This window comes from Balaenoptera ricei, chromosome 8 (assembly GCF_028023285.1).
Source record: "Balaenoptera ricei isolate mBalRic1 chromosome 8, mBalRic1.hap2, whole genome shotgun sequence".
NCBI lineage: Eukaryota > Metazoa > Chordata > Mammalia > Artiodactyla > Balaenopteridae > Balaenoptera > Balaenoptera ricei.
The window spans coordinates 82292512-82580869 of record NC_082646.1 but is presented as its reverse complement, the minus strand read 5'-3'; the positions used below and the strand labels follow the sequence as shown (position 1 = coordinate 82580869).

The 288358-nt window shown below is 38.7% G+C and overlaps 2 protein-coding genes across 7 annotated transcripts; both read right to left on the bottom strand.

Moving 5' to 3' along the window:
• Positions 1-79660: 79660 nt before the first annotated feature.
• On the bottom strand, positions 79661-161169 carry BBOX1 (gamma-butyrobetaine hydroxylase 1). Of its 6 annotated transcripts, none has more exons than XM_059929611.1 (9): positions 160849-161169; positions 160391-160669; positions 153914-154170; positions 152575-152689; positions 134449-134647; positions 104565-104670; positions 99572-99768; positions 81875-82041; positions 79661-80113 (listed from the first exon to the last, which is right to left on the bottom strand). In XM_059929611.1, the coding sequence occupies exons 3-9, from the start codon at positions 154130-154132 to the stop codon at positions 79953-79955; spliced, it is 1164 nt and encodes a 387-aa protein (XP_059785594.1). In that variant the 5' UTR covers positions 154133-154170; positions 160391-160669; positions 160849-161169; the 3' UTR covers positions 79661-79952. The 6 variants fall into 6 exon arrangements, with proteins under 6 accessions (XP_059785594.1, XP_059785595.1, XP_059785596.1 ...); XM_059929612.1 differs by having other exon boundaries at positions 153914-154167; XM_059929613.1 differs by having other exon boundaries at positions 160858-160908.
• Positions 161170-194343: 33174 nt separating this feature from the next.
• On the bottom strand, positions 194344-196425 carry FIBIN (fin bud initiation factor homolog). Its single transcript, XM_059931292.1, has one exon. It carries the CDS (start codon positions 195942-195944, stop codon positions 195309-195311), a length of 636 nt encoding a protein of 211 aa, XP_059787275.1. The 5' UTR covers positions 195945-196425; the 3' UTR covers positions 194344-195308.
• Between the last annotated feature and the right edge of the window lie 91933 nt (positions 196426-288358).

Sequence of the window (288358 nt, the reverse complement as noted above, 5' to 3'; positions counted from 1 at the left end):
ATAGACTACCACTTTGTTAACAGTCTTAGAGCCTCATGATTCCAGTGGGAAGAAAAGTGGTCCTTTTTGGGGAAACGACTATATAGTTTAGGATATATTTGGCTACAAGTAACAAAAAAATCTGACTGATAGTGGCCTAAGCCTAAGATGTTTGACTATCTCATGTAGCAGGAAGACTGGAGGTAAGTAGTCTAAAGTGAGAACTGCAGCACAATTGTGTCATCAAGATGCCAGGAGCCTTTCCATCCTCCATACATACATAGGTCACTGATTCTTCTGGTTGCCCCATGGCTGCAAGATGGCTACCATATCCCCAGACATCACAACAATATTCAAAGATAGAAAGGTGGTAGGGGGTAGGGCTGTGGAGAGGCAAAAGATCCTTTTCCTGGAATGACTATGCCATTTTATCAATGAAGGAACAAAGTTATCTCAGAAGCCCTCCCAGCTGACTTACACTTATATCTAATTGATCAGAACATTATTAATCAGAACTGGGTCACATGTCCATCCTTAGCTGCAAGGGAGACTGGCAAAGTGAAAATGTTAATGGAATAGCTATGAATGACTTAGACTTATTATGATTCAACCCCTCAGGTCTGGACACTTTGCTCTCTTGAATAAAACTGATGTTCTGTTGGCAAGGAAGAAATTTATTGGAGACAGGGAATGTTTTCTACCACATACCCTTAGAAAGCTACTTAAACATTATGCTATGAAGGCACATCATTAGTATAAAATTTAAAAGAACAGGGATAGAGGTGTGAATAAGCAGAATTTTCAAGACAGGAAGGTCTACAGGAATGTGATGGATCCCAAAGACTGTTAGCGGGTGCTCACAGTAGATTGCAGAGAAAAACAACAAGTCACCTAACGTGCCCTTTGCTATACTCATCCTCTGTGAATCTTCCCTTCCCCTCCAGGCAGAGCCCCAGTCCTTCCTCCCTGCTCCTGTGGCACTTTACACGCACCTTGATCATACCCATCAACAGGAATTTATTGTGTCCTTACTCTGTCCTGGTCCTATGCTTGGTATCTTTCTGTATCAGTTCTGGGAGACTTCCCATGGCTTTCTATTGTCATCAGATAGTGGGCATTCATGGAAGGTAATGCAGGTGAACTTGTAACTTAGCTCACATGGCCCTTTGTGCTCACTCCAGGGTATGTACTTAACTTCTCCAGTCTCATGTCACCCCACCCCCTTGTCTTTGAACCCCGCATTCATACAGGCTCAACTCACAGAAGCTGCCCCCTCTTCTCTCGACACCTTTGCACTGCAATCCTTCCACACAGAACACTCTTCTTTCCGTTCTGTGCCTCACCAACCTCCACTCACCCTTCCGGCCTCAGCTTAGGTGTCACTTCCTCTGGAAAGCCTTTCCCAGCCCAGCTTTGCTCTGTGCTCTTTCACACTCTGTGTATCTCATTAGCATTACTCTGGGTTTCCCAGTGGTGGGACTGGGTTTCTTTCACCCCTTCATTGCCAATGCCGAGTACAGTGCCCGATCCATCCTGGCTGAATGGCTGAGTGACAAATGTTATTTTATCAAACATTTTGTGCCAGATCAGTTGGCAGAACCCACAGTTGCAACCCTGGTCAGGAGGAGATTGCTGAGCACTAGAGCTGTAGTGGAATAAACCCTGGGTCAGTTGCCCTGTCATTGTGTGACCCTGGACAAAGCATGTCCTCTCTCTGGGCACCAACATTTTTCTTCTCAGAGTGAGAGACAGAGAGCGAGAGAGAGGTGGTGGTGGTGGGCAGGAATTTGTTTTTTTAAAGCAGGAAATGTCCCCTTTGTTTTATTTCCCAAAAGAAATATCACACTGAAGTCTGATTTCGAAAACATAATAGCGGAGGGGCTCTGGCTGAAGCAGATGCACACCAAGTTTTTGTTGCTGTCATAACAAATCATCACAAAGTTAGTGGCTTAAGACAACGTGAACTGAGTATCTTACAGTTCTGTGGGTTAGCAGTCAGAGGGTTCTCACTGGGCGAAAATCAAGGTGTTGGCAGGGCTACATTCCTTTCTGGAAGCTCCAGGGGAACATCCATCTCCTGGTCTTTTCCAGCTTTGAGAGGTGATAGTTCTTGTCTCATGGCCCTTCCTCCATCTTCAAAGCTAGCAACGTGGCCTCTCTCTGACCATCCTTCCATAACCACAGCTCCCTCTGACCACAGCTGAGAAAGATTCTTCACTTTCAAGGCCCTATGTGATTAGACTGGGCCCATGTGAATAATCTTGGGTAATCTCCCCATCTCAAGGTCCTTAACTTAATCATACCCATAAACTCCCTTTTGCCATGTAAATCAACATATTCACAGGTTCTGGGGCTTAGAACATTGACATCGTTGGGGGTGCCATTATTCTGCCGACCACAAGTCAGGGGGAGAAAAGTGGAGGGGGGAGTAGGAGCCTTTCTCTCTGGCTTTCCCTTCTTGAGCAGCCCTTATCCACACAGTGTCCCCTGGAGCCCTAGAGCAGAATTAAGGATACCAATGGTCTCTCATTTCTCCAAAGAAGACATACAGATAGCCAATAGGCACATGAAAAGATGCTCAACAGTGCTAACTATCAGAGAAATGCCAATCAAAAGTATAATGAGGTATCACCTCATACCAGTGAGAACGGCCATCATTAAAAAGTCTACAAATGCTAAATGCCGGAGAGGGTGTGGAGAAAAGGGAACCTTCCTACAATGTTGGTGGGAATGTAAATTGGTACAGCCACTATGGAGAATGTTATGGAAGTTCCTTAAAAAACTAAAAATAGAGCTACCATATGATCCAGCAATCCCACCTCTGGGCATATAACCAGACAAAACTATAACTCAAAAGATACATGCACCCTATGTTCATAGCAGCACTATTTACAATAGTCAAGATATGGAAGCAACCTAAATGTTTATCGACAGATGAATGGATAAAGAAGATGTGGTACATATATATACACAATGGAATATTACTCAGCAATAAAAAAGAATGAAACAATGCCATTTGAAGCAACATGGATGGACCTAGAGATTATCATACTAAGTGAAGTAAGCCAGACAGAGAAAGACAAATACCATATGATATCACTTAAATGTGGAATCTAAAAAATGATACAAATGAACTTATTTACAAAACAAAAACAGACTCACAGACACAGAAAACAAACTTGTGGTTACCAAAGGGGAAAGGAGTGGGGGAGGGATAAATTAGGAGTTTCGGAGTAGCAGGTACAAACTACTATAAATAAAATAGATAAACAACAAGGTCCTACTATATAGCACAGGGAACTATATTCAATATCCTGTGATAAGCCATAATGGAAATATATATCTATCTGAATCACTTTGCTGTACACAAGAAACTAACACAACATTGTAAATCAACTATACTCCAACAAAAAATAAAACAAAATATCTCAGTGGTCTCTAAGATCTCTTCTGGCTTGAACTACTGGGCTGAATAGCTCTATGACCTCGGAAAGTTATTACCTCTCTGTTCCTCCATTTTCCCAAAGGCAAAATGTGGATGATAAGTCTGTCTACCCAACAGGGTTGTGCTGAAGTTAAAGGAAACAATCTATGCAAAGCGCTTAGCCCAGTGCTGGCACACAGTCCATGTTCAGCAAACGTTAGCTAGTTTCCTTATTAGGTGCCTAAAGGTCCCTTTCCATTCCAATATCTGGCTCCATCACCCCAATTCAAAACGTACCTGCAGCAGATGGGATGAAAAACTGGTTTTCCTGGGTCATTTAGCCACCACACTGAAAATTTTAAAATGTTTCAGTTATTTGACCTCAAAAACAAAGTATATTTTTGTGTCTCTGGGGTTAGAGATATTTCTTCTTTTGAGCATCTGGGGAAAATGGGAACTATGGTGGGTACCAAGGAGAATGGGAAGGCTGGGAAATAGCAGCGGTCTGCTCACACCAGAAGGCAGTGTGCAGGCCCTGGTGTCTATTTAGGAACATATAAAAAGTGCTGAGGCTACGGCCGTGAGACAGCTTATGAAACACAAACACCAGGGAAGTTTACCAAATAGCAGGCTCGAATTTTATAGCTTCTGGAAGAAGCACTACATTCCAGATGACAATAAAAATCTGGTCTTCTAAAGGTACACAGCCCCTCGGTTTGAAGAAATGAACCCACAGGAATGTTCAAGGGAGGGATCATTCCTTCTCAAAAGATACATCTCCCTTCTCTTGTCTCCAAAGCCTCACAGTGGCATCTTGAGCTAGAACCGCTGGGCGTCCAGTGGCAGTGACCTTAAGTGGACTCATCTTCTCTGATTCGGTCATACCACTTGGAGGAGTCTACCCTAAACTAAAATGTGGAAAAATTTTATGCACAAAGATGCTAATTTCTGTATATACAACAGTCCTAAATGGAAAGCATCTCAAATTGGCTGTATTAGGAGAAGGACTTAGAAAATTACAGCACATCCAGATAATGGAATATAAGGCAGCCAGCACTCACAAGAAGCTTTGCATAACCTGAGGAACTGTTTAGAGCATGTTAACCAAAAAAACAAAAAAGCAGGATACATATTTGTATATGTGATCTAATCTCTGTGTTTTTAGGAAATATATCAAAAATTTTCTTTGTGCTTGTTCCCAGGTGTCCAAAGTATGGAAAAGGGATTCCTCCTTCTTATTACTGTTTTTCTCTATTTTCCATCTTTTACAGCCGAATGAATAGCATAGTGTTTAAATACATTGGGTATGAAGGCAGACTGCCTACTGACCTGCCTCTTAACCTCTCTGAATCTCAGTTTTTATTTCTGTCATGTGGGAATAATAATCATCCCTAGTTTGTAGGATGGCTCTGAGCATTAAAGAGATAATCCAGGTGAAGGGCTTTGTACCCTTTTGAAGGGCTTTGACACAGCACTTTGTACATAGTCAGTGCTCAAGGGATGCCAGCTGGTGTTTCTATTTTCAGATTACAAAAGTATCTCCAACAAAACTCAAAACTGTAAAAAGAGGACTATATAGTTTGCTTTCCTGCCTTTAGTTCAGTCAAAGACTTACCCCAAAGGGTTATTTAACAAACATTCTTTTTTCTGGTCCTTAATTACCTATGATATTTTGGGAAGCAGCTAAATAGTCAGCAGCTGAAAGCCTTTTGAATGAGAATACTCAGCTCTTCTCTTTGGAGAAAAATCTAAGACCCTGGCTTTTTCTTCATCTGCCAACAACCCCTGCTCTTCTACTTTCTCTAAGAGTCAACTCCTGTCCCTCAATACTTCTGGGAGGTCTCCCTAGGTGCTCATCTGTATATCTCCCAACTGTATCAATTTGGCTGCACATAAGAGAAAGCTGATAGGAGAAGTGTAAAGGAGTGTATTGGTGACTTAGCGCTGCATAAGAATGTGTCACAAACTTAGTGGTCTAAACAACACGCATTTATTAACTCACGGTTTCTGTGGATCAAGAGTCTGGCATGGCTTGGCTGAATCCTCTGTTCAGGGTCTCACCAAGCTGCAATGAAGGTGTCAGCTGGACTGCATTCTCATCTGGGGGCTTGTCTGGGGAAGAATCCACTTCCAAGCTCACTCAGGTTGTTGACAGAATATATTTTCTTACAGCTGTAGGACTGAGGGTCCTGACTTCTTGCTGTCTGGAGGCCTTACTTAGCTCCTAAAGTTCACTCACAGTTCCTAGAAGTCTCCCACAGTTCATAGAGGTTTTCTGTAGTTCCTAGAAGCCACCCATAGTTCCTGGCCATGTGAGCTTTTCCAACATGGCTGTTGGCTTTATTAAGTTAGCAGGGAGAGTATCTATAGCAAGTCCACTAACAGGGTGAAGCCTTATATAACCTAATGTAATCACAGAGGGACATCCCATCACCTTTGCCCTATTCTATTGGTTAGAAGCAAGTCACAGGTCCCACCCACGTTCAAGTGGAGTAGATGGGAACCCCAGGGCCACTTGCAAGTCTGTCACCACCACAAGGAAGGGATCTATTTTCTCATGGTAACAAGAAATCTTACACAGGAAGATGGGGGTTGAGGAAGCATCTCCATTTCGCCATTCACACCCAGGCTCTTTCCTTCTTTCTGTTTTACCATCGTTTATCCTTTTGATCATAAGATGGGTGCCGCTCCTCTAAGCTTCACATCCTCAGGAGGCATGAAAAAAGACAACACACACATGCCCACTAAGTACGAGTCTATCAGTAAAACAATAGATGCCCAGAAGCCCCACCCACATGTGTGTGCATTGACGCTCATTGACCTCATCAGTATCACCTGGTTGTGTCTACTGCACAGGCCATCGGAAAATAGATACATTTTAATGAGCCGTATCCATGGGACCCCAACAAAATGAGCAGTATCTGCCACAGACATTTTCAATATGTGGCCACATGGGTTAAAGCGTCCAGGGAGGGCTAGCCTATGAAGAAGTGATAAAGCTTGGATAAGAGAATTCATGAAAAAGTCTTTGCCCAGTGCCTGGCACATAACAACATCTCAGACAACGTTGCCTCTTTCCTCCCTTCTCCCCTTTGTTTTCTCTGTTGCCCCCACTTCTGGGTCTGAGCGCTCCAAGCACAGCAGCACCTTCAGAGTTAAGCACCCTGACATGCAGGCCAGGCGTGTCTGCCTTCGGAGCCTCAGAGCAAAGCTGATGAGGGAGGAATGTAATAGCTGCAGCTGGAGCCCTGCCAGGGGACCAGCAACTGCAACGCCCTTATTTGCTCTGGGGAGGAGCAGCTTGGAAACTTTTTATGAGATTCCAGAAGCAGCAAGGTCATCAGTTTTATGGCCATCCCGCTTCGTTTGTAAATACAGCCTTTGAATGAGAATGTTTGGGCACCCTTGACAAGAACAAGGCTGATGACCAGGGGGCAATCAAATAAATAAAAGATATTCTGTTGCCCATGACCCCGAGGCGTCCTGAGTAACCTTAGATCCCTGACAAACTACAAAAACAAACCAGTCGTATGTACCTTCAGAGAACTTGATTTCACAGTCAAGCCCCTGTGTGGGTCTGAGGCAGGTGATCTGATTTGTCTGGTCACAGGCATGGCAACACGTGTTTACCATCACGCTTGTTTTCCAGCCAGCTGCAAGTGTCTGGAGGAAAGCTCGTGGTCAGACGTGTTTGCTGTGATAAAGTCAAGGCCGAGCGGGAGGGCTGTGTCCTAGGCAGCCTCCGTGTGTTCTTGTCAATAGGAACCAGCGCCTTCAGGGACACCTGGGCCTCTTTCTCTAATTGCTCACTGGACCGTGGCTTTTCCTGCAGCTGAGTATTTACTAGGCTGGGCCCAGGAAACACTCAGCCTTCACTGTCTGGCCAGCTGCCAGGGTGGCCTCCGATTGCAGTTGGCTATGGTGACAGGGTCACCCTCTCTTTGGGCTTCTTTTCTTTGGGTCACGAGGTGGAGGCAGGAAGTGGTAGGAAGGCAGGACGATATTTTTCATGAATGGACGAAATTCTCCTTTATAGGCACAATTCCTAGCCTCTGGTACATTTTTTTTTTTTTTTTTTTAATTTAAGGTCATGCTTACTTTATTTATTTATTTTTATTTTTTCAAATTAATGTTTATTGGAGTATGGTTGATGTACAATGTTGTGTTAGTTTCTGCTGTACAGCAAAAAGAATCAGTTATACGTATATATATATCCAGTCCTTTTTAGATTCTTTTCCCATATAGGCTATTACAGAGTACTGAGTAGAGTTCCCTGTGCTATACAGTAGGTTCTTATTAGTTATCTATTTTATATGTAGTGGTGTGTATGTGCCAATCCCAATCTCCCAAGTTATCCCCCTACCCCTTTCCCCCTGGTAACCATAAGTTTGTTTTCTACATCTGTGACTCTATTTTTGTTTTGTAAGTAAGTTCATTTGTACCATTTTTTTAGATTTCACATATAAGTAACATCATATGATGTTTGTCTCTCTCTGTCTTAGTATGACAATCTCTAGGTCCCTCCATGTTGTTGCAAATGGCATTATTTCATTCTTTTTTTATGGCTGAACCCTGATACACTTATAATGAATATTTGTTGAATGGCTATTTGTTGAAGAAATGAGTGATTTTACTTATTTAATATTTATTGAATGCCTATTATTTGCCAGGGGCCTAAAATCAGATGACACAATGCAAAACTTGACAGGATGTGAACTCTCCTGGAACTTGAATTATGGTGAGGGGACAATAGCAATAACAAATAAGTGAGCAAGATAATTAGAGAGAGTGATAAATGCCCTATGAAGACCAGAAGGCAGGAGGACGAGGGAGAGGAGGTCGAGGATGGAGGGTTACTTTATTTATTTATTCATAAAGATTTTTTTGGTGTGAACCATTTTTTTTGAATGGTGAATTTTTATTACTTTTCTATATTACTTTTATTTTTTTGATTTATTTATATGATTTATTTATTTTTGGCTGTGTTGGGTCTTCGTTGCTGCGTGCGGGCTTTCTCTAGTTGTGGCGAGCGGCGGCTACTCTTCGTTGTGGTGTGCAGGCTTCTCATTGCGGTGGCTTCTCCTGTTGTGGAGCATGGGCTCTAGGGCGCTCAGGCTTCAGTAGTTGTGGCACGTGGGCTCAGTAGTTGTCGCTCGTGGGCTCTAGGCGAGAGGGCTTCAGTAGTTGTGGCGCACGGGCTTAGTTGCTCCGCGGCATGTGGGATCTTCCTGGACCAGGGCTCGAATCCGTGTCCCCTGCATTGGCAGGCAGATTCTTAACCACTGCACCACCAGGGAAGCCCGATGTGAACCATTTTTAAAGTCCTTATCGAATTTTTTACAATATTGCTTCTGTTTCATGTTTTGGTTTTTTGGCCATGTGGCATGTGGGATCTTAGCTCCCTGACCAGGGGTTGAACCCACACCCCCTGCATTGGAAGGCAAAGTCTTAAGCACTGGACCACCAGAGAAGTCCCTGGAGGGCTACTTTAGACGGGGGCAGTGGGGGGGGGGGTCCTTCCTTCCTAAGGAGATGATATTTGAGCTAAGACCTGAAAGGTGAGAAGGCACTTGTCATGAGATATCTGAGAATGTGTATTCCTGGTGAGATGGAACACACTACTAGAAGGTGGAAGGCAGACTGACCACAGGAGAGTGAGGAAACTATAGTCCAGACATCTCAGCTGAGGAGGGGGCTCATCTTTCTTCTAGAGCCTGGGCAAAGATGAGGAAGCAAAAAAAAAGTATAAGGAGCAGGAGTAAGAGGTGGTGTTGAAAACAAGGCGTTTAATGGGAAGTGTATCTGTGTTCAGAATAGGTGGCTTGCCACGCTCGCCTAAGGACTCTTGGCAGCTAAGCTCTGTCCCCAAGGCAAGCAAACTGAAGTGTGGTTCTCTGAAGACATTGGATAGCCCTAGAGAAATGACTGCCCTGCTGAGGAATTTAGGGGATCCCCCAGTGTGATGGTAGCTTCCTGCCTGATCACCCTAAGGGGAAGCCTGCTGGTTGGTTCCACACTCACCAAGGTACTCAAAGCAGCTATTGATTGCCTTCATTGTAAATATGAATAATTTTAATCTTTACTCGACTTGTGGACAACACTTGCAACATAAATGAATGAATAATATTGCCACTTATTAAATTCCTGGGCTGTAAAAGACAGAGAGGTCATTTGGCCTTACAAAGTCTGAAAGCCTTCAAAGTTGTTTTTTGTTTGTTTGTTTTTCCATTACCTAGAAATGCACAGATAGGATTGCAAGAGGAAGACGTTTAGTATACCTCTTTAAACTTATGTCCCGTTACTGAACCACAATGCCTGAAATAGAGTACGAATTAATATATGACATAAATCCTGCAATTAACCTTTGACTAGCATAATTATAGTGCATTGTATTTTTGAGTGTTAAAAGTGTAACATTCTTAATATAGACATAACGTAATTTAAAAAACTATTTTAACATTATTTTTTAATTTGCTATGAGCCTCAAGAAATGGAAATGGCTTGGACACCTGAATCATCTGGATCAGAGTTTGAAGGTACCCCAAAGCATCATTATATATTTGTTGCAGTTTCTTGGGTGATTCTCTCTCGCTTATGGCTAGTTCCACTTGCGTTGAATTTTACTAGTTTACCACTCAGAAGAAGTCCTTATATCTGTGGTCATGGAAAATCCTCATTGTTGGATAGAGCTAATAATTTGGACAATATTACCAGCCGACTGGAAAGAGCATTGGGTGTCCTCAGTATTCTCTTGGAGCACTTTCTATGTGGTAAGAGTAGTCCTAGGTAATAAAGATGTGGAATTAAAACCATATTAAAATGTAGGAAATGAGAAGTCTAGGAGGGTCAGAAGGGTGAAGGGTGGAAGACTATTGCATGCCCATAGAAGCCCTGACCTTTTCCTGAAACTCAATGCCAGCTTTATGCTGAATACCTTCTGTAAAGACTTCCAAATGGACTTTTGCTGGCTTCCCCATCATTACTGCCAGTCAGTTAAAATCCTACCCATTTGTCAAGGTCCATCTAAATGCTCCATTTTCTTTGAAGCTCTGTTTGAATGCCCAGATGGAAGTAATCACTCCTTTCTCCATGCTCTCATGGTGCCCTTAATTCATTCTTTCAATCTCTCTCTCTCTCTCCCCACTCTGGTGGGCACTAGTATTTGTACCGCAATTTGTACACAAAGTAATTTCCTGTGCAATTTCTCATTTAATCCTCAGCAACTCTGTGATACTAAGTATAGGTATACAGAGGGCCAAACACTTGAGGTTGTTAGTAGATTGGCTTCATAGATTAGGATTACAAGCCAGACAAAATCATCTGAGATATCTAAAATTCAGTAGCCCAAGAATGCAGGATTCGTTTAAGAGTTAGACAAAAAAAGACATTCACATAGCTTTAGATTCTATGACATTAAAACGTCTATAACATTAGATGGAAGAGACCTACAGAGATCTTAGGAGCCAAAGAAAGTTTGTAATCTAATCAAGAGATCAGGCTGAGTTGGAGTTTCAGACATTTGTGAGGCAGGATCAGGGTTGTGTATAACTTGAGTCCCAAGATGTGACCATGCCCCTTTTGAAGTTATAGATTCATTGACATAACCTCTAAAAATAGAGTTCAGGATGTCATATCAAGGTTACCAAAATCTCTGATCACAAGCAATCCCAAGAATGCTGAGATGGCAACTCCCATACTTCTTGGGATGATTTAATAGTTTTAATCGTTTTCTTAGTTTTTGTGAAAAGCACCACCCAGGGAGCCCAATCTTCTGTCCAGCCAAATAGCTCTGTGCAAGGCAATTTCAGTCAACAGGGTTACAATTGCCTTTCTTACTGGGCAAACGTCTTTCATTCCTTGGAAGTTTTAGATTACACATATACATGTTTAAAATAATCAAAACTAGAGTATAAATAGTTTTGTATTAAGAAAGAGTCAGGCCACATTTGGCATTCCTATATACTTATAATGTCTAAGAAAATTTGGCATATTGAAATGATATTCTTGTAATTCTAATTTAAAAAGCATAATTGACAAATTACTGAGACGTCTTTAAGTGGAAATTCATGTCAATCACATTTATAAGCATAATTTATTAGATTGACTATTTGGGAATATTTGTTGGTCAGACAACTGATATTCTTAAAATGAAAAATTGAATTTATAAATGCAGTTTCAACTGTTTGAAGGAATTCCACTACCTAAGTTTGCAAATGTAACCAAGCATTGGTGAAAGGCTCATTAAAAGCGACTAAGAAAAGTGATGCTTAAAATTTGCTCCATTTATAAATAGAAAAACAAGATTTGTAAGTAGAACATAAAACCCAAGGAGAGGGCTTCCTTGGTGGCGCAGTGGTTGGGAATCCGCCTGCCAGTGCAGGGGATGCAGGTTCGAGCCCTGGTCTGGGAGGATCCCACATGCCGCAGAGCAACAGGGCACGTGCGCCACAACTACTGAGCCTGTGTGCTGCAACTACTGAAGCCCACGTGCTGAGAGCCCCTGCTCCGCAGCAAGAGAGTCACCGCAATGAGAGGCCCGTCCACCTCAACAAAGAGCAGCCCCGCTCGACGCAAATGGAGAAAGTCCTTGCACAGCAACGAAGACCCAATGCAGCCAAAAATAAATAAATAAAATAAACAAATTAAAAAAAAAAAAAAACCCAAGGAGAAAATATATTTTTAAATGTGTAACTTTAATAAACTGACCATTAGCTTAAAAATCAAGATAGAATTAGTAGTCTTTTCAGTACATAGAACTGACTCTCAGGGCATCTGAATAACCTAGATTCACAGAGGTGACCTGTCTAAGGTCACGTGGCTAGTAAGTGGCACAGTCACAACTTCAACTCAGTGTCTAGATCCTGTATCTTTCGGTTGAACTCTGCTGTCCTTCTTGGCTGCTTTTTCAGTACCTCTTTTATAGCCCCTGTGATACTTTGCCTTGCATTTGGGTTATTTACCTGTCTTATTTTGACTACTTGCCTCTCCCCAGCTGCCAACACAGGGTCAGGCATGGGGTAGAAGTGGGGGCAACTCAATAAATGTATTGGATTCAAATTGTTATAGGCCATAGACAGCCTCTGAGAAAGGGTGGCTGGGGTGGGGGAGGCATATAGAATGTTATCTCTCTGTGACACTGTTTAGCTTTAAGGGGATCTGAGTCTACAGCCCTGGACTCTAGGGGCCCAAGCTCTGATGAAGTGGATATAAATTAATGCCATGCTGTCTGCCTTCTTTTAAGATTAATTCCATGGATATCCTTCAGCGTCTTCCCACTGCTCAGGGTAAAGACCAAAAGCCTTTCTAAGCTTTATGAGACCAGCATTGTCCAGCCCAAGCCCACCTCTCTAGACTTTTGTTCCACTTGCTCTGAGGACACAACCTTCATTTAGTTCCCTGGACAAACCAAGGTCTTACCCAGATGAAGTCAGGTTTCTAGTTAAACACTTACAGCTTTCTGAACCTCTCCTTCACAGCACTTCTTAGAGCTTGTAATGATATATTTCTGTTTGCAGCTATTTATTTGATATCTGTGGAAGGCCTTTAGCTCTGGGCACCTTGCCTCTTTTCCCCACCATTATGCTTGTTGCATAGTAGGGGCTTAACAAATGTAGGCTTTTATTATTGTTATTATTAGCATTTAATAATGTCTGTTTTCACAAACAGATGGAGAGATATACCATGTTCTTGGACTGGAAGAATCAATATTGTGAAAATGACTATACTCCCCAAAGCAATCTACAGATTCAATGCAATCCCTATGAAACTACCAATGGCATTTTTTACAGAACTAGAACAAAAAATCTTAAAATGTGTATGGAGACACAAAAGACCCCGAATAGCCAAAGTTGTCTTGAGGGAAAAAAACAGAGCTGGAGGAATCAGACTCCCTGACTTCAGACTATACTACAAAGCTACAGTAATCAAGACAATATGGTACTGGCACAAAAACAGAAATACAGATCAATGGAACAGGACAGAAATCCCAGAGATAAACCCACACACCTATGGTCAACTAACTTATGACAAAGGGGGCAAGGATATACAACGGAGAAAAGATAGTCTCTTCAATAAGTGGTGCTGGGAAAACTGGACAGCTACATGTAAAAGAATGAAATTAGAACACTCCCTAACACCATACACAAAAATAAACTCAAAATGGATTCGAGACCTAAATGTAAGACCGGACACTATAAAACTCTTAGAGGAAAACATAGGAAGAACACTCTTTGACATAAATCACAGCAAGATCTTTTTTGATCCACCTCTTAGAGTAATGGAAATAAAAACAAAAATAAACAAATGGGACCTAATGAAACTTAAAAGGTTTTGCAAAGCAAAGGAAACTACAAACAAGACGAAGAGACAACCCTCAGAATGGGAGAAAACATTTGCAAACGAATCAATGGACAAACGATTAATCTCCAGAATATATAAACAGCTCATGCAGCTCAATATTAAAAAAACAAACAACTCAATCCAAAAATGGGCAGAATACCTACATAGACGTTTCTCCAAAGAAGACATACAGATGGCCAAGAAGCACACGAAAAGCTGCTCAACATCACTAATTATTAGAGAAATGCAAATCAAAACTACAATCAGGTATCACCTCACACCAGTTAGAATGGGCATCATCAGAAAATCTACAAACAACAAATGCTGGAGAGGGTCTGGAGAAAAGGAACCTTCTTGCGCTGTTGGCAGGAATGTAAATTGATACAGCCACTATGGAGAACAGTATGGAGGTTCCTTAAAAAACTAAAAATAGAATTACCATATGACCCAGCAATCCCACTACTGGGCATATACCCAGAGAAAACCATAATTCAAAAAGACACATGCACCCTAATGTTCATTGCAACACTATTTACAATAGCCAGGTCATGGAAGCAACCTAAATGCCCATTGACAGACGAATGGATAAAGAAGATGTGGTATGTATATACAATGGAATATTACTCAGCCATAAAAAGGAATGAAATTGGGTCATTTGTAGAGACGTGGATGGATCTAGAGACTGTCATACAGAGTGAAGCAAGTCAGAAAAAGAAAAACAAATATCGTATATTAACGCATATAGGTGGAACCTAGAAAAATGGTACAGATGAACCGGTTTGCAGGGCAGAAACTGAGACACAGATGTAGAGAACCAACGTATGGACACCAAAGGGGGAAAGCGGTGGGGGGGTGTGGATGGTGGTGTGATGAATTGGGAGATTGGGATTGACATATATACACTAATATGTATAAAATGGATAACTAATAAGAACCTGCTGTATCAAAAAATAAATAAAATAAAATTCAAAAAAAAAGTGTCCGTTTTGGGGACAAATGAATGAATGAATCAATAAAAAAGGAAGGATCGGGCTTCCCTGGTGGCGAAGTGGTTCAGTATCTGCCTGCCAATGCAGGGGACACGGGTTCGAGCCCTGGTCTGGGAAGATTCCACATGCCACGGAGCAGCTAGGCCCATGAGCCACAATTACTGAGCCTGCGCGTCTGGAGCCTGTGCTCCGCAACAAGAGAGGCCACGATAGTGAGAGGCCCGCGCACCGCGATGAAGAGTGGCCCCCGCTTGCTGCAACTAGAGAAAGCCCTCGCACAGAAACAAAGACCCAACACAAGCCATAAATAAATAAACAAATAAATAAAAATTAAAAAAAAAAAAAAAAAAAAAAAGGAAGGATCGATTTTGTGGTGATCATTTAGACTGGCCTAATCTCCACTCAGCTGGGAAGGATTTTAGATGAAATCTTATCAGACAGATAGGGGACATGATGTCTGAGATCCTTCCAGGCCAATGAGCCTTTTGCTCCAGAAACGCTCTTTGTCACTTTGCTTTAGCCATTGCTTTTATCATTCTCATGGGGAACTCTGTGTGTGTGTGTGTGTGTGTGTGTGTGTGACAGAGAGACATAAGATAGAGACTGAGAGACACACAAAAAGACAGAGACTGAGATAGAGACAGAGACACAGAGAGAGAGAAAGAGATTGTGCTGGCATGCAAGGTGATGGGAAATGACCCAGAAAGGCCCCTGGAAACGACCGTGGTTTCCCTTCTTGCCTCATTCAAGCAAGTGAGAGCTCATAGCTCCTTTGGCAGGGAGTAGGCCAGCTGAAAAATGTCAGGTCCCTTAACATCAATGAATTTTGCATTTCCAAATAATGGGTTTATGATTAAACTCCAATAACTCACATGCACACTCTGTGAAGAATTCCAGTCTCAGCTGGTAATTCTTGTTCTCTTGAATCCCTTCCTCCCCTTTATTTTTTGAATCTATGCCTCAAAATCCCTCCGATTCCAGCCATAAGTGGGGAGTTGATGCAATTTTCTAATGACAGGGAGACATGTCCCCATGATGGCGAAGCCATCCTGAAAACTGTAGGAAAAAACACCAAAGAGCATGAGGCTGGAAAGGCAGACAGATTCTCTAAAAACAGGCTGTAGGATCCGTGCTTTCTTCCTCTGGGAGACTGGTGTAACACTGACCTCTAGCTGGGTGGAGAGAGTGAATTCAGCTGGTGCCTTCTACTCCGGTTGTTGGATGTTTGGCTGATCTGAAGTGAAAAGAGAATATTTGGAAATTTTCTCTTCCTTAAGAATGTTTCCTCTATTCTGCCTGGCTTCTCTTCTCCTCAAATAACAATATCACCATTTGTATAGTATTCTCAACATGCTAGGCCTTATGAGTTTCCATATTAGCTCTAATCATTCCCAACGACCCTGTGAGGTAGGTGTTATTGCATCCATTTTCCTGGCAGGAAAACTGAGGCTCAGAGAGTTTTATAACTTGCCCCACACATATTCTTATGAGCTGGCTGAATCCATATTCTAAATCAGGTTTGTCAACTCCAAAGCCTGTCCTCCTTCTCCTGACTCTGGGTCTGGCAGAAGCCCCAGGGAGGGTTTGGGTGTCTGTTCCACTCCTCGGGGCCTGTTCTTTGGGAAAGGTCTCTCAGTCACTGTGCTTATTTATTCTGCTTCTACCTGACTAATTCCTGTTTATATTCAGAAGCCCGGCTGAGCCTCCTTCCATATACGTCAGTCCCTGTAAAAGCAACCATCTGTCTCCCAGGCCCTTGACTTTCTTGGTGATAACATCTTCATTTTCGCAGACTGAGAGCTCTGTCTTAAGCCATCGGGTGACTGGTTAGTAATGAATCAATAAAGCTACCCAATCATGGCCTCACATGGAATTTGAAAACCCACTGGGGGTTGAAATGTCCAAGAAACTGTAATTCTGTATATTTCTGTTTATCTTTCTCTGTGTGTTTTTAAGATGTTCTGGTTGAGATTTTTCTGGTTGATGGATGGGTTTCAAGCTAACTGTTAAAATGGGATTGGGGGTAAAATGCTGGAAAAGAGTTTCATTCTCACCTTGATGAAATGATTCAGCTGAGCATGTGGGTGGTGAGATGGGTACAGAAAGAGGAGTTCTGAAATAAAAATTTTGTTTCTTTAAAAAAAGTATTAGCTGATGTAAAGACTACTATTGCTTATGTAATGGAGTGTTTCTACTTTCCATGGTGGGGAGTCCCCTAGCACGTATCTGGGTTATCCCATGGATGTGGCTAAGACTTTTCAGTGGCTTGCACGCTAATGGCCTTTGTCTGGGTTGCTTTGTTCCTGTGAAGGCTTGCCTATGGCAGTCTGACATGTTCCTATTAGGGTACATGTAATAGGGTACATACCCTATTAGGGTTTACCTGACTTCACAGTATCTTACTAAAAATTTTAAACACTCAGTTGCCCAACTACTTAAAAATAATCAAGAGTGCTTTTAGACATTTTCTATAAATAAAATGCATTGCTTTTGTTAAAAAATGCGATTATAATATGCAGACTACATTTTTTATTTATTAACATAACACTGCCATCTTTTTTTGCAAGGCCGCAAATACTTTTGTTTATTTCATTTACCTTTCATTGTCCCACATGGATTGAGTACACACGTGCCCTGATGCTGGGCTACAGGCTAGATGCCATGCCATCCATTATATGAATGAGCCATCCTTTAGTTCATGAATCTCTAACTGTTGGGAATTTTGATTTTTTTAAATAACATTTTGATATTATAAACATTGCTGTGATAAACTTCCTTGTCTCTATACAGGATTATTCATTAGAATAAATTTTCAGAAGTGTAGCTGCTGGGCCAGGAGTGACAACTCCACTTCTGAAAATACATGATCAAATTCCTCTTCTGTGAAGTAAGTCAGACAGAGAAAGACAAATATCATATGATATCACTTACATGTGGAATCTAAAAAAAAGATACAAATGAACTTTTCTTTTTTTAGGTTTGAAGTAAATTTGTTGAGAGAGATACACACTTTGTAGAAAGAGTGTGGGCCGTCTCAGAAAGCGAGAGGCCCAAATGAACTTGTTTACGAAACAGACTCACAGAAAACAAACTTATGGTTACTAAAAGGGAAAGAAAGGTAGGGGGGAGGGATAAATGAGGAGGTCGGGATTAACATATACACACTACTATACAAAATAATCAACAAGGACCTAATTATATAACACAGGGAACTCTACTCAATATTCTGTAATAACCTATATGGGAAAAGAACCTGAAAAGGAATAGATATATGTATATGTATAACTGAATCACTTTGCTGTACACCTGAAACTAATACACCATTGTAAATCAACTATACTCCAATATAAAATAAAAATTAAAAAAAATTCCTCTTCTGGAAGGTTACACTAATTTACATTTTATCCATGCACGTGACTTCTTAACCTACTAATAAGCAGTGTAAAAACGCTAACAAAGTTGGAGACTTCAAATACTGTCCAGTCATCTCAACTTAGCAAACACCCATAGACAATAAGTAAGAGTGAGCGTTCTGCAAGCTGGCCTGAGAGGACAAATACTATGAAGACCAGTCATGGTCTGTAAGAAACCTGTGAAGAGTAGGGGAATTGGACAGGAAAGAACAGAATGTGTCTGGAGAGGCACTGACAGACGGCAGATGGTGTGGCTGGAACGAAGAGGATGATGGGAGGGGAGACAGAGAAACTCTAGGTGTAGGGTGCTTGAATTTTTCTCTACGGGGTGGGCTGGTCTGTTGGCTGTGAGTCAACATGAAGGCTTTTGAGAAGGGGAATATTAGGAGTAGATCTGATTTTTTGAAAACCACCCTGGTTCCATCTCATCTTCAACCTTCTTCCCTCTATCAACCTCCTGCTCCTGCTTTCTATGGGAAGTAAGAAGAGAGTGTTGAGAAAGTACATGGTTGGTTGTGTCTGCATCAGTATTTACTCCTTAAAATTCAAAATCGGAGGTGGGGAGGGTTTTCCTTGTTGTGTTGGCATTCATGTGGAAGCCTAGGGGAACTTAAGAATAAAACAGAGGGCCAACCAGAAGTGCTGATGACCTTATAATGCAAAATGAACTGCATATGCCTTTTGCTTTTTTTGTTTTTTGCTCTGGGACAAAAAGTATGGAGACTGATTTTGGAAAAAAAATGACTAATTTAGCTTTTTTATTTATTTTTTTTAAAGACAGTTTTCAATTTGCATTTCAAATTCATCAGTTTAAAAAATGTTGAATCAGTAATAATAGTCTGAGCTTATGTTTCAGGAGATTACATATCATGCATTGTATTCTGGTTAAAGATAAATGAACACTAGAGTCCAGTTCTGGAAAGGATGTTCTATTTGAAAATCTAACAAGTTAGAGATGTATTAAAGAAGAAAGGGCAAATCAAAGGAAGGAGAGACAGGTAGGAAGTGAACCAAGAAAGAAGAGAAATTGAAAGCTTGAGCATGACTTTTCAAGTCCTTGTTTCTGAAGCAGACTCCTTTGAGAAATATTTTTCACCTCTCTGCCTAAGATGTTAGAAACAAAATGACAATTAGAACATTTTCATACTTACCTTAAATTCTGGTGTCTGTATCTTTGTATTCCCTTCTTTAGGATCATGTAGAAGGCAATTCAAGAACCATAAAACACTGGCCTCCAGCATGACGTGTGACCAGAGTGGATGCCCATCCAAAACCCAGAGCCTCCCTCTTCATCTCTCACTTCGCAGGCAGGTCTCCTCCTGGACCCGGGAGAGGAAATGGCATAAGATAACAGGTATGGAAGTAATCTGGAAGGTTAAAAAATAATTTCTTACAGACACAACCCTTTAAAAAAATTACTGTTCTCTTTTAGATTAATATAGCATAACAAATCGAGACACACACAAGACTCTGATGACAGAAATCTCCTGGTGACATATCACATCTCTTTCACATTGTCACTAGTACAGAATGAACCTCCAAACGGTATGTGTTGCACCAATGTTGCCACGCAGTTGACAACTGGTTTTCTTTAAATATCTCTGTTTCCAATTCTTCTAAAGCTACAGACCATACTTGTTTTGCTTCACATGTGTGTGTTTTCCCCTTTTAATAACTGAAACCAGGTTTACCCATGACTCTTTTGGTGTAGATAATTTTTGCTAATTGGTCTTCTAATGTCTTACACATTGACCAGGAGTTTTATTGACTCTTTTGTTTATAAGTTAATACTAATAAAAACAAGAGTGACATAATCATCATATTCAAGGATTTCTGATATGGTTAGCTTTTGGACAATGACCTGTAATTTGCTAGTATAAATCTCTCATTTGTAGAAATGGAAGGGTCATTCTTTGCATTCTGTTGTTTCATAACTCATTCGTTTATACAAATTTGCAGTATAAGTTAATTATGGGAACCTAAAGGAATAACCATGTGATTGTCTTCTCTGGGCTTCTGCTTTAGACATCTGAATCTCTGTACCATCACTCCTTAAAAAGGTTCAATAAATTTTCCCAAAGAGAGCTACCTCTCCCCTGCGTTTTTATCTCCCATAGAGTAAAGATGTTTTCTATGTACAGCTGGAAACTCCCCAACTTTCTTTAAATCTTGCTGGCTTTAGATGGGCCCATGTTGTTCTATTTGAGGCTAACCTAGTAAGGGGAAGAATGTTAAATTATCTGGGGCCATTGGCTCAGCTTCCAACAGAGTGATCATAGGTCTTAGTTAAGATGAAGGGAATTGATGCTCCTGTCCTGGCTGGAGTTATTGATGGAGGACCCGAGTTGCCCAAGGTGACCCTTTGGCCTTCAAATCTGGTGTAACATGGAAAACCCCTCCCAGCGTCATCCTTCTTCACGGCAGTGTCAGGAACCTTCTGTTTGAATATCTGACTTGTCTGGAGCCCTACAAGGGAGACAGGGCACATTCTGAGAGAGATGATGTTTACCATGAGCAGGAAAGGAGACTGATGGAAAGTCCCAGCTTATCTAAAACCCAGGGGCCAGACCTTGAGATAACAGCACTCTGTTTTAAAAGTGTTTACGTCCAGAAAGAGGAATTTTGCAAGGGCTCAAAGCATGGCCATTGTGGCATGAATAGGGTCTCCCTAACCACTGCCCAACCCTAGAATGTCTGTTTTGGAGAGTACAAAGATGTCATTGGGAAAAGCAAATTATATAGTACTTATGAGCCTACATTTTTAACAGTTGGTAATAGCAAAGTGAGATAATCTTGGTTTGGGAGAAAGTGAGGTAAAATATAGAGGAAGATTTATTTGTGCATCTTCCCTCCCCACTTGCTGTTAATAACTACCAACTTAAGGGCTTAGTGTTCTAAATGCTTCTTATAGACTTGTGACAACCTTGATTTTTATCATCCTTTTTCACAACTGAGAAAACCGAGGGTCACAAAACGTAAATAACTTTCCCATGACACAGAGCCGCATACACAAATACACATACATACACAGATGAAAGCTGTCTTGACTAAGTGGGATTGAGGAGCCATGTGTGTTGACTATTAAGAATCTCTCTCCATATTCCACTGTTAAGAGCAAGAGGCCAATTAGCAGACAGCTACATAAATAGCTTAGTTCTCCTAAAAAAATAGCAAAAGTCAATCCCAGTGGATTTTGTGAAAACTGTAAAGATTCATTCCGATGACTTTTTCATCTTTACCCACTACCCTGAACAGTAACTCGTATAGTTGTTACTGGTGAAAAAGGGTGCCAAAGCCCTGTCAAATTTTCAGTTTACAAAGAACACTACTGTCATTTTTTGCTGACTTTGACTTCCAGAACAGCACGGAGGGTTCCTAATTTCTGGAAAGACTTTCGACCCCAAAGAGTGGAAACGCAAAATTTGGTTTGCTTATCCCTCTGTCACCCAGAGCATTCCAGCTCATTAAGGTTTCTGTGTATTGATTTGGTACATGGTGGCTGGGAAGAGTGGGTGCCAGGAGAGTGGCAGATGAGGCTGGAGAGGTGGATGATAAGATCATAGTGTGCTTTGTGGGCCCTGGGAAGGATCTGGGGTTTTATTACAGTGCAGAGAGAAGCCATTAAAGAGATTGGTGCTAGCGGGTGACATGATCTGATGTATAATTTTAAAGGATCATCCTGGCTGCTTTGTGTAGTTAATGTGTGTGTACTTATGCTTTGGAAGGGGACAGAGAGGTCGTGGCATCTTAGACTTGGGGAGTGGCAATTATGATGGGAAAGAGGGGATGGATTTGAGATGCATTTTGGAAATAGGAATTATAGGATTTGGTGATGGATTGAATGTGAGAAGATGAGGGTGGGGGAGAGGAAGAATTTAGGATGACTCAAGTTTTCCTGGCTTGAGCAAATGGGTAGATAAAGGTGACATTTGTTGAGATGGAGAAGACTGCCAGAATAAAAGGCTTAACAGAGATAATCAAGAGTTCAATTATAGAAATGTTTAGCAGATATCAGGCACAAGCATGCAATAAGCAGTTGCAAGTATTGACTAAGAGGTCAAGGAGCTATCTGGAATTAGATAAATATGGGAATCATTGGCATATGGATGGTCTTTAAAGTTTCGGGAATGAGTAAGAACCCTTGTGGTAAACATGTCAAGTGAGAAGAAAAAGGGCTCAGCACTGTGCTTTGAGGACTTCAATATTTAGCAGAGAAGGTGGAGCCAATAAAGGAAACTGAGAGAATGGAAACCAGAGGAAGAATATTTCAAAAATGAAGGAACAGTCAGTTATATTAGTTGGGATCAAGTAAGATGAGGATTGCACTGCAAGGTTAAATATACATTTTCCAGGGACAATTATATGCCATGGGTGGTCTCAAAATTAGAGATTTGCAAAGACCTCAGGACATATGTTGGGCAAATAATAGAAGTTTACTGTTAGTTTGTAGAGCATAAAATCTGTGTTAAATCACTTTTCAACCTAGCTAGGTTATTAGTATCATGGGGGTAGGGCTTGGGGCAAAGTCAGGACTCCTTATCTAGTTAAAATCTCCTAATGGACAACTCACACAGAACACCAAGTTCTTAGCAATATACATCATAATTAAGGAAGGGAGAGAATTCAGGGAGCAAACCCAAAAGCTGTGTAGACAGGGCAGGGTATATAGTCTTTACGGTCACAGCAGAGTTATTAGGCATTTATTTTCATCTTCATTTAACATATTCCTTTGAGAGCAGATCCAACAGGGGGATGTTGAGAAAACCAAAGTTTGTATTAAGCTTTAAAGGCCAGATCTTGCTTTTGGGGTCTAGACCAGGCCCTGGGGTCCTCTTTAAAAGAAAGGGAAGAAAGGTATCCTCTTCTTATGTGATTGATACCAAGATTTCCCTTCAGGTAAATTTGAAAATAAACTGACCAAACTGGCTTTGCCCAATTTAGGCTTCTTTTTGAGATTGAAAAAAAATTGCAAGACTAAAATAGAACAAGAGATTATATCCAAAGGAGATTAAGAGATTTCTGGCTATCGCTGCAGAGAATCAGAGAGACACACATGCACGGCTGGAGACAGAGAGAGAGAATAGGACACAGATCACACAGATAGAAGCTCACAGCACTGGAGTGGGAGGCTGGGAAGTTGTTGGGAAGAGATCAAATGTTGGAACTTTCCCTATAGAGGAGCTGTATTATGGAGGACCTCTTTCTTTGATTAGGTCCCAGACCTTTTTCCAGTATCCTGCAAATCAGAAAAATAATGCACACTGGAAGGAAAAGAGTTAAGGACATGGGTGGTTTTATTTGTACTGTAGAGCATTTGAGTTTCTTTGCGCTTCTGAAGTCAATTCACGGTGAAGTGAACATCTCCCTTAGAGGATAGGAGTATAAGTATCAAGCAGAGCCCTCCCACTGGAAGGTGAGGACAATAAGAAAATGTAGCTTTTGTGAACATCCAGGACAGGTCTGGTTGGATTCTGGTGCCACCATTTACATCCAAACATTCAACAACATTAAATTCATTCATTTGGGCAACAAATATTCATTGATTGTCTACCATGTGCCAGGCTTTACACAGGATGCTGAAGGCACAGGTTAAAGCCAAGCAGACAGGGTCCCTGTCCTCATGGTGCTTACATCCTAGAGGAAAGCACAGAAAATAAACAAGTAAACAATAATATGATTTCAGTTAAGGATAAGGAATGGGAAGAAAACAAAACAGAGTGCTGTGATAGAGAATGCCTTGGGGTGGGGGGCAGAATGGGTGGAATTTTACTGAGTGATCAAGGAAGACCCCTCTGAGATGATTTTGGTACTGAGGTAAGAAGGAGACAGCCATATACGGAACGTGCCAGGCTCACAAAGCTGCAATGGCAAAGACGTTAACAAGTTTGAGGAAGGAAAAGAAAGTCTATGTGGCTGGAGCTTCATGATGGGGAGGAGAATGGTGGATGATATGTTTGAAGAAATAGGCTGCAGATAGACTGACTAGGGGCTTGAGGGCCAATGGCTCATTTTAAGCTGTAGAGGTGACGTCACTGAACATGCAGTCGGGGAAAGGTGAGCACAGTTGGCTCTTAGGAGCCTGTGCTACTGGCTCCAGCACACCACTGAGCACCGCCCTCACTGCCTTCTCTGCCTTTGGCTACTGCTTGGGGCTGAGAATTGGGCAGCTGGAACCACAGCCTCAGCCACAAGATGTGTGGAGAGCTGGGCCTCCCTCCTCACAAGTTGGCAGCTGCCTCCTGCTCTTTCTGGAGTGGTTCTGGGTAGACCCTACGAAAACATCCCCCACTGCCTCCAATGCCTGGAGTTCTGCCATTTATAAATCGTTTCCTCCTTCTCTTCCGGGAGCCTATGCATTTTAGGTTGTTTATCAGCATTCTAGCCCCTACGCATTAGCCAGTAACAGTTTTCTGCCCTCTGCTTTCTCCACCCCATCCCCCCAGTTGTGACAACAACACATGTATCCAGACATTGCCAAACGTCCCGTGGGAGGCGAAATTGCCCTGACTGAGAACTACTGCTCTAGAGAAACGTTGCCTGTGTGTACCAGGAAACACATAAACAAATTGTTCACAGTAGAATTATTCTTAACAATTTAAAAAAAACACCCTGGAAAGCACTCAAATATTTATCAACAATAGAATGGATAAAAAAATTGTGATATATTCACACAATAGAATACTATACAGTAATAATGATGAATAAACTACAACCTTGGAAATTTTTGAAATATTATTTTGAGTGAAAAATCAAGCTGCAGAAGAATGCAAACTCCATGATTCCATTGCACAGCATTTAAAAACAAATGAAACAAACAAGAAGTGCAATGTCTAAGGATATATACATATGTAGCAAAGCTTGAAAGAGAAACTAAGGGAATGAAGAAAAAAAGCTAAATTTAAGATAGTGGATACCTCTTGGCAGGGAGGTAAAGAGATGGCGTGAGGGAGGGGCACAAGAATAGCTTCTAATTCTTAAATTAAGGAGTAGATTACAGGTGGGTGTTTATTACATTTTATGCTTTATTATTTATGTGTGTGACATGCATTCTTTTATAAGTAGCGACAATTGCATAAGAAAAAATGAAAAAGAAAGAAGAAATTATGGGGTTTTTCAGACGAAGAAACAAATCAGTCCAATGTGTGCCAGGAATAACTAAGTGAGGTGGGGAGAACCATCCAGGGCTTTCAGAACAGTAAAAACACCCTTCTCTAATCCTGGAGTGATCTGCCTATAATGCTTTGAAAACTTATCCTTTGACACTTAACTGAAAGACCTTGACCAGGTTCCTTTCCTTTTTTTGGGCCTTAGTTTCCACAACTGAAAAAAAAAAAATGTGGGGTCTGGATTGGAAATCAGGGTTGGTAAATCCATGCATATCTTAACTTCATTCTGTGCCCATAGCAGGCATGAGTAATTGATCACAGCACTCATTCTCTCCAAATTGGAAAGACACCTCCCAATTGTTTTCAACATAGAACTTCAATTGATCACGTGTAGTAAGAGAGAAGTCTGTATTCCTAACACTTGATTCCTAAAGTTCCTTCAAGACTTGTCATTTTGTGTCCCTTCCCTCGCATTCTCTATTTAATCACCCTAATTAGTTTGGGAGCTCTTTAAAGGGTAGGACCCATTCCTTGCACTTAGTGGACACTAGAGTTTCAGTAAAAACTGCCTGCCTGGAAAGCACCATTTCTTCCACCGTTTGCACCGTTCACATCCCAGATAAAGAAAGGAGCAAATCTTCTATAGTGCAGTAAGCGGACTCTGGCTGTCCATGAACTAAACCCATTCCACTCACTAGGCCATATTCAAGAGGACCAGGATCTAGTTTCTGCTGGAGATTTGTGAAAAAGACAAGGCAACTTCGAGAAGCCACGTGCAGGAGAGAGGAGCAGAAGACATTCGCTCATAACTGGGTTAAGAGAGGATGTGGCCTGAAGGTCTGTATGGGGCTACTATTAAGGGGAAATAAAGGTAGTCGGAATGGCACCAGGCAGATTAAGTAGACTTTTCTCTCTGTTGACTTTACCAACTCACATAATCTCTTGGGGCTACACCTCATCCGTTAACTCTGTCAAATGCGTGAGGTGTTTTCTTTGATGCTCTGATTCCAATTCGATGGACCGAAATTGAAGCTGTGAGCAAGACAGCGAAAGCCCAGAGGGACAGTTTACAACCAAGCACCACACGCCCTCCAGTGGCAGAAAACCAGTAACTCAGGTGAAAATGAACTCTCAATTATTGCCTAAACTAGATTTTGGAAATAGTATAATTTTCTATTGCTCTCATGTGGATACTAAGGATACTATACAGATTTTTTCTTTTAATGGTGGAATGAAGCCCAGGAGTGTAATGTAATGTTATCGATACATACAGACATGTATACAGAATGTCAGAACTGAGGTAATCACAAAAATAACTTATTCCATTTTTCATTACCCCTGATAAATGAAAGTTGAGAGAGTTAGAGGAACAAGGCTGATGCTGTGACCGCCATCTTCTGGCTCCAAGTTCAGTGCTTGCTTTACTCTTCATTCTTGGCTTCCCTATAGCAGTTATTTTTGAACATTTGCCATGGGCATGGCACTGCACTGAGCATCCTTGGGGAATAGTGATAACAATTATCAATTACTGAGTCTTACTCTGGGCAGAGTGCTATTCTAAGCACTTCACATTCATTTCTTCTTAATTCTCACAACAATCTTATGAGATAGTATTATTATTCTTATTTTGTAGATAAAGAAACTGAGGCTCAAAGTGACATTAAGGGAGTTACTAAAATAAAAGAAGTAGATGATATATCCCTAACCCTGAAGCCATCTACAGCCTAATTGGAAAGATAGGCTTGCTTATCTCTGCTGGAAGGATACATCTGTAATTAACTGCGGCTAATTTGTCTAGGACACAGAGTTTTGGAGCCAGGACATTAAGGCCTGAGAAAGGAAGTGGGTTTTCTAAGTGGATTCTTTGCAATGTTGATGGATGGGACTTGCCTCAGCACTGTAGGTCAAGGTGACCAGTAGGTTTCATCTCACATAATCTTCCCTATTGAGCATCACTTGCCCTTGATTGCATTCTATCTGGTGGTCCTAATCTGGGTTTAGGAAGAAAATGTGTTCCACCAATTAGTGATCTCTGCTACGGGTAAAGTGATGCAGGCGTTTAGCATGACAGCACATATATATATTTGCTGCAATTGTTCTACATGTACTAAATTCTACAAAGCCTACACATTCTACAGTGTTATCTATAGGTGCAGAAGCATCACTTAGGAACTTTATAGAAATGCAAAAACTCAGGCCCCATTCCAGACCCACTGAATGAGCATCTTCATTGTAACTAAAGACCGAAGTGAATTCTGTGCCCATTAATGTTGGAAAGTGCTGTGGTAAAGCTTGTTTACAAATACAGCTGTGACATTTCAGAGGACAAGGCCTGTGTTCTGCTACATATGATTCAGTTATGTGATTATTTTTTCTCTTTTCCCCCTTTTGTTCATTTTATTTTTAAACAATCATACAATACAATTGATTTATTTTTGGTGTACAGTCCTATGAGTTTTAGTATAGGTATAGATTTGTAAACCACCATCGGAGTCAGGAGGCAATACAGTTCAGTCACCCCAAAAAACTCTCATGCTATCCCTCTCTGGGCTCACCCACCCCCATCCTGAACCCCTGGTGACCGCTGATCTAGTCTCTGTCACTATAGTTTTGTCTTTTTGAGAATGCCACCTAAGTGGAACCATACTGTGTGTAGCTTTTTGAGTTTTGCTTCTTTCAAGCAGCATAATGCCATCCATAACTGGGTTTTGAGAACATTTTTCTTTCTTTGTTTCCCAGCTGTAAAGGAAATACGGTATAGTAAAATTCCATGACTCCAGAGAAAAGCAGCGATTTCTCACGTAAATGTTGAGGGTCTAAATTATTCCAGGAATATATCAATGTATTTGTCTCTATGTTCTTTCAAGTGTGACGCCATGTACCGAGTTTAGTTCCCAGGCACACTCCATCTGATGACTTGAGTTAAACTGTCACTTAGTATTTGTTCTACTTTATAAAATGTTGATTCATATTTCCCTTATTAGGCTAATATTTCCTTTTTTTCAAACAATATTTTAAAAGGGTGGTATTCCTTAACTGTCTTTGTAAATTATGTTTTAGAGACAACTCATAAGTATATCCCTGCCTCGTGTCACCAAACATTCCAAGATGGAACAAACTTTAAAAAATATGTTTTGAAACAAAGAGCTTGTAAAAGCTCCTTGTAAGGAGGAAAAATGACAACAACAACAATAACAACAGCAGCAGCAGCAAAACATTAAAAAACTCTACCCCAGAACATAATCGTCATCATCATATTCCTCCTTCATGTTTGCCAATCAGTTTCCTATCCATCCTGTGTTAGGAACCAATGGCCCTGGGAAATGCAGGAACCAAGCCAGGTGTTGTTACTGTCACTTTGCAGACGAGGAAAGTGATGACTAGACGGGGAGGGGAGCAGTCAAGGGTCACACAGCTGGCTGGTGACAGAGCCAGAATTATGATGGAAAACCTGAGTTCAACCATGCTTAGTAGGCACCTGGTATTACAGGTTTTTTTTTTTTTTTTTCTATTAGATAATCACAAAGACTGTTAGATCTATTGCATTCTAAAAGACAGGGATAATTTCTTTACCTATGAAAACCCAAGTTTTTTCTATTCATGGTAATCTTCTAAAACATGAGTATTTTGATAGCAAGTCTGTTCTGTCATGTTATTTATGCTCGACTCTAGTCACACAGAACAACCTGGTTTGAGGATATAATTCATTTCCCACTATAATCACACAAATAGACATTTTTGTTTCTAGAGTAAAACTCTAAAGACTGAGGCCATTTTCTAGTTCAATTTCCCTTGCTTCCATTTTATTTTTTAAAAGTAATTAAATATTTTATTTATTTATTTATTTTTGGCTGCATTGGGTCTTCTTTGCTGCATCTGGGCTTTCTCTAGTTGCGGCAAGCGGGGGCTACTCTTCGTGGTGGTGGGCGGGCTTCTCACTGCGGTGGCTTCTCTTGTTGCAGAACACGGGCTCTAGGCACGCGGGCTTCAGTAGTTGCAGCACGTGGGCTCAGTAGCTGTGGCTCGTGGGCTCTAGAGCCAGCTCAGAAGTTGCGACACACGGGCTTAGTTGCTCCGCAGCATGTGGGATCTTCCTGGACAAGGGATCGAACCCATGTTCTCTGCATTGGCCGGTGGATTCTTAACCACTGCGCCACCAGGGGAGTCCCCCTCCTTGTTTCCATTTTAGAGCTTTCCAAGGTTGGAGTCTCTGTTGAGGCAGGGCTTTTGAGAAAATGAGACAGACTCCCTTTCTCCCTTGGAATTGCCATGGGACCTGGTAGCTGCTTCTTTACACCCTCTGATAAGATTTATTGGCACATCTTACAATCCAGGGAATAATCGATCATTTCAGTGGAAGTGGTTACAATTTTTAGCTCACATCTTCAGGGACACTTTGTATGGCATGTGATCTGAAATGTGCTGTACTTTTGTAAATTGGGAGCCAATGTCTTCAAAGTTGTGGAAACTGAGGCTGAGAGCCTCTGTGAATTTTATTAGGATGGGTAACCTTTGTGCATAAGGCTTGCGTTCTGTTGTCTCGGCCACTTTTTACCCATCCCGACGCATGCCCTGCACCGCCCCCAGTTAAGACCAGTGCCCAGATGCTGTCTCCTGCAGGGATGACCTGCCACCATCCCATGCTGCAGAAGTCTATTCAGGGTGAGCAACAGGCCCAGAATCCATTAATTAACAAGGGTGATGGGAAGTTGTAAACACAGCTGTTGGCTGCTGACGTGCAGACCTGCCTGCCTATGGCAAGTGAAGAAATGTTGGGTGGTAACATAGTCTCATTGTCCAGGGCCTCCTTAACTGAACTTGAAAGCAGACCTCTGGCAGGGGGGCCAACAGCAACGCGCTAGTCTCTCCGGAGGTACCCAGAGGCAGGCCCCCTTTTTGTCTGGCGTTTCTAGCCTCAGAGCCAACCCATCATCAGATGGGAGAGTTTTAAGGAAGAGTGGGGAGAAAGCAGCCGCCTATTTGCAAAAGAGCATATTTTCCAGTCATTAAGCACTTGTATTTTTGGTGAGTCCTTGGAGGAGACTTAGTATCTGACCTTCTGTTCCCACTGTTTTAGTAGTAATTATTTATCCTTCACCCCAAACTGGGCCATGGCAATTTCCTTTCTAGGAGAGATACATTCATCCCTTTAGCAGACAAAGCTGTTTGACATATGAGAATGATAGCATCTTATTTTCCAGAGAACCAGAGTCTACAAAATATTTCTATACTTGCCTTTCCATAAGAACTCATTTAAACCTCATTGGTCTTAGTTTATAGATGAAGAAACCGAGATTCAGAGAGGTTAAGCAACTTGCACGAGGTCATATAAGAAGCCAGTGACAGGGAGACTTCCCTGGTGGCACAGTGGATAGGAATCCGCCTGCCAATGCAGGGGACAAGGGTTCAATCCCTGGTCCTGGAAGATCCCACATGCCACAGGGCAACTAAGCCCATGAGCCACAACTACTGAGCCTGCACACCACAACTACTGAGGCCCACGCGCCTAGAGCCCGTGTTCTGCAACAAGAGAAGCCACCACAAGAAGAAGCCTAAGCACTGCAACGAAGAGTAGCACCCACTTGCCACAACAAGAGAAAGCTTGTGTGCAGCAACAAAGACCCAATGCAGCCAAAAATAAAATAAAATTAAATCTTTAGAAAAAAAGAAAAGAAAAGAAGCCAGTGACGGGGTTGAAACTTGAATAGAATCTTCAGTCTCCACACCTTGTGCTCTTCCCAGTACCTCCCAGAAGCGCCACCTGACCTTCTGAGGGAAGCAGGAGCTCATCATGAAGCCTGACTGTTGGCCCAGGATGTTGGAATCTCTCTGCGTGCCTCAGGAAACAAGGCCCAGCCTTGATGACTAGCACTTCCTGCATCAGTGTTTAGACCAACACTCAAAGCTGACAGCAGGTTCCAGTAGCAAAAAAAGGAAACACGTGAGGCAGCTTGTTTGTAAATTAAAATGAGAAAAAAACCCCAGGAAAACAAGTGGACTCATAGACAGGCCAAAGATGATGGTTGCTTTGATGGGTTCCTTCCTGTTTCTGACAAAGTGCTCTCCATTCATGCTTCAGGAGGCCCAAAAGTGTCCAGTGGCCCTGGAATTTCTAATACTGTGTTCTTTAACAATTCAACCTGACATATATATATACGTATATATATACGTATATATATACATATATATGTATGTATGTATATGTGTATATATATATATGTCAAGTATATATATATAATTTTTATTTATTTTTCTATAAGTATAAATATAAAAATATAAAAAATAAGTATCTATCAGTATTTACCTATTTATAATTGTTCTTTGCAAACTACAGATGCATTCTATATATCATGATATTAATTATATATTATACTATGTATAATTCTTCTGATCAGGTTTATTGGGACATTATTTGGCTCTCAAATCACAACATATTATTGTGCATCTGTGGTTTGCAAAGCCCAATGGTAGAAGCTGAGGGGTATCGGAAGTGATTAACCAGGCTCCCTGCTTTTGTGTTGCTTCCATTCTTGAGGGAAAGACTGACCTGTTGTAAAGAACTTTTTAAAACATGAGACCAAACGAAGTAAATGCTATAACTGAATGAAAAAGTACGTGCTATGTGAACCAGAGGAGGGAGACCTCATTCCGATAGGGCTAATGGAAGACTTCAGGTAGGTGAGGGATTTGTGGTGGGAAAGACATGCTGGGCTCAGGGTCCAGAGGATCACAGGCTGCAGTGTCTGCAATGTTCTGTTTAACCAGGGGATGGCTGTAGGGTGAGGGACCTGTAGAATGGCCAGGAGCAGAGGAAAGGGGACATGCTTAAAGAAGAAAGTCACAGAGGTGCTAGGAATTGAGGTGGGATTATTAATGGTTTTATGTCCAGGGGCCTGGGAAGGCTAATTATACCCCACCAGTCACTTCTCCCAGTTGATTTCCCTGTTGAAATAAAGTCAGAAATAGCAGCTAACTAGGACTTTAATTAGCCCTGGGTGTACCCAATAACCCTCACTGTGGAGTTCTGGACAAAATGCTGACTTTAGCTTGAAGACGAGGTTGGGCTTAAAGTCTTAAAAACTTAAATCTGAATCCTTCTGACTAGCTGAGTTATATAGAGAGGCAAGGGCCAGCCTGCTCAGGCATGCATTTGGAGAGATCGTGGGCCCGCCTGGCTGTCTACTTCTAGTCACGTGGAGAAGGTAAAGGGATAGATGGGATTGTACCTTTAACACACAGGAGTATGACTCCAAAGAAAATGTGACATGAAAAATGATCTAGAATTTTGATCAATCAGATGAATAACTCTTCCTCTCTTGAAAAGTTAGGGAGGGAGCTAGAAAGCGATGGCAAAACCTTGCATGATGTAAGGAGAGGGGCGGAAGCATTCCCTCTCCTACAGGCAGCGGTGGGTGGTGGGTGTGAAGTGGGTGAGAGTCCATGAACAAGGAGAGCACAGATTCTGGTTGGCAGAACAAAATGGGAGACCTCAGGTCCTAGTAACCCTCAGGAAGTGGTCAAGTTGATGGAGCTCATGAGTCAGAAAAAGGTGGATAGTCAAAGGACCAAGAGGAAATTAGGAGCAGAGCAAGGCAAGTAGGAGAAGAAACAAATGGCACTGACAAGGCAAATGGAAGCATTGCTGCCCACCTGTCCTCTTAATTCATTGAGACGAAGTCCCTGGGGACTCTCAGGCAATGGTGACTGCAGGCAGCCAACTTGGGAGTTAATGCAGTGGGGGGGTGTGGAGAGACATTTGTCTGTGGTGGTGGGAAGTTGCGATGGGCGGAAGGCACTTTAGCTTCCCTCCTCCAACTCTAACAAGGGCACCACTGCTGTGTTATATACACATGAACTATGTAAAATATTGTTATCTTAAAGAGGTATTTTGACGCTCTGAAATGTTTGGAAACTATTGGTATGGCAGAAAATATTGGATTGGAATTTAGCAAACAAGTGTTTTAGTCCTGATTCTGCTATTTCAGCTCTATGACCTTGAACAATAATAAACACTATAATAATGACCACGATGAACACTAACTGATAGTGTGTGAAGCTGTGTGTTAGACAGTGTATGTAATAAGTACCCTCCACGTACTACTTCATTTAATCCTCCCAATAACTCTATGAAATAGGCATATTATTTCCATTTCACAGATGGGGAAAATGAGATGCAGAAAGGTAATTTGATCAATGAGATACAGAGCTGATATCAGATCCAGGTCTCAAACGGAGGTCTGTCTGATATCAAAGACTATGATCTTATGACTTTCACTCCTACCTCTAACAGGTGAATAAATATCCTTGCCTATGAAAAATGCCATTGGTATTTTGATAGGAATTGCATTGAATCTGTAGCTTGCGTTGGGTAGTATGGTCATTTTAACAACAATGCAAGAACATGGTGTATTTTTCCATGTAAGTCAGACAGAGAAAGATAAACACTGTATGATATCACTTATATATGGAACCTAAAAAGTACAACAAACTAGTGAATATAACAAAAAAGAAAGAGTCACAGATATAGAGAGCAAACTAATGGTTACCAGTGGGGAGAGGGAAGAGGGGAGGGGCAATATATAGGAGTAGGGAAGTAAGAGGTACAAACTAATGTGTATAAAATAAGTTACAAAGATATATTGTACAACACAGAAAATATAGCGGATATTTTATAATAACTATTAATGGAGTATAATCTTTAAAAATTGTGAGTCACTATATTGTACACTGTAACTTATATAATACTGTACATCAACTATACTTAATCAAAAAATCCTTGTCTATTCTCACAGAGTATGTTGGGGTTTCAAATGAATAAATGTTTGTAACAAAAACATTGTAAGCTAAAAGCACTTTAAAAAGGAAGCAGTTATTATCCTACACAAAGTCTGATGCTTTTAAATGTTTGTTGAATGACTACATACTTAATTGGAAATGCAATTTATCTGTCTCTCTATACATTTATCTATTAAGCTTTCTTTTTTTTTTTTTTTTTTGGTCCTACTTCTGTGAAGAAGAATAGTTGTAAGCCACCAAAAAAACAATCTTCTAGAAAATCTTTTAGTAGGAGGGCTTCTTTCCCAAGTTTGGTTGGTTTTAGAGGATTAAAAAAATGATTGACCTTTGGGTACCCTTCATGAAAGGAATCATAAAAATGCTCCCTCTATTAAGCACACTGTATGTTAGGGGTACTTTTTAATCTCATTTAATTCTCAAGTGTGGGCATCATTATTTTCGTTTTACAGGTGAGGAAACTTAACCTTTGAGAGGTTGAGAAAATCACCCAAATTTATCTAGCTCGAAGTATAATCACGAAGCCTGAAAATACTGGACGCCTTGGAATAAGAATCTGGCTTTGGAGGCAAAACTTGGGGATGACTTATTATGACTGTTCACTTCTTACCAAGCCAAGAAAAGAAAAGGGGTTCCAGGGACTATTTGAAAAGCATCCCCAAAGGACTGGATGAATATGAATAGTTTCAGCAGCCCTGTGACATTGAGGAGTGAGGGCCGGTTACTCTCTGGAGCCCTGATAAGTGTCTCCAGCTCTTCCCAGTAGCTTTGGCTCCAACACCCATCTGGCGAAAATCTTGTTTTCCTCCTCAGCATAGCTGGGCTGGAGTTTCTGATAGTGTTTGACTTCAACAAGTTTCCACACGAGCCTCTGATCTAGTGTTGGAACAAAGCAACAGCGGAGGGTGGCCCAGCTCGGAATGAGTCAGGTGGAGACTGATACCTTGTTTCTTGTTAAACACTGTTCCCCCTCCAGGTATGTACTTTGCCCCAACAGTCAAACTCTGTCAACACAAGTCTGGACTTCCCTCTCTCCACTAAGGCAAACACTGTTAATAGCAGAAAGGGAAAAAAAGTCCATGGCTGAAATATGAAAACCTATGCTTTCAGGTGGGGGATCAAGAGCCCTTCACCTTGCCAAACATTATTTGAATTCTGTAGAACAAACACTGGAGTTTAAGTTACATCCTCGAATTCAATAGTTGGCATAGGATCATAATCACTGTTGATCTCTCCCACTTGATATAACTGTTAATTGCTTTGAGATAAAGTGACAGACCCCAACAGAGGATTGTGAGTTCATTTGCATTACCCCACTGTTTTTTTCTTAAGTAGGGAAGAAACTGAGTTTCAGAGAAGTTAAGTGATTCACCCGGGCTTATATAGCCACTTGATGTGGCTGTGTTTCAGGCTGTGTAGAAAGAACTGAGGGCTCCTAACTTGTATTAAAGTGACTTTCCAACCATACTAGACGTAATTCTGTTTTGGTTGGTATCAATATCCACTGAGATAAAGCGATTTGTCTTGGCTCAGCTTGAAAACATGTTCTTAAGAAGTCATCTGATAGTAACTAACAGTATTTACTATTGCTAAATATTCTGACCCAGTTTACCAGGCTCTCTAATGTTGTGATTGAGAGTAGAACTTTGGGAGTCTGCCTTGGTTTGTGTCTCAACCCCTTTGCACCCCGATTTCCCTTTTCATAAAATGGGATATACGAATAACATCACCTAACCCTGAGTGATTATGAGAATTAAGTGAAATTATACATACACAGAGGTCAGAACTCTGCCAGGCACACAGTAAATACCTAATAAATGTCAGGGAACCCTACTATTATGTGGAAGCTTAAGACGTTTTAGTTTTGTCTCTATCATTAACTAGCCTCTTACTCGCTGTGCCTCAGTTTCCTCATTGCTCCCCATTAAAAATTGATTGAGCTTATTTATATGCTATGCAATGGAGACACTCATTCGTTTGATAATTTATTCTTTGCTGAATGAATTTTTATTGAGTGCCAGCTGTGCGGGGCACCCTGTGAGCAAGACAGAGGAGTTCCCTGTTTTCAAGGAGTTTATAGTCTGTGGGGGGCACAGAAAATCATACAAGCAGTTAGAGGATGATTATGAGTTATGAGAGTGGAGTATGTGGTGCCGTGGAGGCACACAGCAGGGGTACTCACGTAGTTTGTGGGTGGAGGTAGGGAAGTTAAGGAAGACTTCTTGGAAGCGATAATTAAGCTGAAACCCAGAGGATGGGTAGGAATAACCGGCAAAGAGAGAGAAAAGTGTTCTAGGAAGGAAGAGAGGAACACATGTGAAAACCCAGCGATTGGAGAAAGCAAGAGAATCACGTGGTTCTACCGTATTTCATCTACTTTGAGACACTATTCATTTTTAAGATGTGCCCTTATTTTATATACCCTTAAGAAAGAAAAAACATTGCCAGTCGAACTATGGCATAAAGTTTTATCATTTAGGGTTTTAATACTTTTTGAAAGAGTGTATTGAATTCTTAACTGGATGTACATTTTATCATACAGTGCTCTATCAAATATAGCAAAATAAAAATATATGTGAAGTAATTTGCTTTCAGTATTCTTGAAACTTACTTTTAGAGTCAGATTCTTCTGAAAGGCATTTTTGATTTAGAGACATCGATGTCAAGCTTTTCCACACAATACGGTCAGGAGCCTCGGTGATAGAGCTCATGGGTGAGCTGAACGCCATTGGGGCTGGGCTCTTCAGCTGGGTTTGTGAGTGCATGGATTTAGCCGTCTTTTGAGTCCCACTTGGGAAATGTTGCTAAACTCCTCTGATTCACCACCTCCCACAACATTTGGTGCAGAGAGGTTGAGGTGGCCCACTGTTGTTTCTGGGATTTTCTTCCAAGCTAACACCCATTCTGACAGTTTTGAAGCTGCTGCCTTTCATGTTTGTGCATGCAAGACCAAACCAATTAGTTAACAACTGCTGTCTGTTCTAGAACGATTTTTAAATGCATCCTAATCTCAGGGGGCGGGTGTTATGATGTGAAAAAAAATGTGCATCTCCAAGAGTGATAAAATATGGCTAAAGCAGAGAGGGTGTGTGTGTGTGTGTGTGTATGTGTGTGTTACAGGAAGCAGGGTGAGATGGGCAAGTGGTAGCCTGTGGTCAGACCAAATGTCTTAAGGCATTTCAACTGTATCCTAAGAGTGTTACGCTAACAAGGATAACAAGCAGGAGAACGACAACCCTTCTCTCAAGTGTGGACGGGACTGGATGGGAACAAGATGAAATTTGGTAGATCGAGGGAAGAGGCAGGCTGCAGAGGATTCCTGCTTTGCGGGTTATTCTAATAAAAAGAGGAGGAATGATCCTCATCATCTCAGAGCTCTTAGTGGGGGCTTCAGCCACAAAGACTGCTAGTCTGGGGTGGCCATCTCTCCCCCCATTACCAGGAAAAGGTGGTGTCCCAGGGAGAGGATCAACAAAGAAAGACACCTAAGCTTTTCACTTTGAATAAATATCCCAGATAACTGAAACATCCCTTTAAGAGCTCAATTCTCTTTTGGATGAAATTCTCTTTCAATTCAATACAAATTTAGCTACCTTCTCACATTGGGGCCTGTTAGGTATAATACAACCCTTTTGTAAACCGAGCACTGTCACAAAAATATAATTATTCTTTAAATGAACACCAACAACCAGAAAGAACATCAATATTAATTAATGAATGGGGTAACAATATGAGTTGTATAAAACAATTTGCTCCCTATTTTGTTTTTAAAGATAATACCTGATACTTGTTCCTCATGATATGGTTTTCAAAGGATGTTTGCCTCCATGATCTCATCTGATGCTCACAGCACCCTGTGTGTCAAGTCAGGACCTCCTGGAAGCAGAAGCTAAGATGAAATTAAAAGTGCAAGAGATTTACTGAGGGAAATGTCTGTGAAAGATGACGGGGAGAGGGAGCTCAAGTAGGCAAGGAGAACCTTCAGCTACAATGCAGGTCTGACAGCCGTCGGGGGGCAAGAGGAGGAAGGAGGCTTGGGCAGGAAGAACCTCAGGCTGCAGTGTAGCTCTGAGTACGTCTCTATGGACTGACGGGGATCTCCACACACAGAGGAATCCTGTGACAAGCAGAAATGGTCTGGCTCTAGTTCACTGCCATACTCAGTCGCTAGCTAGAAGCAGCCTGGGGAGGGTGTGGCCCTGGCATGAATACTATCACAGATGCTCAAGGTGCAGCTGCTGGAAGTTGTTGGCTAATTGTACTCCTCCTGGAAGTTTTCCTTCTTTAAGAAAGATCTTAGCAGCAATGCTTCATGGCTGCCACACCCTGTGAAGTAGGCAGAGCGGGTACTACTAGCCCTATTTTAAAAAGGTTTCAGATAATTAAAGATGTTCAGTGTGATAATGGCAGATTCCCAGGTTTCATGGTTGTCTTGTTAAGCGGATTTTTAAAGTATTTTTCAAAACCCTGTTGTGATAGATGGTCTTCAAAGATGGCCACCATCTATTACTTCCATTGCTGTAGGTCAATCAGCTCCTCACATCCAGCTCCTCTCCTTGAATCTGGGGTGGCTCTATGCCTTGTCTTGACCAGTAGAATGCAGCGAAGTGTTGCTTGGCAGGCTTTAAGAGGACAGGCAGCTTCTCTCTTCCCTCTTAGAAGCCAGATATCATGTATGTAGTTTGACGGTAACCTCATTCCAATTATGAGGAAACATCAGATAAAACCAAATTGAGGGGCGTTCTACAAAAGAACTGACTAGTACTTGTCGAAAGTGTGTGAAGAGCATGAAAAACAAGGCTGATGCACTGTTACAGAGTGGAAGAGACTAAGGAGAAATAATAACTAAATATAATGCGGGACCCTGGATAGGATTCTGCGAGAGAAAAAGATCATTAGTAGATCAGCTGACAAAGTTTAATAGTGTCTGTAGTTTAGTCAGTAGCATTGTACCACATTAGCTTAGCTGTGGTCATGTATTAAGGTTAGGGGAACCTGGGTGATGGGTGTGTAGGAACCATCTACACTATTTTTGTAACAGGGTCAGAGTGATCTGTAATGTATCAGCAGATACCTGAAACACCAGAACCGAGGCAGCAGCTCAGATCACTCCAGCAGGGTTCTTCTTGAGTTGCGGATCTTGGGAAAAAAGTACTGAACTCAAGATTGGGTAGTTGGTGGCTTTTCTGTAATGTTCTCTGAGGGGGTCAAATGATGTTTGCTTTACAAACAACCTCTTCACTGGTCTATTTTGAAGCTGAAATTCCTATTCTTCTGGTAACCCACTAATTTAAGGCAAGTATCATAAAAGGCATCTTGTGTGACATCAATTCTTGGAGATTCATCACAAAAGAAAAATGTTTGGTTAAATGTTTGGAAAATAATTGCACAGTTTACTACTTCTTGAAGATTATCTATGAATATTAGTATGTGAACGGCTCTGAGAAATTCTGCAGTAAAGAAATCTATGTAACTATTTAACTTAGCAGTTATTCTCCAAATGTATCCAACCACGGAATCCTAAATGTGTATATGCAAAAATTTTCTTATGGAAGACATTTTAGGGAATGCCAGATGAAAGCATTGTGTACTGTGAAGGATTTCAAGCAGCAAAAGTGATCCCCTTTTCCTAGAAGGAATAAAAAGGAGGCTGAATGTCAAGATTACTCTAAAAAGTTCTCTCGCATTAGGAGATAGTTCAAATTCAGTAACCTCTAAATATTCTTTCCCACTTCAAAAGTCTGTCAGTCAATGGAAGCGTGTGTATTAGTCAAGAATCTTAGTAATAAATAGCAGAATCCACTCTGGGAATGGGATTTGTTATAGGACATTAATAAGTTTATTACATTTAAATGAGGGCCAGGAAACTTATTTTAATGTTACACAGCTGGAAGAACATAGCAAGGAGAAACTCCCGGCTGCAAAGTGAAGTCATCTAGAAGAAATTCCATTGCCAGTGATGTCTGGCTCTTATCATCTGAGATGCCAGAACCTTAATTATAGCTACCCAGAAGGACCAAGTACCCCAGATATGGTCTCATGAAGCGTGATGACTACATAATGTTACTCTACCTTGTGTCGCTTCTGCTTTCCAAGGACTGAGTGGATGTATTCCTTCATAGAATATGTCATATGAGTACCCTAGCTGCAAAGAATTCTGGGAAATGTAGTTTTCTCCACTTTCTGCAGTTATCGTACAGGAAGGCATATGGGAAAGGTTTTTGAACACGTATTGGGTAAACCAACGTGCAGCGTGCTAGATTTACTCATTCTTCGTTTGACATACGCAAACATGAGATTGGTTTCATACCATGATTGTCATTATTTTCCATTTCTACCCAGGCCATAAAACTATTACTAAATTCACAGATATAGAGAACAGACTTGTGGTTGCCAAGGAAGAGGAGGGTGGGGGAGGGAAAGATTGGGAGTTTGGGATTAGCAGATGCAAACTATTATATAGAGGATGGATAAACAACAAGGTCCTACTGTATAGCACAGGGAACTATATTCAATATCCTGTGATAAACCATAATGGAAAAGAATATGAAAAAGAATATATATATGTATAACTGAATCACTTTGCTGTACAGCAGAAATTAACACATTGTAAATCAACTATATTTCAATAAAATTTTAAAAAACTATTACTAAAACATGAAACGTGGTAGCAATAATAAAGTCTAGAACTGTAAAAATGATAATAATTATTGTCATAAAACTAAAATAATAGTACTAAAATAATACATATAATATAGTATTAATAACAGGGCGAGTATTGTAGTTGTACTAAAATTCAAAACTATGGTAATAAAACTCAATGCTAATAAAATTTATTACTAGAGTAAAATAAAATTCAGTATTGTAATGGCAATAAAACTTAATATTCTTAATAGACTAAATAATATGGATTAAACCTCAATATTTGAACCTTGTTTTTTTTTCCTCTTAGTGATTAAGAACTTGGATTCGGGAAACAGAGTACTTGGCTCTACCCTGACTTTCTGACATTGGGTTTGTTAGGTAAGCAATTTAGTTCTCAGCTTCTCATTATGAATCGGAGGTAAGGAGAACTGAATGAGAAAAAGCAGGAAAGTATCCTGCCCACAGTAAGCACTCAATAAAAGTGTTAGGTTATAGTCAGGAGAGAGCTCAAGGATATGCAAATGAAACTCATTCTCTACTTCGCCAGAGACAGGAAACCTGCCTCTGTAATCTAGCCTTCTATGCCCAATTCCCTGATTATCTCCCAATTGGCTATCTCCTGCTGAGTTACCCACCATAATTTAGGAGGATGTATCATCTACTACCCAGTTGTGGATTGACCCCTACTTACAAACATGGAGTTTGGGGCCTGCATTTGGTCATAGAGCCACGAGGTCCTTTCTGGGGCTTTGTCTTTAGGAATTAGCCTTCCCTCAAGCTTGGGGGTCTGCCTATACCTTTAACTACACTTCCTTGGTTGTGGTTTTGCAAAGAGAAACAAAGACTTTGGAGCCAGTCTTGGTTGGATTCAAATACTATCTTCATCTCTTTTTAGCTGTGTCACCTTAGGCAAATTATTATTATTATTATTTTTTAATAGAATCTAATTTGTTTTATAGATAGATAGGTATGCTTCTAAAATAAGTTTTGCTGCCTGGTAAAGGAAGCAGCCCCATTGCTCTTAACAGAATTGTGCCCTCACTGGGTGTTTTTCTAGTTTTGCCACGTTTCATGCTTACCGTGAAATGTGCTTCTGACTCTTCCTTTCACATAGTGTGAGCAGAAACTGTTAGAGTTTGGTATTTTCAAATCATGGATGTTCATGGGGGGTAGGGTAGTGTGATAAGAGAATTATTTCTTTAAAAAAAAAAAAAACTAAACTCAAACTTCTACAGGTAAGAAGGGAAGAGCTCTGAGAAGGAATCACTGGAAGAGGAAGGACAATTGTCCAAGGGGGTTTTGCCTTTGATGAACACATCCCACTTTTAATCCTGAAGGCAAATTATTTTACCTCTCTGAACCTTGGGTTCACATGTGAAATGGTGTTAATAAAACTCGTCTCAAAAGGTTGTCATGAGAAACAGTAAAGGATGCTGGATGATATCTGGCACAGTTCTTAGCACAAAGCAGGTACTTTGTAGCCAGCATCCCACCCCTCTCCAAGTCCTGCTCTCTGCTCTGCCCCACGGAGCTATTATTCTTTGTTCTACTACAGTAATATGCATGCGGTGGGAGGGGCTGGAGGCTGGACCTTGACTTTGTTCTGACCCCGGAAGACCTCTGGATGTTGTTGTGATTGTTGTTTTAGTTCAAGAGAAAAAAAGTCAGCTTGTTCCCTGTGTGTTTCTCCTCCAAGAGGTGGAACTCAGCTAAAATTCTGGGAACAGAGCGTTCAGGTTAATGGGGTTCTGCTTGAGAGGTTTCGCTGTGTTTCTACATTGAGTGGGTTGTTCCGGGTCTCTTGCTTGGGCAGATATTTTACTGTCTCTTTACTTAACAGGTTATTAACAACATTTTCCTCAGGGCCCTAGAGACATCATATAACTTCTGAGACTCTACATGACATCTTAGTAAAATTGTATCATCTTCATATAATCTCAATATAATGATTATCACAGTGTTGGCATTTACTATTTTGGTTTTATGGCAGAGAACTCAAGAGATTGCATTTTGTTGTTAGACAGAGACATCCTAGGCCGATATTGAAAAAATTATATCAGAGCCACTTGGTATGACTTGAAAGGGTACACTAATGCCCCCAGCTCTTGGGTGGCTGGACGGTCTAAGGTGCCAGGACCCAGGGATGGTTTCTTATGGCTGCCAGTACCTACAATGTGCTGTACTAATTGTATCCTTTTCTATTTGTGGATTGATGTGACAAACCTTGGGTTCCTCATCTGTAAAAATGATGATAACAATAATATCTACCTGATAGGATGCTGTAAGGATTAACATAATTAATATTTAAAAGTGTTTAAGGACAGGACCTGCCACAAAGTAAGTAATATATGTAAGCAATCATTGTTATTAAAGATTTTTATGTAACTGTTATCTATAAGAGGGGGATTCATGAATACGTATTTTGTACTTTGGGTAATAATCTAATACTATGTTATTTTGCTGAAATTGTTCCAGCTTTGGCCATTGCAAGCTCTTTCAGTTTGACTCCTGTTTTTTTTTTTTTTAATTTTTTAAATTGAAGTATAGTTAATTTACAATGTTGTGTTAGTTTCAAGTGTACAGCAAAGTGATTCAGTTATACACACACACACACACACACACACACACACACACACACATACACATATATTCTTTTTCAGATTATTTTCCCTTATAGGTTATCACAAGATATTGAGTATAGTTCCCTGTGCTATACACGAGGTCCTTGTTTATCTATTTTATATATAGTAGTGTGCATCTGTTAATCCCCAAACTCCTAAATTTTGACATGCCTCCTCCCCCCCACCTCTTTAGTTTTTTTGTGTGGTTTTTTTTGAGCACTTATTTACTTTCTGTCACTGCAAGATTCTCCAGACCCACTTTGTATTTCCCCTGCCCCAGCTCTGGAATTGGCCATTCCACCAAGGAGCCCTTGTTCTTTTACTGAAGAATGGTATTCGAAACCAAGGCGTGAGGGCTGGGGGAGCCACTAGATTTTGATGCAAATACTTCTGCTCTCATGTTAATGTCTGTTAAATGAAACACTAAGTTGAGTTGGTCTGGGAGGCCCTGTAGGGCAGGGTATAGGATGATAATATCAAGCCAGGGTCCAAGAAAGAGCATTTACTGGAGCTTGAGTATCTTCCAAAGCGAACACTGCAGAGGGTAGTCTGTGGAAGAAATTGAGCATGTTTTCGTAGTCAGTGTGAGGCATGATGGTTGTGTAGCAGTGACTACCTTCTAACGATTCCTGACTTGTTCAGTATTGGTCTATGTTTTTCATTCTGTTCCAACCACCTGCTGCTGTACAGTAAATTACTCCAAAACTTAGTGGTTTAAAACAATGATTATTTTATTATCTCTCTGTTTCTGTGGGTTAATGATTTGGGGGAAAGGCTCTGTTGGATGGTTCTGGAGCTTTTCCTTAGGTTTCAGTCACTTGGCAGCTGCTGCTGGAACAGTAGGAGGGGTCTGAAGCAGCTGGGGACCACTCAGGTATCTCTCGTCCTTGTATCCCTCCTTCTCTAGAAGCCTCGGGGCTTCTCCATGTGGTCTCTTCACATGAACTAGTTTGGCTTCCTCACAGCATGGCAGCTTCAGAACAGTTGGGCTGCTTGCACGCTGATTAACAGCCCCAGTGCAGGTATTTCAGTGGACAAGGCAGAGGGAACCTCACCTTTTCTGAGCCAGCTTTGGATTTACTATCATTGCATCCTATTGGTTCTGAGTCACAGACGACTCAGATTCAAGGGCAGGGGACATAGACCCACCTTTCATTGGGTGGAGTGCCAAGGTCACATTTTAAGAAGAGTCTGTGGAATGACATGGTTTTGGTCATCTTTGCAAAAAAATTCTGCCACACATTCACCTCAGCTATGCTGCCAAAAACTCTAGCATTTGAAAGTGTGCCATAAACTCACAAAAGCTGAAAGCTGCTGCCCTAAAATCGATGGGTTTTTATCTGATGTCTTTCTGTATTTCTCTCCCTCTATTTTCACATCTTCATGGCTTCTTAGAACTCCTTCCCTACCCACTATCATTCATCTCCTTTCCCATGTCGTGTTTTCTGATTCTCCCTTGGTGGGCATAAAGATTTTCTTTAAAAACACTTCTGCTTTTCATGTGGCTAAAAGGAGGCATGTCAAATAAAGGAAGCACATAGATGGAGAGAAAAGACACAAATGAATAATGGGAAACACAAGTAGAAACAATGATGGGGAAAACAGAGTCAGTGATGTTGAATGATATGTGAGAGCACACGAAGAAGACACTGAAAAACATTGAAGGGTGGAAGTAAGGAAATATTAAAGAACAGGGAAAACTGCACCAGTGCTAAGAATTGTCACAGGCGTATTATTTACAGAAGAGTGAACCTAGAGATCTGGGATGGTTTGGGGGGGCATCCTGAAACCATCAAAATTGTGTACCAAATTTTATATATATATATACACACACACACACACAGACACACACACAGAAGAAGAGGGTCCATAACACTTAGAACTGTAAAGTGGTATGTGGCCAAAGAATCTTTGAAATACACTGATTGATAGAATGTCAGAAGCTCAGCCAGAGAAGGATGTGATCACAGTCACATGCAGGTAGGAGGAGGGGGGCTCTGGAAACCCGAGGTCACTTGCTCAGGGCTATGAATCACATACGTCCTGGCTGATATTGGTCGCATTTCGGCCACACTCTGCTTCCCAGTCCTGCGAGGCACCATGCTGTCCCTACTCTGAGTGTTTGTGTATCTACTTGTATCTCATTGCCCATTCATTCATTCTCATTCATTCCTTCTCCTGTTTTTCTTACTGATCTGTATCCTACATCCCCATCTTTAGCAATTGCCATAGCCCACTCCGTTCCACAACTGAGCTCGTCCTCGGCACACCCCAACCCAACACACACACACACACACACACACACACACTACATCCTACAAACACAATACACACTCGCACAGCTTTGCTCCTCTTGGTCGTTAGAAATCACTTTTCTTCTATGTGCAAAGAGGTAAACTGGATGACATCGCCATGAATGGACAGGGTATGACAAAATCGAGAGGTTAAGAAATCTTCAGTCCTTGGGGATGGAGGGACAGGGTTCAGTTGGGTTCAAGGGGAACCCTGCCAGGTGACAAGAGAGAAATCTATTTTTCTATTTTCAACAAGTTTGTGCAAGGAAATTGTGTGTGTGTGTGTGTGTGTGTGTGTTTGTGTGTGAGATTAAGGCTGTGGGACAATTTCCAGGGCAAACCACTAGATGGAGGTCCTGCCTAAAGAACACATTCGAAGGCCCAGGCACTGCAATCTGCAAGCTTCCTCCTCTAGATGGAAACGTGAGTTGGGGGCACTGGGTGAGACCCTAATCTACCCAAAGGGCCCTGTGATCTTGTTTCATCGTGAAGCACACTTCCCCTCAATCTGTTTCAGCAAGTCTCCATTTTCTTACTCAGAAATTGCTCCAAATATGGGTCATTTGGTGCCACATGGTTCATTACACTTAGACAACCGTAAGAATGTTTACTTTTTCCATGCTTTATTCCTTTGAATGTCAGAATGGCCAGTTTTGTCTTTTATTCTCCATTTTATGAGCTTTAAGTGCTGCCTGTGAAGCGTTCTTTGTTTCCTGAAAGGAAACCTTGCAAACAGAGGTAATTCTCTCAATGTGAGAATCTTGAGTGCAAGCAAGGCAGTAAATGAACGCAGATAAATCTGAAGGTAGCTAACCTCTCTTTCTGGGGGTTGAGTTGAGTTTTTTTGACTGATGCCAATTACCCCATAGCTAAGGAACTCGGGACAGACTTTATTTTTATTGCGAGGATTACTAGAAGCAAGTGCACATTTATTCTGCAAATAAAACTCCATGAATTTAAACATACTATCGATCGATTTAATGAGCTATATATTCAGAAATATTTGACACTTTTTCCAACAAAAAACTTCACACTTGAGATTTATGAGTGAACTGACAATTCACAGGGTCTGCCTGTTTCCCTTTTGTGTGTCAGAAAGTGACAACTTTGCACTTGACAAAGAATGATTTGTTTTCTTGCTTAGCCTGATGGAGAATTAGGTTACATTAATGTTAGCCTGGGGAAATATTATACCAAATGGCCTCTGAATCCCTCCTTGCTGGGCTGACCAAGGTCAAGATGGCTGAAAGACAACTGGGGGCTGAAGATGTTTCTTTCCAGTGTCCTCAGTGCTCAGGTAGGGTCCCTGCCACTGTTCTGTCTCTCTTTATCTCGTTGCTTCCTGCAAGTCAGCAGCAGGGGACATGGTTGTCAGTTGTGTGTTCACCCAATTCCCTGTCCAAGACTGGGAAGAGGGCAGCAGTATCCTACCATCGCAGCCAACTAGACCAGGGCAATACCACCAGGATCTACCAGGATAACTTAAGCTACTCTGAGTTCATATTTAAAACATAGGAAACAATGCAGGGAATTGGTTACACAAGTGATGAAAGAGCTATGATGCCTAAGAGGGCAGTAAGGCAACCCAGAGATCAGCAATAACAAGAAGTCATTACTATCCCCAGGCTGGAAGGGACAAAGAGAGAAGGTGGTACCTGAGCCCGAGGGCTAGGGTCACCAATCAGAACCCGGAGCCAGAGAAGGCTGACAACAGGAGCCTGAGCCATGGGGAAGAGGCATAGCCCATCTGAGATGATACCCAAGGCAGAGCAGGATGGAGAAATACCCTGGCTTTTCCCTTCATTGGCTCTTCAATCTCCCAGTAATGCCTCCCATTGGCTGAACTCACCATAAGCCAGAAGCTGGCAAACATTTTCTGTAAAGGTCTGATAGTAAACATTTTTGGCTTTGCGGGTCTTATATCTGTACAGAGGTCTTCTACCCCTGTAAGCTCGTAGGGTTAATTTATTTGCTTCTTTAGATATTTTCTCTCCTCCTCTCACCCCCCGCCCCAAAAAAGATTTGCATCACTGTGTGATAAGGAAATATGTGACTGCTATGCTACATAGTTGCAAGCTCTCGGAGGACATGGCACCTGTGACAGGGCTCGTCTTCTGGCCCCTCCATCTGTCCACTGACTGCCTCTGGACCTAGTCTCACTGAGGACTTGATATTCTATAAACACTTATGGCTCCTTGCATGACCCTAAATATTAGTGTTTCCTTGAGTTCTGTACTAGGTCACCTTCTTTTTCTCTTCCCCATCTCCTGACACAGGGTCAGTGTTCAGTAATACTTGTAGAATAAAGAGGGGACAATAGGATTCTCTTGTTTTTAGAACCTGAAATTCTTGTTGCCTTCCTAAAGGTGAGCAGCTATGGGGTCATGGAAATAGTCTTGGACCTGGAGTCTGGAGATCCAGGTTTTTATTCCCATTCTACTGCTTATCAGCTGTGTGATCTAGGCAAGTAGTTATATCATTTTGGATCTCAAGTTCCTCACCTGTTGTAGGGGGTTGATGACTGGAGTTGTTGTGAGGACTAGTTGAGGGACTGCTCCTAGCATAGTGGCAGCTGACCTTGAAAAGACTCTTCTCTTTTCAAGAGTCCTGCTCTTCTGTTAAAAATGTCTCAGTGTTTCTTGAACAGGCCTCATGCTGTCATGGGGCCTCTAGAAGTCTCAGTGCTCAGACCCATATATCTAAGCTGTAATAGGATCTACTCCTCCAGTACTGTATGTTTTCCTGTCTCACCACCTGTGCTTAAGCACTTCCCTTGTCTTCAATCTCTGCTGATCAGAAATGCATGCCTTTATCCCAGATCTAGGTCCATTTCTTTTAGACTGTGCTGGGTTTGCTTACAACAGACCATACTTCCTACAGAAAAATACTAGAAAGGGTGGAAGATGTTTTAAAAATCTGTTTTAAGGGATCAGATTGTTACTAAAGCAGTCAGCACTCAAGGAGCCAAGATCCCAGAGAGAAGGGAAGCCCATGGAGGTGGTCAAGCATTCTAAATTGCCTTTCCCCTGGAGGCCTTCACTGATTTCTAAGTGGCCAGATAGAGAGACAGAGAAGGCAAGAGAAACATGCATCTAAGGGGATGAGGGGAGAAGCAACAGCTGTTGGCAATCTTACAGTGCTGGTGCTGGGGAGATAGAAATTAGAAACAGATTTTGCCAAGGACTAAATGCTCCAAATAAAAAACAAAATCATAGGAGAAACTGAATGGTGCTAGGTAATATCTTGATTTTGGAAAGAATATTTTTGAAGGAGATTCTAAATTTTAACGGGGTATGTTTGTATTCTGTTCCAGAATGGAGTAAAAACAAGAAGGCCTATAATTTTGTAGAATCTAAATTTGGTGACACATTCAAAAGAATCATAGAGACAAGCTTTTTGATAACTGTTGCCTTATAATAAAATATTTATCAAATAAAGATGATTTAAATAGAGGCAAAAATAAAGTGCCTTTGGTCACATTTGGGCTGAACTTTTATACATTTAATAAAAAATAAAATGCTAACGTTCTCTATTTAGTAGATTTTGCCCTGAGTTTTCTAGGAACCTTAGCACCTGTAGAAAAAAAGTATTTTCAAGTTAAATATATAACGACCTACTGAGAAGAGTCAGTTAAAGCTGTTATCAATTTAATAACCATAAAATGCTACTTTGAAGTTTTCAGACAATTTTATGAAAAAACTCAATATAAGATTATGCAAAACAAAGTGTTCAGTAGCATATTGTGTGACACAGGATTAGACCCAGGTGCACATTCTTAGAATATTCTGTTCATTTTTTTCAAAGGTTCACATTATCAGTTTAAAGAAGATTTAACAATTGTTGCATGTACACAGACGAATGTCATGTTAATTTTTTAAAATGAACTTAAATATAGTTTTAAAATTAATCTATTTTATAGATCCAGTCATGCAATAAAACCAATTTGTTGATCAATCAATGAGTATTAAAAAATAATCAGACTCACTTTTCCCAAGAAGGCCTTTGTGGCAGTCGGGCTCAGAAGTGCGCTTTGTTGACCCTGAGTTCCCGACAGCACCCGCAGGGGAAGGTCATAGCCTCTCATCTCATTGTCCCCTTAATTCTAACCACTTATCGACAGTTAATCTCCACAGAAAGGAGACTCAAGCTCCTAGTTCTCAGAGAGAGACTCTGTATTGCACTTTATTTTAGTTTTCCACACTGAGAGCAGACAGCCAGTAATTCTTACTAACATCTCAGAAATTACCCACAGAACAAATTGGTAGGTCCCTGGAGGAGAAAATATATTCCACTTTTCTTGCTTGGATGATGGGTTATTCCTGCAGATGTTAGCCTTATGCTTTCCAATTATATAACTTAGAAAACCAGAAAGCATAAAACACAAAATAAATTGACTAGAAAACCAAAAAGAATACATTAAAATTACAATGAAAACAGACAGGAGAAAACAATAAAATAACACTGAATCATGATAATGTCTTAAAAAGAATGAAGATGAGGAAGCAGTATAAATAATAATAAAAACACAAAGTAGACCAAGGACAATGGAAATACAGTAAAGAGTTAAAATGAAAGGAATAAAAGATTCAAAGACTAAATCAAGCTAAGCAGAGATAAAAGCAAGGACAAGTTTAGGTTTATAAAAAAGAAAACAATTTAAGATTAGATGTGGACTTGGCACCATAGGAGTTCTTTCTCTAGCCCTGCCACGCACGTGAAAACAACCTTGGCCTTACTGGCTAAGCCAGACCTGTAAACTCGAGAGGCCTTGAAGGACGCCTTGGAAAGAACTCTAGGGCAGAGGGCCCTCAGGGCTGTGAGGTGGATGCTGGAATGCAGCTTCAGTCTACTAAGAAAACCCTTCTCTTAAACCTAATTGACTGTGGCGGTCACAGATCATGGTGTGGTAGATGGTTCCTAAGAAAACACATCTAGTCCAATCACCTGCCTATAGATTTGTGAACTAAGGCCTATATTGAAGAAAGAGGTGTAATTCCAGTGATGGGGGTGAATAGATGGAGGCGTAGGGAACATTTCTTGGCCACACCATTTGGTTACAAGACCTGTCCAATTAAAGATCGTACTCTCAGCACCTTCCTAAATGATCCTTTTCCTTGTATCTGAAATTTAGGAGTTGACACAAGCTTGTTTGATGTGCCTGGTGGATTGGTTGTAGTGAGCTGAGCTGCACAGCTCAGATGGGTCCAAGAACAGGATTTTCTCATCAAGGACACAGGAAGCCCTACTGGCCTGGTGTGAGTCAAGGCTGATGGGGAGGCGAGGAGTGGGGAGGATAGTCCTGCAGAACCCTTGGCTGGGCTGGGTTTGCTGGAGCAGATGGAGAATGCTCCCAAAGGGGAAGAAAGATGCAGAACACGGCACGGTCCTGGGCCGGCCCCCGCTTCGCCCGGCCTCTCTGGTGGTGCCTGGGCATCTCCGCACAGCTGCCTCTGGAGCAGGGGCCATAAGCACAGAGCTGGCATGGTGGGTCCGGTCATCTACGGTAAGACCCAAAGGACCTGCAGGCGTCTTCAGAGTTGTGCCAGCTCTGGCGTGAGGGGCCGTATTCATTTCCTATTACTGCTATAACACATTGCCACAGGCTTAAAACAACACAGATTTATTATTTTATAGGTCTGGAGGTCAGAAGTCTGAAATGAGTCTTATGGGGCAAAAATCAAGGTGTGGGGAGGGTGAGTTTCTTCTGGAAACTTCTTCTGGAGGTTCTAGGGGAGAATAACTTCCTTGCCTTTTCTAGCTTCTAGGGACTATCTGTGCTCCTTGGCTCCTGGCTCCTTACTCCACCTTCAAGGCCAACAACATAGCATCTTCAAATCTCCCTCCTGACCTTTTGCCCCCTCCCCTTTTCTCTCTCCTACCTCTGCTCCCTACTTTGACCCTCTGGAAACCCTCTTAGAAGGGCCTTTATGATTAGATTGGGCCCACTTGGATGATCCAGGATAATCTCCCCATCTCAAAATCCTTCATTTAATCACATCTGTAAAGTTCACAGGTTCAGGGGATTAAGACATGGATATATCTGGGGGTCTTTATTCAGCTTACCATAAAAGCATTTATCCCTTGTCATTTCAGCAGGTGGCACAGTGTCCTGGAGAATCACCCACACCGAAGATGGCTGTTCTCCAGCTCCTGGTCCTCACCACTCTCTTGGTGGGGGCTGAAGGCAGGTACTGCCTTGTGGCTTCATTAAATGATGAGTGATTGAGCCAGCTGCTTTAGGGCTAGCTTGGGGATCCACTTTCTGTTAGAATTCTCAGCAGCTTAGGCCCCTGGCTGCTTAGGAATAGGGGCGCTGAGGGTCGAGTGTAAACTTCCTAGCACCAAACATGTTCATTGAATAAAAGTATTCTCAGTCCTTATGGGTACTGAATGCTAGGCCAGGAAGCTGAACCTCATCGGTCAATTAGACTGATTGCTCTCAGATTTTATTGATTTTTGCTTATTTACTCTCTCCCCATGTGTTAGAAGCTAGGCTACATTAGAGCACAGATTTTATCTTATTCACTACTAAACCCCGATGCTCAGCTTTTCAGGGATATTGATAGTAAATTCTCAATAAATTTTTGCTGAATTAGAAAAAGATACAATCTTTGACTTCAGTGAACTAATAGTTTAATATGCTGAACTAGGGGTTGGAAAAATCTGGTCCTGGGCCAAACCTGGCTCACCACTTTGACTCATAAGTAAAGTTCTGTTGGAACAGGGTTACACCCATTATTTATTTATATTGTCTTTGGCTGTTTCATGCAACGTTGGTAGAGTTGAGTGGCTGCAACAGACTGCATAGATTGTGATTTGGGGCTAAAATATTTACTTTCCGGCCCTTTACAAAGAAAGGTTGCCATCCACTGGGCTGACAAATAAATAGTAACTGCATTGAGAGTAAAAACCGTGAAAGGAAATATAATGTAGGATGCCTTAGGAGGGCATAAGAGAGACAACACTTTGGATATTCTTGAAGCATCCCGTGCTTCCAGGGTCATGCCATTAGTGAGGCCTCTTAGGGTATCGGTCATCTGTTCACAGTGGTTGTCATGGAGAACACTTTGCTTCAGCCTTCATGGTTCCTGTGCATATGCTGTTTTCCCGTCACCCAGGAGAATCTTTGTTGAGGTGGGAACTCTAGTGTCTAGGATCCGGATTCCCAGATTAGGCCGTTCTGCCTTCCTTCTCAAGGTCTTTCCACTTTCTTGCTTTACTGTTGAGGTGTAGGGCTTGGATCCCTACTGTTCATAAACTTCTCTCCTTCCCCCCAGTGTCCTACAATTGTTTCCTGTGACTTTATCACTTCTCTCTTCCCCAAACCTTCCAGGCAGTCTAACATAATCTAATTTCTTTAAAAGGTTTAGACATTTACAAAACACTTCAACTTCTAATTTTCTTTCTTGGGAATTCCCAAAGCAAGAAATTACAAAGCTTGGTTACCTGTTTGGAACAAGCATTAGGTGGAAATGGCAATAACAAACAAAAATTGATATTTTAGGAAATTATCTTGCCTTATTTGTATTGCTAAGCAGTTTGGACTATATCCTGAAGGCAATAAATCTTAGATAAGAGAATGGTTTTAAGGAAGAGAGTGATAGGATTATCAATCAGGCTGATATTCAGTATTTAACAACCGGTAAAATGCAATGACCACTCAGTCTTAAACAACTGTTATGGCAATATGGCTACATAATAGCTAAGGATGAGCTGGATTTGTGTGTTGTAAGTTGACCTAGCTGTCAAGGGCAGAATAGATGGGAGGCATCCCTACAAGATTTGAGGAATGCTGGGCAGGAGAGTATTAGACTAGGAAAGAGATGATGGGGCCTCTACTTGGGAAGTGACAAGGGGAATGTAGGAGAGTGTGCAGAGTTTAACTCCATTTTAAATGTAGAATCAAAGGGGTTTAGGTGAGTGATTGGATGCTGAGATTGCGGGAGAGGGAGAGCCATGGATTGATTGCTCCTAGGGCTTGGGCAATGGGATGGATGATGGAGTTCTTCACTGAGTTAGGAGACAGGGTAAAGAAGCAGGTATGAAGTATGCAGGGAAGATGTAGAATTAACTTGGTTGGGGTATTAGACCTTCTGGGGGTCTTTCCTTTAACAGCTTAGTGAATAACTCGGGTACTCAAGGAAAGGGAAAACCCCTTATGCAGGAATGGAAAAGATCTCTGCATCAAGGGTACCATTTTGTGCAAGCCCAGCTTAAGGGGCTTGTAATTGTGCCTACTGTGATGGGGACATAACTGTTGACTAAGTCCCTTTTTGCTAGCCTGCCAGCACTTCTGTATGTAGATTTTGTTTTATTAAATTTGGAGCCCTCTAGTCTAATCTCTTTCTCCTTTGTATTAGGTCCAGATAGTTCTTAGCTGGCATTTAAGATCACTTAAAAAAAAAACTTTTCCATTATGATTCTATTAAGAGTTATGTTTTCTTTATTTTTTTCCTTCAAAATAAGTTTTTATAAACCCTCTTAGATACAACACATGCTGGTTTCATTTGCTGTGATTCTACAGAGAGATTTCTTGACAGTACAACACAGATAAGGCACCTGGCAAAATTGAAATTTGGCCTGTATTTTTTCTAAACCCAAATATTATGAAAAAGCCCTTTTCCATAAGGACAGGATCTGACAATAGTAAAATGGTTATTTTTAGGCTATCAAATTATAATCTGTTGTAGAAGCCGAGGGCAAAGTTATAAAAAGAGAGTACTTAAAACTACATTTTCCTTCTTTCTCTCCTTCCCCACCCCGTCCTTCTCTTCCTCCCTGTCTTCTTTCTTCCTATATCAGTAGGCACTGATGACTATACAGTAGCCTAAACACCTTCTCTACCTAGAATTCCCCAAATAGAAAATCAGGGAGTGGTTAAGGGATGCATTTATAAAGAATCAAATGATGGAAACTGTTCAAAACTTTTCCAAATAAAATTTAGTTTCTGATTCAGTCCAGATTCTTTTTCATTTAAGTGGTTGGATCGAAGTCAGGACCTCTTTAAATAAAATATTAAAAAGCAAAATCTTGGGAATTTAACAATACTAGAGCCTGCTGTTTTTGTATTTCCATTAGACCCATAGCTAGAGGAGGACAGATGTATTGAACATGTAAATGTGCTTTTAGAGTTTATATTTATTTATTATTTTTTAAATTAGTAAACAATTTTTAAGAGTTCTGAGTTCACAGCACAATGGAGTGGAAAGGATGGATCATTCCTTCTCACCCACAGCCTCCTGCACCACAGGGTCCAATTGTAATAATTGATGAACTAACATGGACTTGTCATTGTCACCCAAAGCCCATAGTTTACATTAGGGTTCACTCTTGGTGTATTACATTCTATGGGTTTTGACAAACATATAATGACATGTATCCACCCCTATAGTATCATACAGAAAACTTCCACTGTCCTAAAAATTCCAGAAACACCTTCACAGACTCAATCAGAGATACTGTCTTACCAGTTACCTGACATCTCATAGCCCAGTCAAGTTGACACAAAAAAATAAGTATCACAAGAATATTTGCCTTAAGTATTTATATGTATTTGGAGGACATTGAGAAAGAAAACTTGGATTTTAATTTACTCAGTTTTTACTATTTTGGATGCTTTTTGCTCATTCTTAAAGAACTGTGTTTTCCTATGCTATCAAATCTGTTTAGTCTGAAGAAGTTATTGTAGTACCTTTTTCACTGTAGATTTGCCAGCCATCAATTCTCTTAGTTAATTTTATAAAAAAGTGGCTTTTTTTCACTTTCATTCTTGAAAAATGTGTTCATTGGATATAGAATTCTAGATTGACAGTTTTATTTCAGCAATTTAAAGATGTTGCTCTACTAGTTCCTGGTCCCCATAATTTTTGATAAGAAGTTCATGGTTATTTGCATCCTTGTTTCCCTTTATGAAATATATTTTTCTCTGGTTGCTTTTGATTTTTTCTCTTTATCTTTGGCTTCAGGTGTTTGACTAGTATATGCCTAGATGTGATTTTATTCATACTTATCCTGTTTAGTGTTCGCTGAGGTTCTTGAAACTGTGGATCAGTATATATATCCTCAACTATGTTTGGGAATTTTTCAGTATTCTTTCTTCAAATAGGTTCTTCTTCTCCATTCTCTCTTTTCTTCATTTGGATTAAAATTATCCACATGCTAGGACATTTTGAGTTTTTCCTACAAGTTCCTAAAGCTCTGTGCATTTTTTGCCAATCTTTTTTTCTCTCTTCTTCAGCTGGGATAATTTCTATTAATTTATCTTTAAGTTTACTGAGTATTTTCTTTATTACCATTATGATCATAAGCACATTCAGCTAATTTTATTTCAGATGTTGTATATTTTGGTTCTAAAATTTCAGTCTAGTCCACTTAAAATTTTTCTATTTCTCTGATGAGATTTCCTCTTTTTCTTTTTTTGCAAGAGTAAAGTTTTTCTTTTTAATTGAAGTATAGTTGCTGTACACTATTATTTAAGTTATACAATACAGTGATTCAAAAATTTTATAGGTTATACTTCATTTATAGTTATAAAATATTGGCTCTATTCCCCATGTTGTACAATATATGCTTGTAGCTTATTTTATCCCTAGTAGTTTGTACCTCTTACTCCCCTACCCCTGTATTGCCCCTCGCCCCTTCCCTCTCCCCCCTGGTAACCATTAGTTTGTTCTCTATATCTGTGACTCTTTGTTTTTTCTTATATTCACTAGTTTGTTGTAGTTTTTAGATTCCACATATAAGTGACATCATACAGTATTTGTCTTTCTCTGTCTGACTTATTTCACTTAGTGTAATGCCCTCCAAGTCCATCCATGTTGCTGCAAATGGCAAAATTTTTTTCTTTTTTATGGTTGAGTAGTATTCCATTGTATGTATATACCACATCTTCTTTATCCATTCATCTATTGATGGACACAGGTTGCGTCCATATCTTGAGATTTCCTCATTTTTGATTTATTAAGACATATTTTCTTTTATCTCTTGAGCATAGTCATAATCGCTTTTGGAAAATCATTGTCTGATAATCCCTGAATCTGGGTCATTTTGGGGTTGACTTCTTTTTCTTTCAATTTTATTGAGATATAGTTGACAAACAGCACTGTATAAGTTTAAGGTGTACAGCATAATGAGTTGACTTACATTCATCATGAAATGATTACCACAATAAGGTTAGTAAATGTCCATCATCTCATATAGACATAAAGAAAAAAAATTTCCTTGTGATGAGAACTCTTAGGATTTACTCTCTTAAAAACTTTCATATATAACACACAGTAATGTTAATTATATTTATCATGTTGTACATTGCATCCCTAGTACTTACTAAAGTATTTACTAAATCATGTAGCAGGTTCTGGGAACACCAAGAGGTACAAGACCAAGGAGTTGAAATCTGGACTTTAGAGTAGAAAGACTGGGTTTCTCTAGCAACTCTCCACCTGAGTCACCCAATGACCATGGGCAAGCTATTTAGCATCTGTTTCTTTACCTGTTAAGGATAATTTAAAAACATAATGTGGAATGCTAAGCAGTGTTTTTCACATTAGATGTACTCAGTATATGCTCGTTTCTCTCACTTTGTATGGCTCCACCAAGTAAGGGAGATTACATATATGAGGTAAAATGAAATAGATTTTAACAGAGGGTTATACAGAGGAGCCATGAGGAAGGACTATCTCCCACAGTATGGAAAGAAATGGGAGCGCTTCTTGGAGAAGACATGTCCAAGCTGAGGCTTAGAGGATGAGAAGGAAGGATAGACTCAAAAGCACAGAGGTTCCAAAGCATATGACATATTTGGGAGATTGGAAATTGTTATACGTAGAGTATAGGGGTCATAGGTGGTAGGGGAAGGAGTAGAAAATGTGGCTTGGATGTTTATTCAGGATTTTGGACTTCATCTTGAATGTAATGAAAAATCATCAGAAAATTTTAAAATAGGGAGTTGACGTAACTGTTATTTTGGAGAGGAAATTTTGTCATAGTGAGACTAGATGGTGGTGAGATTAGAGGTAGGGAGGTCAGTTAGGAACTTCTTACAGTATCAATAGCTACCATATACTGAGCATTAAGTATGGTATTTAATATAAGTATTAAGTATTTGTACTATCATAAGTATTCAGTGTTAAATGTTTATATTAAGCATAAGGATTGAGACACTGGGCTAATTTTCAAACATAATGTCATTTGTTTCTTGCATAATATCTAATCTGCACAATAATATCTAGAGGTAAATATAACAATCTTAAGCTCAGTTTACAAGTGAGGAAATTTAGGCTCAGAAAAGCTAAGTAACTTGCCCAATATCACACAGCCAATAAGAAACCAGGGTAAAGAACTGAGTCAAGTTCTGACTGATTCCAACAGTTCAGGTGAGAAATGATGAGGGCATGAGTTAGGATGGAATCTTTCCTTCTTTGTTATTTGAATAAGATATGGTTTTGTTAGCCTCAGAATCATTCTTCCTTCGTTCTTTCAATTCATTATGCCACAGAATTAAGCTGCTGCTATTTAGTAACAATTGCTTAAGAACCACTGTTGAAAGAGATGTACCATTTATGAGAATTCCCACCTTCCCACTTCCTTCTCCAGAGGAAACCTCTGGCAACAATTTAGTTGTATCTTTTTAGTATATGTATATTTTCATACACATATACACACATAATACATATATTGTTTATATATATGTATACAATGGTTACTAAGCATAACTCATAGATAATCATAGAGCAATTTTATTTGTATTCCCACTGGTCCTTATCTGGGGAGCTAGTTCTTCCCCTGCCCTGGATGAGAGCACATTTAGGTCTTGTGCCTTCTCTAGTCAATTCAAGTCACAAAATAGCATCTCAGTGCACTAATTACCATGCTAAATTCCAAGTAATAATACAAAAATCTGGCTTTGATTTAAAGTTGAGGCTTCCTCCCTATTTCATCTTGGCGTTGCTTCAGGAAAGGAGGCGTGGTTGTTTTTATTCATCTTTCCTCATCTAGAACTTCTGCTTGTCCTCCCACATCTCACCAGCCTTGTCTTTCTGACTCCTCTGGGTTAGAGTAGGCTTTTCCTCACTTCTGACTCATTATTTGATATTAGTCTTTTAAAAAAATTCTGCCAATCTGATAGATACAAATATCTCACTGTTGTTTAATTTATAATTTCCCAATTACTAGTGAGATAGAGTATCGTTTATATATTTATTGGCCAATCACATTTCTCCTTCTGTGAGCTGCTTGTTCATGTCTTTTTACCATTTATTAGTAATTTTTAAGAAATGATTTGTGATTTTATATATTTTCCCTATAATGTCATTTGTTAAATATTTTGCAAATATTTGCTTTCAGTCCGTCATCTGATTTTTGTCTTTGTGTATGATGATGTTTCTTGTATAGAAGTTTTACATTTTGGGGAGGTCCAATCTTTCCTTTATTTTCCAGGTTTTGTGTCTTGTCAAGGAAGGTCTTTCCTCCTCCATGGTTATAAAATATTCTCCTATAGTTCTTATTATATGTTCATGTTTTGTGCATTTGTCTTAGCCCCATAATGTATCTGGAGTTTAGTTTTGTATATAGAATGAGGTGGGGGGGGGTGTCTAAATTTAATGCCTTCAAAATGGATGGCCAATAGTTTCTGATGCTACTTTTTGAAAAGATCATCTTTTCCCCATTGATATGAAATGTCACCTTTATCATAAATAAAATTATAGATATGTTTCTGGAATCTATCTTATACCATGAAAGAGTCTTCTATTCTTGTGTCAATACTATTGTTTTTGTCACTACAACACAGTTTGCTTTGACATCTGGTAGGGAAGAATCCCCTTTCCTCCCCTTATTCTGTTTTTAATGTTCTTGGCTATACTTACACATTTTATCTTTACATAAATTTTAGAATTAACTTGTCACAGTTTATAAATGATCCAGTTGGAATTATGGTTCTAATTGCATTTTATTATGAATTTATTAACTGGAACAGAACTGACATTTTTATAATATTGAACTTTTATATCCAGGACCATGGTATCTCTACAGTGTTCAGGTCTTTTAAAGCACTTTAGTGAAGTTAACATTGCTTTTTATCTAAATCTTTCATGTTTGTTGCTAGATTTATTTATTCCTATATAGTCTAGTTTCCTTTAAAATTGTCTTCTCTAAATGGTACTGCCAGTCTTGTTTCAGCAAGATTTTACTCACCTCAGAGGAACTAATTTGTTTGAGTTATATAATATTCTGTCATGCTGAACAATATGGTAACATTAATTCTAAGTAGAAGAAAACATGCTAGATTTAGAGTCATGAAACATGAGATTGCGCCCATCATTTATTATATGTAAATAATTTACATATTATATGTAATCATAAGGTTTTTTTTTGTTAGATTCTTATCTGTAAAATGGGAGCAATAATTTTAACTACACACAGGGTCATTATGAGTATCCAGTGAGATGGTATTTGGGAATATGCATTATATGAATGTAAAGGACTGTCAGGAGAAATCTTTTCACTAAAACATTTGGGAAAATGGTGAGTGAGTACACATTTTTATGGACTTAATAAACTCTGGAAGATTCCTATAACTCAAATATCCCTGTATGTTACAATATTCTTTTAAGTTAAAGAGAAGTAAAACTTGTCAGAAACCTTTGTCAAAAGTCCATTAGAACCACTGCATAGGTATATTATGAGAGCTTCAGACTGTAAAATAGCTATCATTTATTGAGCATCTTCTAGATTCTAGTCACAACACAAAGCACTTTACACATATTACTTAAATCTACAAGGTAGATATTATCTTCATTTCAAAGATTCCTTCCTTCTTTCCTTTCTCCTTTCAAATTTACTGAAAAGTTGCAAGAATAGTAAAAAGGAAATCTGTATAATCTTAACTCAAATCCTCCAAAAGTTAACATTTTACTATATTTATCTTTTCATTTTTCCACTATGTATTTAATTTATAATTTTTATTATTGTATTATTATTTCTCAATCATTAGAGGATAAGTTGAAAACCTAATGCCTTATTATTCTTAAGTGCTTCAAGGACCCTCTCCTACAGAACGATTGGACATCTATTAGAATCAAATAACATTGAAATAATACTGCTATTCAAACCCAGACCCCATTTAAATTTTGGCAATTGCCCCAATAATGTCTTTGTAAATGGCACCCTTTCCTTTTTCTCCAGGATCTAGGATCACCTGTTGCATTCAGTTGTGATCTTTTTAGTTTCCTTCATTCTGGAAGAGTTTCTCATTTTTACCTTGTTCATGACGTTGGCATTTTTGAGAAGTAAAAGCAAGTTACTTTGTAGAATGTTACTCAGTTAGGGTTATCTAATATTTTCTCATGTTTAATTAATGTTTTACACTTTTTATCCTTGGGCACGAATATCACAGAATGATGCTGTGTTCTCATTTCTTCATATAAGGAAGCAGATGGTGTCTATTTGAACCATCAATTTTTTTAAAAAAATTAATTTTGTAAGTGAAATAGGGAGCATTTTCTTTTTTTTTTCTTTTTTTTTAGTTTTAGTTATTTATTTTATTTATGGCCGTGTTGGGTCCTCGCCCCTGTGCGAGGGCTTTCCCCAGCCGCAGCAAGCGGGGGCCACTCTTCATCGCGGTGCGCGGGCCTCTCACCATCGCGGCCCCTCCCGTTGCGGAGCACAGGCTCCAGACGCGCAGGCTCAGCAATTGTGGCTCACGGGCCCAGTTGCTCCGCGGCATGTGGGATCCTCCCAGACCCGGGCTCGAACCCGTGTCCCCTGCATTGGAAGGCAGACCCTCAACCACTGCGCCACCAGGGAAGCCCCAACCATCACTTTTGATATTGACTTTTATTACTTGGTTAAGATGGTGTCTGTAAGATTTCTCTATGTTAGAATCTACTTATAAGTATTTTACTTATTAATCAATAAAAAATTGTATTAATAAATAATTAATAAATAACTTATAGGAAGCTACTTTGAGATTATGTAAATATCCTGTTCTTCAACAAATTTTCACCCATTAGTTTCAATATTAATTGATGATTTTTTATCTGAATCAGTTATTACTATCATGGTAGTTTTCTAATTCCATTATTCCTTCTACATTATTATTATTTTTTTTGAGAAGATCATTTTTTTTTTTAAATTCTATTTTTGGCTGCGTTGGGTCTTCGTTACTGTGTGTGGGCTTTCTCTAGTTGTGGCAAGCAGGTGCTACTCTTCATTGCAGTGCATTAGGCTTCTCATTGTGGTGGCTTCTCTTGTTGAGAAGCATGGGCTCTAGGCACGTGGACTTCAGTAGTTGCAGCACGTGGGCTCAGTAATTGCAGTGCATGGGCTCAGTAGTTGTGGAGTGTGGGCTCAGTAGTTGCAGTGTGTGGGCTCTAGGGCACGTAGGCTTCAGTAGTTGTGGCACATAGGCTCAGTAGTTGTGGCTCGTGGGCTCTAGAGCACAGGCTCAGTAGTTGTGGCACACGGGCTTAGTTGCTCCATGGCATGTGGGATCTTCCTGGACCAGGGATTGAACCCATGTCCCCTGCATTGGCAGATGGATTCTTAACCACTGCACCACTAGGGAAGTCCCCCTTCTACATTATTAATTGACATTCTGTTGCAATGTAGAGATTTCCATTAATCTCCATCTATTTATTTATATTAATATGGACTCAGATATTACTCTTTACGCAATCTGTCACCATAATAATTTATTTGATACTCAAATCGTCCCATATTCAATCAGTGGAACACTTTCAAGCTGGCTCTTATATCACTTTGACATGACTATGATGCTTAAAGCACGTCTTTCTTTCTGGCACAAGATATTCTAGCTTAACCTGTACTTTCCCTCTGGATCTGGAATTATTCTTTTTTGATGGCTCTGGAATCAACCACTTTTCCTAGAATTCCTAATTTATTTTAGTGGATTATGGCACGCAGCTGTGAGCTGTTAGAAGCTAATACTCTTGGTAATGGAGTGAATGAATATCTTTTTCCTGAAGGGGAATATTGGTGGTGGTCCACAGTGTACACTGCTATGCATAGGGTAGTATAGTGTTCCCCTTTGTGTCTTATGGGTTTTTTTGGTTTAAACACTATTTTTACAGGTTGTTGCCAAATTTTATTTTGTCTCATATCTTCTTCATATATCATTTTTTCACTCTTTCTGTGTTTTTTTCCTTTTAAATGTCTTTGATAAATGACATATTGTTAGATTAAAAAAACTTTAAAAATTCCCATTTGAGGAGATTGGTTGAAGATGGCAGAGTAGAAGGATGTGCGCTCACTCCCTCTTGACAGAGCACCGGAATCACAACTAACTGCTGAACAGTCATCGACAGGAAGACACTGTAACTCACCAAAAAAGATACCCCACATTCAAAGACAAAGGAGAAGCTGCAGTGAGATGGTAGGAGAGGTGTAATCACAATAAAATCAAATCCCATAACCATTGGATGGGTGACTCACAAACTGGAGAACAATTATACCACAGAAGTCCACCCACTGGAATGAAGGTTCAAGCCTCACATGAGGCTTCCAAACTTGGGGGTCCGGCAATGGGAGGAGGAATTCCCAGAGAATCAGGCTTTGAAGGTTAGCGAGTTTTGATTGCAGGACTTTGACAGGACTGGGGGAAACAGAAACTCCACTCTTGGAGGGCACACACAAAGTAGTGTGCACATCAGGACCCTGGGGGAAGTAGCAGTGATCCCACAGGAGACTGAACCAGACCTACCTGCTAGTGTTGGAGGGTGTCCTGCAGAGGCAGGGGGTGGCTGTGGCTCACCGTATGGATAAGGACACTGACAGCAGAAGCTCTGGGAAGTACTCCTTGGCATGAGCCCTCCTGGAGTCTGCCATTATCCCCACCAAAGAGTCTGTAGCCTCCAGTGCTGGTTGCCTCAGGCCAAAAAACCAACAGCAGGGAACTCAGCCCCACTCATCAGCAGACAAACGGATTAACGTTTTACTGAGCTCTGTCCACCAGAGCCGCACCCAGATCTACCTAACACCAGTCCCTCCTATCAGGAAGCTTGCACAAGCCTCTTAGGTAGGCTCATCCACCAGAGGGCAGACAGCAGAAGCAAGAAGAACTACAGTCCTGCAGCCTGTGGAACGAAACCACAATCACAGAGAGATAGACAAAATGAAAAGGCAGAGGACAATGTACCAGATGAAGGGACAAGATAAAACCCCAGAAAACAACTAAATGAAGTGGAGATAGACAACCTTCCAGAAAAAGAATTCAGAATAATGATAGTGAAGATGACCCAGGACCTTGGAAAAAGAATGGAGGCAAAGATCGAGAAGATGCAAGAAATGTTTAACAAAGACCTAGAAGAATCAAAGAACAAACACCTAGAAGAATTAAACAACAAACAAACAGAGATGAAAAATACAATAACTGAAATGAAAAATACAGTAGAAGGAATCAATAGCAGAATAACTGAAGCAGAAGAACGGATAAGTGACCTGGAAGACAAAATGGTGGAATTCACCATTGCGGACAAGAATAAAGAAAAAAGAATGAAACGAGATGAAGACAGCCTAAGAGACCTCTGGTACAACAGTAAACGCACCAACATTCACATTATAGGGGTTCCAGAAAGAGAAGAGAGAGGGAAAGGACCTGAGAGAATATTTTAAGAGATTATAGTTGAAAACTTCCCTAACATGGGAAAGGAAATAGTCACCCAAGTCCAGGAAGCACAGAGAGTCCCAGGAAAGATAAACCCAAGGAGAAACATGCTGAGACACATAGTAATTAAATTGACAAAAATTAAAGACAAATTATTAAAAGCAACAAGGTAAAAATGACAACATACAAGGGAACTCCCATAAGGTTAACAACTGATTTCTCAGCAGAAACTCTATAAGCCAGAAGGGAGTGGCACAATATATTTAAAGTGATGAAAGGGAGGAACCTATAACCAAGATTACTCTACCCAGCAAGGACCTCATTCAGATTCAACAGAGAAATTAAAAGCTTTACAGACAAGCAAAAACTAAGAGAATTCAGCACCACTAAACCAGCTCTACAACAATGCTAAAGGAAGTTTTCTAAGTGGGTAACACAAGAGGAGAAAAAGACCTACAAAAACAAACCCAAAACAATTAAGAAAATGGTAATAGGAACATATATATCGATAATTACCTGAAATGTGAATGGATTAAATGCTCCAACCAAAAGACACAGGCTCACTGAATGGATACAAAAACAAGACCCATATATATGCTGTCTACAAGACACGCACTTCAGACCTAGGGACACATACAGACTGAAAGTGAGGGGGTGGAAAAAGATATTCCATGAAATGGAAATCAAAAGAAAGCTGGAGTAGCAATACTCATATCAGATAAAATAGACATTAAAATAAAGAATGTTACATGAAACAAGGAAGGACATACACAATGAACAAGGGATCAATCCAAGAAGAAGATATAACAATTGTAAATATATATTCACCCAACATAGGAGCACCTCAATACATAAGGCAAATGACAATCCCACTACTGGGCATATACCCTGGGAAAACCATAATTCAAAGAGATACATGCACCCCAATGTTTATTGCAGCACTATTTACAATAGCCAGCTCATGAAAGCAATCTAAATGTCCATCGACAAATGAATGGATAAAGAGGATGTGGTACATATACACAATGGAATATTACTCAGCCATAAAAGAACGAAATTGGGTCATTTGTAGAGACGTGGATGGACCTAGGTACTGTCATACAGAGTGAAGTAAGTCAGAAAGAGAAAAACATATATTGTATATTAATGCATATATGTGGAATCTAGAAAAATGGTACAGATGAACCAGTTTGCAAGGCAGAAATGAAACACAGATGTAGAGAACAAATGTATAGACACCAAGAGGGGAAAGTGGGGTGATGGGGTGGTGGTGGTGTGATGAATTGGGAGATTGGAATTGGCATGTATACACTAATATGTATAAAATAGGTAACTAAAAAGAACCTGCTTTATAAAAAAATAAAATAAAATTCAAAAATTTAAATTAAAAAAGAATTCCCATTCTTTTAATTTGTGAGCTTAATCCATTTATATTTATTCTAATTGCAGTTAAATTGGGACTGATTTTTGTCATTCTATTTCATTTAAAAATTTTACTATATTGTCTTTTTATTTCTATTTAATTGAATTGTCCTAATGATGAATTCCCTAGTTTATTTTTAACTGAATTCATCCTGCTGTTTGTCTCATATATTATGCTCTCAATTTTAAGTACTGTGTTTTTTCATATCTGTTATTTTTCTTAATTTCTTTTTATGAATATTATTATTACTCATATTACTACTATCTTTCCTTATCTCCTTAAATATATATTTTCATGTTTATTTAAAATTATTAGCCATTTGTTCTGGCTGTTTCTTTAGTTGCTCCCTTTCTGTTATAATGCCCATATCTTCAGGTGACTTATTATTTTATCTTGTGAGATCACATTGACCTAGGGGTAACAATTACACTGGAAATGAATATTAATGAAGGGCCACAGATCAGGCCCTAGTCTGTGTCCACCTCAGTTAGTTTGAGGAGAGGGGAAGAAAGAGGGCTTACAACATAGCACCATAAGATCGTTCTTGTTTAGTGCCACTCTACCAGGTAACTTCTCCTTTAACTCTTAGGAAAAAATAGCATGGTGAGGATGTCAACACTATAGGTGGTAATATTGCCAATCCTGGGATTTTTAGAGTAGAAGGATAGAATCTGGCAGCTGTACCCATTTTCAATAATTCTTCATCTCATTATGGCTACTGAGCTGTCATAAAATCAAGATTTTACCTAGCTGACCCCTGTGTCTGTGCTATTGCTGTAGATTTGAGTGTTGAAGGGACAGGCCATGAGTTTTTCAAAGTAACAGCCCGAGAACAAGAAGAGAACTTTAAAGAATTTCTCCAATTTATCTTCTCACTGCTTTTCAGACCATCTTTGGCCCCAGGCTGCATTGATCTGTTTCTTATACAATTGGGTCAAGACAGTCATCATGCTCTCCAGGGTTTCTCACATTTTCTTGATGATTCTGGGAATCCATATTTCCTTCTTATGTCTATGGTTTTATCAGGTTTGACATTTGGCAAGGAGCCAGCAACAACCCCTGCTGGTTTTCTATTCACACAAAAAACTTGTAAAAATTTTTCTACGTAGTCAAATGGCTACAATTTCTATTTTGTAACTTCTGGGTTTTCAATGCAGATTGTGCATGCAGTTTCCTAGGTTTATTTTCAAGATTTTATTCTTTTTAAAAAATTAAAGTCATTTATCCATCTATAATTTATTTTTGTGGATGATGTTAGATTAGGATAGGGATGTCTCTATTTTATTTTTCCAGGAAGACAGTCAGTTGTTTTATCATCACTTAATAAGGTATTCATCCTTTTATTTCTGTTTGGCTATTTCAGTACCAATACCATAATAAATAAAGTGGCTTTGTTATTAAGCTCTTGAATCAGTAGTAACTTAGCTGCAGTTACTCTCAGGACAGTCCTATCACCAAGGATGAGAGTCATATCCAGCGTCACTAATGCTGGCTATGGCTCCCTATTTTAATTGGATATACTTGCTGAATCATTTTTTATATGCCAAAATATTAAAAATAAAATTTGCCAAAAATAAGCTTTTGACGTAAGGGTAATCTAGTTTGGTTGACTTATTGATAAGCAAATCGTACCTTTTTCTGTTTTTCTTTTTAAATACCACATTGTTTTTTAAAGTTAATTTAAAAAGCTACATTATTAGTGGTTGCTGCTAAGGGAAAGCAAATGATATCTTAGATTGTCTCATTTAAGAGGCTTTCCAGTTGGATCCTGGTTCAGTTTCTTCAGCAGATAATCCCAGTGGGGAACACCTTGGTGATTGCTTCAGATGTGGGCTTCTGTAAACTTGATATCAGGTGTTCCTTTGGTTCCTGGGAAAGAAGGTACATTATTTATCACCACCAATGGTTTCAGTGGTATCCAAGAAAGAGTGCAGGACTTTCCAGAAATCATTAAATGATAGCTTTCACAAGGGTTTCATTTTAATGCTGGTTGAATCCCACATTTCAAAGATACTGCCTAAAATTTGAAAGCAAATTGTATGGGGGAAAAACAGAAACCACTAAATAAGGTTGCTTTTCAAGTGCATATTTATATTCATTGCATCCTGTTTCCATCTGGCCCTGGCCCACCACTGGTCCAAGAATTAAGTCTCTCTATGTATGTCTTAACTCAAAACAACTAGGACTGCAATTTTGCCCAAGTGTATTAAAAAGGAAATGCTTGATTTATGTCTTAAAATGAAAACACATATCTATATGAATTGCATCTTCTGTACCCTGCTTCCTCACCACCTAGCTCTTTACGATGATTTAGGTTTCTCTGAATATGACTTAACCTAGAAAAACTCAGGTGGTAAGGTCTGTAATTTTGCATAAATGTATTAAAAGGGAAACCTTATGATTTGTATTTTTAAATACATAATGAACACTAAGCAGCTGGGTCAGCACACTGCTATTTCCTGGAGAGAAACCATAGCATATTTGGGCTCATCAAGCATCGTAGACAGTGATATTTTCCATATGGTTTCCAGGGAATGTAAAGCTTGGCTCAGTGCCACTGCTTACATCATACATAAACAAGCCAAAACACCATTTTTGCACTCATGGTAAATGTTTTTTCATTATATTGATTTCAACAATTTGAGAACATTTATAACCAGTATCTTCCAGGCCATATCACAGGATGACATGTGGAAATGTCACTTTCTCCAAAAATAAAAGGAAGGGAAAATTTTCCTCTCTTCTACCTACAAAGTGTGAAATGTGGATCATTTTCAAAAGTTTGTATCCCAAAGTGATACTCTGCTTGTTTATTCGGCAACCCTTCATTGAGTGTCTCCTGGGTGCCAGGTATACTGTGTATTATGAGTATAACAATGTCCAGGGAGAAAAATAAACACAAGTAATTAGTTATTCAGAAAACCCTTGTATTGCAGCTATGGTAAATGCTTCCGAGGAAATGTTCAGTTTATAAAGAAAATGTGTGGTAGACAAGAGGCTGAGGAAGAAATATGACTTCTTGGGGCTGACATACAGATGTAGTTGCTGACCTCTACTAACATGGAATAGGGTAAGGAGACCCTCTCTGTGACACTTCTTTTGCTACTGTTATACCAAAGGAAAATAAGGGAAATCTTTGAGAGAGGACAGTGAAACAAGTGCAAACAATGTATGGCTATTAAAAGTCCCAGAGGCCTTTTCAGTCAGGGTTGCAATGCTTCCTTTGGACCATGTGTTCAGAAGAGTGTTTCTTAAAGTGTGATCCATGGACCACCTACAGCCAGTTGCCTGGTATGCTTGTTAAATATCAAGACTCCAAGACCTAGGTCTACTGAATCCAAATGGGGATGTGTCGGGAGTCAGCATTTTAAACAAGCTTCCCAGTGATTTTTACGTGCTCCATAATTTGAGAATTTTGCACTGATTTAGATTCTCTTGTTTATTAGACCCTCAAATGACCTTTGTGCCCTTTCACTTTTGTCTCTGAATCAATTCTGGAATTACTTCACAGGGAAAGTAAAGTGAAGCCATTGGTCAGAAATCTGGAAGCAGCAAGGAGCCAGCCTAATTCCATGTGAAACTGAAATCCTCACAATGTGAAAAAGTAGAAAGAATACTGAACGGAAAACCAAAATATGTGTTTGAATTCTGGCTCTGTCACTCACTATGTATAACCATGGAAAGTAATTTCTCCTCTCTCTTTCTGTTTGCTTGTTCATAAGATGATCCACATTTTCCCAATTTCAGTCAGTGGAGTATCACCTTGAAAATAGTATCACCTGTGCTATTAGAAATATTTTTCTTGGGCTTCCCTGGTGGTGCAGTGGTTAAAAATCCACCTGCAAATGCAGGGGCCACGGGTTTGAGCCCTGGTCCGGGAAGATCCCACGTGCCACGGAGCAGCTAAGCCCGTGAGCCACAACTACTGAGCCTGCGTGCCACAACTACTGAAGCCCACGCACCTAGAGCCTGTGCTCTGCAACAAGAGAACCCACTGCAATGAGAAGCCTGTGCACCACAATGAAGAGTAGCCCCTGCTTGCTGCAACCAGAGAAAAGCCCGCATGCAGGAACGAAGATGCAATGCAGCCAAAAATAAAATAAATAAAATTTATAAAAAAAAAACACAAGAAAACACAAAAAAACAAAATCCCAATCCCAGCAACTTAAAAAAAAAAGAAATATTTTTCTTTTAATTGTTACTTAAGTTTAATTTGAAAAAGGAACTTTATATCATTACCATAAATGGAAAACCAATCATCACTATAATTAGAAAGTCATAAGTATAAAATATATAACAACTAAAAATTTAAAAAGTCTATCCCTGAAGTGCTAAAATAATCAAATCTACTTTTAATATTATTGTTACCATACTTGGGGAAACAGCTAATTCAATGGTATTTAAGACCATTTTCTGTTTTATAAATCTAAGGACTTATTGGAGTGTCATGAAAATTATTTCATTATTTCTGGGAGGAAAAAAGAGTTTAAACTTGAGAAACAATTTCTGAAAAATCAACCTTGGGGGATTATCAGGCAAAAATTTCATAACAAAAGCTATGAAAAAAAATGACTTTTTTTCCCTCAAAATAAATGGCATTTAATGCTACTCAAATATTTAATTAAATGGTTATATTAAGTATACAGTATTTAAGCAAGAAATATTTTCCTTAATAACATCTGTTAACTCCATCTGTTTCTTTTTTCAAATGATTAAAACTAGAATAGAATTAGAAAAAAATTACAGTTTTAGCATAAATGAAATTCGAAATCTGTTCACAGTATACTTATTGTGCATCATTTTTTCAGCTTTAGTGAGATATAATGGACATATTGTGTAAGTTTGAGGTATACAACATATTGATTTGATACACTTATATATTGCAATATGATTACCACCATAGTGTTATCTAACGCTTCCATCACATCACATAATTAACATTTCTTTTTGTAATGAGAACATCTATGATCTAATCTTTTAACAACTTTCAAGTAAATATTAATAATACAGTATTGTTATCTATAATCACAATGCTGTGCATTAGATGTGGTCTATATATATATATATAGACCACATCCTTTTTATCCATTCATCTGTTGATGGACGCTTAGGATGCTTCCATATCTTGGCTATTATAAATAATGCTGCTATGAACTTTGGGGTGCATGTATCTTTCCAAATTAGTGTTTTCATTTTCTTCAGATATATACCCAAGAGTGGAATTGCTGGGTCATATGGTAGTTCTATTTTTAGTTTTTTGAGGAGCCTCCATAATGTTTTCCACAGTGGATGCACCAATTTACAACCCACCAATAGGGTATGAGGGTTCCCTTTTCTCCACATCTTCCCCAACATTTGTTATTTGTGGTCTTTTTGATGATAGCCATTCTGAGAGGTGTGAGGTGATATCTTATTGTTGTTTTGATTTGCATTTCTCTAATAATTAGCAATGTTGATTATCTTTTCATGTGCCTATTAGCCATTTGTATGTCTTCTTTGGGAAAATGCCCATTTTTTGATTGGGTTGTTTATTTTTTTGATTGGGTTGTTTATTTTTTTGATATTGAGTTGTATGAGCTGTTTATATATTTTTGGATATTAACACCTTATTTGTTAGATCATTTGCAAATGCTTTCTCCCATTCAGTAGGTTGCCTTTTTGTTTTGTCGATGGTTTTCTTTGCTGTGTAAAAGCTTTTAGATTTAGTTAGGTGTTTATTCTTGCTTTTGTTTCCTTTGCCTTAGGAGACAGATCCAAAAAAATTGCTATAGTTTATGTCAAAGAGTTCTATGTTTTTTTCTAGGAATTTTATGGTTTCAGGTTTTACATTTAGGTATTTAATCCATTTTGAGTTTATTTTTGTATATGGTATGAGAAAATTTATTCTTTTACATGTAGCTGTCCAGTTTGAAGAGACTATCTATTCTCCATTGTATATTCTTTCCTCTTTTGTCATAGACTAATTGAGCATAAGTGTGTGGGTTTATTTCTGGGCTCTGTACTGTTCCATTGATCTATGTGTCTGTTTTTGTGCCAGTACCATAATGTTTTGATTACTATAGATTTGTAGTACAGTCTGAAGTCAGGGAGCATGATTCCTCCAGCTTCATTCTTCTTTCTCAAGATTGTTTTGGCTATTCAGAGTCTTTTGTGTTTCCATACAGATTTTAAAATTATTTGTTCTAGTTCTGTGAAAAATGCCATTGGTATTTTGATAGGGATTGCACTGAATCTGTAGATTGCTTTGGGTAGTATGGTCATTTTAACAATATTAACTCTTTCAGTCCAAGAACATGGTATATCATTCCATCTGTTTGTGTTGTGTTCAGTTTCTTTCATCAGAGTCTTATAGTTTTCCGAGTATAGGTCTTTTATCTCCTTCATCAAAAGAATTCAGTTCTGTAATAACAAAACAATAACATAATAATTGGTTTCTTTAGTAAAAATAAAAAGGATAGTCAAAACTACCTATGGTAAAGACTAACAACTCTCTATGGGACTGAATTTTTTTCTGTTAACTGGTAGTACTGAAAAAGTAAAGATGAACACAAACTCATCTCATTTGGATGTAGTGTTCTACTAAATAAGATGAGAAGGCTGTATTATCTACTGGGAAAAAGGTAGAACAATTTCTGCCTTTTTCAGAGAGTTGTTGGGGGGATAAGATAATAGATTGAAAGTGTTTTCAAAAGTTGTAAAAGACTAATAGCCTAAGAGATTATATATTTTTTTCTTTTAAGGACATAATGAGAATTTATAAGAATAGTTTCTTAATTTTTACAAGGGATCTAAGTGATCTATGAAAATCTGATAAAATTATGATCCTTTGACTCAGAAAAATGTGCACACATACCACACACATAAATACACCCAGACTTTTACATATACTTTCAGGGTATTCATGTAATTCTCAAAGTCAAATCACTGGACATAGAAGTCCATGAAAGAGAGAGTAAGATTCTTTGGTTTTACAATATAATGACTAGAGTCTGATATCAACAGGCTAATACTATAGCCCTGTATCAACATTATCAATATGGAAAACACTCAGTGTTATCTACTTAGATTCAAGAAAAATGTTTTGTGAGAAGATGATTGGATCAAATTGTTTCAGGTCCTGACTAAAAGAATCTAGTAAAAAGTGGACTGTCATCAGAGACAGAGGCTGAGGGATTAATTTAACCAAATACTTGAGGACCTACCTGCTGCTCCAGGTGCTGGGATATTTTATTTGATCTTCACTTATCCATTTTCCAATGCTCTTCCTTTATTTCTGTAGACCTGAGTGTCTGACATATCATTCTCCTTCTCTCTGGAGAACTTCCTAAGATTCCTTGCAAGGCAGACTACTTGCAGCAAATCCCCTCAAATTTTGTTTGTCTGAGAAAGTCTCTATTTCTCCTTAATTTTTGAAAGAAAATTTTGCATTCTGTAGAATTTTAGTATTTTTTTTTTCTTTTCAACCCCTTAAATATTTCACCCCAATCTCTTGCTTTCATGGGTTCTGAGGAGTAGTCACGTGTAATTCTTATCCTTTCTGTTCTATAGGTAAGTTGTTTCCTTCCTCTGGCTTCTTTCAAGATTTTTTCTTTTTCTTTGATTTTCTGAAGTTTGAATATGATATGACTATGTGTAGTTTTTTTGATATTTATCTTGCTTGGTGTTCTTTGAGCTTCCTGGATTTGTGGTTTGTTGTCCTACATTAATTTGGGAATAATTCTTAGTCATTATTGCTTTAAATATTGTTTCTATTCCTTTCTCTCTTTCTTCTCCTATTTCCATTACATATATGTTATATCTTTTGTAGTTGTATCACAGTTTTGGGATATTCTCTTCTCTTTTTATTCATTCCTTTCACTCTTTACTTAATACTCTTGGAAATTTCTATTTTCATATCCTCAAGCTCAGAGATTCTTTCCTCAGCTGTGTCCCCTCTACTAATGAGCCCATCAAAGATATTATTCATTTCTATTATAGTGTTCTTTATCTCTAGTATTTATTTTTGGTTGTTTCTTAGAATTTCCATCTCTGTGCTTATATTATCCATCTGTTCTTGCAAGTTTTCTCCTTTTTTCATTAAAGCCCTTAGCATATTAATCATAACTTTAAAAAATTCCTGGTCTGATAATTCCAACTGCCATATCTGACTCTGGTTCTGATACTTGATCAGTCCCTTCAAACTGTGTTTTTATCTTTTAGGATGCCTTGTAACTTTCTGTTGAAATGTGGTCATGATACACTAGGTAAAAGAAACTAGTAAATAGGCCTTTAATAATGTAGAGGTAAGATGGTGAGTGAGGATAGGGTTCCATAGTCCTATGATTAGTTCTCAGTCTTTTGGTGAACTTATGCCCCTGGACTGTTAACTTCACCAGTACATCTCAGTTTCGCTCTCTTAGGTGAGACAGGATGGCTGGAGGGGTATGGAGGTCTGTGTTTCCTTTCCCTCAGGTAGGTTAGGCTCTGATTGATATAGCACCAACAGATTAGGCTCTGGTAACATAGTTTCCACTGAGGGCAGGCCTTGTTAAGAACAGAATAATCTGGCACATTTTAAAATGGTTCCTTTTCCCTCCCCCTGCTGGAAGAGCAGGGGAATTTTCTCTGATATTCACTATGAGAACTTGTAGAGCTCCTGAAGGTAAAACTCACAAAATTGTGAGGGCCTCCCTATGACTGGGGTCCCCTAGAGATCTTCCCTCTTAGATATGTCCACTCTGAGCCTCTAGCAATTTGTCAATTATAAATTAGGGTTTCCTACCCTGGCACTGGTGCTGTGGAAGTTTCTGCTCTGATAAGTTGTGATTTTCTGTACTTGCTTGTTTGTGTGTAGAGTTTGTCAGAGCAGTTTGCCCTGTGACTTCACTTGTTTGATGGATCTAGGAAGTGTTGTTGATTTTTCAGTTTGTTTAGCTTTTTACTTGTTGTAAAGAGAGCAAGGGCTTTGAAGCTCCTTGCATGCTGGTCTGAAAACTGAAAGTTCCCTGCTGGGATGTTTAAATTGGTGAATGGACTGACCCTGGCAGAGAATGAAAAAGCTTCTGAGGCTAAAATTGGGTACGTGCATAGATAAAATGTGTTATACAAGTGGAAGAGGGAAAAAAAATGAGGTCCCACCTGGCACAAACACTGAGGTTTTTCTAGATGACTGAGGCTCCGGGGTTGTGACCTAGGATGTAAAATGGAGAGTACTAGTATGCCCTAGCTTCACTCATTTATTCCACATACTTAGGCACTGGGGGTACACTAATGAAAATATCTCTGTCTAAAGAGTGTAAAATCTATTGGACACTGTTGGTTGGCTACTCAGCTTCTAGACTCATGGCTTTCATCTATTTCTTCAGAGGTACCATCTTGCCTTCCAGATCAGAGCCTTTACTCTTTTTGCTCTGCCTGCTATGCTCTTCTTGCCTGCTTTTCTCCTTCACCTAGACAAGTCTCTCCTATCTAGAGCAGACACTGGTGGTTGCCTACACATCATCTAACCTTAATCTTCATCCTGATGTTTTAGTTATTTGCTCTTCTCCACACAACCATCTGCACCAGTGATAGAGACTACCTCCCCTGTCCAAGGGCAGATCCTGATTCATCTAAGTTAAACATGGAAATCTCATTTTCTTTTGTCAGTCACTAGTTTAGGAGAGTGTATTTGACACAATTGTGGTTGAGAAGGCATGAGAGGAAGCCTGTAGGAGGAGTTCTAGGAAAAGTTTCTCTGCTTCCAAGAAAGAGAGCTTTCTAGGAAAACTTTCTCTGCTTCCAAGAAAAATATCAGACTTTTTATTCCTTTTCACACAGCCATGTCTAGATGTGATGCCTGGAACTTCTGTAGCCATTTTACCAACTTGAGGATGAAGCACACATATGAAGTGAGGCAGAAGCAAGAGATCTACAGAGGAGTGGGACTGAGGAAATGTGAAGTGGGGAGACTGCCTCATTCCTGGACTTCATGATTTGTGAGATAAAAAATTTCTTTATTGTTAGATTAAGAGTTTCTGTTGATGTCAAAAGTACCATTATTGTATATCATTCTTCATCAAACAACTCAAAAGTCAATTCCTCAAGGAAGGCTGAACCCCACTCCCTTCAAATTAGTCCTATTCTCTTATTTTATGCTTTTGTATCTTCTTAGACTTTTCATCTATAGCATTTACCACAATTTGTAATTAATTACTTCTGTGATTACTTGATCAATGCCCGATATTACCACTAGACCATTAGCTCTATGAGGGCCCTTATGTCTGTCTTGCTCACCACTGTATTACCAATGCCTTGAATAGTGTCTGGCACACAGTAGGTGCTCATGAATATTGACAGATTAAATAGATGAATATACAAACATTTATGTAAAGCTCACTGGGAGCCAGAGGAAAGGGTGCTTAAGCCTGACTGGGAGAATCAGGGAAGGATTCACAAGAGAGGTGAAAGGAGGAAGATAAGTCTTCCTGGCATAACATGTGGTAGGGAAGAGTAGTCCAGACAGTTGGAAAAGTATGTGCAGAGACACAGAGGTATGTTCTAAGCCATTTAGTCCAAACAGATCACATTTTCATTGCAAGAACTTTTGGTTCAAATCTATCCTCAAAATGATATTTAACATAAAAGGGTATTTTTGTTCATAAAGTGCCTCCTGTTTCTTAGCTTAAATTCTGAACAGAGAAATTACCCTCAGTGTCACTCAGCTTTTCCATGTGTTTCCTTCTTTTGCATAAATTCCCTCTAATGAAACTCATTTATTTACCTTTTAATGGTCCATTAGGGGGAGAAATAGAGAACAACAAAGATACCTTGTGACATGTCATTCTGGTGACCTGTGAAGTTATTCTGATTAACCAGCCAAGAAGCTAATATTCTGCAAGTCAAATCGGAGAAATAGAACAGACAGTAAGAGTCCACGCTGCCAAATAGGGGTAAATTCTAATCCAAGTTGCATCAGATCTATTATGAGTTTGGAGGAAAGTCAAATCTTTAGACTATTATATCCAGGAAACCTAATCATCTTCAGTCAGCACCAGCTGCCGTAGCCCATAATATGTCGTGTCCTATATAACACTTCAGAAATTGTTGCAATGGCATCCAATCCTTTTGTCCCTTCTTTCCAGGGCAGAAATAATTTTTCAGCAGAGAAGGAAACAGCCAGTCCATGGGGCGCTGGTTTGGAATGTTGTCGTCTAGTGACAAAATACGATATGTAAGAAGTCTAGCTGATTTTGAATGTAAGCCACTGCTGATATGTTCAGGGTGTAACTGATTCCACAAACTAGGCCAATATCATTAGTTAATCATCATATCATGAGGCTTGTAATCTTGGTCATGATCACTAAATGTCTCCAGGAAAACAAGTAATGATTTCATCCATCATTTGTATACTTTCCACATGCAGATCTCCAATCCAGGTCTCTGTCCGGAGCTGTATGTATATATAGAGCCAACTGCCAAATGGACTAATCCAAGGACAATTCAAGTTCAGTCTGTTCAAAACTGGATTCATTGTCTTGCCCACAAGCTTTCTTCTGCTCTTGTGGTTTCTCCTCTTAAGCATGGAATCACTGTTAATCCATTTTTCTTAACTAGAAACCCAGCAGGCATCCTGGACATCTCATTCATTCTCTACATGCAGAGAGGCACTAAGTTCTCTAGATTTAGCCTTCTAAGTATCTCTCTATTCCCTCTCCCAGCATTCTGATTCAATCCTTCTTAATCTCTCACCTGGCTTCTTACAGTAAATAGATTTATAACCTCATAAGTGGATGTATAGCTTTTAGCCTTGCTCATTTACAATTTCCTCCACAACGTAGCCAGGCAGATCTTTAAAAAAATGAATATCTGACCAAGTCACTTTATTGTTTAAAAACCTTTAAATGGCTCCTCATTGCTTTCAAGATAAAATGTCAACTCTTTAGTGCAACATACATTTTGACATTTCATGACTTGGTCCCTATCTCCGTCTCTGGCATCATATATCTCTTTCCATCCTTATCTACCCTCTCCCTCTACAACCTCTGTTATTATAACTAATTATAGTTAAAATCTATTGAGTGCTTACCCTCAGCTAGGAACCATGCTAAATGCTTTACATTAATATTTTCCAAACTTCTCTGCTGATGCCTATCACCTGGGATCTTTGCTCAAAATACAGTTTCTAGTTCTTAGCCCAGATCCACTGAGTCATAGTCTTCAGGGACTGAGTCTGGGAAGTTGTATTAAACACACACACACACACACACACACACGACTCATCATCTGAGAAGTTTGGGGAAACACTGCTCTACATGAACTTTTACTTAAGCCACAGAAAAATTTAATGAGATAAGAACTGTTATTAGTCTCATTTATAGACAGAAATATGAGACTTAAGGGAAGAAGTTATTTGTCCAAAGACACATAGTTAACTGATTATCATAATTACACTTTGAACCTAGGCATCCAATCCCAGGATTTACACCCCTGCTATGCTCTACTCTCTCAGTGCATGCACTGTGATTCCTTTCAGTTCTCTGTGCCTCTTCTGCCCTTTGACTTGGAAAGTCATTTTCCCATCTTTGCCAGGAAAACTGTTAATACTCATTCAATTTACACTGAAGCTTTCATTAACCTCCCCAGTATTGGTTGCCTTCCTATGAACCGTTCTGTTAACATAACACATCGTCATCTACATCCTTATCTGTTCCCCTACCAGACTATAAGCAGGCACATCCCAAGTCCTTCTATGTCTTTAGTCTAGCAGTGTGCCTGATATATACCAGGTATGTGATTAAATATTTGTCGAATGAATAAAAGTGTAACAAGTCACTTTAGTGTTGCAAGTGCTTGTGGTTTAGATGCTGTAAATGGATGGAGCTAGGGTTACTCCAGAAACTTATTTATTTTCAGGTATTGAATGCAGCCTCTTCAAATCAAACCATGCCCCCATTGAACTTACCTGTTTTCATTCTAGGATTCTCTTAGGAGAGGTGGGACTGGGAAACCAACCCATTTCATTTGAAGTATAGAGGAATCAAACATGTGTGGTGTACTATAGTAGCCCCAGGCAAGACCAGATGATGGGAAAGGACAAAGAAGGCCCCAGAAAGGGACAGTGTTCCAAGAGAAAGAGGAGCCTGGGCAGGCGATGTGGACTTACTACCAGAGTTCAGAAAATAGAGGGGTGTGCTGACATAGGCCTAAGACACTTTTGATCCAGACTCCCAGTGCCATGGGCACACTATGAGTGTGAAACAAAAGTTAAAGCATGGATGGAAGTAGTGTTTTCACTCGGTCTTAAGGTGACAGGTAGAGCTCTACAGCGGTGGCAGTGATTAAGACTTTTGAAATAGGAGGCTTGGTTAGGTCCCAAAATGTACGGACTAAAAATCTATGTACTATCAGGATTTCAGCAAGAGGAAATGCTGAGACTCCCCTTTTCGGCAGAGGTAGGGAAGGGACTGGGCACAACCGGAGTGGAACTTTCATGGCCAGTGGTGACACCTGTGTTCCATCACTGGAGGCAAGGCAGTGGCCATATAAGAAGCCAAGACCAGCAGGTCAAGCTGTCCAGAGGTTAACAAACATCATGTCCACTTATGAGTGTTGCATGCATCTTGTTTCTACCTTTTCTAGTTATTAGTTGAACGCAAGGAGTGAGGAGAACTGATCCATGGACAGGGGTAAGCTATGCTGGCAGTCCTTGGGAGTATTTATTTGGGGCAAGAGCAACTTGGTGGGGGGTGGAACTAGATTTTCTTTTCATTTGGCACATTCTTGGATTTGGTATCATAATTTATGTATTAAAAGAAATGCTGAGATCACCAGGTTGGTGAGGTCTGGAAATTGGGGTCACGTAATTCTGTAATAAGAGTAAACAAAAGAGATCTTTGAAAATATGAAGGCTCTTCCCAAGCATGCTAAAGACAGCCATATGCAGTCATGAAAAATGAGACCCTCCAGGCAACAGAGCAGAAACATGTTTTGAGACAAGTTTTATTTGAAACACAACCTTTATTTGAAACAAAAGCTTTATTTAAAAGAAGCCTTACTTGAAGAAAAACTTTGATACAAAACTATTTGAAGGCATTCTGGAGACTCTCACAGATGGGCAAAAGAAATTAGATCGTATATGCAATTGGACAGAGGAGATGCTTTATTTGAAAAAGAGAGAGCATGGCTACAACATCTAAAAAGTTGGCACTGTATATGACTACAAAGAAAAGAGAACTCTTGTGTTAAAGAAATTAATGTGTTACTGACATGGCTCATGGCCTGTGAAGACAAATAACCTTGCCATATCTTATAAAATACACCCACTGGAATCTTATCGACAGGAGATTCAGTTTCTATTCCGGACACTCTGCCTTAAGATACGAAGCCTTGACATGACCACATCCCAATCGGCATAAGCTCCTTCTAGATGGCGGGATATCTCAGTTCCTGCTTCATAGCTCCGTCGGCCATGAAGTAAGCGCCAGTTATCAAAGGTAATCACATCACCTAGACAAAAGATTTTTTTCAATATGAATATAATTCTGTGTGTAAATGATTTGCTGAGCTAGAAAATGTAAACTGCAAAATAGCATTGCTACTTGGTTCACATCAAGACACAACATGTTTATTTCTTTACATAAAACTGCACATTTGCTTTTTCATACAAATCAGGCCCACTGAATGGAGACTGCTTTAGACCTTTTGACATTTGAACTACAGAGCTTGGGGGGCGCTTGTAGATACTTTTATAATTCTTACTTAAAGTATTATCTCTGTATAAAACTTTTGAATTGTTCTTCCTGATGGTTACTTATCTCTTACTCAGAAGTGTTTTTTTTTTTAAATTGAAGTATAGTTGATTTATAATATTGTGTTAATTTCTGCTGTACAGCAAAGTGATTCAGTTATATATACATTCTTTTCCATTATGGTTTATTACAGGATATTGAATATAATTCCCTGTGATATATAGTAGGACCTTGTTGTTTATCCATTCTATATATAATAGTTTTCATCTGTTAACCCCAAACGTCCAATCCATCCCTTTCCCCAACCTTCTCCCCGTTGGCAACCACAAGTCTGTTCTCTATGTCTGTGAGTCTGTTTCATTTGTGTCATATTTTAGATTCCACATATAGGTTCATTTGTGTCATAATTTAGATTCCACATATAAGTGATATCATATGGTATTTGTTTTTCTCCTTCTGACTTAAGAAGTATTTATTTCTACTTTAACAGCTTCAAACAATTATAAGGATAGTGACATTCTTGGTTTGTCTTTCATGTTCTTAGTATTTTATGTACATAATTTTTATGCCTCATAAAAATCTTGAAAGGAGAGTATTATATCATATTTTCATAAATGAGAAAACTCTGCTCTGAGCAGTTGAGGCACTTGCCAGGAGATACACTGCCATTGAATGGTGAAGCTTGAATTCCAACTCCTATTTTGGGGGTATTTTTCTCCCATGGTATTTCCATTTTACATGTTACTGCTCTTAAACTCAACTTGGTGTTGACTTCATAGCAGCAGATTTATGGAGATTTCTAGTATTACCTTATTGTACCAAAGATCAATTCAAAAAATAATCACACATGAAAAGTATCTCCACTTGGCCCAATCAGCAGGAGGGAGAAATTATGCTTTTTATTTTAGATATCAAAAGCCTCAAGTTTGATGTCACTTCATTGAGTAGAGATAGTCCAGAAAAACCATAGTGCTTTCTGCTCCTTTATCCAAGTGGCTGGAATACTTCAAGTACTTCTTTATTTCACGTAGCACCATGTTTGCCAGATCAGATAAGCGTAATGAGTAAACCCTACTCATGTACTTTAGAGTGAGGCTCATGGAGATAATTTTGTTTATTTACCAAGATAGAAAAATTAAGTACAGATTTCAGTTTGTATTGATTGGCTATCAGAATAGAAAATATAAGTCATCAGTCTTCATATCAGACATGAGATTTTTTTTGGTCTGTAGCTTGTCTTTCAATATTTATGCTTTAGGTTAGAGGTTATTAAATTTTGGTGTGCTTAAGGATTACCTAGGAACTTATTAAAATGAGTACTTTAAAGTCTGGAGAGTCAATTTAGAGGAAGGGTAGGGGCCAGGAGTCTGCTATTTAAGCAAGTTGGCTGCTCACCAAGACTCTGATGTTAGTGTTCCACATGCCATGTTTGAGAAACACTGCTCTAGATATTGTGCTAAATGGTTAAGGTTGAAGAAAATCCATTCTTTCAGTTGCCTGAGAAAATGTGTTCACTGACCTGGATTCATCTTGAAAGTAAACTTGAATTCTTTACAATTCATGAGGTCAACAAACTCCTTCAGAGCAGCATAAAAAGGCTGAACTCTTTCAACAGGTATGTCAAATATTGTGTCTCTAGTTGCATTATTGAAGTTGATGCGAACCACTTGGCCTTTATCGTCTAATCTATTTTTCAAAGAGAAAAAGTTAAAATATAGAAGTCATGAAGTATCTTTTTACATTTGTAAGGGTCATTTCATCTTGGAAGATATTTCTGAAATACAATATTAAAGAATCCAAACACATGTACAGAAGATATTAAAGTATCTGTGGTACAATGTATTCATTTGTTTTTTTTCACATATTCATTTAGCAAGAATTTTTTGAAATCTTACTACATAAGTGCCAGAATTGATTCAAATTAATTTAAAATAAATGTTTCTGAGAAATTCCAGTTAAAATTTGTTTGTTTATTTAGGAAAATAAATTCATTCTTTATTCTTTAAAACAGTAGCTTTTACATATTATTAACATATTTTACATATGTTTGTAGCTTTTTACAAACAGTAGCTTTTACATATTTACATTTTACATATTTTACATATTAAAATATTTTTATGTTACAGTTCATAGGTCAATCACTTTATATGTTTCATCTATGGAGGTTTTAAATATGATTTTACTGGAACAATATTGGGAAGAAAAATTTGTTTTTTAAAAATTGGAAATACTCTGTTCTATTTCAACCCCTAGTTTATAGATGGGGAAACCGAGGCACAGAAAAAGAAGAGTCTAGCCTGAGGCACATTCTTTCTTTGGATCTTTCCATCTATACTATGTATCTTAGTGTATAGGCTTCTAGAAGACTGATACTGAATCTCATTTAATGTTGTATTCCCAGCAATTAACATAGATCCTGGATATAACAGGCAGTTATTAAATATTTGTTGCATATGTAACTTTGTATATATTTTTTCAGTACATTTAGAGAGTACCAAGGTCTTTTTAGTACCTTGGGAGATCCTAATATTGTGATCTCTATATTCTTTCCTAGAATATAAATCATGATCATGACAATGTAACATAATACTGTTTTCAATGTAACAAATGATAACATTATTTCTAAATTTAAGTTTGCTGGTTATAATTAGCAAGGCATGACCATTTAGACACAGAGACAAAAGGAAGAGACAAAATTTTTTTTTAGCTTATTCAGAAGGTGGACTTTTATCCAGTTCTAAAACATCAACCAACTTTACCTTTTCTTTAGGTACAGGAGGGATGGATAAAAACTGAAGGTGGGCAAGGATGGTGACAAAGTGCCAAGAATTACTCCTGCGCCAGCTTAGGAGGTGGTAATGTGAACCAACAGCTGACTGATGGGTCAAACTGAACAGACTGTCACGTTCCAGGGGTTGGTGACACTGATTTGGGGTCTAGATTACACTTAGCTGGCTGCTCACACAGAGTGAACCATTATCAACAAGCTAGGTTATGGGAGGACGGATGCAATGGCCTGTGGTATACAAAGTATGGCTATCTGGGCCCCTGTGCTTTGTGCCTCAGATTAATAGTCAATCCTCTGAGCCAATGGCAAATGTAATGATAAACTCTAAGAAATAGTGATTAGCAGCAACTCTTTGCTTATTGAATAGTGACTGAAAACTACCTATTGAACCATATAGGGGAAGAATGTAAGAAAGGAACAGGTTTTCAAAAAAGGCTCTTAGAACTTGAATTTATATGCATTGATAAAATACAAATATGACTGAATAGGCAGTGAAGGGCCCTCCCCTGTTGCTGCATCTTCTCCACATAGATAAAGGATACTCTGTGGCCTGCAGGTCGTGGCTTTATGAACAAAGAATCAAGGAAGAGGTCAGTCAGCAGAAGAGACTGTGGACCTCTGGGTTTGAGGGGTACAAAGGACAGTGCTTGGCCTTTCAATTGCCCCATTAGTGTTCATACTGCTGGTTTCAGACCCCTTTCACAGTTTCTGAGGGCATTTCGCCCTTTCATCTTATCTTTAAAATTCTAGCCTGACTGTTCCTGACCCACATTCCCTCCTCCCCCCCTGCATTATGTTCCGTACATATACCAATGACACCCTTTGTGTCATCCTCCGTGATACTGACAAGTATGTCACATCTTTGAAACTTCTTGGGGTCTTCCATCCCAGCCACTCTGGTGATGCTTCTTTTTCCACTAACACCGTAATTCTTGCATGGGAATGGTTATGCTAGTTATGAGCTCTCTCTTTTAGAGTCCATGTATGTATCCTCACATATCTTTGAAAGGAACTTCGTGATTCGTTAATCTCATGAAATCAGAATTGTGTGTCCCGTGGTACATTGTATTAAGTTTTCATTTCCCAGAGTTCACACATGTGGGCAAAAATAAGCAATTTCTCTGTGTGTGTACGTGTGTGTAACACAGCCTCTGTCTCTTTTCACCTGGTATCTACCTTCTATATGAGAAAATAAGAAACAAATTTGTTATTTAGCATTCTCAGTAATGACCTAAGGAGAAAGAGAAAGTAAATTTAGTTATGAGGTCTAGAAAAGATGTTATCCTGAGGATTGAAGAATGTTAGAGGAGATGAGTGGCTGGCATCTTGAAGATCAACCTAAAATGCAAAATTGAATCTTAGTAAGCAGGATATGCTGTGTGCAAAAACAGAATGAAAGGAAGGTTTTGATGTAGGATTATATGCTGAGGAAGGGTAAAAAGCCCCCAAAGATGAGGAATAACCAGCTATGTATTAGCTATGCATAAAGGACAAGCATTTAAACATAAACAAGCTACATGGTGACTGCAAATTAGTAAAAGCAAAACATCATCAGTGATGCCAATAATAGAACCCAAGGAAAAGACGGTAGAATCATCTCCTACAATCCAAGTGGATGCTGTGGATACGCCTCGTTAGTTAAAATATTATTTCTCATTGAGAGATGTGATGTGAATTTGTTGTGAGAATATCATTATGGTCTTGCCCACCACATCACATTTTATGCAAGAAAAATTTATTTCAGACTTTAAAAGCATCTCAAATCTTGCAAACAGATTATGTTCCCTCCTTGCTTTGGTCTTTAGAAACTCAGAGCTGAAATTAAAATCTATCACCAGTATATGTGTTGGATTATGAAAATTATGGCTAGGTAAAATTTATTCTGCCCTTTCTGATCCAGGCACTCTGACAGGGCTGTCTGTATATTATCTATCTCTATAATTCCCACTACAATTGTCATGTGGTAGGTATTAATATCACTCCTTTTTTTTTTTTTTTTTTTACTGACAATTACTCCTTTTCGTGGCTTAGCAAGAATAAGTCACTTGACCAACAACTCACAGATAAAAAGAGGAGTTGTGTTCATGTGACTGAATTTGTAACCAGTAGGATGCAACACTATAGCTTAATCTCACTATTATTTTCATCCTAGTTACTTTGTTTTTTATTGTACTGCATGATACTTAACTTTCTCAACAGCCTCCAAGATCTTTTTGTACTAGATAGGACATAAGCATCTCAAAAGACTTAAAAGATTTGACCACCAGGAAAATTAACCCAAACACTCAGGGGACCAAGGCCCTTGATTAACTGAAAACTCTCTTTGTTTCATCTCCTGTTGTTAAAAATACATTTTAAGTGAATTAATGTTAACCACTTGATATTCTCTAGGGATATCCCTTAGACCTTGATAATGGCCAAATTCTGGAATTTTATTGCAAAAAATAACAAAAGCAAATTATGATGATAGATATTCAGTTAATCTCACTCAAGGAGACCTTCAAGATGGCGGAAGAGTAAGACGTGGAGATCACCTTCCTCCCCACAAATACATCAGAAATACATCTACATTTGGAACAGCTCCTACAGAACACCTACTGAACGCTGGCAAAAGACCTCGGACTTCCCAAAAGGCAAGAAACTCCCCACGTACCTGGGTAGGGCAAAAGAAAAAAGAAATAACAGAGACAAAAGAATAGGGACGGGACCTGCACCAGTGGGAGGGAGCTGTGAAGGAGGAAAGGTTTCCACACACTGGGAAGCCCCTTCACGGGCGGAGACTGCGGGTGGCGGAGGGGGGAAGCTTCAGAGCCATGGAGGAGAGCGCAGCCACAGGGGTGCGGAGGGCAAAGCGGAGAGATTCCCGCACGGAGGCTCGGTGCTGAGTAGCACTCACCAGCCCGAGAGGCTTGTCTGCTCACCCGCCGGGGTGGGCGGGGGCTGGGAGCTGAGGCTCTGGCTTTGGAGGTTGGATCCCAGGGAGAGGACTGGGGTTGGCGGCATGAACACAGCCTGAAGGGGCTAGTGCACCACAGCTAGCCGGGAGGGAGTCCGGGAAAAGGTCTGGAGCTGCCAAAGAGGTAAGAGACTTTTTCTTGCCTCTTTGTTTCGTGGCGCACAAGGAGAGGGGATTCAGAGCGCCGCCTAAACGAGCTCCAGAGACGGGTGCGAGCCGCAGCGATCAGCGCGGACCCCAGAGACGGGCATGAGACGCTAAGGCTGCTGCTGCCGCCACCAAGAAGCCTGTGTGTGAGCACAGGTCACTCTCCACACCGCCCCTCCCGGGAGCCTGTGCAGCCCGCCACTGCCAGGGTCCCGTGATCCAGGGACAACTTCCCCGGGAGAACGCACGGCGCGCCTCAGGCTGCTGCAACGTCACGCTGGCCTCCGCCGCCGCAGGCTCGCCCTGCATCCGTACCCCTCTCTCCCCCCGGCCTGGGTGAGCCAGAGCCCCCGAAGCAGCTGCTCCTTTAACCCCGTCCTGTCTGGGTGAAGAACAGACGCCCTCAGGCGACCTACATGCAGAGACAGGGCCAAATCCAAAGCTGAACCCCAGGAGCTGTGCGAACAAAGAAGAGAAAGGGAAATCTCTCCCAGCAGCCTCAGGAGCAGCGGGTTAAATATCCACAATCAACTTGATGTACCTGCATCTGTGGAATACCTGAATAGACAACGAATCATCCCAAAATTTAGGCAGTGGACTTTGGGAGCAACGAGATATATATATATATATATATATATATATATATATATATATATATATATACATATTTTTTTTTTTTTTCCTTTTTCTCTTTTTGTGACTGTGTATGTGTAGGCTTCTGTGTGTGATTTTGTCTTATAGCTTTGATTTGACCATTTGTCCAAGGCTTCTGTCTGTCCGTTGTTTTTTTTTTAGTATAGTTTTTAGCACTTGTTATCATTGGTATATTTGTTTTTTCATTTGGTTGCTCTCTTTTTTTATTACTTTTTAATTATTTTATTTTTAATAATTATTTCTTCTTTTAATAACATTATTTTATTTTATTTATTTTTTCCTATCTTTCTTTCTTTTTTTCTTCCTTTACTTCTGAGCTGAGAAGGTGGGAGAGCTGAGGTCAGGACATTGGTCCACTAGAGACCTCATGGCTCCATGTAATATCAAATGGCGAAAGCTCTCCCAGAGATCTCCATCTCAACGCTAAGACCCAGCTCCACGCAACAAACAGCAAGCTACAGTGCTGGACATCCTATGCCAAAAAACTAGCAAGACAGGAACACAATCTCACCCATTAGCAGAGAGGCTGCCTAAAATCATAATAAGGTCACAGACACCCCAAAACACACCACTGGACGTGGACCTGCCCACCAGAAAGACAAATTCAGCCTCAAACACCAGAACACAGGCACTAGTCCCTTCCACCAGGAAGCCTACACAAACCACTGAGCCAACACTAGCCACTGGGGGCAGACACCACAAACAAGAGGATCTATGAACCTGCAGGCTGTGAAAAGGAGACCACAAACACAGTAAGTTAAGCAAAATGAGAAGACAAAGAAACACACAACAGATGAAGGAGCAAGGTAAAAAGCCACCAGACCAAACACATGAAGAGGAAATAGGCAGTCTACTTGAAAAAGAATTCAGAGTATTGATAGTAAATGTGATCCAAAATCTTGGAAATAGAATGGAGAAAATACAAGAAACGTTTAACAAGGACCTAGAAGAACTAAAGAGCAAACAAACAATGATGAACAACACAAATGAAATTAAAAATTCTCTAGAAGGAAACAGTAGCAGAATAACTGAGGCAGAATAACGGATAACTGACCTGGAAGATAAAATAAGGGAAATAACTACTGCAGAGCAGAATAAAGACAAAAGAATAAAAACAATTGAGGACAGTCTCAGAGACCTCTGGGACAACATTAAACTCACCAACATTCGAATTATAGGGGTCCCAGAAGAAGAAGAGAAAAAGAAAAGGATTGAGAAAATACTTGAAGAGATTATAGTTGAAGACTACCCTAATATGGGAAAGGAAATAGTTAATCAAGTCCAGAAAGCACAGAGAGTCAAATACAGGATAAATCCAAGCAGAAACACGCCAAGACACATATTAATCAAACCATCAAAAATTAAATACAAAGAAAAAATACTAAAAGCAGCAAGGGAAAAACAACAAATAACACACAAGGGAATCCCCATCAGGTTAACAGCTGATCCTTCAGCAAAAACTCTGCAAGCCTGAAGGGAGTGGCAGGACATATTTAAAGTGATGAAAGGGAAAACCTACAACCAAGGTTATTCTACCCAGCAAGGATCTCATTCAGATTTGACAGAGAAAGTAAAACATTTACAGACAAGCAAAAGCTAAGAGAATTCAGCACCACCAAACCAGCTTTACAACAAATGCTAAAGGAACTTCTCTAGGCAGGAAACACAAGAGAAGGAAAAGACCTACAATAACAAACCCAAATGAATTAAGAAAATGGTACTAGGAACATACATATCGATAATTACCTTAAATGTAAAGGGATTAAACGCTTCCCCAAAAGACATAGACTGGCTGAATGGATACAAAAACAAGGCCCATATATATGCTGTCTACAGGAGACCCACTTCAGACCTAGGGACACATACAGACTGAAAGTGAGGGGATGGAAAAAGATATTCCATGCAAATGGAAATCAAAAGAAAGCTGGAGTAGCAATTCTCATATCAGACACAGGAGACTTTAAAATAAAGACTATTGCAAGAGACAAAGAAGGACACTACATGATGATCAAGGGATCAAGCCAAGAAGAAGTTATAACAATTGTAAATATTTATGCACCCAACAAAGGAGCACCTCAATATATAAGGCAAATGCTAATAGCCACAAAAGGGGAAATTGACAGTAACAGAATCATAGTAGGAGACTTTAACACCCCACTTCACAAATGGACAGATCATCTAAAATGAAAATAAATAAGGAAACACAAGCTTTAAGTGATACATTAAACAAGATGCACTTAATTGATATTTATAAGACATTCTATCCCAAAATAACAGCATACACTTTCTTTTCAAGTGCTCAAGGAACATTCTCCAGGATAGATCATAACTTGGGTCACAAATCAAGCCTTGGTAAATTTAAGAAAATTGAAATCATATCAATTATCATTTCCAACCACAACGCTATGAGACTAGATATCAATTACAGGAAAAAAAATCTGCAAAATATACAAACACATGGAGACTAAACAATACACTACTAAATAACCAAGAGATCACTGAAGAAATCAAAGAAGAAATACAAAAATACCTAGAAACAAATGACAATGAAAACACGACAACCCAAAACCCATGGGATGCAGCAAAAGCAGTTCTATGAGGGAAGTTTATAGCAACACAATCCTACCACAAGAAACAAGAAACATCTCAAAGTAACAACCTAACCTTACACTTAAAGCAATTAGAGAAAGAAGAACACAAAAACCCCAAAGTTAGCAGAAGGAAAGAAATCATAAAAATCAGATCGGAAATAAATGAAAAAGAAATGAAGAAAACAGTAGCAAAGATCAATAAAACTAAAAGCTGGTTCTTTGAGAAAATAAACAAAATTGATAAACCATTAGGCAGACTCATCAAGAACAAAAAGGGAGAAGACTCAAATCAATAGAATTAGAAATGAAAAAGGAGAAGTAACAACTGACACTGCAGAAATACAAAGGGTCATGAGGGATTACTACAAGCAATTATATGCCAGTAAAATGGACAGCCTGGAAGAAATGGACAAATTCTTAGAAAAGCACAACCTTCAGAGACTGAACCAGGAAGAAATAGAAAATATAAACAGACCAATCACAAGCAGTGAAATTGAGACTGTGATTAAAAATCTTCCAACAAACAGCCAAGGACCAGATGGCTTCACAGGTGAATGCTATCAAACATTTAGAGAAGAGCTAACACCTATCCTTCTCAAACTCTTCCAAAATATAGCAGAGGGAAGAACACTCCCACACTCATTCTATGAGGCCACCATCACCCTGATACCAAAACCAGACAAAGATGTCACAAAGAAAGAAAACTACAGGCCAATATCACTGATGAACATAGATGCAAAAATCCTCAACAAAATACTAGCAAACACCCAATTGGGCGGTTGGGATTGACATGTATACACTGATGTGTATAAAATTGATGACTAATAAGAACCTGCAGTATAAAAAAACAAACAAACAAAACAACTAATACTAAACTTTCATTGGGTTATTTGTATGGACATATGTTAATATAAATGTTTCAGACATTACATGAAATTTCTAAAAATCTTATATGTTCTGGTATAATCTTATGTCATAATCCTAGTTATTACTTTAAAATGTATATCTCAGAAATAACTAATTTTCTTGTCAACTGCATTATTATGAACTTTCATCAAATCTTTAACCGTGGTCATTTTTTTTTTTTTTTAAGAGGGAAACTTTTTTTTTTTTTTTTTTTTTTATTTTTGGCTGTGTTGGGTCTTCATTTCTGTGAGGGCTTTCTCTAGTTGCAGCAAGCAGGGGCCACTCTTCATCGCAGTGCGCGGGCCTCTCACTATCGTGGCCTCTCTTGTTGTAGAGCACAGGCTCCAGATGCGCAGGCTCAGTAGTTGTGGCTCACGGGCCTAGTTGCTCGGTGGCATGTGGGATCTTCCCAGACCAGGGCTCGAACCCGTGTCCCCTGCATTGGCAAGCAGATTCTCAACCACTGCGCCACCAGGGAAGCCCCAACCGTGGTCATTTTTAAGTCTTTTGTCATTTACAGACAGTTCTGGATGTACTCTGATGCTTTTGCAAATATGTTCCTATAAAAGGGTTTCATCTTCAAGAAATTCATGGAAAAGACTCTGACAAGTACAGGTTTCTGGTAACTGACTGTACTGCTGAACTGAATGAATAAGCATTTTCAGAACTCTAATGAAAAACTGATGAACTCATAAAAGTGCTAACAAAAGATCAAGATAAAATAAAAATTAATTACATGGGACTGAGTGAACTGATGAGGATGAGTATAATTTTTGTGACTTTCTGTTTGAATTGAAAAAAAAAATCCCACAAGGACTCAGAGGCAAAGAATATACAAATCAATTTTCACTGCAAAGTAAAGGAACTGTTACAGTGGAGGTTTACTGGACTGAATGTCAATATTATGACATAGTATGAGTGTGTTTCATTTTTGGTAATTGCAATCATTGTTGCTTTTGTTGTGGTCATCCATGTACAATGCTTGGTGTCAGTCTATTTATCTCTTGTAAAAATAAAATACAGTGTGTGTGTGTGAAAAAAAAATACTAGCAAACAGAATCCAACAACACATTAAAAGGATCATACACCATGATCAAGTGGGGTTTATCACAGGAATGCAAGGTTTCTTCAATATATGCAAATCAATCAATGTGATAAACCATATTAACAAACTGAAGGAGAAAAACCATATGATCATCTCAATAGATGGAGGAAAATCTTTCAACAAAATTCAATACCCATTTATGATAAAAACCCTCCAGCAAGTAAGCATAGAGGAAGTTACCTCAACATAATAAAGGCCATATATGACAAACTCACAGCCAACATCGTTCTTAATGGTGAAAAACTGAAACCATTTCCCCTAAGATCAGGAACAAGACAAGGTTGCCCACTCTCACCACTATTATTCAACATAGTTTTGGAAGTTTTAGCCACAACAATCAGAGAAGAAAAAGAAATAAAAGGAATCTAAACTGGAAAAGAAGAAATAAAGTTGTCACTGTTTGCAGATGACATGACACCATACATAGAGAATCCTAAAGATGGTACCAGAAAACTAGTAGAGGTAATCAATGAATTTGGTAAAACAGCAGGATACAACATTAATGCACAGAAATCTCCTGCATTCCTATACACTAATGATGAAAAATCTGAGAGAGAAATTAAGGTAACACTCCCATTTACCATTGCAACAAAAAGAATAAAATACCTGGAATAAACCTACCTAAGGAGACAAAAGACCTGTATGCAGAAAACTATAAGACACTGATGAAAGAAATTAAAGATGATACAAACAGATGGAGAGATATACCGTATTCTTGGAATGGAAGAATCAAAGTTGTGAAAATGACTATACTACCCAAAGCAATCTACAGATTCAATGCAATCCCTATCAAACTACCAATGGCATTTTTCACAGAACTAGAACAAAAAATTTCACAATTTGTATGGAAACACAAAAGACCCTGAATAGACAAAGCAATATTGAAAAAGAAAAGCGGAGCTGGAGGAATCAGGCTCCCTGATTTCAGACTACAGTACAAAGCTACAGTCATCAAGACAGTATGGTACTGGCACAAAAACAGAAATATAGATCAATGGAACAGGATAGAAAGCCCATAGATAAACCCATGCACATATGGTCACCTTATTTTTGATAAAGCAGGCAAAATATACAATGGAGAAAAGACAGCCTCTTTAATAAGTGGTGCTGGGAAAACTGGACAGCTATATGTAAAAGAGTGAAATTAGAACATTCCCTACACCATACAGAAAAATACACTCAAAATGGATTAAAGACCTAAATGTAAGGCTAGACACTGTAAAACTGTTAGAGGAAAACATAGGCAGAACACTCTATGACATAAATCACAGCAAGATCCTTTTGGACCCACCTCCTAGAGAAATGGGAATGAAAACAAAAATAAACAAATGGGACCTAATGAAACTTCAAAGCTTTTGCACAGCAAAGGAAACCATAAACAAGATGAAAAGACAACCGTCAGAATGGGAGAAAATATTTGCAAACGAAGCAACTGACAAAGGATTAATCTCCAAAATACACAAGCAGCTCAGGCAGCTCAATATCAAAAAAACAAACAACCCAGTCCAAAAATGGGCAGAAGACCTAAATAGACTTTTCTCCAAAGAAGATATACGGATTACCCACAAACATATGAAAGGATGCTCAACATCACAAATCATGAGAGGAAAGCAAGTCAAAACTACAATGAGGTATCACCTCACACCAGTCAGAATGGCCATCATCAAAAAATCTACAAACAATAAACGCTGGAGAGGGTGTGGAGAAAAGGGAACCCTCTTGCGCTGTTGGTGGGAATGTAAATTGATATAGCCACTATGGAGAACAGTATGGAGGTTCCTTAAAAAACTAAAACTAGAACTACCATATGACCCAGCAATCCCACTACTGGGCATACACCCTGAGAAAACCATAATTCAAAAAGAGTCATGTACCACAATATTCATTGCAGCTCTATTTACAATAGCCAGGACATGGAAGCAACCTAAGTGTCCACTGACAGATGAATGGATAAAGAAGATGTGGCCATATATACAATGGAATATTAGTCAGCCATAAAAAGAAACAAAATTGAGTTATTTGTAGTGAGGTGGATGGATCTAGAGTTTGTCATACAGAGTGAACTAAGTCAGAAAGAGAAAAACAAATACCGTATGCTAACACATATATATGGAATCTAAAAAACAAAAACAGTTTCTGAAGAACCTAGGGGCAGGACAGGAATAAAGATGCAGACGTAGACAATGGACTTGAGGACATGAGAAGGGGAATGGCAAGCTGGGACGAAGTGAGAGAGTGGTATGGACTTATCTATACTACCAAATGTAAAATAGATAGCTAGTGGGAAGCAGCTGCATAGTACAGGTAGATCAGCTTGGTGCTTTGTGAGCACATAGAGGGGTGGGATAGGGGGGAGGGAGGGAAACACAAGAGGGAGGAGATATGGGGATATATATATATATATATGTATAGCTGATTCACTTTGTAATAAAGCAGAAACTAATACACCATTGTAAAGCAATTATACTGCAGTAAAGCTGTTAAAAAAAAAATCTCACTCAATAGCTAAGTTTTTTTTCTTTTTTTTTTGTTTTTTTGCCTCTGTCCTCTAGCCCTGAAGAATCTGCAACCATATTGTGTCACAACAAAATGGTAATTTGTCATGGGGTTTTAAGGTAACTTTTTTTTAATTGTTGTATTTAGCCCATTTATATTTAATGTCATTATTGATAAGGTCATGTTTAAATCTACAATCTTACCATTTATTTTCTCTTTTTTTCTTGAATTTTATTATATTTTATTTTTTATAAAGCAGGTTCTTATTAGTTATCCATCTTATACATATTAGTGTATGTATATCAATCCCAATACCCCAATTCATCCCACCACCACCCCCCCACCCCCCTGCTTTTCCCTCTTTGTGTCCATACGTTTGTCCTCTACATCTGTGTCTCATTTCTGCGTTGCAAACTGGTTCAGCTGTACCATTTATTTAGATTCCACATATATGCTTTAATATATGGTATTTGTTTTTCTCTTTCTGACTTACTTCACTCTGTGCAAAAGCTTTTAAGTTTCATTTGTTCCCATTTGTTATTTTTGTTTTTATTTCCATTACTCCAGTGGGTAGGTCAGAAAAGATCTTGCTGTGATTTATGTCAAAGAGTGTTCTTCCTATGTTTTCCTCTAAGAGTTTTATAGTGTCTGGTCTTACATTTTGGTCTTTAATCCATTTTGAGCTTATTTTTGTGTATGGTGTTAGGGAGTGTTCCAATTTCATTCTTTTACATGTAGCTGTCCAGTTTTCCCAGCACCACTTATTGAAGAGACTCTCTTTTCTCCATTATATATCCTTGCCTCCTTTGTCATAGTTTAGTTGACCATAGGTGCATGGGTTTATCTCTTGGGTCTCTATCCTGTTCCATTGATCCATATTTCTGTTTTTGTGCCAGTACCATACTGTCTTGACTACTGCAGCTTTGTAGTAAAGTCTGAAGTCAGAGAGTCTGATTCCTCCAGCTCCGTTTATTTCCCTAAAGACTGCTTTGGCTTTTCGGGTCATTTGTGTCTCCACACAAATTTTAAGATTTTTTGTTCTAGTTCTGTAAAAAATGCCATTGGTAATTTAATAGGGATTGCATTGAATCTGTAGATTGCTTTGGGTAGTATAATCATTTTCACAATATTGTTTTTTCCAATCCAAGAACATGGTATATCTCTCCATCAGTTTGTGTCATCTTTGATTTCTTTCATCAGTGTCTTATAGTTTTCTGAGTACAGGTCTTTTACCTTAATAGGTAGGTTTATTCCTAGGTATTTTATTCTCTTTTTGCAATGGTGAATGGGATTGTTTCCTTAATTTCTCCCTCTGATCTTTCGTTGTTAGTGTATAGGATTGCAAGAGATTTCTGTGCATTAATTTTGTATCCTGCAAATTTACCAAATTCATTGATTAGCTGTAGTGGTTTTCTGGTGGCATCTTTAGGATTATCGATGTATAGTATCATGTCACCTGCAAACAGTGACAGTTTTACTTCTTCTTTTCCAATTTGTATTCCTTTTTTTTCTTTTTCTTCTCTGATTGCCATGGCTAGGACTTCCAAAACTATGTTGAATAATAGTGGCAAGAGTGGACATCCTTGTTTTGTTCCTGATCTAGAGAAATGCTTTCAGTTTTTCATAATTGAGAATGATGTTTGCTGTGGGTTTGTCATATATGGCCTTTATTATGTTGAGGCAGGTTCCCACTGTTTGCCCACTTTCTGGAGAGTTTTTATCATAAATGGGTGTTGAATTTTGTCAAAAGCTTTTATTGCATCTATTGAGATGATCATATGGTTTTTATTCTTCAAGTTGTTAATATGGCGTATCACATTGATTGATTTGTGTATATTGAAGAATCCTTGCATCTGTGGTTTAAATTCCACTTGGTCATGGTGTATGATTCTTTTAATGTGTTGTTCGATTCTGTTTGCTAGTATTTTGTTGAGGATTTTTGCATGTATATTTATGAGTGATATTGGTCTGTAATTTTCTTTTTTTGTAGTATCTTTGTTTGGTTTTGGTATCAGGGTGATTATGGCCTCATAGAATGAGTTTGGGAGTGTTCCTTCCTCTGCAATTTTTTGGAAGAGTTTGAGGAGGATGGGTGTTGGCTCTTCTCTAAATGTGTGATAGAATTCTCCTGTGAAGCTATCTGGTCCGGGGCTTTTGTTTGTTGGAAGATTTTTAATCACAGTTTCAATTTCATTACTTGTGATTGGTCTCTTCCTATTTTCTCTTTCTTCCTGGTTCAGTATTGTAAGGTTATACCTTTCTAAGAATTTGTCAAGTTCTTCCAGGTTGTCCATTTTATTGGCATAGAGTTTCTTTTAGTAGTCTCTTATGATGCTTTGTATTTCTGTGCATTGAATATCTTTTTCCACCCCCTCACTTTCAGTGTGTATGTGTCCCTAGGTCTGAAGTGGGTCTCTTGTAGACAGCATGTATATGTGTCTTGTTTTTGTGTCCTTTCAGCTAGCCTGTGTCTTTTGGTTGGAGCATTTAATGTATTCACATTTAAGGTAATTATTGATATCTCTGTTCCTATTACCCTTTTCTTAATTGTTTCATTTTTGTTTTTGTAGGTCCTTTTCTCCTCTTGTATTTCCCACTTAGAAAAGTTCCTTTAGCATTTGTTGTAGAGCTGCTTTGATGCTGCTGAATTCTCTTAGCTTTTGCTTGTCTGTAAAGCTTTTGATTTCTCCATCGAATCTGAATGAGTTCCTTGCTGGATAGAGTAATCTTGGTTGTACGTTCTTTCCTTTCATCACTTTAAATATATCATGCCACTCCCTTCTGGCTTGTAGAGTTTCTGCTGAAAAATCAGCTGTTAATCTTATGGGAGTTCCCTTGTATGTTATTTGTCATTTTTCCCTTTTTGCATTTAATAATTTTTCTTTGTCTTTAATTTTCGTCAATTTGTTTACTATGAGTCTCAGTGTGTTTCTCCTTGGGTTTTCCTGCCTGGGACTCTGTGCTTCCTGAACTTGGGTAGCTATTTCCTTTCCCATGTTAGGGAAGTTATTGACTACAATCTCTTTAAATATTCTCTCAGGTCCTTTCTCTCTCTGTTCTCCTTCTGGAACCCCTATAATGTGAATGTTGGTGTGTTTAATGTTGTCCCAGAGATCCCTTATGTTGTCTTCATTTCTTTTCATTTTTTTTTTTTTTTCTGTTTTGCAACAGTGGATTGCATATTTCTGTCTTCCAGGTCACTTATATGTTGTTCTGCCTCAGTTATTCTGCTATTGATTCCTTCTAGTGTATTTTTCATTGCAGTTATTTTATTGTTCATCTCTGTTTGTTTGTTCTTTAATTTTTCTAGGTGTTTCTTCTTTAATTCTTGTAGGTCTTTGTTAAACATTTCTTGCATCTTCTCGATCTTTGCCTCCATTCTTTTTCTGAGGTCCTGGATCATCTTCACTATCATTATTCTGAATTCTTCTTCTGGAAGTTCCCCTATCTCCACTTACTTTAGTTGTTTTTCTGGGGTTTTAGCTTGTTCCTTCATCTGGTACATAATCGTCTGCCTTTTCATTTGGTCTATCTTTCTTTGAATGTGGTTTTTGTTTCACAGGCTGCAGGATTGTAGTTCTTCTTGTTTCTGCTGTCTGCCCTCTAAGTTAACTTTTAAACAGTGAAAGCTGTCCTGTTAAAACTGGGAATCCCAGGAGCTATTTTATCTTTTTCCCACCCCAATGACCTACCTCTCAGGGTATGTTATTCTGAACTAGGATTTATTTTTGACATCTGTCTTTCTCTCACACCGTCATTCAATCTGTCATGAAAATATGCTGTTTCAATATGCAAAATATATCCCCAAGTAGACCCTTCTCCATACTGCTGCTATCGCCACCTGGACCACTCATGTTCAAGTTACCCTCATCTCTGACCTCTGGTCCTGTAGGAGCTTCCAACCTGGTCTTCCTGCTCGTGCCCTTGCTCTTATACACTATATTCAGCACAGCAGTCATGGTGATCCACTTAAAATGTAAATGACTTTATATAAATATAGATGGCTCTCTTTTGATCAAAATCTTCCAGCAAGTCCTTATTTCACTAAGAATTAAAGCTAATGTTATTACAATGACTAGTAAGGCTCTATATAAACTTACCCCCACCTGGCCTCCTTTTGTAATACTATCCCCCCATTGGCCTCATTGCTGTCCCTTGAACACACCGAGCATCTTCTTAGGGTTATCCTAGGAACTTTGCTCTAGCTGTTCATCTTCTGGACAAACTTCCTCACTCCTTTAAGTTTTTGCTCAAATATCGCCTACTCAGTAAAGCTTATCCTTGACACACTATTTAATGATACAAATTTCATCCTCTCTAAGTCTTTGGCTCTACATATTCCCCTATCCTGCCTTACTTTTCCTCTTTTCTTAAGCACTTAAAATGTTTTAACATTCATTGCAATTTACTCATATATTTTAAAATTCCTAATTCTCCCCTCCCCTATTAGAAAGTAAGCTACATGAATGCAGGAATCTTTGTTTTGTCCACTGATGTATCCCAAGCACCAAGAAGAGTGACTGGCCTCAGTAAATATTTGTTGAATGAATAAATGAAGATCATATGTGTATATAAGAAAGCTGAGTTAGTATACTGAGGATTTGATTATTTATTAAATGAGTCTATTTTCATATTATTTGGCTATTTCTCCTAAAAGAAGAATACAAACTCAGTTATAAAATTGGAAACACCCCAGCATTCATTAACTGAGGTTGGATTAAATAAAACATGTCCTAGAAACACAATGTAGGATAATTCTCATATAAGAGAATAAATGTGTGGCCTTTGTAGATACTTGAAAAATTACTGTGAAATAATGTTAAATGAAAAAAGAACACAAAACATTCTGTGTAGGGAACATATGAGTTTTTGGCATCAGTCTGGGGAGATGTCACTGTTTAATTCTCAGCCCTTGTGGTTCAGGTGAGGCTGACCTTACTCCAGAGATGAACATGTGATCCAGGGACAGCCAGTCAGAATTCTCTGACTTCCTAGCCGTGGTGATTGCTTCCAGTATAGACTTGAACACATGTTGAGCAGCGAATCTACATCTTTGTGTTAGCTATTGGGAAATAAGTGTTTTCTGTGTGCTGTGATTACCAGCTCTAATAACAATGAAAACTTGGAGCTTCTATTGATTATCTTTGAAAATGAAGCCAACACAGAGAATATGTTGGCTAAGAGGTGAAGGAAAAAAAGAGATCAATATCAGATGATATTTTTAAACTCCTGGACCTACCTAATTTGAGTTATATTTTTTCACTTCTGAAAGGGTCCCGATTAGCATACAATCACACTGATTATAACTCTGTAGAACTTATATTTTAAAAATGAAGTGTACATGAAGTCTTAGTTACTTTTTTATATTGATTAAGAACAGGGAATTTGATAAAGAATTTTTTTAATGGTGAAAGGGTTCTTTTTTCCTCTTTCATTCAAGAATTGGATTAAACAATTAATAAAAACTAAAGCTTGGGAGTTAACTGAATTTTTCTGTTGTTTAAGCTTTAGGTTAATGAAGCCTTTGCTGTCAACAGTTTTACTGCTCTGACAAATTTAGAAACAGTACTTACTCTATAATTTTGTGTTTGGATTGTACAGAGAAATCGCAGTAATCCACTCCAATGTCTGTAAAGTCCACAAAGGTAGAGGACAGAATCTGGAATGCCCAAGGATTTTTTTCCTTGAGCTTTTGGCATACGTTAAATCCATCTACAATTTCTGAATCACCCCCAGTGACTGTTTGCTTTATGCAGTGCAGAAGCTGAACCTATGAAAAGAAACAGAGGACTATGTTTTAAAATGGTATGCACTTAACATTTTTGACAGTTTTAGGGAAAGATTCATAAAAGTAATTGAATTAAAATCAGCAAACCTTTTATATCTGTCTCTTTGGTGACAACAGAGAAAGAGGTTAGGGAGAAAAAGTTGCTTGTAATCAATAATTTATAGTTCAAACATTGTTACAGTTGAAGACAAGGGCACAGGCATATAATGTTCATTAGTAAACAAAAGGCACAGATCATAAGAGCAGTGATCTTATGAGTGAGCACTCTGTGTTGACTTTACAGAGGGGGTAGGATTTAATATGGGCAAAGGAGGATGGATAAAATTTTGGATACATAGAATAGAATGACCAGAGCTAATCAGGTGGCAGAGTTGATGGGTATGCAAAAATGCATACTTCACTGGGTCTCAAAAAGTTTGGCTGCAGTAGAGGGTCACAGCTGGGAACAGTAGATCCAGCTGGAAAGGTAATTTAGGATTTCATCAGGGAGAGTCTGGAATGTCAGATGAAAGATATTGGACTTTCTTATGCACAGAGGGGAATCGTTAAAGTCTTTTGAATATGGAAGTAACATAGTCAGGACTGAGTTGGAAATTATTAGTCTAGTGGTGTTGACAAGAGATACATTTTTTAAGGGGGGGAACTAGTGAGAGAGTAACTACTTGAGAATCTAATGCAGTAGTTCAAGCGTAATGATAAGGGAATGAGGAAGGATGTGGCTATGAGGATGAATAAGCCTAAGATACACTGGGAATGAGAAACCAAAAGGAGTAAGTGTTAGTTACTTTTACTAAGAGTTAGGGAAAAATGTTTAACATTATTTCATTTTGAAAAACTAAATGTAGTAATATTTTAACAATATTCTTTTGAATGGAGTTGGTTTGTTTTCCTCGGTTATATGATTCTTTTTGGTAAGTCAGCATGGGTGGGTGATTTTGAATACCTAAAATTTTAATACCTAAATTTAGATAGTAATTTTTCTGCTTAAAGAAACTAACACTATTCCGCTTAAAGAAACTAACACTATAAACTAAAACTTCCTCTTTACTGAATAAAATAAAAATAAAAGCCAGTGTCTGACAGTTCTTGTAGAAAGGAAGAGGCAAATATGATCAAATACTCAGACTAGTGGGATATCAGTATAAGTGGGGAAAATATCTATTTGGCTTGGTTATCTCCGTAGATGGCTAGGGCAGTGCTGTCCATTAGAACTTTCTGTGATGATGGAAATGTTCTTCTGTGCTGCCCAATATAGTAGTCGCTAGTCCTATACAACTACTGTGCACTTGAAATGTGGTTAGTGTGACTTAATTAGATTAAATTACAATGTAAACAATCATAGGTGACTAGTGACTACTATATTGGATAGTGCAGATCTAGAACACAAATTCTGCCTCCTCCCAAATCCACACAAAATTTCTCAATATTTAAAATTTTATACATACTTGATCTTAAATTATGATGTTATAATGCATATTTATTGATTCCTCACAACAGTCCTTAGAATTCGATAATTTCATCTCCATTATATAGATGAAGAAACTGAGAGTCAGGTGTAAACACTGGCCAGCTGGTAAGAACTCTGCTAATACATGGCAAAGCTAATGTTCAAATCTCAGCCTATTTGCTTCAAAGTCCTCATATAGCAAGTTCCTTTCCTGTAATAGGAGAAGTCCCTTTATCGTACTCTTACTAATTTGGTATTGTGTGGTGTGTGTGTTTATGTGTTTTGTAAACTTAAACTTCCATTACAGGTTGATAATACCTTATTTTCTGCTATTAGGAGATAACTTATCTAAATGAATAATGGTTCGTCCTTAAATTGATGCTATTTTTTTAAGCTTGAAAAAATATGTGCATAAGCTGACCAAGTCATTGTAGAGAATTATCTCATCGCCAGGGCAATGAGGGGTGAAACAGCATGATTAAAAAGAAGATGAAATGGAAATATCAAACTCAAGTCTTCCAAACTCCAAGAAGGCAAAGCAATAGCATAACTTTGTCTTTGGGAGAATCTGAGTGCTCTTTAAATCCTTTTATACTCTGCCATAATGAAGTCACAGAATATTTCAAATACAAACCTTAAAAAAAAAAAGGTCAGCTGATGTCTTTTACATGTGGCAAGGCCAACTAATAATCTTCTTTTGTACATTTACATTTTAATGCCATCTTATGAAAGAAAAAAGATGATGGAGCCAGACAATACTTTCATCGTGAATTCAAAAGGTAAATATAGGCCTGATGTGTATAAAACCCAATTTGATGTCATGTAAGTCATTCAGAACCAAAAATATTTTCTTTTTAAATGTTACTTTATGGCAGCATGTGACTTTTGGCCCAGACAAAGACAGTGAAGGAGCAACATCTGTGTTTCATTAAAGATGTCTCCTTATCCTCCCCCACGTGATTGAAATTGATCAAACTGAACTCTCAACAGGTAACTCATTATCCAGATCATTTCATCTGTACTGAAAAGAGCATTGATTTATTTTATTTGTTATAAAAGAGCTCAAACTTTGGTTCAACCCCTGAGTAATTCAAAATGGAAATTTAAACAATAGCACAAGCAGGTGGCTACATTTTATTCATTATTTTACCAGAATCTAGACATTTCAGGAATCATTTTTTATTTAAAAATCTCCTATCAGATCACTTAGATTTGGATATTTCACTTGCTGGTAGAGATTGGTACAATTTTGTGGCATTTTTCAACCTCTTTTTGGCATACTTATTAAGTCTCTATTACATTCAAGGTGCTGGGTTAAGTCTTGAAATTTATGGAAGTATAAGATTCAATTCCTGTATTTCAAGAGTTTGTAATATATGACAATGTCTATAAATAATCAATATTTTATAGAAATTATGGTAATTAGAAAGTCCAACTCAAGATCCCTATGGTGTGGTGAAAAAACATGATGGAGGCCTGGTTTCAAGTTCAAGTTCCCTATTAATCAGATGTCACCCTGTGAAAGTATTTAACCATGTTGGGTGCCATTTCGTCATTTAACATAAAAAGACATGATGGCTCCTGTCTACCTTAAAGGAATTCTAAGAGGCATCAAATAAGGCAATATAAGTAAAAATGCTTTGAAAGAATTTAAAATGCAGAAAAAAATAATATAAAATGCTATGAAAATGTCAAGCCTTATACTTCAGGGACATTTATGAAGTCATTTAATCACTTTTCCATAGGCTTTCAATTTTAACCCAGAAACAAACATAAACTCATAAAAAGCAGATAATTTAAAAATTTAAATAGAACCTAGTTTTCTAGTCTAATTTTAAAAACTTTATTCCATTTAACTTCTCCAACCCCTTTGGCAGATGAACTGAGCTGATTAGTTTGGCTTTTAACCCTCAGGGTTTTAGAAAATTTCTGGGCCACATTTAAAACAAATCACATTGTGTGACTTCCCCTCAATCCCTACCCAAAAAGGTGACTATTGAGGGTCATTTCACTGTCGTCATTTAGTTCAGAGAAATCATGTGGTGTTTTACAATCAACAAAATAATTTAAAACATGTGAAGTCAAATACTAGACTAGCTTAGTTAATACTGATGAGGACAATGGGTAACAAAGGCACAGGGAAAATGTGTCCAGTCAATATGATGAAAAACACAGGAATTTTGATTTTCCCCCATTTCACCTTCATTAGCTAGAGAACTGCCCCAAATTTCCACTTTCATTTACCTTTGAAGATATAAATTTCTGTGTGGCTATTTCATTTAGTCCCATTTAGCTCTAAAAATAGGAACAAAATATCTTTTCAAAGGTAGTTTCCTGACCATTTATTTCTTGGTTTAACAAAATGATGCTTTTGTAAAAATGTAGCTGGTTTAGTAAAATGGTAATTTTGTAACAATGTAGTGGAAGAGGAGGCTTCCAGAAAATCTGGAGGATTTGTGGTTCCATGGTGAACATCCCCCTCCTCAATGAAGTATCTGATAGCTGGGAGAGTAGATGATTTCCACAACCAGCCAGGGTTATTCTGCTTCTTGTATTCATATCCCTTTGTAGTACATCTTTGCAGCTTCTCCCATAAAAGGTGGCCTCTACTTCCTCACCCCTTGAATCTGGGCTAAACTTACGACCTGCTTTGACCAATAAAACATGGCAGAGATGACATTCTGCTGATTGAGGGGAGAGGATGACAGATCAGACGGAGCAGGGGCAAGTCATCTCAGCTACCACCTAGGTCAACAAGTCCCTAGCAGACTCAGCAGCCGCAGAGCTACCCAGCTGAACATAGCCCAGATTGTAAAAACATGAGCTAAGTAAATGGCTGTTCTTTTACGCTGTGAGGTTATGGAGTGGGTTTTTTTTTGTTTTTTTTTTTTGTTTTTTGTTTTTTTTTGCAGCAATAGCTAACTGATATGAATGGTGGCCATGTGACTTTGTGGGGAAAACTCTACATTGTGTTCCCTGGTTTTATTTTCTCTTTTAACTCTCTTGGGAATGGTAAATGTGCAAAAAGACCTCAAGATATACCACTGTGGTAAAATGTCTTGGCAAAGCAACAAATGCCAATAGTTATTTCCAGGGAGAAATGAAGAAATGTAAAAAAAAACCAAAACAAAACATGAAAATCTTCTATTCCTTGGGACTATGAGGCTATTCAGGATTTAAGTACAGAGATTTTCTGAGTTTGGATTGTGTTTGGAGAAAGATCTACATAAGACAAATTAGCTAGTGAAACATATAATCTTCTAGGCTCAAAATGCAGGAGGATATTAGTCCTTGGCCTGCCTTGTGGAAAATATGTTGAGGCTCACCTTACCCCAGGTGGATGATGGAGGGCTGGATAATCAGTGTGAAAGCTTAGCTTCCCAGTTGTGTAAGCCACATTGTTTGCGTCGATTTTGTCTTGCACTTGCCAAGTGTGTCTGTAAAATACAAGAAACGTGTTTAAACAGGCTGTCACTAAGCCAGAGGAAATGTGTTAGAATGAACTTGAGACAAGGGGCAAATGGAAACTTCATTTTAGGAAATAATTACCATAATGACTATGAGTCAGGTAAAGAGTCTGACCTTTCTTTGTCCAAAGTAACCATTTCAGAATCAGCATCTCCTCATTTCTCTTCTCCTCTCCAAAAAAGAGTGCAGAATTTATAAAGAGGTGTATATGGGTGTAGGTTATGTTTCTTAATAGCTTAAAGCATTTGAAAAAATGATTTATTGAGGCAAAACTTACAGAACATAAAATGAACCACTTTAAAGTGAACACTTCAGAAGCATTTAGAACATTTACAATGTTGGTAACCAACACCTCTTTCTATGTAGTTTCAAAATACTTCCATCACTCCAAACTAAAACCTCTTACCCATTAAGCAGTTTCTTCCCATTCTGTCCTCTTCCCAGTCTCTGGCAAACAACAATCTGCTTTCTCTCTCTATGGATTTACCTCTTTTGGCTATTTAATGTAAATAGAATCATACAATATGTGACTTCTTGTGTCTGGCTTCTTTGACTTAACATAATATTTTTGAGATTCATCCATGTTGTAGCATGTATCAGTACTTCATTCTCTTTTATGGTTGAGTAATGTCCTATTGTATGGATATACCACAATGTGTCTATCCATTCATCATTTGATGGACATTTGCGCTGTTCTACTCTTTGGTTATTGTGAATATTGCTGGTTTGAACATGTGAACATGTTCAAGAACATGCATTTATTTGAATAAATGTTCTCAAATTTTTGGGGGGGGTTAATACTTAGGAGTGGAATTATGGGATTATGTCATAATTATATCTTTAACTTTTTGAGGAACCACCAAATTGTTTGCCACAACAGCCATTTTACATTCTCACCAGCAATGTGTGAGGGTTCCAATTTCTCCACATCCTCACTACACTTGTTTTCTGTTGTTTGGTTTTTTAAAATTATTTATAGCCATCTTAGTGGGTGTGAAGTGGTAGATTGCGGGTTTGATTCGTGATATCCTAATGACTAAAGATGTTGAGCAACTTTTCATGTGCTTGTTGGGCATTTGTATATCTACTTTAAAGAAATGTATTCAAGTATTTTTCCCATTTTAAAATTGTCTTTTTTTTTTTGTTAAGTTGTAAGAGTTCTTTATATATCTGAGATACTACATCCTTAGATACATGATTTGCAAATATTTTTGCCTCTTCTGTAGGTTGTCTTTTCATTTTCTTGGAATGTCCTTTGATGTTCAAAAGTTTTTAATTTTGATGAAGTCCTATTAATTTATATTTGTTGCTGTTTTTGGTGTTATATGTATGAATCCACTGCCTAATTCAAGGTCATGAATATTTACCCCTATGTTTTCTCTTAAGAATTTAATGGTTTTAGCTCTATAATTGATCCACTTGGAGTTATTTTTTTATAAGTGGTGTGAGTAAGAGGTCCCAGTTCATTCTTTTGCATGTGGGTATACAGTTGTCCTAGTACCATTTGTTGAAGAGAGTATTCTTTCCCCATTGAATGGTTTCAGCACCCTTGTTAAAAATCAATCAGCTATAGATGTATGGGTTTATTTATGCACTTTCACTTATATTCCATTAGTCTATATGTCTATCCTTATCCCAGTACCACAATATTTTGATTACTGTTGATTTGTAGTAAGTTTTAAAATCAGGAAGGGTAAGTCCTCCAACTTTGTTCTTTCAATATTGCTTTGGCTATTCAGAACCCCTTGCAATTTCCTATCAATTTGAGGATTGGATTTTCCATTTATGCAAAAAGGCCATTGGAATTTTGGCAAGGACTGCATTGACTCTGCAGCTCACTTTGGTTAGTATTGATATCTTTAACTATATTATGTCTTACAATTCATGAATATGGGATGTCCTTCCATTTATTAGATCTTTAATTTCATTCAGCAACATTTTGTAGTTTTCATTTTACAAGTCTTTCACCTCCTTGGTTAAATTTATTCATAGGTATTTTATTCTTCTAGATTCTATTGTAAATGGAATTGTTTTCTTAATTTCCTTTTCAGACTGTTCATTGCTGATATACATAATACAACTGACTTTTCTGCATGGATCTTGTATCCTCCAACTTTGCTGCATTCATTTATTAGCTCCAGTAACTTTTTTGTGCATTCTTTTGGGTTTTTTACATACAGGATCATGCCATCTGGGAAGAGAGATAGATTTACTTCTTCCTTTATCATTTGGATGCTTTTATTTCTATTTTTTGCCTAATTGCTCTTGTCGAAACTTTTAGTACAATGTTGAATATAAGTGGTAAAAACCAGCATTCTGTCTTATTCCTGATCTTAGGGAGAACTTAATGAATTTTTAATTACACTCTTGTAACTTCATTCAGATCAAGAAACAGAACTTTAAGCTCAAATATATGCCCTGTCCCAGTCACCATCCTTTCTCTCTTCTCTAGAATAACCATGACCATGACTTCTATATTTATCATTTCTTTGCATTTCTTTACATTTTTATTCCCTGAACGTGTATCCTAAGACACTATGTTTAATCTTGCCCATTAAAAACAATTGTTATGTCTTTTAAGTCTCTTAATCTATATGTTTCTCTTCCAGCCTATTCTTCTTACAATTTATTATTTGAAGAAGTTAGTGAATTTGCTCTATAGAGTTCCGCACAGTCTGGACTTTGTAGATTGTAAACTCATGGTGTAGTTCAACATGTTCCCTGTCCTCTGTGTTTGTGGAAAATTGGCAGCTAAATGCAGAGGCTTGGGCAGACTCTCTCTTCTCTCTTTGACAAAACTATAGATGTGATTGTGTTCTTTTATTACAAGGCACAGAATATCTAGATGTCTTTCTTTTTGTGATATTTGTTGCTCGTGCTCAATGGCTTGACCCACTAATTCACTGGGGATTCCAAATAGTGAAATACCAAATTAATAATTTCTTTTTTATTTATCAGTTGGAATACTTTTAAAAAGATTCATTTTCCCTCATCTACTATTTGTTTACCCCATATAATAGCTTAAATAGGGATGATGAGATAAATGCTTGATTCTTTTCTTTATTTACCATTTTGTTATGTAATGGGTTAGTTTTCTACCACTCCAAGATGATTAATAAGTTTTTTAAAAAAGTAACATCATTGATGAAAATGGATTAAAATTAAATAGAGGTAATGGTTTCACAACATTGCCAATGTACTAAATGACAGAGAAATGCACATGTTAAAATGGTTAATTTTATGTTATGTGAATTTTACCTCTATTACCAAAAAATAGCTTGACTTAAACGTTATAAAAAGTTAATTAAAAAAATAACTAGAGATTACTTGCAACTCTGTGGTAAGAGAAGCACGCATTATTCAGATTTTGTAAGGCTTTTCCTTGGAAGATTGAAACAATGGGTAATTGGAAGGAAGCTGTGTCTCAAAATAAACCAAAGCTGATTTGAAAAGATGTCACTATACATGAATGCAATTTTATTGCTGTTATAATGTCTATTTGTTAATGTATGTTCATATTAAGTCATTTTCAATAAATATATATTGAAAAAACCTATTCTATTCCAGGTATTGTTTTAGCATTAGTAATCTAGTAGGGAACAAAAAGGACAAACAAGTAATATCAGATAGAGATAAGTGCTATAAAGAAAATAAAGCAAGGCAAGAAGATAAGGTTTGGGGCCAGGAGAACATCATGGTGGAAATGATGCTTTGGGAAGTACTCTAGAAAGAGCTGAAATTTTTCATAGAAACCTGAATTAAATAAGGGAAGGAGAAATGTGAATGTCTGAGAGATGTATTTGAGGCAGAGGAATCTGAAATGAAAAGGTTGGGCTTCTTCTCCATTCTCTGGGACTGAGAATGAAACTAGCTATTTTGCTCTGTTTTGTTTTTGTTTTTTATCTCATTTAAATTTAGGGTGGAAAGCCTGTTATATCTTTCATTAAAATTAAAGAGCCATCCATATGTGGCCATGAACTGGAAAGAGACCTAGTGAAAGGAGAAAAGGGTATGTATAGCCTGCTGCAACTCAAGTATGAGTCAGGCAATCCATTATATTGTTGTGACTATAGCCAAGAGATACATGTTCTCTATGAAGTTCATGTCACTCCATGGTCCATATATAATACAGATTCAGACTATTGTCAACATCAGCATTCTAAGAATAATCTACATATAGGAAGGGATTTAAGGATACAAAAAGAGTAATTTCATCAAATTATAGAATATATAGTGTCTTCTAAGAAGATGATGCTGCTGACACTGTCAGGAGGAAATGACTTTATTTAGATTTTCTGTCCAAGAGTGATGATGGTTGTGCTTTGATCCATCTACATTCTCTTTCCTGGTTCCTCCTATGATCAAGGGTAAATGAACTGAGTTTTGCTGTGGCCAAGAGCTGGCTGAGATTCAAGGTGCAAGCTTTTGGCAGGGAACAGATCTATTTTTGACACTAACTGGCTTCTACAGGATGGGGCTTGTGACTTGGCTTCTTCAAAGCAGTTCTCCAGCCCTCTGAGCTAACTGGCAGGGGATGGTAAACATTTTATAGCCCTCAAGTGTCTTAGGCACGGTATGGGATGTATAGCCTAGAAGTCTATGCTCACACATAATGATAAATCCCAGGAAAGGAGTTTGCCAGTTCCAATCATAAAACATTCTCTTAATAGTTATAGCATAAGTCTGGAAAAATCCTAGAAATGTCATTTGATTTACCTTTCTACCTTCTTATAGAAATGAGTCATGCCAGGAAGGCTGCCGCTGATTGTCTATGACTCTAAGCTTTCACTTATCCGTCTCAAATCCAAATCTCCAATAAAACACAGCAGAAATAAATGCAAGCATGATCCATAGGCCTGTGTAGAAAGCATTTTTAAAAAGCCCACTTGTGGGGCCTTAGTGATATTAGGGTGTACTTACGTGCACCTCTTATTAGTGACATATTCTTAGGTTGTTCTAAGAAAGGAAACAACTCAAGCAGATTATCAGGAGCTGTCATGAAACAGAGGTGCAGGACCAGATTGTTCTAAAGCTGAAGAAACAGGCTCAGTATAGCATCTAAATCTGATGGTGTAGACTTGCTTGGAATTGTACTGGGGCAGGTAATTGTCGCTGTACAAATAATACTGCTTTTGCCAAAGATGTTATTAAACAAGCCTAAGTATTTTCACTGAGCTATTCATGTCATTCTCAACATTTAATTAGAACTTTCCCTATTTTTCCTCATCTATTCAAGAGTTTTGTCAAAAGCTTCTGTACATTAAAATCATGATGTTAAGGTAGCACTGTATATCATGGAATTGGTTTGAATGCTAATTTACTATATTCACCCTAATCTAGATGGCCAGTCATAGATACCATAGTATTTCATGATATTAATAGTGTTTTGTGACAAATTTGAATCCTTCAGTATTTATGGAATGCTGAAATTTTGTTTTCACTAGATTTTTTCTTTATACCCTAGGTGATAGATTTTATACTCTTTTGGTTAGTGGCTCACACTTGGAAAATCATGCTGAATTTATTTGTAATCTTTTTCTTTTTTGAAGTACTATTTATATGAAAAGATGTTCTAAACCTGCAACTTGGATTTATTTTCCCTAGCAGCTACAACCTCTAATGTTGACTTGCTGCAAACTCTTATTGTCAGATATAAGAAAGAATGCCTTTTTTTGAACATCATTACTTATCCCATTGTATTGAAAACATAATGTTCATATCTTATTTTTATGTTTTAAGTTTTAACATGGAAAACGCTCTCTTAGCTAAAATAAACCAAAAAATTATATAGTTAACCATCTAAAGGAATACCATATTGCTTATTATTTCTAACTATAGTTGTGATGCTTCTACATGTGACTTGCTAGATGCAGTCACTCATCAGACATCCAGATATTTATTTTTCCATTATCATTTATTAGACACATACAACGGGCCAGGAACTGAGGATGCAGGAGTGAATAGAATAGACATGGTACTTGCACTTCATGGAATTTACAGTCTATGCGGAAGACAGATTAGTGTGATTTATCTTCCAAAGCTAATGTACAAGGTGTTATGAGAGTAAAGAAGTGACAGTCAGGTGGAGACCTGAAGATTGAGTAGGATTTATTTAGAAGGGTAAAGGGCATTGCAGGCAGAAAAAAAATAGCCTGTGAGAAGGCCCAGTGGAGGGAAAGAATATGGTCTATCAGAGGATGTGAGAGATGGTCAACCGGGCTGGAGCAAGGAGGATTTGCTCAATGGCTATTCTTGGCTTCCCTTCAAATTTCTGCTTCCCTATAGTCCTGTAAAATCTTACAAAAAGGAATCTCATTACAGCAGGGAACTGACAGCTCCATAAAACATAAAGATATGAAGTAAACAAGGAGGATTCTGGAATGTTGGTGGTGACAAAGTTTTTAATCTCTCTGAATTCTCTCTGCAAGACATCTTGAGTACAAACCCCAAAACTCAGTGACAATATCTAATCAAAATTAGGTGACAAGATATTTCCATGAACCCCCAAAATGAGTGAGTATAGAGATGGGCCTTCCAAAGCAACTGTGTAGGAGGAAGCAGAGGGAAGCAACTAGATATCTGATGGACCTGAAAAATTCCCAAATTACTGACAGATATTCACTGGAAAGTGCAGTAGGGCAATTTGAGAATGGTAATTAAATCTGGGAGGGGATTTTCACATTCCACTATAGCTGAATACAAGAGGTCTATGGTAAGGAGTTGGAATAGTCTGGGCACCATGAACTCTAAAAACTTACCAAATTCCCTTCCATGATAAAGCTTCCTTCTGAGAAAAAGATCCTATATTGAGCATTACAGGGACAAAAGAAAAAGGTCTAGATGAAAGTAAAGGAGAAGGACTGGGAGGTCTTAGAACATTATCGTCCATAATTTTGAAATATAGCTTAAAACCATAACTTATAAAAGGTTTCTGAATCACATCTCCCTTTAATAGTTAAGAAAACACATTTTATATAAAGATAAGCAACAGACAAATGATTAAGGTTTAGTCTCATAGTTAATTTATAAAAGGAAAAAAATAGTGAAATAGCACACCTACAGAAAATACATATAGAAGGATATGCCCCTAAAAGATGAAAAATATATTTTTTCTGTTTCTAACTTCTATTTTCTATTTATAGCTACTTCTAATGAATCCAGAAGACTTTGGTACAATATATGAAAGAATAACTTATATAAGAAGCAGAAATTCAAAAATGGGATGATATACTCAGAAAAGAAAAAAAATTAAAAATCATTAGAAAATGAAGACTAAATTAGAAGAAATACGAGATCAAATAAGCATAACAAATAATGCCTTTGGATGACTAGAGGATGAAAGGGAGGAAAATTTAAATGTCAAAAAAAAGAGAGAAAGAGATAGGGGACCTTCAAGATGGCCTGAGGAGTAAGATGTGATCACCTTCCTCTCCAAAAATACATCTACACGTGGAACAGCTCCTACAGAACACCTATTGAACGCTGGCAGAAGACCTCAGACTTCCCAAAAGGCAAGAAACTCCCCACGTACCTGGGTGGTACAAAAGAAAAAAAGAAAAAACAGAGACAAAAGAATAGGGACAGGACCTACACCTCTGGGAGGGAGCTATGAAGGAGGAAAAGTTTCCACACACTAGGAAGCCCCTTCACTGGCAGAGACAGGGGGTGGGTGGGAGGGAAGCTTCAGAACCATGGAAGAGAGCGCAGCAACAGGGGTGCAGAGGGCAAAGCAGAGAGATTCCTGCACAGAGGATCGGTGCCGACCAGCACTCACCAGCCCGAGAAGCTTGTCTGCTCACCCGCCAGGGTGTGTGGGGGCTGGGAGCTGAGGCTCGGGCTTCAGAGGTCAGATCCCAGGGAAAGGACTGGGGTTGGCTGTGTGAACACAGCCTGAATGGGCCTCGTGCACCACAGCTAGCTGGGAGGGAGTCCGAGAAAACATCTGGAACTGCCTAAGAGTCAAGAGACCATTGTTTTGGGGTGTAGGAGGAGAGGGCATTCCTTCCCTGAGTGCCCACAGAAGGCAGAGCACTGCCTAAACGAGCTCCAGGGATGGGCATGAGCTGCGGCTATCAGCGCGGACACCAGAGATGGGCATGAAACGCTAAGGTTGCTGCTGCAGCCATCAAGACTCCTGTGTGCAAACACAGGTCACTATTCACACCTCCCCGCCTGGGACCCTGTGCAGGCTGTGCAGCCCGCCACTGTGCAGTTTCCAGGGACAACTTCCCCAGGAGAACACACAGCGCGCCTCAGGCTATTGCAACATCATGCTGGCCTCTGCTGCCACAGGCTTGCCCTGCATTCTGTACCCCTCCCTCCCCCTGGCCTGAGTAAGCCAGAGCCCCCAAATCAGCTGTTCCTTTAACCACCTCCTGACTGGGCAAAGAACAGATGCCAGAGGCGACCTACATGCAGAGGCAGGGCCAAATCCAAAGCTGAACTCCCAGAGCTGTGAGAACAAAGAAGAGAGAGGGAAATTTCTCCATACAACCTCAGAAGCAGTGGACTAAATCTCTACAATAAACTTGAGGTTCCCTGCATCTGTAGAATACCTGAATAGACAACGAATCATCCCCAAATTGAGGCGGTGGACTTTGGGAGCAACTGTAGACTTGGGGTTTGCTTTCTGCATCTAATTTGTTTCTGGTTTTATGTATATCTTAGTTTAGTATTTAGAGCTTATTATCATTGGTAGATTTATTTATTGATTTGGTTGCTCTCTTCCTTTTTTTTATATATATATATATATGTACATATTTTTCCTTTTTCTCTTTTTGTGAATGTGTATCCATATGCTTCTTTGTGTGATTTTGTCTGTATAGGTTTGCTTTTACCATTTGTCCTAAGGTTATGTCTGTCCATTTCTTTTAGTATAGTTTTTAGCGCTTGTTATCATTGGTGGATTTGTTTATTGGTTTGGTTGCTCTCTTCTTTTTTTAAAATTACATTTTTATTTTTAAAATTTTAATTATATATTTTTTATTTTTTTATTTTAATAACTTTATTTATTATTTTTTCTTTCTTTTTTTCCCTCCCTTTTGTTCTGAGCCCTGTGGCTGAGAGGGTCTTGGTGCTCCAGCCGGGTGTCAGGCCTGAGCCTCTGAGGTGGGAGAGCAGAGTCCAGGACATTGGACCACCAGAGACCTCCCAGCCCCATGTAATATCAATTGGCAAGAGCTCTCCCAGAGATCTCTGTCTCAATGCTAAGACCCAGCTCCAATCAACGACCAGCAAGCTACAGTGCTGGACACCCCATGCCAAACAACTAGCAAGACAGGAACACAACCCCACCCATTAGCAGAGAGGCTGCCTAAAATCATACTAAGTTCACAGACACCACAAAACACACCACCAGGCGTGGTCCTGCCCACCAGAAAGACAAGATCCAGCCTTATCCACCAGAACACAGGCACTAGTCCCCTCCACCACGAAGCCTACACAACCCACTGAACCAACTTTACCCACTGAGGGCAGACACCAAAAACAATGGGAACTACGAACCTGCAACCTGCAAAAAGTAGACCCCAAACACAGTAAATTAAGCAAAATGAGAAGACAGAGAAACACACAGCAGATGAAGGAGCAAGGTAAAAAGCCACCAGACCAAACAAATGAAGAGGAAATAGGCAGTCTACCTGAAAAGAAAGACTATTACAAGAGACAAAGAAGGACACTACATAATGATCAAGGGATCAATCCAAGAAGAAGATATAACAATTGTAAATATTTATGCACCCAACATAGGAGCACCTCACTACATAAGGCAAATGTTAACAGCCATAAAAGGGGAAAGCTACAGTAACACAATAAGAGTAGGGGACTTTAACACCCCACTTTCACCAATGGACAGATCATCCAAAATGAAAATAAATAAGGAAACACAAGCTTTAAATGACACATTAAACAAGATGCACTTAATTGATATTTATAAGACATTCCATCCCAAAACAACAGAATACACTTTCCTCTCAAGTGCTCATGGAACATTCTCCAGGATAGATCATATCTTGGGTCACAAATCAAGCCTTGGTAAACTTAAGAAAATTGAAATCATATCAAGTGCCTTTTCCAATCACAACGCTATAAGACTAGATATCAATTACAGGAAAAACTACACACATGGAAGCTAAACAATATGCTACTAAATAACCAAGAGATCACTGAAGAAATCAAAGAGGAAATTAAGAAATACGTAGAAACAAATGACAATGAAAACACGATGACACAAAACCAATGGGATGCTGCAAAAGCAGTCTAAGAGGGAAGTTTAAAGCAATAAAATCTTACCTCAAGAAAGAAGAAACACCTCAAATAAACAACCTAAACTTACACCTAAAGCAATTAGAGAAAGAAGAACAGAAAAAATCCAAAGTAGCAAAAGGAAAGAAATCATAAAGATCAGATCAGAAATAAATGAAAAAGAAATGAAGGAAACCATACTAAAGATCAATAAAACTAAAAGCTAGTTCTTTGAGAAGATAAATGAAATTGATAAACCATTAACCAGACTTATCAACAATAAAAGGGAGAAGACTCAAATCAATAGAATTAGGTATGATAAAGGTGAAATAACAACTGACACTGCAGAAATACAAAGAATCATGAGAGATTACTAAAAGCAATGATATGCCAATAAAATGGACAGAAGAAATGGACAAATTCTCAGAAAAACACAACCTACTGAGACTGAACCCAGAAGAAACAGAAAATATAAACAGACGAATCACAAGCAGTGAAATTGAAACTGTGATTAAAAATCTTCCAACAAACAAAAGCCCAGGACCAGAGGCTGCACAGGCGAATTCTATCAAACATTTAGAGAAGAGCTAACACCTATCCTTCTCAAACTCTTCCAAAATATAGCAGAGGGAGGAACACTCCAAAACTCATTCTACGAGGCCACCATCACCCTGATACCAAAACCAGACAAATATGTCACAAAAAAAGAAAACTACAGACCAATATCACTGATGAACATAGATGCTAAAATCCTCAACAAAATACTAGCAAAGAGAATCCAACAGCCCATTAAAAGGATCATACAGCATGATCAAATGGGGTATATCCCAGGAATGCAAGAATTCTTCAATATACACAAAGCAATCAATGTGATAAACCATATTAACAAACTGAAGGAGAAAAAACATATGATCATCTCAATCGATGCAGAAAAGGTTTTGACAAAATTCAACACCCATTTATGATAAAAACCCTCCAGAAAGTAGGCATAGGGGGAACTTACCTCAACATAATAAAGACCATATATGACAAACCCACAGCCAACATCGTTCTTAATGTTGAAAAACTGAAAACATTTCCACTAAGACCAGGAACAAGACAAGGTTGCTCACTCTCACCATTATTATTCAATATAGGTTTGGAAGTTTTAGCCGCAGCAATCAGAGAAGGAAAAGAAATTAAAGGAATCCAAATTGGAAAAGAACAAGTAAAACTGTCACTGTTTGCAGACGACATAATACTATACATAGAGAATCCTAAAAATGCTACCAGAAAACTACTAGAGCTACTCAATGAATTTGATAAAGTAGCAGGATACAAAATTAATGCACAGAACTCTCTTGCATTCCTAAACACTAATGATGAAAATTCTGAAAGAGAAATTAAGGAAACACTCCTATTTACCATTGCAACAAAAAGAATAAAATTCCTAGGAATAAACCTACCTATGGAGGTAAAAGACCTGTACTCTGAAAACTATAAGACACTGATGAAAAAAATCAAAGACAACACAAACAGATGGAGAGATATACCATGTTCTTGGATTGGAAGAATCAACAATGTGAAAATGACTATACTACTCAAAGCAATCTACAGAGTCAATGCAATCCCTATCAAACTACCAATGACATTTTTCACAGAACTAGCACAAAAAATTTTACAGTTTGTATGGAAACACAAAAGATCCTGAATAGCCAAAGCAACTTTGAGAAAGAAAAATGGAGCTGGAGGAATCAGGCTCCCAGACTTTAGACTATACTACAAAGATACAGTAATCAAGACAGTACAGTACTGGCACAAAAACAGAAGTATAGATCAATGGAACAGGATAGAAAGCCCAGAGATAAACCCACACACATATGGTCACCTTATCTTAGACAAGGGAGGCAAAAGTATACAATGGAGAAAAGACTTCCTCTTCAATAAGTGGTGCAGGAAAAATTGGACAGCTACATGTAAAAGAATGAAATTAGAACACTCTTTAACACCATACAGAAAAATAAACTCAAAATTTATTAAAGACCTAAATGTAAGGCCAGACACTATCAAACTCTTAGAGGGAAACATAGGCAGAACACTCTATGACATAAATCACAAGATCCTTTTTGACCCACCTCCTAGAGTAATGGAAATAAAAGCAAAAATAAAGAAATGGGACCTAATGAAACTTAAAAGCTTTTGCACAGCAAAGGAAACCATAAACAAGACCAAAAGACAACCCTCAGAATGGGAGAAAGTATTTGCAAACGAAGGAACTGACAAAGGATTAGTCTCCAAAATATACAAGCAGTTCATGCAGCTCAATATCAAACAAAAAAACAACCCAATCCTAAAATGGGCAGAAGACCTAAATAAACATTTCTCTCAAGAAGATATACAGATTGCCAACAAACACATGAAAGGATGCTCAACACCACTAATCATTAGAGAAATGCAAATTAAAACTACAATGAGGTATCACCTCACACCAGTCAGAATAGCCATCCTCAAAATGTCTACAAACAATAAATGCTGGAGAGGGTGTGGAGAAAAGGGAACCCTGCTGCACTGTTGGTGGGAATGTAAACTGATACAGCCACTATGCAGAACAGTATGGATGTTCCTTAGAAAAACTAAAAATAGAACTACCATACGACCCAGCAATCCCATTACTGGGCATATACCCTGAGAAAACCATAATTCAAAAAGAGTCATGTACCACAATGTTCATTGCAGCACTATTTACAGTAGCCAGGACATGGAAACAACCTTCATGTCCATCGACAGATGAATGGATAAAGAAGATGTGGCACTTATATACAATGGAATATTACTCAGCCATAAATAGAAACAAAGCTGAGTTATTTGTAGTGAGGTGGATGGACCTAGAGTCTGTCATACAGAGTGAAGTAAGTCAGAAAGAGAAAAATAAATTCTGTATGCTAACATGTATATATGGAATCTAAAAAAAAAAAAAGGTTCTGAAGAACCTAGGGGCAGGACAAGACTAAAGATGCAGACGTACAGAATGGCCTTGAGGACACGGGGAGGGGGAAGGGTAAGCTAGGACAAAGTGAGAGTGACATGGACATATATACACTACCAAATGTGAAATAGATAGTTAATGGGGAGAAGCAGCATAGCAGAGGGAGATTAGCTCGGTGCTTTGTGACCACCTAGAGGGGTGGGATAGGGAGGGTGGGAGGGAGACGCAAGTGGGAGGGGATATGGGGGTATATGTATACGTATAGCTGATTCACTTTGTTATACAGCAGAAACTAACACACCATTTTAAAGCAGTTATACTCCAATAATGATGTTAAAAAAAAGAAAGAGAGATCCCTATCAAATTACCCATGACATTTTTCACAGAACTAGAATAAATTATCCTAAAATTTATATGGAACTATAAAAGACCCAGAATTGCCAAAGCAATCCTAAGGAAAAATAACAAAGCAGGAGGCAAAACCCTCCCACACTCAGACAATACTACAAAGCTACAGTAATCAAAACAATGTGGTAATGGCACAGAAACATACATATGGATCAATGGAACAGAACAGAGAGCCCCGAAATAAACCCACACTCCTACGGTCAAATAATCTTCAACAAAGGAGGGAAGAATATAAAATGGGAGAAAGACAGTCTCTTCGGCAAGTGGTGCTGGGAAAGTTGGACAGGAGCATGTAAATCAACGAAGTTACAATACACCCTCACACCATACACAAAAATAAACTCAAAATGGCATAAGATATGACACCATAAAACTCCTAGAAGAGATCATAGGCAAAATATTCTCTGATATAAATCATATCAATGTTTTCTTAGGTCAGTCTTCCAAGGCAATAGAAATAAAAACAAAAATAAACAAATGGGACCTAATCAAACTTACAAGCTTTTGCACAGCAAAGGAAACCATAAATGAAACAAAAAGACAACCTATGGAATGGGAAATAATATTTGCAAATCATGTGACCGACAAGGGCTTAATTTCCAAAATATACAAATAGCTCATACAATTCAACAACAAAAAAGCAAACAACCCAAGCAGAAAATGGACAGAGGCCTAAATAAACATTTCTCCAAAGAAGACGTACAGATGGCCAAGAGGCACATGAAAAGCTGCTGAACACCACTAATTATTAGAGAAATGAAAATCAAAACTGCAATGAGGTATCACCTCACGCCAGTCAGAATGGGCATCATCAGAAAATCTACAAACAACAAATGCTGGAGAGGGTGTGGAGAAAAGGGAACCCTCCTACACTGTTGGTGGGAATGTACACTGGTGCAGCCACTATGGAAAACAGTATGGAGGTTTCTTAGAAAACTAAAAATAGAATAACCATATGATCCAGCAATCCCACTCCTGGGCATATATCTGGACCAAACTATAATTCCAAAAGATACATGCCCCCCTATGTTCATGTTGGCACTGTTCACAATAGCCAAGACATGGAAACAACCTTAATGTCCACTGACAGATGAATGGATAAAGAAGATGTGGTACATATATACAATGGAATACTACTCAGCCATAAAAAAAGAACAAAATAATGCCATTTGTAGCAACATGTATGCAACTAGAGATTATCATACTAAGTGAAGTAAGTCAGAAAGAGAAAGACAAATACCATATGATATCACTTATATGTGGATTCTGAAATATGGCAGAAATGAACTTATATATGAAACAGAAACAGACTCACAGACATAGAGAACAGGCTTGTATACTTACCTGGCAGGGAAGATACCATGATCACGAGAACAGACTTGTGGCTGCCAAGGGGGAGGGGGTTGGAGGAAGGATGGATTGGAAGTTTGGGGTAAGGAGATGCAAACTATTACATATAGAATGGATTAACAATGAGGTCCTACTGTATAGGACAGGGAACTATATTCAATATCCTGGGATAACCCATAATGGAAAAGAATATAAAAATGTATATATGTGTATTACTGAGTCACTTTGCTGTATAGCAGAAATTAACACAACATTCTAAATCAATTATACTTCAATTAAAATTTTTTTTTTAAAAAAGGTAAGAAGGATTTGAGAGAAAGTAACAAATTAAGAGGATAGGCAAAGATGATTTAATATATACATAATAGGTGTCCTCAAAAGAAGAAGCTCAAAGTAAAGAACAGAACAAATACTAAAATCTACAACTCAGAAAAATTCTTGAAATTTAAAACATGAGATTCGAAACTGCACACTGAAAGATCAACCCATATACTCCCTGAAAAAGTTACCCCAGAGCAACCAACATGAAGAAATAGTCTATAAAATTACTGGTCTTCAAAGAAAATAAAATCTTTTGAGAATCTAGGTAAAAATATCAAATTATTTATAAGGAAAAGAAAATTAGATTACCAATAAAACCATACTGACATCTTAGAGATGCTGTGAGCCAAGAATTTGATATTTAGCCAAGTTGATTTTCAAGTATAAAGCTCTTAAGTTGCTTTCAATATGCAAGAATTCATGGAGTAGTGTTCCCATGAGTTCTTCCTGAGGAATTTACAAGAGAATGGGCTTCAGGCAACTGAAGTGAATAGAAATACATTGACATAGCACTGGTGCTGATTAATAAATTTATGTTTACAAATAGAACTGATTGTACATAAGGAAAAAAGATATCAGAAAACTAAAAAGTTGGGAAACCAAACTGTAGTGCTAAGGAAGTCACACTTGGGTGCTAATACTTTAAACTAGAAAAAAATGTAAGTGAGTATGATAGTGAATACCTTAAAATACAGGGGCGCTATTACATGTAGGGAGAAAAGAGAGGTTTGTGATTGGTTAGGATTTGTGGATGGGTTGTAGAGTGGCTGGCAATGTTCCATTTCTTGACCTGGATGGTATTTAAGGGTGTTTGCCTTAGTAATTCATTAAGCTATACATTTGTTTTATGTGATTTTTCTGTATCTATATTCTACCATGAGAAGTATTTTCTGAAAATTTATTTTTAAAGGTTAATAATACACCCAACAATAAAAATGAAGACAGGTAATGATAGAAAGATGGCAGCTGCCTCTAAAAACATAAAGAAAAACGTTACAGCAATTTGCTCCAAAGTTCAAAAGGCCTTCATTAGGAAAAACTTAGAATATATTACATTGCAAAAAAAAAAAACCCAAAAAACTATGAGATTTCCACATTAAGCATATTTAATAGTTTTTTGGGGTGTGAAAGGAAAACTGTGCTTAATTTATTTCATCAGAACAAGAATTGGATGCTAGTTTAGATTATTATTGTGAAACATTAAAATATAAACTTTAGAAGCAAGAAAAACTACAATCCTGCAGCCTGTGGAACAAAAACCACATTCACAGAAAGATAGACAAGATGAAAAGGTAGAGGGCTATGTACCAGACGAAGGAACAAGATAAAACCCCAGAAAAACAACTAAATGAAGTGGAGATAGGCAACCTTCCAGAAAAAAAATTCAGAATAATGATAGTGAAGATGATCCAGGACCTCAGACAAAGAATGGAGGCAAAGATCGAGACGATGCAAGAAATGTTGAAGAAAGACCTAGAAGAATTAAAGAACAAACAAACAGAGATGAAAAATACAATCTGAAATGAAAACTACACTAGAAGGAATCAATAGCAGAATAACTGAGGCAGAAGAACGGATAAGTGACCTGGAAGACAGAATGGTGGAATTAACTGCTGTGGAACAGAATAAAGAAAAAAGAATGAAAAGAAATGAAGACAGCCTAAGAGACTTCTGGGACAATATTAAATGTAGCAACATTTGCATTATAGGGGTCCCAGAAGGAGAAGAGAGAGAAAAAGGAACAGAGAAAATATTTGAAGAGATTATAGTCAAAAACTTCCCTAACATGGGAAAGGAAATAGCCACCCAAGTCCAGGAAGTGCAGAGAGTCCCATACAGGATAAACCCAAGGAGAAACACACCAAGACACATAGTAATCAAATTGGCAAAAATTAAAGACAAAGAAAAATTATTAAAAGCAGCAAGGGAAAAATGACAAATAACATACAAGGGAACTCCCATAAGGTTAACAGCTGATTTCTCAGCAGAAACTCTACAAGCCAGAAGGGACTGGCATGATATAATTAAAGTGATGAAAGGGAAGAACCTACAACCAAGATTACTCTACCCGGCAAGGATCTCATTCAGATTCGATGGAGAAACAAAAGCTTTACAGACAAGCAAAAGCTAAGAGAATTCAGCACCACCAAACCAGCTCTACAACAAATGCTAAAGGAACTTCTCTAAGTGGGAAACACAAGAGAAAAAAGGACCTACAAAAACAAGCCCAAAACAATTAAGAAAATGGTAATAGGAACATACATATCGATAATTACCCCAAACGTGAATGGATTAAATGCTCCAACCAAAAGACACAGGCTTGCTGAATGGATACAAAAACAAGACCCATATATATGCTGTCTACAACAGACCCACTTCAGACCTAGGAACACATTCAGTCTGAAAGTGAGGGGATGGAAAAAGATATTCCATTCAAATGGAAATCAAAAGAAAGCTGGAGTAGCCATACTCATATCAGATAAAATAGACTTTAAAATAAAGAATGTTAGAACAGACAAGGAAGGACACTACATAATGATCAAGGGGGTTCAATCCAAGAAGAAGATATAACAATTATAAATATATATGCACCCAACATAGGAGCACCTCAATACATAAGGCAACTGCTAACAGCTATAAAAGAGGAAATCGACAGTAACACAATCATAGTGGGGGACTTTAACACCTCATTTACACCAATGGACAGATCATCCAAAATGAAAATAAATAAGGAAACAGAAGCTTTAAATGACACAATAGACCAGATAGATTTAATTGATATCTGTAGGACATTCCATCCAAAAACAGCAGATTACACTTTCTTCTCAAGTGCTCACAGATAATTCTCCAGGATAGACCACATCTTGGGTCACAAGTCAAGCCTCAGTAAATTTAAGAAAATTGAAATCATATCAAGCATGTTTTCTGACCACAACACTATGAGATTAGAAATGAATTACAGCGGAAAAAACGTAAAAAACACAAACACATGGAGGCTAAACAATACGTTACTAAATAACCAAGAGATCACTGAAGAAATCAAAGAGGAAATCAAAAAATACCTAGAGACAAATGACAATGAAAACACGATGATGCAAAACCTATGGGATGAAGCAAAAGCAGTTCTAAGAGGGAAGTTTATAGCTATACAAGGTTACCTCAAGAAACAAGAAAAATCTCAAGTAAACAATCTAACCTTACACCTAAAGGAACTAGAGGAAGAAGAACAACCAAAACCCAAAGTTAGTAGAAGGAAAGAAATCATAAAGATCAGAGCACAAATAAATGAAATAGAAACAAAGAAAACAATAGCAAAGATCAATAAAACTAAAAGCTTCTTCTTTGAGAAGATAAACAAAATTGATAAACCATTAGCCAGACTCATCAAGAAAAAGAGGGAGAGGACTCAAATCAATAAAATTAGAAATGAAAAAGGAGAAGTTACAACAGACACCGCAGAAATACAAAGCATCCTAAGAGACTACTAAAAGAAACTCTATGCCAATGAAATGGACAGCCTGGAGGAAATGGACAAATTCTTAGAAAGGTATAACCTTCCAAGATTGAAGTAGGAGGAAATAGAAAATATGAACAGACCAATCACAAGTAATGAAATTGAAACTGTGATTAAACATTTTCCAACAAGCAAAAGTCCAGGACCAGATGGCTTCACAGGTGAATTCTATCAAACATTTAAAGAAGAGCTAACACCCATCCTTCTCAAACTCTTCCAAAAAATTGTGGAGGAAGGAAAACTCCCAAACTCATTCTAAGAGGCCACCATCATCCTGATACCAAAACCAGACAAAGATATTACAAAAAAAGAAAACTACAGACCAATATCACTGATGAATATAGATGCAAAAATCCTCAAGAAAATACTAGCAAACAGAATCCAACAACACATTAAAAGGATCATACACCATGATGAATTGGGATTTATCCCAGGGATGCAAGGATTCTTCAATATATGCAAATCAATCAATGTGATACACCATATTAACAAACTGAAGAATAAAAACCATACGATCATCCCAGTAGATGCAGAAAAAGCTTTTGACAAAATTCAACACCCATTTATGGTAAAAACAATCCAGAAAGTGGGCATAGAGGGAACCTACCTCAACATAATAAAGGCCATATATGACAAACCCACAGCAAACATCATTCTCAATGGTGAAAAACTGAAATCATTTCCTCTAAGATCAGGAACAAGACAAGGATGTCCACTCTTGCCACTATTATTCAACATAGTTTTGGAACTCCTAGCCACAGCAATCAGAGAAGAAAAAGAAATAAAAGGAATCCAAATTGGAAAAGAACAAGTAAAACTGTCACTGTTTGCAGATGACATGATACTATACATAGAGAATCCTAAAGACGCCACCAGAAAACTACTAGAGCTAATCAATGAATTTGGTAAAGTTGCAGGATACAAAATTAATGCACAGAAATCTCTTGCATTCCTATACACTAATGATGAAAAATCTGAAAGAGAAATTAAGGAAACACTCCCACTTACCATTGCAACAAAAAGAATAAAATACCCGGGAATAAATCTACCTAGGGAGACAAAAGACCTGTATGAAGAAAACTGTAAGACACTGATGAAAGAAATTAAAGATGATACCAACAGATGGAGAGATATACCATGTTCTTGGATTGGAAGAATCAATATTGTGAAAATGACTATACCACCCAAAGCAATCTATAGATTCAATGCAATCCTTATCAAATTACGAATGGGATTTTTTATGAAACTAGAACAAAAAATCTTAAAATTTGTATGGGGACACAAAAGACCCCGAAAAGCCAAAGCAGTCTTGAGGGAAAAAAACGGAGCTGGAGGAATCAGACTCCCTGACTTCAGACTATACTACAAAGCTACAGTACTCAAGACAATATGGTAGTGGCACAAAAATGGAAACATAGATCAATGGAACAAGATAGAAAGCTCAGAGTTAAACCCATGCACCTATGGTCAACTAATCTATGACAAAGGAGGCAAGGATATACAATGGGGAAAAGACAGTCTCTTCAATAGGTGGTGCTGGGAAAACTGGACAGCTACATGTAAAAGAATGAAATTAGAACACTCCCTAACACCAAACACAAAAATAAACTCAAAATGGATTAGAGACCTACATGTAAGACCAGACACTATAAAACTCTTAGAGGAAAATATAGGAAGAGCACTCTTTCACATAAATCACAGCAAGATCTTTTTTGATCCACCTCCTAGAGTAATGGAAATAAAAACAAAAATAAACAAATGGGACCTAATGAAACTTCAAAGTTTTTGCACAGCAAAGGAAACCATAAACAAGACAAAAAGACAACCCTCAGAATGGGAGAAAATATTTTCAAACGAATCAACGGACCAAGGATTAATCTCCAAAATATATACACAGGTCATGCAGCTCAATATTAAAAAAACAAACAACCCAATCCAAAAATGGGCAGAAGACCTACATAGACATTTCTCCAAAGAAGACATACAGATGGCCAAGAAGCACATGAAAAGCTGCTCAACATCACTAATTATTAGAGAAATGCATATCAAAACTACAATGAGGTATCACCTCACACCAGTTAGAATGGGCATCGTCAGAAAATCTACAAACAACAAATGCTGGAGAGGGTGTGGAGAAGAGGGAACCCTCTTGCACTGTTGGTGGGAATGTAAATTGATACAGCCACTATGGAGAACAGTATGGAGGTTCCTTAAAAAACTAAAAATAGAATTACCATATGATCCAGCAATCCCACTACTGGGCATATACCCTGAGAAAACCATAATTCAAAAGGACACATGCACCCCAATGTGCATTGCAGCACTATTTACAATAGCCAGGTCATGGAAGCAACCTAAATGCCCATTGACAGACGAATGGATAAAGAAGATGTGGTACATATATACAATGGAATATAAGTCAGCCATAAAAAGGAATGAAATTGGGTCATTTGTAGAGACATGGATGGATCTAGAGACTGTCATACAGAGTGAAGCAAGTCAGAAAGAGAAAAACAAATATCGTATATTAATGCCTATATGTGGAACCTAGGAATATGGTACAGATGAACTGGTTTGCAGGGCAGAAATTGAGACACAGGTGTAGAGAACAAACGTATGGACACCAAGGGGGGAAAGTGGCGGGGTGGTGGTTGTGGTGGTGTGACATATTGGGCGATTGGGATTGACATGTATACACTGAAGTGTATAAAATTGATGACTAATAAGAACCTGCTGTATAAAAAAATAAATAAAATTTAAATATTAAAAAAAAAGAAAAAAATATAAACTTTATCTTCTCTTGTGACAAGTTATCTGTTTGTCAACTGTCATTTTCCCTTTGCATAAACAGTTGGCTCTAATTTGAATTTAATAGAGGGGAAGGGAATGAATAGTCTGGTACTGTCATTATGGTTTAGTTTGAGAACTTTCCACATAATCCTGTCAAATTATTCCCTTGCATCTGGGCTAGCAGTATGAGTCGAAGCCACATTTGATAGTCAACAATTATTATGGCATTAGGGACTATGGGAAAATGTTAATATCAACAAACCACCATAGTGGCGTGCTGTAAAGGAAAGATTACAGACTGTTGAGTCAAGTAAACCTGAGTTTGTAGCTGATTCTTCTGTCTCAGTTTCCTTACTTTTAAAATGGGGATAATGATTCTTATCAGAATTGTCAAGATTCAAGATCATGATGGTAAAGCATGGAGCTCAATACTTAGCACATAAAAAGTGCTTAACAGAAAATTATTTTCTCCCATCCCAATAACAGCAGCTGCCTGTCTTAGCTGCACAGAGTATAACCAAGGAGGTAATGGGGATTGGAGGGCTTGTGGAAAAGCAACTGCCTTAGTAGGGTAGCCTATAAATTTCCTCAAGTGATTTCTAGAGGAGCATCAGATACAGAAATTATTTTTCCTTTCATTCATGAGATGACCTCATACTCAAGTGGTTTTGTTGGCAGCTACTTTACCGTGAAACCTAATATTACAAAGGGAACTCAGGGGACTGGCTCTTGGCTGATAACATAAACTGGGATTCACAATGGCCGAAAGAACACAGCTTGTTACTCTGCTTGGGAAACCCTAATACTCAGAAGAATACACATTTTAAAGCTCCCCCCAACCCAATCCTCAAAGACTGTGATCAGTACTAAATCTAAAACAACTCATTAAGAAATCTCAGTGTAGATTTTTCACGAAGTAGGATGAAATTACAACTCAATTCAGAACTCAGACAAGTTTTCTTTGTTTTCTTCCCAAGTCTGAATTGCTTCTAGGTTAGTTTTTATTTTATAGCCATTTTTATTCAAGAAGGGCTGTGTGGTTTTCTCAAGCAATTTCTTGGCTAGAAACTTCAGCAAAATGGGTAAACTTGTTTTTTCTTCCCCTCTTCAGTCCCCACACTTCACAAACGTTTTCTAGTAACATGTATATCAAGCAAGTAGCTGTTTCAAAGTCAGATTTGGAGGGAGTACTAATGGTAGGAGCAATTTCTAAGGAGCCAGATGCCAAAGAATAATCATATTTTTCACTCATACATCCTCAATCTCTAATACAAGTTAATGTGTGAAGTGCTGCTGGGCTGGCTTACAGAAATGCTAGCAGAAATCCAGTGAATGCTGGAAAGGAGATATGTTTGTTCTCCCCAGAGGCTATTTCAATAATGTTAATTCTTAACTGGCTTGGCTGGTGCATTTGACAAACAGCCCAATAGAAACATTTGCTGTTTGACATTATTTTATTCATCTCATGAAGCCTGCATGCAAGGTACTCATGCAAATGCAAAACTCAGCAGTAATAGTAGCATTTTTAGATTTTTCCAGCAAATTTTCATCCAAAGGCCTCAAAGGGCATGATAGGTATTAAAACACTCCTTTAGAAAGAGAAACAAGGCCTCAGTAGAGGAGAATTATAGAACTCTGGGAAACTAAAGAAAAGTTTAGACCAACTTCTCACCTACAAATAGCTGGTGGTGAAGCCATGATTAAGCTCTGCTTCCCTACTGGTCCCGTGGGCAGCTCTCTGGGCAGTAAGGCAATACAGATGTTCTGGGGCATTGGGTCCTCAATTCTTTCCTAAACTTTTTGGAAGGAAGTGTTTCAAAGTATTTATTTATTTTCCACAACAATTTGTGGCCTTATAAGTTTTATTCAGCATTTACATAGCTTTCATGCTGTCTCCACAAGATAAAATTTGACTACCACCAAGATTCATAAATTTCTTTGCTTTTACCCCTATTCCTCATTATCTCTCATCATCTTTATTTTATTCCTGATGTTAGTGTTTCAGAAAAATATATTTTTTAATTTTCAGCTGATTATTCTTCTTAGTCTAATCCTTGTTACATGTGTTACTGCATCTTGCTCGTGCTAGAAAATAAAATATTCTTAGAAAGAAGAAAGAAGAAGAAAGAACTGAACTTCTGGGCTCTGATCTGGAAAAGAGGAGTTTTGCTAGCTACGGTTGAAATTTGTATTTTTCTTCCTCTTGACTTTCTGATGAGTTGTTCATGAGGTTAATTTTCTAAGGACTGATAAATATCGACAATGCTAAGAAAGAATTTTTGATGTCTTGATCAAATGGAATTTCTCAATATCGTAGCATACATTCCCTTTCATTAACGTTTCCTGAGAGATAAGTGTGTGTGAGACACCAAGCTAGTACTGAGCAGGCCACCGTTTCTGCCTGCAAAGAGCTCAATATGACGGTGGCAATGGCAATGAGATACACATGCCTTATTTTCAAAGGTTATCCTGGCTAGTAGTCACAAGCAAGATAACTAGTTAATATACAATATTAGTGGTAAACACCAAAAAATACGATGTTGAACCCTCCTCCCCCACCCCATCTCTGTGTCACACACACACACACGCACACACACACACACACACACACACACACACACACACACAAGTATATATAAATAGTAATACCCTAACCTCACCAGTTAATTTAGTTGTCCAACTAATTAGAGAAGAAATTCTCAGGTTATGCTTTTGCCTTTTTAGGGAAGAGCATGTGAACTTCTCATTGTCTTATAATTACAGTCTCAAAATATGATGACTAGCAAATATTACTACAACTCAGCAAACTAACAGTAGTGATATCTTACAACACAGTAGTTTATTTTCTTTCACACTGCATGCATTATCCCTAAAAGTGGAATCTTCCACAGGAAACAGAAATTGCCTAACTAGATATTAGGAATATATGGGAGAGAAGGGAATTTCCACCTCTCTTTCTGGATGGGCGGTTCAGAATGCAAAACTAGCTCCTAGGATGAGTAGTAAAGTACTTATTTTGTTTTCTTGTAATGCCTGGGCATGGGGATGTGGCGCTGGTAGTGATCTCACAGAGCTGAGGCTGGGAGAGGGGTTCTCTCCCTTAAAACTTCAGAGGCTACCAGATCAAGGGAGGATGTAGCAGGGATGGTGGTTGGAACACAGGAGGAGAAAGATTAATAGGTCAAGCAACTAGGGCACAAAAGGCCAAAAAGCAGCCAAAATCAGAGGAGGACTTGGAACAGGTTGTTTGTAGACAGGATAAAGGTCAGGAGATGCAAAAGTGAGGGAGATGCATGCTAGAAAGAAGGTGTTAAGTAGGAAGGGAGGAAAGCAATCTGAGCAAAGTGAGAAAGGAACTATGGTTGTAGTCGTTCCCTACCAACTCTCTTTGGTGGATAAAATGGTTTGCATCTAAGTTGGGCTAGCTTGAGATGGGGAGGAGGAGCTGTATGGAATTATATAGTCATAATTAAATATGTATGTAGTAATGTCACACCTATTTATACAGTGGTAGCCTGTGTAAGTTTGAGGAGTCTGGCTTCATTCTCTCTAGTTGCCATATTGATAGTTGAATATCGCCCCATCTTCACCATGCTTTCACCAGGCTGGGAGAGTATCACCCTTCCACTATGTATTACCTTTTAATTACTGTTGGCATGTATTGACTATCTTGTTCCCTCATTTGTAATGCCAGAAGTCCAGGGGTACTTTACAGTTTGTTCCTTGGTTTTATGGAATATTTATTGTTCCAGATTATCTAGATGAAGTCAACTCAACTCTTTATAATCACCCATATACAGCAATCACCAAAGATTGTTTTCCATAAAGTAGAAACCCAGATCTAGTTCAGAACAAAATGCCTGACATGGTGCCTTGCACGTGGTAAAGTATTCAAGGAATGGTTGTTGCATGGATGAGCAAGACGACAATACCACCGACCAGGACATTCTCTTTCATTGACAGTGATTGTACTTTCTTTAAGACTTACTCTGTGGGATGCATTGTCGAATGCATTATTCTAACTTGCATTCAGTCATTGAAGATGGCAGTGGAGTGTAGTTTACAATGACTATTTCCCATTGGGTTAAATTATGTCATAAAATTCAGATATTTTGTTCAATAAAGAAATGATCCAGAAAGCTGTTTTTATTCCTTTTGTGGGGGCGGGGTGTGGTCAGGGACATGGGATGAGGCTTTTGGCCTCACTCTGCAAAAACTACATTGTTCCAAGTCAAAGGTTTAAATCCTCCTGAAAAGGTCATCTTTTTACATACTGATCCACATGTATATGTATTTGACAAAATTGACAATGGGGGTTTCTTTACCAACTCTTATTCTTTTCTCCCAGGAAAGATTTCATCCTTAAGGCAGTAAGGTTACTGAGCATTTCACATGGCTGCATGAAAAAATATTGCCTAGATGATGCACTGTCAAAAAATGGCAAGTATCTGAGAAAATACAGCTATGGAAAATGATGTAAACATTTATCCTCAAAGCTATTGCCATTTTGATTTAGTAGGTGAACATAATTTTATAATATGAAATGCTCTAATAACTATTGCATTTGTCAGCTGCTTTATAGTCTATTAAAAACTAAGTGTGAATTTATTCATTATACATTTATTCCTTGCCTACCATATGCTAAAACTACAGAAAGTTCTGGAATCTACTGTTTTTGTTTATCCAACCAACAATCTAACAATGTAGATGGCAGCCAAAACCCCAAAATAGACATTATAATTCTCACTTTAGACACACGCAGTTCAAATTCTCTAAACTAGTAACCCTATTCGAATGGAAAAGTACTAGGTTAGTTTCCCCAAGGCAAGCACGTGTGAAGTAGCACCAAGCTATTATTGTTTTTGGCAACTAAGCAAGAGCGGAAACCAGGCTCCTTGAAAAATCTACCCGGAAAGCAAAGTTTACCTTTAACATTTCCCACTTTCCTTTCTCTGTCCCTCTCCTATTTCTGGCATTATTATTATTGCCTTCATTATTCATTGCCTTCATTTATTCTTTCCGTTTACTCACTCACCAACCAGTTATTTTTCAAACAAGAGTAAGGCCAGTGGAGAAACAAAGATATGAAAGGGAGAGACCCTGTCTAAGGCAGCTACTGATTCTGTTCTAAATCATGTCCAGGCATTACCACAGTACAAAGAAGAACATGACAAGTGCCATTTAGTCTACATAATTGTGAGAGTTCAGAGGATGTAAAGAACCCAAGCTCCACACCACCTGTGACCTGCCTTCTCTTGAACTACCTTTCCTCTCAACCAGAGGCTTATGACCTTTGCTGCAAATGAGTATCACCTGAAGAGTTTCTAAAATTCCTGATACCCAGGCCAAATCCAAGTCCCGTTAAAAAAAAAATTTCTGGAGATGGGACCCAGATGTCAGTATTTTTTAAATTGGTTATTCTACTGTGCAGCCTAGGTTGAGAAACATTGTCCTAAATATCTCCCTTATTTAAAAATCTCATGTTACCCTAACTTCAGTATAGAAACGGCAAATAACTTCGGGGAAAATATTCACTTTTCTCATTCTGTTGACAAAACCCCCTGAAACAAGTAAGCAAACAAACAAAATCAGAGCTACAACAACAACAACGACAAAACTGTTCTCTTCGTTAAGTTCTTGAGGTAGGGAATTAGAAATTACCAAAAAATAAATAAATAAAAATTAAAAAAAGAGATCTTGGTAATCATTGGTGGAAGAAGCAGTAAGGTGGAAAGAAAGGCATTTTCTGGAGTGTGGTATAGTTTGAGAGATTTAGGGAAGAAATGTGATCAACTGCTGAAGGTGAAATTGTGTAGGTAAACTATGTGGTCAGATGCAAAGATCTTGGACAAAGGGAATGGAAGAGTAGTAGGAAATCTGATTTGTTTTGACAACAAACCTTTAGTATTCATTCCAATAAATTTCACAATATTAGATCAGTGGCCAAATTATTAAGCCTTTTTAAGGATTTGTAACAACAAAACAAAATAAAACACAAGTCATAAATCAGGACTAAGAATCTGACCCTTAATGTGATGGATAGGGGTGGAAGTTAGGGAACCATAACAAAGAGCCCCAAATTTGGCCACTGTAACGAAACTGTGAAAACTGATGTGTTGGCATCAATGCAAAAAGCCTGTTGTCAGCAAATAAAAATGAAGTAAAACAACTTAGAAGATATTTGAAGTGCTCTGTTTACCTCCAGCGCCCTAAAGCATCTTTTCCGTGTTCTTCCTTCATACTATGATTGATAGTGAGGTAGATTAGAAAGCCCAGGGATGGGACAGACACAGATTCCAACTCTGGTTCCTTGTTTACTATCTGTGGAAACTTGGGTTTATACTTTAATTCTCTGGGCTTCAGCTTCCTCATTAGTGAACTCAGGGATAATATCTATTCCAGAAAGTTGTGAAAAATAAATAGAGAGCAAATAATACAGTTGGGGCTCTTAATAATTTCAAGACTCTTCCTCTTTCCTTTGTGTGTTGTTGCTGCTGTAATCTGTAAGGTAGCTTAAATTCTTACAGATGTAGGGGAGATAAAAATTTTGTATGACACAAACTCGCTAATGGTAAAAGTTTGTTCTTGGGATGGGAGTGGGGACTGGGTCATCCAAGCCTAAACATGATAGAGTCTTCTGCCATGAATAAACATACTCAAATCATTGGAGGCAAGTGACTGAATATTTTTGACCTTCTGTTTACCTACAGACGAGGTCTTGCTCTAGATTAGCAAACCTAGGGGCAAAGTCAAAGGCTAGCAGGGCTCTTGCAGGTCTGAGGTGGGAGTTGGGGGCAGAATTCGTGAAATTGGAGAGTGAGAGTATGCTCTCTTCAGGGCTCAGCCTTTTCTTACCTCCAGCAGGTTGCTGGCAAGCAGGGTTTAAGCTCAGTTGTTGCTACATTTGATTTTTCAAGAAAAGTCAGCTCCATATTTAATGTAAAATCTCCCAGTTTTTAAGTGTTGATTCCATTTTTTTTCAACATCATGTGAGCCAAACAAAACACATCTGAATACTGCCCGCGTGCTACCAGTTTGCAAACTTTGCATTTTGCAGGTCCTTTTCACTTTTAGTGCCCTCTACTCTGAGCCCAAGAATAAGTGTCTCCATCGCAAATGACAGGCTCACCCTAAAGATTAGAAATACAGTCATACCCCCACTTCCAGGTAGTGTTTCCTGTTGCTAGTGTTTTCTTATCCATAATTAATGTTACCTCTCAGGCAATTCTTATGCAAACAGCCTCTTGTTCCAAAGTTAAAATCAATTGTATTTCCTGTTACTTGCTAAAGTGTGTAGACTTAATTTTCTGCATGTTAGCTTTACTTAAAACATCTGGTGTCTGGTTTCATTTCCCCAGGGCCCAACCTAATTTTGTGCCAACTCTTGGGAGGTAAAACTTTAATAAACGTTCACAGTTGTAAAGCTGAATATTTTTAAAAAGCCTTAGAGAAAGAGTCTTCTATCCCACTTGGTATGGACTGAACTGTGTCCTTCCCAAATTCATATGATGAAACCCTAACCTTCAGTGTGACTACATTCGGAGAAAGGGCCTTTAAGGAGGTGATTAGGGTTAAATGAAATCTTTGGTTTTTTTCTTTTTTGACCAGGGATTGAACCCGGGCCCTCTCCAGTGAGAGCGTGGAGTCCTAACCACTGGACTGCCAGGGAATTCCCGATTAAATGAAATCTTAAGGGCGGGGCCCTAATCCAATAGGACTGGTGTCCTTACAAGAAGAGGAAGAGATACCAGGAGTGCAGGTACCCTGAGGAAAGGCCATGTGAAGATACAGTGAGAAATTGGCCAACTGCAAGTGAGGAAGAGAGCGCTCACCAAGAACCAAACCTGCCAGCACCTTGATCTTGGACTTCTGGCCTTTAGAACTGTGAGGAAATAAACTATTGTTGTTCAAGCCACCCAGTCTATGGTATTCTGTTGTGCGGCCCTAGCAAACTAATCCTCGACCTTTAACTATCCTGTCTTTGGCGTCTGACGTCATTCCAGTCATTCTCAGAGAAATCCCACTTTTAGATTCTCATCTGACTTCCTGTCAAGACATTGTAGAAATTTCTATATCATCAATCAAAAGAGTCCCCTGTCTGGGAAGTATATCAAACCCTATATATGATGGCAGAATACCAACTATTTGGTGACTCACCCATAAAATGTGAGATAAAGGAAACCAATCCTTTTCCCAAGTTTTAAAACTTCTCCTCGTTTGTCAGATGCTCCTGTGAGTCGCACTATGCCGACATTCTTGAGCCTGGAGAGCCACCTGTATGCATGCTCATCATCTTTTAAAACATCTTCAAAATCCAGAGTAGGTAGCTGGAACTCTGAGCCCCAGTACTGACATTCTGTGAATTAAGAAAAAGAAGAAACCAGATGGGATTGCACTGTTTTTAACATACAGTGAGAACCTCAGAGAAGGGACTAGTTCATTGAAGCTTACCTTTGTTCTATCATGGAATTGATTAAATTTCAGTCATATTAGAAATGCCCAAGTTACCAGCTCTTCTTCCCTGGACCCAAGCCAGTCTACTCTATGCTTTCTGCCTACAACCGTGGAAGACCCATGACAGGTATTCACTATAACACATTTGTCAAGAGAATGTTGTTTAGCTTGTGATGGCTCTTGATGCATATGTCCTTAGGGCTTCTCTGCCTGGACATTGCTTAGAAATAGCCTTGAAATATTGTGTATTTTAACAGCCAAGTTATATTGCTCAATTCCAAATAGAGATAAAATCAGAATCACGTGCTAGAACAGCATATGCCTATCCCTGGGGGTCGGGGTGAGAAGTGCTTGCCATGGTAGGAACTCTCCTTCTTCCTCTTATTTTACCTGATAAGAAGCTTTCTCTAGGGTCAACTTGTTCACAGGAGTCAGCAAAAGCTGTCCATGGGGAGGAAAAGATGAAAGTTGTGCTCATGGCATGCACAAACACTCTGGTGACAATGCCACATGAGATAAAGTCAAATGCCTTTCTTTGTTTTCTGATTCCTCATGATTTATTACTCATAAAAATGTTTACTTGAAAAAACAGAAAGGAAAACAAATGTAGAAAATAATTTGCTTACAAACCAGGCTCTCTCAAAGGAGGTAGAACACAGAGGAAACATTATTTTGCCAAGGAAAATAACTCAGATATTAATAATTGCATTCAGCAAAGACCACTCTAGCTAATCCACTTGATTTCTTCATTTTGGGGGAAAGAATTTGCCTTAGGAAGGCAAGCCTTCCTAACAAGTGACGGAATGAGGACTTATGATCTCAAAATCATCCTGTGCAATGCCTCCTTTTTCTAACTGGGAAATATACGTCATGTTACAGAAAACAACCCCAGAGCCTCCAGTTTAAGATAAAAGATCGGGTCAGTGTTCCCTTGTAGTAGTTGTAGATTGGAAATCATTTCTTCTTTGATGTCAGCATGGCTGTTTCTGCAGAACCAGGGATTTCTTAGGAGTCAGATGTTGGTTTAGTAGTAGCAAAGATACTTACAGGTGCAGGAAGCCACTTCCTTATCTCCTACCAGCGAGTTGCATGAGGACATTCACAGAGATGAGTAGGTGTGTGTTGGGGCAGGGCGGGGGGAAGAACTAATCAGATTATAAACACATATATTGCCAAAGTTTGCATAATATTGCATAATGCATAATGAGGCAGAATTTTCAGGGCCTAAATTGCAAACTCTAAATGAGTCCTCCCTACTGGCTGCATTCATTATTTTGGACAATGTTAATATTCTTCAGTATTGAATACATTCCACAGGCCCAAGTGACTTACTGTATCTTCTCAGGAAGTCGAGTTTATATTCAGCCACTGGTTCCTAATTTTTGTTTTAACTCTTCTCTCTGTGGGACTAACCATAACTGAAAGAACTATAGCCATTTCTGTTCCTTTTTTTTTCAGTGTTGCTTATCAAGTGCTTTTAGAGAAAAACCTTAGAATTTACTATTAAACCAAGTCAGCTTGGCAAAGAGAAGCAGGTCAGCACATGGGCCAGAGCAAGTTGGCTAAAGTGATAACAATGGGGTGTGAAGGGTTTGGGATATAAGCATAATCTTTTTTGGAGGGTGTATGGTGTAAAATACAGGTTCTTGGTCTTCCTTGATTCTATTAGCTACCCAATAATTATTTGTTGGTTTATTTTTTCAATAAGTCTAATATTTTACCATGTCGTGAGACACTGTGATAGGCAGTAGGTTTTCAGGAACTCATAGTCTATGGGAGACTTGGACACGGAAACTGACAATTAAAACATAATATGGTAGATGCTATAGTTGAAGTACGTTCGGGATACCATGGAGATATCAGATCTTCTGATCCCTTACCTAATGCTCCTTCTACGATGCCAGCTGCTCTTTTATATGCATGAAGTTCCTCAGGTCTGTCCCTCATGCCTCAACTATTTCTTCTGAAATCAAAGTTGGTTTTATGGGCCCAGCGCGGTTCTGCTGCACCACTCTGCTCTCTAACAAGAGTTGGCTTTATATGAAAGAGCTTCTGTTCAAAGAGGCAATCTATTTGATTTTGTTTTGAATATTGGATTATATGGTTGTTTGCTTTGCCACTCCCATTTGCCCTTTGCATTTACAGTCTCCAGATTGTAATATCTGATACTAATCAAAAAGGTCTGTGAAAAGAAGGTGATAAATATCATAAATATTGCTTTATGGCTACCTAGCTAGAAAAGTCATTTGGCTTCCAGTTAAGAGAAAAATTTCCTGGGCAAAATATCAGTGTTAATGACATAATAAATCACTATCTCCTCTTTCCAAAGCTTACACCTAAGTAGACTACACCCAGAAACTTAAAAAATATTGAAAACAGCTTTAAGCTTGTTGAGCCCCAGATGAAAGTTATAGGTCCATAGAGTATTAGAGGTAGATGAGAGGTGGAGACTCATCTTGCATTTTCACATTGGCTTTAGGATTTCCCATCACCATGGGTTCTTATTATTGAATAAAAAGATCATCTAGACTACAGCTAAGGATTCTCCTAGTTCTTGGGCACTGTGATGATCTGGCCAAGGGCAAATTTTTCATTCCTGTGTAGACTGTTAGATGGATTAGCTACGATCTACATGGCCATCTATAGCAATGTGTTTTCTTTATTACAAAGGGTTAAGTAATTAATTGATGAGCCTTTGTTATAATATTTAAAAGAAAAAATTTTTTGTCCTGTTGAGAGCAAACCAGCCTGGAGAGATAGTATGGTCTAGACTGCAATATTGTCAAATAGAACAGATGAAGGAAATATTCTCTATCTGTACCATCCAGTATCATAGCTACTAATAACATGTGGCTATCGAGACTTGGCATGTGGCTAGTGGAACGAAGGAACTGAATGTTTTTCCTTCATTTAATTCAAACTGATTTAAATTTAAACTTAAGTAGCCACATATCACTGATACTGTATGAAACAGGACATGAATAGAATAAAGAACATGGAGCTAAAGAGGCCTGGGTTTGAGTCACTGTCTTGCTTCTTACCAGCTTGTTTCCTTATCTTTTCGCTGATCCTCCATCTCTTAATTTATAAAATAACCATACTTATATTTACCTTGCAGGTCATATGTTGACCATGCAACGAGATTATGCAAGGAGCTTGGTACAGTGCCTGGCACATAGTAGACTAATAATAATAATAATAATAATAATAATATTAATATAATAGTTAATATTTGCTGAATACTTTCTAGGTGTCAGGCACAGTGCTATGTGCTCTCCATACCTTATTTCTTTTAATGTCCATAATAAATATATGCGATAGATGCTTTCAGTATTCCCATGTTACAGAGAAGGGAACAGAGATCCAAGTCTTTCAGCTAATGATTTGCAGAGCTAGTTAGGCAAATTCAGGTGACTAATTCCAAAGTCTGTAATTTCAACAACTACACAGAAAATAAACACTTAATGCCTTGAAATACTGTGGTTACATGTATTCTTAAGTCCTATGTCTGAATGTCCACAGCTTATTCTATTCCTTACAAAGGAAATCTACTTTCTAGATGAAAAAGAAAGCAGGGCAAGTTACAATTAGGAACACTTTGTCTGGACATGTTCAAGTATGAGTGTTTAAAGATAAACCTTGGCTCCCAGTCAGGATTTTAAATGCAGAAAAAGCTTTATGACTAGGTTTCATGGCACAACTCTTTGACAACATTGCTATTCATTGCTTTTGTGAAATGAACCAAGGCTTAAAAATCAGCTAGCTTCTTTTTAAAAATGTATGCCAGTATATGTCAGTGATCCATGCCAGTCTGGTTTTACTTAAGGCCTTTATCACTTTCCAGAGAGTTTTGGTGACTGTGTAGCAGGGAAATGTAATAAATAGAGATGTAAAAAACACTTTCACAAGATGCAGATATTTTCAAAACTTTTGTATTTTGAGCATTTTGTGGATTCAAGAAGGCTCTGCTAAGGGCACACACTATATACATCTATATATAATGATAGCATATTTTAATGAATTTTTGTTTCTACATGACTCATTTTCCCATTATAGAATAACACACACACACACACACACACACACACACACACACGCTCTCAAACACACATGCACATACACACATGATATTCTTTGTTTTAAAAATACAAAATGAGTTAGATTCTTTTAATAAATTTGTTACTCTTTACATGTGTAAAATTAACCATATTCACACAAAGACTCAGTATAAAGCTCAGTATAAGGCTGTTAATATCATACATAGCATAGTCTGTACTATAAATAATTTCAAATTCATAGGATTTTACTATCAGGAGTTGGTCACAATACCTTTTAAGTTCTACAGAGTTTACAGTTTTCCAACTATAGCTCCTATTTTGGTGTGCCTTGGCAGGAGCTTTGAAAAAAATCAGTGACCAAGGGCCACAACCCATCACAGAATCTGTGTCCTAATACGAGCCACTCACAGACTCAGTTATGCCAATTGTGACTTTCAGAGACAGCACTATGACTAGCCAGTTTCCAAATTCATCAAAACATCCCCAATATAAAATACTCCAACTTTCCGGGAGAAATAAACTACATCTTCTTAATAAATCCACCAGTAAGATCATTCTATGATTTCTGCACAGAAACTTTGACATTGAAAAAGTAATTTAGAAGCATTTTCCCAGTCTCCCCCCAACTGCAAAACATCACTACTGGGGACCATAAGAAAACATGTTGGCCTAGAGTAAGTCATTTGTTAGGTGAATACATTAAAAGAAAAGTTAAATTTCACACTTGGGTCTGGAAACATAAACAGTATGGAAAATGACGGAATATTTAAGGCATGAACCACCCTTTCTAATTTAACTTATGGCCTTACTAATAAATACTTCCTTGAACATGTGCTTCACACATCATAAAATTTATGAACAGGCTGCACGCTGGCTTTCAAGAAACCATTTGTACAAGGCTTCCTTTTCAGGATTAAGCCTCACATTCCTGGATCCTGAGTTGTATTTCAAAAAAGGAAAAGACACAAAGAAGCTCTTCAGTTAAAGATTCATGAGTACAGCATGCAGGGTTGCAATGTGTTATTTCAAGAGTTTAGGACCTTCTGTCTACCTGCACGGAACTGTGCTGTTGGCTCTGAAACAGCTAATCTCATGTGCTGAGGATCAGCTGATTGCTTACTATCTTTTCCTATAAATATCTTGCAGGGGCCCAGCCATAATCAAAACCTGACCCCCAGATTTTGGGACTTTGATTCTCTTCTCTGCACTAAGGAAATCCTGCCCTCTTTGGAAATTCTTTTACCTCTTGTCTAGTGAACTCGATACACCTTTCAAGATTCTGGTCACTTGTCCTTTTTTAGATTGAGATCTTCCAGAAGCTGACCTTGAGATGAGGATTTGAATGCAAGCGATTTACTAAGGAGGTCTCCCTGGAGGCACCAATAGGAGGTGGGGAAGTGAGAAAGGGAAGGGGGCCTCTGGAAGGTGTTTTAATGAACGGGTTACTGCTTTTGCAGCTGGGGCTCAGCCCTGCTGGACCTCATGGCAACACTGTAGACTCTACTCAGATACAGAGTTGTCGCACCCAGGGGCAAGGAAGCTGAGATGCAGAGGCCCCCCCACCTACCCCTTATTGGTTGAGAGCTGCTTCTGGGTGTTCACTCCTTGGTCTTTCTGGCCTTCCCTGTGTGTTGGCCAAGCATGCTCCCTCAGGCAGAGAGAACCCTCCAGGAGCTTGGCAGTCTTGCAATAGCAAACTGTTGGCAAGTATGGGAAGAGTGCTGAGGAGGTCTGATGGGGCAGTGACAGCCTCTGCAATGCCCTCCTTCAGGATCTCCAAGACTGGGTTAGATGGCTATCTTCTGTGATCCCCAGCACCAATACACACCTCAGACCCTGTGCTCACCACCTTATGCTGAAAGGATCTTTCACTTACTCCACACATAGAAAGTCTGGCTTTGCGAAAGAGGTTGCATTGGTGAATAAAAATACATGTGATTGCTGCCTTTGGGGTGGAAAAAGTGAACAAACAAGGAAGCAAACAAATAAATACATAAAAATAAACGTTGTAGCAAGTGCTGTGGGCGTAACGAATGGGGTATATTGACAAATAATCATTGGGAGTGGGCTGGGGAAATTATTTGTTTAGACATGGCAGATAAGAAAGGTGTAACTGAAAAGAAGCTGTTTAAGCCACATCCTGAGAGGTGAGAGAAGCCAGTCACGCAAAGGGCAGGGAAAGTGTCTAAGAAGGAAAGACAGTAGGAAGAGGGGTGATCTCTTAGCTTGTTGGAGGAACTCAAAGTCACTGAAGCTAGGACCCATGAGACAAAGAGGTGGGTGTCGCAGATGAAGGGAAAAAGTAAGCAAGTGTGGGTCAGGCAGGTCCTTATCTTTCTCTCTCTTCCACTGGACTGTACGATCCTTGCAAACTATAGAGATCCTATTGCTTATCTTTATTTCCTCACCACTGTTGCCCCCTTACTCTTCCTCCCCCTGGTATATAGCCCAGGGCTTGCACCCAGTAGATCTTCAGAAAACTGCTATGTTCTGTATCCTAAACAAATCTTAGCTTATTTCCTAATGATGACTGGAAACAAGAAGCAACCCTTGAAAAAGGAGTGTTTGAGCACACTTTAGTATTTTAAAAGATGGAGAAATCCATAAAACCTTTCCTCTAGGTGATAATCCCACCAAACTTGAAAAGTCTCCCTGAGAACGTACAAAAGATGCTTCTACACAAGTTTACGTTGCTTGAAAGAAGAGAAACACATTTTTGTTTTGAACTATTAAGTACCCGGTAATATATATATGCTCAGCCCTATGACAAGAGTGACGATTTAGTTGGAAAAAACAAGAACTCATGAAATAATGAAGCAGCACTAAAGGGGAGTGTGTGAAAAACACTTGAAAAAATGAGAGTGAACACTTATTGGACATTTATAATTCCAGGCACCCTTCTAAGCACTTTACATGGAGTGATGCCTGTAATCCTCACAACAACCCCACAATAAAGGTTCTATATTATTCCCCCTTTATAGATTAGACAGGCATCAGGATCATACCTAAGTTATGCAACATCACACAGCTAATATATGTCAGAGCTGGGATACCCACACGAAGAACTAGACTCTGGATGTTCAGAAAAAAATTTGTTAAAGGATAACAAACACCAAAGGATGTTGAGAAGGGAGATTATTATCTCAGACTTCCTTGGAATTGGCAGGACTAACAGAAAATTCAGTTTCACCCTCTGTCCTTGTTGTGACTATCCCCTCTGACATCTCTCAAAAGGTTATAGAACACCCTCTTGATGGCTTTTAATTCCAGAGCACACATCTCCCTATGGTACAGCTCATCCTGGTTCCAGACGGCTCCAATCAACACAATCTTCTTCCTTATGCAGAGGCACATCTACCTCTGTCACCTTCTTTTAGGCACTAATTCTGTGCTCCAGAATCACACAGAATATGGCAGTCTTGGAGATGTGTATAAAGACAGTCACTGAGCTAAGTTTTTCTTTCCAAGGCTAAATAGTCTCTTTCTGTCTCATATTTTTCATGTTTTATGGCTCCCAAGCCCTGCACTACCCTCTCTGCTCTCCTCTGGATGATGCTTTCAAGTTTGCTGATGTCCCACAACAGCCTGCGCGTCTCAGGTCAGACATAATACTACAGGCGTGCTGGCACAGTGGGCTTGCTACTACATTTTTATTCAGGCAGCCTAAATCTAATTAACCTTGTTTTGGCAGTCTCAAGTCTGTTGATGCATATTAACTTTTCAGTCAACCAAAATGTGTAAGAATTCCTCCTCAGCCAAGTTTCCGAAGCTAGTTCACTGAGAACATACTAAGCACATATAGAGTTGAGGATGTGGGTCCAATTTGATAGGGACTTTGTGTCAAAATTCATAACTCAAGGTTTGAAGGAGACAAATCTGGATTCAAATCTGAATTCTGATACTTTCCATCTACATGACCTTCAGAAAGTGATACATTCTCTCAGTTCAGTTTCTTCATATGGAAAATACAGAGTTAAACAACCTGCAGGGTTGTTGGGAAATTTAAATGAGATGATACCTAGAAAGAACTTGACATTGTATACTTAATTAAATCTGCACTTGACCCAGAGCAGCTGAACATGGCTGGAGGAAAACATACCATGATGACCGATTTTATTGCACACCCATTAATCTATAGTTAACTCTATCTCATACTCCCCTAGCTGACTGTTTCTCACGTTCCCTGTCCTCAAACTTCCCACACTTCCTCCTCCTACTCATGCTTAGCTGATAACTTTGCTTCCTATTTCAGTAAAAAATTAGAAGGACTCCGAAGAGACTTCCACACACCCCATCGCCACATCGACCAACCTGCCTGTGTCCAAGTCCTTATGGCCACTTGATGTAATGTAGATAAATTTGTAAATTTCGCGATCTCTTTCTTTACCAAAATGTAAACTCCTTACAGATAAAGTCTACCTCTGTTTTGTTCATCACTGCATTCCCAGTACCTAGAACAGTGGCTGGTACATAGCTGACACTCATTAAGCACTTGCTGAATAAATATAATGCATGGAAGATGTTCAATAAATGGTACCTGTTATTAGCGATTTCGCTGGATTCCAATTGTCTAGTGGGGATGACAGTCAAATACACCGACATTGACCCTTCAGTGCAATAATTGCAGAGACACAAAAAGAGTAGCCGGCACAAATTGCTGCAAGCACATAGAAGACGTGGAGGATGATAGAAAAGCATTCAATAAAGCAGGTGTTCTTCAGTCAGATCTTGGCTCTGTTACTTCTTTGCCTCTTTGATTTTGGACTAGTTACTTACTTTTATCAGCCTTATTTTCCTCATGTGTAAACTGGTTACAGTGATGTTGCCTTTGTAAAGCTGTTGCTAGGATTAAATAGAGTAATACATATAAAGCATTGAGCTCTGTGCCTGGCATATAGCAATGCTTTAAAGATATGAAGAAGGAAGACTGGCAAAGGAGTAGGGGAAGAGGAAGGGGAGGAAGAGGGTGTATGATGTTGGTAGTTCAGATAGAGGGTTGGTGGTGGAGGTAGTGAGATGTGGATGGATTCTGGATTGTTTTGGTAATAGGTTTAGTAGATTTTCTTGACACATTGGGTGTGTAGTATAAGGGATAATGAGGAGTCTAGGATGATCCTGCTGCCTGAGAGATGGGGTTGCCATCAACTGAGATGGGAACGACTGTGTGTGAAACAGGATTATCTAAGGCCATCTGCTCCCATCAGAGGATTCACCTTTTCTCTGGTTTTCCTCATTTTTTCTTATTGCTCCAAGTAAATCACTTTATAAATCTCCTTTTTGGTTGTCCATCATATACTGTGCTTGACCAATTTGTTCTGGGCTAGAAACTTCCATCATGTCTCAGTGAAGTTAGAGTTGAGAGACTCTGCTTCCTCCTTGCATGAGCACATTGTTCCCTTTAGATACCTTTCCTCTGTCTTCCTTATTCATATTATCTGTTTTCTATATGGTGATGGGACTGCATCTAGATGGGTCTGGAATTTTTTTCATCCAGGTATCTAGGTTTGTACATGAAATATATCAACTGAGTGCTGGTATTTTCATCTGTAGTGATCCTTAACTAACTAGTAGATAACTCACCACTTTTCCCCAAGTTTGCTGATCATCCCAGCTTCAGTAAACATTTTTACAGCACTGATTGGAATTAGGGTCATAGTTGACCAGTCTTTTCATTGCCTTCCTTAGTATTATTTAAAGGAAACTATCTGTCAGGTAGGTAAAAATTTGGCCCAGACTTCAAACCAATGTCTGAATAACTAAAATCCTTTTCGTGGCAATAATTCACCTCTGAGTCACTCTCAATAAACACTCTCAAGTGTTTAATTGGGATTATACATGATTATTCGTCAAGTAAGGGGAACTCACGCATAAGAGGTGATCATGCCACTGTTGTTTCTCTCTCCTGACCTTACCTAAATGCTCTTTACTATGCCTCTGCTATGTTCATGGCTCTCTAAGTAGAAGGAGAAGGGGAGGGAAAGACCTAACAGGGTTTGAACATCCACAGTGTGGCAGGCACTGAGCTAAGCAAAGTACTTACATTTTCCCATTTTTTCTTCACATCCTGGAGCTGAGAGGCATTGCCTCTTTTACATATGGAAAAAGTAAGAGTCAGATCATTTATGACACAAGGTCAAGTTCACAGAGCAGAAAGTCAAAGCCCCTCTGCTGACTCCAAAACTGTTCTCCTTTCGAAACACTGTGTTGTTTCACGGGGGGAAGCACTTTCCTAGCAGACCACATTCTTTCACTTCTTCTCCTAATGAATTCTAACAAAATTCTTTTAGAAAAATATATATGCTTCCATTGTTATATTATAGCTTTGCATTTTAGTGTTACCAGTGAAATTATGTCCATTTCCTGGGCTTGCTTTCTTTCTGGCCTTTATTTTGTAGTTTGACTTGGGGATAAATATAAATATAGGGTAGGTTGGTAAAGGGCTTCTTTGGGATGTGAGTTGGACCTTGCAGGATGGAAAGGTGAAGTTTGGCCAGACAGAAAGAATAGAATAAGTGATCTGAGAAACTAACGGAGTTTGGACAAAAGTAAGAATCCACATGCTTGCTGAGGGGGCACTTGATTGTGGGATGATTAGAAAGTCCCAGGGAAGACTTTGGACTTTATTGTGCTGCAGTGAAACACCAGAGCCAGGGGGGAAGAAAGATGATGGTGGGCATCGGGAAGATTACCCTGCAGAGTTGTGCAAGCTGGGAGTGAACACAGAGGCCATGTTATTTCAGTAATTCAGGTGTGAGATAATAAAAGGCTTCCACTAAGTTGTTGGCAAGAAGGACAACCTATACAACTTTTTGCCCCTAAAACCTTTTGAATGTCAGTCTTCTCTGGGCAAACAGGCGATGTGCATGGAAGCTTGACAGCTAATGGAAAAAGGGAGAAAGAATTTTACTAATAGGATTCTACATTTTTTTGTTTCATATGTTTCATTGAACAGTAAACATATACTGTTCAAGAAGTTCAAGAAGCCTCTCAAGGCTGTTCTCTGTAGTTATTTACAACTGCTTTTAAGGGAAACTTGTGAAGATGAAGTGAGTTAATATGTAAAGTGAGACATTGTTTTTCTCTCAACATGGTGCTACTCAAGGTGATAAGTAGGTACCATCATGCAGTTAAAGATTTAGGGGCATAGACAGGTTAAGTAAATTGCTCAAGATCACAGACCTAGAAAGACCTAAGTTCAAGAGCACTTTTAATTTCAGTGCTACACTGCTCTTTTGATTAAGAGCAAAGTTACAGATTGAGAAAAATACAGAATTTTGAGGAAAAGAATAAAGTTAGAGGATTCATTCAATGGAGCAGTGATTAAAAATTATTTATCTAATTTGCTCAGCTAGATATTAGGCAAATACACAGAATGGGTAAATAGCAACATCAAAATTCTTTTTAAAAATCAATTTTTTTCCTACAGGGATAGAAAACTTTAAAAAGAAATTAAAAATCAATGTTTTCCATGGGCATATTTGAAAGTTTGGGAATGGAATCTTAAGGGAGAAATTTAAGTACGATGAAGATATCTACTATCCCAAGACTATAGTTGTTCTGCTGTGTTCTGTCATCTTGAAGAACAAAGTAGAACCAGAAGTGAGAAGTAATTGTTTATAACTTATGTGTAGGTTTGGTAAAAGTGAAGCCAGCATATAAAGCAATCCAACTTTACTTCTTGAAATTGCCACACTTTGGAATTTTCTAAATTTATAAATTCTAAATTTGCAGTCCAATTGCCAATGTTATAAAACTTATTCCTGGGCTGCAAGAAAAAGTAAGTCTTGTTTGTGAGAACTGGAAGTTCTTCACTCACTGAAAAAAGCCCACTCTACCCTGTTTGAAAAGAAAAAGGAAGGAAAAGAAATAAATTTACTTTAGTGTAACTCTAGAAATTACTTTTCCAAGAGTAAAAAAAGTTGGTATATTTTTCTTAATTTTTGATGTGGTAAGTATACTGAAAAAATATGAAAAGGGAATACAACATAATAATTCTTCCTTAAAATAGATTTGTTTTAGGTTCTCAAAAATATCCTCAAACTTTTTCAAGTCTTTTAAAGATATCAGCTTTTGAAGACACCAGCTTTTCAAAATACTATTTCGCACTAACATTGGATGATGACATGATACTTTGTTTTATGAAGTTGTTAAGTAATAAAAAATGATTTTTTAAAAAGAATATAATTAATGTTTCTTAAATTATAAAAAGTAATAGATGTAGTACACAGGCCTTTTTCCCCCAGTATTTCTGTAATGTATCTAGTTGTAAAATAGACATCTTTAATATTGGGTTGGACAAAACGTTTGTTCGGGTTTTCTATAACATCTTACGAAAAACCCGAACAAACATTTTGGCCAACCCAATACTTATCTCTGAGTATGTGGTTATGTATTTTCTAATTGGAGGTATGGATGGAGATGAGAAAAGGCAAAAGCAAAAGGATTTGACCTAGAGTTTACAAGTGGAATCAAAAACTAGGCAGATGGCTGTGGGAACAACCTGCAGATTCGGGGCCTCTGCTGGGTACACAGCACTTCAGGGTACTTCCCAGGCTGTGAATCTCCCATCTTGTACTCAGTGACTCACAGTCCATGGAGGGTTATTAGACCCTTTACATATTACGCCCATGTTTACCAAGTACAATGCAGAAACTGAGTGGGATAAATGATATGTAATTCAGAAAAGAACAAGACACATTGGAAGACATCACTATGGCACAGAGAAAAAGTGAAGCAAAGTATGCATTTGTAAACTCACAAGCATTTAAGATACCTGTATTCGTTTCATCAAAACCCCAAAGACATTTCTCTGAAAGTCAATAGGTTCATTTCACATATGGCAGGCAAAGTAGAATACAGACTTGCTTCTTAAACTTACAAAGACTTTGAACCATTCTCCCACCTGTGCATCAGATAGTGTGAGCCTGGATGACTTCAGGGAAGGAATTTTTATAAGGTCTTTCTTGGGAAGGGAATGTATTTTGGTATGTGACATGGTGAATTGATTGCTCTAATGCAGCTGATTTAACAGAGCTCTTCTGAAGCCATTCTGACCTGGCAGTTCTGATACAGTTGGAACATTCTAAGGCAGCTTGAAACAAACAAACTCCCAGTCCTTTTTATAATTACCAAGTAATATGTGAAACAAATGCCCTCACCCATCCCTGACGTGCACTGCAGATTCCCACCTCTAGGGGTTTAAGAAAGGCAGAAGAATGGGGCAAAGCTTAGGGACATGGGTGCAATATTACATGGGAGTTAGGCATGTTTATTGTGTACATTACTTGTTAATTTTTTTAAAAGATAGTGATTTTTTTCTCTTTTGGAAAATTTCTGTAAAAATAGCCTGGGTACCAAACCAATTCTGTTCTTTGCACTATAATAGAAAGCTTCATCTTCAACGAAACACATGCCATCTGTAAGAAAGGGGGAGCTCTGTTTTTTGTTTTTTGTTTTTCACCATGTGCAAGGCACAGAGATCTTAGAGGGACCTTATATCTCCTTGAGAGTTTTCACTCCTCTTGTGGCATATTCCTTTCGAAACAAAGGAGGGAGTCATAGCTATGCACCGAAGGGTTGTAGTCTGATAAAGTACACAGGTGAAGACTTGCTCTGCTAAAGTGGGGCATATTGAAACGAGGGGAAATATCCTTCTCTGACCGTGCAATGTACTCACTCCCTGCACTGCTGAGAAAACTGAGCAGACCACTTCCATAGAACAAAAGATTTTCTTCAAATTACCACATTTTAAATCTTAATTTGCAATGACAAATACTATTGATGTCAGAGAATAATATACAAACATTTCAGTACCAATTCAAGGAGACAGATAGGAAAACAAGCATTCATTCTGCCTCTGAGTGTTAATAAGAAGAACAGATATTTAGGTTCATATATATAAGATCATGCTATGGATTGATTTTTTTTCCCATTTTAGACTTATCAATTTTATTTTGGGAATTTTGCATCATGAAGTTAGTCACAAAAAATGAGTGTATAATTATGTCAATTTCACATGGAGGCTAAAAAACAATTACATTAAAAAATCTTCGTATTTCCAATGTTTTATTAAAGTCTTCCATTTCATCCACCTATCTGGAAACATTCACATGTGAGGCTTCAACAGTCTGGTTTTAAATTGGTAGAGATTAGAGGGCCGGCAACCTCCTGTCCTCCAGGTCAATATATGTTTCTCTTGAGTACAAATTCTACCCCCATCCTCTCTGCTACTTCCCTAGTTTAAGGTCTTAATGGCTCTTACAGGACGATTTCTAGGCCATGCTATGGTTACCCTGCTCCCAGGCACTCCCCACGCCAATCCATCCAGCACAGATGACCATGACCAAGACCTTTCTACAACACAGCACTGATCACTTCACCGTCTTTAGTAAGATAAGTACAAACCAAGAACCAAAGGGGTACACTGGAGGGGGAGAGAATGCATCAAGAGAAAAAGGAAGCTAAGAAGACATTCACAACCTTGTAGGCATTTACGAAATTATATGCATTTGGTAAAAATCAGAAAGATACAACTCTGAAAATATAAAATGCATCCTAAAGAAAATAAGTAAAGCAATCTTCTTAAACTTATAAAAACCTTAAACTCATTTCTCTGGAATTTTAGGAAGAGAATCAGCCTGAGAAACTAATGGAAGGAAACATACTTGACCTCTGTGCTGAGCAAACTTCCTTGCCTAAGGGTTTAGGGCTAAACTTCTTAGTAGGGTACTTAAGCCACTTCCTTCCTTGTTGCCTAACAATTTTAACTTCACCCATATTTTAAACTAATTGCAGTTTCCTACACCTACCCTGCTCTTTTATGCTTCTCTGATTTTCTACATGCCCTTTTCTCTGTTGAGAATTTCCTTTCCTTCTATCTTTGTCTGACAGATCCTTCAAAACCCAGCTCAAGTATTAGCTCTTATTTGAGTCCCATTTCCTTGTCTCTTCAGAGTCCTTCTACATTCTAGTTAACCTTCTATGCACACTTTCATGTACTTAAAATGATGTACTATACTTATTTGTTTCCGTGGCTAGTGTCCCCTCCTAGACTGGATAAATCCTCTAGGGCAGAATCCATGTCTTTTTAAAACTCGGTATTTCCTTACAGCTTCTCACACAAGATAGGTGCGCGATATACGTGCAGTTGAATAGAAATTTATGACGGAATAATCATTACCAATGCCTTCTTTCCAGCTGTGGCTGTCCCATGACAAAAGTTTTTTTCTGGCTGATGTTTTTTTCATTTTTGAGTTCAACATCTAGTGCCAAGTGAAGATCAAGTAAAAGTGATCTGCATCTTGACGCCAGATTTTAAAAGTCTTTCCTCACTCTAAGGAAAGAGCAGCAGAGGAAACATTGCCACTGAGGACTAAAAACAAAATTCTTTGAGAAATGTAACGCAGTTTGTTTACTTGTTCTGAGTATGAATGTTTGAAAATATGCAATGGCAGGGAAATAAGGTGTCAAATTCTACAGGCAAAAAGCCATAGAAGCAATATTTCAAAAATGGTCCATTAATTTCTTCTTTCACCTACCAACTGCACAGCTTGAGAATATATTTTCAAAATCTGATCTTGTTTTAAACCATTAAAATAGTTTCCGTTGTCTAAATAGCAGCCAGTCCTCCTTATATTATTCATGATTGCAGCCTGTCAGTGTGACTAGTTTTTTCCACTGTTTAACTGAATGTAGTATCATTTCCATCCTGCTACTGCCTGATAGTACTGAGAAATGTAAGCTATAAAACTGAACTCATCAAGAAATATTAATGGAGGAGGTGGCCATATAGTTTTACAATGCTTAAAAGCATAAGCTGTAATAATAAAAAGTTGGCTTTTATTCCCTGAAATAATCAAAAGAAGAACTCGAAGGAAATTAGAGTAAAATCCAACGGGATTACAAAATTAGGGCAGAGTTAAGGAAAAATATTTTGAGTACCAGAAGAAATCTAAAATAAATAAAAAATAATAATATACTTGTGATATTGCTATTTGACCCAGACAGTTGCCACTCAGTTTTGTAATTGAAGACTCTTTGAAGAATCTAGCAAAGCACTCACTGGGGGAAGGCAGGAAAAACATCTTTCCCTGGATATCCATCTGGATTCCACCAGCTAGCTGGACTAGATAAAGAGGAAAATGGATTCCTGGTGGTTTAGACAGAAAGCACTAGAGCAAAACATTGTCAGTTGTCAGAATGTTGAGATTAAGAGAATGGAGGAAGCTAGCTCTTGATAATACTGGATTATGCTTGAACAGGAAGGGGACCACGTCATACCCTATTGATAACCATGGGACAAGGTGAAGCTGTGGGGCTCAAGTTGGCTATTTAGTAACATCTCCACACCCAGTAAACTGTTGTAAGTCTAACATTGAAAACCATGCGGTTACCACACATATTTGAGAATTTCAGATTTGAAAGGAGTAAGGTAAAATCTCTATCTTGGTGTATGACCCAGAAATCCCAGAAGAGGTGTGTGTAAAATCCAACAAGGCTGGTCAGTTGCCCAAAGGGACAGTGGTCCGATATATCTGGTAAACAGCGGAAAAGAATGTTCAGGGAAAGTTGGCTTGTTAGTGTGTTTGTAGAAGTCAAGGTTCTAGTAAATACATATGAATCAGCATGTTTTCAGAATTTGAAAGCATGAATTTGTGGGCCTTTGACCCACATCATCTTATGACACAAATCTTCAAAATACACAGAGGGCAAAGTATTAATACTTCCCACTTCTCCCCAGCACCTCTGTTTGAGCTGTATTACTGTGTATCTCCAAAAAGTCGTATTTAAAAAATAACTTTTAATCTATATTAAGTATTTACTTTGTCTCTCAGATCAAATTTCAGTCTTCTTCATAGAGAACAGACTCATAGTTGCCAAGGGGGAAGTGGAAGAAGGATAGAGTGGGAGTTTGGGGTTAGCAGATGCAAACTATTATATATAGGATGGATAAGCAACAAGGCCCTTCCGTATAGCACAGGGAACTATATTTAATATCCTGTGATAAACCATAATGGAAAAGAATATAAAAAAGAATGTATATATATATGTATAACTGAATCACTTTGCTGTACAGCAGAAATTAACACAACATTGTAAATCAACCATACTTCAATAAAAAAAGAAAACAGACTGAAAGGAAATTTAAAAAAAAAACCAACAAAGAATGAAGTCTTTCTTTTCGACCGAATCTGTCTACTGGAGATTTTCTGAATGTTTCTGTGTTCACAGATTCCCTTGGGATTCATATAAACTCTCCCCAAGCAATTTGCTGTGCACAAGCTTGACACACATATACACACACACACACACACACGCTCACATGCACACTCAATGTTGTCAATGTTGTGTATATCATTTCATGAGGTTCATGGATCACATAGTTTTATGTGATGCCAGGTTAGGAATTTCTGCCTTGTTGATTTTGTGTGGTTCTGGCCTTAGATAAAATTATTAAGGGCAAGTCTGCCTCTGGTTCATCCTGCTCCTTTGCAGGGAACACTTATGGAGTGTCTATGGTGTGCCAGTTTTTGTGTTAGATGACAAGGATAAATATTTGCTGCATTTTTTTTCTTTCTGTCTCTTTAGAATGTCTAGAACTGCTCTATGTTTCTTTCCATCTCTACCTACATGATCTGTGTTGGTAAATCATTAAACGTTCCACGTATATTACAATAATATTTTAACCAAAGCACAAGGGTTTTAATTTGCTTCTGAGCAAATTTCTTACTGGACAAGTTTTAAAGGACATTGAAGATCATAGCAAGGTTACCTGGCAAAAACAATTCTCTCTGGAGTTTTTCTCTGGCCTGCTGTGAAAAGCATCTTTTCTTCAGCCAATCAGCTTCATATTCACTGTAGTGGTCGTTTGGCCACGTGATATGAACCTTATAATACAGAAAGCAAATATCACGTAAACGTATATTATGCTTCTACGTACTTTGGTTCTCCACTCTTGCTGTTTCTGAATGTTATTTAAGGTTATCAGGGAATAGAATTAGCCCTTGCTCTTTTTTCTTTCTGTTTTTTAACTTATATACTCACAGGCATAGAATAAGCTTTTGGAAAACAAGGAAACTGAAAGCCAAGGGAATACAGCTGAGATCTGAGGCCCTTTAAATATCACAAAGAAATAAAACCTGGCTAGATCTGAGTTCTTGTTCTATATTCTGAAAACCTGTGGTCCCTAAACTTTCTGTGATGACTTGAAGTTAGAGATCAATTAATATTCCTGCCAAGAGTGTCAGAAATAGTAATGATGATGATGAGGCAGATAGTAATAGTAAGAATAAAACCATTTTGAGTGTATACTCTACAATGAGCACTATAAATATAACCCACTTAGTCCTCATACAACTTGAGGGAGAAGCAATAACTAATATTCACCTTTTTCAGGTGAGCAAAGTTAAGAGGAAATAACACGTCTAAGATCCCACAGCTAGCAAGCAGCGAACCCTGCGGGTAAAGTCCTTAATTCGAGATGGAGACAGGAGTGGGAGAGGAGGACCTTGCTGGTCACACTTGTTCTTCTGATAACTATCTTGGCAAATTTGGAAGAGAGAAACACAGGGTGAGGCCATATCTAGTTTGTGGTTTTGACAGCTACGCTCTCAGGAATCCCATGCAAAGCCTTACACATTTACTCACGAATTTGACTAAAAATACTCATCAATACGAGTTTTTGAGTGCTCACCATATGCCAGCCACATGCTAAGATTTTTACCCGTATTAGCTCATTGAATCTTCACATCATCTCTAGGAACAAATTTTGTTAGTATCCCTCGTTTCTAGATGAGTAAACTGAAGCCCAGGGGCATTCCTTTTATTAGAGACATAGTTTGATTGTGCCTTCAAGGCTGCCACTCACTGAAGGAATAATGAGCCACACTGTACATTTTATTAAAAATAATAGCAGTAGTAATAAAAATAGTAATAATAATAGCAGAAGCTTCCATTCAGTAAGCATGTGGACTTTGCACCAAGGACTATGCAATCACGGTTTTACATATAAAATATGATCAAATAAAATATAATTCATTATGTAAATTATTGGAGACTAGTTCCTTTATTTAAGGTGAGAGAGAAGGGAGAGATAATTTAGAGATAGTTACCTTTTTCCTGTCAAACGTCAAGCCTTTGATACCGATGTTCACATCAAGAGCTTCGATGAGAAGTTTCCGTGCTTTTGCAGAATCCAGGTAGCAGTCGGGACACTGACAGTTGTCCCTCAGCCAAACAGCGGGGTAGACAGACTCTGCACCATCCTGCCAGAGGATTCGCATCAAATGAGCCCCATCCAGCGCTTCTGCCTTTTGGATGGCACAGTGCATGTTTCTGGTCCTTGAGGGTAAATCTTGTCAGCTACCTGCTATGACAAATCAGTGTTAAAAGGACTCTCAGGAAGATCGGCTCTGAACTTGACTTCAGTTCAAATGGACTCTGGCTTCTGCTATTTGCTTGAGTTTGCGGTTTCACTTATCAATGCTAGAACCTTTGTTCTGATGAATTTCATGAGCTGTAAACAGAAACACAGTGACTAAAAGTAAACAAGATAAACGTGCTGAGTCAGGATCCAGATGAAAAGAATTCCTTGTTTTTCTCACAGTAATTTTAGATAATAAGTTCAGAACCAATGACACAGGCACTTTTATGTTTGCATAAAAGCTCTGGAAATTTTTTAAGGGAGAAAAATACTCCACAAATTGAAAGTGTAATAATCATACCTGTGCTATTTTAACTGATGCCCAAGTACACTGGCTCCAGCCAAACTAAATATTTTCTATCGTTCAACCTCCATACTTTCAAATCTCGGTTCCTTGGCTCATTCTGCCCCCATTGCTTGGGATGACCTTTCACAAACTTTTCTTTTCATGAGCCAACCTATCTGCATCCAGATGATCTGACAAAATAGAGGTTTAAATAAGCAAGGAGTTTATTTTTCTTGTGTGAAAAGAAGTCCCAACATGACTGTCCAGTAATGGTAATGTGATTTCACAGACCCATGGGAAGCCCAGGCTACTGGTAGATTTTCTCCTTCTACTTCTTGCCTCATGTTTGCAAAATGACTGCTGCATCACCAATACCACATCTACATTCCAGAGAGGAAGAAGAGAAAAGGGAAAACATCATGTGGCAGCTAAGTCTACCTCATTTTTAAACATTTCCCCATCTAGCGACTTCCAAGTATATTTCACTGACCAGAATTATATCACAATCTAACCTTAGCTACAAGGGAAGTTGGGAAACATAGCTGTTTACTAGACACATGCTTGCTCTGCAGAAATCAATGTTTTATTAGTGAGGAAGGAAAATAAGATAGAATTAATATGCATTCAGCAGCATTGATCACATCCTTTAAGACTTACTCATATAGACATCTTTAAGGAGGCGTTTTGGAGCCTTTCAGACAACTATCAATGCCATTTGTGCCCAGTCTTCCTTATTTTTTGTTTATTTTCATAATTATCTCACTTTTTTTTGAGGTCTGAAACTTCATGGTGATCTTTGTATCCTCTAGTGCAGCAGACACATAGAAGATATTTAATATATATTTGAATGATAACTCTAGCTTTACATATGAGGAGGAAAAATAGAACTCTATTCTGTATTTAAGTAATATTGTATCTACTGAAGTAAAAGCATGACTTACATAACTTGATCAAGGACAGGCAAACTACTGCCTGTGGGCCAGAAGTTTTTGTACAGCCCATGAGGTAAGAATAGCTTTTTCATTCTTATAAGGTTTGAAAAAATAAAACAAGAACATGTGACAGGAAATGTATACAGTCTGCAGAGCCAAAAAATATAATATTTGCCCTTTTACAGAAAATATTTGCCAACCTCTGAGCTAGAGAAAAATTTACTATGTTTACTTTTTTTGTTCTTATGTGTTATATGCTATTTAAGGGTCTGGTTATATTATCCCAAATTAACTGGAACCATCACTGCCCAGTGAAAAATCTATGCCAATTACCCAAGTAAACAGCAGGAGAAAGAGGTTGGGGAATATCAGAACACAGATGATACTATCTTAAGTTCTCCCAAGGAGTAACACAATTAAGGAAAAAAAATCCTTCTTATTTTTATCATTAAACTTTCATGTGTATCAGTGTATATTCTAAGCTTAACTCATTGTCAATAAAGTGCTGATTAATGAGCTTGAAAATGTCTTGGTAGAAAGGATTTTTATAAATTTCACACATTGAATTTTTTTTTAACATTTTTATTGGTGTATAATTGCTTTACAATGGTGTGTTAGTTTCTGCTTTATAACAAAGTGAATCAGCTATACATATACATATATCCCCATACCCCCTCCCTCTTGCATCTCCCTCCTACCCTCCCTATCCCACCCCTCTAGGTGGTCACAAAGCACCGAGCAGATCTCCCTGTGCTATGCGGCTGCTTCCCACTAGCTATCTATTTTATATTTGTTAGTGTATATATGTCCATGCCACTCTCTCACTTCATCCTAGCTTACCCTTCCCCCTCCCCTTGTCCTCAAGTCCATTCTCTACGTCTGTTTCTTTATTCCTGTCCTGCCCCTAGGTTCTTCAGAACCATTTTTTTTTTTTTTAGATTCCATATATATGTGTTAACATATGGTATTTGTTTCTCTCTTTCTGACTTACTTCACTCTGTATGACAGACTCTAGGTCCATCCACCTCACTACAAATAACTCAATTTCGTTTCTTTTTATGGCTGAGTAATATTCCATTGTATATATGGGCCACATCTTCTTTATCCATTCATCTGTTGATGGACATTTAGGTTGCTTCCATGTCCTGGCTATTATAAATAGAGCTGCAATGAACATTGTGGTACATGACTCTTTTTGAATTATGGTTTTCTCAGGGTATATGCCCAGTAGTGGGATTGCTGGGTTGTAACACATTGAATTCTTAATGGATACATTGTTTGAAGGGTGCATCTCCTACCACAATAAATACTGTTCTGTACGTAACTTGGCACTGTGCCAAGTCCCACTAACTGTTGAAGTGATCACACCGATAGATGTATCTGCACTAACAGACACTAACTACAATCCAACCTTCCTTTTTAGGCTTTCTCTCTCTTTTTTCTTTATTTTTCTTCTTCTGCCTAGCAAATTTGAACTGGAGAGGGAAAGTGCATTCCCAGGTATTAGGGGAACCTGAGACTCTTCCCCCGAGCCCTCCTGAAATGGATGTTCTGAGGAGGGTATTTCGAGAGCGGTGGCCACATCAGGAGGGTGGTTGATGGAGGCTGCCTGAGGCACCTGGGAGAGGGTGGAAGAACTGGAAAGACCTGGGTGTTGCTGAAGTTAAATTGTTTGGGTATCTATGAAGGAACTTGGTGGGTTATTTCTACACTTCACAATTCCTTTCTCAACTTCATGACAAATGTGAATGGTAATCCAAACAAAAGCAGGGAGCAATGGGAAAATAGTTTCTTCCACTTTTCTTGATTTATTTAAAGCTGTATTGGGGCAAATGGGCTGAAAATTTAAACAGGAAGAAACCATCAAGGATCATCAGAACTTGAAAGCAGATTCTTCATGAAAATGAATAGGCCTGTACGTGTGTGTGATTTGTTGCAATCTGTTTTTCAATTTGACTTGTTAAAATTGAGCCCTGTTAGGGAGATCAGCTCAGAGCTTTGTGACCACCTAGAGGGGTGGGGTAGGGAGGGTGGGAGGGAGATGCAAGAGGGAGGGGATATGGGGATATAGGTATAAATATAGCTGATTCACTTTGTTATACAGCAAAAACTAACACAACGTTGTAAAGCAATTATACTTCAATAAAGATGTTAAAAAAAATTGAGCCCTGTTGAAGCATAATGACCATTTAGTTATTTGATAAACTGTTGTGTTTCTCTGAAGAAAAGAGAAAAAAAGAAAAAGAAAAAGTTTGATGCTCCTAGATATGTGTATATATATATATATATATATATATATCTTTATATCTATCTCAGTGTGACCTTTTTGCTGAATTAAAGAGGTCCTATAAAATGAAAATGTTTATTTATTTTATACTTAACTATTCTGCTTATTATTCACAATTATAATTTAGTTTATGAAATATCAGCTTGACTTTTGTGGGAGGAAGTAGTTTTACCTGTCCTGGAAAATAGACCTTGAACTGGGGTCAGGGGGGATTACAATCTGATGGGACAGATTTCTTTTAATTTCATCCCATCACTTGATGTGTATGTGTTATTGTTGTTTTTGTTGTTTTCCTTCCTAACTCACTTACCATATTTTTCCCTTTCAGAGTTATGGAAGTGTGTTTGGCACTCCTGTTTTGCACAACTAAATTGTTTTAGAGATTATCTTACTGAAGCCATGGGTGTGATTTTTGTCATCTTTAAAATTTTATAAACTCAAATTTTGTCAGCTGGTTTGGAAAATCAAGAAAGTAGCTCTGAAAGTTATTTTATGTATTGATCTTGGAAATAAAAGAAACTTAGAACTAGAACTCTCAGAGCTGGAAAGAAACAATCTTCAATATCACTGGGTTAAGTGGCCTCTTTTTTTATGCAAGGAAAGTGGAAGCTCAGAGATGTTGGGTATGATTTGTCCAAGCACATACTGCTGGCTAGTAGGAGAGGTTGTCCCAAACCTGGATTTGCCAGTCCAGTACACACATAGAAAGTGAACAACTTCTGGTCCTATACAACAGAGTGCAAAAATTCCTCAAATGCGAATTACAACTAATTTTGAATCAGAGGTTTTAGTTAGGATTCTCAGGAAGTTGATGTAGAAACTGCATTGTTACTATATATAAAATTAAAATTGCTGGAGATTAATAACATACACCTGAGAAGGCTGATTCATTTACTAGATTACTCACCCTCCAAAATAAAAGGCTGTCATTTTTGGACTGATTTTTATAATGGAAGACCAGATAGAGTGGACTCATGTTATCAAATGTCAGGATCTGTTAATATCTATTTTCTCTTCCTCTGGTGAGTCATCAGACTTGCTGTCATAGAACAGGAGTCTCTGTGTTTGACCTCCTGCTTTTAGGTATTAGGATCAAAAAAATGATCAAAATGCAAGAAACATGCAAATCATATGGGTAGGTGTGTGAGGTATATCACAAAACCATGTATTTAGCGCTTTTTATGTTCTAGCTGCTCTAATGATGCTTTTGATTGCATAAATCTTATTTAATCCTCCAGAACACACTGTGAGATCTGTGCCATCACTTCCCTTTTACAGATGATCTTAAGCTTCAAGAGGTAAAGAAACTGATTTGAAGGCAGAGGAAATAGAAATTGTGACCACTACACAGGACTACCTCATGGAGAATCTGTGGCTGAATAATTTTCCAGGCAATAACTTCAATTTACCAAAAAGGTACTATTAAAATAGCAGCTAACTCTCATGATTATTGGTTGTTGGTTGACTTCACCATCCGACATTTCATCATTGAAAGGAGAGGACAGGAAGAAGTTTTCAGACATTACACCATAAAGGCTTAAAATATTATTATTCCTTTATATACAAACTTTAACTCATAAAACTCAATTTCCACTTGGTAAGGTAGAAATTGACCAAACTGCATTTGTAGTGTGTGAACCTTAATATGGTTTGAATACATACATACTCTACTCATTACATTTGCTACCTAAGTCCTTTCAACTTTTAGAAGTTATTGCTTTTTTTTCTCTAACTTGATTTAATAAGTGGCTGAGTTACTTAATAATTCATGAATATACTCTCATGGGAATAATGAATTCTATGAAGCCATTAGTAAAACTGCCCCATTCTCTTGAGTAGGTTTACCCTTCTGACTGATCCCTTATTAAAAGCCACATTTTTTTTTTTAAGTATCACATTTTATGCAAACACTTCCTTCCTAAATTATAAAAAGGAAAATTTTAGCTTCAGTCTGGTGGCATTACTACATTCAGATTGAAACTCAAATTATCAATTCATTTGTTTACCAAGGTAAAACAGAGTACTGGGTCTAGATTTTAAGAAGGTTTCTAAATCTTCGAAACAGAACATATATTCGTTATGAAAAATTCTATGTTTTCAAATAAAATCAATTCAAAATACCTGTCATATGTCTTCTTGAGCTATATTCAGGAAGCAAAATAATTGAAAGAGGGCACAATAGCCTTAATTGACCAATATTCTAAAAAAGCATGTTACATTCAGTTTGGGGGCTTAACAAAGGGCCAAGCTATAATATACAGTCACTTTCTTTGGGCTGGGTTGTGCATTAGTTAGTGAACATTTCCAATTTCCAGCCAGAACCCTCCCTCCCCCATCACCCAGTCTACTTTTTAGACAGTATCCTCTCTGTGCCCTCTGTATGCTCCCTGGATCAGCTTAGGGACTGCAAAGTAATTTGACTACTAGACTAAGCCAAACATAATTGGGAAAAGGAAGTGCCAAGAAGCAATCAGATCCACTGCATTCCAAAATCAAGCCTATTCCTAATGCCTGATGGACCATCCCCATCTCAGCCCACATGGCTGTGAGATACATGTGACTGGATTTCCAATTGTTTACTCCCCCCCCCACCCCGCCCCCAATCCGTAGACCCGAATGCACAAGCTCTTCAAAATAAGGGAAAGTTGAGCTCAATTATACCTGTTCTCAGATGTGCGTTGTGTGCCAAGTCATGCGAAATTTACCAAGGAAAGAAAACATCAGCTTTGATCTTCAATGTCCTTTGGGCAGGGAGCCTCCTGATGCCCGTCACCTTCCAGATATATCTGCCCCCAGTTTCCCTACGTCTGATGCAGTGCTCTGACTTGGAAGCCTTCCTGCTCCTGGCAGCTCCACTGCTGCCCTGCCCCCAGACACAGCTGAGGTTTGCAAATGAGGCAGGATGTCCCAATCTGAAGGTGTAGCAACTGCTGAAGGGAGCTTGGAGATTAAACAAACAAACAAAAAAAGTAAAGAGCTTTTATGGCCTAGAGGAGAAGGAGTTAGAAAGAGAAAATACTTAAACTTCTACTAGTGCCTAAAACCACAAAACCCCAGGACTCAGTGCAATGCATTGCCATAGTTAGGATCTTTCCCGGTAGAAGGAGAACAGTTCTCACCTGTCTTACCTCCTGCCGCTGAGCCAGCAGCAGCAAGTGAAGGAACTCCTTTACTCCTGTCTCACCTGTTCACAGCAGCAGCTTTATTGTTGAAAAACGCACTTGGAGAAAAGACATTGAGATGCACGTTTAACAGGGAGGAGCTACTAGCTCCCACCTGAGCAGAGATGAGGTGGTATCTCCGTGCCCATCGTGCCCATAGAATATTCCATATGAGTCTCTTTGGAGGGAGCTTGACTAGTTCTCAGGGGCTAGTAGGAAGGTTGGGATGGTCCCCCCCCTGAGCCCGATGCCCTCCTTTCTCTGCCGCTTTGGCTGGAGTGAACAGTAACGGCCAGGGAGCATGGGGCTTTTCTGAAGGCACCTGGTTGCCAAGTGACTTGACTCCCAACACACAGCCCTTAGGGCAACACAAGGGAAAGGCCAGGGTAGGCAGCCTGCCAGGGACCCAGAGCCTGGCTTCCGGGCCTTCAGTAGGTGTGTGCCCGGTGCAGGGGGAGAGCTGGTGGGCAAGTCTCAAGTCCTAGTTCTTAACGGGGGTCCAGATTCCAGTAAAAGAAGGTCTGCAGGTGGCAACTGAAGTCCAGGGAAGTGACCTATGAGCCGTCTGCCCTCCTCCCACCAAACACCACCCTTCCCAGGAAGACACCCAAAGAGCCTCCGCACACAACTTGTTGATTCTTGCCTGAAGGACTCCACAGCTGTGAGACCCGGACAAGCAGCCACAAAAGAGCTAATGAGAGAGAGAAGGAGAGAGAGAGAGAGAGAGAATGCAGATCCACTCTCCGTAGCCTCTTCTAAGGTCTCCTGCCCAGGACAACTCCCCGCTTCCAGAACTGCAGCGTCCCCTCCATGAATGATGCCCTGTCAGCTCTTTCACAGTAAAGTTTAAACTGTGTCCCTTCATCAGTGGTCTCCTCCTCCATCTTCCATCCTTCCCTCCCCCAAGTCTCCAGGTCAAAAGACTGACACGCAGGAATCCAGTGAAAATCAGGCAGGTTTTGTTTCCCACATATGGGAGGAGAAGGTGTGTGGACATGGGGGGTCCTTCCTCAGTGTTGCCAGCACTTTAAACCCACAGTAACTGAGGTGATAGGTATGCCAGAAGCAATCAGTTAATTATATTTTAAACATTCAGATGACATAATATTGTAGAAATACACTCCACTGACTTTTTAAAATTTAATTTAATTTATTTCTTTATACAGCAGGTTCTTATTAGTCATCCATTTTATACACATCAGTGTATACATGTCAATCCCAATCTCCCAATTCATCCCACCACCACCACCGCCCCCTGCCACTTTCTCCCCCCCTTGGTGTCCATACACTCCACTGACTTTTCTTTCACACTTTGTGCTTTAGTAACAATTACTGGAATAAATTAGGTAAATTCTGTTCCAGCTTTCAGAACGTTGTTGAAAAAAATGGGTTGCATGAACACAGTTTCTAACAGAAGAGTGAAAGAAAACAAAACAACAATAAACAAACAAACCTGTTAAGGTTAAAGTCTAAACACCTGCACATAAAGAATTAATTCCCACATTGAAAGCGGACAGACAAATCCTTCTCTTGACTGTGAGAAGCCTCTTTAAGATTGAAAAAAAAAAAATAAACGTTTCCCTGAGGCCTCTCTTCTATCTGTATTAACCCTTTACAGTTTTCAGCTTGCTTTCATATATGGTCTCTCAGTGTACTATCCTGGCAGTGGCAAACAATATTAAAATTCTGGGTTTCAGATAGAGAAAATGAGACTGTAGAGGTTCATGGACTACAGAAGGTCACAAAACGCGCAAGAGGTGACATCCGTACCCAAGCCAGAAATGTTGATATTTTGCCCATGTGTTTCTTTTAGGTTTAGGCTGAAGAAAAGTTTATTTTAAAAGTTAATTCCATGTTAAGTACAGCTAATTGAACTTAAGTACAGCCAATGAGTTAGACATTAGAAACACATTGTAACTCCGTTTTTATTTTAAACAGAAATAGAATGAACGATGCCCTCATTTCAGTGAGCATGCACAAATGAAAGATGGTCTTGATTACTTGAAAGCCTTCTTTGGTGTTGTCCAAGTGGCAGGATTTGATGAGACTGAGCAAGATCTCACTCGCAGATTTGAAGGTGGGTGGTGTTTCCAGAGGAGGAAAGTCATTGGAGCCTGGAGACTCCAGTGGCAACATACCTGTATCATATGAAGCATCTGGTGATGTTAAGCAGGGTGACTTGGGCTTAAGAAAACATTGTTAACTGGCAGGACTCTAGTTTCAGTGAAATCTAGTGCCTATGGAAAGATTCTGCTGCTTATACCATTTCCACTTTTGAAGGAGGAAAAACTAATAGGATTTGCACCTGATACTTCCTATACAGTCAATAGATAGTAGCATTCTTTCTGTTTAAATTTTAGTCATTTCATAAAGGTTGAAAACTCAAAAAATATTTACTGATATTAAAAAGACTGTAATTTATACATACTTCTCTATAAAGAAGAAAACCAAAATGGCCCATAATCCCACTGACCTCATATTATTATTAAGAAAAATATGGAAATACAATCAATGAAAAGCCTTCCTTCTCTTTCTTTTGAATTACTTTTCCCAAAAGTAATAGCTGTTAATAATTTTTTTTAGTCTACACTGAAGTATTTACCATACATATGTGTAACCCAGTGGTATGCTGATAAGCACTGAAAAACCAGCTCTCTGTGCCCACAAGTTTCTAATTCTCAGGTAAATAACAAAAATACTTTCATTATCTAGGGTGATGGGACCCATGAGCAAGGAGCAAGCCCAGCCCAGAATTTGCAAAAGGACTCATTCAGGTAGGTAGAAGGAACACTTATATTGAGTGGGAAGCTGTCCTGAGTCCTTCCTCAGACATCATAACAAATACTGTGATGAAACGTAAATATTGGTAATCATTTTGTAAACTAAAATCAATAGCCAAGCTCTGAATTTTTAGTCATTCAGTCTCCAAGAACTTAGTAATTTCTGAATAAATAATCTGTCCGTAAATAGTCACTATTAATCTTATGATTAATAGTCACTACTAATCTTAAAGAGGGGTGGTAATATAACCAATTTGATCTTGAAAATAATTTGTTTTAAATATTTAAATATTTGATATTTAAACTATTATACGTCCTCTTAGTGAAATATGAGCTCCATGAGGACTTTGAGACTTCTGTATTTAGTATCATTCTTAGAACAAACAATAGAGGACTCTACGCTGTGCCCTGTGTTTTAGGGGCCTCTACTCTGGCCCCCCTCCATCCATGCCACTCCCCATAGGTGATTTCACGTGGGACCAGGGGACCCACCTGGAGCCTGTACCATCCCTCCATTCTAGATGATGCTCTGTGAACCCAGACCCTGACATTTCAGACCTGCAAAGACTTGTGTCTGCTACCAGGGTCTGTAACCATTCTCTTCTCTTGCGCTAGGCCACTGAGGTTGTACAGCACCCCTGATATGAAAAACCCTAGGTCCAAGGGGTGGTCCAGGGGCAGCTCTACATGTGTGTGTGGTGTGTAGATAGATGAGCTTACATGTGTTTTCTGGAGTGTCCACATGATCTTCCTCCCAGTGAAGGGTGAAATGTGAGATTGATGAGAAGTGGACAGAGCTGTGGCCTCAGGCTGCAGGCTGGGGGCTAGAGTCTAGGGGCTGGCTCTCCCTTCCCTGTCAAAGTCTGGTGCAGAACAACAGGAATCTGGGAATTATAAATTCAAACTTGGTCTCCTAGATTATTTTGAAGGTATATTTTTCAAGGTTGGGGGATAGAACATATTTTATTCAACAGTTAGGTTGTCATAAGCAGTGGTATGCTGGTAAATGTTTAACAAGAGGCTCTCTGAAAATAACAACAGCAACAACAACAATGAACCAATTTGTAGTGTTTTCCATTTGCCATGGTGTAAATTCTCCCACCACAGCCAAATTCAAACTGCCAATGCAACATTACTGAATGTGAATTTGGGAAGAGATGCATACAGTTGGCTCTCCTGAGCTGATAACAGCTGGATCTAGCACAGCGCTGTTTATGTAATAGGGAAAAACAAATCTGACTCCATATTAGATCTGTTCCTTTTACTTTAACCCTTGTGCTTAGTCATGCTGGCTTTGTATGATTTGTAAAAGAATGTTGCCTATAGCCTGAAATATACAGGATAGCCTACTCTCAGTGCTCTGACATTTAAGAGTCCATTCATTTAGAGATAAAAAGTTGCAGAACAGAGAACAACATTTGTTTTTTTGGAGGTTTATAGGAACATCATGACCTGATCTACCTGGACAGCAGCAAGAACAAAGGATTCTGACACCAAGAAGTTTGCAACAACTAACCATGCCTCCTCCCTCACCTTGCCTTTAAAGGTGCTTTGCTGAAACCCTTCAGGGAGTTCAGGGTTTTTTTAGGCAGGAAGCACCCATTCTTCTTGCATGGCCCTGCAATAAATCTTTCTCTGCTCCAAACTCTGATGTTTCGGTTTGTTTGGCCTCATTGTGCATAGGTAACATTTATATTTTAAATATTCAGCTTTGTGGTATAGGAGCCTCAATTTGTACTCCCATTCTTGGACCACCCCCTCCCCGCCAGCCAAATGTTAATGATGCACCCTAGTGCATAGAAAAGTGCTGGAATATAGTAAACCTTAATAAATATCTCTTGGGTAAGAGGCTTTATAGGTGCATGACTTTAGGTAAGCCATTCAGCTATAAATTCATCTGTACTTTATAGAGTTTTTGACCAAATGATACAGTTCATATGAAAACATCTAGCACAGCTCTTGGCACCTTATATACAATCAATAAATGTTGTTGAAAGAATGAATAATAGACTTTCAATAAATTTTCGTATGTTTTTTATTATCATATTTGGGAAAAATTCAAGTTTTTTAGTTTAAACTATTCTTAGGTTTTTGTAATTTTCTGCAGTTGTCTATAGGTCAAGACAAATGCCCATTTCTTTGAGGGTTTTTCTTGGAGAATCCTTTGTGATAGACATCTCATTTTCATACAGTTCCCAAGGGAACAGTGCTCACACAATGTTACTCATTTTAGAAAGTTTGGTAAAATTCCATTTGGCTACAAGTCTGTTATTCGAGCTTAGGGGAGGAAAGGCTGTGTTTTATGCTCTAACTTCGTTCTCAGCTGTATCCTGGGATAGCGAAGAGAAAAAGGGCTTTGAATAGTAGTTGAGATTTAGTCATTCCATATATTATCCTCAGTGAGGAATTCAAGATGAACATGTGAGAAATAAGGAAGATTCAGCAGAGGCATTCTCCCTCTCATTTGCTTGGCTAACTGAATAAATCTTAATGATGAGTAATCACTTCTGCTGAGAGAGTTGTTACCTGTGAAACATAGTCCGTTGACTGGTTATTGATACACTTAGTTTAAGCATTGCTTTTTCTCAATCATTCCTAATAGCAGATATTTTACTTTTCATGAGGGTGTTTTCTTCCTCCCAAAGTATTTCAGTATTGCTCCCATGTGCTCAATGAACCATTTTTTCCCTCCTCAATATTTTTTAGCCGATAGCCATGTTTTCTTTCTTTTTTTTTTAGGTGTAATTTTTCTTCCTTTCCTTTTTTTTTTTTTTCTAGCCATGTTTTCTTTTCATAGTGTCACCAATAGCTTTTTGTTTTACCTCCCAATTTCTATGAAAAAGGTTGAGTGAGCTCTGTTTCTATAAACTCAAAACTCTGGGAAAGAAATCTCTTGTAAATAGCAAAAAATCTGTCTGGGAATCTTCCTTTACACTATCAAAAAAACCCACAGTTCTTTCTCCAAAAGATCTCCAAAAAGGAATATCCTAGGATCAGACCACAAAAGTGTTGAAAACTCATCTGAACAGGCTGCTGAATGGAAACACAGATTGATCCATATGCACATGAACCTAAAGGTAGAACTCAGGAAAATCATCAGTAAATGTAGACGTACAATTGCAGTTGGGAAGAACCTTAGACATCTTCTGATCTAAAATCTTAATTTATAGATGGTGAATCTGGAATACTTCTGAAGGAAAGAAAAACCAGATAACATCAAGAGTGATATCATCTACATGTCCACTCTAGAGATTTTCATTTCTATGTTAGTGAAGATGGGTTGGGTTATGGTGCATAAATAAATAACTGCAAAAGCTGAATGGCTTAAAGCAACTGTGGGGTATTTCTCACACACATGACATGCCCATCATGTGTGGGCAGTGGGATCTTCCCCATGAACTTGGGGATCAAGACTGATGAAGTCTCTGCTACCTGGCACAACACCAGATGCTGTAGCAGAGGGACAGTAAGCATGGCTAATTATGCCTGGAATTTAAAGACTCCCATCTGTAAGTGTCATATACCATTTCCACTCATTTCATTAGTTAAGCAAGTCAATCATCACACATCCCTTCAAGGAGGTAAAGAATTGCAATCCAACCGTGTTATTGGGAGGACGAAACTGGAATATTTTTGAACTGTCCCAATGTCTGCAAATCCTTTTTACTCCTACAGTCACTGACAATTTTCAAATGTGTGAACTCACAGACATAGATTGTAAACATAATATATACTAAGGCATAATAAGACCTTAACAATAAGATGTTTTGAGAATACAATTATAGAAAATTCATGCTAGGAAATTAGCATAGAACTGAGTGGCTGAAACCTTTCTTCCAACTCTCACCTGTCTGAATTAGTAAGACCCAAGCAGTTGCAAGATAAATGATATTAAGATTATCTAAGGAAAGTGTCAATTGGAAGGTGAGGAAACATTGAAAAACAGGAGTTAGAAGAAGAAAGCTGATAGCACCCCTCCAGCACCACCAAAGGATTTGGCAGTGCAGACGGATGCATTAGTGTCTGACAGCATATATCCAGTGACATTTGAGACCCACAAATAGTTCTCCTTGCCCACCAAGATATTTTTATATCAAAATTTGGCTTTCACAGATTTTTTTTTTTTCATAGAGGGGGAAAATGGACAGCTTAGGCTAATAGGAATATTTTCCATTTCAAAGTTAAGAGTTCTTGTTCTAATTCAACAAATTGGTCTCTAGTTCATATGCTTCACTGTGGACATTGCAAGGCAGTCTCACTTAGTGTTATTAACTCTGAGAAGCTGACATTTTCTGGGTCTGCAAGGCCAATACTTGATTAAGATAAATTCACCCAGGAAACGCTGCTGGATAAGACCTTCTCCTCACCAATATCTGACCTCCTGTCTCACCCTCTAAAGGACAGTTCTCGCCTTCTCCATTGGAAACACTGTCTTCAAACTATGATGTGCAGGGTGCTAGTTAACTTCCTTTCTTAATATGATCTCTTTTCTGTCAAAAGAAACTACACTAGTAATAGGCGGTCCATGGATTGAAAGGCAAGAATCTTCTCATTAAGATTTAGTCTCTTCCTGAGATCTTTTCAAATGCAAGTGTCCTTTGAGAGAAGCACTACTTTGTCACTAATGTTTACTGAGCATTTCTTGTGGAGCAGACACTTTAATCAGTGTTTTATGCTCTATTTTGTTCAACCTTCACAAAACCCAATGAAGTAGACACTATTATTCTTACTTTACAGGTGAGTAAACTGAAGCTCAGAGAAGGTTGGTAACTTGCAAAAGTTTATTCAGCTGGTAATTATCAAGGCTGGAATTCAAATATAGTTCTGACTTCAAAACCAGAGCTCCCCATCACTATGTAGCAACGAAGAGACTAAAAATAATTGCAATATTCATTTACTCACTTATTCAACAAGCATGTTTAAGAGCCCACCATAAACACTGCGAGATGCTCCTCAGGGAGCTATTATTCCACTGAGGAACATAGACAATAATGAGGAAATAAATTAATGAGATAATTCCATAATGAGAAAATTTCACCAATTATGGTAAGTGCTGTAAAAAATACTAAACAGGGAAATGAGGTGGAGAGAAATTTGAGTGAAAATATATTAGTTGTGGTGGTCAAGGAAAGCTTCTTTTTTTTTAAAAAGGGGTTTTTTTTAATGCAGAAAATGCTCAAGCTGAGAAGTGAATGATGAGAGAGAGCCAGCCTTTGGGAGAGGATGAAAAACATTGCAGGCAGAGAGAACAGAGGACAGGAGAGTATAAGAACATTCCAGTCAGGGAGAAGAGCAATGGAAAATGGTTTGAGAGAAGGGTCAGTCTAGTGCCCTTGAGGAACAGACGGGCCACTGCAGATGCACATGGTGATAAGGGGAAGAATTGGAGGAGACGAGGTTAGACAGATGAGCAGGAATCATTTAGGGTAGAAGATGAGAGGCAGGGAGCAGCATCTGCTCTTGGATGAGAGTAAAAGAAACAAGAGGGAAAAATTGAGAAGTCTTGGAAGACAGAGGTTTAAAAAAATATTTCTTTCAAGGGACCAATCTTACTCCCAGAGATTCTTAATTTGTACCCACACCCCCAAGACCCAGTGACATGTACTACAGATTTGGATTTAGCTATGCAAACAATTGCATTCCTTCAAGCACCTGTTGAACACAAGACACAAGATTGTCTATAGCATTGAGCACAGTTAAGTCAAGCATGCATTATTACAAACAGCTGTTTGTAATTAAGATTTTTACATTTAGAAAGATGTGTAACACACTGATGGTGGTTGAGGTTAACACAAATAGCTGGAAATGGGACTAAATAAATGATACCCATGGATTTGAGGACATAAACTGATAAACATGCCTTCCTTAGATTATCAAATGGTTCCCAAATCAACACTGTAACATGGGTCTGAATCCTATAGGTCCACCTTGAAATTAGCGGGTTTCTAAGGCAAAGGTTCAAGTGATCTCAAAGATGGAACATGTTTCTTATTCTGTGGCTAAATTCTAGGAGACCCAGGGGGATCCAAGGGAACATTCCTTGCTGTTTTCTTGTGAGTGTATCTCCTGCATAAACCTTTTTCTGCAAGCCAGCAATCAAATTCAACAAAGTAACAGATAGTTCTGTTTTCTGATTTGTTGTTTAACAAATGAAGTGCTCTCCAGGCTGTTTGGATACCTCAACAAAAGACTTAAACATATGTGTGGGTAAATGGATTTAGGATTTGATAATATACTGTGGAAGATGAATTTAGAATGTGACTGGAAGAAAATATATACTACACTGAAATGTCTTAAAGAACCTGGTCCAGTTTGTGCAATCTGTGGGCAGACTTGCACTTAAGAAAGTGTATTAAGTGTCTTTTGTTCCCTTGACACTAGATCCTAAATCTCACATTCTTTTCTTATCCAGATGTATTTACAATACTTTTTATTTGTGCTTAGCTTTGTAGGGTTCTATAACATTCTCTGTTTTTCTTTCATGATCATTTTTCCAATTAGCTCACAAGGCTCTGATGGCAGTTTTGGCAGAAAGAGGGTAACTCCTCACTCACTACATGATTTGAACAGTGGGAAGAGAGCGTTAACACACCATTTATATAAAACTTTTGGGAAACAATGATTTGTGGGTTCATTATTTGTCTAGCCAAATTTCAGTTTCTCAAAATACTCTATTTTTTCCTACTTCAGAGAATGTCATCTTGAGTATCAAGAGCCACTAAAAAATGCTTCATCCAGACATGTGTACTTGATTTGCAAACGTAGGAGTGAGTTTTAACTTTGAGATGCTTTTAGACAGATAAACTAGAGCTATAAAAACATCTCAATGGAAAGGCAATAAATTGCTTAAAAGGGTTGGGCTGGCCCATTAATGGCTTTAAAAAAATTAATAAACAGAGCTCTGAGACTGAAATACAAATGGAAATCTGGAATTCGTTTGTTTTATAGTACACTAGCATTCCAAATATTTTTATTATAACTTACCATATTTGATATATTACTAAGTTAAATAACATTAATGATAAATATCAGGCACAGAAGAATTGTGACATATCATATGAGTATACTAATTTATTGATTTCTTAGTGAGTTTGGAAACAAAAGAAATCATTAATGGAGATTATGGCTGTATAATTCTGGATAATGAAGATCTTTGTTTTATATTTAAGGAAATATTTTCATCTGTTTCACTTTCTTTTCTTATAAAATCTTACATGACCATAAAATTTTAAACAACATGGAACTATATAAAGTACATGACTGAAGTTCTCTCCTTACTCTCTTGTCCCCAAATTAATTTGCCAGAGAGAATCATGGTAACAGTTTGGAGAATACCTTTCCAGATTTTTAATGTTTCTATAGATTTACATAAAGGCATGCCTACACACACAGTTACATACATACATACATTTATACAAGAGGCATGTATAAGTTCATACATGTATATAAGAAATGAGATTATATTATATACATAGTTCTACAACTTGCTTTTTCACTTGGATTGTGGAAAACTTTCCCTGTGAGCACATGGAGTAATGCCTTACTATCTTCAATCACTGATATTGAAAAAATGAGATTCTGTTTTTTCCTCTCGGCTTGGTAAAATTGGAAAAGATTGTTAAGGTCTGTCTTTAGGAGGGCATGGAGAAACAGGCCCTTCTGGGTCCAGTGGGTGGGAATGTAAATAGTGATGATATGAAGAGCTCGAACAGCTTTCCAGGGAATTTAAGCAGTATATAACAATGTTTTAATGTGCAACGTCTTTGGCTCAGAAATTCCTCTTTAGTTTTCTAGCATATAGAAATAATTTTCATATGTACAATGATATATTCAAGGAGATATTTATTGGAGCACTCTCTGAATTTAAAAAATTTGAGAAGGTAAACAACCTAATGCATATAAATATGGTGGAATGGCTACATTAACTCATATCCATCCTTTTACTTCTCACATTGTGCCAGTTGGTTGGGCTCTAGCTGTTCTAGACTGGGCTTGGCTGTAGTTCATGAGTAGGGTTCATGTCCTCTCCATGGGTCTCCCATCCTCTTTGGACCAGTGACCACCTGAGACATGTTCTTCTCATGGTAAAAAGCAGAAGTGCAAAAGGGCCAGCCAATCCATATAGTGCTATTTGAGTTCTTGCCAACAACCCATATGCCAAAGCAGGTGCCATAGCTGAGCCCAACACGAATGCAGGATTAATGCCATTATCTTCCAGTCTATGGAGGGGGTCAAGGGGGAGGGAGTGACCATTTTCAAACAATCTAATGAAATCGAATAATCTAAACAATTTTAAACAGATCCCACAGGTTTCCAGTAAATTTTAGGTACAAAGAAGTCCAATCCAGTCTAGCTGAATTTAAAGCTTCAATGTCATATTCAATTTACTGCTTATGTTCTGCTCTTCTACATCCAACTTCAGCTTGATTTAGGGCTGAGACACCTGTTAGATCTCTCTCTTCTTAATCTTCCTTTTCTTGTTCTCTCTAGTATGGAAAAAGACAGAATAGTACAAGCATCGCTAACTTAGCAGGTCTCAACAATTCTCCATGTCTCTGGGCAATCTCTGAGTCGCTGGCAAAGATGGGCTGGCTGCTGATGCCCCTGTAAGGCAAACATGCCGACTCTATTTTGGGGTACAAGAGGCCCCTTTGAGCTTTCCTTACTGCCTAGTTTTTTATTATGAGATTCTTTCTAGCTTAACTGTTTTGAACCCACGCAGCGTGTGCTCCTGGCAGTTTATCCCACAGCTTCTTGATGCTCTTGATATCTCACTGGGTGCCCAGCCCTCTTGGGTGTGCTACCAGCAAGATATTTCCTGTTCAACCACCTTTTGACATGTCTACTTAACCTTGAAAATTTCACACACCTTTGCCAAATCTCACTGTTGATGTCCCTCTCTCCATGCTGCCATCTCTCCCCAGTCCCTATGCCTTGCTCAGATAGGCAGATTAGCATGATTATTGCCTAAGCAAAGGTCCAACCAGGGAATGAGATAACAATTTCATGTTGCTGTGGACACCCTCAGGCTCTCAGATTGTCTTCTATGTGCCCTCCTCATTTGCTTTGGGGTAAAGTTAGGAGGCATCTTTCCCTTCTCCAAAAGAAGCTGGAGTTGGGGTGTCAATTACTCCCTACTCCCACACACCTCTAGCTCTCTGTTTTTTTACTTAGGCTGGGTGTTGTGGCAGGGAAGAGAGGAAGATGACTCAGGTAGCTGAGACATGGTTGGGTTTGGACGAGCCAGATCTACTGCTTCTAAACAAGCCTTGGAGAGAATTTGGCTCACCTTTGTTTTTTGCTCTTTTTAAAATGTGGGGTACTTGTCACTTCTTTGTCGTCAGCAGAGGCTCCCAAGAGTCAATTCTAAGGAAATGGGAAAAAGTCCATTCGATTTCATATTACTTAGTATATGTGAAACTGGGATTTCCAGTCAAGAGCAGCCATTACTACTAGGGAAATTATTATACCTGCAGGATATAATTTGAGTGCCCTGAAAAGATCCTGTCTTGGATAAAAATGCTCCATCTTAAAATTCTTAGTTGGTGGGATCCTAGGGATAAGCATTGCTTCCAAAATGACTAAACCAAGAGAACACCTTAATCTCTTCTATCCTCAGTTCAGCTGTCTGGCACCCTATGTCTGAGTGGGTCAGAATTAGGTGGCTAATTGTAACCATCCTGAGAGGCAAGATGCAAGGATATCACTTAAACTTACCATATATAGTACCAGCTGTAGCCTTCCCAGTAGAAACACTCTATTCAAAATAAGGAAATCATCATTCTTTTTGACACCTTGTGAATAACATTATTGACTCTGAGCTGGACTTCTGGCTACTGATCATGATGGGGTAGAAGAAGGGTGTTGGAATCAGAGAGATCTACATTCTAATTCTGATCTACTCATTCCTATCTGTGTGACCTTAAGCAGTTAAACCAAGTTCAGTGTCTTCATCTGAAAACTGGGAATCCTAATAACGACCTGATAGCATTATTGTAGTTAAATGATCTAATGTATATAAAGCTATTAGCACACAGTATGTGCTTAATAAATGGCTACTCTTATTTAGAAAAGCATGAAAGCAGATAACTGATTGAGTTAGTATAACATATACATGCTTACTTAGAGAATATCTGCTACTGCCCTCTAATAACTTAGTCACACTCTACAGAAATTTTAATTTTGTTTGAAAAACTCTCTCTTTTTTACAAGTCCTAATTATGAAGAACATATATTGGTTATTCTTTAATATATCAGTCTCTAATGGACTAGCCAAAATTAAAAACAAATTTAAAATATGCTATATTTTATGAAGCAAAGTCCAGAAAAGATGGTCTTGGATGACAACCAACATATACTGATTTTCAACATTATGATTGTTTACATTTTTCATTATTTCCTTGTATTCATGCCAATGCACACATGCCCACTACATTAGTCAGTGCAGTTTCTCTCCTATAGTTACCAACTGAAGGATGGCCAACTCTATGTATAATGCAGTTGTTTAATATGCATCCATGGATTTAAGCATAAAGAGGAAGCACCTCACACAGCTTCGCTTGGGATATGTTTCTTTTATACTCTAGTAAAATGAATACATTTGTTCAGGGAGCACATGTGCCCTAGCATCACAGAACTTGTGGTTAATGGCCTGCCATTGTCTCTGAGGGAAGCAACCTGTTACATTGGAAAGATTGGAAAGAGCATGAGATCTGGAGCCTGTGGTGGAAGTCACCATCTGTCCACCCAAATTCACTCTTCCCACATTTCCCAGCCCCCCTCACAGTTAAGTGTGCCCATGTGACTTCATTTTTGTTAACGCAGTTTGAATAGGAATAATGAGTATCCTTCTAAAGCTGGCCTATACGACTTCCCCAATCTGTTCTTCCATGTTCTTTCCTGTACACGATGATGAAAATTTAAAGGGCTATAGAGCCACAAGACAGAGAGGTTTAGTCCACTGATGACCACATAAAGGAGAGCTGCCCCACTGACTCAAATGATGCTCCTGGGACACTTATGTGAATGGGAGGCTTCTATTGTGTTAAGCCACTGAAAGTTTGGGGGCTAGTATCACTGCAGCTTAATCAAACTAATACATAATCAGGTAGACTTAGGTCCAAATCTGATACTTACCTTTTATTAGATACTTAGTGTTGGGCTCTTCACTTTTCCTCTCTGATCCTCTCACTTTGTATGAAATATGGATACAAAAATAGCTACATTACAAATACTTATTAAAATTTTAGAGAAAGTAGGTAAACCATCTAAGTTAAAGCTTTAAAACCATTTTTTCCTTCTATTTTGGACCCAGGAGCACAGGATTGGATTAATCATAGGCTTTAGCTATGAAGCACTCTCATCACGGGCTCATGAATGGTTGCATTTGTTTTGTTGTTTGTTTGTAATTATTCATTTATTTTCAATAATACAATAAACACTTGAGGACTCACCATTCAATATAAGAACTATAATACAGCTTGAAACTACCCTTTGCTCACCCATTATGGGATAGATTACAGTTATTTGGCATAACCAGATGTCGGACTATAGAAGACCCTGGTTCTTGGGTTGTGGGGCTTTTAATCTCTATGGTTAAGGGTGCTCCAACTCCTCTGCCAATGTGATCAGATTCCAGAATAAAATAGCAAAGTAATATAGCAAAACTTTTAGTCCAGCCCTATCTTGCTAGTTGAGTCTTCTCAGTAGAGGGTACCATTAGCCTTTCCCTTGCAGTGATCAGGAGGTCAGGGTCCCAATCTATCAGTTGCAGGTGTATGATGATGTGAGTGAATGGAAGATTTGTCACCTGGCAAGAGTATTCACATTCACAGAAGCACCAGTCCATCATGGGGCATCATCAGTGTGCTGGGGTCTAAGCCTTGAGGTTAACTGGGATTGACGTCACCTTAAGTATTTGACCAATGCTGGTTTCTATGAAGTTTTGCAGGAAGTCATCTCTTTTTCTGGGAGATCAGCCTGCAGTGGATTGGTCTCAGAAAGTTAATATGTACCTCTCAAACCTATTATCTAACTTCTTTTCAACACTTGGCACTTGTCAAAAATTATTACTACTATTATTATTTTGCCAATCAAAAGGGTCTAAAATGGCGTCTTATGTTGTAATTTGTATTTTCCAGATATCTGATGATACTGGATCTTTCTCTATGTATATTGGCAACACGCGTTTCCTTAACCTCGAGGTGTGTGCTCATGCCTTTGACTATTTGTTAGTGTGTTATTTGTCCTTTCCTTATGATTTCCAAAATTTTTTATATGTTGTTATTAATTTTTTATTGGTTATACATGTTGAAAATATCTTCTTCCAGTTCATAACATGTATTTTCACTTTCTTTAATGTGTCTTCTGATTAGCAAGTGGCCTTAATTTTAATATAGTTAAATTCATCCATTTTTCCACTTACATCGGCACAGTTTGTATTTTAAGAAACCCTTTCTACATTGAGGTCAGAAAGAAATTCACTTATATTTCCCACTAAAATCTTTACTTTTGACATTTAGTTCTCTAATCCATCTGGAATTGATTTTTATGGGGCAGGCAGAAATCCAATTTTATTTTTTGCTGTATGGATAACCAATTAGTGATGGTCTTTCTATTACATCATTTGTACTTCAGGGATTTGAGTTTGACATTCTACCTGGGTTAACATCATGCATGATATAGAATGGGCCTCATTATTTCTTCCCTTAGACAAATTCTCCCCATCATAACTGAGTGGGAAAAGGTTCTGTCCTCACCAAGGCTAATTTTTTATTTTTTTATTTTTTAGTGAAGCTGATTAAACTGTTCGTTTTTTATATTTTTCTTAGTGGCAAAATTATTTGATTTGCTTTGCTCTAAACCATTTCTCTTAAGTTCTTCCAGGTTGATTGTTCAGAACTGGGCCATATTATTGCCTCCAAATCCTCCCTCCCTGATCACAATCAGTGATGAAAGATGAAGTATGTGTGCCTTGAGTGTCTCGTCTCCTTTGGTAGAGGTTTCATCCAGGGTATTCAAGGATCACTTTGAAGAAAGTATAGGTTTGAGTGTTCTGCAAAGCTGGGGAAAGACACACTGGTTCAAAAGTGAAAAACTGCTGAGATGGTATGTTCTGCATGGCATATATGCACCCAGTACAAGTGTGTGGTGGTGTTTAGTGAGTTCCATGGCCTCATGGATGAAATCCAGATCTCTGTGGTCAGCAAGATCTGGTGGTTTCCAATGATGGTTCTCTCCAGGGAGAGAGGTTCATTTTCAGGAAAAAGTAAAAATACTAGTTGACAAAGTTAGCATATAGTCTTGTTTTGGTAAACTTTTGAGCCACATAAATATGGACCACATTTTTAAAAAAAATCAAAGTCTATTCTTATTATTTTAAAAAGTGTCTTATTGAATAGGTTGCTTAAGAAGAAGTGTTTCCCATGAGCATAACTTTGATCTCTCATTTTTATTTAACAATCTATTGCACAACTGCCAAATAGCATTGATCTAACGCTGGATAAGAGAGGTACTATAGAAACCCAGTAACAGAGAGAGAAAACTTTTTTTTTTTCTGAGCTTCAGGAGGAAAAATCCCAATCCATGTGCTGTTATCTGCAATTCCTATTCAGCATACATTACTCCATCTTCTTCTGCAAACCAGTGCTGCCTTTGAGTCAGAGTCTGTGGTTAAACCAGAGCCCCAAACTACACTGCAGTCTGTTACGGCCACTTCACGATGACACACCACCTACAAACACAGGTAGTTGCTTTGGAATAACATTTTACTTGCAAATCCTTGCCAGAAATCCTAGTAATGTAGTGCAACACGTAATTTGTCTGAGAAGTGTTTAAATAAGGAGTTCCTGAAATCTTATCTGTCAAGATTCCTGTGAGCACAATTTTCTGAATGGTGGTCAAATAATCTAGTTTTATAGTTACTGTGGGTCTGAGAAAAAGCCTGTCCAATTCATTTCAATTTGATTCGATTCAGGGCAATTCAATTCAATTCAACTATTGTTGCTGTATAACAATAGTTCAATTATGCGGACTTTATTGAGAACCTATTATATACAAGGCAGTGCGCTGGGGGAGGTGAAGAGAAATGATTTTGCTGTATTCATTTTACACAAGGAGACTAAAAGCTCCTTGGTAGCAAGCAATAAAAATCCCTCTATTTCAAGCAAAAGGATTTAGTGGAAGTGTTCAGGGGTCATAGAACACAGAATTATTATATCTGGCACTCATATAAGCAAATAGCCATATAAGCAAAATTCATACAACCACGGATGACTTAAATGTACACTTATCATTGTACATTTGTCCTTATCTCCAGATATTCATTTTTGTGAGATATACAACAAAATAAACATCAAAAGTTTATAAAAATGGCTCTGACTATACAGACCCTTGTTTATGTCTTTTAGAATTCAGATTAAAAATTTTGAGAAAACATGGGTAGTGATGCATAAATGTTATTATCCTTGAAACAATTTAAATACTATTACTGAAGGACTAAAGAACAGGGGACATGTAGAAAGTTAGTCTTTTATTGTTTTCTTCTATGTATTAAGAATTTCATTGGTTTGTCTTGTAGCTAATGAGATAGTTCAATATGAAAAACTGAGTACAATATTGAAATATTCAATGTGCTTGAGCCTGTGGTTTTGATTAGTCCCATAGCTGGCCATGGTGTTATGTCAGAGAAACCTGACTTCTCATGCAAAGGGATTACCTAGCCAAGACCTCAAACTCAAGATTTTTACTGAAAATGTCCTTAAATGCAATAAAGTGGTAGTAAGTAGACTAGGGTCAGGAACAATAGGAATCAATGTATAATATAATATAATATAATATAATATAATATAATATAATATAATATAATATATAAATGTATTATGTAATAATAATGTTATATTATATACTGTATACATTATATAAAAATATATGTATAATATATTTATCAATCCAGAGGCCAAAAATATGCAGGAAGATTGGACCATTTAATAAATATCTCCAGCAAGACCAAGAATCTTGTATGCTGGTGATGTTGTAGTCATTGCCACTTCACCCTCCCCGTGATAAGAATAATTGCCCCTCAAAGTTCCCAAATCATCTGATTAGCTGAGATTTGGTCACAGACCTATCATGGCTGAACCAGAGTCTGGTTCATAATTAGAGGTGCTCATTTGCAAGCCAGGAATTACCCTTCTATCAACTTCAAAAACAATGGGGGGGGGAAGATAATTCCTCCCAAAGAAACTGGGTACTATTGAGAAAAGGGATGATGCTGGGAACTTCCTAGTGCAGGAAAGGTGGACTTTGTCACGTTGCTTAGAGAGGAAGGAGAAGGAGGACGGAGAAGGAGGACCAAAAAGGGGCCGTTTAGTTTGAAGGTGTATGAGAAGGTCATTATTGTTGGTGATAAATGGGGCAATAATGAACTGCCCTCTAAAAACACACACAAAATGAAATAAGATGGCCACATGAGAATTAAACCATAACATGAACACTTAAGGCTCGATCCATCAGAGATGGTCAAAGCTACATAAAGAAGAAAGAGTGCCTTTCAGGCCAGTAAGACAGGGCTGAAACTTGATTGAAGGAGTTACCTTATCTAAGGAAAGAATGTGTCATTTCAGAAGGGATTTTGACCAGCAAAGAGAAGCAGAGAGACACAAGCCAGAGGGGAGAGTGCTCTGATTAGATGGTATAAACATCCATTTCTCACAGGCAGATGCATCCTTATCCTGGAAGCAGACATGCTGGTGTCATTAAACATTCCAGTCACCAGAGTTGACTACAAGACAGCCAGTTCTTGGCTGATCAAGGTACCTCCTGATAAACTGGCTTCACATGGCTTTTCTACAGAGAGAGAATGTACCACAAAAAGAGACTGTCCAACTGTTCTATTTCTTTTTTAACACATACCCTGGTTTAGATATCCAAATCAGTACAAGTTGTCATCCCAAATATAATTAACTCTGAAAGATTGCTAAAGCCAACTTTATGGGTAATTTTTGAGAAATCAATCTCAATAAAGAGATGGTTAGATGAAGCCAGACTGCAGGGGATTAGAGCATGAAAGTGTCTTAATAATAACACTCCTCTATATTTGTGTAGTGTCTTGTAGTTTTCAGAGCACTTTCCCTTATATTATCTCATTTGACTATTTTGTGAGGGAAGTGAAGATTTCAAAACCCACTTGAAAGTAAGGATGCTGGTATTTAGAGATGAAGTGATTCACAGGTGAGAACTGGCAGAGAGAGAACTATTTCTCCTACCAGTCCAGTGTTTTCCCATCGGTCTACGCTCTCTATCATTTCTTCAGCATTGTGTTACTCACCATGGACTTGGAAAAGGTAAGTGAGACACTGTCTGGCTTTCAAAGAACAGGCAGTGCTACAAAGCTACACACTTACATAATGTATTTTGTATTTAAGCTTTAAGAGGTATCAACTCAGTCATTCATTAATCCAGTCTAAGCATTAGAACTGTGGTGAACAATAGGCAACTATGATCTTTGCCCCCATCAACCTTTCAAATATGGAAGATATTGGTTGTCTACTTTCTGTTTGCTTCAAGGACAAGGGGCTTGGAACTCCAAATTATTGAATGTCTATGATGTGACAAGCACGATCCTGGAAACCTTATAAGTATTATTTTACAAAATCCTCTCAACTACTTTATAAGGGAACTTTTCTTAAAGATTTTTGAGGAGATTCCCAGCTCATTTATAATTTACTTTCCAAATGTCTCTTTCTCTGGTTAAAATCTAAACTCCATGAGGGCAACAGCTAGCTGTCTTCCTCCCTGCTGTAGTGTCAGAACCTAGTATAGAAGGTTCTTCAAGCATAGAATATTTCTTGAACTGAATAGAAAGAACTTGTCCTTTATTTATTTATTTTTTCCTGGCATTAAAATTTTATATTATAGACATTTCAAACATATACTCAAGTAAGGAGAATAGAACAAAAAAGTCATCTATATCCAGTTTCAAGGACTGCTAACTCATGGACACTTTTATTTCACCTCTACCCACATCCCCTCCCACCTCATGACCTTTCCTATTAGATTATTTTAAACCCAGTCTCAGACATCATATTATTTCATGCATAAATACCTCAAAACATTGAAAGAACCTGTCCTTTAGAGATAAAAGGTTAAGTAGTGTTCTCAGTTTCTAGAGCTTGTAAGTGGTGGATCAAAGATTCAGACAATGTTCCAAATGAAGCCAGAGTCTCTGTTTACCCTTTGATCTGAATCTTGTTGTCCTTCTGTGTACTGAATTGATAGTATTTTTCTTTTCAAACTCATCTCAGAGTCTTATAACCATGAATTTCTCTTCCTTTCATGTTGTTTATCTTTTTCTATTAAAACAACCCAAACCAAGCTTTAAACAAAGATCAAAACAGTAATTTAAAAAATTTAAAAACAGATAGAAACTCAAGATGCATGTATATATTTATAGATATGCATGCATGTATATGTGTGTGTGTATAAAACTAACATTTATAGAATACATACAACTATAAGGATGAAAATAGGTTTAATTCTACCACACACTCCATATATATTTTACACACATAGCAAAATTGCTATCAGCTCCATTATTTCCTAACTGTTTTCATTCTTATCCTTTTTTCTTTCTGATCTTTTCTTATCTTCATCTTTTGGCTTTGAAGGAAGGGTCTCAACTACTTACTGACCAACTCACTCACAGCCCTGAAACTATGTGTCTACAGCATTCTGGTTTTTGGTTCATGCAACTCCAGAGTTCTTCTGATTTCCTCTTTCCCAGCAAGGAAACATTTTCCAGGAAGAAGGAAAAAAAGATCTTTCCATATTTCTCTCTCACTGACTCTCTTCTTTAAGAACTCTTTCTCTTTCTTTCTTCCTGTAAAATTTCTCAGATGGACTCTACACTTAGGAAATACAAAATATACCTCAAAATTTCCTCACATTTAGAAAGAGGTACTTTCTCAAATTGAGGAAGAAGAATTTTCTCTTTCATTCAGATTTCTAGCAGAGGACTAGAGCAGATTCCACATCTTTTCTTGAGCAGTTTTTGTAAAATTAAATTTTTTATATAATTCAGGAGATTACTTACCTATTTAATATCTGGATCCTCAGAAGGTTGCTCTAAAAATATTTTGAAAAACTTTCTATGCTCTGCCACCATGGGAAGTTTAAAGTGATAATGTCACTTATAAGAGAATGATTAATTGAACAGTAACTAGAAAGAAAATAGCTCCTTCTCCACTCTCCTCCTGAACAAACCATGTGAAGGCTTTATCAGAACAAATCTCCTCATCCTTGACTTCCCTCTCCAGGTCTAATTCCCTTATTACAAACTGTTTTAGCAACATCTACTTCTCAGTTATCTCATCTATCATAGTGGCAACTGTCCATCTATTCATTTAAGCTGCAATGCTTACTGAACATTCTGCTCTGTGTCAGGCATTGTTTTAGGAACAGAAGTTATCGCAGGAAACAGTATAGACAAGGTCCTTGCTCTCACAGTTTTCTCCTGCTGGGGGAGACAGACAACAGAAACCTGAATGGAATAATTTTAGGCAGTGATAAGAGCTATAAAGAAAACAGGGTAATGTGATAGAAAAAGAATGTAGTGGAAGTCTATCTTAGATATGATGTGTTTTAGCTAGCTATTGTTGCATAACAAATGACCTCCATGCTTCCTGGCTTAAAATGATGACAATTTAAATTTTGTGCAATTCTTTTGGTTGACTGGGTTCAGCTGGGTGGTTTTTCTATTCCACATTCTATGATGAGGTCATTCATGTGGCTGCATTCAGTTGGGGGCTCAGTTGGCCCTGTCATGTCCATCATGGCCTCTCACCTTCCCTGGTCTCTCTCCATGTGGGCTCCTTCATGCAGTAGTCTAGCCCAATGTTCTTCACACCTTTGTGGCTAGATTCCAGGGGGCAAGAATGGAAGCTGCTCTTGGCCTTTTAAAGTTTGGGCCCAGAACTGGCACAGTGTCACTTACACCACATTCTATTAGTCAAAGCAAGTCACACGGCCATCCAGATTCAAGGGGAGGAACGTAAAATGCCACCTCCTGATGAAGGAAGCAGCAAAGAATTGGGGCTATCTCTAATTCATCAGAAGGTAAATGATTATTTGATTACTGATTCTTTCCACTAGACCTTAAGCTCTGAGAATGCAGGGATAATATCTACTGTTGCTCACTATTGTTATATTAATGTCTATAATGGGTACCAAAATGAATGATAATGTCAGTAAATGTCAGGAAAGGATGAGGAAAGAAAATACTTGGCTTACATATTACCTCCTCCCCATCTTGTAATTTTAAAAGGTGTTGTTAATAAATCATAGAATTCTTTCTCCTTGTATTGATAAGACTTTAATATTCTACCTGACACAGTGATCCAGGTAGTCTTTATTAATCACAGTTGTTATGCATTATATCACCATCGACAGGAACCCTAGAGAAGGCTTTAGGGAGGTAGAATGAGCTGGGCTTGGAAAGATATGTAAGAACTGGAAAAGCAGAAAAAAGGGACCACAGTCTTCACTGGTTTATATTGTTCCTTTAGATGAATTAGAACAAGGTGTCACCTCTTGGTAGATGAATAAAAAAGAAACTAAAAAACAAACAAAAATACAATGTCCCCCTTCTGGGTGGATGCATTCACTTGAGTTTGTGAGCAGACAGTAACTTGTGCCTGAAGAAAAAGGAGCCCCGTTCTCCAGGCAGATATATTCCTCGTCCAGAGAACGTGGCTTGATCCAATGCTTTGGTGGATTACACAAACTTCTCAGGAGTACATTGAGAAGGTATTTGGATATGAGCAATCACAGGGCGACATAAATGAAGGTTATGCTTGAGTTCTTCCTTTTCAACTCTAGAGCTCCTCTTTCTTATAAGCAATGGTCTTTCAGGTTGAAGATTCATACCTACAATTCTTTACTTTAGGACCAGTTGATTCTACCCTGCCATCAGCTAGGTTTACAATGATGACTAGCCAACATCCAACAATGATTATGTTTCCTCCATATCAAAACCACCAAGTGCAAAATGTAAGTGCCAATCAACCAGATGTTTTGTCTACATCATGCCAAACTCTTATTTAGAAAAATCAACATCCCTCATCCCTTTTAATTGTCTTGCCAGAGCATAGAGGAAGCCCTAATCAATAGAAGGGCCAGAAATCCAGTTGTCTTTTGAAGCCAAGGAGATAAAATAAGCCTCTTGATAGATGCTTTCACTTTTCAGCCAGATGTTGGGGCATTATAACCATGATACTATATAAAATATGTGAATTTGCATCAGGATGCCTGAAAGTCTCTAGTATCTCTGTGTTCTAATATGTTAGACAAATGTTTGTAATACTAATCTTCTGAAATTTGTATTTTCTTTGTGCCTTTAATTCTATAGTACATCCATTACGTCTGGGAAGAATTTTAACCTGATATTCAAGATCCTCAATCTAACTATCACACCGCTATTGTCCCCCTGCTCCTTTATGTCTTACATATTATAGACCAGGGTTTCTCAACCTTGGCACTACTGACATTGCGGGCCAGATCATTCTTTGTCATGGGGGTTGTCCTGTGCACTGTAGGATGCAGATCAGCATCCCTGGCCTCTATCCCTTTCCTTTCATGTCACACTCTAGCCCCCTAATGCATGTGGTTCTTCCTCCTTCAAAACGTTTTTGTTGGGAAGTGGGGTGGATCATGTGTCAGTGCAGTTTTTTCCTTTTACCAAGAGTCAGGAGGGAGATAGGAGGAGAGGAGGGGCCAAACAGGTAAGGGACAGGAAAAAGAGTGTGGGCTCTACCTTTATTATACAGCAGAAATGAATACAACATTGTAAGGCAATTATACTACAATAAAGATGTTAAAAAAAAAAGAGTGTGGACTCTAGGTGTTAATCATTTTGATCCCATTGTATTCATGGGACAAAGACTGCTTGCTCTTTGTCCTTTTACACTTAATGAAATAGTGTAACATACATGCCAGACCATATACCAAGCTGGAGTCTCTCATTTGGTTCTCTTCAAAATACTAGGAGATAAGGACCATAATATCCATTTATAGAGAAGAAAACAGGCCCAGGGGGTGTAGTCATTCGCCACAGATAACCCAGATGACAAAGGAAGAGCCATGCTTCAATGCAAGGCAGTCTGTGCCCAAGAGCCCCTTCTTAACACTATGTTGAAGTTTATATGCTTTAAAAGATATTATCCTTGAGACAGTTTGCTTTGGTTTCATCTTCCTGTTACTGAGAGATGGGTCACCTGGGAGAAAAAGCCAACTGGATTCCCATCTTCCTTGTGTATTTCTATTCCAGGGCTTTCATTTGCCTTTAATGACTTTCTCAGGTCTTTCTCTTGAGAGTGAAATCTTCCAGGGCTGAGCTCAGCCCAAACATGAAAGTTTTGGGAAAGAGTTAGGAAAGTCTGTTCAGCTGTTTTTGTAGCTGGTTAGGGGGTGGGGAGGGATAAGATAGAATGTACCTTTTCTCCCATTCCCAAAATAACTTAGTGTTTGGACTTTCAAATTACCATGTGGTCAGACGTTTATGAGAAAGTCCAGAATTAGTTGAAAAAGACTTGAATTTAAGACTCCTCCTGTCCCCTTACTGAGCACAGCCATGAGCATGAAGTACACGGCTTATCACGTGGTTGGTGAACTTGTGACAGAAGGGCTGAGGATGCCCTGTACAGAAAGCTCGTCAGTCGTCAGCCGTGGCAGCTTTGGGGTAATCATTCGGGCCTCTCCCCTTCATTCCTCCTTCGGCCTTCCCCCCAACAGGGTCTTCTCCAGATTTGTAATTCTTTCTATACAGCTCCCTTAATAATGCTGAATTTATACAAAGACCCAACCTGGGGTTTGTTCATCCATCCATTCAGAGCTATTTGTTGAATTCTTATGAAGTGCTAGGTGTAGTGCTTGGAATTTTATTCATGTTATTTCATTTATTCACCCCAACAACCCTACGTTGTGGGTATCATCATCACCAATTCACGTAAAAGAACCCAGGTTATGGTCAGAATAAATAAACTGCCCTTGGACATTTGTGTTGTAAGTGTAGAACTGAGATTCAACCCAGAGGTGTGTCGGTTTGCAAAGCCCATGCTTTTAACCACTGTAAATCATTGCTTGCTGGTAATAAAGTAGAGCAAGGAGACCTTGGTTATTATGCTACAGAAGGAAAGCTTGGGGGCTATGGAGCCTGGCCAAAGGAGCTGCCGGGTCATTGATTAAATTGATATGGAAAAGAGATAAATGAGGCTGTGGGTCCCTGAATGGTGGAAGCTCCATGAGGAGAGATTTCAGTTCAAACTACAGAAGAACTTTCTAAGAGTTGGAACTCTCTGACAATTGAATGCACTCCTCCAGAGACAAAGGAGTGCACCACAATTTGAGGGGTGCAAGCATGTGGGCTGTATTATCACTTGGCAGGGCTGCCATATTATAATATAAGGAATTCAGGCAGCTGATGACTGACCAGGTAAATGGGATGAACTTGGCCCCTCGGGTTGTGATTCTGTGACATCCTGGCCTTAATACCATGAGTTTATATGACCTGGAATAAATTTCTTCACTTGTTTAGACCTCAGATTCTCCATTTGTGAAGGTTATTTCTAGCTCTGATGTTCTCAGACTGTGTAGCTCTCAGGGCCAAAACTATATCCAGGGATGTAATTACAAGTACGGTTTTATTACTATTTTAGCCTGACAGAGGTTAACATAATGTTGAAATATTGGGTTTCATGATCAGGTTGGCTGGCTCAATCCTGAAAACTTGAGCTTAGGGTCAAGGTCTTCTTCTGCTAACTTTCTTTCTCTAACATTTCTTTCTCAGATAATCTGAAGTTTGTTTTATTTAACTCCCTGGATCACTGAGGAAGAACTTTCTCCAAATATTCCTGAACTCCTGATTTAAAGACTGCTCGATCCTTCCAGAACTAGCATTCCATTAGAAGGTAGGAGGGGTCAGATCAGGAGAGGCTAGTAGCCAGAGAGGGGACTCTGGCAAAGCTGGGGATCAGGGAAGAGGCAAGAAGAAGGGTTGGCATTGGCATTGGTGACATTCTAGAAAGGTCGTTGAGCAATTTACAAGGAAACCTTCTGAAGGGTTATTGCAAGGTTTACCTGTGTTAAATAAATGTGATATGCTCAAAATAGCGTGCTGGGCACATAGTAAGTAGTGTAAAAATATTGTCTATTGTTTTATTTTTATTATTATCATTATTATTACAATTATTATGCTCTGAATCTAGTAAAGTAATTGCACATAGTAGGTATTCAATAAATATTTGTTGAATGAACAGAAAAATGAATGAATAACCCCTCTGAAAAATAGTTGTTTAACAATGAATGTAAGGCAAAGTGGTGGCTTTGGTAATGGTCAGATTTTTACAGAGGAAATGGGAGAGCCCTGTAAACACTGACATCCTGTTAATATTATGTCATTATTGTGAACTGTCAGTCCAGATTTTTCACTGCAATTCTTTTTATGACAAAACTCTTGGAAATTAGAGGGGCTATGGCAAATGTGATTATGGGATAAGTATTTATTATTAGTATGGCCTTTGCCAATTTCTGAGCCTGAATGAGTTTTTGTTTGAGCCAAACAGTTAAAAATTGTTCTATTTCTGAAGTTTCCCAAGTGAACAAAATGCTTCTAATTAGAAAAGAAATGTTGCCTATTTATTCCTTAGATTTACTGCTAAATATATGCACAGATTAGTGTTCACTGGGCCACACTGTCTGCTTTTATATTGAAGAGGATGTAGATCCAAGTCTTCTCTGAGTGTGTTTTGCAGGGATCACCATGCCCTATCCTGAGTCGTTGTTCAACTGACCCAGGGCCTCTTCCATTGCAGCGCAAGTAGAGAGTGCATGGGGGAGAAGCAGGCAAGCTAGAGAATTACTAACTTCAGAAATTCTCACTTCAGGAAGTCTTCAAGCTGCATGCAAATGTCCCCGGGTCCTCTTAGTGAAGCCCACATATGTCCGAGCTGAAACAGGGCTTAGATCAGTACAATTTACCAGCCCTGGCAAGCTCATGACATGGAGACTCTAGAGTAGGGGTCCCCAACCCCTGTTAAGAACTGGGCCACACTGCAGGAGGTGAGCGGTGGGAGAGCGAGCGAAGCATCATCTACCGCTCCCCATGGCTCGCATTATCGCCGGAACCATCTGCCCTTCCCCCACCCCACCAGTGGAAAAATTGTCTTCCACGAAACCGGTCCCTGGTGCCAAAGAGGTTGGGTACCGCTGCTATAGAGGACTACCAGGCAATTAAGGCCAGCAAATCACACAGCAAAAGTGTGGGTTTACATAAAGAAGATCACGCTGTCACCCTAATGCTTTCCATATTGAGATCACCACAAATGGGCTCTGGTTTTAGTCTGATAGGCCTGAAAACTGGACTTTTCCAGGGTACCCAGGACCAAATATGTAGTTAGTGCTCAATAAATATTAGGAATTAATATTCTTATTCTCTCTCACTTGGTAGCCCTTTTGCCAAGATTTGCGAGTTCTCTCACTGTAGCTGCCCAAGAACTGCAATTCCCGAATTTCTTTCATGTGCATCACCCCCCTGCTCAAGGCACAAAGCAAAGACACTGTTAACATTTGGAAAGGAAAGGTAAGCAAGTTTGCTAACTGTTACTTCCTGCAATAGCATTCATTCTCTTGGCCTAAATAGGGAGGAATGTTTGAGGTATACACACATACGTGCAAAGGAGCTTCTCTTACATGAATGGGAACAAACACGTCGTTGGTTTCTGAGATGCCTGCCTAGAATGGGGAGGTTAATACAGGTTCATGACACATACATGCAGTGTCTAAGGCTTATTTGAAATACATCTTTTTCATTTTAACCTAAGAACACATAAGATGTCCCTTCTTAAAAGAGGGTCTTCGATGAGCTACCCATGGCCAGACAGCATGGGTATAGTGGCACGCACTTTGGCTCAGTATTATAGTAAATCCTCTTCATACAATGGCATATCAAATCCTCACAAGAACCCTGCAAACTATGTGTCATGATTCCCACTGTACAGCGGAGGAAACGGAGGTTCCGAGAGGTTAAACGATTTGCTTAGCTTCTGCAGCTAATAAATTGCGGAGTCATGATATGAATCAGAATTCTGCCTCTACTTTCCATGCTCCTAATAGCAAAAGGAGAGGGAGAGATGGAGAGCAAAGGAGGAAACAGGAGAGAAAGAGCTTTGCTAAGGCAAGTGGGAGGGGAAACCAGGACAGGAGAAAACAGACACTTGAAGGGTAGGCAAAAATATACCTCAGAGCAGAGCGAACCCACTAGGTTTTCTGCTCTTTATAATTTAATCTGTAGTAGAATCATGTGGAAAATGTTAGTGGTTGACTCAGTGGGACTGCCAGCAAAGCATACATTTTGAAAGTTGAACGGAGTGCCTGCATTTAGAGCTGGGCAAAGATCAAAGCAAGAAAAGACATTCAGGAAAAACACTTCCTTAACTCCTGCAGCAGGAAACTTTTCACAACTGGAAAATGCAAGCCATTACTGCCAATCCCAAAGCATGGAGGCTCTCCCTCATTAATCATAGCTGTCAGGTTCTGCTCTGTAAACAGCAAACTATTGACACACAAAATGTCTTCTGTTTTTCTTCTGCCCTACATATAATCTCCTCCCAACGTAGTCTTTTTAGTGTAAATCAGATCATACTACTCCTCACCTTAGACCTCCAAGTGCATTGAAATTTGAATAATATCCAAATGGAAATTAGATCATTGAAATTTGAATAATACCCAAATATTATCCAATATTACATATATTATATTAATTAATATCTAAATAGATCCTCTCCTTAGACTTCAAGTGCATTGAAATTAGAATAATATCCAAATTTCTTATGCTAACCATCTAGTTCCTATACTACCTAGTCTCAGTTCTCCTCTCTGACCCCAAGCTCTTTCTTTTTCTGATTTACTCTGCTATCATAACATGTGTTATGATAGAAAGTGATAATACATGTGAAAGTGACTGGAAAAATGTCATAGCAAGAAGCCAGTTGTTCTTAGGCAAAAATCACAGAGTGACACAGGTATAACGAGATACTTGGCCCAATGTAAAATCAAGCAGATAGAAAAGTTCTTTGAGATAAATTGGGTTTAACTTTTTTCGGTTAAGGTACTCATATAGAGAAAATGTTCATTTCACAGGCCACATGTCATAGATCCTGGAATAGGCAGAGAGTTAAGAAATCATGTGTCCAGTCTCCTGCTTCCAGAAAGGAAAAGCATCATTAGTGGTTATGAGGGCAATAGAGAAGTCAGATTGCCTGCTTTTGAATCTTGACTCCACTCCTGTTTAGCTGTGAGACCTTAACCTCTTTGTGCCTCGGTGTCATTATCTAAAAAGTTCAGAAACTATAACATCTACCTGAAATATGACCCTGTGAGGATTTTATAAGGTAATGTATGGAAAACACTTTGTGCCTGTTCAGTAAATATTAGCTATTATTATCTTCATTTTGCAAACAAAGTGACTGAATTTCAGAACATTGAAGGGACTTCTTCGAAGTTGCACAGCTAACACGTGTTGGGCCAAGAGCTGAATCCAGAACTTCCACCTCCTGAAGCACGGTGGATAGATTTAAGCATTTTTAAAAGATTTATGCAATTGAGCATATTTAACACTTAAACTTCACACTGGCTACAAAACAATGCATTATCATAATATCATTTTTTCAAAAAAAAAATACAATGCATAGATATGTGTGAAAAGCATTAAAGAATGCACACCGAAATGCAAATAGTGAGTGTATGGCAGGGAGAGTTTGAGAATATGAACGATTTTGTTTTCTTTATGTTCTGCTGTTTGCCACATTATTAGAATTCAGCAGGTATGGCTTATATAACTAGAAAAATAGTTATTTAAAAAGCAAAACACCAACAATAATAACAGCAACAATGAAACTCCTTTATCCCTTGAATATGTGGTTATACAAAATCCTTATTTTATTTACAGTTTTACATTGTCCAGACAATTCTAGTTTAGACTCTTGCTGGACCTTGTACATACCAATCCACAGTGTGCCAAGCTCAAATCCTTTTTTAGGTGTCAGTTTCCTCACATGCCTAAACACAGTTGTCCCTCTGTATCTGAAGTTGATTGGTTCCAGGACCCCCGTGGATACCCAAATTCAGGGATGCTCAAGTCCCTTATAAAAGGTAGCTTAGTATTTGCATATAACATACTCACATCCTCCCATATACTTTAAATCATCTCTATATTACTAATACCTAATACAACATAAATGCTATGTAAATAGTTGCCAGTGCACTATTTTTGCTTTTTGTTTTGCTTCTTGGAACTTTCTGGAATATTTTTTTCTTTCAAATATTTTCTATCCGAGGTTGGTTGAATCCAGGGATGCGGAACCCGCAGATACAGAGAGCCGACTCTACTATTTCTATCCTAGTTACCTCATATGGTGGCACTTTAAAAATGTCTGGTGAATAACATATCCTTGGGGATTCTGACTCTGGAAATAGTATTCCTAAGGACCACCCTGATTCCAAAATTACTCAGATGATTTGCAGAATCTCATTCTCTATACTGGTGAATGATTGTCATGTATTTCTGTATTCTATTTCTAACCAAGATTTTTATGTCTCCAGTTGTTTTTCCTTTTATATTAAAACATTTATAAACCACATTTACCATTCATATTTCACACCCTAGTATTATTCTTTATCAAGAAGATTTTAATAATCATCCTCTGAAAAATGTCCCAAGGAAATTTGACCATACCCTTTAGGGAGATTTCATATCTTTAGTAGTTCTCATGGATGCTTTTATTACGTGTTAAATAGTTTATAATTGAAGTTGCAAGGCTTCTCTAAGAAAGTTTTGTGTCTGTTTCCTTAGCAGAATTGTAAGTGAGAGTTTAAAAGACAGTGGAAGTATGTAAACTGCGGAACAGCCTCTCCGTGCTGCCATGCATAACACACCCACACCTGCCAGCTTCTCCGAGTGTGGCTTTGGTTTCTGCAGAGGCTAACGTGGCCTGGTGTCTTTTATCGGCAGACTATAGATGGACAGATATCTATGGAATTCTTCATAGGTATATGGCAGTTTTCACATGGTCAGATTGAGAGTGTGAGGATACTGAACAATGCACTACATGGAGAAAGTAACCACGAGGAATTCTGTTACCAGTGGAGCCGCTCAGCTTCTGACTGACAGCTCTCAGGCATCTGAACCGCTGTAGGCTGTAGGCTGCCTGGCCTAGAAGGGACAATGTTTGGAGTGGGCAGCTGGCAGCTCCAGTGGGCCCTTACCCTCCACATTCTTCTTTTATTTGATCATATATCCCACTAGATAATCATCAGCTTCAAAAGTGAGAGAATAGTGAAGCAAATAAGACATCACTGTTTTAACCTTGGGAAAATTACCTAGGCTTTCTGGGCCTCAGTTATAAAAATAATGATAATAATAAATACAGTAAAGCAACAACTAACATTTATTGAGGATTCATTCTGTGTCAGGTACTATACTAAGCCCTTGGCATATGTTAATTCCTTTTATATAATACTTTCCTCACACAGTTTGTTGTTAGAATTAAGGGAAATACCCTGGCAAAGTTCTTAGCACAGGCTCTCACCAATAATGCTGAGTTGAGTTCTCAAAAAAGTTGGATATTTTGTTGTTGTTGATAACAATAATAACAATGAAAATAATAATAATAATAATAATAATAAATGTCTCCTACTCCAAATAAAACCCTAAGAGGCTTTTTTAAACTTTCAGTTAGTTGGTGTCCCAACACTTTGTAATATCTCAGAATTACCCACAACCTAACCTAGTGCCTGACACATATTGAGTGATCGACAAATATTTATTAAAGAAAGACTAGACTATTCTACATTGTATGAATGTTCTTGTAAGTAGATTTCTCAGGGAAGAAAGCATATAGTTTTCTTCAGATTCTTAAAATATTTCATGGTCTAAAAAATAAAGTACCACTACTTAAAAAAAAGAATTTGTCACTGTGTGAGTAATAAAGTCTTAGTAAGAATAAGGAAGCAGAGAGGAAAGATCTGCGTGGGGCTCCTCCCCGTCATAGGAGGATTTGGAAACTCCTTGTGATACTAGCCTCTGGGTTGATAGTCCAGGATGGTTTGCTCTCCCCACCTGGGAATTCCTATTTGCCCTCTGGGGCCATTTACATAAGACTCTGTGAGATTACTGGCATTACATCTAGCCTTGAATGGATGATTCAATGTCAGATCATTTCATTCTGGTTTTGTAGGAATCATAGAATGTCAGCACTGGAAAGAACCTCAGACATTATCTATTTTGGGGTTTTCAAATTTGTAGCAGATGTGTCACCACTCGCCTTCCTGCACGCATGGAAGATATCTCTAATTGGGTACAGCAATCTTTACATCTGTGTCATTTAAATCCTTTTTGATGTACTACTGTATGTAGCTGATTGAAATCAGCATCAAGAGGAAATCAGTTTTCCATCCATATCATGAGTCTAATATCCTCTTATTACAACTGGGAAAATTAAGGAGATGACATTTAATACGTCTGTGGATTAGATGTGATCACTGTGAAGTGAGTGATATGAAAGTTTTGAGATAAGAAGGGTAGTGATTACAAATTACAATCATTTAGGTACCAAATATCATCTCCTTTGCCTCTGCTGTTATTTTTTTCCTCATCTTTCATAGAATAAAGATAGAAACCCCTCTTAAAAGACCTTTACCATTTTCCCACACACCAGTCTTCTCCCCATACACTAGAGGCAGCTAAAATCAGGCCCCTGGGTGCTGAAAAGAAATGACAAATGATTATCTGAAGTATTATTCCATATTTTGTTCCTTTTTATTTGAAACAATGAAATAGTTATGCAAAGCCTCAGGCCTCAGGCCACTCCCTCTCATCTCTCAACATCTTTGAAAAGAGCAGTGTGGGAAAGTCCCATACTTAAATCTAGGAGACTTGATGCTGTTAGAACTAACTGAGGATCAGTCACTTTCTGGGCCTCAGTTTCCCCTATTGTCATAGGAGGATATTGGACACTTCAGAGGATTAGAAAACTGGATTCCTCGTGCATGGGAGAGAAAAAATGGCTCCCTGTTGAAGAATAGATTATGAACACTTATTTCCCAGTGTGTGTGTGTGTGTGTGTGTGTGTGTGCCTATGTATGAAAGGAAAGCATATTTAAGGTAAAGGTGAGGATTGGCTGGGAAAAGATATGAAATAAAGTGCATTTCCATTTTAAAAATCATTAATGAAATAACGTAGACCTGTCTTCAAAGTTATTAAACATCACTGTAGTTCCTACAGCTTAGAACGGAGCCTTCCCTCTGCATTCTGACGGCATATAAGCTCTGAGCCTTGCCATAAACTTTTCCAATTAATTCTAGGGGAAAACTAGAGAAAATTGGAGTTTTTAGGCAGACCAGCAGAGATCAAGTTTTGGCACAGCCTAGATTTTATTTTTTTCCTTTTGAGGATGGTAAGGGTGGCCAGGGAAGGGAGGATTGCCAAATACGTAGCGATCCCTCTGCCTTCTTTATCATATATTCTAAGTAAACTGGCTTCAATCCCAGCCTTCTCTTGCCTTTTGCACTGGCTCCTCTTTGCAGTATGAAAGTTATGAATATAAATTAGAAAATAAGCAGGTATTATATGAGAACATATTTATTGGCTGAATAATAAAACTTAGTTAAGGAGTTATGAGAATTAAAATTCCCTCTACTTGAAGTACAAGTTTTCAATAAGCAAACAGAAGCAAAACCCTTAAATGAGAAAGAATACACTGGTAACCTAAATCACAGGCATTTGGGGGTGTGTCAAGGCAAGCTACCTACTCCTTTGTAATGGATTGCAGTGCCGATGACACAGACACACAATGAGAGACACAGCAAATCAGCATATCACAGGAGTGCATAATCCCCACAAACCTTAGACTTCTTGAATGTGACCCCTTTAACTTACACACACCCACAGCGGCACAGCAGACATCTCCCTGCAAAAGGTGATTTGCCTATAGTTTCTAGCCAATACTTAAGGAAAAAAACAAACCAAAAAACCCAAATCCAAAACCAAAAAGAAAACAACTAAAGACCATGGTTAATAAATAAGAAGGAAAAGGAGAAGAAACCGGCAACTTCCATCCTCTGGCAGGCACGCTGACCTCATCTGAAAAACAGGCGACTTTGACAGCTTTCAGAGGCCAGGGGAGAAGGCTGAAGGCAGAAAGGAGCTATGCACATGCTCCCTGGGTATTTTCACATAATCTTCAGGATGAGGAAGATTAAACAGTCCCTACTGCATAAACTGTGTCCTTTCAGATGTGGCTGAAACAGGTGTCTCTGCAGAGATATAAAGCCCCTCTAGGAAAGGCAGGAGACATGGTTTTAAATTCTTCTTTCCAGGTGACAAATCAATAGCAATCACATAAATAGTGTATAAAACTAAAACCACTCAACTCTCACTTCTTTCTTGTTAGGATCACATCAGATCACTCTCCAAGTGCAAATCTGGTTATAAAAAGTAATAAGTATATGGGAAAAAGTCCCGTCTCTGTACCCCACCTTCCACCACGGGTCTGATTTGATTCCCTCTCCCTGGAAGTTTGCCCTTCCACCTACACTTTAAGATAATCGTTTTTCAGCCGACCTAGCCGGGTCCCGTGGCTCCTGATGGTGAGGGCCAGCAGCTCGTATTTGTCCCTGAGCCCCACAGAGATGTCGAGCGTTTCCTTCAGCAGGGACCTGGTGTGGACCAGCATCCCCAAGAAGTCCTCGTTGAGCCTGCTGTCTTGCCGGCTGTCCTGTTCCTGGCCCTGCTTGAACTTGCTTTCCAGCTCAGTGAGAGACTTGTCCGAGTTGGAGTAGGCATCCCCGATCTGGTGGGACTCCCGCCGCAGATACTTGCCGTAGCTCTCCTCCCCGTCCAGGTCGTAGGAGATGCTCTTACTGATGCCCTCCAGCACGCGCCCCGCGTCCTCCACCTGGCGGCCCAGCACGGTGAACTCCTCCCGCAGCGTGAGGCTCAGCAGACTGCTGGCGGGGCTCCCCTCCCCCTGAGAGCAGCGCCGGTGGTCACTCACCCTGAAGAGCAGCTGGCACTTCTCGGGGTCATCGTTCTCCTCGTAGTCCCCGTCGGGCACAAAGTAGTGGTGCAGAGTCCCATTGGACATCTCTGGATAGAGAGGGCCGTCGAAATAGCCTTGACACAGGTGGCACAGAAAACCCATCCAGAGGAACTTCATGAACACCATCCTGGATATTCAGGATGACGGGGGGACCGCTGGAGAAGACTCTTCGCCCAGGCGCGAGGAAGCGGGGCGGGGGGGTGGGGTCCCCTAGGGAGTCAGCGCCTCCCTGAGACGGCGTCAGCCTCAGTCCCAGTAGCCTCGCTGCACCCTGGCGCCCCCTCCCCAACTGGCTTCATGTGGCTGCGGCACCAGAGCCTGGGAAGCAGCCGCCGCAGCCCGCAGCCCAGGATGCACCCTCGCTCTGAGCTCCTGCGCTCGCTCGGGTAGCTGGAACTCAGCCGGCTCCCTCCCGACGGGATCCCGGCACGGATGGGGAACCCCTCCTCCAGCTCTCTGGCTGGACGCTGGCTGGCTCCGTTGCCCCACTCTGGCTCTCTGAGCTCCCCCTTGCTCCTTGGGAAATGGAGCCTGTAGCTGGAGAGAAAGGTTCTTGCCCTCTGATACTATTTCAACTCCTGGACTGGGTGGGAATGCGGAGCTTTTCCTTTGGCTAATGATATCCTGAGGATCTCTTTGCTCTCAAATTACAGCTGGTTTCGTCACTTGGAAGCCAGGGAACAAGTTTGGAAAGAAACCTCTCACCAGGTCTGTGCTATTAAAGGTACAGGGTCTCTTTTTGAGGATTGGTAAGGAGACCCCGGAAAATAGAATTTAGCTTGAAGGAGAAAATGGGAAGAGGATGAATAGAATTCCCATAACAGAAAGACTGTTTTGCTATTAACGAATGGGGAGGAAGGGTAATTACCCTGGAGAAATGCCATTTCACAACTTAAAATTGTTTCCAAAACAATAAAATAAATGGCAGTTAGATTGCATTCTGTGGATATGTCTATTTTTAGCATCAAAAAGTTTATGGCTTTAAAGGAAAATTCGAAGTGTATGAAATTGCAGTTTTGTTTGGAAATGGTTAGTTAATTAAATTTACAATAACAATACTCTGGTAGAAATAGGAATATAGAAAACTGATTAACGTATGGTTGCTAGTATGTATAGGAACAAAAGCTGATAAATGGAATTTTGCCAGTTTAATAAGTCAATGCGCAACTGAGATAATTGTTTAATTTCATGAAAGCCCATCCTTGCTAAGCTCCTCCATTGCATCTTTAACCTAACACCTTTACAGCTATTGCCTCTTTTGGGACACTTAAAAGTTTTGAAGAATATGGGACTGGTACTGTTATCTCCAGTTTTCTGGGTGGAGAACCCAAGGGATAGAAAGTTAAACAAATTATTTATTATCACAAAGATTGCAGTTCAGCCAGCCAGGACTCATTAAGTCACTGGGTCTTTTAATTTAATTTAGAAAAAAAAGTATTTTTTTCACCAGGCCATCTTAGTTTTTGATTTATGAATTACTTAGCATATTGCCCTCCTTCAGGCCATCTCATTTGTTCATCGAATGTTTATTGAGCATTTATCATTTGCCAGAGTCTATTTTGTTCACAGAAAGAGCAGTGAACAAAAATAGAGAGAAATCCTTGCCTTCCTGGAGCTTACATTCTGGGACATGGAAAGAAAATTAATATAAATAAATAAGAGATATTGTATGTCGAATAGGGTAGTGGAGGAGAAGACAGGGAAGGAGTGGGAAAACAGGCAGCATCCCTATTTCTACGGTTATTTCCTCTTTCTGCCTTGAAATGTACCTGAAACACTCAAGTGATTTGCCTGTGTTTATGCTTATCTCCCTCTCAGAATCACAAGGCACTGGTGTCATTTAGCGCCACAGTGCCATACTTGCTGCCATCACTTTCAATGACATAAACAACCCTAGCTAGACAGTGAGAAGTCCAATTACGTAATTGGATATTTGTCGATGTGGTGCCACATGCATAGATTTTGAGGAACATGTTGACCACACATTTTAATTTTTATCCAGATACTTGGCATCGTGAAAACGTAGGTCAAATGAGTTTTCTTAGTGTTTATGCTAACTAAAGACTATGACATTTTCACTGTGTTTCAGCAGAAAACTCCAACTTTCTCCATTTGAGAGACTGGACTCTTGGACTCAAGTGCCATATTGCTTCATTCCTTTTCCCCTGGCACCTTGACAAATGACAACAGATGGATTCAAATTGGCCAGTCAGCCAAGAAAAGCAAGAGGAATTTACTCTGATTCACTCTACTTCTTGCACAATCCCTTCTCTGACTTGCTAACCAATTCAACTAAACAAGCCTATTTTAAGCACTTACTACTACTTGCCGCCTACTATGTGCAGGGCACAGTGTTAAGTTGGCTACAGATACAAAGGTGTGCAATAAAGAGTTACAGCCTCCAAAGAGCTTGCTCTTTGGTTGAAGAGTCAGATGTGTATATACACACACAGTATTTGCTTTTTCCTGCAGTTACCTCCTTTAAAAGACAAACCGTATGTCACGAAGCTGGAAGGAATCATTCTGGTGCAAGTAACTGAAGGTCCAATTTAATCAGACTAAAGGCAAAGGAAATTCCTTGACTTACAGAAAGTCTAAGATTAGATTGTTTTCACCCCAAACCTGTCCAGAATCTAGTTTTTCTCTTACCATTTTTTTGATTCTACTTCCTCAGTTTATATTCATTCTTGGGCAGTCTCTTTCATTTGTGGTTCCAAGATGGCTACCAGTGTCTTCTGTGGGTTACAGACTTCTTTGTTCATGTCTAGCAGGAATGGCAGATTAGATTTCCTGGTAGCTCAAATACAGGTCCTTCAGATCAGCCTCAGTGGCCACAGTTGGTCTGATTTAGAAGATGAATCCGTCCTTGAACCAGGCTGATCAGAGTCAGAGGTTTGGGATAGCCAGTGGGCTTAAGACAATAAGGACCCAGTTCTGCAGCCGAATACAAGTTACCACGCAAACTATATAGCTGGGAAACAGGAACCTGCTTAACAAGGGGACAGCGTGCGAAAAGATTCTGGGGAGGTAACTGCAAATATTCCCCCTTCCCCATGCTTTTGTCTTCAGTATCCACTTCTGAAAGACACTGGTACCCTATTGCAGTGCTGTGCTGGTAAGCGTTCAACAGTAGGCTTGAGGGGAGAAAAGAACCCCCTTTCTAGCATTTGCTGATTTCCATGGGGTAAATATTCTCACCATGGCTGATGCCATTGAATGCAGAGTTAGAATGACATGTGCAACGACACATCATTATATAGCATTCCTATCATACAGATACATTAGACACAGATGACCACAAAAGCATAGAATATAGTAAAATGTAGTAAAATCATTAAGAACTGATGAGTTTTACTTATGCATTCCCTTTAATTTAGTATAATTTATTTAATTGTAAGTTTAGATAACTTAATTTTTAATAATGATGATCGATGTTTAACAACTGACTTGCAAAATTCCTGAAAACCTAAAAACTGGCTCTCATGAGCCAGTGCCAGCCAGCTCCAGCCCGCTGTAGCCTTTTGCCTTAAACACTTCATTTCATTCACTTTTTATAAACATTTGTTCATACATTCTTCGTATATGCCCAATTCCATCTTGGGCTGGTCTACCAGGATCAGAGTTAAGGTGGGCTTCTGAGGATTGGTCTAAAATAAATGGAGCCAGAGGACACATCTAAACACAGACATGCCACATAGAGGACTTTGAAGAGTAAAATCAAGAAGCACCACCTGCTGAAAGGTACATCAGTTGAGTTTAGGGCTGAAGATTAGAGACAAAGTTGAGGGACAGAAACTGGGTGAATTCAAGAATAAAGGAGGACCTCAGGGGCAGGGGCCAGAGTCATATAGATGTCATGTAGATGAACACCGTTGCCCAATACCAGCTTCTTATATGCAATCCTTGCTATGCAGTGCCAGCAGGTTTGGCTAGCTTAAAACTTGCTTATCCCTTATCCTTTTCAGTGCACTTTAAAATCTTGCTCCTTTGGCCCAGTTAACACTTCAGAGAAGGAAGGAGGAATTCAGGTTGGCACCCTGAGCCTAAAGACCTGTAAGCTATCTTAAGCTCTGTGACTTACCCCTGACAGGATTTTTTGTGATCCTCTGACTGTTTCTGATTATGGTAATGGTAGAACTTTTATAGAAAAGGGCCTTGTATGCATTAAGTATAAGAAAGGTTGGGGAGATTAGGTTCCACTGTATAGTCTTTTAGACTATATTTGGTTTCTAACCCAAAAGGAGCCTCTGGGAAGTGGAGGCTCCCCAAATCCCCCCAAAGCTGTCAGGTTGAATTCATCCCTGGACCATGTCAAAGAAGATAAATGAACAAAGGGAATTAGCCTGGACCAGAATAGGGGTCCTGGGGTGGGAGAAGAGGGGAAAAAAGAAAGGGGGGAAGATGAGAAGGACACAGTATTTAGCACTTTGGGGATTATGTGATCAATTAACATGTCAGTAGCTTTGATTGAGCAGCCATTGTTTACAAAGGGTGGGAAGGAGAGAGGAATAGAAATGGATGAGAAAGAAAGAAAAGAGAGAAGTAGGGAATGAGGAAGGTAGCAAGGAAAGAAGGAAGAAAAGACAGAAGGAAGAAAAGAAGGAAGAGAGTGGAATACATTTTGATTTTCTAGTCAACTATTTGTCACATTAACTCAGTGAAATGGTCATTATTATTTACTTTAAGAACATTGGTTAGGGGCAGAGGAGAGTTAATTAACAAGAACAATCACACAAAGTTCCCATCAAAATTAGGCAATAGGGCTTCCCTGGTGGCACAGTGGTTAAGAATCTGCCTGTCAGTGCAGGGGACACGGGTTTGAGTCCTGGTCCGGGAAGATCCCACACGCCGTGGAGCAACTAAGCCCATGCACCACAACTACTGAGCCTGTACTCTAGAGCCCCTGAGCCACAACTACTGAGCCCACGTGCCACAACTACCGAAGTCTACATGCCTAGAGCCCACGCTCCACAACAAGAGAAGACACCGCAATGAGAAGCCTGCGCACCACAATGAAGAGTAGCCCCCGCTTGCCACAACTAGAGAAAGCCCGTGCGCAGCAACAAAGACCCAATGCGGCCAAAAATAAATAACAAAATAAAGTAAATAAATTTATTAAAAAATAGGCAATAAACTCACCTATGAAATCATAATTAGAATGGTTACAAGGAAATAAGTATAATGTGTGAAGAGAGTGATTAGTTCTCCCATCTTTCTCTATTAGTCAGAATAGGCATGATATGCTGTGGTAACAAACATCACTAAATGTTAGCACCAAATTCAAGTCTACTGCAGCTCAAGGTGACTCAGTAAGTCTCCTCTATGTGGCAACTCTACCTGACCATTTACAACATGAGACCTCCTTGGTTAACGTGGCAGGGGAAGAGGGCTCCAGAGAGACACGTGCTGCACTTAAATGCTTTGGCTCAGAAGTGACACATGCCACTTTGCACACTGCCTATTGGCCAGTGACATGACCCTGCCTTGGTGCAAAGGGAAGGGGAGTCTAATTCTTTCACATGCCCAGAAGGAGAGGAAAACCAGATGTGGAAGAACATTAGGTATCTCTACCATACTTTCCAGAAAAAAAAGCTATTAGAAATATTGTAGAACTGCCAAACAGGAAATGAGGATGTAGGTTGTGAAATAGATTCTACAATAATGCAAATATTTCTTATTTGCAGCTAGGTTAGAAAATACTCTCAAAGAAAAGACTATAAGCACTTATTTTATTGTCACTACCACATTCAAGGAGTCTGTGATCCTATCCACCCATTTCACCCACCAACACAGTCTATGCTAATCATAGAGGAAAGACCTAGAGAGAGTCAGAGAGGTGGAGTAGGAGAGTCTGAAGGAAGGGAGGGAGGTCAAGAGTATGAGGAGGGTTTCCAGGAAGGTACAGAGGGAAAGCATGGTATCAGGTAGAGGACCATCCTTAGCTGAAGGGGATTCTGAGGACACAGGTACAAGAAATAATGCATATGGTGGTGGGGAAGGGAGGGGATGGAGGGGGGCAGTTAAATTCTCAGGGAGGAGACGCGTCACTGAAAATAAGAGCTAGGGGGTCCAGAGGAGAGAAGGAGAGTGCTACTAAGAGGCTGGGTCTTGAGCCAGGGATCAAATAGTGTCTGTCTGTGCAGCACCATGCCATGTAAGCTAAGCACATTATAAGGATTCAGAGTCATTTGGGAGGGATTTTATCCACCACTGTAGATGCCTCAATGGCTTCCCACTGCACTTTGACTGAAATTCAGCTTCCTTAGTTAGCCTACCAGGTCTTGCACTGTCTGGTCCCCGCTTCTCAATTTCCACCTCCTGCAACGCCCCACTTTGTTCACTATGCTTAAGCCATATGGGATTCTTGTTCAAATTTGTTCTCATCTCAAAGTCTTAACTCGTTCTGATTTCCCTGCCTAGAACCCTCTTACCCAACTCCTGTCCTGGCTCATGCCTACTCTCGCATGTCTTAACTGTAATGCCATTTCCTCTAAAAGTCCCTCCTTGATTTCCAGATTTTACTTAGTTCTCCCGAGCATTCCCTATCGTACCACCCTGTTCTTTTCCTCATGGCACTTTCCACTATTTATAACTGTACTTTATGTATTTATTTGTTCTAGGTTTGTCAGTCCAGCTCAACTTACAGCATATGAAGATAGGAGCTATGTTCACTTCTCTCTCCCCAGTGCCTGGCACAGTGCCTGAATCATAGGAGGTGCTTAATGAGCATTCGTCAGCAAACCCTAGGTTAAGTTGATCACTTCCTATTTAGTGTTTGACAAAATGTTTTTGTAGTATTTCAGAGGTACTTGTTCTTTGTTTTTTTGTAATGTGTATTGCATTGCATTGGGTTTCTGTTAAACTGGTCTATCTCCCCTACTTAACTGTGAGTTCCCAAGTGTAAGAATGTGTTTTATTTACCTTTATTTTCTCTGTGATTATCACAGAGCCAAGCGTATAGCAAGGACCAAATATTTGTTAGTTGTTATGATAGCTAAACTGTAGAATTTAAGGAATTCTATTATTTAATGATGGTCAGATAATCCATCTTATTTGAGCACATGTTTTATCCAGCCAACAGTCAGCCAGTGATGTCTCACACTTAATCTGGATGATCCTGGCAGGAGAGAAGGGAAGAGCCCTATGCATTCCAATATTCAGAACATTCAGAAGGGAGTATCACTCAGAAGGGTGACTTTTGACCCACTCTAAGTAAACTATGCAGCAGTCTGTACATGTGATCCTAGTGTTCTGGTCTATAAGCTTCAGAAGCATCAGACCACCCTGCAGAGTAGTTTGTTATTTGCCTGGTAAAGATTTTCACTTTTCGGCTGTTGAAAGCGCATGCCTGGGTTGTGGTTGAACCAGGTTGGAGAAGAATCTGGCCTTGTTTATTTCCCCTCTTTAAGCAGTGTTTTTATTTTTCCTTATTTTAATTCTCAGGTCCGGTAGAATCGGGGGAGATGAGAAAAGGTAGAAACAGCATATGAGAGAGTAAATTTATTGGTCTCACTTCAATTCTGCAGGCACTTTGTTCAGCAGCCCACATGGGGAAATAGGAGGAGTAGATGCAGGTCTACACTCTGTGGAGTCCGTGGGAAACATGGGTGCAAAGAGTCTGCAAATTGAAGTGTACAGTGAGGATCACAAGAGAGGGTCCCACAAAGACTGTGATGGTTTTAGGGAGTTGAATCTCACATCTGATTGGGAACAGGACAAGTGTCATGGAATTTTTAAGCGAAGAGCCACTGACTGAGGTTACCGAGGAACAAAGGGGCTGAGTCAGTCCCCTTATTTAAGGCGTTCTGCTGTTTCTGGTCTCAATAAAACTTACAAAGGAGCCCATGAAATGGCCAAAGAGGTGTCCCTCAGAAATCAGCCTGGGCAGGAAATGGAGGGTTGTGGCAGGGTTAGTATTCACATTTTTCTTTCTTTTCTTTGTTAGAAAAGAGGAATATCTTCCACACTTGGGTTTCTTGGTTCTTGGCTGCCTTTTTTTTTTTTTTTTAAACATCTTTATTGGAGTATAATTGCTTTACAATGGTGTGTTAGTTTCTGCTTTATAACAAAGTGAATCAGTTACACATATACATATGTTCCCATATCTCTTCCCTCTTGCATCTCCCTCCCTCCCACCCTCCCTATCCCACCCTTCTAGGTGGTCACAAAGCACCGAACTGATCTCCCTGTGCTATGCAGCTGCTTCCCACTAGCTATTTATTTTACATTTGGTAGTGTATATATGTCCATGACACTCTCTCACCCTGTCACATCTCACCCCTCCCCCTCCCCATATCCTCAAGTCCATTCTCTAGTAGGTCTGTGTCTTTATTCCCATCTTGCCACTAGGTTCTTCATGACCTTTTTTTCCCCTTAGATTCCATATATATGTGTTAGCATACTGTATTTGTTTTTCTCTCTCTGACTTACTTCACTCTGTATGACAGACTCTAACTCCATCCACCTCACTACAAATACCTCCATTTCATTTCTTTTTATGGCTGAGTAATATTCCATTGTATATATGTGCCACATCTTCTTTATCCATTCATCTGATGATGGACACTTAGGTTGCTTCCATGTCCTGGCTATTGTAAATAGAGCTGCAATGAACATTTTGGTACATGACTCTTTTTGAATTATGGTTTTCTCAGGGTATATGCCCAGTAGTGGGATTGCTAGGTCGTATGGTAGTTCTATTTGTAGTTTTTTAAGGAACCTCCATACTGTTCTCCATAGTGGCTGTATCAATTTACATTCCCACCAACAGTGCAAGAGTGTTCCCTTTTCTCCACACCCTCTCCAGCATTTACTATTTCTAGATTTTTTGATGATGGCCATTCTGACCGGTGTGAGATGATACCTCATTGTAGTTTTGATTTGCATTTCTCTAATGATTAATGATGTTGAGCATTCTTTCATGTGTCTGTTGGCCATCTGTATATCTTCTTTGGAGAAATGTCTATTTAGGTCTTCTGCCCATTTTTGGATTGGGTTGTTTGTTTTTTTGTTATTGAGCTGCATGAGCTGCTTGTAAATCTTGGAGATTAATCCTTTGTCAGTTGCTTCATTTGCAAATATTTTCTCCCATTCTGAGGGTTGTCTTTTGGTCTTGTTTATGGTTTCCTTTGCTGTGCAAAAGCTTTTAAGTTTCATTAGGTCCCATTTGTTTATTTGTGTTTTTATTTCCATTTCTCTAGGAGCTGGGTCAAAAAGGATCTTGCTGTGATTTATGTCATAGAGTGTTCTGCCTATGTTTTCCTCTAAGAGTTTGATAGTGTCTGGCCTTACATTTAGGTCTTTAATCCATTTTGAGTTTATTTTTGTGTATGGTGTCAGGGAGTGCTCTAATTTCATACTTTTACATGTACCTGTCCAATTTTCCCAGCACCACTTATTGAAGAGGCTATCTTTTCTCCACTGTATATGCTTGCCTCCTTTATCAAAGATAAGGTGACCATATGTGCGTGGGTTTATCTCTGGGCTTTCTATGCTGTTCTGTTGATCTATATTTCTGTTTTTGTGCCAGTACCAAACTGTCTTGATTACTGTAGCTTTGTAATATAGTCTGAAGACAGGGAGCCTGATTCCTCCAGCTCCATTTATCGTTCTCAAGATTGCATTGGCTATTCGGGGTCTTTGGTGTTTCCATACAAATTGTGAATTTTTTTGTTCTAGTTCTGTGAAAAATGCCAGTGGTAGTTTGATAGGGATTGCATTGAATCTGTAGATTGCTTGGGTAGTAGAGTAATTTTCACAATGTTGATTCTTCCAATCCAGGAACATGGTCTATCTCTCCATCTATTTGTATCATCTTTAATTTCTTTCATCAGTGTCTTATAATTTTCTGCATACAGGTCTTTTGTCTCCTTAGGTAGGTTTATTCCTAGGTATTTTATTCTTTTTGTTGCAATGGTAAACGGGAGTGTTTTCTTAATTTCACTTTCAGATTTTCCATGATTAGTGTATAGGAATTCAAGAGATTTCTGTGCATTAATTTTGTATTCTGCTACTTTACCAAATTCATTGATTAGCTCTAGGAGTTTTCTGGTAGCATCTTTAGGATTCTCGATGTATAGTATCATGTCATCTGCAAACAGTGACAGCTTTACTTCTTCTTTTCCGATTTGGATTCCTTTTATTTCTTTGTCTTCTCTGATTGCTGTGGCTAACACTTCCAAAACTATGTTGAATAATAGTGGTGAGAGTGGGCAACCTTGTCTTGTTCCTGATCTTAGTGGAAATGGTTTCAGTTTTTCACCATTGAGGACAATGTTGGCTGTGGGTTTGTCATATATGGCCTTTATTATGTTGAGGAAAGTTCCCTCTATGCCTACTTTCTGCAGGGCTTTTATCATAAATGGGTGTTGAATTTTGTCAAAAGCTTTCTCTGCATCTATTGAGATGATCATATGGTTTTTCTCCTTCAATTTGTTAATATGATGTATCACGTTGATTGATTTGCGTATATTGAAGAATCCTTGCATTCCTGGAATAAACCCCACTTGATCATGGTGTATGATCCTTTTAATGTGCTGTTGGATTCTGTTTGCTAGTATTTTATTGAGGATTTTTACATCTATGTTCATCAGTGATATTGGCCTATAGTTTTCTTTCTTTGTGACATCTTTGTCTGGTTTTGGTATCAGGGTGATGGTGGCCTCGTAGAATGAGTTTGGGAGTGTTCCTCCCTCTGCAATATTTTGGAAGAGTTTGAGAAGGATAGGTGTTAGCTCTTCTCTAAATGTTTGATAGAATTCACCTGTGAAGCCATCTGGTCCTGGGCTTTTGTTTGTTGGAAGAGTTTTAATCACAGTTTCAATTTCAGTGCTTGTGATTGGTCTGTTCATATTTTCTATTTCTTCCTGGTTCAGTCTCGGCAGTTTGTGCATTTCTAAGAATCTGTCCATTTCTTCCAGGTTGTCCATTTTATTGGCGTAGAGTTGCTTGTAGTAATCTCTCATGATCGTTTGTATTTCTGCAATGTCAGTGGTTACTTCTCCTTTTTCATTTCTAATTCTATGGATTTGAGTCTTCTCCCTTTTTCTCTTGATGAGTCTGGCTAATGGTTTATCAATTTTGTTTATCTTCTCAAAGAACCGGCTTTTAGTTTTATTGATCTTTGCTATTGTCTCCTTCATTTCATTTTTCATTTTTATGATTTCTTTCCTTCTGCTAACTTTGGGGATTTTTGTCTTCTTTCTCTAATTGCTTTAGGTGCAAGGTTAGGTTGTTTATTCGAGATGTTTCCTGTTTCTTGAGGTAGGCTTGTATTGCTATAAACTTCCCTCTTAGGACTGCTTTTGCTGCATCCCATAGGTTTTGGGTCGTCGTGTCTCCATTGTCATTTGTTTCTAGGTATTTTTTGATTTCCCCTTTGATTTCTTTAGTGATCACTTCGTTATTAAGTAGTGTATTGTGTAGCATCCATGTGTTTGTATTTTTTACAGATCTTTTCCTGTAATTGATATCTAGTCTCATAGCGTTGTGGTCGGAAAAGATACTTGATACGATTTCAATTTTCTTAAATTTACCAAGGCTTGATTTGTGACCCAAGATATGGTCTATCCTGGAGAATGTTCCATGAGCACTTGAGAAAAATGTGTATTCTGTTGTTTTTGGGTGGAATGTCCTATAAATATCAATTAAGTCCATCTTGTTTAATGTATCATTTAAAGCTTGTGTTTCCTTATTTATTTTCATTTTGGATGATCTGTCCATTGGTGAAAGTGGGGTGTTAAAGTCCCCTACTATGATTGTGTTGCTGGCGATTTCCCCTTTCATGGCTGTTAGTTTTTGCCTTATATATTGAGGTGCTCCTATGTTGGGTGCATAAATATTTATAATTGTTATACCTTCCTCTTGGATCGATCCCTTGATCATTATATAGTGTCCTTCTTTGTCTCTTGTAATAGTCTTTATTTTAAAGTCTATTTTGTCTGATATGAGAATTGCTACTCCAGCTTTCTTTTGATTTCCATTTGCATGGAATATCTTTTTCCATCCCCTCACTTTCAGTCTGTATGTGTCTCTAGGTCTGAAGTGGGTCTCTTGTAGACAGCATATATATGGGTCTTGTTTTTGTATCCATTCAGCCAGTCTGTGTCTTTTGGTTGGAGCATTTAATCCATTTACATTTAAGGTATTTATTGATATGTATGTTCCTATTCCCATTTTCTTAAATGTTTTGGGTTTGTTATTGTAGGTGTTTTCCTTCTCTTGTGTTTCTTGCCTAAAGAAGTTCCTTTAGCATTTGTTGTAAAGCTTGTTTGGTGGTGCTGAACTCTCTCAGCTTTTGCTTGTCTGTAAAGGTTTTAATTTCTCCATCAAATCTGAATGAGATCCTTGCTGGGTAGAGTAATCTTGGTTGTAGGTTTTTCTCCTTCATCACTTTAAGTATATCCTGCCACTCCCTTCTGGCTTGCAGAGTTTCTGCTGAAAGATCAGCTGTTAACCTTATGGGGATTCCCTGTGTGTTATTTGTTGTTTTTCCCTTGCTGCTTTTAATATGTTTTCTTTATATTTAGTTTTTGATAGTTTGATTAATATGTGTCTTGGCGTGTTTCTCCTTGGATTTATCCTGTATGGGACTCTCTGTGTTTCCAGGACTTGATTAATTATTTCCTTTCCCATATTAGGGAAGTTTTCAACTATAATCTCTTCAAATATTTTCTCAGTCCCTTTCTTTTTCTCTTCTTCTTCTGGGGCCCCTATAATTCGAACGTTGGTGCGTTTAATGTTGTCCCAGAGGTCTCTGAGACTGTCCTCAGTTCTTCTCATTCTTTTTTCTTTATTCTGCTCTGCAGTAGTTATTTCCACCATTTTATCTTCCAGGTCACTTATCCGTTCTTCTGCCTCAGTTATTCTGCTATTGATCCCATCTAGAGTATTTTTAATTTCATTTATTGTGTTTTTCATCATTGCTTGGCTCCTCTTTAGTTCTTCTACGTCCTTGTTAAATGTTTCTTGCATTTTGTCTATTCTATTTCCAAGATTTTGGATCATCTTTACTATCATTATTCTGAATTCTTTTTCAGGTAGACTACCTATTTCCTCTTCATTTGTTAGGTCTGGTGTGTTTTGACCCTGCTCCTTCATCTGCTGTGTGTTTTTCTGTCTTCTCATTTTGCTTATCTTACTGTGTTTGGGATCTCCTTTTCACAGGCTGCAGGTTCATAGTTCCCGTTGTTTTTGGTATCTGTCCCCAGTGGCTAAGGTTGGTTCAGTGGGTTGTGTAGGCTTCCTGGTGGAGGGGACTGGTGCCTGTGTTCTGTTGGATGAGGCTGGATCTTGTCTTTCTGGTGGGCACGTCCACGTCTGGTGATGTGTTTTGGGGTGTCTGTGGCCTTATTATGATTTTAGGCAGCCTCTCTGCTAATGGATGGGGCTGTGTTCCTGTCTTGTTAGTTGTTTGGCATAGGGTGTCCAGCACTGTAGCTTGCTGGTCGCTGAGTGAAGCTGGGTCTTGATGTTGAGATGGAGACCTCTGAGAGATTTTTGCCCTTTGGTATTATGTGGAGCTGGGAGGTCTCCTGTGGACCAGTGTCCTGAAGTTGGCTCTCCCACCTCAGAGGCACAGCCTTGATGCCTGGCTGGAGCATCAAGAGCCTTTCATCCACACGGCTCAGAATAAAAGGGAGAAGAAATAGAAAGAAAGAAAGAAAGAGGATAAAATAAAATAAAATAAAGCTATTATAATAAAAAATAAGAAAAAAATTATTAAGAAAAAATTTATTAAGAAAAATTTTTTTTAAGTTTTAAAAATCAAAAATAAGGAAAAAATTATTAAGAAAACTTTTTTTATTATTATTTTTTAAACATCTTTATTGAAATATAATTGCTTTACAATGCTGTGTTAGTTTCTGCTTTATAACAAAGTGAATCAGTTACACATATACATATGTTCCCATATCTCTTCCCTCTTGCATCTCCCTCCCTCCCACCCTCCCTATCCCACCCCTCTAGGTGGTCACAAAGCACCGAACTGATCTCCCTGTGCTATGTGGCTGCTTCCCACTAGCTATCTATTTTACATTTGGTAGTGTATATATGTCCATGACACTCTCTCACCCTGTCACATCTCACCCCTCCCCCTCCTCATATCCTCAAGTCCATTCTTTAGTAGGTCTGTGGCTTTATTCCCATCTTGCCACTAGGTTCTTCATGACCTTTTTTTCCCCTTAGATTCCATATATATGTGTTAGCATACTGTATATGTTTTTCTCTTTCTGACTTACTTCACTCTGTATGACAGACTCTAACTCCATCCACCTCACTACAAATACCTCCATTTCATTTCCTTTTATGGCTGAGTAATATTCCATTGTATATATGTGCCACATCTTCTTTATCCATTCATCCGATGATGGACACTTAGGTTGCTTCCATGTCCTGGCTATTGTAAATAGAGCTGCAATGAACATTTTGATACATGATTCTTTTTGAATTATGGTTTTCTCAGGGTATATGCCCAGTAGTGGGATTGCTGGGTCGTATGGTAGTTCTATTTGTAGATTTTTAAGGAACCTCCATACTGTTCTCCATAGTGGCTGAATCAATTTACATTCCCACCAACAGTGCAAGAGGGTTCCCTTTTCTCCACACCCTCTCCAGCACTTATTGTTTCTAGATTTTTTGATGATGGCCATTCTGACCGGTGTGAGATGATACCTCATTGTAGTTTTGATTTGCATTTCTCTAATGATTAATGATGTTGAGCATTCTTTCATGTGTCTGTTGGCCATCTGTATATCTTCTTTGGAGAAATGTCTATTTAGGTCTTCTGCCCATTTTTGGATTGGGTTGTTTGTTTTTTTGTTATTGAGCTGCATGAGCTGCTTGTAAATCTTGGAGATTAATCCTTTGTCAGTTGCTTCATTTGCAAATATTTTCTCCCATTCTGAGGGTTGTCTTTTGGTCTTGTTTATGGTTTCCTTTGCTGTGCAAAAGCTTTTAAGTTTCATTAGGTCCCATTTGTTTATTTGTGTTTTTATTTCCATTTCTCTAGGAGCTGGGTCAAAAAGGATCTTGCTGTGATTTATGTCATAGAGTGTTCTGCCTATGTTTTCCTCTAAGAGTTTGATAGTGTCTGGCCTTACATTTAGGTCTTTAATCCATTTTGAGTTTATTTTTGTGCATGGTGTCAGGGAGTGTTCTAATTTCATACTTTTACATGTACCTGTCCAATTTTCCCAGCACCACTTATTGAAGAGGCTGTCTTTTCTCCACTGTATATCCTTGCCTCCTTTATCAAAGATAAGGTGACCATATGTGCATGGGTTTATCTCTGGGCTTTCTATGCTGTTCCATTGATCTATATTTCTGTTTTTGTGCCAGTAACAAACTGTCTTGATTACTGTAGCTTTGTAATATAGTCTGAAGTCAGGGAGCCTGATTCCTCCAGGTCCATTTTTCGTTCTCAAGATTGTGTTGGCTATTCGGGGTCTTTTGTGTCTCCATACAAATTGTGAAATTTTTTGTTCTAGTTCTGTGAAAAACGCCAGTGGTAGTTTGATAGGGATTGCATTGAATCTGTAGATTGCTTTGGGTAGTAGAGTCATTTTCACAATGTTGGTTCTTCCAATCCAAGAACATGGTGAAAACATTTATTAAGAAAAAAAATTTGGGGGGCTTCCCTGGTGGTGCAGTGGTTGAGAGTCTGCCTGCCAATGCAGGGGACACAGGTTCGAGCCCTAGTCTGGGAAGATCCCACATGCCGCGGAGCAACTAGGCCCGTGAGCCACAATTGCTGAGCCTGCACGTCTGGAGCCTGTGCTCCGCAACAAGAGAGGCTGCGATAGTGAGAGGCCCCCGCTCCGTGATGAAGAGTGGCCCCCACTTGCCACAACTGGAGAAAGCCCTCGCACAGAAACGAAGACCCAACGCAGCCATAAATAAATAAATAAATAAATAAAATTAAAAATAAATAAATAAATAAGACTCCACGCTCCCAATGCAGGGGGCCTGGGTTGAAAATTAATCTGTAAAAAAAAAAAAAAAAAAATTTTAAGTAAAAAAAAAAAAAGAAAATGGACGGACCGAACCCTAGGACAAATGGTGAAAGCAAAGCTATACAGACAAAATCTCACCCAGAAGCATACACATGTGCACTCAGAAAAAAAGGAAAAGGGGAAAAATTAATATATCCTGCTCCCAAAGTCCACCTCCTGAATTTGGGATGATTCGTTGTCTATTAAGGTATTCAACAGATGCAGGCACATCAAGTTGTTTGTGGAGCTTTAATCCACTGCTTCTGAGGCTGCTGGGAGAGATTTCCCTCTCTCTTCTTTGTTCGCACAGCTCCTGGGGTTCAGCTTTGGATTTGGCCCCGCCTCTGAGTGTAGGTCACCTGAGGGCGTCTGGTCTTCGCTCACACAGGACGGGGTTAAAAGAGCAGCTGCTTCGGGGGCTCTGGCTCACTCAGGCCGGGAGAGGGAGGGGTACGGAGGAGGCGGGGCGAGCCTGCGGCGGCAGAGGCCGGCGTGACGTTGCACCAGCCCGAGGCGCGCCGTGCGTGCGTTCTCCCGGGGAAGTTGTCCCTGGATCACGGGAGCCTGGCAGTGGCGGGCTGCACCGGCTCCCAGGAGGGGCGGTGTGGAGAGTGACTTGTGCTCGCACACAGGCTTCTTGGTGGCAGCAGCAGCAGCAGCCTTAGCGTCTCATGCCTGTCTCTGGGGTCATCGCTGATAGCCGCGGCTCGTGCCCGTCTCTGGAGCTCATTTAGGCGGCGCTCTGAATCCCCTCTCCTTGCGCGCCGTGAAACAGAGGTAAGAAAGAGTCTCTTGCCTCTTCTGTAGCTGCAGACTTTTTCCCGGACTCCCTCCTGTCTAGCTGTGGTGCGCCAACCCCTTCAGGCTGTGTTCACGCCGCCAACCCCAGTCCTCTCCCTGGAATCCGACCGAAGCCCGAGCCTCAGCTCCTAGCCCCGCCCGCCCTGGCGGGTGAGCAGACAAGCCTCTCGGGCTGGTGAGCGCTGCTCGGCGCTGATCCTCTGTGCGGGAATCTCTCCGCTTTGCCCTCCGCACCCCTGTGGCTGCGCTCTCCTCCGCGGCTCCGAAGCTCCCCCCTCTGCCACCCACAGTCTCCGCCCGCGAAGGGGCTTCTTAGTGTGTGGAAACCTTTCCTCCTTCACGGCTCCCTCCCACTGGTGCAGGTGCCATCCCTATTCTTTTGTCTCTGTTATTTCTTTTTTCTTTTGCCCTACCCAAGTACGTGGGGGAGTTTCTTGCCTTTTGGGAGGGCTGACGTCTTCTGCCAGCGTTCAGTGGGTGTTCTGTAGGAGCAGTTCCACGTGTAGATATATTTCTAATGTATCTGTGGGAAGGAAGGTGATCTCCGCATCTTACTCTTCCGCCATCTTGCCCCCCTCCTTGGCTGCCTTTTCTTTTTCAAGATCTTGAAGACTATCAAATTGTCCTGCAGTGAACAAGTCCTTGATTATGCTTTGAATCCAAATTCAAATCCAATTTTTAATTCTAAAGAAATGCAGTTGGAAGAGGATGATAGAGGCTATTTTGAAGATGAGTCAAAAACAGGCTTGTCATGATTGCCTTTAGGAGGTGAAGTCTGAATAGACTTCAAAGCTTATTTCCAGACCCTAGCTCCAGGCTGGACATGATTTACTCCACTTCCTTTTTGCAGCCTTGTTTATGCCGCCTAATGAATACCCACACTTTGTTTCTCATTTTTTTCACCTACTCCTCATTGGGCCCTTATCACTAATGATCCCAATGTCAAACAGATGGAGGGAGAAGAGTCAGCTCATCTAGACGTTTGTCATATAACAGGTCACTTAAATATGCCTGTTAGGTATTGAATCTTAATTTAGGGCATGTGCTTGTTTGAAACTGGGATGCTCTTCAATCTGATCATGTTCAGAGTAGGTGCTCAGCAAATGCTTGTTGATAGAAGTATTAAACAAATGATCATGAGATAAGTGAGCCTACCAATTTAATAATGACCATATGTTTTGAACTATGGCTGTAAGAGGACTCAATGGTATAGATTTGAGACACGATTCATTAGTGTGGTTAAGACTCTTCAACAGAGTTTACATAACATGTAGCTAAAGATTATTTAGACTGGGCAAACATTCTCGTTTACTGATGAACTTTTTCTGCAAAATTTTGTTTACAACAAACAACTCTTGATTTGTTGGGAATGAGTCTGAGTCACAGCTTATCTTATCTTTAGCACGCTATTGCAGCTCTGTAATGATCAGCAAATAAAACAATGTAAGGCGCTATAAAAGGAAAGTATGATATATTTGGTTACATAAAAAAGTGTACGTAAAAATCATTATATAATTGATAAGGGGCTAATATCCAAAACATATAAAGAACTCATACAACTCAATAGCAAAAAAGTAAACAACCTGATTAAAAAATGGGCAGATCTGAATAGACATTTTTCTAAAGAAGGCATACAAAATGGTCAACAGGTACATGAAAAGATACTCTACATTCTTAATCATCAGAGAAATGCAAATCAAAACCACAATGAAATATCATCTCACACCTGTTAGAATGGCTATTATCAAGAAGACTAGAAATAACAAATGTTGGGCGAGGATGTGGAGAAAGGAGAAAACTTGTGGGCTGTTGGTAGGAATGTAAATTGGTGTAGCCACTGTGGAAAACAGTATGGAGATTCCTCAAAAAATTAAAAATAGGACTCCCATATGATCCAGCAATTCCACTTCTGGGTATTTATCCAAAGAAAGCAAAAACACTAATTTGAAAAGATATATGCACCCACATGTTCATTGAAACAGTATTTACAATAGCCAAGATATGGAGACTAAGAGTCCATCAATGGATAAATGAATAAAGAAACTGTGATATGCATATACAATGGAATATTATTCAGCCACAAAAAGAATGAAATTTTGCCACTTGCAACAACATGGATGGACCTCGAGGGCATTATACTAAGTGAAATAAGTCAGAGAAAAATATGCTCTCTCTTATATGTGGAATCTAAAAAAAAATTTTTTTTAATTAAAAACAACTTAGCTCATAGAATGGATTGGTGGTTGCCAGAGGCAGAGGATGGTGGGTGGAAGAAATGAACGAACTGCTGTTGTTGTTTTTAGTTTAAATAAATTGAATTAAAAATTATTATAGTTGTAATTAAATAAATTGGGACAACACTTACAACACATTTTGATAAGAAGTGCTTAATATTCTTCGTGTGTATTGTGTTCATAAAACTCAGTAAGAAAAACACTGTCACACCAGAAGATAAATGAGCAAGTGATATGAATAGGCAGTTTTCAGTAGAGAAAATTATAGACCTGTTTAACATATAAAGTATGCAACCTTGCAAGTAATGAAAAGCCAAAAATTAAAATAACAATGAAATAATGTTTGTCTTAATACCTTAGTATAAAATAATTATATTTCTTAATGCTTTAATGTCACAGAAAAACAAGTACACTCACATACTGAAAGTGGGATATTAACGGGTTTGACTTTTCTGTAAAGCAATATGGTTATTTGTATCAGGAGATTCAAAAGTTTTCATATCCTTGGACCTAGTAATTTTGTTCTTAGAATATATATCAGCAACATAAACAGAAATGCACAGAGAGATTTATGAGCAAAGATGTTCATTGCTGCATTGTGTCCAAGAATAGACACCTAGAAACAAGTAAGACATCCAAAGAGAGAAAAAGTTAAATACATGGTATATCCATATGTTGGAACTATTTTGCCTTTTCTGAAAAGTAAATTTAAAGATTTTTTAATAAAATGGGAAACAATTATGATACCATACTATATTTATATATTTATATAGAGTATGGTATCATGATTGTTTCCCATTTTATCAAAATGTTTAATAAAGAAAACAACAACAAAAGGAACAACACAAAGACAAGATGGTGATATGACAAAAGGTGGCATGTTTATTTCTATGGAGGGATTGTAGGGAATGCTATGTTCTTCTTTAATTTGGTGTGTTTTCTTCACATTTTCTACAATAGGAGATAGTATGAATTTTGGGAAGAAAAAGAGAAACAAAGAAAGGAAAATAGAATATAGAGGTAGAAAAACTTGAACTGCATTCTGAAAGCACTTGCCTCCTGGAGCTCCTGACTTCTCATTCTTTAGGCAGAAGGCTTCCCTGACATCCTCATCCTGGGTCTGCAGCCTGCAGACTCTCCCATGCATTAGACTCCTAAACCACTTGGCTCTGGAGCCAGATACCCAAGCCCTGTGGATTCAGGAGCCTCTGGTAGATCCATTCCACTGTCAAAATAAAACACAGCATGTTCCATTACTGTAGACTTTGAGGTTAAATTCCTAAATTTTCATGGATTGGAATTTTTGCTGGGCTGGAGGGCAAGGTGAGGGAAGATGCAATTCCTATGTGTTGTAGAGTGTTATTTTGTGATAAAGCTCTCTACGCTAGGCTAGATGAAGAGCTTCTAACCACAGATCTTAAAATCCAGGAATCAGAGTCAAGATAAATAATCCAAGAACTGGATTTTCTTTTTTTTTTTTTTTCTCACTTTCTGGTCTTTTGAATATTTATTAAGACTGCTGCTTTTCAGATTTTGTCTCACACCATTACCTAAACGGAAGGGATTTCTGCTAGGTAGCTTCATAACCTAATTTGTATCCTGTAATGTACACGAGAAAATGTTAAAATCCATAACGTTATATACCATATATTTTTTCTCTTTCATGTCTTTTGATATAAATGAAGGTTTCTTTCAGGAATGTTTAAGCCAAGTTTGAAGATGTGTAGTTGTCTAGAAAATGTGGTGTTGTAAAGAAAATAGGGGAAAAGTTATAATTTCTCATTTTCAAATATGAAAAATAAAGAGAACATGTTTTAATGAAATTTAACAGCAAAATTTGTCTTGGTCTTAACACTAATTATGGAAAATACCCTTTGAAGTTTTTTATTTTTCAATGCTGTGAAATAAAAATAGAAAGTTTGGATTTTAAGAAAGTTTAAAAATAAAGTGTGTACTGCCAGGGAGGTCTGTCAAGTATCCAAGTAACTGATGATGTTTAGAAAGACTCTTAACAAGATAAAAAGATAGAACATCCTTTTTCCTTTCCCCTAAGTAGACTAGTGTCTGGTACAAACTGACAGCAAATTATAATTTATGAATAGTAGAAAGACTTGTGACTTATAATAACCCTGTTGTGACAGCACAGTAATATAATAGGGCTGAAGATGTTTAATACAGAGAGAACACAAAATAAAAATGTTCTCAGGGCTTCCCTGGTGGCGCAGTGGTTGGGAATCTGCCTGTCAATGCAGGGGACATGGGTTCGAGCCCTGGTCTGGGAGGATCCCACATGCCGCAGAGCAGCTGAGCCCGTGAGCCACAGCTACTGAGCCTGCACTCTAGAGCCCGTGCTCCGCGTCAGGAGAGGCCACTGCAATGAGAGCCCCGCGCACCGCAATGAAGAGTGGCCCCTCTCGCCGCAGCTGGAGAAAGCCCGCGCGCAGCAACAAAGACCCAACTCAGCCAATAAATAAATAAATAAATAAATAAATAAATAAATAAATAAATAAATAAATAAAAATGTTCTCATTGTTTTCTTAGAGATTTTTACTAGCATTAAGGATACTGAGCCACTTCACTATGGGGTATGTCACTGAAGTTCATGTATGTTTGGGTAAGATGAGAAGGAGGCTTTCTGCCTAGGAAAAGCCATCTTCCTTTTTTCTCCTCCCAAGTGGTTTATTGATAATGGCTTTATCTCAAAAGCAGGAGCCAAGGAAAAGGACAAAATGATCCCCAGAGAAGAAAAATATTCCTGTTAGGAATTACAGAAACAAGTTTAAAAATAACTAAAAGTGATTTGTCATTAAAAATTTGCTTTCCACTTGTAGAATGATTTTTACAGTTTTCAATGAGAGGAAAATATTTCTTATTTTTAACCTCTCGGGCCCTCCTTGGCTCAGGTATGACTGCATTCCAAAGCTGCTTGAAGAGAAGAAAGGGATTAGCTTTGGAATGGCGAATTCACTGTGGTTTGTATCTGTGGATGTGGAGGTCCAACAGCTGACAGGAAAGAGAAGAAGTAAGCACTCAAATGTTAAGCCTATATGAAACCAAACATTAGGCTATTGGATACATTTAGATTTTGGATGCTTGGTAATATGTAGGCAAAATACTTCCGTGTTTTGCTCTTACTCTAGATATTTTAATATATTGGGAATCTGGACTTAGAATCCTAAACACGTAGAGATTTATAGGTATTTTAATTTGAGGAAGAAAGACTGTTGATTGAAAAATGCTCACAAACCAAACCTCTAAAGATCAAAACTGTTTCCAGATAACACACCCATACCAGAACAAAACTCAAGAATATTTATAAGAACATAAAAATATCCAACACCCAACAAGGTAAAACTACTCATGTCTAGCATTAATTAAAAATTACTGGGTATACAAATTTATCAGGCACTTCTCATCTAGGGAAACAGAACCCATGATGAAGAGGAAAATCAATCACAACTGACCCAGAAATGGCACCAATAAGTGAATTAACAGACAAGGACATGAAAACAGGTATATAACTGCTTTCCATTTATTCAAAAAGCTAGAGGAAAGGCAGATGATGTTAAGGAGAGATGTGGAAAGTATAAAAAAGAACCAAGTCACTTATAGATATGAAAATTAAAACATCTGAAGTGTAAAACAAACAGAGTGGATTAAAGGTAGATAACACATGCAGGAAAAAAGATTAGCAAGCTTGAATACATAAAAAATCCAAAATATAAGTGTATTTATATATTTATAAAAATATATAAATATAAAACAGAAATATAAAAGATCAATAAAGTATGAAGACAGCATCAGTGAGCTGTGGGACGCCTTGGATCAGACTTATGCATATATAATTGCAGTTCCTGCAGGAGAAGAGGGGGAATAAATGAAAGAGTATTTGAAGATATAATAGCCAATATTTTTCCAAATTTGCTGAAAACTATAAACCCACAGATCCAAAAAGCTCAAGAAAGCCAATAAAAGAATCATGAACCAAACTGCTTAAAACTAGTGATAAAGACAAAATGTAAAAATCAGCTAGAGAAAAAAGGACGAATTTTGAACAGAGGAACAGAGATGTGGATAGCAACAAATTTCCCTTGTAAATAGTGCAACCTAGAAGACAGTAGAGCAACATCTTTAAAGTACTGAAAACAAAACAAAACAAAACAAAAAAACCAAACCAAACCAAACCAAAACAAAACCCAAACCTGTCAACAAAGAATTCTTATCCAGCACAAATATGTTTCAAAATAAAGCCATGGAAGAGGCAGCCTGGACATAGGATCACTCTTGCTAGGATGGTATAAGTCATCGGACTTACAAATATACCACATGGTAAATCCAGCAGTAGGATGTTGCTAGAGTGAGATGCCAGACATGGTAAGGACACTAGAAGCTGTAGTCAGCATAAGATTGACCATTTGCCTAAGCATCCTTACTCTCTCTTTGTATGCTACAGTAGCATGAAAAATTCTGAGGGTCTTTCTGTCTTCCAGTACCTCCAGATGCAACTACCATACCTACCACCATATCTACTACAGCTCTTTGCAAGTGTGGGATATTTCTTTAAGATGCTTATCATTTTTTCTGGGCTGTACCCAAGAAAAAATATTCAGGAATTTTCTACTTTGGGGTTTAAGTTTTTATTAGGAGTTCTATTGTTTTCCCCTATTCCCATCCCAGGGCTTTATTCTCGGAGTGGAAAAGGTGTAGGCGTACCACATTCTGCCTAACTCTTTCACTTTCTTTGAAAATTTTCTGTCTATCTCCTCCAGCCCTTAGAAGTTCTATGTATTCTCTCTGCAGTAGGAAATTCTGGCTAGCTAATTATGCCTGCAAATCTTTTGTTTATGCCAGGATCCAAACTGCTAGGAGCTTAAATCCACAAATTAAGTTCTTTATGTTTATTAGCATATCTCCCATTGCAACCCTTCACAAATAGAGTCTAGGGGACAAATACCTCATGCACTCAAGTTATCAACCCATTAGTTTTGCCAATATTTTCTCCTGTCATATTATGTTTAACTTTCTGTTACTCTGTTATTAGCCAGCTGAGAGTCTGAATGCTACTGTGTATGTGTGTGTGTGTTGTGCATGGGTGCACACCCACAATGAGTAACTGAAGGGGAAGGAGGGTAACACTCAAGACAAATTTATATGATGGGCAATCTTTCTCAAGGGCTGTCCCTGGTTATGACCTTCAGAACCCTCTCTAGTGCTTTCCATGGTCTAGAGACTATTATTCATGTTGGGTGGTCACAGTCCTGGCAGGAAGTTCACTGGGGAAATATCTATTGAATCACTTTTTGGACTAAACACACAAATCAGTCAAAAATGTTAACCTAAGTGTTAACAGCATGCATTTGAGCCTTGCAGAAGTATTACCAAAAGCTCCCCAGGAGAAAAGTCACAGATTACCAAACTGTACTTGAGATGCAAAAAATAAGTAAATGGCTGAGTTTTTAATACAGTTTTTATTTATGTTATCATGAGGCTCTTTGTTGTTGTTGTTGTTTTGGCTGCACGGCATATGGGAGCTTAGTTCCCTAGCTCCCCGACCAGGCATTGAACCCGCACCCCCTGTACTGGAAGCACAGAGTCCTAACCACTGGACCGCCAGGGAAGTCCCTGAATTTTTAATTTTGTCTAATTGCTTGGTCATTGTTTTACATATTGTAAACTGGACCCTGATAGGTATAGTGCAACACAAAGTGTAAAGTGGCTATTTTTCTATCAATAAATATTTTTGAGAGAAATCTTGCTAATATTATGGAGATATAGCTATACTGTAGTAGCTAATCCTTTCCATATTTCATCCATTCCAAGATGTTATCAACTTTGAGATGCCTTATTGTTTTGTGTACCAAAAGAAAAAAATGCTGTCTATTACACTATAACATAATGCTATTGTAGAATTTTTTAAAAAATTTTTATTGAAAGAGCCCTTTTAGACTTATGCAAACATAGACCTTAATCATTTATCACTTTGGGGCATACATTAAAAGGAAAATATAAGAGAAATTAATTTGTCCTTCCTCCCTCCCTCTTCCTTTTTTTTCCTTCCTTCTTTTTGTCTTCATTGATCTTATATCTCTGGAATTTAAATTCAAAGTTAGAAGGAAATTTTTCATGAATTCTTGTTTAATACCTTATCACTTGTCCTGTGTGAAATAAGAATTGGTCTTATCAGCCTCTCATTTCTTTAAGATTCCTTTATCTCTTTCAGATATCAGTTTCTCCTGTCTTTAGTTCCATTGCTTGGTGTGTGATAGACAATCTTTTTGTAGATATGCAGGCAAGAAAATGTTAACAGCTTCATTTACTTGTGGATATTTTACTTTCTTAGGTCCTGTTAAACACCTGATTGTTGCTTTGCAAGAAAATATGGAATTTTGGTGATTTCTCAACAATGATATTTGTGTACCTAATATCTCAATACTCAAATATCTCAATGTCCCAAACGTCTCAATACTCTTTTCCTGTGATCTCGAGGATACATAATAACTTTTGTTTCAACATGGAATCATAGCATAATCTTTTAAAAGACATTTAAAATGCCAATTACTCTCAACACATATGAAAACAGCTATGCAGATACAACAATTGAAGTGACAAAGATGTGCTCATCTGTTATTGAAATCATGCAAGCACAGAGAATGACACTTACCTCATGAATTCTACCTGGCCAACAGTGATTATAAACTATCTTGTTTGGGATTGGTCTCTGCCTATCCATAATGATACTATCGTTCCTGGAATAGGGCCCCTTTCAGGGCCTGAGAGTTTGCTCTTGTCTAACCCTCGGTAATGAATTGTCCGAGGAGACACACGTGCTGATAGAGCAAAAGACTTTATTGGGAAGGGGGGCCCGGGCAGAGAGCAGCAGGGTAAGGGAACCCAGGAGAACTGCTCTGCCACGTGGCTTGCAGTCTCAGGTTTTAAGGTCATGGGGTTAGCTTTCCGGGTTGTCTCTGGTCAGTCATCTTGCTTGTGTCATGTTTGGTCGGACTCAGGTCCCTCCTGGTGGCGCGTGCATCTCTCTGCCAAGATTCTAGTGCAAGAGCTTCTGGGAAGGTGGCCCATATTATGGGCTGGCATCTCCTCCCTCCTTTCAACCCCTCACGAATTCTTTCATGGCGACAGCACTGTGTTCCTTATGGGACCTCCTGTTGTGAGGCAACTCATACAAGCCTTTGTTATCTTGTCCGGCCAAAGCGGGAGGTTTTGATCAATGGTTCCCTAACGCTATCAGCTAGAAATGCCTGGGAGCACACACCTACCATAACAGACTGCTTGTGGTGAGGCTCCACAGACATTTCACCAACCAGACCCAATGTATGGTTGGCCTGACCCTTGTGATTCTTATGATTGCAAGACACACCTCAACAACATCCATCAGGGAACTTTGTAAAAAACGAGGTTTATTACTCACAAGTCCTAGAGGGTACATGCTACACCCAGGACCACACAGAAAGGTAGGTGAGCGGGGCAGAGAGAGAGTGACAGAGAGAGTGAGAGAGAGGACCTGTGGCTCTGCCTTTATTGGGATCAAGGGTGGTGTGCTTAGGGTTTTGAGGTTTCACTCTTTATTGGTGAATTTAAAACATAAGGGTGGGAATTAAAGCACAGGAAGGGAAAGCAGGGTCAGTCAGTCAGTTATCTAGGTCAACTAGGGCTTTCTACAAGGGAAACTTCATGGGTGGAGCCGCCTGGCTCTTTATCCAGTTGTGTAGCTGACAATGTGTTTATTATAGATGGATGTCTTTGAAATGGATGCCTTGCAATTAAAAGCTTAATGTCAGGCACTTACATTACAATCAAGAAAAGCTAATTGTCAGGCACTTACACTACACATCTGTTAGAAAACACTTCCTAATTTTGGAGATGTTAAAATGCTACAAAAAAAGTGCATCTTAGAACCAAAAAAGTGCAACATTGATAACATATATCATTGGCTAAGTGCTTTACATAGTTTGCTTAATCCTTACAACAGGCATAGGAAATCAGGATTATTATTTTTCATCTCTACCTTGCAGGTGAGGAAATTGAGGCTCATAAAGATAAACAACTTGCCCAGGGTCATATAACTAGTAAATTGAGGAGCTGAGATTTTCACACAAATCTGTCTGATACAAGTACCAACACTCCTTACCATTATTCTAACTTTCCTTTGGGGGCTGGAATGAGTGAGTCCAAAGCAGCCTCAAAGTTTGTGTGGCTCTCCAAAACCACTTTGACATTATCTTTGTTCTAAATTATCTGCTTGCTCTCAAAGTAAATTTTCTTGTATAGTTTAGGTGTTCACTATACATTTATAGAATGTATGAGAGCTATTTTAATCTGTTCTGAGTATGGAATGTCCATAATATGCCAAAATTATGTAATGGGAAAAAAGAACTTTTTGAGAAAATACTTGTAATGGGAACTTATTTTTATGAAGGATGCATGCAAAAATCCAGGTATTTCTGACACCCTGGGAGTCCAACGGTGTTGTCCATTATCTTTATATTAAAATATATAAAATGCCACTTAAAAGCTACTACTTAACAGTCAACAAGTATAGACTGTTTTGTAATCAATCTTACCTTGAATATACTTTCTCTGTCTGTCTGTTATATTAAAGGCAATGAACATAGATTCCCATGCTCAAAAGAGAGTGAATTGGGCAAAGGAGAAGGGCTGAGTGAAAAGGAAAGACACATTTGGACCTCTGGTTCCTTATTGTGAAGATACTAATACAGTAGTAGGTACATAAGGACTCTTGAGAGGATGAAATAAGAAAATATTTATAAAGCATTTAGCATTACAATTAGCACATGCTAAGCTCTCAATAATTTTAGCTATTATTATTACCCTAAATTCTAATAACAAGAATTTTTCTCTATGAAATTCAGTAAAGCTACTGGAATTTTGAAGGAAAAAAGTGGCCCATAAACATTTTTATTTTTCTTAAATTATCCCTTGTGCCAAAATGTTGCTCACTAATGATCAAGCATTGTCATCACCTAGTAATTGTTACAGATACAGAATTTCAGAACCCTCCCTAGACTCACTGAAGTAGAATCTGCATTTTGTCAAGGTCCTTGGTAATTGGGATACACACTGGCTTTGGAGAAGCTTAAACTCGGTGGAGGGATGCATGACAGGTGCTCATGACTGAACAGATTTATTTTCATTCCTATTCATGCTTCAGGTTTTGGTATATTATTGAATTTGCTGTCCTATTCAACTTCTCAGTTTTCCATAATTAATTTTCAGAAAAAAAGAGAACAAAACAGAGTAGCAGAATCTAGAATGGACTAAGTTGTTGTCCATTTCATTCAGTGTCAAGTTCCAACCATGTATCATCCATATGAGTACTTTATCTCATTAAATCTATTTAATCCATATAACAACTATCCAAGGTAGGAATAATTATCTTCATATTACAGGAAATAAAACTGAGTCTCATTGAAATGACAAATGTTTTAAAAGGACACTGAGCCAATAGGTGAAAGAGGTGGGTTTGAACCCAGGGTTGGTTTTTTTTTTTTTTGAAATTATAGGATATTTTTTCCCTGATGCATCAGTGTGTCATTACCTCAGTTGCATTACATTTCTGCTCTGTAGTTAAGTAACCAAAGAGGTGGCTTTTCCTCTTTTCCAATAGATTGGAAGCATAGTATTTCTATCTCCTCAAGAGTATTTATGCTGACACATTAGTCCCCTCCCCCTCTTTTTTATTGGGTCTTAAAATGGTGCACATTTTGCAATTGAGAATTATTGAGCCAACATATGGTTTCAATTGGCAATTCCAATATATCATTGTGAAAAAAAGAAGGAAAAAGAAAACATAAACTAACCTTTGTACTTTTGCAAATGTGTTTTAATAAAAATCTATAAAGTGAAAGCTCTAGAGCTAAGTAGAGACCCATTTATATTTGTTTATTTTTACCTTCCGTGTCGATCACACCTAACAACCAGAAAGCTTTAGGACACAGCTTTCATTCAGCTGCTTTTATGATTTCCCCAAAGTTTGGGGCACTATTTACCAGAATTTCAGACTATAGCTTACTGTGTCTGCCTATAGCCATGTGGTGGCTTAGGAGCTGCCAGCTTGAGTTGGATCTTTGTTCCAGAAAGATCGTAAGGATTTCACACACTACTCTGATTTTAATGAAAGAGAGATTCATATCCCTGAGTCGTTCTTGCCTCTGAAATGCTTCAGATTAGGAATCACTGAATTTCAATTAAATTGTTGTTATCTACACCTAAACCAGTTTGGTGAAACCTCCTGTGTTAATTTGGAGGCAATGGTTGGGGTAGGTTATGGGAGAATTCTAACTCTTCAGAAAGATTTGGCACAAAGTAGAGGAGCCTCTGCTTGTGACTACAATGAAAACAATTATTGTCATAATTTATGTAGGGATCCCAGTACTTTCATATACACTATGTCGTTTCATCTTCATTATGGATCTTTTTAGGTAAATATTATTAATATATTAATATAGAGGTGTGGGCAGTTCAGTTCAGGGAAGTTGTGACTTGCCTTAGTCACGGTTGGTAACTGATGCTATAGATCATACATGACACTCTTTTCGAGGCTTTGCTTGGCTTTTGTGACATCAAAGTCTCCTGGTTCTTTTCCTCTTCGAGCTGTCACTCTCAATGACCTTCTCATATTCATTTTCCTCTTGTGGACTGGGCCTCCATAAATTAAGGTACCTTGGGGCATGTTCCTCTAGTGATTTTTCTCTCTCACTCTATTGTCTTTGTAGAAGATCTCATTTCTTCACATGTCATTAAATATCATCCGTATTCTGATGACTCTCAAATTTGAGCAGAAGGGATTTGTCAGTTCCATTCCATGGTAGATAAAACAGTTGTGAATTCTTCATAGTCTCTCTCTCTCTCTCTCTCTCTCTCATACACAGGTTTGAAAATAAAGAACTCCAAAATGATAGCTTTGCAAGATGGAAGAAACCTGGATTCCTGAGTCACCACTGGAAGAGAGCACAAGGAGACTTGTGGGACACATGTAAGACTGAGCCATGAAAAGCAAGTAAACCCCTATTGTGTTAAGTCCTTGATATTTCAGGGTTCATTGCTACTACAACATAGTTTATCTTGACTAGGGATTGGCAAACTTTTTCTGTAAAGAGTCAGATAGTAAATATTGATACTTTAGACTTTGTTGGTCAAGAAGCTAAATTAAAGATATTATAGGTACTTACAACAATAGAGGAGACAAATTTCCCTAAATTTTTATTGAGGAAATAAAAAATGTAATAATATTATTATTATATTATATTATATTAGAACTAATATACTACTTTTTGTAATGTGGATCCACTAATGAGATAAATGGAATTCTATTTTGAGGGAGGATAATATTTTGCCTAATTGAATTTCAAAGGTAGTCTTTGCTATTAACAAAATCAATTGCAAATTTTCTTCTGTTAATGTTGAGCTGTAATATCATGTATAAAAGTACATCTCATCTTTGAAAATGTCTTTTCACAAAGATAAATACTACCAAATACTGATATCTATCCATGTGTCTATGATTTTAGTTGAGCATATTCATTGCTTGGAATATATTGATAGGATTCCATTAAATTCTTCTCCTGAGAGTTGCTTTTGAGCATGTGAAAACATTGCAAATTAATCACTTTAAATTGAAGCTTAGGTGGTCTATCTTTGATAGCACAGTTAAATGGATTTTGAAGTTTGAACATCTCTTTTGTACTTGCATTGAAATCTGATAAAGGCTCTTGGAACTCTACTTTGAACATAGAAAATATAGCTATTGCAAATTTGTGTGGGAATGGAGATCTCAGTTTTTGTTTTGACAGCACAGGATGTATGTAAAGCAGATTGACGTTACTATAATTTAAACATTATTGCCATTGAAATAACTATTACAAGTATCTTGAATAAACATTGTTTTGCCTCATAATTTTAGGTTGAACTCATAAATAAACATTGTCAAGTCCACAGCAAAAAGTAATTTTCAAAGTTGTTCAGTGTCTGATAGTAGTGTTTGGGGTTCATTTTGTTCAGAAAAATTCCAATCTTGGTTGTGAACTCCAAAAAAATAGCAATAAAATGTTACTAGTGCTAAGTCACTGAACTGCTGTGTGGTAGACTGTCATAACATTCAGCTGCAATTCACAGCTTCGATTCATAAATTCCCAGAATTGGCAATGATTAAGTCCATGAGAGCAAGCAAATCTCACCATTGACACTACTGGAATAATATCACATGATAACTAAAAATTGTCTGCAAATATCTGCTGATGAATAATACAGCAAATAACCATAGGCTATAAAAACTATACTTCTCACAAGCTTTGTAAATTTGCTCAGCTGTGATTTTCTGCTCCATCCACGTTTTTACCGTTATTAGTTGTAACACATCTTAGAAGATTCCACTTCATGTTATATTGAATTATGTTTTCTCAACTTTGAAACTATTCCTGCCTGTAGTTATTCCACACAGATCACTCAGGCTGATTCTTCAGTCACTTCAAACTCAGCATTAACTCCTTGAATAAACAACAGCTGAGCAGTATTGGTAATGTCCGTTGAATCATTAAGCACCATGGAAACACTCACAATCATTTGTTTTGTTTTAAATTGACTATTGATGTTGCCCCTAATGTTCTCAACTCTTTGAGCAACTATTTTATCTGAAAGGCTAATAGTCTTAAGCAAGTTTTGTCTGAACACATTTCTTTGGCTGCTGCAATCACACATGATTTATTTAACTCACCAACTACTGTTTGGCTGGGTAACAAATGAGCCACTTAGAAATTTACTCTGGTTGTAACTTTACTCTTATTTATGTTTGTGTGAAGAAATTCTGCTGTGATGAGATATTCAGTTTTAAACTTTCTAGTAATTTTTCAGACTGTTGCTTTCCTGTGAATTGGGAATATTGTGATAAAGGCTTAATCTGGTAATGTCATCACATATTGTATTCTATAGCTATTGTGTCATTGCATGATGAACACAATGCTGTGCTATCTAATTCAATAACAAAATCATCTACACTTCACCGTGCCTTAAAAACATGCCATTCAAAGTCCACTTTTTCTCTTTTACTGACATGATGGGATGCACTAGCAAGAAAAGTTACATAAAATAGAATTGTATGACAATGTGTGTGACACTGGACATGCTGTTGGGTAATAACTATGAACTGTGATTTATAGTGTGCCAAGAACAGTGTGAAGAAATTAGTACCACATGGTTTCTGTCACAATTGCTCAACCTTGTCATTGTAGTGCAAAAGCAACCACAAACAATGTGTAAATGAATGAGTGCAGCTGTGCTCCAATAAGCTTTATTTATGGACACTGAAACTTAAATTTTATATAATGTTTGCATTTCACAAAATATTCTCTCTTTTATTATTTTCAGCCATTTATAAATGTAGAAACTATTTTTAGCTCACATGCCATACAGAAATAGGAAGCCAGCTGGATTGACCCAAAGTCCATAGGTTAATAACTTTTGATCTTGGCTAATACACTGTCTATAACTAAATTATTGTTTGTACTTCCCAAACCTATTATTGTTCTAACCTCTCCACCTTTACGTATAGTATCACTACCCAGATTTCTCAAGGCAAAACTTTATTTCAATCCTTAACTTCTCCCTTTTTTCAACCTAGAAATATTGACTGTATTTTGTCTTTTACTTCTAATCTGTTTATATTTTCATATTTAAAGTTGATTTCTTGAAAATAAAAGTTATTTTTTCTTTTCAATCTTACAACCTCTGCCTTTTAACTGAAGTGATTAGAACATTTACATTTTATGAAATTCGTGATGTGGTTGAACATAAATCTGTTATCTTCCTACTTGTTCTCTATCTCATTTGCTTTTTATTTCCTTTCCTTTTTTTCCCCTTTTCATAAAATTGAGTATTTTATGACTTAATTTTATTTCCATATATTTTCATTGTCTCTCTTTAAGTGTTTGCCCTAGGGTTCCCAGTATATATCTTTAACTTATAATGATCTACCTTTAAATAATATTATAACACTACATATTTAGAATAAGAACTTTAACACATACCATCTAATTCTTTCTTCTTATCCTTTGTGTTATTGTTGGCATACATTTTACTTCTACATATTTTATCTACCCCTAAATATATTGCTACTAATTTTCATTTGGCCATCAATTATCTTTTAAAGCAATTAAAATTAAGAAAATGGTGTTTTAATATTTACTCTCTTTTTGACATTTCTGGCACTCTTCATTTCTTTGTAAATCCAAATGTTCATCTGGTGTCTTAATTCTTCTGTTTGAAGAACTTTCTTTAACATTTCTTGCAGTGCAGTTGTACTGGCAGTAAATGTTCTAAGCTTTTGTTTGTCTGAAAGACATTTTTGTTTGATGTAAAATTCTGGCTTTTCTAATTTTGTTTAAGTCCTTGAAAGATGTTATTCATTTTCTTCTGGCATGCATATCTGCTATACATTTTTTTTGGCCTATAAGTAATATTTTTTCCTAACCGCCCTCAGCATTTTCTCTTTCTCTTTTTTATCTCTTTAACTCTGATGTATGCATGGGTGTGTGCATGTGTGTGTGTAATTATCTTGCATACAGTTCTCTGAGTTTCTTGGGTCTGTGGATTGCTGACTTTCATTATTTTTTGGAAATTATCAGCCATATCTCTTCGTATATTTCTTTGACCTTCATTTCTTCTGGGATTCCAATTACACTCATACTAGGTGGATATAATCCTACAGTTTGGATGCTCTGTTCTGTTTATTTCTCTTTTCATCTGTTCTTTTCTTTTCCCTTCTCTTTCTTCCTTCTTCTCTACCCTCTTCCTTCTTCTTCCTCTTCTGCTTCTTCCTCTCTCTCCTCTTTATATTTCAACTTCAGTAATTTATAATAAATTTCATATCCACTGATTCTTTTCTCAACTGTGTCCTGTCTTTTGATAAACCTGTCAAAATAATTTTTGATATCTGTTATTGTGTTTCTTATTTCTATCATTTTAATTTGACTCTCTTCTATAATTTCTTCTAAAATTCCCCATCTGTCTGTGCATTTTGTACACCTTCTCTACTATATCTTAAAAAAGTTGGTCATGGTTGTCTAATATTTCTGTTTCATAGTTTCCACACAATAGACGTAATAGTTTGCTAAGGCTGCCATAACAAAATACCACAGACTTGGTGATTTGGCTTAAACAACAGAAATGTATTTTCTCACAGTTCTCGGGGCTGGAAATTCAAGATTAAGGTTTTGGTAGGTTTGGTTTCTCTGAGGCATCTCTACTTGGCTTACAGATAGTTGCTTTCTCCCTGTGTCCTCACATGCCCTTTTCTCTCTGCATGCACCTCCCTGGTGTCTCTTCCTCTTGGTATATCAGTCCTACTGAAGTAGAGCCCCATGCTTATGACTGCATTTAACCTCGATTACCTCTTTAAAGGCCCTATACCCAAATATAGTCACATTAGGAGTTAAGGCTTCAACATATGAATTTTAGGGACACACAGCTCAGTCCATAATAGGGGTCAACTCCGAGTCTGTTTCTGTTGATTTCTTTGTATCTTGACAATGAGTTCTCTTTCTTATCCAACCTGTTTTGTGTGTCACTAATTTTGATTAAATGTTAGGTATCATGTGTAGAAAAACAATACAGCCTGATGTAAAGAATATTTACACCTGAAAAAGGACACACCTCTTCTGTCAGGCTGTTAATGTGGAGGACTGAGTCAACTTGGTCAGAGGTTGAGCTCAATTTAGATTTTATTGTTGCTAGAGTCTCCTTCAATGAAGAAAATACTTCAATTTACTTCAACTGTGGGATCTTGTTATTTTGTGCTTATATTATGTCATACAAATTTATTGTAAAGAAAAACAATGGAATAATAAACACAGGATTTAGGATGGTGATTACCTTATTTAGGGGAGGTAGAAAATGACTTGGGGTGGGAATAAATGGTTGATGTGGGGTACATAATGGATTGAGGTTTTGGATAGTAGATTCTCTAAAATACCTAACTAACCATATAGACAGACAGACAAACAAGCATAAATAAGTGGGCCACACATGGCCTGATGATGAGAGGGTATTGTAAATCAAGACTATGTTTAATCCAATCCAGTACACCTGAGTTAAAAAAACAATTGTGATAAAAGATAGATATCTATGCAAATAACCTAAATGTCCTTCAATTTATGAATAAAGAAAACGTGATATAAGTAATATATGTTTAATATATATGTAATATATAATACATATGACATATAAAATATATGTATACACACATACTATATATAATGAATGTAAATAATAATGTACATCTACTTTCACTATTCAGATGCACTTGTTCTTCAGAACTAACAGACTGGAGCATTCTATATTGTTCCATTAAGAGTTGGTATAGATTCACATTTAGGAAATTTTGTTCTGGAATTAGAGAAAGCTAATCCTGAATGTTGGCTCTGTTTTCTGTGAGTGTGAGACTTTGGCCACATTCATAAGCTGGGACAAAGTGAGAGAGTGGCATGGACATATATACACTACCAAATGTAAAATAGATAGCTAGTGGGAAGCAGCCGCATAGCACAGGGAGATCAGCTCGGTGCTTTGTGACCACCTAGAGGGGTGGGATAGGGAGCATTGGAGGGAGGAAGATGAAAGAGGGAAGAGATATGGGGATGTATGTATACATATAGCTGATTCACTTTGTTATAAAGCAGAAACTACCACACCATTGTAAAGCAATTATACTCCAATAAAGATGTTAAAAAAAAAAAAAGAGAATTTCTAATTCAAGGATTGCTTCAGGTGTCTTGAGATAATGTATGTAACTAATTAAGTATGGTACTTAGCACAATCACAGAATAAGTGCACATTATTATTACTCCACTCTGTCTTTTAAAATGTTGTTTCTTTTCACTTAACAGTCTCTTCATCCCACCCTTTTTAACACCTGCCCCAAATCTGGGTGACATTTTTTTTCTGTGCCACATACAGAATAATCTCGTTTATCTATTGTATAATGAGAATAAAGCTTCAGGTCATCAAAATTAGCCAAAGGGTTTCCCACACTTTTAATTTCTCTATTAAATACAACAATCAAACATTATTAGATACAGTCCTTATTGCTTTTAGCCTTTCTTAGGTGCGAGATTGTACTCTCTCCCGGTGTTCTTTGCCCCAGAGTAAGAGTTCATGAGTGAATGAACACAGAGGAGTTTTTGGACTTTATACTGGAGACTCTGCAGGCTTCTGGCCTTCTCTCCATCACCTGCCTCTTCCCAACCCTTTGGAAATGGTGGAGTTTGTGGCCTCTCAAGGCTAGGTCACAATGAACATTCTATAGGCAATTGTGTTACACCTTAACAAAGAAACAAGCCTCTTCCCAAATGCATTTGATAGAGTGAGCAAGAAAGCCTAGCATGTTGAATTATGCAGTTCGTAAATGTGAGGTATTTTTTTTCAGTGCAAATATGCAGATAGATATTCTACATAAAACTGTGTGGCTCACTTTGGCGCACCTTGCTTAACAAATATGGTCAATGATATTAATATTTTATTATATCACACACAAAAAATCATACACATGATTTGTACCAGAAAATTTCAAAGTGTTATTTTTCCTGTGACTATAATATACCTGCAGTTTTCTACTGTTTACCTACGCAACTGATATGTCATAATTTATGTTACCTCTAGTATTATGTAATTTTAATGTATTTAGGAAGATTGAATCACTCTTCTATTTGTTCCTTAAATGTACCATATCTGTTAGTGTGTATAAATAGACACATATTTCATCTTTGTGATTCTAGCACATAGAACAGACAATGGCATATAGTTGGCAAATCCCCATCTGTCCAGAGAAAGAATCAATGCTGGAAATCTGAGGCTTGCAAGCAGTTCAGTTTAGAAGCTGCCCTGTCCTCTCTGTGCAAAGTTGATTTTACATCTTGGGCCCCTGGATCTGGTGCTTTTTGGGTCTGCATATATTTGAACTGAATCCCGAGGGTGACCTCTTCCATGTGTTCTCACTAGCCATTGAATAGTTCCCAGAGAGAACAGGAAATCTGGCACTGCCAGATTTGATGACACATTAATGACATGATGTCTGGTTTCTATTAAAAATAGAAAAGCAAAAGATTTGATGCCAGAAACAAAAGTATAGACAATGTCATATATAAAATTAGTATATTGCTTAATATATGAGACAACCAGACTTGAGGACCCCACTGGACTATGATATAAAAGGCCTAGTCAAGGGTGGAATAGGCAAATACCATAGGCAACCACAGACTTCTTCCATTATTGCTTTTTTGGATTTTCTGTAAAATAGTCCCAGTGAAGTTAGCTAGAAAGGTGGTAACCCCCCAGTTCAACACAAAGTAATTTCCCAGTAGAGTGTCACATATCTCTTGAATTCAGAGTTTTGAAGTAAAATAGACCCATTTGCTTAAATTTTGCACACATGTATAATGCATCCAAATTTGCCACATGTAAGAGGTGTAGCTTGGCCCCATACAGACTCAGGACTTAGTTGTATTTGTGTTTTGATTTGAACTATGTCCCAAGGGGTCCTATATCTAAAAAATAAATAAATAAATGAGTATATTATCTAACAAGTGCTAGGCTCTGTATGAGGTTCTGGAAAAAACATAAATAAATAAGATTAGTGTTTGGCTCTCAAGGAGAGACAGACATGTGACTTGCAATAGCAATTCAGTATAAGAAGAGCTATGATTGGGGATGTACAATGACAAGACACCTAACAAACTAGGGAAAGAGTCACAGGCATTTTCAGGAAGAGATGATGGTGGTCAGAATCCAGGTATTCACCATTAGTTCATTCATTTTTCTCATGGCGCAGGAAGTGGAGATGTTTAAGATGAAATATACCATGTGGGCAGGCGTTATGGACTGAAGTTTTGTGCCCTCCCTGCAAACTACATATGTTGAAATCCTACTACCAAAATGATAGTATAAGAGGTGGGGTCTTTGGGAGGTAATTAAGTCATGAGTGTGGAGCCATCATGAGTGGGATTAGTGCCCATATTAGAGACCCCACAGAGCTCTCTAGCCCTCTTTCAGCCATGTGAGGATGCAGCGACATGATGGCCATCTATGAACCAGGAAGAGTGCCCTCATTCAGATACTGAAACTTCCGGTGCTTGATCTTAGACATCCCCACCTACAGAACAGTGAGAAATAAATATTTGTAGTTTAAGCCAGCAAGTCTATGGTATTAGGTTATAGCAGCCCGAACTAAGATAGCAGGGCGAACTGCTGATGTCACAAGAGAGAGCAGAAGTATCATGAGGTCACACAGATAGGAGAATTTTTTTTTTCTTTTGCCAAGAGGAAAGGAGGAATGTTAATATTTATGCATTAATATCTAACACTTAGTCTTACTATGTCTCAGGAAGTGTTCTAAGAATTTTACATGTACCATCTCATTTAATCCTCTAACAATCCTATAAGCTAAGTATTATCTTGAGAATGAAAACCTTCTGGAGAAAGAGAGGAAAAAAGTTGTAGACCAAGGCAAGTGCTCCATTGTAGAAGACAGAGCAAGGGGTAAAAATTGGAAGAACTCTAGAGAAATCATCTAAGAGGGTGTCCCACTCAGTGCACGTATTTCTTGGAGTAGAATCTGAGGCAGCATAAAGATACTGAATGTCTTAAATGGGCTGGATGGAAGGGATGATGGGCACAGAGGGGCCAAGTGTGTAATTAACTTTTTTTGAAAGTCTGTTTCAAAATCTGGCCCTTACCAGTTTGATAAGTCGTCTATTCTCAGATTTTTACTTTCTGAGGAAAATAACTTTCTCTTTCTTTCCTATGGATGGAAACAGATAAAAAAAATAATAGTAATTGGTAATTCTTTTAGAGGGTTTACTATGTGCCAGGAACTGTTTCAAGCACTTATCTTGCATGATTTCAACTAACTCAAGTAAAAACTGTGTGAAGGATGAGCTATAATTGCTCCCAATTTACAGAAGAGAAAACTGAGATTTAGGGCAGTTAAGTAACTTATCCAAGGTTCACATCTCTTAGTAAGTGATTGAGCCAACATTACAACTCCAGCAGGCTGATTCCAGAGCCCGAACTTTTCATTCCAAACTGAGGAAAGTGTTAGATTCTAATGTAAGACAAAACATTTCAGCTATGGTGGAAAAATCAAAGAAGTAAATTGTAGCAAGATGTGTCCTTTCGAAATTAAAATATGGTTTAAGTATTTAAAGATTTTTTTGCTGTGAGGCATTACAGACATCTGATAAATGTGTACCCTTTCAGGCGGAGATTGCAAGCAATATGGCGAAAGCTTTGAGTGCTCCTCTGTGGTTTTCTGCAGCTGTGATTTTCCACGGATGCAGTTTTGGGTTATCTTGTCACTAGCTTCTTGGTGCCAGAGCCATATGAATGCTGACGTTCCTCTCCATTTTTCTCTTTATTTCCTGAAGACTTGACTATCCCCGAATCATCTAAAGTTATGACCGGTGGTGTGCCCTTTGTTTTGCTAAAATCTTGCTCCTGAGGCTATTTTCCCTTGTTTCAATTGCCTCCTTCATTTTTCAAAGTAATTTTCATCCCGAGAGGAAAAATAAAGGGGGATCTGTTTTTTGATGATTTTGTTGATATTTCATTGGAAGAAATCTGCAAAAAGGCTTTTCAAAACCTTTGCAGTGGCAGCAGTCTGGGAGGTGTTTAAATGCAATGGAAAAATAAGAGATTCATGAGGAAGGGGTTTTCAGGGAATTTGCACAGAAAAAAATGTTCAAACTGTTGAAAAGGCAGCTTTGTCCACCAGAGTGACTATTCTGGTCTATTTACACATGACTCTTCTTTCCCAGGAGCTCAGGCTCCAAAGGTTTTGAGTTGCTGACAGCAGGCAAATGCAAAATAATTAAGGCAGCAGATGGGGCAAGTTTCTGAGCTTTACCTCAGCCAGTCTCAGTTTCCTCATCTGTAAATTGGGGATAATGATGATAATTACCTCAGAGTTGAGTGAAGATTAAATGATATGTATAAAGCTATTTGCAGAGTGCTTGGTACGTATTAAGAGCCGAACACCAGTAGATGTTATTATTGTTATATCTTTTCTTCTCCTGCACTGACGTTAATGAGACAACAGTAAAAATATCTGGGTGTTGGGATTGACTCTTCATTCAAAGGATCCCTCGAAGACTGCAGCCTTCATCTGGTCCAGCCGCTACCAGACCAGAGAACCCTGCCTCCTTCTCCTAGAGGCAGCAACAACGCTCTCATTCCTGCATTATTCATCATTCATGAACGCCTCAGTCTTTTGCACGGTAGCTCGCTGTATTGTTGGAAAACGAGCTCAGACTTTCAGAAATTCCCTGTTCTAAGTACTGCTGTCCTGTAATTTCTACCTCTTGGCCTCAGTTCAGCTCCCTAGGGCCACCTGGGATGGGTCTAGTCCCTTTTCCATATGACAGGTCCCCAAATACAGGAGGACACATGGAAGAGTTACTTAACCACTCTGGGTCTCAGTTTACGCCTGTGTAAAATGGAGATCATTGTTTCACCCTCAAGGGAATTTCCTGAGGATTAAAAACGTGTGTGTTTGAAAAGAGCCCGTCATACAGTAGGCGCTCAGTAAGCTGTGATGTGCCAAACCCAGGTTAAGTGCCTCCCCAGACGCCATGCGTTTCTGGTCTATGTGACTGATGACTCAAGGAAGATTGCCTGGCATCAGCTGCTTCCCTGCAAGCCACAAGAGGGGAGGTTTTGGTCTTCACTAAGCTACAAGGCAGCCCTTGGTCATGAGGGCTGTGTCCTCTAGGCTCTCCCGCCGATGGTCAGCCAGGCCTGCTGTGATGACTTTTCTTGGTCCCTCGTGTCACTGGTAGTCATGCCCTGGCAGTGCCTTGCCTCACCTCTCACCTCTGCTCCAGAGCTGCCCTGTACCCCTGGGGCTCAGCAGACCTCAGGGCTCCCTTTGTGCCCGCGTGTGTGCTGTGGTCCACTCGGCCAGGCCGGTGAGGCTGCTGGTACAGGATGCAGAGGTGAGGCTCACAGCCACCGACAGTCTGGCCCCCATGCCATGGTTTTCCTGCCAGCGTCACTACTGCTGTTTGGGGTTCTAGCTTCCGCAAGCCAGATGGACAATCCTGAGGGGTGGTGGAGTCGATGTCCCACGGGGCACGCTTTGACGAATAGGAGGCAGGAGCCGTCTCCTTTTCAATCTCTGACAGACAGTTTTGGGGAGAAGTGGTTCCAGGCAGCTCTCTGGAGATGCCCCAGGAGACTGAGCCTTCGATGTGTTTGATACAAACATGCTACTAAAATTATTCTCCTTCCTTCCCTGCCCGACTCCTCTTGTGCTTTCACTCCCGTTTTCTGGGATTGTGATCTCAATACTTTTTGGGGAGTTAGCATATAAACTTTTGTCTCAGTCTCTGTATTCTTGGGAACCCTGGCACAGATAGGCAAAGTTATTATTATTACCACTACCCCTCCTCTTGTTCAGATTAATTTGATTATAGCTGATTATCAGCTCTCCACTCTCCTACTCGCAAAAGGAAGCTTACTTCTCTGATTTATGAGTCAACAACTTCAGCCTAGATTCTCCTCTCTCTTTTCATTCTCGCCAGAGAGTTACTCCCTCAATTCTCATTCCCTGTTTTCAAACCTCATGGGGTGATTCAATCTAAGGCACTCTTATTGGATGCCTCCAATGAGCCAGAGTCTTGGCTAGGGGTTTCCATATGATATAACATTTATTATTCTTAGCCGTATTATTACTATTCTTATTATTCCCTTTTTTGGGTGAGATGAGTAAACTGAGACAGAGATAAATGAATTGTCTTTTCATAAAAAGCAGTGTCAAGGTTCAAAAACAGGCCCCCTCTATCCTGAGGGCCTATATTAAAGTGTTCTAATTAAGCACCTACTATGCGCAAAGGTCTGCACTTCTAGCTACATAAAATACAGTAGTGAATGAGACAGTTCTATTTCAGTCAGAAGCAAAATAAAATAGCAGCAAAATAAAATAAGACATTCTCTGATGTCCCAAGAGAAGCACAAAGTACTAAAGGAGTTTAAAGGAGGTGCATACCAGGCAAGTGGGAAGCAGGAAAGCCCTCCTGAGAGGGTGGCAATTAAGTTGAGATTTGAAGAACAAATATGATTTTGAAAGGTAGAGATAAGGAAGAAGGTTAGTTCAAGCAGAGGAAGAAAGTGAACAATGAGAGGGAATCTGGAACAGGAAGGAATAGTGACTGTCGAGGAGGTGCAGAACGCCAAAGACAAGCCTTGCTTACTTCATAATTTGGCCAAATGCTTTGCTCAGCCCTATGCTTAAAGGCCCCCTCCGAGTCTAGCTCTGGCCTGGACCTGGCCATTACTGGAATGAAGTCAACTTTTCTTGCATGGGTGTCTCATTGAGTACTCAGAATGGAGAAATAGAATTTTGATCAATAGGAATAAAAGGGCACAGAATCGGAGCTGATGGATCAGAGTCTGTGTAGTTATTGGCAGAAGGGAATGCAGAAAATAGCACAGGTAGGACCACAGCTAGAGAGTCAGAACATCTGATAAAAGAACAGGAAGTCCAAAGCTCATTATTTTCATGTCTTTTACCCTCCCTAGGTCGTGAGGTCTACAAAGCAGGTACCCTGTCTCTCCCCTTCAACACGTTATCCTCTGCATTTAGCACATCATCTTACACATTGTATGTGCTCAGTAATATTTGCCAGGTTGATTGAATGAATGATTGAACTCAGCCAGTTTCTCCTCCCAGTTGGAAAGGTAGAGCCCAAATCTTGTAGTAATTTGCCCTAGGCTTTCTCAGTGGGAACTACTTCTCCCGTAGAAGGATTCCTATAATCCACTGGTGCTTCCCATGTACTTCTCCCAGTCTGTGAAGGCTCAGAGCCAGGGGGAAGAGCTCAAACCACCGAGTGCAACCAAGACTCTTGCATCAGTCACAGAGAGAGGGAGATTTTCCAAGTCCTTGTTGCTGTGGTGAAATGAGGTCAAACCATTAAAAGGTCAGTGGTACTCTTAACACTGCCTTTGTATTGTCTTCATACAAATATTTTTACCGGGACATTTTTTTGGCAACCAAGTCTAGCTCCAAGGACTGTGGAGAGAAGGGAAGGTTTGCTAGCCACATGCCAATGCACTTGAGTCAACTTAGGGCCAGGGTGATTTGATATCAAGTCCTTTTTCGCTTTTGTCTTGATGCTTTCCCACTGACTCAGTGTCTATCCTTTATCCTCTCTTCAAATGGGAAACAGCTGGGCTAAAGTCAAGTCCATGTTCAAATTCTCTACCCACTTCCCTTTCAACGTTCACACCCCCTTCTCTGGCCAAGAAAGCAGCAGCTATTTCTGAGACACTAATCCTGTTACAGATGTTTTGCTAATTACCAAAAAGCTCAATTTGGCAGCTTGTTTGTGGAGCAGCTAAATCAGATTCACACATTTCAACATTTTCTGCTACTCACCTAGTGAAGGTCTGTTTAAGGGTTTTTATATAATTTGGAGTAGGTCTGAGAGGGTGCGTTTTTACTGAGGTAGATGAGTTTCTTTAAGAAGATTCAAACAATAACCTCTTGATCCTTTTACAGGAAGTGTGGTTGATTCCTTCCTCTCTGTGTCCCTCCCGCTTGCACAATGCCTGATCCATAATGGTGTTAATGATGGTTGGAGGAGTAAATGAATGAGTTCAGAATTATATATTGCATCCTTCTCTTTGTTGCTTTGTCCACAGTGCATTGGATCCATTTCCTTGCACTAAGGTGTAAACTGAAATAGTATTTGACAATAAGATTTTGTGATAATAAAAATACCTTACATATATAAAGAGCTTTGCATTTTTTAGGTACTTTCTTATCCATAATCTTAGTTCATTTTTACTACCCCACAGGGTAAACAAAGTGCATTATTTTTATTTCTTGGTTGTTTCTCTCCCTAATCCCTGTATCCAATAAAATCCAGGCCATTGACTCTACCTATACAATGATTCCTGAGTCAGGTCCTTATACTACCCTATAGTGTTACCAGCTTAACCCAGACTGCCATTTTTCTCCATATAGTCCCTTGTAATTGTATCCTGGCTAGTCTCCTTAACTTCTGATTTTACCGTCACAATATTATCATGATATTTCCAAAGCACGGGGTTGATCTTGCCACTTCTCTTTTTTAAAGTAGCGAATAACTCTCTACTGCCTACTAGGTCAAGTCCAAACCCAATAGTGTGATGCATAAGATTCTTGTTTAAGTCCTTGCCCACCTCTGCTTAGTTTCCAAACGACTTGTGCTTGCTAAAACATCTCACACCCCTTCATATCTCTGTGTCTTTTCCCATGTGGTAATATTTATCCAGAATGCCCTGGTCTACTCTGTATTTTTGCAAAGCTCCTATTCATATTTTAAGACTCACCAAAACACTCACCTCATCTGTGCACGTTACCATGACTCAGGAAGAGCCAAGTGTCTCTTTATGTAGCAGTTTAGAAAAACCTCTTCTGGCATTCATCAATCTGTAAGAAAATTGTTTGCATAATTGGTTCCTCCATTAGGCCATTGGCTTGTCTTTGCACTACCCCTGACTATAGCCTAATACCTGTCACATAGCTGTTACTCAACAAATACTTGTTTAATAAGTGGATTTTATAAATAAGGAAAGAAACTGTGAAAGAGTAGCAGGGAATGGAACTTTGGAGACATGTTCTAATCCTAGGTCTTCTATTAACTCATTGTAACCTCTCTGGATCTCTGTTTTCTCATCTATAAAATGAGGGCACTTGATTGGACTATCTGTATGATATATTCCAGTGCTGAGGATTTAATACTATAAGAAACTCTAATGAGTTTTCTCATTTTCTTAGTTAACAAAGCCACGGCCCAATTCAACATCTCCTGACTTGAGGTCTATGTATATTTAATATGCTTTATTATTTCAAAACAAAGATTGAAATGAAATAAGAAGCTATAGTGAGAAAAAAGAAATTATTGATCTTAGTTATGTTACATCAGCTGTGTGACCTTGGATGAGGATTGTCCCTCTGGTCCCAGTTTTCCATTAGCATAATGAGGACATTGGCCTTGATTGCAGTTACGTGGCACTCCTTATACTACTTATTACTATTATGCTCAAGGCAGACATTGCTAGTCAACTACTAAACTCATTCTCATCGAACCTATATGCAAGATCAGAGTTCATTTCTGTATGACACTACAAGAAGCCACTTCTGTTCTATTGGAGTTTTTTAAATGACAAGATTGTAAGTGAGATTCAAAACAAAAGAAACCCTTCACTGTTCTTGGCAGTATAATTATCTGAAGTTCTCTCAGTTCTGTTATTTTCCAATAGATCTATGGTGGGCTTTTGGTGTGTTTGGATTTAGGTTTCTAACCTCTGAACATTACAACAAGGAGAAGACCACACCCAGATCCCTGGGATGGGTGGGCTTTTTGATGATGAATCCATACATAATCACCATCCTGTGAGTTATCAGCAGCCTTTTATTTCAAGCCTAAAGCCATTGACTTGGTCTCATAAGCCAACAATGCTTTCCACATTGAAAGCATCTGAGCAGAGTGAAATACCATCATAACAGGGACAGATGTGGATGTACTATTCTCACGTATTTTTTGTCTTCTCAATGGACTACTGCAAAGGAAGTGTTAACTGATTTTGGCATTCTCATCTGCTTTCCAGAGGCTTGTTCAAGAAAGAATTTGAGCACTTTCGGAATCCTTGATGTTTTTGGAACATAGGTTACATCAAAACATTCTCTGAGTTCTAATTAAATTAATTTCCCTTTTTGTTCCTGGCACATAATAAGTGTAAAAATAAATATTTGTAAAATGAACAAATTCTTAGATTTCTCTCTAGACAGCAATTCGACTGCCAAGTGCCATGTTCTCTCTGAAATGATCACTGACTCACTCTAGCATTATGTAGCATCTCCCTTCTGTGGGCTGTCTCAGAACCCCTGACTTTGGAAACAGCTGACTGTGGGGTGTAATGAGACACATTTGAAAACATGTCTCTCCAGCTAGCCTCTAAGTCCCTCAGGCAGGGCAGCACCTTATTTCTCTTTGTTTCTATTGCAGGGACCATTGCAGAGTCAGCATTTAGTAACTACTTAGCAGTAAACTATAATCCACAGCCATGGCAAGATAGTCTCTAAAATGAGAGTACCAAGGCAAGCGAGGGGGGTTTATTATAGTATGGGGTATTGTGGTCTTAAGCCGTGTAAACAGAATCATGATCTCAAGACTACAGGGTGAGGCAGTCACCTGGATTGGTGAGATAATGTGTTATATTTAGTTCTAGTCACTACTGTCTTCAAAGAAATAGGGATAAGATAGAGCACATTCAGAGGAGAGGGAAAAGGTTGGTGACTGGCTAGAAAGCATATGATGTAAAGACTGGTTCGATGCCCTGAAAGCATTCACTCAGGAAAGAAATGGATTAGAGCTGGCATGAGAGTTTTCTAAAAATATCTGAAGGGCTTCTATGTAGCAGCAAGAGTAAGCTTATTGTATGCATTTTCATGGGACAAAAGTGAGATTGGTGGGTAGAAAATATAGGCAAGTGTGGAAATTGGAACCTCCCTCAATAGGCTCCATAGAATAGCTCACACTCATCTCTTAGGGGTGTATGTCTAAAAATCATGAAATTCCCAAACGGTGGTACGTTTACCAGGATCAAGGATGAGTATTTATCGCACAGGACTCAACATTCCTTCTTGGGTGAGATACAGAATGAACTATTGCTGAATGGGGACAAATACTTGGTGCCTATCTCCTACTTGGAAATCTTCAGCCAGAAAATGAATCTGAGAGAGGAAGCATGTCACTTAGCAAACAAGCCTAAATAATTCTATAAACTCTAAACTATAGGACATATGTCCTCAAATCCAGCAGATCCATGGTTCCACCCTTGTGAAGCCTCTGAAGTATTTTAGTAACCAGAGCATCAGATATATTCCAAGTTTGAAAACCATTAAATTTCTTTCATCTTCACTTATTTCTAACAGAGACAATGGCAGTGGGCTCTTGAGGTCATGGAAAGAGCCTGAACCTCCCTGATTTGCCAGTGGGCATAAGGCTGGTCTTGTTATAATCTCCTCTTGGGAGATTTCTGTTTAATAAAAGTGATGTCTTTCTAGAAGCTGGAATTGCCAGGTGATATCTACTGCCTCGGTACATGATAAGCTTTCCAGAGGACAATCAGCTTGGACTAAAGACACAGCCTTCTGGCATACTACAGAGAGTAGAATAGTTAAGTGTATGGACTTTCCAGAGTTTCCATTCTACCTATGCCACTCAGCCACTTGTGAGCCCCAAACACAGCCATAGGCAAACTCCTGCCAATTTCCATCTTTGCTCTCATCTACTTTTCTTAAACAATTCCTTCTACCTGCTTCCATTTGGCTTCTCTCTTTCCAACAATGAATTTTATTGTAATCCTCTTAAAACCATTCCTAAGACTTGATGGTTTGTCCTATGACACTGATCCACATTTTGCCTTCTCTTTAACCCAGTTATGCTGCCTCTGAGTGCCTAGGATTAACCCAGCTCTTAGTTCCCTTGGCCTGGGACCCTTCTATCCTGAGATCTCTTTCCCCTGGTCTCCCTTCTGCTGGTTGCCTTCATCTTTCATGAACAGATAGAGAAGCAACGTAGAGATTCCTCAATTCTCTGAATCCTTTCTTAATGGAGTCAGCTGGTTCTCTAGGTTGTAGAGATATGCACCTATGAAGGAAGGAGATATCCTCTCCTTTTGCCCAACCACTTGGAAGGCTGATTTCTTACAGCTGGCCGAATTCTATGATTTCCAAGCACAGAACAGAGATGTTGCTAAAGAAGCAATAAACCTGGGTGTGCTTCTCTGCCCCAACATCTGTGTTTCCCTCAGTGAATCATGCCTTGTACCACACAGCCTAATTAAAACACTTTTACACACTGCAACATTCTAGATTTAATATCCTCTCAAGGAAGAAGCAAAACTGAGCAATAAAGGAAAATGAGCCATGTCAACAAAAAGCATCTGAGCTATTCTGCAATTTTTTAAATTTAGCCTCACTTGTTGGTAAAACAATGTAGTCTTAAATTTTCTTCACTAGTTTGCCTTAAAAGCCCATGCTAATAATGACCGTCTGGATATAATTTTTTTTTTAACCTTCCATCTGCTCACTTCATGTGACAATCTGGATTTTCCATGCCTCTTCTCCCCCCAAGAAAGCTGGTCTTAGATGTGTCAGTGCAATTAACAGAGATGTTCCAGCTCAGAAATGCTTTTGAGGCTATTTCTTCATAGTTAAATATGAACTAGCAGAGCATTTTTTTAAAAATGTATTTCCCTTTGCATAGTAACCAGAGCAACCACACACAAATTATCTGGAGCCTGGAGCATGACTGTGAAGCTGACATGTAAATATGGAAGTGGAGACTGGTGCCGTGAACAAACAATGGGACCAAAGGGTATGTCTCTACACATTCACCTGAGCCAGACCTTTAGACAGAAGAAGAGAATGAGCAACTCAAACAATCCCCTGGTTTCTTTCATTCAACTGACATTGCTTAGACCAGTGGTTCTTAACTTTTTGGGGTCACAGACTTCTGTGAGAATTTGATGAAAGTTTAGAAAAAGCCCGTGGATTTTTAGAAAAAAAGTCTCATTCTCCTTAGAAAAAGTCTCATTCTCCTTAGAAAAAGTATCATTCTCACACGGGTAATTTTAGTCATATGGAGATCGAACAACAGCTTCAGGCAAGGAGGTTAAGGAGTTAGAAACTCAAAGTAAACTTAAGGTCTAATTTGCAACTCGAAACCCAAGTAGCACTATTTTTCACATGAATTACTGTCTCTGGTTCCAGAGTTTCAGACCCATATTTTAATAATCTGCTAAACATCCCTGCCGAATATCCATCCATATGTGTCATTAGTAATTCAAATTCAATCTACCTCAAATTTAACATCCAAGCTCAAAATCTAAGTCATTTTGATTTCTTCTTCTGTATTCCTCTTGGCAGTCAGTCAACATGTTCACCCATTCCCTGGTACCTCCCTCCCTGGGATCTCTTACATATGCTTCCTCCTCGCTGCTTCCTTTCCTAGTCAGGTACGTATTACCTCTAAGGTGTTTTGGCAGTAGATTTCTTTTTTTTTTTAATTAGATTTAATTTTTTAAACAGCTTTATTGGAGTATAATTGCTTTACAAAGGTGTGTTAGTTTCTACTTTATAACAAAGTGAATCAGCTATACATATACATATATCCCCATATCTCTTCCCTCTTGTGTCTCCCTTCCTCCCACCCTCCCTATCCCACCACTCTAGGTGGTCACAAAGCACAGAGCTGATCGCCCTGTGCTATGCGGCTGCTTCCCACTAGCTGTCTATTTTACATTTGGTAGTGTATATATGTCCATGCCACTCTCTCACTTTGTCCCAGCTTACACTTCCCCCTCCTCATGTCCTCAAGTCCATTCTCCAGTAGGTCTGCATTTTTATTGCCGTCCTGCCCCTGGTTCTTCCTATTTTTTTTTTTTTTTTTTTAGATTCCATATGTATGTGTTAGCATACAGTATTTGTTTTTCTCTTTCTGACTTACTTCACTCTGTATGAAAGACTCTAGGTCCATCCACCTCACTACAAATAACTCAATTTCATTTCTGTTTATGGCTGAGTAATATTCCATTGTTTATATGTGCCACATCCTCTTTATCCATTCATCTCTCAATGGACACTTAGGTTGCTTCCATGTCCTGGATACTGTAAACAGAGCTGCAGTGAATATTGTGGTACATGACTCTTTTTGAATTATGGTTTTCTCAGGGTATATGCCCAGTAGTGGGATTGCTGGGTCGTATGGTAATTCTATTTTTAGTTTTTTAAGGAACCTCCATATTGTTCTCCATAGTGGTTGTATCAATTTACATTCCCACAAACAGTGCAACAGGGTTCCCTTTTCTCCACACCCTCTCCAGCATTTATTGTTTCTAGATTTTTTGATGATGGCCATTCTGTCTGACTGGTGTGAGATGGTAGCTCATTGTAGTTTTGATTTGCATTTCTCTAATGATTAATGATGTTGACCATTCTTTCATGTGTTTGTTGGCAATCTGTATATCTTCTTAGGATAAATGTCTATTTAGGTCTTTGGCCCATTTGTGGATTGCGTTGTTGGTTTTTTTGATATGGAGCTGCATGAGCTGCTTGTAACTTTTGGAGATCAATCCTTTGTCAGTTGCTTCATTTGCGAATATTTTCTCCCATTCTGAAGGTTGTCGTTTCGTCTTGTTTATGGTTTCCTTTGCTGTGCAAAAGCTTTTAAGTTTCATTAGGTCCCATTTGTTTACTTTTGTTTTTATTTCCATTTCTCTAGGAGGTGGGTCAAAAAGGAACTTGCTGTGATTTATGTCATAGAGTGTTCTGCCTATGTTTTCCTCTAAGAGTTTCAAAATGTCTGGCCTTACATTTAGGTCTTAATCCATTTTGAGTTTGCTTTTGTGTATGGTGTTAGGGAATGTTCTAATTTCATTCTTTTACATGTAGCTGTCCAGTTTTCCCAGCACCACTTATTGAAGAGGCTGTCTTTTCTCCATTGTATATTCTTGCCTCCTTTATCAAAAATAAGGTAACCATAGGTGCATAGGTTTATCTCTGGGCTTTCTATTCTGTTCCATTGATCTATATTTCTGTTTTTGTGCCAGTACCATACTGTCTTGATTACTGTAGCTTTGAAGTATAGTCTGAAGTCAGGGAGCCTGATTCCTCCAGCTCCGTTTTTCTTTCTCAAGATTGCTTTGGCTATTCGGGGTCTTTTGTGTTTCCATACAAATTGTGAAATTTTTTGTTCTAGTTCTGTGAAAAATGCCAGTGGTAGTTTGATAGGGATTGCATTGAACCTGTAGATTGCTTTGGGTAGTATAATCATTTGCACAATGTTGATTCTAATCATTTTCACAATGTTGATTCTCCCAATCCAAAAACATGGTATATCTCTCTATCTATTTGTATCATCTTTAATTTCTTTCATCAGCGTCTTATAGTTTTCTGTGTACAGGTCTTTTGTGTCCTTAGGTAGGTTTATTCCTGGGTATTTTATTCTTTTTGTTGCAATGGTGAATGGTAGTGTTTCCTTAATCTCTCTTTCAGATTTTTCATCATTAGTGTATGGGAATGCAAGAGATTTCTGTGCATTAATTTTGTATCCTGCTACTTTACCAAATTCATTGATTAACTCTAGTAGTTTTCTGGTAGCAACCATAGGATTCTCTATGTATAATATCATGTCATCTGCAAACAGTGACAGCTTTACTTCTTCTTTTCCGATTTGGATTCTTTTTATTTCTTTTTCTTCTCTGATTGCTGTGGCTAAAACTTCCAAAACAATGTTGAATAATAGTAGTGAGAGTGAGCAACCTTGTCTTGTTCCTGATCTTAGTGGAAATGGTTTCACTATTTCACCATTGAGGACGATGTTGGCTGTGGGTTTGTCATATATGGCCTTTATTATGTTGAGGTAAGTTCCCCCTTTGCCTACTTTCTGGAGGGTTTTTATCATAAATGGGTGTTGAATTTTGTCGAAAGCTTTTCCTGCATCTATTGGGATGATCATATGTTTTTTATTCTTCAGTTTGTTGATATGGTGTATCACATTGATTGATTTGTGTATATTGAAGAATCCTTGCATTCCTGGGATAAACCCCACTAGATCATGATGTATTATACTTTTAATGTGCTGTTGGACTCTGTTTGCTAGTATTTTGTTGAGGATTTTTGCATCTATGTTCATCAGTGATATTGGCCTGTAGTATTCTTTCTTTGTGACATCTTTGTCTGGTATTGGTATCAGGGTGATGGTGGCCCCGTAGAATGTGTTTGGGAGTGTTCCTCCCTCTGCTATATTTTGGAAGAGTTTGAGAAGGATAGGTGTTAGCTCTTCTCTACATGTTTGATGGAATTCTCCTGTGAAGCCATCTGGTCCTGGGCTTTTGATTGTTGGAAGATTTTTAATCACAGTTTCAATTTCAGTGCTTGTGATTGGTCTGTTTATATTTTCTGTTTCTTCCTGGTTCAGTCTGAGAAGGTTGTGCTTTTCTAAGAATTTGTCCATTTCTTCCAGGTTGTCCATTTTATTGGCATATAGTTGCTTGTTGTAATCTCACATGATCCTTTCTATTTCTGTAGTGTCAGTTGTTACTTCTCCTTTTTCATTTCAAATTCTATTGATTGGAGTCTTCTCCCTTTTTCTTCTGGATGAGCCTGGCTAATAGTTTATCCATTTTGTTTATCTTCTTAAAGAACCAGCTTTTATTTTTATTGATCTTTGCTATTTTTTCCTTCATTTCTTTTTCATTTATTTCTAATCTGATCTTTATGATTTCTTTCCTTTCACTAACTTTGGGGTTTTTTTGTTCTTCTTTCTCTAATTGCCTTAGGTGTAAGTTTAGGTTGTTTATTTGAGATGTTTCTTGTTTCTTAGGGTAGAATTTTATTGCTGTAAACTTCCCTGTTAGAACTGCTTTTGCTGCATCCCATAGGTGTTTTGGTCATCGTGTTTTCATTGTCATTTGTTTCTAGGTATTTTTTGATTTCCTCTTTGATTTCCTCAGTGATCTCTTGGTTATTAACTAGTGTATTGTTTAGCCTCCATATGTTTGTGTATTTTACAGTTTTTTTCCAGTAATTGATATCTAGTCTCATAGCGTTGTGGTTGGAAAAGATACTTGATATGGTTCCAATTTTCCTCAATCTACCAATGCTTGATTTGTGACCCAAGATATGATCTATCCAGGAGAATGTTCCATGAGCACTTGAGAAGAAAGTGTATTGTGTTGTTTTTGGATGGGATGTCGTATAAATATCAGTTAAGTCCATCTTGTTTAATGTATCATCTAAAGTTTGTGTTTCCTTATTTATTTTCATTTTGGATGATCTGTCCATCGGAGAAAGTGGGGTGTTAAAATCCCCTACTATGATTGTGTTGCTGTCAATTTCCCCTTTTATGGCTGTTAGTATTTGCCTTATGTATAGAGGTGCTCTTATGTTGGGTGCATAAATATTTACAATTGTTATATCTTCTTCTTGGATTGATCACTTGATCATTATGTAGTGTCCTTCTTTTTCTCTTGTAATAGTCTTTGTTTTAAAGTCTATTTTGTCTGAAATGAGAATTGCTATCCAAGCTTTCTTTTGATTTCCATTTGCATGGAATATCTTTTTCCATCCCCTCACTTTCAGTCTGTATGCGTCCCTAGGTCTGAAGTGGGTCTCTTGTAGACAGCATGTGTATGGGTCTTGTTTTTGTATCCATTCAGCCAGTCTATGTCTTTTGGTTGGAGCATTTAATCCATATATATTTAATGTAATTATCGATATGTATGTTCCTATTACCATTTTCTTAATTGTTTTGGGTTTGTTATTGTAGGTCTTTTCTTTCTCTTGTGTTTCCTGCCTAAAGAAGTTCCTTTAGCATTTCTTTTAAGCTGGTTTGGTGCTGCTGATTTCCTTACCTTTTGCTTGTCTCTAAAGGTTTTAATTTCTCTGTCAAATCTGAATGAGATCCTTGCTGGGTAGAGTAATCTTGGTTTTAGTTTTTTCCCTTTCATCACTTTAAGTATGTTTTGCCACTCCCTTCTGGCTTGCAGAGTTTCTGCTGAAAGATCAGCTGTTAACCTTATGGGGATTCTCTTGTATGTTATTTGTTGTTTTTCCCTTGCTGCTTTTAATATTTTTTCTTTGTATTTAATTTTTGATAGTTTGATTAATATGTGTCTTGGCATGTTTCTCCTTGATTTATCCTGTATGTGACTCTTTGTGCTTCCTGGACTTAATTAACTATTTCCTTTCCCATATTAGGAAAGTTTTCAACTATAATCTCTTCAAATGTTTTCTCAGTCCCTTTCTTTTTCTTTTCTTCTTCTGGGACCCCTATAATTTGAATGTTGGTGCGTTTAATGTTGCCCCAGAGGTCTCTGAGACTGTCCTCAATTCTTTTCATTCTTTTTTCTCTATTCTGTTCTGCAGTAGTTATTTCCACTATTTAATCTTCCAGGTCACTTATCCGTTCTTCTGCCTCAGTTCTTCTGCTATTGATTCCCTCTAGAGAATTTTCAATTTCATTTATTGTGTTGTTCATCATTGTTTGTTTGCTCTTTAGCTCTTCTAGGTCCTTTTTAAACGTTTCTTGTATCTTCAACATTCTATTCCAAGATTTTGGATCATCTTTACTATCATTATTCTGAATTCTTTTTCATGTAGACTGCCTGTTTCCTCTTCATTTGTTTGGCCTGGTAAGTTTTTACCTTGCTCCTGCATCTGCTCTGTGTTTCTCTGTCTTCTCATTTTGCTTAACTTACTGTGTTTGGGGTCTCCTTCTCACAGGCTGCAAGTCTGTAGTTCCTGTTGTTTTGGTGTCTGCCCCCAGTGGCTAAGGTTGGTTCAGTGGGTTGTGTAGGCTTCCTGCTGGAGGGCACTAGTGCCTGTGTTCTGGTGGATGAGGCTGGATATTGTCTTTCTGGTGGCAGGTCCACATCTGGTGTTGTTTTGGGGTGTCTGTGACCTTATTATGATTTTAGGTAGCTTCTCTGCTAATGGGTGGGGTTGTGTTCTTGTCTTGCTAGTTGTTTGGCATAGGGTATCCAGCACTGTAGCTTGCTGGTCGTTGAGTGGAGCTGGGTCTTGGCGTTGAGATGGAGATCTCTGGGAGATTTTCACCGTTTGATATTACATGGAGCTGGGAGGTCTCTGGTTGACCAATGTCCTGAACTCGGCTCTCCCACCTCAGAGGCACAGCCTGACACCCAGCCAGAGCACCAAGATCATGTCATCCACACAGCTCAGAATAAAAGGGCGAAAAAAGAAAGAAAAAAAGAAAGAAAGAAAGAAAGAAAGAAAGAAAGAAAGAAAGAAAGAAAATAGTTATTAAAATAAAAAATAATTATTAGAAGTAAAAAAAAAAAATTTAAGTAATAAAAAAAGAAAGAAAGAAAGAAAGACGAGAACAACCAAACCAAAAAACAAATCCACCAATGATAACAAGCACTAAAAACTGTACTAAAAAAACAAACAAACAAACAAACAAAACGGACAGACAGAACCCTAGGACAAATGGTAAAAGCAAAGCTATGCAGACAAAATCACACACAGAAGCATACACATACACACTCACAAAAAGAGAAAAAGGGAAATATATATATATATATCGTTGCTCCCAAAGTCCATTGCCTCAATTTGGGATGATTCGTTGTCTTTTCAGGTATTCCACAGATGCAGGGTACATCAAGTTGACTGTGGAGATTTAATCTGCTGCTCCTGAGGCTGCTGGGAGAGATTTCCCTTTCTCTTCTTTGTTCGCACAGCTCCTGGGGTTCAGCTTTGGATTTGGCCCTGCCTCTGCATGTAGGTTGCCTGAAGGTGTCTGTTCCTGCCCAGACAGGATGGGGTTAAAGGAGCAGCTGATTAGGGGGCTCTGGCTCCCTCAGGCCGGGGGGAGAGAGGGGTACGGATGCAGGGTGAGCCTGTGGCGGCAGAGGCCGGCGTGACGTTGCACCAGCCTGAGGCACCATGTGTTCTCCCGTGCAAGTTGTCCCTGAATCACGGGACCATGGCAGTGGTGGGCTGCACAGGCTCCTGGGAGGGGAGGTGTGGATAGTGACCTGTGCTCGCACACAGGCTTCTTGGTGGCTGCAGCAGTAGCCTTAGCGTCTCATGCCCGTCTCTGGGGTTCACGCTGATAGCTGCAGCTTGCACCCGTCTCTGGAGCTCGTTTAAGTGGCGCTCTTAATCCCCTCTCCTCGTGCACCAGGAAACAAAGAGGCAAGAAAAAGTCTCTTGCCTCTTCGGCAGCTCCAGACCTTATCCTGGACTCCCTCCCAGCTAGCTATGGCACAGTAGCCCTGTTCAGGCTGTGTTCACGTTGCCAACCCCAGTCCTCTCCCTGGGATCTGACCTCTGAAGCCCAAGCCTCAGTTCCCAGCCCCCGCCTGTCCCGGCGGGTGAGCAGACAAGCCTCTCGGGCTGGTGAGTGCTGGTCGGCACCTATCCTCTGTGCGGGAATCTCTGCTTTGCCCTCCGCACCCCTGTTGCTACGTTCTCTTCCGTGGCTCCGAAGCTTCCCCCCTCTGCCACCTGCAGTCTCCGCCCACGAAGGGACTTCTAGTGTGTGGGAACCTTTCCTCCTTCACAGCTCCCTCCCACTGGTGCAGGTCCCATCCCTATTCTTTTTATTTATTTATTTATTTATTTATTTTTGGCTGTGTTGGGTCTTCGTTTCTGCGCGAGGGCTTTCTCTAGTTGCGGCGAGTGGGGGGCCACTCTTCATCACAGTGCGCGGGCCTCTCACTATCGCGGCCTCTCTTGTTGCAGAGCACAGGCTCCAGACGTGCAGGCTCAGTAGTTGTGGCTCACGGGCCCAGTTGCTCTGTGTCATGTGGGATCTCCCCAGACCAGGGCTCATACCCGTGTCGCCTGCATTGGCAGGCAGATTCTCAACCACTGCACCACCAGGGAAGCCCCCGTCCCTATTCTTTTGTCTCTGTTTTATCTTTTTTCTTTTGCCCTACCCAGGTACGTGGGGAGTTTCTTGCCTTTTGGGAGGTCTGAGGTCTTCTGCCAGCGTTCAGTAGGTGTTCTGTAGGGGTTGTTCCACATGTAGGTGTATTTCTGGTGTATTTGTGAGGAGGAAGGTGATCTCCATGTCTTACTCTTCCACCATCTTGAAGCTCCTCTCTTGGCAGTAGATTTCTAACTGGTCTTCTTGTCTCCATCAACAAAGCACAGCCTCAATTTTTTTTTGTTTTGTTTTACTTTTGGCTCAAAAGTATTTAATTTTTTTCACTGTCTTATAGATTGCATCCAAAATCTCTAGAATGTTATTCAAGACTCACTACCCCAAACTTTGATTCCTGCTTTGATTAAAATGCTTCCCTTTACCTGGTGACTTCGTATAACTCTGACCCTTCTTAAGAATCTCTTGACAACTCCCCCACCTGCCTTTACCTGCCCTGTCCTTCTCCCTTTTCAAGAAGATACCTTTTTTCTCTGAACTTCATGTCACAATACCTACATTTCTTTTCAAGCCTGAATGTATATATTCAAGCCTATGTATACATATATGGCTTCACTGAGGTATAATTTACATACCAGAAACTTCACCCATTTAAAAAGTGCAATCCCATGATTTTTAATAAATATACAGAGTTGTGCAATCTTCCCCACATTACAGTTCTGTATTTTAACTTAATAATAATATCTACAGTTCAGGTATCATGATCAGCATATTACTTTCATAATTACAACCATTCTGAAGGTAGTAATTATTTCTAGTTTATGAATGAAGAACTTGAGGCTTAGTGATGTTAAATAATTGTCTGAAGTCACACAACTGTTAGGAGGTGACGTCAGGATTGAAGTCCAGACCTGCCTAACTGCAAGTACCCTATTTTTAAGCAATATGACCTAAGGTTTCTCAAATAAGAAAACCAAATCCTACTTTAAGTCTGTAATTTACTAAATAAAAAATGAGTTGGTTTTCATCCATGCTAGCATGCATATAAGCAAGCAGTAAACATCTGTTAAGTGACTCAAGAATCCAAACCTGTGTTACATGATGGAGTTATTTTAGAATTACTCCCCTGTTATTTTTGTTCAAATTATAGGCCACTGGTGGTCTTAACTGTTGGTATAATTTGTGTGACTATGACTTGGGGTGGGTGGGGGGAGGGCTTGTTAATCTTGCTGCCACATGAAGGCGGGTGAGTAGGGTCACTAACTATGCCACCTTTGACCTAAATAATCGATTCATCAGGGTTTTAGTTTTCTTTTTAAAAATTACTTTTTATTATTATTATTTTGTTTTTAAATTTATTATTTTTATTATTTTTTATTGTGTATATTTTATTATTATTAGTCTTTAAATTTTTTATTGGAGTATAGTTGATTTAAAATGTGTTAGTTTCTGCTGTATACAGCAAAGTAAATCAGTTATGCATCTATAACAATATTCTATGCATTAGCAATATACTATGTACTCATCTTGAAGAATGATTATAGTGAGAAAAATGTGAGAATAAAGGTGGGGAAAAAATAAAGGAAGACTAAAGGAAAACCTACTAGCTACATTTAGTGGAACATATACAACTTCTTTCTTTCTTACTCATGTCTCAATAGAATATCTATCTTTTTCCTCCTTGCAAAAAGTAAAGAATAGATACTCTCATAATTCTCTTTTGATTGTCCTGAAATTCTATAATTTTTCTGGTTAATATGGATCTAGTATCATCACAATCAAATAAAACATTGTCTGCAGCTGGCTTTAACTTCATTTTACAAACAATTAAACTTTGCCAAATATGAGGAAAGGAAAGAAGGGAAGAAGTAAATAAAGAGAAGGAAAATAAGTTGAGGGAAGCAACTGATGACAGGGAAAGAAGAAAGGAATGAAGTGTCCAGAAGAAGAAAGTAACAGAAGGAAGAAAAGAGAAAGGGGGTAAAGGGGCAGGAAGAAAGCAGAGATAAACAGGAGAGAAAAGAGAGAAGAAAATAAAAATGAGAGTGGGACAAGAGGCGTGTAGAAATGTTAGAAAGGCAGAGAAGAAAGCAACTCAGTTCGAATGATTTCAGCCAGGTCTCTGCATTTTGAAGCAATACTTTCTGAATCCATGCTTTAACCACAAGTTTTGAAATGCAGTTTGAACTGGAAACAGTCTCCAGCCTGACATTTCTCCAAATGTTTTCCTGCTGAAAAACTGCCTAATGCATGGGATCCTTTTGCATCCCAGTCCCTGTTTGAAAGCAAACCTGGAAGCCTCGATTCTATTTCCATAAGGAGCAAAGGGTTCTAGCCTTGAGTTAGCCAGACATGGAAAGGCTCAATTCACAAAGGCATGCTGGCCAAGGGAGCGGAACATGAGTTGTACATTGCTGCAGGAGAGCCGGCTGGCTCAAGTCTTTCTTGGTTCTGCTCCAGTGTGATCTCACACATCATGACGGATTCCATCTCACTCTGGTAAAAGTGGTCCTCATTAAGTGAAACCTAGAAGGCTTGACAAGGCAGAATAAAGACAGCCTTGGCCTGTCTTGGGGACTCAGCAAAAGGAAAGGATGCTGGACTTTCTATTGAAATGTTTAAGTCTAATTCTCAAGATAATCCATCAATCAGGCAAACCTCTGAATCCGCTTCACAAATAGTGCATTCTGTTTATCTGGAAAAATGAACATATCCATTCTGCCCAACTGCTTTGTTTTTAAAGGTAATGATTTGCTGTCTGCTTTATATTGAGGCAAAATGATAGAACACATTCGTAGTTCTGAGAGAAGGTTGTTTATACTGTCAACATTTCTACCATATCCTTCATCAGTGTACTGGAGACATTGATTAGGTCATTCATATTTATTAAAGCTTAATTTTTTGCTAAAAGAAGTTAAAGCAGACCACAGAAAATGTTTTATTTAATTATGATTATACTAGGTCCATATTATCTAGAGATTTCTAGTATTTCAGAGCACTCTACAGGGAATCATTATGGGAGTTGTATATATGTTATGGACTGCAAGTTTTGTGTCCCCACAAAATTCATATCTTGAAGCCCTTACTCTCAGTGTGATGGTATTTGGAGATGACGCCTCCTAAAAAAGTAATTAAGGTTAAATGAGGTCATAAGGGTGGGGTCCTGATTTGAGAGAATCAGTATCCTTATAAAAAGAGATATCAGACAGCAGACGTGTTCCTCCCTCCCCCCCCACTCTGTCCTTCCAAGCACACTGAGGACATTGCATGTGTGGATGTAGCAAGAAGGTGGCCCATTTGCAAACCAGGAAGAGGGTCTTCACTAGGAACTGAATCCACTGGCACCTTGATCTTGGACTTCCCAGCCTTCAGAACTGTGAGAAATAAATTTCTGTTGTTTAAGCCACCCAGTCTGTGTTATTTTGTTATGGCAGCCCAAGGGGACTAAGACAGATTTGGGTACTAAGAATAGGGTTCTCCTGTAACAAATACATAAATATGTGGAAATGGCTTTGGAACTGGGTAATGGGTAGAGACTGGGGGAGATTTGAGGTGTATGCTGGAAAAAGCCTAGATTGCCATGAAATTAGAAATAAGGATGTTAAAGGTGATTCTGATGAGGGCTCAGAAAAAAAAAAAAAAATGTGAGCTGGAGAGAAAGCTTCTATCTTCTTAAAGAGTATATAATTGATCCTGAACAGAATGTTGGTAGAAATATGACATAAAATGCCTCAGATGGAAAAAGGTAAGGTCTCAGAAAAGAGGAACAAGTTATTGGAAACTGGAAGAAAGGCAATCCTTGTTATAAAGTGGCAAAGAACTTGGCTGAATTGTGTTCTAGTTTTTTGTGGAAGGTAGAACTTGTAAGTGATGAAATTGGATATATAACAGAGGAGATTTCTAAGCCAAATATTGAAGGTATGGCTTGGGCCCTCTTGACCACTTATACTATTGATATAATGTGAGAGGAGAGAAGAACGGAAGAAAGGATTCTTAAGCAGAAAGGAACCAGAACTTAAGGAATTGGAAAATTTTCAGTCTATTCATATTGCAAAATATGAAAAAGCACGTTCTAAAGAGAATACCAAGAGTGTAACTGGACTATCATTTGATGAAGAGATTATGGGATTATAGAAGCAGAAACACCACCAGTTTGAACTGAGTGGGATAAAGATGAGATGAAATGAAGAAAGGCAGTTGGACTTAGATTCTGTAGGATAGGATAATAAAGTTATTCAGTTGCAAATGTGTATTGTTCTTCAAGAATAAGGAACGATGACTCTGAAGTTGATTCAGAGATCATCAGAGCTGTCTCCTTGATTTCAAAGTGGGGGTTTGTGCCTGGTTTCAACAGGCTAGATAGCCCCTGCCCAAAGCCTTGGTTGTGGGACCTCCACATGGCAGAGACATGGGGGTGTGGGTCTTGCCCCAGTGAGTCCAGAAGCTGGGAACATTGCCCTAAGTAGATCTGGAAGGTGGGGCCACTGCCCTAGTGGGCCCAGAAGGCAGAGCATCAAGCCAAAGAGGATTATTCTCAAGCCTTAAGATCTAATAGAATTTACCTTGCTAGGTTTTCAATTTGTTTGGGACCCATCACCCCATTCTTTCCTATTTCTCCCTTTTGGAATGGAAATGTCTATCCTGTGACTTTTTCACCATTGTATTTGGAAACACATACTTGTCTGGATTCATAGGCTCGTAGCTGGAGAGGAATTTTATCTTAGGATGTATTGTACCTTTAGTCTTGCTCGTAACTGATTTACATGATATTTAGATGAAACTTTGGACTTTAGACTTGATGTTGGAATAAGTTAAGAGTTTCGGGGCTGTTGGGATGGAATGAATGTATTCTGCATGTGAGAAGGACATGGATTTTGGGGGGCCCAGGGACAGAATGTTATAAACTGAATATTTGTGTCTCCTCCAAAATTTATATGCTGAAACTCTAACCCCCAGTGTGGTTATATTTGGAGCTGGGGCCTCTAAGGAGGTAATTAAGGTTAAATGAAGTCATAAGGGTAGAACCCTGATCTGATAGAATTAGTGTCCTTATTATAAGAGGCACCAGAGAACTTGTGCTCATTTTCTCTCTCTCCCTCCTCCAGCACAGGCACTGGGGAAAGGTCATGTGTGAACAAAGCAAGGTAATGGCTTCCTACAAGCCAAGAGTAGAGACCTCAGAATGAAACCTGCCTTGCTAGCACCTTGATCTTGAACTTTTCAGCCTCTAGGACTTTAAGAAATAAATTTCTGCTGTTTTAGCCACCCAGCCAGGGGTATTTTCAGGCAGCCTGAGCAGATACTCTACTTTTTGCAAGGTGGAAGTGGGATTGATATGCAATCAAGACATGACCAAGAAAAAGGTTGACCATGTCCCCTTAACTGTAGTCTGTGACTTCTCCTTATTTCTGAACCCAACACTTTCATTCTCTTAAAATATCTTGGGTTAAGTAAATATTCCCAGAACATTTTGACACTAATCTACTGATTCCACAGTTATATATAAATGTGTAAAATGAAATATTCCAGATATCATGTTTTTAATCTCAGAGACAATAGTAGCCTTACACTGAATGACTGTCTTTAGAGAAGAAAAGAAAATTCTATGGGAAGGGAATTTTTCATGTTCTCTTCAGCCCATAGATTCAATTTACCCATTTACAGAAACTCCTATAGTCAGATGACTGTGATATTTACTAAGTATTTCAGACTCAATTTGTTAATATTTTCAATAGAACTTTTAGACATTAAGCCCTAGGACCTTTAAACAGACTCTCCCTTTAAAGGAATTTATGATCTAAACCGGGAGGCCTACATCTGCTCTCAAGAGATGGCTTTCATCAAGGGCCTTCCTCCTACCCAACTGCCTCTCCCCTGGTCCCTCCTCCATTCACACCCATGTTCCCATTGTCCTAAAAATAATGAGTGCTGAGGACTCCAGACTCACTCTGGTCTCTTACTTACTGTCTGGAGAGTGCTTCTCCACTGAGATAATCCTATTTATCCATTGTATCTATTGAATTATCACTTAGTGAGAGATTAATATTGGACAGATGTGTTCTACAGAGATGTTGACTCATTTAGTCTTCATGATACTCTTATTTCCCCAATTTGAATAGTTATCACTGAGATGGAAGTTAAATAACTTGTCCACCTACGCCTCTGGTATATAATACTGGGATGTGAACCCAGTATTCAGAACCTCAGAACTTCAGTCTGTGCTCGTAATGGTACACTATGCTCTTACTAAATCACCCCACAGATGTCACTTTCCCTGGGAAGCCTTCTCTCTAGGGCTGCGTTTATTGTTATGTTCTGTTTTTCTCTGTGCCCTGACAGCTCCTTGTGTTCACTATCATTGTACTTATCACTGTGCTGTAATCTTTGCTTTCTTTCTTTCCACAAATACATGGTGAGCTACTTGAGAGAAGTCACTGTTCCTTTTGTATATATTTTTCTCCTTCTTTACTTGGCATATAGTAGGCTCTCAGAAAATGTTGAAAGAACAGTCATGCAGGTGAAGCCTTATATAATCATCAAGAATTTATAAAGAATCTATTATTTTCCGGTTACTGTTCTAGGCACTGGGGATATTGGCATCTGTGAACAAGACAAATATTCCTGTTCTCAAGAACTTTATATTCTTGTTTTAAGCCACAGATTAGTTTCTCTGGGATGGAGTTTAGGGACCAAGATGTTTATTATGAGGTACTCTTGGTATCAAGATCTGTTGAAGGAAAGGAAAGGAAGCAGGATTAGAAAGAGGGAAAGTTGAACAGCAATGCAGGCTTAGTGACAGTCTTGGTTACCCCATGGGGAGATTTAGAGTTAAACTGGCCATCAGAGTTATCCGCACTGAAATGGCTGGGTCTTTATCCCCCACCTTGACTAATGGTTGTATCTGAGCTCTCCCAAGAAGGGAATGACTTTGGACAAATTCCTTTCTGTGGCTGAGACGGTATCTGAAGGGGCAGACAGCTGAAGGCTCTATGATGAGCAGGAAGGATGTCATCATGTCCACAGCCTCATATGTTACATGCTATACATCATATAGTTCCAACATAGGTCTACTAAAAATAGGTGAGCCTAAATCCCAAATCCATAATTTTTTTGGTTTGTTTTTGGCAACAGATTATTTTTTTTAAAAAATAGAAGCAGTTGATAGAATGTATATGCTTTGGGAAATAAGAGAACATTATAAAGTTAATTATTATACAAGGGACAGCAAACAGTATAGAAAGGTGATGATTCCAATTCTGTATAATTTTATTATTTTCAATACATGCAATTTTTAAAAATAAACAGGTACTTTAAACTATCTTTATGGAAGTGGCATGGAAAAAATATATACGTGCTTATACACATACATAAAAGAGAATGCTTAATGTCATTCAATGTTTATAACCTTCTAGACTTCAAAAAAATTAATTCACCAAGAAGAGCAAAAGTTGTCAAAATTCCTGTACCAAACTTTGGTTTAGAAAATATAGTCACTGTGCCATTTGGGTTCCCTCCAATGTTTGGGGATAAGTAAGCTGATGAAGATGATGTGACCCATCAAAGAAAGACCTCTTCTTACTGGCTCTCCAATCTCTGATTATGCATTTGTCTTGTGCCTTAAGTGCTGATAAGCAATGGCTTTCTGCCCTGACCTATGGCAAAGTAGGCCTCTCACAATGGACCGGGATGGCTATCCCATTGAATGAAATGGCCCTGTCAGCACAAAGCAGGGTCGGGGGCGGAAAATGATCCTTATGCCTAGAACCCAAGGTAGAGTAATGAGTACATAGTTTACAGCAGAACCTCGGGCCCCTCTTGGACACCGTTCTCAAGAAACAGCAAGGTGCTCTGTCAGGTTAGGAGACTTCATGGAGTAAGTGGAGAAATAAAGAGAAACACAGAAACACATGCATGTGTGTGCACATGCACGTGCATGTGCACACACACACACAGACACACACAGATTCTCTCTGTGTTTTCCAGATAACTCCAGAATTTTCTGGGCAGATAATTGTCTCTTACCCTAGAACCAATGATTTCTTCTCCCCTACCTGGTAGAATTTAGTCTCTTATGAGTGGGGTTAGCAAATCCATCTTCCAGAACCCAGTCATCCCTGAGTGAACTGTTAAAAATCTAGTTTCTGAACAAGTAAAATGAATCCCATAAACTGTATCTGTGAGTGGATGCAATAGAGCAGAAAGGCAGTGCCCTTGATGTTAGACCAGGGTTAGGGTCTTAGTTTTACTATTGAGTGACTGTCTTTGGCAAGTTCTTTGTTAAACTCTCTGCTTTCCATTTTCCCCTTTCTTTACTAAAGGGATGATAATGACAATTTCACACCCGGTAGTTGAAGAATGCTCAGTGGATACATGGTATCATCATGATACACTGAAATCATTATCCCCTGAATGGAAGGCATTTGAGAGATTGTTTCTTTGAGACCCTACCTTTAGAAAAATGAATGTCTGAATCAGCACCAAGAGAGCGCCTGGTTGATTTAATTTCAACTCAAAGCAAGAAAACTTTGCATGTGGGGAAAATACGGCTTTTCAGCTGTCATAGCAGTCTCTCCATACTCATCCAATTGAATTAGGTTGGAAACATTTTATGTGTAGCTGATGTTAAAACTTCAAGTATGCAAAAACTATCTTATTTTTTCTATAATTGGTCTTTCTCTCCTTGACCTCTATTATGCTTACTGCAGATTGCTTGATCTACTCGCTTCCAGATGATTTCAGTCAATTCAGATGGAAAGCTCAGGCCCATTCAGAATTTTCTTCTTGTTCTCCAGTTTTCCCTAGTCCCTGCCACTGGGGTCTATACAAGGTCCTCAGCACTGTGTCTTCTGGGAGGTACAGTTGTCTAGTCTGTTCTTTAATCGTCTGCTGAAGAGACTGAACCTTCCCCATATCTGCATCTCTTGAAAGGTCTGTGTCCCTACTTGGCTTCCATGGTCCACAGTCTATGCTGCCTTCTTCATCCCTTTGCTTACTTCTTCCTCCACTTCCTCATATCCCTCTTACCTTCTTCCCCTTTTTCTCTTCTTCATGTGTTTCTTTGTTTCTCTCTCTCATGCCCTGACCACCCAACTCCCTGACACACACACTCACCATTTATTGAGCACATAGTAAGCATCAGCTCTACAAAAATTACTAAGGTGTGGTCCTTGGCCTTAAGGAGCTCTCAAATAAAGGAGCCTGCATCATCAAGGTGAGGCCAAAAACTTCAGCCTTAAAAAAGCCTAAATCTCTCAAAAGAACTTTTTCATTAAGGTAGCCAAATCCCCAAGCACCAAAGAAACTGTATCCTGAAACTTGTCTCTGAATCATTTAAGACCAAATCCTACCCATCACCTGGCTCAGTGTCAGAAATAAGAGTGTTGCAGGGAGACCAGAGGCTTCCTTTTTTTTGAGGGTATAAAGGGGGGTGCTCATCTTCATCATCTCTTGCTAATCATCAGCACTTTCACTGTGGTTACTGATGAGGTAAATTCTCTCAGCAGGCTGAGGCAATATTTTCCAAAGGAAAACAAGTTTTGTTTTGCATTTGCTCCTCCTCGTCATCACAAGCCATGCTAAGGTTCCCAGCCTGGATCTGCCCACAAGCGACCATCTGGCTCACAGCTGCTCTGTCCAAGTGGAAACACTCTGGCGTGAGTAGTCCAAGGGCTCCGTTTACTTCTTGTAAATGACAATGTCTGCATTGTAGGTCACCCCCATCCTTTTCACTGGAAAGGCAGCAACTGTCATTTTCTTTCCTTCTTCTTTTCATATGCAGTTGTTTACCCTGGGAGCACATATGTCTGGCATATGGCAGGGGACTAGTTGGCTTAAACTGGTAAGCATGACCAGTTGCATTTCATCAGCTCTGTGAGTACAGCTGTCTAGAAGCTTAGAAACTGAAGTTGTAAGATTCGAGTTGTGGAATCCAGCCAAATGCATGTTCATTTTGTTGGGAGAGCCTGCTGGCTGAGGGCTAACAGTGTTCTCAGCTCCAGAGAATAACCTATTCCCTCTCCTTTGCTTGCCTTGATCAAGCCCAGTGACGTGGTCAGGAATACCAATAGTTAATATTTATAACATGATTATTATGTGCCTGGCACTGTGCTGAATGCTTTACATGCATTATCCTATTAAATACTCTCAACTACCTTATGGCATGGTTCTAAACATTACCTAACTTTAACATTTTGAAATCTGCAGGTGAGTCATTTGTCCAAGGTCACATAGCTTGTCTGCCTACTTCTTTGCTGTTGAGCAGGATTCTTGTAAGCTCCTTGGGGGCAGGAATCATGAATTGTCCAGCATTGAGTCCTCAATACACAATGCCTCACTCACAGAAGATGCTAAAAACAAAAATGAAAACAACAACAAACGAAAACCCTCAAATTCCCCCAAACCCAACACTTGTGGAATGAGTAGATGTCAAATGAATCGAGAACAAGTTTGTGCCTTTACAGTAGAAGGATGTTTCTTTTCTTCCCTAAAAACCATGACTCTCCAACCAACTTTACTGGAAGTCATCTACACTCAGGAATATGGTAGAGAAAAATGCCACTGTTACACTGACCTCTCCAGGGACTGCTCTCACCCCCACATAGCCTGGCCGCTGGCCCCTCTTACCTGAAAATAGATCACAATTAATGTCTCATTTATTCTGGCCTGCAGCTTTCCCTTTAGTCATGCTGTTTGCTTCATTAACATGCCCTTTTTCTTCAACTTGTTCAATTCTGTCCCCTTCCAGTTTTAGCTCAGACCCCCTCTCCTCCCGAATGCCTCCCCCAGAATTCCTTGATCTCTATTTGCTCCTACAGTGATTACATCACTTTAACACCAATTACAGGGTAGTAATTGCCAGAAGCCCCAACAGATTATCCTTAGAGGCTGAGAGTTTAGGTCCACTGGGTAAAGAGGGCTTTAGGCAGATATAGTCCTGTGTCCTGGACCGTTCCTGGGATGGTGGTTAATAACGGCTTCATGATCCAGCTTTTGTGGCTAGACTTTTGGTTTTGTGTCCTTCATGGCTAACACATCCATCTTTCCTCAGCTTCTTTACATCTGTAGGGTTCAAACTGTACCTAGTAATAGATACAACCTTATAATGAGAGTATTTCTTCATATTGAGATTTTAGACAATATTCAAATTGATATTTAAGTGTCTACTCTGTGCCATGCAGTTTACCTACATCAGCATGAATCAGTGCTCAAAGAGCAGGGCCAATCTAAACTGAAATAAAATATGCAAGTTTCCAGGGCTAGGATTTCAGGAGGGTTATGGAGGTCTTGTGGATTCCTTCTTTCTGAATCTTCTTTCTTACTTCTTGCTCCTTACCCATGTTCCATTCTTAGAAATTTATTCTCTTGGTTGGTCTTATCAAGAGGCAACCATTTGGGTTTTTATGACCATAATATTATGCCTTGAAGAGCTTTTCTTGGAAAGGATGACCATCCAGAGGTTCCAGCTGTCAGGGTGGCTGTGAGTTTTGCTTTTTTCTCTTACAAGACACTTCCATGTGTTAGAACTAGGGTCAGAAAAACCTCATAACTGATATTTGCTCTGAGTATCATAGTTGCGAAGTGTTTTCAGAAGACCTCTTCTGAGCCTTAAATTTCCCTATAAGAGATAAGAAGATTCTTATCCTCATTTTGCAAATGAAGAAACCAAGACTTAAAGAGACTGAGATTCCTATCCAGGGTCTCACAGCCAGTAAATGAAGGACTGGTGTGTTCCATGTCTCAGCTTTTTTCACCCTACCATGTTTCCCATTCTTAACATTCCCTCAGACAGTGCTAAACACATTAGAACAACCAGGGGAGACAAAAGACCTGTATGCAGAAAACAATAAGACACTGATGAAAGAAATTAAAGATGATACAAACAGACGGAGAGATATACCATGTTCTTGGATTGGAAAAATCAACACTGTGAAAATGACTATACTACCCAAAGCAATCTACAGATTCAATGCAATTCCTATCAAACTACCAATGGCATTTCCCACAGAACTAGAACAAAGAATTTCACAATTTGTATGGAAACACAAAAGACCCCGAATAGCCAAAGCAATCTTGAGAAAGAAAAACGGAGCTGGAGGAATCAGGCTCCCTGACTTCAGACTATACTACAAAGCTACAGTAATCAAGACAGAATGGTACTGGCACAAAAACAGAAATAGAGATCAATGGAACAGGATAGAAAGCCCAGAGATAAACCCATGTACCTATGGTCAACTAATCTATGACAAAGGAGGCAAGGATATACAATGGAGAAAAGACAGTCCCTTCAATAAGTGATGCTGGGAAAACTGGACAGCTACATGTAAAAGAATGAAATTAGAACACTCCCAAACACCATACACAAAAATAAACTCAAAATGGATTAAAGACCTAAATGTAAGGCCAGACACTATGAAACTCTTAGAGGAAAACATAGGCAGAACATTCTATGACATAAATCACAGCAAGTTCCTTTTTGACCCACCTCCTAGAGAAGTGGAAATAAAAATAAACAAATGGGACCTAATGAAACTTAAAAGCTTTTGCACAGCAAAAGAAAACTTAAACAAGACGAAAAGACAACCCTCAGAATGGGAGAAAATATTTGCAAATGAAGCAACTGACAAAGGATTAATCTCCAAAATTTACAAGCAGCTCATGCAGCTCAATATCAAAAAAACCAACAATGCAATCCAAAAATGGGCAGAAAACCTAAATAGACATTTCTCCAAAGAAGATATACAGATTGCCCACAAACACATGAAAGGATGCCCAACATCACTAATTGTTAGAGAGATGCAAATCAAAACTACAATGAGATATCACCTCACACCGGTCAGAATGACCATCATCAAAAAATCGACAAATAATAAATGCTGGAGAGGGTGTGGAGAAAAGGGAACCCTGCTGCACTGTTGGTGGGAATGTAAATTGATACAGCCACTATGGAGAAAAGTACGGAGGTTCCTTAAAAAACTACAAATAGAACTACCATACCACCCAGCAATCCCACTACTGGACATATACCCTGAGAAAACCATAATTCAAAAAGAGTCATATACCACAATGTTCATTGCAGCTCTATTTACAATAGCCAGGACATGGAAGCAACCTAAGTGTCCATTGACAGATGAATGGATAAAGAAGATGTGGTACATATATACAATGGAATATTACTCAGCCATAAAAAGAAACGAAATTGAGTTATTTGTAGTGAGGTGGATGGACCTAGAGTCTGTCATACAGAGTGAAGTAAGTCAGAAAGGGAAAAACAAATACCATCTGCTAACACATATATATGGAATCTAAAAAAAAAAAAAAAAAGGTTCTGGAAAACCTAGGGGCAGGACAGGAATAAAGACACAGACGTAGAGGATGGACTTGACACAGGGAGGGGGAAGTGTAAGCTGGGACGAAGTGAGAGAGTAGCATGGACACATATACACTACCAAATGTAAAATAGATAGCTAGTGGGAAGCAGCCACATAGCACAGGGAAATTAGCTCGGTGCTTTGTGACCACCTAGAGGGGTGGGATAGGGAGGCTGGGAGGGAGATGCAAGAGGGAGGAGATATGGGGATATATGTATATGTATAGCTGATTCACTTTGTTATAAACCATTGTAAAGCAATTATACTCCGATAAAGATGTTTAAAAATTGCTAATGCCAAAGCCCTATCCCAAATGATTTAAATTTGATTTGTATAATTGGATCCTGGACATCAGTATTTTTTTCATGTGCCCTATATCTAATGTGAGTGCCACTGATCCATAGTCTTTATTTCCATGACACTTGGTGAATTGCAAAGGATTCTACAAACTGATAGCAGTATAAATTTCAGTGTTTTCATCTCTGCATTGGTTACCAAAAGCCAGGCTCTGTTAAACTATTGAATCCCTGGATGAGTAAATTTTTTGTTGATACATGAGCTTCAAAATCCAACTCTTCTGTCATTCTAGAAGACAGTTTTCAGCTCCAGACTTCATGCTGCTCCAAGCAAAAGAAAAAAAAAAAAAAAAGGCAGAGGTTATCTCCTTCAACTGTCCAGCTGTTGATATTTATAAAGCTGTTCATGCTCTTAGAATTGTTCTGCCACGGAAATCATATTTATTTACAAAACTATCACCAGCTGACTTCTATATCTGACCAGCTGTCCATAGAAAAAATGTTAACTAGTTTACAGTTAAACTTTCTCAGAAGTTTTATGGTAAAAGCACATTCTCCAATAAGTACATTCCTATTTCTCTGGGTTTCAAGCATAGCACTTCAGATGTGATCAGTGGCTTGAGCCTGGAAGCACAGTTGGTTACTCCTGGTCAGTGAGGCCAGTGTGCTAAGCAGCAGTGGGCCAGTGGCAGAGCCATGTTGAGTGCTGGGTCCTCCAGGTTCATGTGGAATAGATGCCCACTGCATTCTCAGGGGTCCTCATTTTGAGTAAAGAGCAGGGTCAGTTCTTTCTGTTTCCGGTAGAAAGTGGGTCTGATGTGTTGGGAAAATTACAGAGAAAAGTGAAGAGAGGTAAAGTGGAGAGAGACTTTTGTCTTCCGAGTAATTAAAAGCCAGCTAATCAGAAGCTTCAATTAATCAGAACTCCCTTCCATTTCAGTAAGAGAAGAGATAAACCCTAACCAAACACATTTATTGTAAAAGCAATGAAAAAAAAAAGACAACCTTCATGACTATATTCTAGGTTCTATTAGAGTATAAGAATTTGAAATCGGACATGGCCTTTATTCATCTTTGTATCCTTCTCACCTAATACAGTGCTTAAGTATCTTTGTACTTAATGTACTTGTTTTCAAACTCATTTTTATTTTCATTAAACAAACATATGCTCACAGTTTTAAAAAAAGCCAAAATACTTTCAAGTCTTATAATGAAAAACAGCAGCCCCTTGATTTTTCCCATTACACCCTAGTTCCATCCTCTAGCAGCTTTAAAATATTTGACTATTTTTTGACATTTTCCTTCTTATTTCTAAATGATACATTAATGCTGACTTCTTGATTTACCAATTTTAAAAATTATTTATTCATCTGCTATCAACTTTAAAAATTATCCATTGACCTACTATGGTAGATGAGGATTTAGTTGTGTTACCCTCCATATCCTTTAACTTCTCTATTCCTGCCCTCCCTTTGAGCATAGTTATGTCACAATTTTGTTAAGTACTCATTTACATTACTTTGTCATGTAAACATTATTTGCTGCTGAGCCAAGTAGTATACTATGATTCTATTTTCTTTCTTGAAAGTTTTGTTTCCTTTCTCAAGTTAATTGCCTGCTTTTATGTTTATTTCTTTTCCTTTACTGAAATTGTCTATACATTTTTTTCAATAATTCCTTCTTAATGCAACACAATTCCAATATGCTTCTCAGCACTATTTTTCACATGTATTGATATATTGTAACATGTATCAAATAATCTCTTAGTTCCATTTTGATATTTTCCCTTGGAGACCTCTTTCTCTGTCATCCTTTCTGTAGTCAGAAGTCTCTGAGATGCCCTCTAGAGAACCCATCTCCTGGTATTCATGCTCTTGCATAATCTTCTCCCCTTGAGTGGGGGTGGGAATTATTTACTCACTTCTAACAAACAAAATATGGCAGAAGTAATGGGATGTCACATTATGAAAAAAAAGGCCATGGCTTCTATGTTGGAAATGCTTTCTTAGGCATAGGGGCTCTCCCTCTCTCTTATACCTGGCACTTTCTTTTGATTTCATGGTTACAGTATCTTCTCTTACCTCTTTGAGTTCACTCCGGTTGGTCATTCCAGGTATGGCGGTAGAGTAGAAGCTGTAAATAAACACTCAGCCCAGACTGTGAACGCACTATAAAGCTAGGGGCATTTTGTGGACAGCAAGGAGATCAGATGACTTAAGTCATGTGTAGTCCTTAGCAATCTAAGAGTCATATATATATAACACATATAATATGTGTAGTTCTTATGTGTTGAGAACACTTAGCACATACATCTTCAAAAAATATTAGAAGAAAAGGGGAGAATGAGGCATAGTTTTTAATAGTTCTGGTAAGAGATGGTCTTGATTTGAACTAAACTGTAGCATTGGATATAAAATAAAAGAAAGGATCAGAGACCTCTTAGAATAGGTGGAAAACCATGCTGTGTGATCAGTCTGGCTATTGTTCTTTGATGATCTGTTAACACAGTCTACTTAATTAGATTGTTAGCTTCTTAAAGGCAGAGAGGAGTCTTCATATAAGTTGATTATCTGAAGTTTTCAAGTTAAAGCTGTGCATAAGTTGGATGTGATCAATATTTGTTGCCTTTCACACATCACCCACTGACCCTCTCCTCTCCTGACCTTCTTGTCCAGGTCCTTGCAATTCTGCCAGATGACCAGGCTCATTAAAACTCAATCATTTTCACTTTAGCCTTGCATAAGAGGTATTCAGTCTATGCCATTTTTCTTTGGTTACTTAGATTATTGAAAACAGAATGCCATTTATGGAACCGGCCTTATAGAGAGGGGAAGAGCAGAAATGACAGGCTGGTAAAACATTTCCACTGTTAGCACCCCAATAAACCTCACTGCTTCTTCAAAAATAATCATTCATTCCTCTCTCTGAAAAGAAGCAATTTATCTAAAGCCAGAAACATAACAAGAAGAAGACTAAGTTTCTACAAATGAAATTTATATTAATTCTATAACATCTAAGCAGTCCATGGGACTCTATGAAAAAATACTTCCTTTACCGCCTCTTGCAGGGATCTGTATTCATTGCAGTTAGACACAGAACATAGATTTGCCTTTGCCATTCATATATGCAGTGTATATAGCTCATACTATTTAGCCAAAAGAAATTTTGGACAGATGCTCAGGATACCTACACAGGCATTAGACAAAGAAGGAACAGATAGTAACATTGTGCTCTCATCATCAGCATTATATTGATACTTCAATCTAACACCCCTAGAATATTTATGGTCTAATTTTCTACTGGGTAAATGGGTAAAGAAAAAAATATATTTATGGTTTTAGGATGGATAATTATTGATAAAAATAGGATACACAATTTCCTCCCTCCTTCCTTTCCTTCCTCCCTTTCCTCCTTCCTTTCTTCTTTCAGTCTCCTCTTCAAGCCCACCTCTCTCTCTTCCTTAATTAATTAACTATTATGTTCCATCCACTGGGTAAGGCACAGTTAGGAAGATAAAGCTTCTGCTATATTAACTGCAGACCTGGGAATCATTTCTACCATTGACCAGGCTTTAGGTACTATATATAAAAGCAATCCCTCTCACAATCTAAAATAGAGTTCTGCATGGGGCCCTGCAGGCTGGTGACTTCCACATCCAGCCTGTTGGTTTCTTTATTCCTGCCCCTGTATTAATGCGTCTTGTCTGCTTCCCCTTCATCCACCTCCTTCAACTCTTCTCAACTGTGAACTCCTGGCAGGGCAAGAGACTAACTTTCATTTTAATCTCTCTTCCATGCATTCTGTTCCTCAGTTCCTTACTCCTCTGTCTGATAGCCAGAAATGTTATTCTTCACGTTGCAGGGGCTCCATAAAGATTGTTAAAATAGATATCGTGAACAAACAAAACACATTACCAGAGAGGGACAGAGAAATTGCTGTGGGAGTTTGAAGGGGAAATGTCACAAAGCAACGTAGCAGTGCAAAATCAAGGAATGAATATGTAGAACCCTGGAACGGGTGAGCTGGAAACATGATTTTAAAGTCTGTTCCCTCTGGGGACTCTGAGAATATTACCTACCCTCTTTGAACACTGCACCTTGCTCTAAGAGAAATAAGCATAGTAATATCTTTCTCTACCTCCCTGGACTGCAGGAGTCCAGAATAACATGTGTAAAAGCAATCGGAACTCCTTGGAAGTCAGGAGTGACAGACCCAAGGCATGGTATTATGATTTTCTTCCTGAAATTTGGCATTTAAAACAGTAACTTAAATAACATTATTCGAAGTTAAAAGAATGAATATATTTCATTTATGATGATCTTTTAATTGCAAGAACCTAAAGGCATATAAAACATCGGTTCAGATTTTTTTAATTTAAAATAGTTGCCTTACTTTATTAGTCAGGAGAGGCTAGGCTTACGCTGCGGTAACAAACAACCCCGAAATCTCAGTCGTTTAACACCTCAAGTTATTTCTCACTAATGCAGAGTCTGCTGGCAGTCCAGTCAACTGCCCAGGGCAGCTGCCAGGGCAGGGATTCAGCAGTCCACACTGCTTCGGTCTGGGGCTCCCCCATCTCAATGTGAGACTTTCTCCGTGATTGCCGGGACAGAGGGAAGGGAGATTAGAGAGACATACAGAGCTTTTCACTGACTCAGCCTGGAATTGCCACATCCCATCCTCACTTATATTTTATTAGTCAGAACTAGACACATGCTCCTTCCTCTCCCTGAAATACTAGGAAGTGTAGTTTCCTCTACACTGGACTCCAGTCCTAATTCCATGCGTAATAAGACATGATAGTGATAAAGAAGATAAAGACAATCCAGAACTAACAACTCATTGTAGAGATACAGACACTAAGGGTTTATGCCCTAGGCTATGAGGGCAGTATTGAGGAGTCAGGACTAGAACCCAGATCTCCTGACTCCCGGTCCAGAACTCCTTCTCCTCTAACAGCCTTCCCCAAGTGCCTTTTCTGGAGGTTAATACGGTATCTCTGTCTCACACACAAAAGTGATTCTGCGGTCAAATTAATTCACAAAGACAGGGTTAAACACTAGGATAAATAAGGCTAAATAGGTTTATTTGCAGAAGAGCTTCTCAAAGCCTTTAGCATAATAAAACTCCTTGTGAATCCTAAGTTAGCAGAGTATTCAGAACTTACTGACCATTTTTGAACACAGGATCCATCCCCTCCCCCCAGTATTTATTTTCTTGTAAGTGAAGATCACACTTTAGGAAATGCTACATTATCACATCATTCTTGCAAAATTGTTGATCTTTGGAAGTTAGCCTCATCAATATGGGTTAATAAATAGATATTTTTTCACCCTACCCCTCCTTTGGCACCCGTTTCTTTCATATTCTGATTTTGAGGGCCTTATCCCACTGATGTATATCATTATTCTTGCATTCATATATATCTTCACTCATATAATAAATATTTAGTGAGCATACACTCTATGCCAGGTCTGATATTGATGTTGGACCCTTAAAGATGAACAAGATGTAATCTCTGTTTTTAATAAACTAAAATGAGAGACAGATTCCAAATAAACCATAAAACAAAATGTTCTAAGTGCTATTATAGACATAAGAATGATATCCTATGAGTGCAAAAATAGATGTGACCAAATTCTGCTCTTTCTAGTGAATTAAAACTCCTAGGAGATTTTCACAAGAACTATTATTGTGTCTCCCACCCTTTATTTGAATAAGTGATATCCTGGATCTCAGTGCTGGGCTTTATACTCTATACCACTTACACTGTATCTTATCCATTTTGGCCTACTGGGGTAAGTGGACAATGTCTTATGGAAGCTTGGTTTAGTAACTCATGCGGTAGCTCTCCTTTCCTGCTCCTGCCATTTGCAGATTTGATAGACTTCCCTGTACATTTTCATCCAAATCCTTAATAACAACTTTGCTCAAGGCAGGGCCAATGACCCATATCAAGAACTACTCCTATTATTAGAAAATTTCATGCTACTAGAAAATTATCTGCTGTCCTTAAACCAATTTCAGTCTAAGTGAAAGTTCTGAAAAAAACAGAAAACATTTAAATCGTTCCAAATGGGCCACTGCTTTCCAAATATCCTTCTTATAGAAATTTGCATCAAGAAGAGAGACCTTTTAGTTGTTTCTAATCCTTACTTTCTTCTCTACATCTCCTTTTCTAAATGTTAATTGAGGTCCTACTAGGATCTCAGACATGGTGATAAGCATCCTAGGGACACTGAACTCAATCCCTATATAGTGACCTTCCACCTCCTGTTACACATACAGACATTGAGAGAACGAGAATTTACTTGCCTTGCCCAGAGATACACATGCCAATAGATAGATGAGCTGAAACTAAATCTGGGTTTGTCAAATTCCCAGATCCAAAAAGTTTTTATTTATAATATACCATGCCTTATCCTGAGGTTTCACGAGTCTCTGAACGCAAATATACCAACCCTTTTATTGACCCTTGAATCCTCTTGCCTTCTTACTTGCCAGGTCTCTTCCAATTATCTTTGGGAGACCACAGGGATATCTTACATATATTCTGCTCCAGTGGTTCCTAAATCCATCATCATTAGAATGATCCAGGAAGATTTTAAAAATCAGATTCCTGGGTCCCACATTTAAAGAATTTTGATTCTACAGGTCTAGAGTAAGGCTTAGGAAACTATATTTTTAAGAAAGTATCCAAGTGATCTGATGACCAGCCAGGTTTTGTAACATTTTTTGTTTTTCACATGTCATCATAAGCTGCGATTGCAGATTGAGGTCCAGCTGGAGAATAAATGATCAGCAAAGCTTCCTGTGACAATAAAGTTTAGAAAATTAAATAAAACTTTTAGTCCTTTCTCAGTGGTCCCTTTTCCATCTTCCCTCCTGGGAAGTACAGTCCAGGAATCAAAGAACTAGACTTTGGTCCTTTCTCCTTCCTTATCTACTAAAGAAGACTGAAAAAGGATAAAGAACTGTGATGACTATATGACCACAATATTTTTGGAATAGGAACACACCACCCCACCTCACTCCCAGCGTAGCCTAAGTCACCAGCATTTCTCTGTGGGGCTACAGCAATAGCCTCCTAACTTGGTCTCCCTGCTTCTATTCTTACCCTCTTGCTCTAACCACACTGACCTTCTTGCTCTATTTTGAACAAGCCAAACTTATTTAAGCCTCATGATTTCTACGCTTGTAGTCTCTGCGTGGAATAATTATGGAATAATCTATGTGTGCTTGTTTTCTCCATATTTTTTAATTTTCTCCTTCTCCACCTTACTTCTCTCACTTCAAGTAGGTAATCAATCTTCGTAATGCCTTGCTTCAGGTATCCTCAGAGGGTAGAAAAGACAGTTTTAAGGTTACAGCTTTTCTAGTTTTGTAGAAGGCTAAAGGCATTGAAGAAATTATGCAAGGTGTTTTGGAGGCAGAGGGAAAAGTGCAATCATATTTGGTGGGCATCATATCAAAGAAGAGATATTGCTCCATTGGGAAGGTCAGAGATGTTGGTGGGACTCAAGAGACAAGCTTCTGAGTAGATAGTTGGCAGGTACTACATGGTAGCAGAGATGCCATATTTAAAGAAAATATCACAAGCTATGTCAGTGGCTTTGTATGTTGTGACCATGATAGATTGGAGATTAAAATACTTCATCTCCCACTTTTGGGATATTTACCCTATAAATATCCAAGATCCTACATACCTTGGGAGGGGAAGAGTTTCCCAAAATGATAGATAAAGAAGTACACAGCCCTGTGGGATATGGGTGCAGCATATTGACAATGGATATTGATAATGGGGAAGGGTTGAATTTAGAACTAATTTAATTTTTAGAAAATAAAGTTACTGCTTCTTGCACACTTTGAGTTTGTCACCAATGGTATGTGCCATAGGAGAGAGAGATGGGGATATTGATGAAGGGCATCCAACTTAGCACCCAGAGTCAGGCTGGTTGTTACCAAAGACATCCTGGGGAAATGACTCAGAGTCATTCGTATGCAATGCTATCCTGTCTGTCAATATGTCTGTAAAACAGTCCATAATTTTAGGCAAATTGTTTTATTGACAATAGTGCAAACCAGGAGTAAATTCCTGATTATGTGCTACTTCTAATTTTAAATATTGTTGGAAAGGCTTTATCTGATAATGTTTTATTTGAGCTATATTCATAGTAACAGTCTTGAATATAATAAGCAGTTCTACTAAATCAGTGAAAATACATTTCATTTTTTCTCATCTTCAGCAGGAGATTGTGACCTCCTTGAGTGCAAGTCTCTAGAGTTTTAAATTTTAACTTACTTATTTTTGCACTGCAAAGAACAGTGCCTAACACTAGTGGGTGATTGGCAAAACCACAAAAGGAGAAGAAGAGCAATCAATATTAATAGAGCAATCAATATTAATAGAGCAATCAATATTAAGAGGCAGAGAGAGATAGAAGAAAGAGCTGCAGGTGATGGAAAAGGGTGATAGTAGAGAAAGAAAAGGAAAAGAAGGTTGAGGTAGGAGGCAAGAAGAAAAAGAAGAGGAAGGAAGGTGAGAAAAGAAATGCGAGGATTTGCCAGGGAGAAGGAAACAGGGAACAGGCCAAAGTGGTTAGTCAATTTCTCCCATTTCCCCATCAGATCAGAATGGGTTGTGGTTTCCAGGCCCCTTCAATATACACTTCCGTCTTTCTTGGAAAGAGCGACCCTACTTAGTGAGCAATTTAGTAAAGCTTGGCCATCCACCAGTTTTTCTTCACTGACAAGTTTGGAGCCTTTAGTGTAGAGTACACAAGATTTTGAGGAATGTTCTTACTTCCCCTCTGGTTGTTTTAATATTGGACAAGGTTGTGTTGTGTTCAAGCGGAGAGAAGTGCTTAAGCTTTTGTGCTTCTTGCACAGAGCTGAGCCCAGGTGTTCCAACTGGAAGCGTCTTCCAATGATATCATGATTATCATTGAAGTGGATTAAATATATGGCAGGTTTTCTCCTCCTGGAAGTGTGAAAGTAAGCTTTTCTTGTTGCTTCCTGGAAAGAATGCTTTTTCTCTAAACACATTATTGATTTTTCTCTGTTTCTCCAACATAAACCCAAACAATTGTATCTTGTTTACTTTTCTCTTTTCATTGTCATCATTCGTGCCAGCAGGAAATCTCAACAAATTGTGCTGCTCAAGCGGCTGCCACCAGGCTAACAGACATCACCATCACCAGGCACTGGCAAAGTCACTATGGAAACAAAAGAGGAGAAAAGATAGGTATCTACTGGAAGAATGCAGAGGAGTAGCCAGAAACTGCCATTGGCCAGATGTGCTGAATAGTGTCTTGGAGATGAAATATATACCACTTTACAGCTCCTGCATGTTAGTGCATTAAGTTTCCTTAGAAATGAACAGCAGTGCTTTTTAGGTTAGGCACCTTTACAAAAGCTTCTTTTCTGTATAAATGATTTTTCTCAGAGTTAAAATTGTTCATTTCAATCCCAAGACTGTAAAATGTTAAGTTTTGGTATCCAAATATGTATTCTCTACCCTTTGCCTTCTTACACAGGGAATACTGAACTTGTAACAATTTTTCTAATCAGCAAGGATCGGTCCTCTGGGCCTACATTCTTGTATTTGATGGTGATAAAAGCTTGTGTTGCACTGCAGTTTTCTGTCTTCTTCTTCTATGTTAAATAATAAACATTTTCAAATGTCTCTCCCTTTTTTTCTCTCTCTCTCTCTGAATCTCTCTCTCCTTCTCTCTCTCTCAGACTTTTCTACTCTTAGGCTTATTCTATAAGCCTTTCAAGGTGTATGGTTTTGGTGCTTGAACTTTCTGATGGCTATTTCATGAGGTAAAGGGGGCATTTTTTGCTTAATTTAAAGGCATATTTGAATTTGCTAGAAATATGGCCTGAGGAGAATGGAACATCGCTTTATCAAAATTCACACATTCCTTCTTAACCACTGCAAGAAACTCTCCAAATAGTCATTTGTTACTTTTAATCACACAGGGTCTTTATAGTGTGAACTACTCATCGAACCACTTTTTTAACTTTCTGCCAAATTACTATTTTGTGTGGTACAAACTGTTCATCCTAGAAAAACACACTGGTCAAGTCCTGAGTGACTGTGTGTGCGTGCGTGTGTGTGTGAGAGAGAGAGAGATGAGAGTTTGTCTCTCAATCTATTCTACTCTTTTTAAAAAAAGACAAGTTTTGCACAAATAAATTGAAGTCATTAGGATGTTTTTGACTTAAACCTTTTTTTTAAGGCCACCATTTGGAAATAACAAGGAATAGAACAAATTTTGCTTTTGTATTAAGTATAGAGTGAATGCCTTCTATATACCAGTTACAGACATTCTGTCAACCAAGGCTGATGTTTAGCAGGAAGAGATTGGAATTACATCCACTGCAAGCTGAATTTCTGTCATTCATCATTGGTCATCCATGACTTTACCCTGAGACTCAGTTGATTCTGTCCCATGAACACAAGTAATTATAGCTATAGAATTCATAGGGTTACCATATTCACAGTCTCTTAACATCAGCTTTTTAATATATTGACTATGACTAAACAGTAGTTTAAAAAATATCTTCTTGTGTTACAAATGTCTCACATGACATTCCCTACTCAGCCATGTTGCAGCAGAACATGATACTCAGCTGCCATGTGTGTTTCCAGTATAAGGCCACTGTACCTTGGCTCCAATTTGACCAAATTCAGCTGCTTCCAGGACACTCTATGACAACTTGGAGAGAGTCTATAATCAGCGGAAGATTTTTGTGGCTTGCAAATGCACCCCAAATTGCCAATAATGAATATTCCATAAGCAAGAAGTCTTTTTTTACTTCCAAATGCTATTAGGGAAGCAAAGATTTCTGTCAAAAAATACTTATTTTGCTAAATACTTTTGAACTTAGCAAATGACTTTAGAGATGAAGCAGAAAGACTCCAAGCATGAGTGCTATTTACATCCAAAGAAGGATTTTCATGTACAAGCTGACTTCAGATGAAACCCTCAAAATCATACTCATCTTCCAAAGGAGATGAGAAATACTATCATATTTTCCAAAGGCTCAATCTCTAGGTGCAATCAATTTTGTTTATATTACTGGAAGATTCTATTTATAAAAGATTGGAAGCGTTCCTGCCAGTGACTAGGAAATAAATTGTTCACTGTTTGGAAGACGATCGACTTTCTCAGGTGGCTAGATGATTTTAGTATGCTTTGGGGTTTTGTTGAAAAAGTAGAACTGCATTAAACAATTTGATTTCAAACAGATATGTTTGGAACATTTTAGAGCTGAATGGGCCTTCGAGAGTATCTAGTTAAGAGGCATGATTTTAAAAATGAGAAAACCAAAGCCTAGACGGTGAAAAAAATGTATCCAGATTTATGCTATAAATTAGGTTGATCTAACTCTTCTGAGTTTCAGTCCCTCAAGTATTCCATCACATTAACGTATCATCATTTTTTCCACATTTTTAATCAGTCAGTTATTTAGGACATGCTGTATACCAGACACTATGGAAGGTTCTGGAGATACAAAGATGTATAAAAGAATTTCTGTATTCAGGGAGCTAAATGATGCAGTGAGGGCAAAAGAACAACTACAAAACCAATAGCGTATTTTAAAAAGTTGTTATATTCAATGTACTATGAGAACATGGAGTAAAGTATGAATACCTTGATAGCGGAGGTAAGAGGGGTTAATAAAGGCCAAGAAGGGGGTTTAAGAAATAAGTCTTAAAGCCTCATTAGGATAGAGGAGAGAGGAGAGCAGGTGCTGAGAATATGGTGCATTTGAAGGACAGCAAGTGGTTTAGTGTACAATGGGATCAAAAGGAGATGAAGCTGATATGATAGACAGAGGTCAAATAGTGAAAGGCTATGTATATTAAATAATGGTTTGAACTCCACCACTAGCTTACAGGAAGATACTGAAAGGTTAAAGTCAGGGCATTATGTGATACTATTTGCAATTTAGAATCACAGAGATATCAGGGTAAAGATTATATCGGAGAATAAAAAGACCAGAGGCAAGGAGAACATATCGGAAGCAAGAGCAGCAGGGGGGCAAGAAGCAGTGATGGTATGAACATCATGATAGTGACAATGAAGAGGACAGAAATGCAGGGATGGATCTGACAGGTCTTCATAATTGATTGGATATGGGAAGTCAAGTTGGAAGAATTGGGGATAATGCATAGATTTCTGTCTCAGGCTCCAGGTGGATTAGTATCTTTTATCATGATGGGAACTCCAAAAAGAGAAACAGGTTTGTGATGGGAATTTAAGGCATGTTGCGTTTGAGATGCTACAGTGTACCCTGATGGAGTCATCCAGTGCATCTGTGGTTCTAGAGGTCTATTGGGGCTAGAGTTAAAGATTTAGGAGTGATTAATTCTCCCAACCATAATAGCTACACAAGGAGTTCTGCCGTAATAGAATTTGACAGAATTAGCAAGTATATCCCACTTAAGTTATCAAGAAAACTTCGTGGGCCTCATTGTTCTTTCTTCATTCTTTTCCTTCTTCCATTTATTTTTTTCTTTAAAAAATTACTTTGACTCTGGAGCCATAAGCTTGAATTTTGGGCAACAGCTCTTCCAATGTTCCAGCCTCATAATTCTGTTCAAGTTCTATATGGTCTGAGAAAATTAGGTTTCTCTTCTGTAAAAAGTCAATGATCTTCCACGGGGTTGAAGTAACTCTAAAATGAAGTAATGAATGTGAAGGGATTTTGAAATGAAATGTAGCATGGAAGGTTTTGTATTATTTTGATGATGAAAAAGCAATGGTTCCAATGAGATTTCATAACCTGAGACTATAAAAGTGCATGTGCATGTAGGCTTGTGCATACACAGACACACACAAACACACACTGTGTATTGCTGTCTTTTCACTGTGTTGGGCACTATCCTTGTTAAGGTCTTTACTATCTTCCATTTGGATTGCTACAGATTCCTATTCTTTCTTCTTCCTGTTTGTGATTCTCTCTCCTAGTGTCCTACATGCTGCAATAATTTCAAGACTGCTTTTCTTTTAGTATTTTCAGCTTACTACTTAGTAACCTGCTAGATCTTGGTCAAGTCACTTTAACTCTTGAAACCACAGTTTACTCTTCGTTAAAATGTGGTTAATAACACTTAACCCCACAGAGATGTAAGAAGTGAAGATCATGTATATGAAAGACCTTCACAAAATACAAATCATCATATATTTATATGTTTTATTCTTAAATATTCTATCATGTCATTTCCATAAAATTAAAAAAAAAAACTTTTCTACAGCATCAAGATTCAACTCATCTTTTTAGTTTTGAACAGCCACTTTTCTGATTCCAGAAGAGCTTCCTGATGCTATATTCACGATCCTCTCTAATTCAGCGCCTCCCTTCGCTATGCTCTGATCTTCACCCTTTTGAAGCCTGTGCCCTCATTGCTATGGTAACGCTCATCTTAAAAAATACTCCCCATTCTTCTTTAGCTACCTCCCCCTTCCTTTGCTTACTTTCAGAGCACAACTCCTCAAGTATCTCTATTAGCTCTCTAAACTTTTTTGCCTTCTACTCTTTCCACAACATTTGACAGGGTTACTCACTTGTTCCTTCCTGAGACACCTTTCTTGCTTGAAATCTATGAATCTAGAATCTCTTGGTTCTTCTTATGATACAATCACTGCTCCTTCTTAGTCTCCATTGTTAATGTCCTTCTAATCTCCTGGTTGTGTAAACATTGGAGTGTCTCAGAGCTCAATGTTTGAATGTCTTCCTTCCTCTCATGCACTTCCCAGGTGAGCTCATTCTGTTCCATGACATTAATTACCACTTATATGCTAATAAATCAAACATTTACCTCCAGCCCCAACGTGTCCTTTAAACTCAAGACTCACCTATTCACTTTCCGTCTAAACATCCACATTTAGACGTCTGATAGTGATCTCAAACTTAATATGTCTAAAGCCTAATTTTTAATTTTTCTCTCCTCCAAACCTGTTCCTTTCTCAGTCATTCCTATCTCAGTAATTGCAAACACCATCCCTTCACTTCATCAGGTCAAAATTCCTTAAAGTTATACTAGATCTCTCTCATCTTTTATATACCACATCAAGTCTGTGTTAGTTTCATGAGGCTGCTGTTAACAGATTACCTCAAACTTAGTACCTGAAGACAACAGAAATTTATTCTTTCACAGTTCTGGAGACCAGAAGTCCAAAATCTGTTTCAGTGAGCCCAAATCAAGATTTCAGAGGCTCTAGGCTAGATCGAATCTGTTCCTTGCCTCTTCCAACATCTGGTGGCTCCTGGCACTCCTTGACTTGTGGCTGCATCCCTCTGGTCTCTGCCTCCATGGACACATTTCCTCCTCTTCTTTTTTGTACTTATTGTAGGTCCCTCTACCTCTCATCACACTTATAATTGCACTTAGGCCCACCTGGATAATCCAGGATTATCACCTTAGCTCAAAGTCTTTAACTTAATTATACCTGCAAAGACCCTTTTTCCAAATAAGGTAACATTTCCAGGTTCCAGAAATTAGGACCTGATATTTTGGTGTGGCCATTATTCAGCCTACTGCAACATCCATCAACAAATCCTAACAGTTCTGTTTTCAAAGTATATCCGGAATCTAACCATTTCTCACCACTTCCACAGCCGCTACCCAAGTCCATCACCTCTCACCTGGATTATCACCTAACTGGTCTTCCTGCTACAGAGTTTATCCTCTTCAGTTAATTGTCAAAGCAGCAGCCAGGAAAATCCTTTAAAAACTTCAGTCAGATCATGTCACTGTTTCTGCTCATAACATTCCAAGAATTTCCACTTCCTCAGAATAAGATTCAAAGTTTTAACTGGGGTTTACCAGGCTCTCTTTAATCTGGTCTCCTACCACCTCTCTGACTCATCTTTTATTACTAATTATTTTCTAGGTTACTCAGTGAAAAACATGCTAGTCTCCTCGAAGTCATCAGGTGTGTTCCCACCTCAGGCATATTAGTCTGCCAGGAAGGCTCCTCCTTAAATTATCTTCATGTTTTCCTCCTTCGGTTTATTCAAGTTCTTACTGAAGTACCATATTTTCATAGTGACTTTCCCTGACCACTTAGTATGGAAAGCAACCCTTTTCCCTGTATCACTTTCAATCCCTAAATGTGCTTTATTTTTTCTCTTTGAAACGCTTATCACCTGTCATTGTCCCACAATACAATGTAAGGTTCCTCAACTGGAATATAGTCAGCACTCAAATTTTTTAAAAGGTGCTAGAAGACACTACGATACAATTGCAATATATAAAATAAGATACTTAAGTATACCCTGCTGATAATGAAGAACAGCATTTATTTCCTTTTTAATCTATACCAGGGGATAAGCTATGCATATTTAACAGAATGCTGTCATGAGATTCTTTTGTTTTCGTATTGACTGATACCCCAAAGTCTGAGAACAGTACAAGAAGTTCTAAGTGCCCTCACATTCCTGAGTGAGGTGTTGATCACCTATGCAGATCAGCAAAGGTCATAGTTGAGAATCAGTTTTGTGATTCTCAGTTCAACAAATTTCTCAATAATACTTCAAATGTTGGAAGGTGGGAGAGGCCCCTTTTAGAAATAATTTCTATGGAGAAAGTTGTTGGACTTGAGTAATGTTCTACTTTGCCCAACCTAATCCCATACCTCCCACATGAAGTTGAATGTGGTGGGCTGTTTATCTTTCATTTCAAGCCAAGTGAGAATGGCTTCAAAAGAACCAGGCAAGGAGTTTGACCTGTATCCTGGAGTTTGTGGGGTACGGAGACTACTGGTAGCCTGGTGCTCAGAATACTCTAAAGGTAACAGATTATAGCTTTGTAGTATCTTAGAATAGCTGTATTGCATAGTAACTTTACTTCTACCCATAGTAAATCCAAGATATATTTTTTTTATTTTATCTTATCTTATCTTATTTTATTTTTTTGGCCATGCCATGCATCATGCAGGATCTTAGTTCCCCGACCAGGGATCGAACTCATGCCCCTTGCTCTGGGAGCACACCGTCTTAACCACTGGACCGCCAGGGAAGTCCCAAGATGTATATTTTACTGATGATTCATTTTATTGATGGTTCTACAGATGGAGCCAACTTGGGGTCATTTTGAATTCTTCTCCAAGGAAAAACTAGAGGGGAAACAGAACCCCTATCCCTGCCTAAGCTGAAAAAAAACCCCTCACCCCTTGCTGCTGTTTTATTTTTGGGGCTTCCAAAAGAGTTTATGGAATAATTTTGTATGGCTTGAAACACCAGCTTGAAATCCACTGATCTTTTGGTGCAGAAAAACAAAAATAATCACTGCACAGTGTGATAAATATTATATATTCTGTTTAGAAGGTGAGAACACCAGCAAAGAAGTGGAAACAATGAACTCTTCCTGAAGAGGACTGGCAGGGTGTTTTTAAAGAAGTAAGCTTTGAACTGAGTTTTGAAGAAAGAGAGAGGCAGAGAGAGGAGAGAGACATTCTGAGTAGAAGAAACACTGTGTGTAAAGGCTCAGAGGAAAGAAAGAAGATGTAAAATTCACAGAAGAGTCAGAAGTGTAAGACTTCTGTATGGGTGTGGGTTTGAGAGAGTGGTAAGAGATGAGGTTAAGAAGAAGCTCCCTGGAAAAGGTCACAGATGAACATGCCATAAATCAAATTTTTCTCATAGTTAAGCTCTGGAGTATATTCACTGGTACTATTGCATTAGCCTTCTAAAGTGTCTCCCCTCATTTACTCCTAATGCTTTCTAATCCATCTATGCAAATACAATAAATGACATCTTTTTGCTTAAATCAAGCTTGTTATAATCCTCAGGATGAAGTAGTAAAATCCTTAACATGGTTTACAATGTCCTGCTTGGTCTCACTTCTGCCCACTGCTCCGACCTCATGCATCCCATGCTGCTCTCCATTCCCTGCACTCCTCTCACAGTGATGCCTTCTTTCATTTCCTTTAATGCGTCATGCCACAGGGCTTATATTGTTCCTTGCACCTGGAATGCACTTTCTTTGGCTCTTTCTTCCTCCTTGACCCTTGACACCTAAAGTGACTGCTGCATTCTATCTCTTACCAGCATCATTGTCTCTTCACAATGGCACCTCCAGAAAAAATCAAATGCCCAGAACATATAGTCTCACTGCATCATGTACATTTCTCATAGTTGCCCTTGTGCATTATCTGTGCAATTTCTGTAAACTCCCTCAGGAAAATTAACATGTGTTTTCCTGCTTGCCGTTGCATCTTTAGTGCCCAATGCTCAGGCTCTAGGACCCTTACACATAGTAGGTATTTAATAAATATCTCTTGAATTAATTAGGTATTCAGTTATGTAGAAGATAAACATGGATAATGATTTTTGACTCTTTAAAACAAAAAATATGAAGTGATAACTATTGATTAATCTAACATGTACACCCAAATCTAACTCTAGCATTTAGTATCTACATTAAAAATTTTTCTATTCTCCTTATGCATGAGGAAAAACATGAAACTGTCTCTGAAGTAATTTTTATGAATCAGAATTGAATGCATTGCAAAATATGTAACAGAGATGATCTGCTGTGACAATAAAAATAAATACTTCCACTATGACTTTGAGCAATTGCAGATGTTTTGGTGTGGCATTTTAATAAAAATGTCTTCTATATTACCACTGTCAAAAAAATTTGCTTTATATAAAGCTCTGGTATATGTTATATGTGAAGCATACAAAAGAAAACTGCAAGGTTTACAATGGCAAAATTTCTAAATAAAATATCACATATGGTTTGAGTAATTGAATCAAAGAGTTTTTATTTCAAAACCTGAACATAATGTTAAGAGCCAAGCCATCTTCTCTAAATGAGGGAAAATGCCATCACTTAGTGATAATTTTTATTATTTTGTGGAATTTAAATATGTGACTGTTTTAGTTCCATAATGGTTTTAGTTCCAACAGTATAACATCTATTTGTAGCTTCTTCTCCAGACCTATAAAGGATCCATAAAGTGAAAATAGAACAAACTGAGGCAAAGTGAGACTTTGTTTTATGATTCTTTTATTCATGTAGTCAACAAGCACAATAAAATTCCTTTAATCAGATTAGTCTAAAGAGTAAACAATTGAGATTCAGCCATCTAATTAACTGACATTCCCTCTTCCTATCCCCAGTGTAGGCCGGAGCAGTGCCTCTAGAAACGTATTTTGCATACTAATCACCATGGAATCTTGTTAAAATGCAGATTATGATTCAGTTAGTCTGCAGAGAAGCCAAAGCTACTGCATTTCTAACAAGCTCCTAGGTGGCTTAAATGTTGCTAGTCCTGAGACCACATTTTGAGTAGTTAAAAGCTAGAGTCCTGAGACCACAGGGTCACAGAAGACTAGAGTGCTGGCTTTTTACTGGAGCTCTGAGTTCTGCTGGATGGGTTGGATGGCACTAAGTGTTTGTGTTGGAGAGGTGAGATCACCTTGTACCATGTTGTTTTCTGTTCTTTCAAACTTGAACTTACCACTGGCTGATAGCCCTGGTTTTATTAATGGTACCATCATTCTCCCAGTTATAAATGCTTGAGAGTTGTCAGTTATCTCTGACTGTTCCTTCAGCCTTTTTCTCCATCTCCTAGATTCAATCATATGGGAAAGCAGATTGCTAACCCAGCCCTGTGCCTGCCCCTCCTGTCGCCTGTCCCCATTGTTCATCTTCGTCAACATTTACTGAGAACTTGCAATAGGGGCATTATATGCATGATGCATTTTAAACCTTAAAACAACCATGAGTCAGGTATTTAAAAAATTTAAAATACATTTTATAGGAACATATTTGCAAAAGCATCAGAGTACACCCAGAACTGTCTGTAAATGACAAAAGACTTAAAAATGACCACAGTTAAAGATTTGATGAAAGTTCATAATAATGCAGTTGGCAAGAAAATTAGTTATTTCTGAGATACACATTTTAAAGTAATAACTAGGATTATTACTTATAACATTATACCAGAACATATAAGATTTTTAGAAATTTCATGTAATGTCTGAAACATTTATATTAACATATTCCATACATATTTCCATACAAATACAAATATAAGATTTTTAGAAATTTCATGTAATGTCTGAAACATTTATATTAACATATTTCCATACAAATAACCCAATGAAAGTTTAGTATTAGTTGTTTTGTTTGTTTGTTTTTTTATACTGCAGGTTCTTATTAGGCATCAATTTTATACACATCAGTGTATACATGTCAATCCCAATCGCCCAATTCAGCACACCACCATCCCCACCCCACCGCAGTTTTCCCCCCTTGGTGTCTATATGTCCGTTCTCTACATCTGTGTCTCAACTTCTGCCCTGCAAACCGGCTCATCTGTACCATTTTTCTAGGTTCCACATACATGCATTAATATACTATATTTGTTTTTCTCTTTCTGACTTACTTCACTCTGTATGACAGTCTCCATGTTCTTGGATTGGAAGAATCAACATTGTGAAAATGAGTATACTACCCAAAGCAATCTACAGATTCAATGCAATCCCTATCAAATTACCAATGGCATTTTTTACAGAGCTAGAACAAATCATCTTAAAATTTGTATGGAGACACAAAAGACCCCGAATAGCCAAAGCAGTCTTGAGGGGAAAAAATGGAGCTGGAGGAATCAGACTCCCTGACTTCAGACTATACTACAAAGCTACAGTAATCAAGACAATATGGTACTGGCACAAAAACAGAAACATAGATCAATGGAACAAGATAGAAAGCCCAGAGATTAACCCACGCACCTATTGTCAACTAATCTATGACAAAGGAGGCAAAGATATACAATGGAGAAAAGACAGTCTCTTCAATAAGTGGTGCTGGGAAAACTGGACAGCTACATTTAAAAGAATGAAATTAGAACACTCCCTAACACCATACACAAAAATAAACTCAAAATGGATTAGAGACCTAAATGTAAGACTGGACACTATAAAACTCTTAGAGGAAAACATAGGAAGAACACTCTTTGACATAAATCACAGCAAGATCTTTTTTGATCCACCTCCTAGAGTAATGGAAATAAAAACAAAAATAAACAAATGGGACCTAATGAAACTTCAAAGCTTTTGCACAGCAAAGGAAACCATAAACAAGACGAAAAGACAACCCTCAGAATGGGAGAAAATATTTGCAAACGAATCAACGGACAAAGGATTAATCTCCAAAATATATAAACAGCCCATTCAGCTCAATATTAAAGAAACAAACACCCCAATCTAAAATACATTTTATTAATGAGGAAACTGAGGCTGAAAGCACAATTTGTCAATTCACATTAGTAATAAGGAGTGAAGCAGAGATGTCAGTCCAGTCTGTCTGATTATAGATATTGCTCCTAACCAGTGCTTTCCCACTCATCTCTCTTCCTTTGAGCCTACATTCATTTTTACTAGGATCTCAGCAGATTTATTACTGCTTACCATAACCTTAACTAGTATGCTACAGGTACATGACCTTAAAGATATTATAAGCATTTAAGTCATTGACTCTATTATACACTCTAGTGCCAGTTTCTTCCCAGCGCTCATTTCTGATGATGTCTTTACTGCCTCCCAAGTGTCTCAGTTGTGTTTGAGCTCCTACACCATACGGTGACACTGTACCCTCCTTCACTAAATTTCCACCTTTGCCCAATTTAGATACATCCAAACCTCAATGCCTTTTACCAGGACTGTCCTTCCCCATCTCAATATATTAATCATATCACAGAGTCAGGGCTAAAATATTAAATATCATCTTCTTTATGAAGTAGTTTTTGGCTTTTGGACTAAAAACATTCTTTAACTTATGTAGTATATGTAGCACTTTATACTTACTTTTGGCTCTTATTACATAAGAGGCAATGAGAGGGTCATGATTTAACTTCTAGTTAATAACCTGAATTCAAGTCAGAACACTAATAAACCAAAACAACTCTTAGGGCCACTGTATTCAACTGTGTCGATGAGGAAGAGAGTAGGTGTTAAATCCAGTCTAAATCTGAGTCTAGCAATCTTTCTCATTTGGACTTCCATGAAAAAATCAAGCTCTATGCTCTAAGGCATCCGTTGGATTCAATAAACTAACATATCTGCTATGCATCTAGAATGGTACCATGCATGTACCATTCTTGGGAGAACTGAGAAAAGAGTCACTGAAATCATTTTTGGTGTTTTGTTGTTCAGATGAGGAACTCTGTTTGCGACAGGTTGGGAGGAAGAGAGACACTTTTGTAATGTATACACCTGGAAGGGGCACTTTTTTGTAATTTGCATAAGGGCACTGTAGGTGCAAGCGAAGGACTTGGATACTAGAACAATTTATAAGCTTACCTACTGTAAAAACTCAACAGATTATTATTATTGGTATTTCCTCTGGTAAAATGTAAGTTCCTTGAGACAGAGGCCATGTTGTGCTCATTTTGACATGTGCCTTGTCGTCACTCCCTCTGTCCCTTTACTTGTATTCAAATACCTCATTCATACCCAATCCTTCATAACAAGTCTTTTGCAATTTCCTCTGGTTTAAAGAAGTTTGGTCTTGCTACATCTGTGTTTTGTCCTTAAGGGATTATAAATTCTTTTTTTTTAATTTTTTTTTATTTTTGGCTGTGTTGGGTTTTCGTTGCTGCACGCGGACTTTCTCTAGTTGTGGCGAGCGGGGGCTACTCTTTGTTGTGGTGTGTGGGCTTCTCATTGCGGTGGCTTCTCTTGTTGCGGAACACGGGCTCTAGGCACGCGGGCTTCAGTAGTTGTGGTACGCAGGCTTAGTTCCACCACGGCATGTGGGATCTTCCTGGACCAGGGCTCGAACCCGTGTCCTCTGCATTGGCAGGTGGATTCTTAACCACTGCACCACCAGGGAAGTCCCTGGGGATTATAAATTCTTTTTTTGAAATTAGATAGGACAGAAGGAAAAGAAGAGGAAAGGTAGGCAAGAAACAATTATACTGATTGAAAAAATATTGCTGTCTGTGTTTAATTTCTACTGTAGACTTCCCCTGCAAAAGGGATTGGAGGGCACTGTCCTATGGCACTTGGCACTAAGCTTTAGGAGCTTTGGGCAGCTTCTCATGTTTCTCCTCATGGAGTAATGGGACTGTTACAAAGCTCCCCACTTTCACATGGGTACTGGGATTTATAAAGAATTATTAATAGGTGTGATCCCAATGGACTGAGAACTAGAATTAGCTTATTTCTTCTTTTTCTGGGACTCAATGCTGGATATTCTAATACCACACTGGGCATGGGGGAGGATGATTCTTAACAATAACAAGTATTTTTCGCTAATCTTGTTGATGGGTATCAATCTGGATTTAATTTAAAAATAAAAAAATTGGGACTTTCTTATGTTGACCTGAAAAAAACAGAC

Excerpts from the sequence above, each read along its gene's own strand:
- BBOX1 (XM_059929611.1), bottom strand. The coding sequence starts at position 154,132 with ATGCACTGTGCCATCCAAAAGGCAGAAGCGCTGGATGGGGCTCATTTG. Across the intron at positions 134,648-152,574 it reads GAGAGAATTGTTTTTGCCAG|AATGTCAGTACTGGGGCTCA; the intron begins GTAACCTTGCTA and ends CTTAATTCACAG. Across the intron at positions 104,671-134,448 it reads CTTTATCTCACATTTTATGG|ACACACTTGGCAAGTGCAAG; the intron begins GTGAGTCACCAA and ends TGTATTTTACAG.
- FIBIN (XM_059931292.1), bottom strand. The coding sequence starts at position 195,944 with ATGGTGTTCATGAAGTTCCTCTGGATGGGTTTTCTGTGCCACCTGTGT.